Genomic DNA, 285,594 nt, shown 5'->3' with positions numbered 1-285,594 from the left:
TCACCCTAGACCCGGCCTCAGATGGTACATTATTCTGTTACACTGGAAACGCTTTGTCCTCTACTCCTTGGCTCTGCTGCTGCTTTTCCCACCCTCCAATAGCTTAGGTTCTGCGTGATGCTCTTGGTGCCCTGTCCTTTGCTGATGATGGTGTCATGTGTAATTCAGTGTCACATGTGAGAAGCGCAGGAGACAGCTTAGTACCCTCAGGTATAGCAGAATCTGTGCGTGTGTGTGCCTGTATAGACAGAAGAAACATTTCACGGACAACAAAAGGACTGCAGATGAGACATGCTCTCATATCTCAGGTCTCCAAAGAACCCATAAAATAGCTGTAATGTAGCAGTTTTTCATGCTGCCTTGACCCAGTTTTGAGACTCTGGCTGGAGGCTGGTCAGTTCCCCTTCTCCAGCAGTGTATTAACCCCACACCCCCAACCACTTCCGTTAGCAGGTTCTCACGTGGGACACTGTACACCTGCCCTAATTGCCCCGGGGCTAGGCACCAAACAATTTGTTACAGCCCCTGTGCTTCAGAACCCACTGAAGTTATCCAAATTAGCCAGTCCTATATCTGCTTGCCTTATTTCACCCTTTCCTTCCCTCAGAAACCATGATAAAGGTGTTTGTCCACAATTCCCCTCTCTCCCTCTCCCCGTGACAGACCCTGGCCCTGAGTGGCCCTGCATGGTGTGCTGTGATCTCTCCAGGAAACTGTGGCTATAAAAAGCTCTGAAACGCTTTCCTGCTTCTCTTCTTGATCTGTGTCTGACCCCACCATATCTCACTCAAGGTAAGGTTATGCGGGTAAAACAATGCTCCACAGGGAAAAGTTTTCCATACTCACTAGGCAGAGAGAACACCAAAGCTAGATCAGGACAGCACCCAGCACAGAGGACCTTCCCGAGACCTCCCTTCCCCTCCATCCATACCCCTCACCTATACTCCCTGGGTCAGAAAGGCTATTACCTATCTTGCAGGGGGAGCGCTGGAGGGGATGGGCTATGGTTCAAAGAGACCCTGTTGGTGGGAAAATAAAGGAGAAGGTAACCACATGCTGGTTCCCTACTCCCTATAAGTAGAATTCTCAGATTTGACTATTGCACAGGACTGAGCATTTAAATTACCAAAATGAAACTATTCATGGGGTTAAAATATCTTGAGGTCTTTTTGTTAGCTGAAGAGGACCAGAAAACTAGTGAGATCAACCCCATATTTCTCACAAGGGATGAGAAAGAACTTGTCCATAGAGCGGACTTGGATGGGCAAAGGAGGAGAAAGAAGAAAGAAAGAAAGTTGCTTTTTTACTGCATTCTGCCTCTTTCCATGTAACTGTTACACTTATTGTATCTCTCTATCCTGGACCTCCTCTTGTTTGTCCTTGGCCCTGGAAAACATGAGGCCAGGGAATGGACTCCACCTTCTAGACAATAGAACTCTTACAGCTCTATCAGTTGCTTGACTTCAAGTTCTTTTTCATAAGAATTGCTTTGATAGTAGATGTCTCTCCTCTGTTTTTACCCTGTGCCCTTCCCCTTTCTTCTGGGAAGAGTTCTCTGTTTTTCACTGGGGAATGAGTCTCCCCATACTCCAACCTTAGAAACTGTGATTTTCTTAGATGTCCTCACTACCTTGATTGGCTTATGGGTAATCACCAAACAGAAACTGGGCCAGCGATCTCACTTGGGATTTTTAAAGTTGAAAATAGAAAAAAGAGAATTCCACTTTCATCTATGAAGCATTGGCTGCCGTGAGAATTGTCCTCCCATCGCAAACAACTAGAAAAACAGGATAAAAAAAAGAAGCAACTGTTTTTGTTTATTTGTTTGTTTGTTTGAGATGGAGTCTCGCTCTGTTGCCCAGGCTGGAGTGCAGTGGCGTGATATCAGCTCACTGCAAGCTCTGCCTCCTGGGATCACGCCATTCTCCTGCCTCAGCCTCCCAAGCAGCTGGGACTACAGGCAGCCGCCAGTATGTCTGGCTAATTTTTGATATTTTTAGTAGAGACGGGGTTTCACCATGTTAGTCATGATGGTCTCGATCTCCTGACCTCATGATCCACCCTCCTTGGCCTCCCAATGTGCTGGGATTACAGGCGTGAGCCACCGCACCCAGCAAGAAGCACTAGTTTTTAAGCATTGAACAACAGACAGTACAGGACTGTGATAACTAAGAGGAGAGAAACAAATGAAGTGAGTCTTACGTCCGAGCTTACTGTCTCAAAGCAGTTTCCAGGCATCACTGTAGGTATGGAGAACTCAAACAGATCCCAGAAATTTCACAGAACACAAGACACAGATCAGAGTCCAGGGAAGCCAAAGTGGTTAAATTTGCGAAGCAGAATATAAGAGTGGAGGGAGATGATTAGAGAGAGAGCTGTAGAAATCTGCAGAGCAGTCACTTCAAGTCATTAGCTGAATACTGTCCTGAGCATGCATGGGTGAAATTCTGTGAGGCCACGGGAAGAACTACCAGAAAGCAGGATGCCAGGCAATTCCTGGAGCTCACCCAGGACTGGGAGTAATTTGTCTCATACCAGCCAAAACAGAGACCTTTTATACACAAAGCATTGGCTACAGTCCACAGAAGGGTATCATCTTAATGCAGGGGGAGGCTAAATTAGCCCTAAAATAAACACTTACCTGGTCCTGCCTTAACAAAACTTAAAAGCAATCTTCGAAAGGATCATACTGATCTCAAGTAACTTAACTGTGCTCAGAGAAAAAAAAGTCCAAAATTAGTTGCAAAACAAACAACCACAAAACCCAACACCCAAAAAGGTAAAATTCACAACGTTCAACATGCAAACAAAAATTATCAGGCATGCAAAGAACATGACTTGTAAGCAGGTTGAAAAATCAACCAATAGAAACAGATCATGAAATGACAGAAATAATGCAGTGAGCAAATAAATACTTTAAATTATATAATATTTGAACGGACATTTCACCAAAGAAAAAATACAAATGGCAAAACAAAAAGTATGTGAAAAAAATGTTCAACATCATTGATCATTAATTAGGGAAATGCAAATCGAAATTATAAGAAGATATTACTGCACACATTTAAGAATGGCTACAATGAAAAAGACTGATCATTTCATGTTCTGGCAAGGATATGGAGCAACTGGAACTCTCATATGCTGCTGGTGGGAATGTAAAATGATACTACTTTGAAAAATGGTTTTCTATATTTCAAAAAAAGTGGAAATTACTTTTGCCTCACACCCTTCCCCTTTCTTCTGGGAAGAACGCTCTACTTTTTTTTGGCGAATGATTCTCCCCATGCTCCAACCTTAGAAACCTTAGAAACTGGTCTGACAATTTCTTTCTTTTTTTTTTTTTTTTTTTTTGAGATGGAGCCTTGCTCTGTTCCCCAGGCTGGAGTGCAGCGGCATTATATTCTCTTATAAAAAGCCGGATACAAAAGACTCATACTATATAATTTCATTTTTATGAAATTCTAGAAAAGACAAAACCATAGTAACCAAAGGAGCATAGTGGTTCCCAGATATCCGGGACTGGGTAAGGAGACTGATTGTAAAAGGGCAAGAGGAAACTGTTTCGGGTGATGGAAAAATTCTATATCCTGATTGTGGTGGTAATTACCAACCATAAACAAATTCATCACACTTTACATTTAGAATTGGCAGGTTTTGTTGTATGTAAATTATACATCAGTAAAGCTAAGTAAAAAAAAAAATAGAAAACGTATTTTTCTGTGATGTCTTATGTGAAGTTCTGTAGTTGTGGATAACCATGATTTTATTGGCCTTTTTCTTACTTATTATTTAAAAGTTTTCATATGTTGAGAAATAAGCCTTTTGACTATCATCCACATTGAAAGTTTTTCTCAAGTTATCATTTTCCCTTCAGATATTATTTATGACATCTTTTTAAAATGTTCAAAATTTTATGTAATCATTTTTACGTATATTTTATGGCTTGTGAGCTTTGTATTGGTTTATATATACTATTTGCCTCCGCTATACTAAAATTACATATTTTTAAAATTTTTCTTAATTTTTAAAAATTTAAAATTAAAAAATATTTCTGTGCGTCTGCCTTTACATTTTAAATTTTAATTTTATATCTTTTATTTTACAGTCCACCTGGAATTAATTTTAGCGTATGAGTTAGTTACTTGTCTTAATATAATTTATTGAACAAGCCACCAGTTTCTCCTTCAAGTTGAAAGGTCATCTCTATCATATACTCTGTTCCTTATTACGTCAGAGTCTAGTTTTTCTAGACTCTGTTCAGTTCTGCACATCCAGTCATGAATGGATGTAGTTTTAATTACTCCAGTGTTTTATAATATATTTTACTATTCAGTAGAGATAGTTACTTCACTTTCTTTTACAATTTTTCTGGTTATTCTTGCCATTTATAATTTCTTTAGACTTTACAGTCATATTATCTCATTTTTTGATAATTCTGATTGTTATTTTTAATTGAGATGAGGTTAATTTTTAGATTAATAATTAATCATGACAGTATTTGTCTTCCTATCCAAGAGCAGTGTATTTGTTTTCATTTATACAAATTATCTTCTATGCTTTTAATAGCATTTAATTTTTTCTTCAAGTAGATCTTTCACATTTCTTTACATTGCCATTTGAACCAATGTGTTGTATTCCACTGTGTAAATATACTATAACTGATTTAAAAAATTCCATATCATTGGCCATATAGTAATAGATCATTTCCAATTTTTCCTGATTAAAAACCTAGGGCCAGGCATGGTAGCTTGCACTGTAATCCCAGCTACTTGGGAGGCTGAGGTAGGAGAACTGCTTGAGCCCAGGAGTTTCAGTGCAGCCTATGCAACAAAGCAAGACCCCCCTCTAAAAATTAAAAAACAATTTTTAAAATAATTTAGCAAAGAACACACTTGAAGCTATATATTTTAATATGTTCATAATGATTTAGTTAGGATAAATTCCTAGTAATTGAATCTTTAGGGGTATGAACTTTTTGGGGGGCTTTTGATGCATAATGCTAAATTACATTCCCAAAAAGTTTCAGAAATGTTTGGTCTAATTTTTGTAAATTATAAGTATTACATGTGGTATAGTAAAGTCTCATCACACAATCAATAACTCACTTGAATTAAACTCTATGTACTAAGGGGTCAGGAAAGAAAGAGAAAGAGGAAAATGGCCTGTATCACAGGGATTCTGCTTGTCCTTTCACTTTATGACTTCATGAGAAGACGCCCTGAGCTGTTGATACTGGAGAGGTGGCTCTGCTCTTTCCCCCATAGACCTCGGTTCCTGTGAATCACACACTCTGTGTGTGATTCGAGTGTTCACACATCCATATTGCTTGTACAACATGATCCTAAGCACTTTCACTGCTTCAACTGGAAATGAACAAAAATGGAAAATGATCTGATCCACAGCCTGAGGAAGAGCTCATTGTGTTAGACTATTATGGGCCATATCATTTTTTACTGTATCAAATTTTTGCCTTAAACATTTACATTGGTATGGAAACTCAACGTCAAGTGTACCTACACCCAGAGTTGATTTACCATGAAGATAAAGCTTATGTTTTAGGACATCTAATTAGGATCCTGGGAATGACCGTAGCAGTGTATTAACATGATTAGATGTCTTTAGTAAAATGTGCAAAATTAAAGATTTTTATTAAAATCTGTTAAGGCAGCTGTTTTTTCTAATTCTCAATTGGACTTCTCCTTGTGCTGAGTGTTATCCAAGTGGCTGGAGGCATTTTTGGAAGTTGGCTAAGATGAAATTGAAAATACATTTAAAGTTTGGTGGGACATATGTATGGAGCTACAGTGATTTCTATGTCCCTTTTAGCTATGGTTGCTCCCCCGTAAAGGAATCGTTCCCCAGAACATTCCTACTGCCCACTGTGTTGACTCACTCAGCTCCACAACACCATAGGCAGAGCTAAAGATTGTATCATACTATGATCGTGGCCTGCAGCCTTGGTCCTGGAACTGCTTGGAGATTAGAAGAGAAACACAGTTTGAAATGTACAGAGCCAGCATCTAGTCTGTATCTATTCTTCCAGTCATCAGATGTGGAAAATTATGAGTGGAGGGTTCAGTTCTCATCTGCACCCAGTCAAAATGGTTCTCCTCTTTCAGGAATACACTCCATAATGCAGTATAGACCATTACAAATGCACTACATCTATTTTTTAACTTTTTGTGGGCATGATGTGAAAGAGAACATATTAGGATGTCTGACTTTATAAAGCACAAACCTATAGCAGTGTTACAAACAGCAAGCAAATCTATGTGTGGAGTCATATGTTTTATGAATCTCAACTGTAAGAATAAATATAGTTCAATAAACTGTGTTAGGACAAACTATATTTTTATCCTCTGTACATAAAATAGCAATACAAAGTTGTTGCCAAATGAAGAAATGATGAAAGTGTAGGCATCCAGAGAATAAAGGAAAAAATGTTATAAACAAGTCTTAGACAGTTAATAAAGATATGTTATTTTTGCTGTTTTTTGACACGTGTGGGCTTTTTTTTAGCATTTGAAACATTATAGTTTGCTGTGATTTATTTTCTTATTCCAAATACAATTCTTATTCACACTTAGTTTTGAAATCACAGTTTTGAAGACCTACCTCCCACGTTTTTTTAAGTTTCAGGCTTCACAAAACCTGAATATGCCCTTGTGTATTTTATTGTATTTAATTTGCATCCTCTACTGTATTCAGTGAAGTTGAATTTCATCTAATTGATTAATTCAATTTCTTTTTTTTGAGAATTGCCTTTCCTTATTCCTTACTGTTTTTCTATTGAAATGTGTGGGTTTTTTGTTTTGTTTTGTTTCTGTTTTTGTTTTGCCATTTTCTTATTGGTTTGTAGGAGTTCTTTGTATAAGGATAACAAACTTTCATATTTCATTGTGTTGTAATTTTCCCAGTATGTAATTTTTCTTTTAAATTTATCCATGGTATTTTTGACATACAGAATTTTAAAATATATATTCATTTGTATTTTATCCTAATAGAGCAATTTGTCTTCATCCCTAATGCAAAAATTTTACATTTATTCCTTTTTTTTTTTTTTTCAGGGAGAATCAGAAAGGAGTAATCGGTGTTGCAAGTCCTGATTACACAGAGACATTAACCACGTTTCATGCATCTCCTATCAGCCTATTCTATCTGCCCTCCAAAAGGAGAAACAGTTAAGAATTATCTCACCTGACGATGCATTTATTCCTGTTCCAGTTTGTCTGTTTTATTTGTGGCAAGCCTTCCGGTCTTAGATTATTTTTTATCCCGATTCCATTATCGGTGGTATTAATGATCATGACCAGTATGCCTGTTAGATTGTCTTCAGCTGTGAGTAACAGCACATCCAACCAAATAATATAAGTTCATCTTTGTCACATGACAAGAAGTCTATTTCAAGGTTGAGTTTAACAGCTCAACAATATCACCGCCCTGAGTCACCTTCTGTCATGGCTGTGCCCGGGCTTCAGCGGCTGCAGACAGTAAATCCTCACACGACCATCTCTCAGGCAGGAATGAAGGCAGAGGAGGCTTTTCTTCAGTGCTGCCTGGAGGCTGCCCACAGACCTTCCCTCACATTTCAGAGGCCAGAGCAGAGTCGAGTGCCATCTCTTCCACAATCCCTGGCAAAGGGAAATGAATGTACTCTGACTTGCTTGGGCCACTCATTTTCCCTCAAGTATCGGGCCACCCTCCCTGAGCACATTTCTGTGTGATGCTGAACAAACTCAGGGTTTTGATGCAAGGAGAATGGGTGAATGGCAGCTGGGTAGGCAACCAGCAGGGTCTCATCTACAAGAAGGATAAATTGCTGTTTAGTTTGCTAATGGACAACCATAACAAATTACCACAAAGTAGGAGGCTTAAAACAACAGAAATTTACTCTCTCTCAGTTCTGGAGGTTGAGAGTCTGAAACCAAGGTGTTGGCAGGGCCATGTACCCCTGAAGGATCCAGGAATAATCTCTCCTCGGGTCTCCCAGCTTCTGGTGGTTGCCGGCAGCCCTTCGCATTCCTTGGCGTCACTTCAATCTCTGCCTCTGAATTCACATGCTCGTCTTCCTTGTGCATCTCCACATGGCTTTCTTATAAGGAGGACAGTCATTGATTTAGTGATTGAATTTGAATGGATCCGGTATGATCTCATCTTAACGAATTAATCTGCAAAGATCCTATTTCCAAATAAGGTCACACTCACAGGTACTGAGGGTTAGGATGTCAACATTTCTTTACGAAGGACACAACTCAGCCCCCAACAACTATCATTTATGCCTCTATCCAAATATCTGATGCAATGCTGAGAGACCAAGGCTTGGACAGACCTTCCGTGCATACTTCCACGGTCCTCACCTACAGCAGTCAGGTGTCCTACTCCACATGATGGCCCTCTCATGGCTCACATCCTAAAATCTCTCCCTGCTTTCCCAAAAGAAGCTCCATTATCACCAGTCTCCCGGCCTCCAGCCTCTCCTGGAGCCCACTCCAGAGTGTTTGACTCACGCTGCTTTAGACGGACAAGAACCTTCTCAACCACAGGGCTTAGCTCCTGCCAATGTCCCCATCCAATGGCAACTCTGACATCTTCCTTCAGATAGCCTCACCCCTGCTGCCAATTCTCACCTTCAGGTTCAGAGAACCTATAAGGACAAAGTAACTTTTTGGGGGCTTACTGGCAGCTTTAGAAATTAGGAGGAAGGGCTGGGAATGGTGGCTCACACCTGTAATCCCAGCACTTTGGGAGGCTGAGGTGGGTGGATCATCTGAGGTCAGGAGTTGGAAACCAGCCTGGCCAACATGGTGAAATCCTGTCTCCATTAAAAATGCAAAAAAATTAGCCGGGCATGGTGGTGGGTGCGTGTAATCTCAGCTACTTGGGAGGCTGAGGCAGGAAAATCGCTTGAACCAGGGAGGCGGAGGTTGCAGTGAGCCCAGATCACGCCACTGCACTCCAGCCTGGTCAACAGAGCGAGCTTCAGTCCACGCCCCACCCCCCTACCCCCCGCAAACCCCTGCCAAAAAAACAAAAGATACAATGAAAAGGGAGTGGTGTTGAAGCTGGGACTGAGAAAAACAGGCTTCAGACAATGGTCTCAGGTACTCATTGGGCTTCTAGCTACACCTAGAAAAACCCACACCAAGGCATCGATGATAGAGACAATCTGAGGAGTGTGGTGGAGAATGGAAAGGAAGAGCAAACCCTTGAGCCCTGACCCTAGCCAAGATCTCAGAAATTTGCCTGGCTTCTTGACCTGTGGATTTTGGTCATGTTGTACTGAGGTACCTAGCACATAGGAGGGCTGCCTGACTCACAGCGGAAGACTCAGACATGGAAAGGTGGGTTCTGAGAGATCAAGTCTGGATTGACGCCTTCTCCCTGGCCATGATAGATTGATCCAGGGGTGGGTAACTGACTCAAGCCAGCCCTTCTCTGAGATGTTTCAAGCTGGAATCAAGGAAATGTAATAATCCCACTCCGATGGACAGTGCATGGCTCAGAAGCTGTTGCTCTCATTTTCCCCTTTATGTGGAAGAAGACCATCAGGATTAGGAGGAATTTAGGCTGACATACAGAAACAAGAGAAGGGAAGAAAGATGTCAGCAGCACAATATCTTTGGTTCTAGAACTCTGGGTCCAGCTTCATCCCTGACCTTCCCGTTTTTGTAAATATTCCAACCACATACCCTCTTTGGGCATAAGGTGAGCTCCTGGCACTTGCAAGGAAGAGTCTTGAGAAATAAACATATTTCCCAGTGGGGCTGTTGGCTCCTGGCCAGTCCACCTTCTCAGAGACCTCAGTGAGGGATGGCCCAGATGGCACTGCTGACTTTTTTTATTTTTATTTTTTATTTTTATTTTTTATTTTTAGACAGAGTCTCTCTCTGTCGACCTGGAGTGCAGTGACACAATTTCAGCTCACTGCAACCTCCGCCTCCCGGGTTCAAGTGATTCTTCTACCTCAGCCTCCCGAGTAGCTGGGACTACGGGTGCCCACCACCATGCCCAGCTAATTTTTATATTTTTAGTAGAGACAGGGTTTCACCATGTGGGGATGGTCTCAAACTCCTCACCTCAGGTGATCTGCCCACCTCGGCCTCCCAAAGTGCTGGGATTACAGGCATGAGCCACTGTGCCTAGCCGAAAAAACAAAAACAAAAACAAAAACAAAAAACAAATATTATTCTGAGATTGTCTTTCCTACCTTTGGAGTTATCCATATGTCCTTTCTTTTATGACATAATGATGATGGCACTTAGTGGTGGTTATTTTATTAATATCCTTACTCAGCAAAGTAAAAAATTATGAAACTTATGTTATTCCATTCAGTTACCTTCCCTTTGTAAAGCGTCACTGGTCTTTGACATTCAAAAGTCCAGGAGCCCCTGCTCTGTACCTTGGGTCTCCTAGATCAGAGGTGGATCCATTGGAAGCTTGACATTGTTGTAGGGTTGTGTGTTTTCTTTGGTTGTTCCCTGTGATGGCTGAGGTGTTGGCTTGACTGGAGATTGCTGGTAAAGTGTTGCTTCTGGCTGTGTCTGTGAAGGTGTTTCCTGAGAAGACTGGCACGTGAGTCAGTGGGCTGAGTGGGGAAGAGTCACCCTCCATGTGGATGGGAACCATCCAGTCAGCTGGAGCCCCAGATAGAACACAAAAGGAGAGAATGGGATTTCCTCTCTCTGTCTCCTGGAGCTGGGACACTCTTCTCTCCTGCCCTGGGACATCAGAACTCCAGGCTTCTGGCCCTTTGGACTCCAGGACTTATGCCAGCAACCCTCCACTGCTACCCTGAGAATTACACCATCGGCTTCCCTGACTCTGAGGCTTTTGGACTTGGACTGAGCCACGCTACAGGCAACCCAGGGTATCCAACTTGAAGACAACCTGTCATGGAAAATCCCCACCTCCAAAATTGCGTGAGCCAGTTCCCCTAATGAATACCCTGTCATCTGTCTATCATCTACATATGTATATCCTATTGGCGGTGTCTCTCTAGAGCACCCTGACTAACACGTTCCCTATTCCCTTTCAGGATTAGCACATGTGTTCATTTATAGTTTATACCCCTACCTGTTTTCAAAAAGGATAGTCTTTCTCCAGACATACCCCAGATTCCTGTAACAGTTACTGAGTCAGATGAGGCCCTTCCCCAGGCACCAAGAGGATTCAAACAGTGGATGATGGGAGTGAATGGGGGATGACCTTGCACTCTGTTGAAGGCAAAGTCATCCCTCACCCATCCCCGGCCACCGTTTGAGATCTTTGTTGCCACAGTGGCCCTTGCCAGCGCTTGGCATGAAAGGCAGAGATTGAGACCAGTGGCCCTTAGCCCTCATCCTGGTCCAGCCCTCAAACGTGGGCTGGCAGCTGTGGCTTCTACTGTTCCTCATATGTGGCTCTTCAGACACCTGTCTTTAGGCTGTAAGGCTTTAACCTGTCTTTAGGCTGTAAGGCTTCATCTTAGGCAACACCTCTTCTCAGGTGGCTGGCAAGTCTTTCCAGTCATGCTTATAATGGATCACCCACGGTGGAGCCCAAGAAATTACTCTTGGGAGGCTGGTGTGTCCAAGGGGTTAAGAGTCTTGTTTCTGGAGTCAGAGTGCCTGGATTGAACCCTGAGAGAGTGTATGGGGCCCGAGGCACAGGTGGGGCTGCTTGGACACTGGGGTGAAGATATGTGGTATTAGGGAGAGAGGAAACGGTGTCCTTGACCTCTGCAGACAGAACCTAGACCTGCTTTGGCATGTGGATGAGGGAGCCGGAAGCCAGGGAGGCAGCTCCTGTGGCACAGTCCTCATGATACGCAGGGTGCACTGCTGGCAGTGGCCATGCTGACATTATCTCAGGTCTTGGGAACAAGAAAGGAAGGACATTGCAGCTGCTGCGTGGGAACCTTAGTGGACAGAGAGATTTGTGGATTCACGTGAAGTGCTCCTTGGGGACCCCCGTGATGACCGAGGATGACACTTTGTGGCACTAGGAGGACCTGAGAATCAATCAAGGCACTGGGGTCTTGAGCGATTGTTTATTGAACATTGAACTTAATGAGAATCCAATAACCAATATTGTATATTATTTATGGACGTATACATATAGAGCAAAAATAGAAATAAAAAATACTAAAATGGAGATCCTTTACCTTTGGGCAGGAAATGGAGGGGGTATCATCAGATACAAGTACACAGGATGTATCAGCCAGAGACACAAAAACACCAGAAGATCATCTATCTACATCTATCTATCTATCTATCTATCTATCTATCTATCTATCTATCTATCTATCTACCTATCTATCATTCATTCATCCCCCACCCATCCATCCATGACTACGTGTTCTCTGTTACAAGATTTGACCTTATGCAATTGTGGGATCTGGTTAAATGGCTTCTGGAAAGTTGTTATCTTCTCTGACGCTGGAGTTTAAAGTCCCCAGGGCAGGCAGTCAAGAAGAGAAGATGGATGTAAACTGGGGAAGAATGAGGACGAGATGGAACCCAGGAATATGTGCTGAAACCCACAAGGATGGACAGGAAACTGTGTCAGTCACTCACCACCTCCCATCTTGATGAAGGGTGTCTGGCAGGAGAAGCTGGTACCCTTTGTCATGGATCTAGACACACACCTGGCTCAGCAGTCACAGGAACTGAAGGAAGGAGCAGGGCCAAGGGGAGCAGGTGCAGGCCTGGATGCTGTCCCCGCCAAAAAGGTAAGCAGAGAGGCAACAACGTGCAATAAAAGCATCCACCTGGGCCTTCCATGTTTAAAAAATAATATGGTTGTTGCTTCAGCTCTGTCCTCCAAATCTCAAAAATTGTTTCCTGTGGCCCATTGAAGCAGAAACATCCAGGGAAGGGGATTCTGGGAAATGTAGTTCAGCCCAACCGAGTGGACCCATTTTAAAGCCACTTTGAATTTGCAGTTTCATGTCTAAAAACTGGTAAGTAAGTATGTAAGTGTTCATTATATAATTCCCTATTTTTTTGCATGCTCGATATGTTTGATAAAAGTTAAAAATGAATTGCAGACATGTTGGTTACACCTGTCCCTAACGTCTAGGGCCTGTACACAGTTATAATCATAGTTGCGGCAACTCAGACCCAGGGTCACCCAGCCAGCAAGGGGCAGCACTAGGACGGCCTTCCACGTTCTTTCCTCTACCAGGGGTGTCCAATTTTTTGGCTTTTCTGGGCCACATTGGAAGAAGCATAATTGTCTTGGACCATACATAAAATACACTAACACTGATGATAGCTGATAAGCTTTAAAAATGCAAAAAAGTCGTAGTGTTTTAAGAAAGTTTATGAATTTGTGTTGGGCCGCTTTCAAAGATGTCCTGGGCTGCATGTGGCCTGTGGGTCATGGGTTGGATAAACTTGCTCTAGATCAAGCTGCCTTCAACAAATAGGAGTTACAGGTGACCTAAGAAGGCAGCTGCTATGTTGCACTATCTTTTTTCCTTAGTATTCTGTTTTATTGTCTGTCTCTTGTCACTAAAATGTAAGCTCCATGAAAGCAAGGATATGTGTTCATTTTGGTCACTGCTGTATCATCAGAACCCAGAATAGTGACTGGCATATAGTAGGTGTTCAATAAATACTTGTTGAATGAATGAGTAAATGCTCTTAGAGGAATCAGAACATTACATTCCTTCCATCACAGGAGAGCTTTGGACACAATCTTGTTGAACCCAACAAGACATCAATAAATCTGAAGTGGGAGCCTCAGCCCCACCCCCTCCAGCCTAGGCTTCTAAATATCAGCCTAATATTCCAGAGTCATCATGGCTAGTTACAACCTTTCTAAGCTTCAGGGTTTCGTTTCCACCTGTAAAGTAACAATGATCTTTGCCCTTCTTACCTCATGTGATTGTTGTGAGGTTCAAATAAGACTGCTCTGTAAAGTCCTCCACGTGATTCTTGTTATCCTCATGAGATGTTTGTTCCTTCCCGGAGTAGAGAGGAAAACAAGGCTTAGATACGAACATAAAGGTGTGCAAAGGGCCCTGGCTCCCATCAAAGGCTTTCTGACCGCTGAGGAGCTCTGGAGGCTACGGGATATTCACCAACGGCCACTATAGGCATAGCAAACCTCTGTGCTGGTTCTCTGGGAGGGGAACCCTGATGCCCACATCCACAACCCAGACCCCAAACCACACCACAGCTCAGAAAGCCTCTCAAGAGAGTTTCATTTTCCTTCATAATTTATGACTTTCTCCTATGCTACATGCAGTCAATCCTCGTCATTTGCAGATTCTGGGTGTGTAAATTTGCCTACTTGCTAAAATTTATTTGTAACCCCACAATCGACACACACAGAGCTTTCTCAGTCACATGCAGACTGTAGGGTCCCCCAAGTCCCCCCGCTCTTGTGCTGTCCAAGAAACACAGAGTGCTTTGACTGCTCTTGACCCAGTCAGCTACTTGTTTTTCCCAGCAGGTTTGAACCCAAGCTGCAGCCTTGAACATTCTCAGGCACTGATAAAGTTATTCACATGTTGCCCAAAGCACTGAAAGAAACTAGCCCCAGCCCTGAGCCAAATTTCTTAAACCCTCATATAAACTCCATACCCTGACCCCTTGCTGCAGACACACCTAGGTAGAACACCCCCATCTTTCACCGTCCCCCCCGACCCCGAGCACTGGCAGCAGCTCTCCTCTGTGAGTTCCTCTAGTAAATGCTTTGGATTGATCACCCTGAGGTTTAGTGCTTTTTTCTTTGAAATCCCAATCACTCTATCTTGGGACATTTTGGAAACACCCTCTTGTGGAAATTCCCCTACCTCCCCTTGTGGGGTGACTTTAGCCATGGGTTCTGCTAGAGGGAACACAGAAGTGCACAGAATGGTGAAAATTTTGAGTTGTCTAACGTGCAAGTTAGCAGCTGAGGTTGAACAAGCCAATGTTCTGCTTTCTTGTTTAGGTTCTCATAGTGTCATCGAGTGTCCTTTCTATGATCTACTTCCTGCCCTCTTTTTTTTTTTGCTGAGTTTTTGAGCTTTATGTTGGTGATTGTGCTGTCTGAAATGGCTCCAAACATAGTGCTGAAGTGCTGGCTAGTGTTCCTAAGTGCAGGAAGCTATGATGTGTCTCATGGAGAAAATGTGCATTAGATAAGCTTCATTTAGGCAAGAGTTATAGTGCTGTGGCAGTGAGTTAAATGTTAATGAATCAACAATATACATTAAACAAGTTGTCATAAGATAGAAACACACAGAAAGCAAGGTTATGTATTGACTGATTGAAGAAAATATCATGCCCAGAGTCTCATAGGAACCTCACCCTGTATTGCCTCTAGGAGCAAAAAATGTCCAGTATTTGCTAATTCAGTGTTTGTCGGGACTTTGTAGATCAGGACAAGTGGAATAAGGACAATAGATTGTACTTTGTTAATTTATTTTATTGACTATCTCTCTCCCTGACTAGAATGTAAACTCGCCTGGTTCATCCCCCTGCCTTCAGGAAACAAAATTTTAGCTATTCTAGGAATAAGAGTCTCTCTCAGTAGAAATAATAATAGCAACAATAATTTATTATTAACTGTATTTTTGGAAACCTCACTTTCCTTATCCACAAAATGGTGCACAGGGTTGCTTACAAGATAAAATAAAATCGGGCAAGGTAAACACATGAAGCAGGTAGCACCAGGGCAGCCACAAAGAAATCACTCCCTAAATTTCAGCTGTTTCCCTACTACAACTACAATGAAACAAGATTGTTTTGTTAAAATAATAGTACCTGCCTATTGAATGAAAAAAATATAAATATATTATTATGTATACATAAATAATATGTTTATATGCCCAAATATATTTATATAATTATTTAATATACACATATAATATAAATATTACATATATAAGTATATATTCATTTTAATTTTTTTGAGATGGAGTCTTGCTCCATTGCCCAGGCTGGAGTGCAGTGGCACAATCTCGGCTCATTATAACCTCCGCCTCCCAGGTTCAAGCGATTCTCCTGCCTCAGTCTCCCGAGTAGCTGGGATTACAAGCGTGTACCACCACGCCCAGCTAATTTTTGTACTTTTAGTAGAGTCGGGGTTTCACCGTGTTGACCAGGCTGGTCTCGAACTCCTGACCTCAGGTGATCCACCTGCCTCGGCCTCCCAAAATGCTGGGACTACAGGTGTGAGCCACCATGTCTGACCTATATAAGTACATATTTAAATAAACAATATATAAATATTATATGTATACTGCATATTTACATTATTTTCATTTTTACAAAACATTCTACCTTAACAAAACAACCTTTTGTTTTTATCTTTGAATTGATTTAGTTTTAAATGGTTACTTCAAAAACAAGATCAGAGTTAATACTTTGAGCCAGATTAGTGTGTGAACCTTGAAATTCTGGCTTTAATTTTTAAGTCTGCTTTCTCTGATTGGTAGACTGGATTTTTTTTCTAGTTATTTTAATTCAGAATCAATTAAAGCCTTTTCTTTTTCTCTCCACGCAGAAGAGGGTTCTGTGAAAGCCGGGTGAATTACCACCATAAAGTCTAATTATTCCTTCCAGAGCCACGTTATTGTAGTGAGTGCTGGTTAGTCGCTGCACAGGAGAGCCATGCTTGTGGGACACTTGGATTCAGAGGTGGGAAGCATTTAAGCCTAGCACCAGGGCCACAAGAAAAGGCCGCTTTGTTCTTACCGTTGAGCTCATTAAACTGGATTACCATCAGGACAACCAACCCCCAAATGACAAACTCAGTTGTGCTGCAAGAGTCCTTTAGAAGTCTGTTGTGGAAGCAGGAATGCATTTCCCCATGGAAACTGTGCTGCCCGTAGTGGTAAGGTGCCAGCCAGCATCAATGTCTGATTAACCCACATAGTAGCCAGGTATTCCAGCCCGGATTCTGGATTCCAGCAGCTGGGAGCCGGAGGTGTGGGAGGCAAATGATCCCGGTGTGTTGTTTCTCTTCTCCAGACTTCAGGGAGCTGCAAATGTCGGTTCATGTTTGCATACATGCATTGTTCCAGGGAGTGGATCCGAAGCTTCCACACAACTCTCAAAGATGTCATTGACAGCCCCACTCCCCAAAAATGCTGAGAATCTTCGTCCTAGTCCCTGTCCTGAAATTGCCAAGTGTGTATCTAATCTCCCCTCCCACCTTCTATTCTGCTTCCACCACCCCGTCCTGGCAACTCTCCTCATGATAGCATGCCCCACTCACCACACACAGACCCCTCATTCAGGGGGCAGCGTGGGCTGAGGTTAAAGACTCACCTAACCCCCTGGAGGGGTCTCTCTAGGGCCATCTCTTGGGACCTGATCTTGTTTTTTAATATTTGGGGCCGTTATTGAAGACACAGATCTCTTTTTTCCTCTAGGTGCAGTCAGATCACAATGTTGAAAAGCAAATTCCCCAGCCCCTCTAGTCCAAATGTCCAGGAGTGGCAGGGTTAACATATCCACCAGGCACAGTAGTCCCCGTGCCTAGGGGCCACAGTATATTTTCCACCCACGAAAATGTTTAAATTTCTTTAAAAGAGGGAAGGGAAAAAATGAACATGAACATAAGTCTAGCCTGGATCATGTACTTTGTGTCCATGGCATAGTAAAATATACTTTTTAATATATTTTTATGGACAAAGGGGCCATGAAAATTGAGCAAGTAGGCGCTCTATATGTTGAATGAAGGACTGTCTATATGCTAAGGGCAGAGTAACTGATCCATTTCTTAGAGGGAGGGTCTCACTCAGTTACCCAGGCTGGAGTGCTTACCTTAACCTTGAACTGCTGGGCTCAAGAGATCGTTTTCCCTCAGCCTTTTGAGTAGCTAGGACTACAGGCATGCACCACCACACCCAGCAAACTTTTTAAATTTTTAAAAATTTTTATAGAGACTGGGTCTCGATATATTGCCCAAGCTAGTTTGGAACTCTTGGCCTCAAGAGATCCTCCTGCCTCAACCTCCCAAAGTGTTGGGATTACAGGCATGAGCCACCATGCCTGGCCATTGTTTTGTTTTATATGCCCCCAAATTGGAACAGCAATCAGACAAATGCAAATCTGCTTTGGATGACGAGTGGATTGTTTCAGAAAACACAGGAAGCAGAAAGTCCTTAGTTATAAACCTCAAAAACATTCAGGCAGCACCTCAAAAACCCAGTATTTAAAAACGTTTTGGCTGGGTGCAGTGGCTCACGCCTATAATCTCAGCACTTTGGGAGGCCAAAGCAGCTGGATCACCTGAGGACAGGAGTTCGAGACCAGCCTGGCCAACATGGCGAAACCCCATGTGTACTAAAAATACAAAAATTAGCTGGGCATTGTGGTGTGTGCCTGTAATCCCAGCTACTTGGGAGGCTGAGGCAATAGAATCACTTGAACTTGAGAGACAGAGGTTGTGGTGAGCTGAGATCACGCCACTGCACTCCAGCCTGGGCAACAGAGTGAGACTCTGTCTTTAAAATATATATATATATACACACACATATACACACACACACACACACACACACTCTCACATATATGTGTGTGTATAATTTCAAGCCACGACATCTATCTTTACATTTTATCCAAATGCTGCATGCTATTATATGAAAGTTTGTGTCTCCCCAAGGCTTATATGTTTAAATTCTAACCCCCAAGGTGATGGAATTAAGAGGTGGAGCCTTTGGCTGATAATTAGGTTGCGTAGGCTCTGCCCTCACGAATAGGATCAGTATCCTCTAAAAGAGACCCCTCACTCCTTCAGCCATTAAGAATGCAGCAGGAAAATGCCATCTAGAAACTAGGAAACGGGCCCTCAACAGACACTGAATCAGTCTTGATCTTGGACCTTCTAGCCTCCAGAACTGTGAGAAACACATTTTTGTTGTTTGTAAACAACATAAACTACCCAGTTTATGATATTTTGTTGTAGCAGCCCATAACTACACTTTAATCAATTTATACAGGTTCTTTCCGTGTCTGGCTTTGGTAGCGAATTATAAAAATATCCACAAGGCAGGGTGCAGTGGCTCACGCCTGTAATCCCAGCACTTTGGGAGGCCAAGGCGGGTGGATCACCTGAAGTTAGGAGTTTGAGACCAGCCTGGCCAACATGGTGAAATCCCCATCTCTACCAAAGATACAAGAATTAGCCAGGCATGGTGGCACACGCCTATAATCCCAGCTACTTGGGAGGCTGAGACAAGAGAATCTCTTGAACCCGAGAGGTGGAGATTGCAGTGAGCCGAGATTGCACCATCGCACTCCAGCCTGGGGCATAAGAGAGAAACTCTGCCCCCCACCCCCTCCAAAAAAAAATCCCCAAACACTACCCATCATTTTCTCAAAAATCATTGGGAAGCCTTCCTGTCAGATCTGAAGTCAGGGCTAAATTTGTGACACTGTATTTTTTTTCCACACTCTATCCCTACTACTACTCTCCCTCTCAGTCTCTCAGTGAATGATAACATCAGATCAATTCAAACATCATGTTCTAGCCTTGTAAAGATGCGCCAACTAGAGGAGAGTCTTTCTGTGCTTCTTTGAATCTAAGTCCAGTCTCATGGATTTGTAGACCATGTCTCTCTCTCTCTCTCCCTGTGAGGGACCATTGGGTCAGATCCGAGGAACAGCAGTACTGCCACTGATGGGATGGGAGGTGAGAGAGTGAGCCTGTTGAATAGTATCCCCTTCTTAATTCATAGTTAATAAAAGATATTTCTGACTGGGAGCAGTGGCTCATGCCTGTAATCTCAGCACTTTGGGAGGCCAAGGTGGGCAGATCTCCTGAGGTCAGGAACTCAAAACCAGCCTGGACAACATGGTGAAACCCCATCTCTACTAAAAATGAAAAATTAGCTGGGTGTGGTGGCGCATGCCTGTAATCTCAGCTACTCAGGAGGGTGAGGGAGGAGAATCGCTTGAACCCGGGAAGCAGAGGTTGCAGTGAGCCAAGATCATATCACTGCACTCCAGCCTGGGCAACAGAGTGAGACTCTGTCTCAAAAAAAAGAAAGAAAACGTATTTCTGATGTACTAAACAAACTTTTGGGGGTAAATTAGCAGGATGACTAATTTACCTTCAGACAATTATCAACAGTTTCATAATACATTCTGTATTTCTTTGCATTGTGTGATGGTTTTGTATATTTAAAAAATTGAAAGAAAAAATGCATGGTGTTATGCCATTCTTGCTTGCTCTAAAGAGATACCAAAGACTGGGTAGTTTATAAAGAAAAGAGGTTTGATTGGCTCGCAGTTCTTTTTTTTTTTTTTTTTTTTTTTTTTTTTTTTTTTTTGAGACGGAGTCTCGCTCTGCCGCCCACGCTGGAGTGCAGTGGCCGGATCTCAGCTCACTGCAAGCTCCGCCTCCCGGGTTCACGCCATTCTCCTGCCTCAGCCTCCCGAGTAGTTGGGACTACAGGCGCCCGCCACCGCGCCCGGCTAGTTTTTTGTATTTTTTAGTAGAGACGGGGTTTCACCGTGTTAGCCAGGATGGTCTCGAACTCCTGACCTCGTGATCCGCCCGTCTCGGCCTCCCAAAGTGCTGGGATTACAGGCTTGAGCCACCGCGCCCGGCCGGCTCGCAGTTCTGCAGACTTTACAGGAAGCATGGTGCTGGCACCTGCTCCGCTTCTACGGAGGCCTCAGAAAGTTTGCAATCATGGCAGACGGTGAAGGGGAAGCAGACATATTACATGGCCAGAGCATGAGCAAGAGGGTGGGAGGTGGGTGTGACACACTTGTTTTTGGAGCCGGGAGTGGGAGGAGCGGGGAATGGTGTCTCGCTCAGTCACCTAGGCTGGAGCGCAATGGTGCGATGTTGGCTCACTGCAACCTCCGCCTCCTAAGTTCAAGCAATTCTCCTGTCTCAGCCTCCCAAGTAGCTGGGATTACAGGCACCCGCCATCATGCCTAGCTAATTTTGTTTTTTGGTTTTTTTTTTGTAGAGATGGGGTTTCACCACATTGGCCAGGCTGGTCTCGAACTCCTGACCTCAATCTGCCCGCCTTGGCATCCCAAAGTGCTGGGATTACAGCGCCCAGCCCGGTGTCACACATTTTTAAATGACCAGATCTCATGAGAACTCACTCACTATCAATAAGAAAAGCACCAAGCCATGAGGGATCCGCCCTCATGACCCAAACACATCCCACCAGGCCCCACCTTCAGCACTGGGGATTACAATTCAACATGAAATTTGGGCAGGGACAAATATCTAAGCTATATCACATAGCTGCTCAGAATCTGAGAATGTGACCTTATTTGGAACTAGTGTCTTTGTGGATGTAATTAGTTAAGATGAGGTCATACTGGGTTAAGCTGGGTCCTGAATCTAGTATCTATGGCCCTTATAAGAACAGGAAAGGACACATGGAGACACATCCAAGGAAGAAGACCATGTGACAATGGGGACAGAGATGGGAGTGATGCAGCTGCAGGCCATGGAATGCCAAGGATTGCTGGCAATTGCCGGGAGCCAGGAGAGGGGCGCAGAAGAGATTCTCTCTCAGAGCCTCCAGAAGACACCAACACTGCCAACACCTTGATTTTGTGTTTCTGGCCTCCAGAACTGTGAGAAAATAACTTTCTGTTATGTTAAGCTCCCCAGATTATGGTAATTTGCGATGGCAGCCCTAGGGGACTTGTACAGGGAGGTTCCCTACTCGTAAAGGGAGCTCCCTTGGAGCTGCCTTTGCTTCTCCATGTCCTCTGTGGTCAGGGCTCTTCCTGCATCACCTACAGGGCCCAGGATGGGACTCTCAGTTGTATGAGCACAGCATACAGGACTGTGGCTTTGTCACAGCCAGCCACAGGGTGGCCCTTCGAAAATAACCCTTTGCCAAGTCCAGGGATTGGCTGAGAGCCAGGATGCACTGCATGTTTCTGTTCTCCACCCCCACTACAATAGAGGTGATTATATACCCTGAGCATGCAGGTAATATTAGTGAACCAGAATTCTGTTAAAACTATGCCAGGCTGGGTGCAGAGGAGACAACTAGGAGGCCACAAACACTTGAAGGCCATAATCTAGTTCTTATTAATAATGTAATGACAAAACTGCCATTTATTGAGCACTTAGCATGGGCACAGAGCACTTTATAAGCATTGTGTCATTTTAGCCTCCCATCAGGCCTTTTGACGTAAATAATGTGCCCAAGGTCAAGGAGCTAGTAAGTAACAGAAGAGGGCAGATAAGACATGTGCTCATTAAAAGAAAGGAAGGAACAACAGAGCTGAAGATAGCATGTGCGTAGGATAGAATTTAGCAGGAGAAGCAACATGCCGTGGTAGAAAAATCTGTAAAATTGAGACAAAATAATTCCAAATTCATGGGGTTGTTCTGAAGCCTAAATGAGCTAATGTTTCAAAGGATTTTTCCTCAGGTGTCTAGCATATAGTAAGGTCTCAATAAACTTGAGCTGTGCTAATTTTTATTAAAATGCATGGGGCAGACATCCAGAGCCTTCCAGATGGAAAGACTGTGTAGAGAAAAAGTAGAGATTCAGAAGAATTATATTTTATCTTAAAGCCAGGTGTTGACCCTGAGCATGGAGATGAAGAAAACAGTTATGGGTGGCTAAATAACACTAAAGACATTGGGAAAGTACTCTGTGGTCTCCTGAGCTGGAGGGTCCTGAGACTTGCTGTGGGAGGGATAGGTAGGAATCAGGTGACACTGAGCTCCAGGCCCTTTCCTACCTCCCCCACCCTGAGCCAAATTGCACTGAGCTGGGCTTTTTCTTTTTTTCTTTTTTTTTGAGTCTCATTCTGTCACCCAGGCTGGAGTGCAATGGCACGATCTCAGCGCTCTGCAACCTCTGCCACCCCAGCCCAAGCGATTATTGTGCCTCAGCATCCTGAGTAGCTGGGATCACAGAAGTGCACCATGACACCCAGCTAATTTTTTGTAATTTTCATACAGACGCTGTTTCACCATGTTGGCCAGGCTGGTCTCAAACTCCTGGCCTCATGTGATCTACCCACTTTGGCCTCCCAAAGTGCTGGGATTACAGGTGTGAACCACTGCACCTGGCCAGCACTGAGCCGTTTACCCACACGACTTCATTATAGGATTATGTCTATGGAATGCTTAATTTTGCTCCCTGCAGCCTTGTGATGTTGGAGACATCTCTTCACCTCTTCACCTATCTGAGCTTCCGTGTCCCCATTGTGAAATGGGACAATATAGCACCTATCTCTGAGGGTGGCCAGTAGCATTCTATTATTCAATGCATGTCAAGAGCATAGAACAGTGTGGACACCTAGTACTAGCCAAAAGATTCTGCTATCACTTATAGAGAAGAAACTGCTGACAAGAGACAGGGAACAACCTCTGCAGGTGACCAGGCTGGCTAGTAACAAAGCCAAGCCAAACCAATCTTTGACCTGTCAGGTAACACTCCCATAATCCTGACCTATGCTTCTTCTATACCAGACACTGCTAAGGGCCTCACAAATATCATTCTTTTAAACTCATGACAATCCTGAGAGGTGAGTATTATTATTTTCTCACTTTACAGATAAGAAAACTGAGGGCCAGAACAGTTAAATAATTTGCACAAGGGCTCAGAGCTGGTTAGTGACAGAGCTGGGATGCAAACCCAGGCAGCCTGGCACCAGACTATTAAACTTTGCTTCACTCAGGTGATATATCCATTTGTGGTCCAATCTCAAGAGAGAGTCAGTAAGGGACAAAAGTCAGGAGGTCTGGGATATAATTTCAGGAGCAGAGGGAGGTTTGCTGGGCTCTGTGTGGGGTGGGCAGGCCTGGGGCCTTGGCCTTTGTAACTAGCTCTAGGGGAGCTCTAGGGACAATGTCCTCCAAGACCCAGCCTGCTGGTCAATCCTGTCTCCTTGCTGAGTCCCCTTTGCCCTTGTCCAGGTGCCCTTCGCCTTGAGCTTCTGCAGTGCCCTGGCTTCCAAGCAACCTACTCTGATAAGCTGCACAGTCTTTCAACTCCCGGGTTCAAAGCCCAGCTCCACTACCTGCTGTCCTTGGATGAGATTTTTATTTATCCTCCCTGCACCTCATTCCTCACCTATAAAACAGGGAAAACCTTCTTGTATTTTCTTTGCTTTACTCCAAGGATGATATCAGACAGTGTCTGCAAAACAAATGGCACATAGTATTACTAAATTCACGTTGGTTCCTCCCCATCCCCAGTCTACTCTGCTCCTTCCTTATCTATCCTCACTTTCCTCTAATTGCGGAGCCCCAACTGTAGCTCTTTTCTGCAAACATCCCTCCATCAGATGACAAAGTACTCCACTCAAACAGAAGTCAATCGATCCAAACTTAATAGTAACTAATATAACAATGTTATGCACCAGGCTGGGGGAAAGTGCTTTAAATGCATTTTCTCCTTAAATCTTCAAATGGATCGTGCAATTTCCTGTGGTTTCAGAGACCTCAGTGAGTAACTTGCCCAAGGTCACGCAGGGATTTAGTGTCAGAGTAGGATTTGGATCCACCCACCAAACCCAAGCAGATGGCTCCTGTTCAGTGCCTGCAACCTGCCATCTGTTCCTGTGAGAAGCCAGTCTGGGCCACCCAGTTTCTCTCCTCAGGGAGCCCCCTGGCCCAGAGAAGGACCCTGTTCTGCAACCCAGAGAAGGGGACTCCTTGGGGATTTGGCCTGGGGTGGGTGCGCCCTCTGGGGGAGCCAGCAGGGAACGCCCGGAAAAACAAAACAAAACAAAACAAAAACAACCCGCAGTGGGTGGGGAGGAGGCGGGGCTTGCTTTCAACAGGTACTTGGCCAATCGGGAGGTACTGCAGCTCAGTGAAATCTCTAAGTTATATCCAAGTACAATCCAGACTGATTGAACACTTATCTCCTGTGAGGGTCTGGAATGAATTGGTAACAGATGGATGAGAATTTCAAAACGAGAGAGGTGACCACAGGAGCCAGCATGGGGGACAGTCCCTAGTGCTGGTGAGCTGACATCTAGGCATCGTGTTCAGTCCTGGGCTCACGAGAGGCAGCAGGGCGAGGTGGAAACTGTTCATGTCCAACTCAGAGAGTGTCAGATGCGAAAGGAATAGGACGACTAGGGGCACTGGTGGTCAAAGGGATTTCTGCTTTGGGTGCAAAATTGAAATAAAATAAAATTTAAAAACTCTGGAGATTCTATGATTGAAATATCTGTCAAGAGTCTGTGATTCTATTACAGGTGCTGCTTTAGGAAAAAATGCACTTTGGGGTCCTGCTCACACCTGGGGTTAATCTAAGGATTACAGAAGTGCATTTGGAGGGAATATTGAAGCAGATGGAGTGGGCTAGCCTAGTGGGTCTGAGTGTGGCCCCCAAACAGTGGCTTCAGCGTCACTTGGGAACTTGGTAAAAACACAAATTTGAGATTCCTACCCCAGGCCTACTGAGTTAGAAACTGTACAAGTAGGGCCCAGGAATCTGTTTTAATAAGCCCTCCTGAGGACTCTGATGCAAGCTAAAGTTTGAGAACCACTGTCTAGAGTTCATCTTAATCTGGTGGTTACTTTCCTCTATTTTCCTCAAATAGTACTGATTTTTACTGCTGTTAATATAACAATAGACCATTTATCAATTCGGCATTTATTAGGAACCAACACAAAAATGAAAAAGACATAGTACCTTCTTAGTAGGAGCTCACAAAATGATGGGAAACTCCATTTTAACTCAGACAACTGTGATGTGCACCCCAGCCAAGGGATAAACACACTGAGGGTGCAGAGGAAGAAGGGATTCATTTCCACTGGTAAGTCGGCAGAAAGAATCACTGAAACAATGATTCATGATTTGGATTTTGAAGGACGTGTATCATGTTTAGCAAGCAGAGAAGGAGAAATTGATTACTACTTAATAATATTTCGACTGTCCTTAAACCAAGGGTTTGCCTTTAGACCAAACAGATCAGAATAGTTGTTATCCTTGATACCTTTATTTGTGGGGCAAGTCAGGCAGCATCATCTGCTGGTGGCTGTCATGGTAATGGGAAAGCAAAAATGAATGAACTTCATCAGTTCATAAGGTTGCTAATCACCCAAGGTTAGGACTGGAGACTGTGAACCCAGACGTCACTGGTTTTGAGTTGAGGAGTAATATGCAGAGAGGAGAATTACCTGGTGACAGCAAGGATGTATTGCTGTGTGTGGAGGGCCAGGCATCCAAAATGGGGAGAGGGAGATGGAAGAGACATCAGCAGAGAGGAGGAGAGAAGAAATGAAGGAAGATTTGACTGAACTTGATGGAGGCTTTCAGGAAAGAAGAAGAATCAATCATTCGGTAGTACCTGTATTTGGCCTCCTAAATTAAATGTATATAAGGATTTGCAACCTGAAAGCATAAGAGGAAAATTAAGCCAGAGTTTCAATTATTTAAAACTGCAACACAGTACACTTGGAGCTGGTTTGGAGCTGAGATCCAGACTGTTCTGAGGAGTCAAACTACATCACTCATTAGAGAGATCATCTCTGAACTCAGGACAGGCTGGCCCCTGGATCAGGCAGGGTCTAAGCAGAAGAGAGACACCACACAATAATTTGAACAGGAAAAGTTCAATATAAAGAATAAATCATAATAGTGAATTGGAGTCACAAGCGATTGGCTAAAAGAACAAAAAGAGAACTCTAAAGAATAAAGGAATGGTAGACATAAGGAGCAGCTGCTATGCTGGGGGCTACTGAGGCCCAAATGATAGCAGAGTTGCTTAGGTGCTGTGCCAGCACAGCTTGCTGGAAGTCAGTCTTCTCGGGTGCTACGGAAAGCTGCTAATAGGGAGGTGTCGGTGGAAGCACTCCACTATAAAACTACCGCAGGTGGAGTGCCGGGGGGAAGCTGCTGGCCTCCAGGTGTTGCAGCAGCCTGGGACTGGAGAAGCTGTGCTTGCTGCAGGAACCTATTGAATTAGGCAGTACACTGGAAGCAGGAAGCAAGACTCCTTCTGCAATGTCTCTCCAGTGCCCTCTGTTCACAAAACTTTTCTTGGAAAAGGAAAAATATTTACAGGTCCCAGCTTAATTTCCACAGAGCAAGCAAAAAGGGTGAATTTGGAGTTGAAAAGCAATGAATTGGTAACTGGCACACCTCATAACTATCTTAGAACGTTCAGGACACTCAGAAAGGATATTCTTTGATTCCATATGGCCTGTAGAAAACAGTTTAATCTTGTCTAAGTTTGGAGTTTAAGCAGGTAGAGGCTTGCCTGATGGGTGCCTGGCCATGCGTGCATCAAAGACTATAAAAATTGATGCCCTTTCATCTAGGACTTCCATTTCTAGGAACAAGCAGCGGTCAACAATTGTTCATTGCTGTGATATTTATTAGAAAGACAGAAAATGTGCTTAGAAGTCTGATATCAGGGGAATGGTTCAATAAATTCTGGTGTGTTTACAAGGTGAAATATAGGGTCATTAAAATGATATTTTAAAATAATTTTTAGTGGAATGAGAATATACTCATGATATAATGTAAAACGAAACAAAGGATAAGAATAATAACAAAGAATAAAACAAAGGAAAAGAATAATGTACCACAGAATAATATCTGTGGTACATTCCCAATTATGTTAAAATGTAAAAGAGTGTGTGTGTGTGTGTTTAATAAAACAGAAGGAATGATAATGGTGTTTATCTCTGGATGGTGATTTTTATTTCCTTCTCCACGCTTATCTGTATTTTTCATATTTCCTAGACTGAGCATGTGTTACCTTTATAATTTAAAAAATTGTGAGCACCTTTTAAGGAATATGTACATCTCCAGCATTCAGTAGCAGGAGAGAAGCCTGACTTAACGATTCCTTCTGGAAGCTTACATTTAAGATCTGATTTCTCTTCAGGAGCACAGACCTTTAACTGCCTATTTACAGCTCCACTGGGGTGTGGGTGGAGACAGATCTTTCTGCCTATATCATTTCCTCTTCCTATATCTCTCGAATCTTTCCTTCCTTTGTGCAGAAGGAGAGAGAGAACAAAAATATGCAGCAGTGTGATAACATGGCCTTCATAAAACTCCGCTTCTGACAGCAGCCACTGTGTATTTACTGACTGCAGAACTCCTCCTCCTCAACCCTCCCTCCTGCTCTGCTAGACACTTACCAATTCATTTGTATCCGCTGTTCCTTTTGAAACAATCACTGGGATAAGATGAGATTCCCTTTTTCTCAGATTTTCGCTTGCCAGATCAGCATTCCAGAATTCTGTTTTTTTTTTTTTTTGTTTTTAAAGAACTCAGTTATGGTAAAGATATACATGCTGCATACTGATAAAATAATCTAACTTTCAAGTCAAATAATAAAATATATTAATCTATTTATTTTAATAGTTTCTTATACAATAAAAAAGCATTGAATTTTCATAGGACACTTTTAATAAGTCGCAGCATGACCAACTCCTTCCTCTTTTCAAGAGTCTGATGGAAGGCCGGCAATGTAATAACAGATATCACTGAGGAAATATGAAAGAATAAGATGAATGGGACAGCTACCAGGAGAGTTGTTTAAACTATCAACCAATATGTCCCCTCTACACTCACACACACATGGTCACACACACATGCACACTAGAAAGGACACGAAAATCCTCTCTGGCCTGTGGGGCAGAAGACAGCTGGAGAGGAAACAAGACCTCAAATTAATTGAAATTTCAATACCCACATGAGGCTATGGCTCCTGTTTGGACAGCATAAACAGAGGCAGAGTAAGTTTGGAGATCTGAGAGCAGAGGAGCTCTGTTCGCTCTTCCTCTCCAGAACTCTGGTACCTCACAGGAGTGACTCACGATCTTATGCAGTGGGAGCTGTAGCGTGACAATGACTGAAGGGGATGCCAGGGGCACAGGGGTTCTGGGACAGTCTTACCTGTCTTCCCACAGCTCTTAAGTGGCATGAGGGAGCTGTCACATTTTTCCGAGCCTCCCTTCCCCAAGAAAGATACAGTACTTAGATTTTTAAAAAGGAGAGAAATGCTAATCTCCAGGATCCCTTTGCCATGAGGCAATACTGGGTAGAAAGTAGTGTGAACTCTATGACTGCTATCATATGAAACCAGACCAAGACTGAAGGCCTCGCTATCATGGGTTCTGGGGCACTCCTCCCATATCCCTTCTCCAGGGCAGATGCACTCATCTCTCAGCTGCTGGGAATACTGGTTGCTGACCAGTATCCACTGGGAATTGCCCTGGCTGTGGGGAATTGCCCCCTAGGTGGGAGCAGCCCACACATAGTCAGTGACTGGCTGACGTAAGGATACAAAAGCCAGCCTGTCTTGCTTCAATTTGGAGCAATTCTAAAGCATTGTTCCAGCTCAAGAGCTCCCCCTGGGATCTAGGATCTGTCACCACATTACAGGCTGGTTTCTCTCTCTCTCCAGTCCTGCCTTCCTTATGCCCTTATTCCCATCTGTAAGATGCATATCTTGCCAACACTTTCCAATAACCCCTCTGTAAGCCTTTTTCCATCTCAGGATGTGAATTCCTTGTAATATAGTTGGTGCTGGGAGTGGTCCTAGGAAGTCAACTGTAAAAAGGGATTTTGGAAATGGGTCATTTGCTGGCTAGCTGGCAATGAGGACCCTAGAACTGTTGGTTGAGCATACGCATGGGGCAAAAGCCCCTCATTATGCTGGACAGGTAACATTGTTCTGATCAGCACTGACACAGCGCCTTGGAGGACATTGCAGGGCCTCTGGCTTGCATTTTGAGAAGCCAGTGGAGGATTTTGAATACAGAAGTGATTTGACCTCACTAATTTACAGGGAATGTAGGGAGAACAGAAACATGTTAAAAGACACCATGGAGAAGCAATCAGCAAAAATCTAGTCTGGTGGAAATCCTACAGGATAAACAATGTTGTTTGATTATGTAAAAATATCTTGAAAGATGGAAGACACTATAAGACAGGTTAGATGCCATAAGTGTGTCTACGCATAGAGCAGCTCAGGAATGTTACCCAAGAAACTGATAACGGATGTGCTGGGACCAGATGTAGGCAGCTGTAATACAGAGTGAGGAGGAAGATTACTTTTTGAAGTATTTTCTTTTTTGCATGTTTACTTCACCACCCTATCCAAGTAATTCTATTTTGGTATCAAGTAATTGTATTATTTCTTTGCAAACAATACCAATAAATAAATATATCTTTCAAAAAAGATAGCAATAGACTGGGAAAATCAACATTAATATTCCCAATATGCAAATATTTTCTACAAGTCAATAAGAAAAAGATGAACAGAGAAATAGGAAAACAGCTATTCATCAATCCATCTCTTTCAAATGGTTTTGATAAATCCCAAGCATGTGCCCAGCACTATTCTACATGCTGGGGTTAGGGTGCTGAAGTAAACAAAGACTCTGCAATCCAGAGGCTACCATTCAGTAATGGTGGGGTGTGCAAGGAAGAAGAGCACATATACAGGCAATTGACAGGAGCAGAAATTCTAATGGTTATAAAGAAATGAAAAATTCTCAACCTCAAAAACAAATATATACAAAGTGAAACAGGAAGGCATGATTTTAACCCATTGAGTGTCAAAGATTAAGTAGACCTAGAGCATCCATACACAGTGAAAGTGGGGGAATTGGAACTCCTTTGTAATGTTGAATGGTATGTAAACCAGTGCAAGAGTGAAGGAGCATAATTTGCCTGTGTGTGTTAAAATACAAATTATATATACACTTATAGCCAACAATACTACACTTAGGAAACTTTGGAAATAGTATCAAAAGTCCAGAAAGGCATATTTAGAAGCAGTGTTTATTACAGCATTTTTTTGAAACTGAAAATTTAAAAACAATCTAGATGCTCACCAGTAGATGATAGTTAAATAAATTATGATATATCCATAAGTACAGAATAGTACTATTTCGATGTTAAAAGAATGAAGTAAAGAATGAGGTAATTCTATAGAAATTAACCTCGAAAAAGAAAGTTGCCAAGCAGAATATAGAAATGTTCCCTGCTGGATTTTTAAAAAGCTCTATCTGTGTGATAAAACTTAATTTGTTAAAAAATAAAATTCTGTATGTGTGTTTTAAACTTTTTTATTTTGGAATAATTATAGAGTCACAGAAAGTTTTTAAACTGTCTTTTAATGTTTTTACTTTTTTTTTTTTTTTTTTTTTGAGACGGAGTCGTGCTCTGTCGCCCAGGCTGGAGTGCAGTGGCCAGATCTCGGCTCACTGCAAGCTCCGCCTCCCGGGTTCACGCCATTCTCCTGCCTCAGCCTCCCGAGTAGCTGGGACTACAGGTGCCCGCCACCACGCCCTGCTAGTTTTTTTGTATTTTTTAGTAGAGACGGGGTTTCACCGGGTTAGCCAGTATGGTCTCCATCTCCTGACCTCGTGATCGGCCCGTCTCGGCCTCCCAAAGTGCTGGAATTACTGGCTTGAGCCACCGTGCCTGGCCTGTTTTTACTTTTAACTGCCACAAAATTGTACATATTTATGGGATACATGTGATATTTCAATACATGCATGCAATGTATAATGATCAAATCAGGGTAATTGGCATATCTGTCATCTCAAACATTTATCATTTCTTTGTGTTAAAAACATCTGAAATCATTTCTAGCTATTTTGAAATATACAATAAATTGTTGTTAACCATAGTTACCTTACTGTGCTATAGAACACTGGAACAAATTCCTCTTATGTGACTGTAATTTTGTACCATCAATCATTCTCTCCCTATCTCCCCTCCCTTTATCCTTCCCAGCCTGTAGTAACATCTAGTGTTTTACTCTATACTTCTATGAGATCAACTTTTTCAGCTCTCACATATGAATGGGAACATGCAATGTTTGTCTTTTTGTGTCTGGCTTATTTCATTTAACATGATGTCCCCCAGCACCAGGCTCATCCACTTTGCCTCAAATGACAAGATTTCATTTCTCTCTCTCTCTTTCTCTCTCTCTCTCTCTCTCTCTCTCTCTCTCTCTCTTCAGGGTCTTACTCTATTGCCCAGGCTGCAGTGTAGTGGTGTGGAATGTAGTGGTGCAAACATGGCACACTGCAGCCTTGACCCCCTAGGCTCAAGCGATCCTGCCTCAGCCTCCCATGTAGCTGGGACCACAGGTGTGTGCCACCATGCCTCGCTAATTTTTTATTTTATTTTTTGTAGAGATGGGGGTCTCACTTTTTTGCCCAGGCAGGTCTTAAACTCCTGGGCTCAAGTGATCCTCCCACCTCAACCTCCTAAGGGCTGGGATTACAGGTGTGAGCCACCACAGTCAGCCATCAGAATTTCATTATCTTTTATGGTTGAATAATATTCCTTTATGTATATATACCACATTATCTTTATTCATTCATCTGTTAATGGATACATAGTTGATTCTGTATCTTTGCTATTGTGAACAGTGATGCAATAAACATGGGAGTGTAGATATCTCTTTGACATACTCATATGATTAGGCTTTGTGTCCTCACCCAAATCTCATCTTGAATTGTAATCCCCATAATCCCCATGTGTCAAGGGAGAGACTGAGTGGAGGTAATTGAATTATGGGGGCAGTCCACCCCACCATGCTGTTCTCCTGATAGTGACTGGGTTCTCATGAGATCTGATGGTTTTATAATGGGCTCTTCCCCTCTTCATGCAGCATTTCTCCTTTCTGCCACCTTGTGAAGAAGGTGCCTTGCTTCCCCTTCACCTTCTGTCATGATTGTAAGACTCCTGAGGCCTACCCAGCCATGCTGAGCTGTGAGTCAGTTAAAACTCTTTCCTTTATAAATTACCCAGTCTCAGGCAGTTCTTTATAGCAGTATGAAAGCAGACTAATACACATACTGAATTTTCTTTTCTTTGCTGCATACCCAGTAGTGGTATGGCTGGGTCATATCGTATTTCTAGTTTTAGTTTTTAAAGGAAACTCCATACTGTTTTCCATACTGACTCTCCTAATTTACATCCCCACCAGCAGTGTATAAAAGTTCACCTTTCTCCACATCCTCACCAGCATTTGTTATTTTTTTTGTCTGTTTGATAATAGCTACTTTAAGTGGGGTGAGATAATATTTCATTGTGGTTTTTATTAGTATTTCCCTGACAATTAGTGGTGTTGGGAATTTTTTCACATACCTGTCAGCCATTTGTATGTCTTCTTTTGAGAAATATCTATTCAGATCATGTGCCCATTTTTAAACCAAATTATCACCATTATTATTATTTTTTTTTTAAGAGGGAGTCTCACTCTGTTGCCCAGGCTGGACTGCAGTGGTGCCATCTCGGCTCACTGCAACCTCTGCCTCCCAGGTTCAAGCGATTCTCCTACCTCAGCCTCCTGAGTAGCTGGGGTTACAGGCGCCCGCCACCATGCCAGACTAATATTTGTAATTTTAGTAGAGATGGGGTTTCACCATGTTGGCCAGCTGGTCTCAAACTCCTCACCTGACATGATCCGCCCGCCTTGGCCTCCCAAAGTGTTGGGATTATAGGTATGAGCCACAGCACCCAGTCTATCACTATTATTTTTGCTGTTGAGTTGTTTGAGTTCCCTCTATATCCAGGATATTAATCGTTTGTTAGATAGATAATTTGCAAATATTTTCTCCCACTTTGTAGGTTGTCTCTCCACTCTGTTGATTGGCTCCTTTGCTGTGCAGAAGTGTTTACAATTTTATATAATCCCATTTGTCTGTTTTTGTTTTTGTTGCCTGTGCTTTCAAGGTCTTATCCATAAAAATCTTTGCCCAGACTAACATCCTAACACATTTCTCCTGTTTTCTTCTAGTAGTTTCATAGTTTCTGGTCTTTAATTTAAGTCTTTAATCTATCTTGAGTTGGTTTTTGTATATGGTGAGAGATAGTGGTCTAGTTTTATTCTTCCATGTATTCTTCAATTTTCCCAGCACCATTTATTGAAAAGACTGTCCTTTCCCTAATGCATGTTCTTGGCACTTTTGTTGAAAATCAGGTAGCAAAGAGGTGAATTCATTTCTGGGTTCTCTATTCTATTCCACTGGTCTATGTGCCTGTGTTTATGCCAGTACCATACTGCTTAGGTTACTATAGCCTTGTAGAATATTCTGAAGTCTGGTAGAGTGATGCCTCCAGCTTTGTTCTTTTTGCTCAGGATGTCTTTGGCTATTCAGGCTCTTTGTGGTTCCATACACATTTTTGGATTGTTTTTCTATTTCTGTGAAGAATGTCGCTGGTATTTTAATAAGAATTGCATTTAATCTGTAGATCACTTTGGGTAGTGTGGACATTTTAATAATATTATTTCTTACAAGCTCTGAACATAGTATGTTTTTCCATTTTTTATGTCCTCTTTAATTTATTTCATCAGTGTTTTATAGTTTTCAGTGGAAATATCTTTTACTTTCTTGGTTAAATTTACTTTTAGGCATTTTTATAGCTATTATAAATAAAATTGCTTTCTTGATTTTTTAAAGATTGCTATTAGTGTATAGATATGCTACTTTTTTTTTTTTTTTGACAAAGTCTCACCCTGTCACACAGGCTGGAGTGCGGTGGTGTGATCTCAGTTCACTGCAACCTCCACCTCCTGGGTTCAAGCAATTCTCCTGCCTCAGCCTCCCTAGTAGCTGGGACTACAGGCCCACACCACCATGCCCAGTTAATTGTTTGTATTTTTAGTAGAGAGAGGGTTTCACTATGTTGGTCGGGCTGGTCTCCAACTCCTGACCTCAGGTGATCCTCCTGCCTCAGCCTCCCAAAGTGCTGGGGTTGCAGATGTGAGCCACTGCTCCCAGCCGCTACTAATTTTTGTACATTGATTTTTGTATTCTCCAACTTTACTGAATTCATTGATCAGTTCTAACAGTTTTTTAGTGGAGTCTTTAGGATTTTAAAAATATGAGATCAAGTTGTTTGCAAACAGGAAAATTTTGATTTTCTCTTTTCCAGTTTAGATGCTTTTCTTTTCTTTCTTTTCTTTCTTTCTGGTTTTTTTTTTTTTTTTTTTGCCTAATTGCTCTGACCTAGGACTTTCATTGCTGTGTTGAATAAAAGTAGTGAAAATAGGCATCCTTGTCTTGTTCCAGATCTTAGTGGAAAGGCTTTCAAATTTTCCCTGTTCAGTATAACATTAGGTTTGAGTTTGTCATATATGGCCTTTATTATATTGAAGTACGTTTCTTTGATACCTAATTTGTTGAGAGTTTTTATCATAAGAAATGTTGAATTTTATCAAATGCTTTTTCTGCATCTATTGAGATAATCATATGGTTTCTGTCCTTCATTCTGTTCAAGCAACATATCACAGTTGTTGATTTGTGTATGTTGAATCATCTTTGCATCCCTAGATAAGTCCTACTTGGCCATAGTGTTTTATTTTTTTGATGTGCTGTTGCATTCAGTTTGCTAGTATTTTGTTGAGGATTTTTGCATCTATGGTCATCAGGGAGATTAGTCTGTAGTCTTCTTTTTTTTGTTGTGTCCTTCTCTGGTTTTGGTATCAGGGTAATGCTGGCCTTGTAGAGTGAGTTAGAAAGAATTCCCTCCTCTTGAGTTTTCTGGAATAGTTTGAGAAGAATTGGTATTAATTCTTCTTTGTAAGTTTGGTAGAATTCAACAGTCAAACCATCCAGTCCTTGACTTTTCTTATTGAGAGACTTTTTATTACTGATTCAATCTCATTATGTATTATTGGTCTGTTAATGTTTTCTATTTTTTCATGGTTCAATCTTAGCAGGTTGTATGTGTCCAACAGTTTATCCATTTTTTCTAGTTTTTCAATTTATTGGCACATAGTTTTTCATACTAGTTTCTATTAATTCCTTGTATTTCTGTGGTATCACATGTAACATATTTTCTAAATCTCAGATTATATTTCTTAGTCTAGCTAAAGGCTTGTCAATTTTGTTTACCTTTTTTTAAAAACTAACTTTTGTTATGTTAATCTTTTATTTCAGTCTCAATTTCATTCATTTCTGTTCCAATCTTTCTTATTTCTTTACTGTTATTAATTTTGGCTTTGTTTTGTTCTTGCTTTTCTAGTTTCTTGAGGTATATCATGAGTTTGTTTATTTGACATTTTTTGACTTTCTTGATGTAGGTGTTTATTGCTATAAACTTCCCTATTGGTACTACTTTTGTTGTGTCCCATATGTTTTGGTATGGTGTGTTTTCATTTTCATTTGTTTTAAGAAATATTTAAATTTTCTTCTCAATTTCTTCACTGACCCTTTGATTATTGAGGAGCGTGTTGTAAAATGTATAAGCATTTGTACAGTTTCCAAAGTTCTTCTCTTATTGATATCTAGTTTTATTTCATTGTGGTCAGAAAAGATACGTGATATGATCTTGATTTTAAAAAATATTTTGTGATCTATCCTGGAGAATGTTCCATATGCTGATAAGAATGTGTATTCTGCATCTGTTGGATAAAATGTTCTGTAAATGTCCATTGGATCCATTTGGTCTAGAATGTAGTTTAATGTTTCTTTGTTGATTTTCTGTCTGGATGATCTTTCCATTGCTGAAAGTGGGCCATTGAAATATCCTACTATTATGGCATTGCAGTCAATCTCTCCCTTTAGGTCTATTAATATATTTGCTTTCTATATTTAGGTGTCCAGTGTTGGGTGCATATGTATTTATAATTTTTATACCGTCTTGCTATATTGACTCGTTTATAAATACATAATGGCCTTCTTTGCCTTTTTTTTTTTTTTTTTTTTTACCATTCTTGACGTAAAGTCTATTTTATTATAGATATCCTGCTCATTTTTGGTTTCTTATCTAATTAAGTATAGTTATTCCTGCTATTTATTTATTTATTTATTTTTTTGATAGAGTCTTGCTCTGTCACCCAGGCTGGAGTGCAGTGGCACCATGTTGGCTCACTGCAGCCTCTGCCTCCCAGGTTCAAGTGATTCTCCTGTCTCAGCCTCCCAAGTAGCTGGGATTACAGGTGCGTGCCATCATGCCTGGTTAGTGCCACCATGCCTGGTTAATTTTTTTATGTTTTTAGTAGAGACGGGATTTCACCATGTTGGCCAGACTGGTCTCAAACTCCTGACCTCAGGTGATCCACTCACCTGGGCCTTCCAAAGTGCTGGGATTACAGGCTTGAGCCACCATGCCCGGCCCTGATTTTTATCTAATATAAGTATAGCTATTCCATTTTTCAATGAAATATCTTTTTCCATTTTTTCACTTTCAGTCTTGTGTGTATTTATAGGTGAAGTGAGTTTCTTGTAAGCAACATATAGTTAGGTCTTATTTTTTCTTTAATCCATTCCCACTCTGTGTCTTTTAATTGGATAATTAAATTCATTTACATTCAAGAAGATTATTGTAAGTAAGGTAAGGACTTACTACTATCATTTTGTTACTTGTTTTCTCATTGTTTTGTAGATCCTTTCTTGCTTTTTTCTGTCTTCCTTTGTAGTTAAGTGGTTTTCTCTAGTAGAGATGTTTTGATTGCATGCTATTTATTTTTCTATTATAAATGTATCTATTATAAATTTTTGCTTTGTGGTTACCATGAAGCTTATAAAAATACTCTTACAGTTATAACATGTTATTTTAAATGGATAACAACTTAACTTTATTAACAAAGCAAAAAAAAAAAAAACTAAACTCTACACTTTAACAATATCTCCCCCACTTTTTGGCTTTCTGATATTTCAAATTACATTCTTTATATTGCCTTTTAACCCATTATTACAGTTATTATTATCTTTAATAATGTTCTATTTCAGTCTTAATACTAAAAATATAAGTGGTTTTAACACCTTAATTACAGTATTAGAGTATTCTGAATTTATCTGTATATTCACTTTTACTAGCAAGTTTTATAAGTTTTATACCTTTAGATGTTTTCTTATTACACATTAGCATCTATCTTTCAGATTGAAGAACTTCCTTAGCATTTCTGTTAAGACAGGTCTGGTGTTGATAAATTCTCTCAGCTTTTATTTGTTTGAGAAAGTCTTTGTCACGCCATCATGTTTGAAGGATAGCTTTTCTGGGTACAGTACTCTTGACTGGTTTTTTTCCCCCTCCAAAACATTGAATATACCATCCTACTCTCTCTGGGCCCGCAGGGTTTCTCTTGAGAAATCTGCTGAAGGTCATGTTGGGGCTTTGTTGAATGTGATATATTTTTCTCTCTTTTTCTTGCTACACTCAGTATTCTGCTTTTGTCTTTGATTTTTGAGAATGTGATTATGATGTGCCTTGGGGAACTCCTCTTTGGGTTGAATTTGATTGGTGACCTCTGAGCTTCCTGTATCTGGATGGTGTTGTCTTTTTCCATATTTGGGAAATATCACCTATAGTCTCCTTAAATATGTGTTCTAGGCCTTTTTCTCACTCATCTCCTTTGGCAACTCCTATTATGTAGATGTTATTTCACTTGATAGTGTCTCATAATTCCTGTAGGCCTTCCTCACTTTTTAAATTCTTTTTTCTTTTTGCTCTTCTGATTAGGTAATTTCAAATGTTCCGTCTTTGAGCTCTCAGATTATTTCCTGTTTGACCAACTTAATTGCTAACTTTTCAGTTGCTTCTGAGTCAGGGAGACATTCCATACGAGCATGTGGGCTGTATGGGAAATCCAGCCAGGGATTTGGGCCTTCCTGTGGATCGTGCACTCCTGAAGCACTATGGTGCTCCACTGATCAGAATGAAGAGCAGTCACTGAGATCTGCATGGTAGTTGCTGAGATCAGCACTCCCACTCTTTGTCTCCAGATCATCTCAGGTGGGTCAGCCCTCCTATTACTCCCAATGCTTCTGGTAGAACAGGACAAGAGCAGGTTTTCCATGAAGATTTCTAGACTAGTAGGGAGATGAAACATCCACCTCCAATTCCCTCCTCCAAGTTCAGAAACTGTAGGTCCATCCATGGAAATTCTCCATGGATGGCATTATTCCAGCTTAGGAGAGTGGGTGGTGCAGTCTAAAATGACCTTTTTTTTTTTTTTTTTTTTTTTTTTACTAGTAGTGGCTTTGCTCATTTCTGTGGGCCCAGGGATCTTCTCTACTTCTCCCCCAAGTTCTGGTGAATTCAGGATGGTATTGTTGTTTCTCAGTAGCTGCTAGTTGTACTTCTGTGGGGAGGAGTGGTGCTGGGGGTTGTCTATTCACCATCTTGCTGACACCACTCTGGAAGTTTTAAAAATAGTACAGAAGGAGCTTGTGTATCCTTCACCCCACTCTCCCCAGTGATAAAGTGGTACACAACTATAAATATCAAAACTTGGAAATTGGCATTGGTACAATACCAACTAGGTTATAAAGCTTATTCAGAGTTCATCGGTTTTTATATGCCAATTTGCGGATTTTTTATATGCCAATTTGCATATAAAAACCTCATTTGAGTGTTTGCATATATAGGTTCTATGCAATTTTATCACATGTATAAATTTATATAAGCATGGCCATAACTAAGACACAGAACAATTATATTACATCACCAAAAGGAACTACCTCCTGCTACCCCTTCTCTAATGCCTGGCACCACTTTCTTCTCTCCATAGCTATAATTTTGTCATTTTAAGAATGTTATATATGGATAGAAAGAATCAATATCATGAAAATGGCCATACTGCCCAAGGTAATTTATAGATTCAATGCCATCCCCCGCATCAAGCTACCAATGACTTTCTTCACAGAATTGGAAGAAACTACTTTAAAGTTCATATGGAACCAAAAAAAGAGCCCACATTGCCCAGACAATCCTAAGCAAAAAGAACAAAGCTGGAGGCATCACACTACCTGACTTCAAACTATACTACAAGGCTACAGTAACCAAAACAGCTGGTACCAAAACAGAGATATAGATCAATGGAACAGAACAGAGCCCTCAGACATAATACCACACATCTACAACCATCTGATCTTTGAAAAACCTGACAAAAACAAGACATGGGGTAAGGATTCCCTATTTAATAAATGGTGCTGGGAAAACTGGCTAGCCATGTGTAGAAAGCTGAAACTGGATCCTTTCCTTACACTTTATACAAAAATTAATTCAAGATAGATTAAAGAGTTAAATGTTAGATCTAAAACCATAAAAACCCTAGAAGAAAACCTAGGCAATACCATTCAGGACATAGGAATGGGTAAGGACTTCATGACTAAAACACCAAAAGCAATGGCAACAAAAGCCAAAATTGACAAATGGAATCTAATTAAACTAAAGAGCTTCTGCACAGCAAAAGAAACTACCATCAGAGTGAACAGGCAACCTACAGAATGGGAGAAAATTTTTGCAATCTACTCATCAGACAAAGGGCTAATATCCAGAACCTGCAAAGAACTCAAACAAATTTACAAGAAAAAAACAAACAACCCCATCAAAAAGTGGGCAAAGGATATGAACAGTCATTTCTCAAAAGAAGACATTCATACAGCCAACAGACACATGAAAAAATGCTTATCATCACTGGCCATCAGAGAAATGCAAATCAAAACTCTGTCTCTACTAAAAATACAAAAATTAGCCACATATGTTTGTGTGGGCCTGTAATCCCAGCTACTTGGGAGGGTGAGGAATGAGAATCGCTCGAACCTGGGAGGCAGAGGTTGCAGTGAGCCAAGATCGTGCCACTGCACTCCAGCCTGGGCAACAGAATGAGACTCTGTCTCAAAACAAAACAAAACAAAACAAAACATCACCAAGTTTTAAAAAAATAAATTAATATTACACTGTCTTTATTACCATAGCTTTGTAATAACTTTTGAAGCCAGGTAGTGTCACTCTTCTGATTTTCTTCCTCTCCTTCAATATTGAGTTGGCTATTCTGAGTCTTTTGCCTCTGCATATGAACTTTAGAATTGGTCTGTAGATATCCACAAAATAATTTACTAAGATTTTGAGTTGGATTGCATTGAATTTATAGGTAAAATTGAAAAGAGTTGATATCTTGAAAATATTGAGTCTTCCTATCCATGAACATGGAATATCTCTTCAATTATTTAGTTTTTCTTTGCTGCCTTTCAGAGTTTTACAGTTCTGTTCATATGAATCATATACATATTTGATAGATTTATAACTAAGTATTTCATTTTGAGGAGTGCTAATGTAAACAGTAGTGTGTTTTCATTCCTTTATTTTTATTTTTTTTACCACATTCTATCATCAGTGTTTAAATGGTTATATGTTTTAAATTTCAAATTCTACTTGTTGCTAGTACAAAGAAAAGTTATTGACTTTTGTATATTAACCTTATATTCTGCAATCTTGCTACAATCACTTATTAGTTCCAAGAGTTTTTTGTTTTGGATTTTCTTCATAGACAGTCAGGTCCTCTTCAAACAAAGACTGTTTTGTTTCTTCTCTCTTAATCTGTGTGCCTTTTTTGTTTGTTTCTTGTCTTGTTGTATTATCTAGGACTTCCAATACAATGTTTAAAAGGAATGGTGTGATGGGACATCTTTGCCTTGTTCCTGATCTTAGTGAAAAAGCTTTGAGTTTCTCACCATTAAATAAGATGTTAGTTGTATATTGTTTTGTAGATATCCTTCATCAAGTTGGGGGAGGTCCCCTCTATTCTGTTTGCTGAGAGTTTCTAACATAAATGGGTGTTGAAATTTGTCAAATGCTTTTTCTGAATCTATTGGTATGATCATGTAGCTCATTGATGTGTTGGATAACATTAACTGATTTTTGAATGCTGAACAAGCCTTGAATACCAGGTAGATGTCCCACTTGTTCATAGTGTATGATTCTTTTTATACACTGTTAGATTCAATTAGCTAATGTTTGTTGAAAGTTTTTGCATCTACGTTCATGAGAGATATTGGTCTGTAGTTTTATTTTCTTATAATGCCTTTGTCTAGTTTTGTTATTAGATTGATGTTTATGTCATAAAATGAGTTAAGGTGTGCTCCCTCTGCTTCTGTCTTCTGGAAGAGATTGTAGAAAATAGGTATATTTTTTTCCTTTAATATTTGGTAGAATTCACCAGTGAAGCCATCTGGAGTTGGTGCTTTCTGTTTTGGAAAGTTATTATTTATTCAATGTCTCTAATTATTATAGGCCTATTCAGATTGTCTATTTATTCTTAGGAGAGTTTTGGCAAAATGTGACTTCCAGGGAATTGATCCATTTTATCTAGGTTAACAAATTTATGGGCACAGTGTTGTTCATAAGTATTCCTTTATCATTCCTTCAGTGTTCACGGGATCTGTAGTGATGTCCCCTCTTTTATTTTTTATATTAGTAATTTGTGTTCTCTTTCTTTTTTCCTTATTTAGCTTGGCTAGAGGCTTATCAATTTTTTTCATCTTTTCAAAGAACAAGCTTTTGGCTTTGTTAATTTTCTCTATTGCTCTTCTGTTTTCAATTTCATTCATTTCTGCTCTAATTTTTATTTATCTTTTCTGTTTACATTTAATTTTCTCTTTTTGTTGTAGTTTCCAAAAGTGGAAGCTTAGATGATTGATTTTACATCTTCCTTCTTTTCTAACATATAAATTCAATGCTATATATTTTCCTTTTAGTATTACTTTCACTATATACCACAAATTTTGATAAGTTGTATTTTCATTTTTATTTAGTTAAAAATATCTTTAAATCTCTATTGAGATTTCTTCTTTGGCCTATGTTTTCTTTAGAAGCGTATTGTTTAATCTCCAAGTATTTGGGTATTTTCCAGCTATCTTTCTTTTCTTTTCTTTTTTTAAACAAACCACATGACTGTGTTAGCCATCTCTTTAGTTTTTTTTTTTTTTTTTTTTTAATTTATTATACTTAAAGTTCTGGGATACATGTGCAGAACGTGCAGGTTTGTTTCATAGGTATGCATGTGCCATGGTGGTTTCCTGCACCATAAACCCATCATCTACATTAGGTATTTCTCCTAATGCTATCCCTCCCCTAACCCCTCACCCCCAAACAGGCCCTGGTGTGTGATATTCCCCTCCCTGTGTCCATGTGTTCTCGTTGTTCAACTCCCACTTATGAGAGAACATGCAGTGTTTGGTTTTCTGTTCCTGTGTTAGTTTGCTGAGAATGATGGTTTCCAGCTTCATCCACGTCCATGCAAAGGACATAAACTCATCCTTTTTATGACTGCATAGTATTCCATGGTGTATATGTGACACATTTTCTTTATCCAGTCTATCATTGATGGGCCTTTGGGTTGGTTCCAAGTCTTTGCTATTGTGAATAGTGCTGCAATAAACATACGTGTGCATGTGTCTTTATAGTAGAACGATTTCTACTATAATCCTTTGGTTATATACCCAGTAATGGGATTGCTGGGTCAAATGGTATTTCTGGCTCTAGGTCCTTGAGGAATCGCCACACTGTCTTCCACAATGGTTGAACTAATTTACACTCCCACCAACAGTGTAAAAGCATTCCTATTTCTCCACATCCTCTCTAGCATCTGTTGTTTCCTGACTTTTTAATGATTGCCATTCCAACTAGTGTGAGATGGTATCTCATTGTGGTTTTGATTTACATTTGTCTAATGACCAGTGATGATGAGCTTTTTTTCATGTTTGTTGGCTGCATAAATGTCTTCTTTTGAGACATGTCTGTTCACGTCCATTGCCCATCTTTTGATGGGGTTGTTATTTTCTTGTGAATTTGCTTAAGTTCCTTATAGATTCTGGATATTAGCCCTTTGTCAGATGGATAGATTGCAAAATTTTTCTTCCATTCTGTAGATTGCCTGTTCACTCTGATGATAGTTACTTTTGCTGTGCAGAAGCTCTTTAGTTTAATTAGATCCCATTTGTCAATTTTGGCTTTTGTTGCCATTGCTTTTGGTGTTTTAGTCATGAAGTCTTTGCCCATGCCTATGTCCTGAATGGTACTGTAGATTTTCTTCTAGGGTTTTTACGGTGTTAGGTCGTAGGTTTAAGTCTTTAATCCATCTTGAGTTACTTTTTGTATAAGGTGTAAGGAAGGGGTCCAGTTTCAGTTTTCTGCATATGGCTAGCCAGTTTTCCCATCATCATTTATTTAATAGGGAATCCTTTCCCCATGTCTTGTTGTTGTCAGGTTTGTCAAAGATCAGATGGTTGTAGATGTGTGGCATGATTTCTGAGGCCTCTGTCCTGTTCCATTGGTCTATACAACTGTTTCAGTGCCGGTACCATGCTGTTTTGCTTACTGTAGCCTTGCAGTATAGTTTGAAGTCAGGTAGCATGATGCCTCCAACTTTGTTCTTTTTGCTTAGGATTGTCTTGACTATATGGGCTCTTTTTTGGTTCCACATGAAATTTGGAACTCCTGACCTCAGGTGATCCACCTACCTTGGCCTCTCAAAGTGCTGGGATTACAAGCATGAGCTACTGTACCCAGTCAATGATGAATTTTTTAAAAGGAAGTAGCATTAAGAAGAATTAGAAGGCAGGCAAAGCCTCTGAAAAATCCAGAGGAAAATTTTAGGAAAGAGTTTGACCATAACCATGTGTTGGCCACTGGTGTATGGCATATACTGCATGCTATGGGGCAGCATCCTAGCCTCCCAGCTGTCACTGTAACTGAGCCCTCCACAGGCCATTCCACTGTTTAATCAAGCCAGCTGATTTGGGGTGATGTGTGGCACACTTCAAAATCAGTGAATTCTATAGACACAAGTAATGAGCTCATGTCTACAGAACGCCCTTCACCATAAAATGATCTCCTTATTAAAGGCAATTTTGTGTGAGTTGCAGGTGTTGAGTAAGGCACAAATGGTGCTGGCAGAAGGACCGTGGGCACAGAAGACAAACTCTTATCTTGAATAAGTATTTTTTCCCATGAAGACAAATTGCTGTCTCCTCCACAATAGAAAATGTCCAGTATAATCAACCTAAGACATTGGGGCTGGCTGGCAGCCCAAGGATAGGTGTCACAATGAGGCCCCAGTGTTATCTCTGCTGTTAGAACATTGGGCACTCAGCAGTGACATTAGTTAGATTAGTCCTGGTGAGAGGAATCCAAGTTGGTGAGCTCATGTAAAATCTACCCCTGCCACCATGGACATTTTGTTTATGGGCCCATTGAGTAAGCATCAAAATGTTTAGGGAAAGGAAATCACTTTCAGCCACACATGGGTTGTTCTGTGCACTCCACTAGACCACAGAGAGCTGCCTCTTCAGTAGATGCCCTTTGCTGAGCATTCATAGTGGTTACAAATATGTGCATTTTTAGTGCCCGTTTTGAAGAGTTAATTCACATACTTCCTGAAGACTTTCTTGTCACTGGTCTTCCAATCTTGTTCCTCAGAAGTCAGTGACCACTATTCTAATCCATTAACCCTTGATAATAAATTGGTTTAGTTGCATACTCCAGGGCATCTCTCCTTCTACAGTACATCTGTTGTCTCCTTCTAAGTGGACAACAGATGTACTGCTTAAAATTGTGCCTATTAAGAGGATTTCCTTTCACCCTTGCCTTTCAGACTCACTCTTCAGGGGAGCTGTAAAACAGCAGCTGTTCACTTGCAGCTCTATCATGCAGACCCACTGCAAACCAAGCCTGTGCTTTTTCTTCCTCTGTCAACTAGTCCTAGGCAACTCCCCTTGAGGCCATTGGTGTGGGCTGAGAGAGGTGGTAAAGCAGTAGAGGCAAAAACTGTGGGAGGGTGAACCAACTGCTTATGTAATATTCTTGAACCTTTTATACCTGCTTGGGCCTTATCTTGTAAACACCATTTCCATTTTATACTGAGTACTGCTGCACATTCCAGTTTTATGACTCAGTGGATTAGATAATGCCCAGTTCACAATGGACAGTTTGGGTTGCCTAGCATGCCATGATCACGATTCAGACTCTATCAGGGACTAAATTCAGCCTTGTTCTGGGAATTGGTGCCCAGGTCTTGTGGTTTCATGGGGTTTTCTGGACTCTCTAAAGTTGGCACAGGGCTTCCTGTATGCAAAAGAAGTCCCTACACTGAAGACTTCCCTGATATGATTTTGTTGTTGCATAAACTGTGATAATAATGACTAACCTGACTTTCACTTTTATTTAGTTAAGCTTCATAACAATTTGGTGAAGTAGGTTTTATGTTCTCCATTTAATCAGAAGAGAAAAATGGTGATATAGCTCTAGAGGTTAAATGCCTTGTCTGAGGCTACATGGCTCACAAGTGGTGACAGCTGGAGTCAGACTGCCAACTGCAATACTGTCCTCTTGGCCACCCAAAGTAGCTTCCCAAAGGCATATTTATATCAGCAACCTGCAGAGTCCTTTCAGTGAACAGAGACAAATTAAATTCATCTAGCCTGGGCCAAGGTATAGGGCATAGAGTAGGGTAGGTAAAGGCAAGGATATCAGTGGGTCTAGGTACAGGATGGTTTTGTTGAATTCCTAAGGACCACGTTCTCAATGGTGATGCCCACATTATAATATACGCTGAAGCAATTATTGATCAAATGATATAATTTCTAAAATTTGCTTTAAATTAGCCAGGAAGAGAGAAACCAGTGATGAAATAAGACTGGCCATGTGTTGATAACAGTTGAAGCCTAGTGATGAAAATATAGTTCATTATACTGTTTTTCCACATACTAAAAAGTAAAAAATATATTCTATTCACCATGGCAGACCACATTATGGGCCATGCACATATGTTAGCAAGTTTAAAACAACAGAAACTACACAATGTCTGCTTTCAGACTACAATAGAATTAAATCAGAAATTGATAGAAGAAATATAGCTGGGGGCGGGCGCGGTGGCTCACGCCTGTAATCCCAGGACTTTGGGAGGCCGAGGCGGGTGGATTACGAGGTCAGGAGTTTGACACCAGCCTGGCCAACATGGTGAAACCCCATCTCTACTAAAAATACAAAAATTAGCCGGGTATGGTGGCACGCGCCTGTGATCCCAGCTACTCAGGAGGCTGAGGCAGGAGAATTGCTTGAATCCGGGAGGTGGAGGTTGCAGTGAGCTGAGATCGTGCCACTGCACTCCAGCCTGGGTGACAGATCAAGACTATATATATTAAAAAAAATCATTATTTTGTTGTAAATCCAATGTTGTTTTAAAGTATTTAAATGTCACTTTAAATGTTGTTATAAATCCAGTTCTCTTTACTCCGCATCAAACAAGGCAAGGTGTGATCACACAGACTATTTGCGGGTGGGCGGCTCTGGGCCGTTGTCTCCACAGTGCTTGGTTTCTCTTCTCAAATCTACAGCTTGGAGTAGGTTGATTTTTTAAATCTCCCTACCTGATTCCCTGTTTCCCAGGGAAGTGTTGCACTACCCACATGGCAGCTTTCTCATACTGCCTCTCTGCATTCCTCTGTTTCCCTAAATGAACAGAATATCTCTTAGATGTACTACTGCAAGGTCGTTTGGGTCTCTCCCACACAGTTTTGGCTCACTGAAACCTCTGTGTCCCGAGTTCAAGCGATTCTCCTGCCTCAGCCTCCTGAGTAGCTGGGATTACAGGTGCCTGCCACCACGCCTAGATAATTTTTGTATTTTTAGTAGAGATGCGGTTTCACCGTGTCAGCCATGTTGGTCTCGAGCTCCTGACCTCAGGGGATCTGCCCGCCTCGGCCTCCCAAAGTGCTGGGATTACAGGCATGAGCCACCACACCTGGCCCGATAATTCTTTACTCCTAGAACTAACTTCTCAAGATGTACTATACAGACACTCACTTCCCCCAACCCCCACTCAACATACACATACAGAAGACTCACTTACTGCCCCATTCCCTGGAATTGGTAGCCTCTGTCTCCAGAAATATGGGGTGTGAGAATGGAGGGCATAAAAGATAAGGGAAGTCCACAAAAGATGCACAAATGTGCATAAATAAATATCCAAGGGATTTAGAGGGGTGGATTAAATGCCAGCTTTTGTTCTTCCTATGTTTTGAGTGTCTGAGCCCAAGGACAAAACCTAGATGGAAGAATCAAGCTTGCTAACTTACATCCAGCACTCAGAAGGCAAAGCTGGGGTTCGTGCCAGGAGCTGTAGCTTGGGTGCTTTCCTCAAAATGGCTATCTCTGTCTCATAATCAGATCCCAATTTATCTGTCTATTGATTGCCTGTTGGTCGTAGCTTTCAGTGCTGCTGCAAGATCTGGTTATTTTCTTCATCTTCATGGACAAAACACTGGAAGCAGTATTTTGAGGACTGCTACTCTTCCCACGCTGTTCAATAAATCTCCCCCAGTTCAGTCAGAAACACTGAGAAGTCACCCTGTGCCAAGCCCTGGATCAGGTGGCACAGGCTCCATGATCATTGTGAATGGGTGAGCTCATAGTTTAGAGCCAGTGCCTGCCATGGGACTCGGTTAATGCCTCAGCAAACCTCCTGGCTCTCTGCTCTCCACCCCCTTTGCCCTTCGCTGATTTTCCCTGCATGACCCTGCTCTTTCCGTTGTGCCCGTTTCCATCACTTTCATCCTTTTTGTGCTCCTCATCTTTGCTGCTCCCTCAATCCCTGGAAAGCAAACCAACCACAATGCCACTAACGCTGATCTCCACCCATAAAGAGGGGGACCACCTCCCTCCACACAGATGAGCCCCCCAGAAGGTGCATAGACAAATACTTTAGCTATGCACCTATCTTGACTCTGGAAAACTTGGGCTGTGTTTCAAGAAGTGGATTATCGTGGTCTCCATTTTGCCTCAGGAGCAGTGCATAGTCCACAAGGAGGCAGCATAGTCCACAAGAAGCCAGGGTCCATGCTGAATTCCAGATAGAGATAGCAGCTGTGTGGCCTTGAGCTTCACTTCTCCAGCTCCCTCATCTGTCAAATGGGGATAATAATGTGTACCTGATAGAATTTTGCAGGAAGCAAATGAGAGGAAATATATTACAACACAAAGCACAGTCCCTGAAACAAAATGAAAGCTGTATAATATTGTTTTTCTTCCCCATCTTATACATAATGTGAAAACATTCCCTAAAGAACTTGGTTTTGCCAATATGACGGGTGGGGCTTTTCTGTGTTCCTAGAAAAGAGTATTGTGTGAGTTGGATGAGTGTGTGTATGTGTACGCACGCTCGTTCACACATGCACACTCTCCAGGTCTGCTAAATGGAGAATGCTAAAGTTAGTCCGTGTTTGTTTGAGATGAGGTCTCACTCTGTCTCCCAGGCTGGAGTGCAGTGGCGTGATCTCAAGATTACCTCCTGGGCTCAAGCGATTCTCCCACCTCAGCCTACTGAGTAGCTGGGATCACAGGTGCACACCACCATGCCCAGCTAATTTTTGTATTTTTTTGGTAGAGACAGGGTTTTGCTATGTTGGCCAGGCTGATCTCAAACTCCTGAGCTCAAGTGTTCCTCCCACCTTGGCCTCCCAAAGTGCTGGGATTACAGGCATGAGCCACCATGCCTGGCTGCCAAAGTTAGTCTGTGTGTATACGTGAGTATGTGATGTGCATATGCTTGTGCGCACTTGCATGCCTATCTTGGAGATTCCAAAGAAATGACTTGGTTAAATTTGATTCAGATAATTGTCTAATAAATTAGTCTTTAATCAATCGGCAGGTCTTTATAAAACCCTCACTTGCTCTAGATGCCAAGAGGCACAGATCGATGGAAAATGTATCTTCTGCCTACAAGGATTTGCTGGTCAAAACTCTTCAAATTAGCTTAGGCACAAGGGTAAAATGTATTGGCTCAGGGAGAAAGACTGTAGAAAGAGTAGGTTCAGCTGGATCCAGGGCTTAAACTGCCAGGACTCTCATACTGTCCTTGGGGCTCTCTTCTTAACTCCTTGCTAGCTTTGTTTTCTTAGACTGGCTCCTCCATAAGATAAGGGATGTGGCCATGGGCAGTCCCAGCATTACAATCCACACCATGTGCAACCACAGTTCTCTTTTCCAAGTTCGAATGAGAAAAATCTAACAAGAAAACTCTGATTGGCCAGGCTTAGGTCATGTGTCAATTCCTGGCCCAAACCAAGCTGTTGGGAATTAATACCCCACTTGTGTCATCTGCATTCACTGATGGCCAGAACAAAGAGTATCACAAATGGCAGACTCACGTGGCTGGGGGCTGGGGGCAGTTTCCCGGAAGAAGGATGTTGCTATTATGAGCAGATGAGATAAATAATTACCTACAACGCAGATGCATGCTAAATTTTGCTGTGGAGGAAATTAAGTCAGTGAAACAGTAAGTCAGTATTTTTTAAATTCTATTTTGATGGTGTCAGTGATATATTTATACAACTTTTACCCGGTTAGAACAAGCTATTTGCTTTTTGATAATATAAATGAACCACTTTAGTCAAAGTTTCATAAAAAAGGTATTTCGATCCAGTTATTTTCAGCAAATTACTGTGGTTTTACAGTTCAATGCATGCCCATGAGATGAGTATTTTCTCATTTACTTTATAGTAGCCTTTGTTAAGGGACTTATTAAGTCATAGTTTGTGGTACAAAGAATTTAAGTCATCTCTCCTCTCTATTCCACAAATGTCTAGGGCTTCTTTCTCTTTTGACCACTAATGCCTATAATTTCCAGTATTAATATCTTCTGACTTGAACACTATAACGTGAATCTACTAGATATAAACAGATGAAACAGCCATGGAATCCATTAGTAATGCTTTCAGAAAAAGAAATTTGGGATCCCAGGATCTGTCCCAATGTTTGTAGTATCTTGGGATAGGACCAGAAGTTGTGCAAAACTAAATAGAAGGCATGGATGGTCTTGGACTTAAATACGGACTCGACTCACTGAGGTGGTGGTGGAATGGGGAGAGAGTGAATGGGTCAAGAATTGCGGAGACAAGATCAAGAGGCCTTGGCAACTGCTTGGAAAGGTGAACAAAGTAGAGGGAGGAGCCTGAGATGACACTGAAGTAGGGTGGAGGAGCGACTCACAGAACTAGGAGACAGGGAGGGGAAGCAGGTTAGAGGAAGAGTCCATTCCAGACACGGTGAAGATGAGCTACCAGGATTTGTTGGTAATATGGGAGATTTGTTGGTAATGCGAGATTGAAGCTCAGGAGAGAAGACAGATTCCGGCTGAACCATGATGGTGAGTAAGATCAGCAAGTGAAGAAGCGTAGAGAGAGAAGAGAAGACAAAAGAACTTTTAGGAACACTCCCTTAGTGGATGGAGGAAGTACTTGGAGCCAGAGAAAGACACAGAGAAGGAGCATCAGAGAGCACGCAGAAATGGGAGAATGCCATGTCACATTAAAGAGCTTTGGAAGGAGAGTGGCCCATGGTGTCAGATGTTAAGAGGAGCCTGAGAAGGAGTCCCTGAGGCCAAACTGGAAAGTCTCTGCTAGGTTGGTGCAATGGACTGAAAGTGTGTGTCCCTCTACCCCACAAATTCTTAAGTTGAAGCTCTAATCCCAGTGTGATGATATTAGCAGTTTGTGCCTTTGGGAGGTGATTAGGTCATGAGGGTGGAACCCTCATGAATGAGATTAGTGCCCTTATAAGAAAAGGTCAGAGAGTTAATACACTTTTCCTCATGAAGATGTAAGAAGTCAGCTGTCTGTCACTGGAAAAAACCCTCACCAGAACCCAACCATGCCGGCACTTGTTCTCTGACTTCCGGCCTCCAGAACTGTTAAATTTGATTCAGATAATTTAAGAAAACTGTGAGAAATAAATTTCTGTTATTTATAAGCCACCCAGTCTATTACTCTTTATTACAGCAGCCCAAAGGGACTAAGAAGGTTGGGATGCCCCCACTTAGGAGAGATTCCCCAGAAGCAGACCCTGAGAGAGTCCTGTGCAGTAGATTTATTCCAGAAGACATCTCTGAGGGTGTAGGGGGCAGCAGGACAGGGAAAGGTGTACATTGGAAGAGGCATATCATGGCTATAAGATTAATGGCAGCCTTAAGGCCCACTCATGCATCTTGTAGGGCTGATACTACTGGTCACTTAGTAGTATGCTACAACCTGACCTGGAGATTTCCAACCCTGGTCCATGGATTTCCAGGAGACAAGGCCACCTCAGCATAGATGCAACTTTCATAAATCATAAAACAAAGCTTACTCTTACAAGAATAGCTTCAACTCCCTTTATGAAAGAAACACTGATAACTGAGGAAACTGACCTGGACTGAATGCAGGTATAAGAAAGAGGGAAGGATCCCCCAAACTCTGAGAACAGTCTCCAGATGGAGATCCTCTCTGTCATTTGTCATCTAATCCCCTGACAGTATCTAGCCCATGCCACCAGCCTGCCTGCTCCTACTATCTGTCTTATAAAAGTGCTGCTAGAATAAACTGCTTGAGCATCAGACAGTGTCTAAGACTCATGTCTGATGCAAATCTAACTGAAGAGGAAACATCACTCTTGGAGAAGCTGGTTAACTCAGACCACTCAAAACCCCCCAACACAACAAAAGCACAGCAGGTAAACAAGGTGCAATTTCCAGCAAGTCCCAAGGAGGGGAGCTCCAGGCTGACCCTGCAGTGGGTGCTCTGGGCTTGCATTAGTCAAGGTTCTCCAGAGAAACAGAACCAGTAGGAATATAGATGCTCCTCAACTTACACTGGGGTCACATCTTGATAAACCAGGCATAATTTGAACATATTATAAGTAAAAAAAAAAAAAAAAAATTCACTTAAGGGGACAAGTATGGTGTCTGTAATCCCAGAACTTTGGGAAGCCAAGGCAGACAGATTACCTGAGGTGAGTAGTTTGAGACCAGCCTGGTCAACGTAATGCTATCCCACCTCTACTGAAAACAAAAACTAACCAGATGTGGTGGCACATGCCTATAATCCCAACTGCTCAGGAGGCTGAGGCAGGAGAATCGCTTGAACCCGGGAGGCGGAGGTTGCAGTGAGCTGAGATTGCACCACTGCACTCCACCCTGGGCGACAGAGTGAGACTTTGTCTCAAAATAAAAAGCACTTAAAAAAAAGCATGAACATAATAGCTTAGCCTAGTCTACCTCACATGTGCTCAGAACACTTACTGTAGCCTACAGTTGGGCAAAATGACCTAACACAAGCTTATTTTATACTAAAGTGTTGACTATCTCATGTAATTTATTGAATACTATACTGAATGTGAAAAACATAAAATGGTTGTATGAGTAATCAAAGTGTAATTTCTACTGAATGCCTATCACCTTTGCACCACCATAATGTAAAAAAATTGTAAAGTTGAGCCATTATAAGTCAGACACAGTCACTCTCTCTCCCTCTGTCTCTCTCTCTGTATATATGTATGTGGAAATTTACTATAAGAATTGGCTTACATGATTTTGGAGGCCAAGAAGTCCTACAATTTGTTCTTCGCATGGTGGAGAACCAGGAAAACCAGTATTGTAATTCAGTCTGAGTCCAAAGGCCTGAGAACCAGTGGAGACAATGTTGTAACATATAATCCAAGTCCAAAGGTCTAAGAAGTAGGGAGCAGTTGGTATAAGTCCCAAAGTCCAAAGGTCTGAGAACTAAGAGCTCCGATGTCCAAAGGCAATCGATATTCTAATTCAAGAAGAGAGAGACAATTCCCTCTTCCTCTGTCTTTTTGTTCTATCTGAGCCCTCAATGAATAGGTTAATGCCCATTCACATTGAGTGAGGTTGGATCTTCTTTACTCAGTCTATGATTCAAATCCTTATCTCTACCAGAAATCCCCTGACAGAGATACCCAGAAATAGAGTTTTTACCAGCTATCTGGGCATCACTTAGCCCGGTCGAGTTGACACACAACATTAATCATCACAAAGTTGTCTTAGTCCATTTTAGTGTTGTTATAGTATCACAAGCTCACACCTGTAATCCCAGCACTTTGGGAGGCTGAGATAGGTGGATCGCTTGAGGTCAGGAGTTCGAGACCAACCTGGCCAACATGGTGAAACCCCGCCTCTACTAAAAATACAAAAATTAGCTGGGCGTAGTGGCCCATGCCTGTGTCCCAGTGACTCGGGAGGCTGAGGCAGGAGAATCACTTGAACCCGGGAGGCAAAGGTTGCAGTGAGCCGAGATCATGCCACTGCACTCCATCCCGGGCAACAGAGTGAGACTCCTTCTCAAAAGTAAAAATAAAAATAAACTATGTTAAAAAAAAAATAAAGAAGGCAGTAAATGAAACAGAACAACACCCCAGGTAGAGAACAGTACCCTGGGGAAGCCTCCATCCTTCCTGGCTGAGCAAACAAGGCAATCTTGACTTGCCAGCAATGTGAGACAGGGGGAGAAGATCCCCCATTCTCATGTATTGGGCCCCATCCCAAAGTGCTAATGGAAAGGTCTGGAGCTTTCTGTGCCATGCTTTGCCCATGAGTAATAATTATAAATGTGTATGGCCCAGTGCGGTTTCCAAAGCATTTTCCTGGATTTTCTAATTTAATGGCTGTGACAACCCCATGACATCAATGTTATTATTGCACCTTTATGAATGAGGACACAGGCTGTGATTAGTAACTTGCCAATCTCCAAAGTGAAACATTGGAAGAACTGAAATCCAGACTCCAAGTCCCTAGCTGTAGCAAACTTAGTTAAAATGAGGAGTTGGGGTGAGATCTGGGGGGTATATGCAGGAGGCCTAGCTCCAAGAGCAATTTTTAATTTTCTGCTTTCATTTGATGATAATGTCAAAAATTGTTTAAACCATTTCTAAAGACAATATGTGAGCTTTTCTCAAACTGGGGAACAAGGACCTTGGGGTCCACAAAATGAGTTTCAGGGATTTTGTGAAATTTTTTTTGTTTCAAACAATTGTAAATATTATTTAAGTTTGAGAAGCACTGGATTAGATGCCCTTGAAGGGAGGATCCAGCTCTAATATGCATTTTATAGATTTACTGTCAAGTAGGAACTGGGTGATTTGTTAGATTCATTCAACATCTATTCATTTATTCTTTTTTTTTTTTTTTTGTTAACCATTTATTGAATGCCTAGTACGCTTTGGGATTAAAGAGGCTGGGAAAAATTAGACCCTATTCCTGGCTTTGTGGAGCAATATCCAGTGAGTGAGTAAGATGTGAGGGAAAAACTAAGATACCCATACACAAAAATGATAGAATCCCTATGTATTGCAACAGAAGAATTTACAGGGTAATATTATGCACAGGAGGTTGAGGAATTGGTTATGCCTCAAGGAGGAGTCATTGGTGGGGTGAAAGGCATAGCCATGGTTAGTGGAGGAATGAAAGGATGAAAAGCAGTGTTGGGGCCAGGACTAGGGTGAAGCAAGTGAGGAAGCTGGGGAACAATTTAAGGATGTGCTCCCTCTCAGGTATCAAGCCTGCACTTGTGTGACCCTGAGAGTGGGTGCCTTAATCACCTCACCTTAGACCCAGCTCTGAGTGATGTAATGGAACTCTGTTGTTGCCTACCCAGATCCCTTTATATGAGTAAGACGTCCATCCCCTAGCTGCTGTGGAGTTGGCTGCTAACAGCTCATGGCTGACTTTTTCTCCAGAGAATTGACCTCAGCCAAATGGGAGCTGTCTCACTTCGGACATTATTCCCCTTCCCATTCCCCATTCATGAGTAGCCCATAGCCAAAGAAGAGAAATTGCTAGCATGGCAGTGTCAGGGGCATTGTGGGCCCACTCCCCAGTGAAACTGGTGGCAATTATTAAAAAAAAAATTTTTTTAATATCCAGAAATGGTCCCAAGGACATGTAGCAAATGAAGAAATACTTATTTAAGAAAATATAGGCCGGACGCAGTGGCTCACACTTGTAATCCCAGCTCTTTGGGAGGCTGAGGTGGGCAGATCACGAGGTCAGGAGTTCAAGACCAACCTGGCCAACGTGGTAAAACCCCGTCTTTACTAAAAATACAAAAATTAGCCAGGTGTGGTGGTTTGTGCCTGTAATCCCAGCTACTTGGGAGGCTGAGGCAGGAGAATTGCCTGAACCTGGGAAGCAGAGGCTGCAGTGAGCCAAGATCGTACCACTACACTCCAGCCTAGGTGGGCAACAAAGCGAGACTCCATCTCAAAAATAAAAATAAAAAAAAAGAAAGAAAATATAATAAAATTTGATATGAAAAGCAATAATCTGTTATATTTGAACCCAGACATGCTCCCTCCCTCCACCTTCCCAACTCAGTGAGATGGAAACTCCACTCCAGACTGGTTTAGCAAAGAACATAGGGCTCCTTCTCTCCCCAGTTCCCAGCTGGAGATAAAGGGCATCAGTATTTCTCATCTAGACTTCAGTTACCTTTCCCAAGTATCCCAAGTAAGTGTGGCTGACTAGTGGGGGTTCCTGTCTTCCTCTCAGCTTGCACTCATGGGGTGGAGACTCTACCTTGGGCAGTAGTACCCACTGAGAATACTGGGACCCCAATTTCCCTCACTCCAGCTTATAAGGCAGTGATTTCACGCCAGGAAAGACAACCCAAGAATATCCAAGTCTACTGCCTTGCTGTCACCAAATATTTAGCTCCCAAATGGAGTGTCACCCAAAGAAAAAAAATGGCATTGTTTCTACCTCCAGGACTATGACTCAGAATTTTTTTTTTCCCTAGGAGGAAAAAACAGACCATAAAGTAGATAGCGTCTAATCTCTTTTCAAGGAACTACCTGTATTTGCAATGGAGTGTGGAAAGCCTAAGGACACTTTCAAAAACAGTGGAAGTTGTGGTGAAATAAAGTTGGGAGGAAACTGGTAGGCTCATTGGACATACAGGCCAAACCAGAGGCCACTTGGTTTTCCTGAAAGAACTAGGGAAGGAAAGAGCTAGAGCAGCTTGCCTGGGATCAGGACAAATCTCAAACACTGATCTTGGGAACTAACCATTCAAAGGAGCTGAATTTTATTGGTTTAGTCTGTGAAGCAAGTTATGCCCCAGGACATGTCAGCTGACCATTAGTGGAGTTTAACTGCTGGGTGTGGTCAGGGAAAGAAATGCCAAAATCACTGTCATGTGGAGTAAATGGTCATAACCAAAGCTGCCTCCTTTAAGGAGCAACATCAGAGGCTAAATACTAGGGAGGGTAGGGGAGTAGACTCCACTAGAATAATCCAGCTAATTATTAAACAAATAAAAAAGTAAATAATAATGACGAGCCCCAGAGGGGGAACTAGCACCCATAGTTATTATATTATCTAAAATGTTCGATTTCGAACAAAAAATTATAAGATATGCAAAAGAAATAGAAAAGTGTGACCCACACCCTGGGAAAAAGCAAGCAACAGAAACTGCCCCTCAGAGCTACTAGATGTTAGATTTCACAGACAAAGCTTTCCAAGTAGCTGCTATAAATATGGTCAATGAAATAAAGGAAACCGGCCAGGCACAGTGGCTCATGCTTGTAATCCCAGCACTTTGGGAGGACGAGGCAGGTGGATCACAAGGTCAGGAGTTCAAGACCAGCCTGGCCAAGATGGTGAAACCCTGTCTCTACTAAAAATACAAAAATTAGCTGGGTGCGATGGCAGGCACCTGTAATCCCAGCTACTCAGGAGGCTGAGGCAGGAGAATCGCTTGAACTCAGAGGGCGGAGGTTGCAGTGAGCCGAGATCAGGCCACTGCATTCTAGCCTGGGCGACAGAGCAAGACTCTGTCTAAAAAAAAAAACAAAACAACAAAACAAAAGCAAAAACAAAAAACAGAAATAAAGGAAACCATGATTAAATAAATAAAGGAAGGTATGATTACAATGTTGTATCAAATGGAAAGTATCAACAAAAAGATATAAAAAATTTAAAAGAAACAAATGGAAATTCTGGAGTTTAAAATTACAATAACTGAAATGAGAAATTTGCTAGCGGATGTCAACAACAGATTTAAACTGGCAGAAGAAAGAATTCGAGAACTTGAGGATACATTGATAGGGATTATATAATCAGAAGAGCAGAGAAAAAAGAGAATGAAGAAAATTAACAGACTCAAAGAAATACGGGGGCAGTGGTAAGCACACCAACATACATGTAATGGAATTATCAGAAAAAGGAGAGTGAGAGAAAGGAGCAGAAAAAAATCTGAAGAAATAATGGCTAAAACATCCCCAAATTTATTGAAAAACAACAACCAACACTTCTGGGAAGCTAAATAAACCCAAAGTAGGATAAACAGAAAAAGATCCACAAACAGACACACCATAATTAAAATTCTGACAGCTAAAGACAAGGAGAAAATCTTGAAAGCAGCAAGAGAAAAATGATGTATCACAAGGTAACTCAGTAAGATCAAATTCTCAGCAGAAACATTGGAAATCAGAAGGCAGTGAAGCAACATATTCAATGTGCCCAAAGAAATAAGCTGTCAACCAAGAATCCTACATTCTCAAAGCTATCTTTCAGAAATGAAGGCAAAATAAAGACATTCCCAAATAAACAAAAACTGGGAGAATGTTTTGCTTGCAGATCTCCCTTACAAGCAATACTAAAGAAAATTCTTCAGGATGAAAGCAGTGATCCAGACAGTAATTTGAATTCTAAAAAACAAACAAAACAAAACAAAAAACTACTAGTAAAGGTAATTAAGTAATTTAAACAGACAGTATAAATGCATTTTCTTTTTCCTTTCTCCTCAATTGATTTAAAAACCAGTTGAATAAAACAACATGCATGTAATGTATTGTTTGGTATGCAACAAATAGAAATGTAATATATTTGCCAGTTGAGCGCTGTGGCTCACACCTGTAATTCCAGCACTTTGGGAGGCTGAGGTGGGTGGATCACCTGAAGTCAGGAGTTCGAGACCAGCCTGGCCAACATGATGAAACCCCGTCTCTATTAAAAATACAAAAAATTATGTGGGTGTGGTGACAGGCACCTGTAATCCCAGTACTCGGGGGGCTGAAGCAGGAGAATCACTGGAACCCAGGAGGTGGAGGTTGCAGTGAGCTGAGATTGTGCCATTGCACTCTAGCCTGGGCAACAAAAGTGAAATTCCTTCTCAAAAAAAAAAAAAAAGAAATGTAATATATTTGCCAATAACAGCACAAAGGAGTGGGTGGAAGCAAAGCTGCATTGTGCTAAAGAAATGACTCCAGGCCACGTGTGACAGCTCACACTTGTAATCCCAACACTTTGGGAGGCCAAGACAGCCGGGTCACTTAAGGCCAGGAGTTCGAGACCAGCCTGGCCAACATGGTGAAACCCCATTTCTACTAAAAACACAAAAATTAGCCAGGTCTGGGGGCGCCTGTAATCCCAGATGCTCAGGAGGCTGAGATGGGAAAATCACTTGAACTCAGGGGGCAGAGATTGTAGTGAGCTGAGATCATGCCATTAGACTTCAGCTTGAGTGACAGAGTGAGACCCTGTCTCTAAGTAAGTAAGTAAGTAAATAAATAAATAAATAAATAAATAAATAAAGTAAAAAAGAAATGACTTTAGATAGTAACTCAAATCCAGAAAAACAAATGAAAAGAACCAGAAGTGATCAGTAAGAAGACTAATATAACAAAACCTATGAAATAAATCCTTACTCTCATTGCTTCTCTCAGCTTCTATAAGACACATGAAAACACATATAATAATGATTAAAACAATATATTTTTGGGTTTGTAACATTTATAAATGTAATATGTCTAATAATAATACCACAAAAAAGAGGAAAGGAAATAGAGCTATATAGGAATAATGCTTCTATATCTCATTGGAATTAAGCTGGTATAAACCTAAATTTGTTTCTGAAGATTAAGTTGTATATAATGAGCCCTAGAATAACCACTAAGGAAATATCTCAAAATATATAGTAAAAATCATTAAAGTAATTATATGGCTGCATTTAAAATATTCATTTGATGCATTAAATGAGTAATGAATATATAATACATAAAATGAATATTTAAATCATTAAAGCTGTAAAAGAGGAATAGAGGAACAAAAAATATATGATACATAGAAAACAAAAAGTCCAATGGCATGCATAAATCCAACTATATAAATAAAAACATTAAATGTGAATTAATTAGACAATACAATCAAAAGAAAAAATCATCAGACTGGATTTAAAAAAGCAAGATCTAACTGTATTCTGTCCACAGGAGAAATATTTTGATTCAAAGATATAAATAGAGTGAAAGTAAAAGATTAAGAAAATAGGTAGCATGCAAGCAATAACCACAAGAAAACTGGAGTGGGTATACTACTACCAGATTAAATAGATCTTAAAATTTAAAAACATTAGTAGAGATTTTAAAAAGGATCATTATAAAATGTCAGTCTATGAGGAAGATATAACAGCTATAAACATATATGTACCTAGTTATAGAGCACCAAAATATGTGTGACAAAAACTGACAGAAATGAAGGGATAAACAGGCAATTCAATAATACTTGGAGACTCCTGTACTCCATTTACAATAATAAATAGAACAACTAAGCCAGAAGACTGAGAAGGAAATAGAACACTTAACACTCTAAAACTAAGAGGCATTTATGTAACATTCCATTCAACAACACCAGAATATATATTCTTCTTAAGAGTACATGGATTCCTCTCCATGATAGACTATCTGCTAAGCCATAAAGTAAACCTCAATAAATTTAAAAGAATAGAACTAATACAAAGTCTGTTCTCCCATCACAATGGAATGATGTTAAAAAGTGAAAACAGAAACTCAGGAAACTCACAATTATGTGGAAATTTAAAAAACACAATCCTAAATAACCAATAGGTCAAATAAAAAATCCAAGGCGAAATTAGACAATGCTCTGAGATGAATGAAAATGAAGACACAACATTTCCAAACTTATGAGATGCAGGTAAAATAGTGCTTAAAAGGAAGTTTATAGTTGTAAATACCTATATTAAGAAATAAGAAAGATCTTGGCTGGGCACGGTGGCTCGTGCTTGTAATCCCAGCACTTTGGGAGGCCAAGGCAGGGGAATCATGAGGTCAGGAGGTCGAGACCAGCCTGGCCAAGATGGTGAAACCCCATCACTACTAAAAATACAAAAATTAGCCAGGCACAGTGGCAGGAGCCTGTAGTCCCAGCTACTCGGGAGGCTGAGGCAGGAGAATCACTTGAACCCGGGAGGTGGAGGTTGCAGTGAGCCGAGATCGCGCCACTGCACTCTAGCTTGGGCAACAGAGCAAGACTCCATCTCAAAAAAAAAAAAAAAAACAACAAAGATCTCAAATTGTAACCTCACATTCCATCTTAAGACATTGAAAAAAGAAGATCAAACTAAACCCCAAAAAAGCAGGAGGAAGGAAATATTGAATATTAGACCAGAAATCAATAAAATAGAGAATAGAAAAATTGAAAAATCACTTAAACCACAATTCGGTTTCTTGAAAGATTGACCTGAACTGACAAACTTTAGCTAGATTAACCAAGGAAAAGCAAGATCCCATCTGTTAAACAAACAAAGAAACAAAAAACTCTCAGAAGAAAACATAGGGGTAAATCTTCATGACTTTGATTTGACAATGGATTCTTATACATGGCACCAAATGTGTGACCAACAGAAGAAAAAATAAATTAGACTTCATTAAAATGAAAAACTTTTGTGCTTCAAAGGACACCATCAAGAAAATTAAAATACCCACAGAATGGAGGAACATATTTGCAAATAATCTGTCTGATAAGGGACTTGTACTAGATTGTAGGAAGAATTCCTCAAGTTCAATAATAAAAAGATACTCCAATTATAAAATGGGCAATAAATCTAAACAGACATTTCTCCAAAGACGTTGTATCAATGGCCAATGAGCACTTAGAAATATGCTCAACATCATTAGTCAGCAGGGAAATGCGAGTCAAATGACAACAAGATACCACTTCACACCACAAGGATGTCTAGAATCAAAAGTCCAGAGAAGAGCGGTATTGGTGAGGATCTAGAGAAATCAGAATTCTCAAATGCTGCTCACTGGAATGTAAAATGGTATAGCCACTTTGGAAAACAGTCTGGCAGTTTTCTCAAACAATTATACGGAGAGTTACCGTATAACTAAGAAATTTCACCTCTAAATATATATACAAGAGAAATGCAAACCTGTGTCTAGACAAACATGCAAATTTTTATAGCAGCACTATTCGTAGTAGTCAGAAGGTAGACACAACCCAAATTTCTATCAACTGATGAGTGAATAAATAAAATGTGGTATATCCATACAGAGGAATATTATTTGGCCACAAAAAGGAATGAAGTACATGCTACAACATGGATGAATCTTGAAAACATTATGCTAAGTGAGAGATGCCAGTCTTAAAAGACTGCATATTGTGTATGACTCCATTTACATGAAATGTTCACAGTAAGGAAATTTATAGGGACAGAAAGTAGATTAGTGGTTGCTTAGGGCTGGAAGGGATGGAGTATAGGGAGGTGATAATTAAGGGTATAGGGTTTCTTTTTGATGTGATGAAAATATTCTAAAATTAATGGTGGTGGTTGTTGCATATGTCTATAAATATACTAAAACCATTAAAGTGTATCCTTTAAGTAGGTGAATCCCATGATATATGTATATCTCAATAAAGATGTCTTTAAGAAGCCAGCCACGTGTGGTGGCTCACGCCTGTAATCCCAGCACTTTGGGAGGCCGAAGTGGGCAGATCACAAGGTCAAGAGATTGACACCATCCTGGCCAACATGGTGAAATCCCATCTCAACTAAAAATACAAAAAATTAGCTGGGTGTGGTGGTGAGTGCCTGTAGTCCCAGCTACTCGGGAGGCTGAGGCAGGAGGATTGCCTGAACCCAGGAGGTGGAGGTTGCAGTGAGCCGAGATCATGCCACTGGACTCCAGCCTGGAGAGAGAGTGAGACCCTGTCTCAAAAAAAAAAAAAAAAAAACAAAGAAAGAAAAAAAGTCAGCTTCCTGACTCAAGGTAGGATCAGCACTGTGGTACAATTCACACTTCAGAGGTTCCCGAGTGGTCAGGCCGCTCAGGCTGAGACCACATCCTTGCCTAGCTCCTTCTTCCTGTGTTATCTAGCTTCCTCATTCCCTCTCCTCTGACAGCATGGCCTTAACAAATCACATGCCCTCAATAATTCCGTCTCAGGTTCCACTTCCAGGGAACTTGACATAAGATGATTGGTATTGAAATCAGTTCTAGGAAGCAGACTCTAAGAATGGAAATTGCCTTGACATTCACCTGGGGTGAACTAGGATGGAATATACAGATGGAATACACAGGTTCATATCACCTCTCTGGCATGCCAAGAGTACAGGAGTGTATCAGGTATCTATTGCTATGTCACAAATCACCCCTAAACATAATGGCTTAAATGATAATTTATTATTTCTGACAATTCCATCAAGAATTCTGTTCCAATGATTGTCATGGCATGGGTTGACTGGCTAATTCTTCTACTCTACATGGTATAGACTGGGGTAGGCAATGGGCTGGTAGGTCAGCTGGGCTCAGCTGAAGTTAGTATATAGTTAGTATATTTTCTTTTTAAAAATAGCCTCCTTCCTTCCTTCCTTCCTTCCTTCCTTCCTTCTCCTTTCTTTCTGTCTTTCTTTCTCTCTCTCTCCTTCCTTCCTTCCTTCCTTCCTTCCTTCCTTCCTTCCTTCCTTCCTTCCTTCCTTCCCTCTTTCTTCTCTCTCTCTCTCTCTCTCTCTCTCTCTCTCTCTCTCTCTCACAGTAGTCTGATCATAGCCCACTGCAGCCTTGAACTCCTGGGTTTCAAATAATCCTCCTGCCTCAGCCTCCCAAATAGCTGGGACTACAAGCATGTGCCACCATGCCCAGTTAATTAAAAAAAAAATTTTTTTTTTGAGATAGAGTCTCATTCTGCCATCCAGGCTGGAGTGCAGTGGCACAATCTTGGCTCACTGCAACCTCCACCTCCTGGGTTCAAATGATTCTCCTGCCTCAGCCTCCCAAGTAGCTGGGATTACACGCAGCCACCACCAGGTCTGGGTAATTTTCTTGTATTTTTAGTAGAGATGGGGGTTTCACCATGTTGGTCAGGCTGGTCTCGAACTCCTGACCTCAAATGATCTGCTTGCCTTGGCCTCCCAAAGCGTTGGGATTACAGGTGTGAGCCACAGCACCCGGCCTTAAAAAAAAAAAAAAAAAATTATAGAGAAGGGTTGCCTCACTATGTTGCTCAGGTCCTGGCCTCAAGAAATCCTCCCACATCAGCCTCCAAAAGAGTTGGGATCACAGGTGTGAGCCACTGCACCTGGCCAAAACACAGATGTGTTTTTTAAAAAACCACAATTGGAGTACATGATACACATTGTTTTACACTGACTTTTCCATTTAATACTATGGCCTGACAATCATTCCCTGTTATTTCCTTTCTTTTTCCCTGCTGCATAGTATCCCAGAGTTGTATCATACTTTATTTAACCAGTCTTGTAGTCTTATAGTGAACATCTTTACATAAGTTACTGAGCATGTGCACGTGAGCCTGAGTAGACCAGGAGGACAAAGTCTTTAAAATGGAATTGTAGAGTCAGGGGTAAGTGCTTACTACATTATGATAAATGTTGCCAAATGGTTCTTCCTAGAGTCTGAGCCTCAGTTTTCTCATCTGCAAAGTAGGTTTTAATAAAAGTAACTACTCCAAAGGGATGTTGCAAGGTTTCTGCTCAATAATCCATGCTAGTAAAGTAAGGCAAGAAGATTCCACCCACACAGACGCCAAAAAGAAGATGGATCTTAAGTAAAGCCACCCTTAGAGGAGCTAACGGTTAGAAAAACCTTAGGATAATTGACCAGTCTGGGAGTTTACTATGGAAATCAAGAGTCATTGTGTCATCCACATCAACAATGAAATCACCTGGGATGATTGCAGAAATACTGTCAAGCAGGAACTAAATTCTTCCTGGAATGTGGATGAGTGAGAATAAGGAGGGAAGGTGATACAAGCCAGTGGTGATACAAGCCAGTGGAACCAGTCTCCAAGGAGGAGGTGTTTTTACACAAAGGTGGAAAGGTTTGGGTTAAAAAGAGCACTGGCCTTTCCTCTAGGATGAATAATGAAAATGAACTCCCCATACTCAAGGTGCTACAGCAGAAGAGGGTTCAGTTAAAGCCAAGAAATGAAAGAGGTTGAGGCTAGGAAGATTGGCTTGGCAGAGAATGAAGTTCCAGAGATGCACCTCATTGGTTCCATAAAGAGTTCTGAGGGCTACTCCTGACCTAGGTTTGGGAGGGGTGGGAACACAAGGAGGGTGGAGAGAGAGAGTGGAAGGACAGTGACAGCAGAGTTCTGGCAAATGAGAGGAGGTCTCCATAGCCGGAAGAGGGGTGATTTATTTCTCTTATTGTTCTTTTCAAGTTTTTTAACGTAGTGCTGAAGAGCATGTGAAATCTATTAAGAGAAGCCAGCGAGACAGCTGTAGCCATAGCTGCAAATAAATCTCCCCAGTTTATGGTGAGTTTTCCCTGAAACTTTCAATTTCCCACTAAGTTCCTAACAACCATTATGAAAACAAACAGTAAAGAGTCAAATTTAAGAATACGAAGAAATAGATAAAACTATTAAGATGAAAAGCTATGTTTCTAAGGGGAAAAAGTAAAAAAATTAAAAGAGGAAGGAAAGAATCATGGTTCAAACGCATGAAACAAATTCAAAACAGAAAAACCAGAAGCTTAATCATTCATCTGGGAAAATTAATGGCACAGTTTAAGTATAAAAATATTTTTAAAAGAATTTAAAATCATATAAAATATGAAAATGAACACCAACAAAAAGTACTAAAATGACCTTTAAGAATAACTAAATAAATCCCAAAGCCCGTATGCCATGTTCAGTTAATAAAAGGGAATAAAAGGCAAAGAGCAGAAATTATAAAATAAATAAAAATAAAGAAGCTAAATATAAAGTTCTTTAAATGGTCTATAAAAACTAAGCTAAATAATTCAAAATGTAAAGACAGAAACAAGTAAAACTAGAAGATCAAAAATATTGAAGATAAAATAGTGATTGCTAAAGTATAGCAGGGTGAAAAAAGAAAAAGATTAAAGAAAGAAAAATAGCCCCCCAAAAAGATTAAAAATAAAACTAAATGCTAGAAAAATAAAACATCATTTAAATTGAATATAAAATAAAAAGTTTAAGAAGAAAACATGAAAAACAAAAAGAAACATGAAAAGATTGGAAAGATAAAATCAGAAAACAGCAAAACTTGAAAGCTGAATAAACAATACTATAAGTCAGAATAAAAAATATACTAAGACAACACAAAGGTACAAAGGCAAAAAAACTTCAGATTAAATCCTTAATGAGGTACAAAATACACGTGAAAAAATAGTTAAGGGTGAGTGTTTAAGAAGGAATTTAGGGTTGCAGCAGCCACAATAGGGAACTGAAAGGAGGTCCAGGATGGGGGCAGAGAAAGGAAGCAGGACCCCGGCTCCCACCCCTGAGTGGGAGCTCCTGGAAGGCGTCTCCAGGAAAGGAACCACACTGCAATAATAAGCAGCTGGCAGCCAAAATCTGTCAAAGCAACAGAGCCTGCCAGGAGGCCCCCTCGCCCCTTGCATGTGCCCAGCGGCAACTGTAGCAGTCAATAATCTCTGTGGATGATGGGCACCTTTTCACTCTGAGAGTCACAAACAGTACAGGACCTGTAAATACATGCACCAACTTGAAGACACACTAATTTGTCCTTTGTAGCTTCATGCTCTTTGGTAAGTTTCCCAACTTCTTGAAGCCTCAAGTTTCTCATCAGAAAAACAGGAATAAATACACCTATCTTATAAGGCTATTTTGAAGACTCAGCAAGATAAAGCTTACAAATTGTGTTACAAACCATGAACGAATGACAGCCTTTATTATTTATATTATTCACTTGCTAGAAGAAAAAAAGTTATTTATTACAGTTATACAGAAAAAAAGACAAAATATTTTTAAGGTATTAGGATTTTCTTGAGGGGGAACTGAAAAGGTTCAACTGGGCCATCTTTTTTTTTTTTTTTTATTTGACTTAAAACATCACAAATTTATTATTTTACAGTTCTAGAGCTCAGAAGTTTTAAAATCAAAGTGTCAGCAGAGCTGTATTCCTGCTGGAGACTCAAGGGGAGAATCCATTTCCTTGTCTCTTCCAGCTTTCAAGGCCACCTGCAATCCTTGGTTTGTGACCCCTTGCACCCATCTTCAAAGTCAGCAGCATCTTCAACCCTCCCACTCCCTTTCTCTCTCTTCCATGACTCCTATTTCCATTATCACATCTCCTTCTGAATCTATCTTTCTGAATCTGAAAAAAGACTTTTGCAATTCTATCAGGCCCACTTGGATAATCCAGGATAATCTTCCCATTTCAAAAATCCTTAACTTATTCACATCTGCAAAGTCCCTTTTGCATGTAAGGTGACACATTCACGGGTTCCAAGGATTAGGATATAGACATCTTTAGGGTATCATTATTCTGTCTACTACATCCCCTGAAAGGATTAGCCTGGCATCCATTGAGATGTGCATAGGTTTAAGCCCTAACTCTTAGTAGGGGCAAATTATTCAGATCTGACTCTGAAGACCATCTAGGCATCAGACCTCTGTAGTTAAGATTGTTGCTCCAGATCCTTGATCCTTATGCAAAAGGGGCCCAGCACTGAGTCCAGTGGCAAACAGAATCTTCCTCAAAGTGCCAGGGGGAGGAGGACTGGAGGCCCAGTGGTTTGTGGTGAAAGCCAAGGGGACAATGTGCCCTAGACATGTTACCATCCCTGCTCATCAGGAAGTCACAAGGAAGGTAAAAAGGAAGCAAAACTGGTCAGAAGGAGAAATAACCAGCTTTCTACACTTTCTCAGCTCCACTTGAATAGGCTGTGTGTGTGTGCACATGTGTGTATGTGTATGGTGAAATTCACATAATGTCAAATTCACCATCTCAATTATTTTAAAGTATACAGTTCAGTGCTGTTAGTAGATTCACAATGCTGTGCAACCACCACCACTATCTAGTTCCAGAACATTTTCATCACAACCCCCTATAAAAGCCCTGTACCCACTAAGCTGTCACTCCGCATTCCCCACTCCTTCCAACCCCTAGCCACCATTAATCTTCCTTCTGTCTCTTTGGAATGTCATATTCTGAATATTTCATATAAATGGAATCACACAACATGTGGCTTTGTGTCTGATTTCTTTCACTTAGCCTAATATTTTCAAGGTCCATCCCTGTCGTAACACATATCAGTACTTTAGTACCTCTTATGGCCTAAGGATATTCCATTGTATGGATATAGTGAATTTTGTTTATTCATTCATTAGTTGATGAACATTTGGGTTGTTTCCACCTTTTGGCTACTGTGAGTAGTGCTGCTTATAAATATTTGTGTATAATTTTTCATCTGAGTACCGGTTTTCATTTCTTTCGAGAATATAACTAGAAGTGGAATTGCTGGGCCATATGGTAAACCTATGTTTAATAGACCATCTTTAAAAAATACTACATAAATAAAACAATTTTTAAAAACTGTTATTATATTCTATTAGTAAAAAAGAGCTCTCAAGCAACCATGAGAAAATGAAAAGAGAAAGAAAAAAAAAAAACAAAACATGCATAAGGATACAGATTCCATTGCTGTAAAAGAAACCAAAGTAATAATGGCCTGGACAAAATAAGATTTTATCTTTCAATTAGGCAACAGTGACGAGGTAAGGGCCACTTCCTTCTGTCTTCAACATGCAGCTCCCAAAATGGCCTCCTCCAGTCTCTACTACACTTAAGGTGACCAACCCATCAGTTTGCCTGAGACTTTACCAGTTTTATCACAGAAAGTCCTGCATCAGGAATCCATATAAACTGAGACGCTCCAGCCTCTATCACTCCAGCTAACTGGAGAGGGAGAAGAGAAAGTGAAGTAGAAGTCATATTTTCCCTTTAAAGAGAAGACCTGGAGATATATTTACTACTTCTGTTCTTATCTCATTAGCCAACAGTCCCATGAGCACATCTGTTTATAAGGAAGGCTTGGAAATGTAATCTGGAGCTGGACAACTATGGGTCCAGCTAAAAATTGAGGATTCATGACTAAAGAAGCGGGAGAATGGTTAGGCAGAGACAACTAGCTGTCTCTGCCAACACACACGGTAAAGAAAGGTACCAGGACACGATGCAAGTAGGGAGAGGTGTGCAAGAAAAAAATGCGGTATGTCACATGTGGTATGTCATTACTGGGTTTATAAGTTTGGTTGTTAAGTGGTTATTTCTTCTTTGGATACTTATGATTCACCAATTGGTAGTAGTGCCATATTAAACAGGTGTCCCTTCCTTCCTTCCTTCCTTCCTTCCTTCCTTCCTTCCTTCCTTCCTTCCTTCCTTCCTTCTTTCCTTCCTCTTTCCGTCTTCCTTTTTAATAAGGAGCATGACTTTATCAGTCAGGATCCTGGCAGTAGTAGCATGGGTAAGAGATAACTGAGGAGAGTGGAATGAAGGGACTATATACAGGGGAAGGGAAACCATAGGGATGTTGCAATACCCCAGGGCTAGCAACCAGGTAGAACCATTACCACCCCTTGTCTGAGGAAGGAGGGGTTACTGGAACCTGGAAGGAGCAGCTGTGGTTGTTCAGAGGGCCACCCAGCAGGCGCTGTGGCCTCCACTAGAGGAATAAAGTTAACCCAAGGCCCAGCAGCGAAAGAAAGAGCCTGGGGAATAAACATTCACCTCTCTCTCCTGCCCTCCAATCTCCTGCCCGACAGGAGGATCAGCCTCTTGGGGTACAGAGAAAGGAGAAGGGCCAATCTGGAAAGGCAGGTACAAAATAGCCAGCAAATCAACTTTTCATTAAAACAGTCCTGCTGTACCGTTAATGACTTAAATGAATTAATAAATATTACACAGTTACCTTATCTTTGAAATTAGCCTTAGTATTGCTGATTATAACTTCATTGAATCCAGGCCAGGGGCAGTGGCTCACGCCTGTAATCTCACCATTTTGGGAGGCCAAGGTGGGCGGATCACTTGAGGTCAGGAGTTTGAGACCAGCCTGGCCAACATAGTGAAACCCCATCTCTACTAAAAATATGAAAAAAAAAAAATTAGGTGTGGTGCTGTATGCCTGTAATCCAACTGTAATCCTAGGTACTTGGGAGGCTGAAGTGGGAGGATTGTCTGAACCCGGGAGGCAGAGGTTGAAGTGAGCCGAGATCGCATCACTGCACACTCCAGCCTGGGCAGCAGACCAAGTCTCCGTCTCAAAAACAAACAAAAAAAGCTTCACCGAATCCTAGTCTCATATAGATTTGCAATTCCCATCGGAATGCACCTTGAATCTGATTTTGAAACCTGATCTAGGACTCCTGCTTATCCACCAGATTCACTTTGTAGGTTTCTGTCTCTGTTTTCAGTAGGGTGTTTTACCATATTACAAAATATATTTTGTTTATCCCTGAAATTATTCCTTTGACATAGCTTATTTGCTAGAAATGCACTCCCCCTTCCAATAAAAACAAATAAGCCAAACAAAACAAGCCATCCTTTTGAGTGTGCATTTATCTGGGGCTTCCAGTGAGATGTTTTAAATAGGTTCCAAGCTACCAGTAGGTTATTAATCTTAAAAAAATCTACCTTTCATTATAAAGAAGGCATATAAATCAGTAAGACCAGCACTATCTCCCTAACTAATCAATGGACAAGGATATAAATAAATGTTTTAAACATGGTAAGAAATATTCAGCTTTACTTGTAATCTAAGAAAATCAGTTTTAAAACCAACCAGGTACAAATTTGTTTGCCAGAAAATTCAGGGAGAATCAAAGCATTTAGTATTCCAAAATACTATGCAGCACACAAGAACTGAAAGCACATGCTTCTTGAAGGTCGTACTAAGAAGATATAGAACTTGGATAAATTATTTTTGTAGTGAGTTAAAGATACCATAATTAGCACCGTCAGGCTCAAATACCCAGGGAAATAGACTGTAGTGGGCCACAGAAGTGAGCACAGCCACTTTGGGAATGTCCCACACACAGCATCTGTGAGTAAGGCCACTGTGTGAAAATGGGGTGATATGTTGGCATGGGTTGCATCCTGAATCTCCTATTTTTCACAGCTCACAGCCAATCCATTGGCAAAGCCTTTAAAATGCATCTATAATCTGATCATCTCTTACCACCTCCAGTGCTACCAACATCCCTCACCTGGACCAATAGCCTCCTAACTGGACCCCCAACTTCTGCTCTTGTCCCAAAGAGGATTCTGTTCAAACACGTCAGATCATTATCTGAAAGCCTTCCAGTGGCTTCCCATTTTGCTGAGACTAGAAACCAGATGGCTTGCAGTGTCTATAAGGACTGACACTGGCCTTCTGTGGCCTATTGACCTCACTCCCCTTCACTCACCCTCCTGCAGCCAATCTGGTCTCCATGGGGCATGCCAGGCACACTACTGCCTTAGAGCATGGGCTGGTCCCTCTGCCAGGAATGCTCTTTCCACAGTTACCCACATGGCTTGTTCTCTCACATCCTCAGGTCTCTGCCCAGAGGTCACCTTCTCACTTAGGAGCCTGTTCTTAGCTTTATTTTTCTTCATAGCACTTTTTACCTTCTGACATTCTGTGCAATAGACTAATTTACTTTTTGCCATCTCCCTACTAGCATCTAAGTTCCAGGAGGGCAAGATTTTTTTCTGTTTTATTAATTATGGCATACCCTAGTACCTAGAAACAAGGCCAAGCACATAGTAGGTGTTCAGTAAGTCTATTGCTATTTCTCCACTATATCTGAAAACTACAAAATTAAGCTGTAAGTATCCTTGGACTGGACTTGCATCGGAACTAAAACAGCTTTCCTACTGGTCTCCTGTCTCATGGATAGCATCACCATCTACTCCATGGTTCAAGCCAGAAAGCTGGGAATCATCCTAGATTCCTCCTATACTTTCAGCTCCTCTCTAAGCATCACCAAGTCCTGCTGATTGTTCCTTATTGTTTTCCAGTCCCTTCTGTGTCCTTCCACCCCAACTGCCAGTAGTCTGGATTAAGCAACTATCATCTCCCCTCTAGATTAAGAAAAGTCTCCCAACTGAACTCCCTGCTGCTCTCACCTCTTCCAATTTATAATTTATGATATAGTTAATCAAAGGAATATTTCAGAATGCAGATCTGCACAGAGATGCTTAAACTCCCTCAATGGTTGCCCTTTACCTTAAGCGTATGGTTCAGATTCCTTAACATGGCTTAAAAAATCCTTTCCATCTGGGCACCATCTAACGCTTTAACCTCTTTTCTGTAGGCCTACATGCTCTTCCCATGGTATTAAACACTTTCTACATCTCCTCTTTGCCTGGTTTACAGATTTGGTGTCACTTCTTCCAGAAGGCTGGAGCTTCGACAGAACCATGTACTTCCCTATCATAGCATCCACCACCTACTTTGTTGACTACTCACACACCCCACCTCACTTACTCACCCTATTCTGTGAGTCCTGCAAGAACGATAATGAAGGCTTGGTGCTCAGTCCAGTCTCAGGGAGTGAGAGATAGCATTGAAGCTATGTCTCAAAGGCAAGCAGGAATTAGGCTTTGGAGAATAGATGGGTATTCTAGGTTCTCAGTAAAGCATGAGAAAAATCATGAAATCAAGAAACAGCAGCATAGGGATGGGGAAGTACAGCTATGTTCAAATTAATCAAGGTTAATATGAGCAGAGGAGAACAAGTGGGGAGAGGGACAGAGGAGCTCAAAAGCCATCAAGGGTCTTTGGATTGTTATTTCCAGCCACTGAAGGGTTTTTGCTATGGTCAGATTACACTTCAGGAGAACCATTCTGGTGGTTTTGAGGATGACACATAGCAGGTCAGGGGAGCAGTGAGGGAATTCCACTTCCCTAGAGCCACATCATACATGGTGACTATGTCCTCAAATCTTCCTTATCATTGGTCATAAGAGCCAAGACAAGCTTTCAGTTTCAATAATTAAGCCAGTAATATGCTTAAGTTTTTATGGAGGTGAGAAAATAGTCACAATATTTTTTCTGTTGGAAAAATATTTAAGGTAATCTCTGAATTATTTCATTTTTCATGATACTTCCCCAATTTTCCAAGGTTATGTTTTCTATAGCTCTTGTTAAACCAGGAACTCTGGAAGAATGAAACTCAAAGAATGGATACAATCAGTTTTTATTTATTGTGGCTTTGTGGTAAGAAATGAGAGGAGTGCCTCTCTGACTTTAGGCAAATAAGATAGAGTTCAGAAAAACTCTAGACAAAAATAATCTATCACACTTAAAAAAAAATCATTGATAGTTTTCACCATGAATTTTCCTAACACCATCTTACTTTTCTTAACCCCTTGATCTCACCAATTCAACTGTGAGCTCCTGGATAGCTTAAGAGTTATGACTCTTTGTACCTTACATACATGTTTCATATTTCACAAGGTGAACCATCTCTTTCTTGATATATTTGGATAATTTTTATTCTTCAAAGGAACATGCTGTAATTTTGCTATTTTTAAATCAATTTTATAAATACTGTGATGGAATATGTAGGCAAAATACGCATAACTAAACAACCTCTTTTCTTTCATTAAAATATTTCCCTATCTGCCTATCTATCTAATGTATGTTATTTTATCTAACCTTATGTGGTAGGTGTTAGTGGAATAATTTTATCTGTGAGAAAACCAAGCCCCAATCAAATTAGATAATGTGCCCAATCATCCAGTAAGTGACAAAGCTAGGCCACAAATCAGGGCTTGTGAGTCAAGCCTTGTTCTTTCCATTGCACAATTGCCTCTCCTTGTGTCTATTATTCTAATAGTGCAATTAAGAGCCTACAGCAACACCATGAATAGCACCAAAAGAAAGACCCCTAAGCCCCAGGAAAGATCTTAAAGGCTAAAAGGGCTCTGTGGGAGATGAACCTGATGACAAAAGTAGGGATCTGAGGGGGGCAAGACCCAGAAGCACAGCTGATTGTGGGTATTTTGAGATACAGATGAGAAAGCTTTGTAGAGCCTTTGAAACACCTCTCAGATCCTACTATTATAGCCTACACCTAAGGCAGAGCCATTATATTGGATTTATGTTTATTTCACAGGGCATCATCACTTTATTGCTGGTTTTACTCTTATTTTAGATCTGTAAGCTCTTAGATACTTGATTAGAAGACAGCGATATGAAAAATAGAATGAGTTATTTAAAAATTCTTCTTAATTTTCTTTTAGTACCTTTATGGTTTTATTTTTTTCTGGTTTCTCTGACCTTCTGGCATAAGGTGTGAGGTAGGGATTCAACTTCACCTGTTTTCACATGACTACTCAGTTTGTGCTGTGGGACTATTTGAGCTATTTGTAGCCACCTAGTGTCATTTGAATCATATTTCTGTACTTGGGGATGTTCTCAAACTGTAAGGAAGATCCAAAGTCAAGTCCCCGGCTTCTCTTGTGGCTCTGAAGAAGGTGCATGACCTAGGTTTCATCAACTAGATATGCATTCAGGAAATCTTGAATTTGGAAAGAACATATGAGAAGGCAGGTACTACCAAACATAGTTCCTGAAGAGAGTGATGAAGCACAGCAGAAAAATATGGAGAAGTTAGCAACAGCAATAGCAACAGCACAACTATGGTGTGAAGTATGTTGCCAGTACCAGAATGTTGCAGTCATTCCTTTGTTTATTATTATTATTATTATTATTATTATTATTATTATACTTTAAGTTCTAGGGTACATGTGCATAACGTGCAGGTTTGTTACATATGTAAACTTGTGCCATGTTGGTGTGCTGCACCCATCAACTCGTCAGCACCCATCAGCAGTCATTCCTTTGAATAGTTGGACAGGTTAATTCAGTTTCCAGATGCTTCACCTCAAAGTCTAACTCTCTGGCCCATCTGGAAAATTTGTAATCTATTAATAATATTTAATATACTTCTTTTCTGTTAAAACTGTCTCATATTTTATCCTGTAATTGCAAATTAGAACCTATTAATATGTGTACTGACACCATTTATAATAATTTATCTTTTCCTCCACTGAGATGAATTGCACTTTTGGTGGACTTCTATCAGTTCCTGATACTGTTTCAGAAAGATAGCGTCAGGAACCAGATTTATCTTCCTGTTTGAAACAACAAAGAAACAAAAAACCTAGACAAAATATATGAAACAATGGGTTTCAGACACGACATCAAGTGGGGCAGGTCAGTGATCCCTAAGAAAGGTGAAGCAAATAAAGTGAGCCCTATTATTGCCCCAGCTTACTTTCTTTTTATTTTTTTTCCTCCCTTCCTCAGATCCTCAGTTCCATCATAGAGCAACTTACTTTCTTGAGAGAGTTTTCAGGCCACAGTGCAGGATGCAGGAACTCAGGTAAGACCTGGAGGTCTCTCTCAATTGAATAGAGTTGAGAGATTGGGAAGTATAAGGCACCTTGAGTTCCCACACACAGTGGTACAGGGGAAAGAGTTGCACAAAGAGAAAGTTCTAGAATCTGGAAAAGATTCACCTTGTCGTCAGCTAAATACTGATCAGAGTATGCAAGTAAACTACTCAAAGCTAGAAAAATAACTGTCTCAATGGAATGTAGTCAGCAGAGCTCACAGAAGGCTAGGAATAGTCGATGGTTATACCAGGCAGAGTGAAAAACATCATAACTCAGGGTGCATTGGGTAGAGTCCTCTGAAGGGAAAAACAAGCCCTAGACTAATTACCTCAATAGCATGGTAAAGTTAGCCCTATTGTAAAAGCTGCTTGCCCCAGTTAACAAAGTTCAAAAAGAAGCCTCAAAAGGATCAAACTGTTTTTACGTAACATAGCCACATCTCATAACAAACCTCAGTAATATTTGAAGGAATGCAAGAACATCCAGCACCCAGCAGAGTGAAATTCACAATATCTGGCATTTGATAAAAAATTATGAGACATACTATGCATAATGTGGAGGAAAAAGATCAGTCAATTGAAACAGATCCAGAAATGTCATAGAGGGTAGAATTAGTAGACAAGGATATAAAAACAATTATATCTATATGTAAATATATTGTAAATATATTTGTAAATATATCTCATATGATCAAGAAGATAGAGGAAAGCATGAGCATATGAAGGAGAGACAAGGAAAATGACCTAAACTGTAATTCTAGAGGAAACAAAAACCAATATCTGTAATGAAAAATACCAAGGAAGGGATTAGCAGCAGATTAGACATTACAGAAGAAAAAATTAGGAAACTTGAAGCCAGAGCAACAAAAAATAATCCAAAATAAAACACGTATGGTAAAAACACTGAAAGACAATTTAACAGAACATCAAAGAACTGTGGGACAACTTCAGATGGTCTAATCTATATCCAATAACAGTAACAAAAGGAGACGAGAGAGGAGAAAACAAAAAATATTAAAGAACCCAAAGATTTTCAAATCATTTGAAAATAAAAAATTACAGATCCAAGAAGCTCAATAATTTCAAGCATAAAAGCATGAATAAGGCTATCTCTAGGCATATTATAAGCAAATTGCCTAAACTCACCAGCACACATACATTACAAGAAATACTAAAGGAAGTCCTACAGGTAGAAGGAAAAGGACACCAGATGGAAATCTGGATCTACGCAAAGGAATGAAAAACACCACAAATGGTAACTACATGGATAAATAGATCAGACTTTTTCTTATTATCTTATTCTCTTTAATAGACAATCGACTTTAAACAAAAATAATAAAAATGTATTTTGGAGTTTATGACATATGTGAAAGTAAAATGCAAAACAAATATATCATAAAGGGCTGAAAATGGCACAGTAAGGATGTTCAAAACTGTGTCTGTCTTCTAAAGCAATGATTAAGTTAGCAAAAGCTGTCATAATCAACTTTTACAGAAATCTGGAACATAATAAAAAACTTACAACAATCAGGGGATGCTAAACGAAGAAAGAAGCAGTTACATTTTAGTAAGGGAGCATTGTAGCATTTTAACTTACCCACTTACAAAATCCACTCTCCAGATCATCAGCAGCAGCCACTAAACAAGTCTTAACACATTTTAAAAGATTGAAATTACACAAGATATCTTTTTGACCACAGTAGAATTAAACTAGAAATCATTAACAGAAAGAAAACTAGAAAATTCACAAAGTATAAATTAAATAACACAGTCTTAACCAATGAGTCGAAGAAGAATCACAAGGGAAGTTAGAATGTATCTTGAGACAAAGGAAAATAAAAACACAACATAACAAACTTATGAGGTCCAGTAAAAACAGTGCTCAGAGGGAAATTCATACCTGAAACATGACATTAAAAAAAGAGAAATATCTTAAATCAATAATTTAACTGTACACCTTAAGAAACTAGGAAAGGGAGAACAAACTAAGTCCAAAGCTAGGAGAATGAAGGAAGTAATAAAAATTGAAGATAAATGCAACAGAGATTATAAAAATAATAGAGTCAATGACCCCCAAAGTTGATTCTTTCAGTATCAACAAAATTGACAAACATTTAGCTAGACTGATCAAGAAAAAAAGAGAGAAAGCTCAAATTACTAAAATTGGAAATGAAAGTGGAGATATTACTATGAACCTTATAACAATAAAAATATTACAAGCGAATACTATGAACAATTGTATACCAAAAATTAGATAACATAGATGAAATGGAAAAATTCCTGAAAACATAAAAACCACTAAAACTTATGAAGAAGAAATAGAATATCTGAACAGATCTATGAGTGAAGAGACTGTTATCTCTTAGTCAGTGATCAAAAACCTCCCAGCAAAGAAAACTACAAGACTATATGGCATCAATGGTGAATTCTACCTGGTTCCTTTAAGCATATTGTCTTGCTTTGTCCCGTTTTTTCTTTTCAGGTGTCTGTGCCCTGTCTTTGAATGCCAAGCATTTTTTTTTCAGGTGTTTGTGCCCTGTCTTTGAATGCCAAGCATTTAAAATTCTTTTCTGCTATGTGTATGTATGTGCCCAGGTTTTTCTCTAATTATGCTCTGCTCACCTGCTAAGTCTGCCTGGTACATTTGCTGATCTCATAGATATGCTGGTATTTCTTGTCCCTCTTAGCCATGCTTGGTCATGTTTAATATGCCAAAATGGATCCTGGACGACACAGACAGAGAAAAAGGCAAGGAATCAGGTAATCGAAGAACTATGCAAAAAAGGATGTTGCTTCAGAATATAGAAGGTTAGAGAAATTGAGAAGGAATATGTGAGCAATAGATTTAAACTGTCCAAGGTCAGCACAATATTTATTGAGCAACAACAGTGTGCTAGTAACTATAGATTCAAAGAAAAATAATACAGGATTGAAAAGCCAACGGAGAATCTTAGAATGAGAAGACAGGTAAGCCCAGTTCAGATGCAGGGAATACAAAAAGATTAGGGTCAAAGTTGAGTCAAAGGCAAGTTCATCAGAGATCATGTTCATCTAAGGACTAAGAGTTTCAAATAGTGGATCAGAGTCAGCCCGGCTGTTATCAGAGGAGTAATAAAAGTAAACAAGAGACTGCTGCCTCTACTCTGGATATAGAAATCTTCAAGATAATATTGTTCTAACTGTAATGATGAGAATGAGTTAAGAATGTACAGAAGCATAGCTATTTTAAGCCTCTTAGAGAGCTTGCAAAGAAACCTAATGAATGAAAATCCAAGAATTGACAAGCTCTCCCAGTAAAGAATGGACCTGTGGTAAAGCAGCAACTTCAGCAGAAGAAAATATCCATAGATGTAGGCAATAACAAAGCAGCTGAGGCTGGGTGCAGTGGCTCATGCCTATAATCCCGGCACTTTGGGAGGCTGAAGTGAAAGGATCGCTTGAGCCCAGGAGTTTGAAACTAACCTGGGCAACATAGTGAGACATTATCTCTATTAATAATAATAATAAATTTTAAAAGAAAAAAACAGCTGAATCTTTAATGCAATTGTAATGATGGAATGTGGGACAGTTTCGAATTCCTGGATGGTGAAGACACAGGAGTCTGAACCAAACTGCCAACTCTTTTCCATAGGACTTTCCAATGAGTCCTCACAAAACAGGTTATGGTAAAGACCTGAGAGACAGATGTGCTACACCTGTTGAAGTCTGAGGGTGAAGCAAGAGAATGGAGAAGCAATCTGGGCCTTACACTGAATATGAGGGAGCAATTGCCTACCAGTGGGGAAGAGACAGGTAAGCCGAGAGACAACCTCCCTGAATCAGGCAGCAGCCATCTATGGCTTGGGGGAGCTCAGTGAGATCCCCTGAGGAGCAGTCACATGGAACCTGCTGACATTTGTGCACACATCAAAAAAAGGAAGGCGAATCCTCCAGGAACTCAGGCTGTAAGCCCAGCTAAAAGAAACATCTTGATATTAGAGGGCCAGGACTAAGGTGAGGCAAATAAGGTGGATGAGGCACTTGCCTTGGGCACAAAAAGGGGAGGCCAAAACACTCAATTAATCATCATAATAAATAATATTTTAATGCAATATTTTAAAAATTCAGTTTGTGCAAAAAATCCATGAAGAGAAAAATATGAAAAGTTTTAAAAAGGCCTGAAATGGTGGTTCATGCCTATAATCCCAGCACTTTGAGGGTCCAAGGCAGGAGGATTGCTTGAGCCCAGGGGTTTGAGACCAGCCTAGGCATCATAGGACAACCCTGTCTCTACAAAAATAAAAAAATAAAATAAAATAAAGTTTTAATAAAGACAGAAATGGTCTTACTGATTTTTCCTTCTGCTTCAGGATTCAATATTTCTTGGCATAGTCCTTACTGATCTTCTCTCTTTTTGCACCTCAGCAAATGCCTCACTTGCCTCATCCCAGTCCTGACCTTGACCTGCTCTCAAATAATTCAAAGTATGTAATAAACTGAGTCTAATTAACATATACAAAGCCCAGTCTCATTCAATTTCAGACTAGATTGTCCCAACCCCCTACATTAACAGTATGACAGAAGAAGAGATACACCTTCTCTGAATGTAAGTATTATTTACCACAAGCTCTTCTGTTATTTGACACACAGTATATGCCAATAAATTTAAGATAGATCCAATCCCTAAGCATCTGAGAACAGCAAGATGCTGCCAGACTCCAGACTCTTGATCTATAAAGTTATCAAGATGGCTGACTAGAGGTGCCCAACACTCACTTCCTCCACAAAGGACCAAAACAACAAATAACTGCACTTTGAGTAGAGTGCCTAAGAGAGGACAACGGAGTCTAGGAAGGAAGAAACAACAACTCTCTGAAGCACAAAAAGTCAAGATGGCAGCGTAGAGAGGGAAGTGCAACACCCAGCCAGGATTGGCTCAAAAGAAAGAGGGACTCCCTACTATAGGGAAAAAGTAGGCAGGAAATCCCCAGCAACCCCCATTACCAACCATCCTAGCCACAGGAGAACCCCACAGTCCTCATGGGCTTTGAGCACAGTACCAAGAGCTTCCTGAAGTCCACATGGCAGCAATATTCCAGAAAAAAAAAAAAAAAAAAAAAACACCATGCTAGGAAATTTCCACTCCCTAGGACCAAAGTAACTAAGACACAGTGCCATTTTGAGAACATAGCCACTGCTAGAGTACATCCTGCTCTGGGCCTCAATAGCTGTTGCATCTTTACATTGTTGGGGACCCAACATCATCCCACAATGCCCACACAAAAGGCTGCAATGCCACTACCCCACCTTGACCCAGCAGTACAGCCATGACACTGGCACAATTCAAGCCCACATGACACTATACACCCCAAGGAACAGGCAGTCCCACACATCAGGGAGGCGGCCCTGAAGACTGAGGGAGCTAATGTGTGTGTTTCCCAGGGCTTAAGAACCTCCTGCCTGGCCCCTGCCACTGCCAGCAACTCCACCCTCTTGACCAGTGGAGCTGCTGAGCACGTGCCCCCAGGAGATGGAAGCTAGCTTATCTGTACCCACCACTGCCAGCAACTCTGATCTCTTGACTGGTGGAGGTGCCACATGCAGAGCTCACCTCAGGGAGTGGGGACCAAGGACCAGCTGATTTGACACCTACCGCCACTTGTGCTGCCCCTCAAACTGGCAGACCCACCATACGTGGCATGGGACACTCTTCCACTCCCAGGACTGGAGAACTGGCTGACCTGGCAATTTCTGCCCCCAGAAAAGCCACACTGTTGCCTCCACAAATGCTCATGGTCTAGGCCACTATGCACTTTCAAATACCACTGATGTCAATTATAGCCAAAGAAATCATATGGAGACTATATTGCTGTGCCCAGGCAGAAACAAAGCCAAAGCACCCTATCCAACTGACAGTATAGAACACACAGAAAAAAAAAAAAGTCCTTCCCAAAAAAGCTACTCCATAAAATTGGAAGAGGTAATTGCTCCACCAGATGTGCAAATATCAGTGCAGAGACATAAGAAAGACAAAAAAGCCAGGAAACATAGTATCTCCAAAGGAGCACAATAATTCTCCAGTAATAGACCTCCCAAAAAGGAAATCCATGAAATGTGAGAAAAGGAATTCAGAATAATGACCTTAAGGAAACTCAGCAAGACACAAGATAATACAGATAGGCAACTCAATGAACTCAGAAAAACTATTCATGATCTGAAAGACAAATTCAACAAAGAGATACATTTCATTAAAAAGACCAGACATAAATCTTGGATCTAAAGAATTAACTGATTGGAATTAAAAACAACAACAACAACAAATGAGAGATTCAACAATAGATTGGATCAAGCAGAAGAAATAATTTCTGACTCAAAGACAATTCTTTTGAAATAACCCCATCAGACCAAAAATAATAAAAATAATAATATTAAAAAAAGAATAAAGAAGGCATACAGGAGTTATGGGACACCAATAAGTGAACAAATTTTCACATTTTGTGTGTTTCAGAAGGAGAAGAGATGGGAAAAGTCATATAAAACATATGTAATAAAATAATAAATGAAAACTATCCAAGTTTTGGGAGAAACATAGATATCCAGATCCATGAAGCTCAGAGGTCCCTAATAAATCCAACACAAAAGGTTCTCTCTGAGAAACATTATAGTCAAACTGTCAAGAGATAATTAAAGACAAAGAGATAATTCTACCAACAGCAGGAGAAAAGTGTCAAGTCACATGTACAAGAATCCCTATTAGATTAACAGCAGATTTATCTGCAGAAACCTTACAGACCAGGAAAGAATGGGAAGATATATTGAATACTCTGGGAGAAAATCCAAACTCATAGCCAAGAATACTATATCCAGAGCAAACATCCTTCAGAAATGAAGGAAAAATAAAGTCTTTTTAATTTATAAAGACAAGCAAAATCTGAAGGAATTCATCGCCAGTAAGCTGGCCTTACAAGAAATGCTTAAGAAAGTCCTACATCTTGAAGTGAAAAGATGATAATTAATACCATAACACATGGAAGTATAAACTCAGTGGTAGAGCAGATGCACAAGTGAGAAAGTAAAGAGAATAAAACCTTATCCCTATAGAAAACCACCAAATTGCAACGATAAAATGAGGACAAAAAACCAAAAGCAAAATATATACAAAACAACCAAAAAACAACCAAATGAGAGCAATTAGTTCTCACCTATCAATAATAACTTTGAATGTAAATAGATTAAATTCTCTAATTAAAAGGTATAGATCGGCTGAAGGGATTTTAAAAAGGCCAAACTATTATATAACATAAGCTGTCTTTGAGAAATTCACTTCACCTATAAAGACACAAACAGACTAACAGCAAAAGTATGAAAGAAAGATATTATACACAAATGTAAACCCAAAAGAACCAGGAGTAGCTATACATATATCAGATAAAATAGACTTTAAGTCAAAAACAAAAGAATACCAAGAAGGCCATTCTATAATGATAAAAGGACTAATTCAAAAAGAAGATATAACAATTGTAAATATATATATACACCCAACACTGGAGCTTACAGTTATATAAAGCAAATATTATTATATATTATATATAAAGGGAGACATAGACTCCAATGCAATAATAGTTGAAGGCTTTAGTATCCCAGTCTCAGCATTGGACAGATCATCTACACAGAAAATCAACAAAGAAACATCAAATTTAAACTGCACAATAGGGCCAGGCATGGTGGCTTACACCTGTAATGCCAGCATTTTGGGAGGTTGAGGCAGGCAGATCTCTTGAGCTCAGGAGTTTGAGACCAGCCTGGGCAACAAGGTGAAACCCCACCTCTACAAAAACTACAAAAATTAGCTGGCTGTGGTGGCATATGCCTGTAGTCCCAGGCACTTGGGGGGCTGAGGCGGGAGGATCACTTGAACCTGGGAGATTGAGGCTGCAGTGAGTCATGATTGTGCCACTGCACTCTAGCCCAGGCAACAGAGCAAGACCTCGTTTCAAAAATAAATAAATAAACTGCACAATAGACTGAATGGACCTAACTGTTATTTACAGAACATTGCATTCAAAAGATGAAGAATACACATTCTTCTCATCACCCAAGGAACATTCTTCAGGATAGTCTGGATGTCAGGCCATGAAACAAGTCAACGAATTTTTAAAAATTGAAATTATACGAGTATCTTTTTCTGACCACAATAGAACAAAATTAGAAATCCAGGACAAGAGGAACTTTTAAAACTGTACAAATGCATGGAAATGAAACAACATGCTCTTAACCAATGAATCAATGAAGACATTAAGAAGCAAATTTAAATATTTCTTGAAACAAATGAAAATGGAAATACAACATACCAAAACATATGGGATACAACAACAACAGTACTAAGAGGGAATTCATAGCAATAAATTCTTACATCAAAGAAGTAGAAAAGTTTCAAATAAACAATCTAATGAAGGACTCCAAGAAACTAAAAGCAAGAACGAAACCCCAAATCACAGAAGGAAAGAAATCATAAAGATCAGAGCAGAAATAAATGAAATAGAGACTAAAACAAAACTAGAAAGGATCAACAAAACAGTTTGTTTTTTGGAAAGACAAAATTAACAAACCATTACTAGACTAAGAAAAAAGAAGACTCGAAATAAATAAAACCAGAAATAAAAAAGGAACATTACAACTGATGCCAGAGATATATAAAGGATTATTAGAGACTATTATGAACAACTATATTCCAACAAATTGGAAAATAAAGAGAAAACAGATAAATTCCTGAACATATACAACCTACCACAATTGAACCAAGAAGAAATAGAAAACCTGCACAGATGAATAATGAATAATGAGACTAAAACAGTAATAACAAGCTCTCAACAAAGAAAATCCCAGGACTGGATGGCTTCACTGCTGAATTTTATAAAATATTTAAAGAACTAATACCAATTCTTCTCAAACTATTCCAAAAAATTGAAGAGAAGGAAATTCTGGCTAACTCATTTTACAATGCCAGCATTACCCTGATACCAAGACCAGCAAGAATGCAACAACAACAAAAGAAAACTGCAGGCTAATATCCTTGATGAACATAGATGTGAACCTCACTAACAAAATACTGGCAAACCAAATTCAACAGCACATCCAAAGATTATATACCATGGTCAAGTAGCAGATATATCCCAGTGATGCAAGGAAGGCTCAGCATATGCACATCAATAAATATGATACGCCATATTAACAGAATGGAAAGAAAAACACATATGATCATCTCAATAGATGCAGAAAAAGCATTTGATAAAATTCAACATCTCTCCATGATAAAAACTATAAAAAACTTAGGTATGGAGGGAACATACCTCAAAACAATAAAGGCCACATATAACAAACCCACAGCCTACATCATACTGAGTGAGGAAAAGTTGAAAGCCTTTTCTCTAAGAACTAGAACAAGACAGACATTCCCACTTGCACCACTTGTATTCAACATAGTAGTGGAAGCCATAGGCCAGGCCGGAGTAATTATGCAAGAGAAAGAAAGGGCATTCAAATTGGAAAAGAGGAAGTCAAATTGTCCTGTGTGCAGATGACATGATTTATATATTAAAAAAGCTCTAGACTCCACCAAAAAACTCTTAGAACTGATAAATTCAGTAAAGTTGGAGGATATAAAATCAACCTACAAAAATCCAAAAATCAAAAATGAAGGTGAGGTTGGGTGCAGTGGCTAACACCTGTAATCCCAACGCTTTGAGAGGCCAAGGTAGGAGGATCACTTGATGCCAGGAGTTTGAGACTAGCCTGGACAACATAGCAAGATCCTGTCTCTAAAAAAATGAAGGTGAAATTAAAACTTATTGAATAGATGAAAGCTGAAATAATTTATCTCCAGCAGATCTCAACTTCAAGATATACTAAAAGAAGTTCATTAGTATAAAATAAGAGCCAGACTTTACCTGAAAGCTGCAAAATTTAATGGTTTAGATTTATGTATAATAAACTTATTTAAACTTTTTCCATAAGAAGAAAAATTAAGACAACTTATTTGAAAACAAAGATGAAGTCTCATATTACAATTGACTTTCTCATTAGTTTCTTCCAAAGTAAGGTCTTAATGTGGTGACTGACACTTCTTTCATAATGAACCCTTTCACAACATTGTATAGCCTGTGGTAAGTACAAAGAGAAAGGAAGACATATTTAAGAGCTTTACTATCAGTATTAACTCTTCCCGGTTCAATTGTGTTCTTTTTTTGTCTATTAAGCTAAAATACAAACCAACATTGATATTCACTTTCCAATATGTTAAGACATAACGTTACTTATGAAAAGTATTTTTCATGTAATTGTGTTATGTCTTGTGTATACACCTCAAAGTCAAATCAATGGCTTTCATGTATGTTCTAAAACAACATAACACAAAATTAATAATATCCTTAGTTATAAACATAATAAGATGTTTTGCTATTGCTGCTAAATGCCATTTTGTACTTCTTTCCTTATGCTCTCTGTATTGTATTAAACAACTCCCAGTGCTGTTAAACTGCTCTGATTTTAAAAAACAAAAAAAGTAAAAACCTTGACATTGAATACATTTTTTGGTTAATCAAATCATATACATAGAAACATGTAATGCAACAGAGCTGAATATATATCAAATTTTTGACTTAGTATTACCAATGAGCAGAAATGCACAGTAAGCAAATATGTTGTTATTCTCTTTATTTGTCCTTAGTGATATCTAAATTACTGAAAAAGGTATGAATCTATTTATTAAGGCTGATTAGGCTGAAGGGAAATTATATCAGATGGAAGTCTGGTTTTGCAGGAAGGGATGCAGAAAGAGTAAAAATGTTGGAAAATATAAAGAGCAGAAAAGGAACACAAATGAAACACTAAGAAATGTATTTAAATCCAAACATATTCATCATAGCCAAGAACTGAAAACAGTCCCGATATCCATCAACAAAGCATGGACATACTGGCCAGGCACTGTGGCTCACTCCTGTAATCCCGGCACTTTGGGAGGCCGACGCAGGTGGATCACCTGAGGTTAGGAGTTCGAGACCAGCCTGGCCAACATGGTGAAACCCCATCTCTACTAAAAAACTATAAAAACTAGTCAGGCATAGTGGCATCCCCCTGTAGTCCCAGCTACTTGGGAGGCTGAGGGAGGAGAATTGGTTGAACTGCGGAAGCAGAGATTGCAGTGAGCTGAGATCATGCCACTGTACTCTAGCCCAGGCAACAGAGCAAGACGTTGTCTCAAAACAAGACAAAACAAAAAACAAAAATAGCGTGGACGTACCAGCTGTGGCATATTCAGACATCGGGGTACTACCCAGCAATGAAAAGGAACAAAATTCCTAGAGACGTGATCACCTGGATGAATCTCAAAAATATGTTGAGTAAAGGAAGCTAGGCACAAAAGAGTATATATTGTATTACTACATTTAAATTAAACAACAGGCAAAGGTAATTTATGATGATAGAAACTGGAACAACAGTTACTCTGGGAAGGAGTATTAACGTAAAAAAAAAGCATGAGGGAATATTTAGGGGTCATGGAAATGTTTTGTATCAGACTTGGGGAAATCTTTTCTATCAGGAGCAAAAGTATTAGTATTTTCGGCTTTCAAGGACATACAGTCTCTGTTATAACTACTTAAGTTTACCACTGTAGCATGAAATCAGCCATGGATAAAACATAAACAAATGGGTATGGCTATGTTCTATTAAAATTTTTATAGCTGAGTTCAGTGGCTCATGCCTGTAATCCCAGGACTTTGGGAGGCCAAGGCAGGTGGATCACTTGAGCTCAGGAGTTCGCCAGCAGCCTGGACAACATGGTGAGACTCTATTTTTTAAAACATTATTAATAAAATAAAAATTAAAACAATATTCTTTGTAGACACAAAGAATATAATAATAATATAATAATTTGTCACCAATTATATAAAATTTGAATTTCATATAATTTTAATGGGTCACAAAACATTATTGTTCTCGTTTCTCCCTCATATATTAAAAAATGTAAAAACCACTCTTGAAAGGCTGTAGCAAATTGGGCAGTGGAACAGACTTGGCCTGTGGCTGTAGTTTGCTGACCCCTGTTCATATCTTGAAGGGGTGTAGGTTATTCAGATGTATGTAATTCATAAGCTGATAAAAATGTTAAGATCTATGCATTTCTCTGGATATAAATTATTCCTCAACAGAAAAAGTCTAAAATACCCAGAGGCAGGAGCTTAGCACTGACACTCTGGGATGACTTCATTAATTGTCACATGTGCTTTGCATTAACAGAAATAGCATAAGACATTTAGATTTCCACATAAAACACGAGTTATTCTTGTGCTATTTAAGGGAAGCAGATTTAGGCAAAAATATTGTGCTCTAATTGTTTTGAAATTGAGAAATCAAGGTCAAGCATATTCCAAATTTTCTGTTGCCAACTTTCTTAAGGCGTTTGGGAACTTCTGATGTCCTCTGGAGCTACGGTTGACACAGCAGGTTAGTGTCAGGATTTGACTGGAATGTATATGCTGGAGCTTGGATAATTTTTACTAACCAGTGGAAGTGATTTCTGGCAATACTCAGTGGCCAAAATATATTCTTTGGCAGTTTCAATATCCTGATGCTCAGTCCTCCATCTGTCTTGACTTCAGTGTATCATCCTTTGACCTTACTGCATGGTCTTCCAAGTTGAAATTCTTTTTGGCTTGTTTCTAGAATGCACCTCTCACCTGGTTCTCTTGCTGCTTCTAAAAGATTTCTTGGTCTTTTCAGCGCCCATTGCTGGTCCCTACATGAATGCCCTCCTCACCCTCCCTGAGTTCTGACATCCATGTCAGACCACTCTCCTACACAGACACTCTCCTCCCCCTCCTCAGGCTTTGTTACTCATGCCAGGCCTTCTCATGTAAACAGTCTCTTTACTCTGTTTGGGCTCCAGCATACCACAACAGGCTGTCCCCATCCATGGATGCCCTCCTCACCTCACTTGGACTCTAGATACCCCAGGCTGGGTTAACCTTTTGTGCGTCTACCCTTCTCACCCCACTTGGGCTGTGACTCCCTATACCCAGCTATTACTCCTTACTCTTTAGAGCTCTAACATCCCATGGCAGACAGCCTATCCTTATTAACACCTATCTTGCTCTGCCCCTCCTAATGGCCTCAAGACTGAAATGTTCAAAGAGGAAAGGAAAGAGAAAAAAGAAGTAGAGAGGAGGGAATTTAAAAATATTTTATTGGCTTTTAAAATATGTAGCATTTTGATCTACCTGGAACTTATTTTTGTGAATGTTGGTGTAGGAATCTTTGTCATAGTTATATTATATACATATATATATACACACACGTATATATATATATATATATATATTTTTTTTTTTTTTTTTTGAGACAGGGTCTTGCTATCCAGGTTGGAGTGCAGTGGTGTGATCTCAGCTCACTGCAACCTCTACTTCCTGAGTTTAAGGTTCAAGTGATTCTTCTGTCTCAGCCTCCCGAGTAGCTGGGATTACTGGTGTGCACACTACATTCAGCTAATTTTTATACTTTTAGTAGTGATGGTGTCTCACCATGTTAGCTAGGCAGGTCTCAAACTCCAGACTTGAAGTGATCTGCCACCTCAGCCTCCCACTGCGCCTGGCTTATATATACATTTTTAATGGATAATCAATAGACCTCAAAGCATGTATTGCATAGTTTATTCTTTACACCCACTAGAAATATTATGTCAATCACAAACTAATTTTTAATATATATTGTATCTGTTTCTTTGTATCTTAATTACTTATATATTTATGTGTTGATGTTTTTATTTGTTGTTTTATTAGATGAGAAATGACATATTTATCAGATCATCTAAGGAGATAGAAATTTTTGTCTTTATATATGTCAGCAAAGTCTAATTTTCTTCATATAGGTTGTGTTCATGTATTAATTTTTAGGTATTATGTGTTTTATTATCATTAATGGTTTCTATTTTTCTACTGTATGTTCTAATTGATGCTTGCTAAGGAATAGGAATTCTTTTGATTTTCGTTTGTTGATCTTTTACTGCATTATCTTTTTGACTCTTGTTTTAATTCTAATAATTTGTCACTGATGTTTTTGAGTTATCTACAAATGTTTTGGGCTTTTTCTTCCATTTCAATGTTTACATTGCATTATTTTTCTTGTCTTATTACGTTAGCAATTAACCTCTATTGTAACTTGAATAGTAGTGACAGCATTGGGCATCCTTATCTTGCTCCTGACTTTAATGGGAATTTTTCTAAAATTTTACAATTAAGTACGATGCTTAAGTATATTTCTGGTAGATGCCCTTTACAAAGTTATAAAAGTTTTCTTCCCTTTATAATTTGCTAAGAGTTTTTATAATGAATGAAAATGAAATATAAAATTTTTGGTGTATCTATTGAGATAATCATATGTATTTTCTCCTTTGTTATGTAGTAGATTCCATTAATGAGATTTAAAAATTAAATCTTAAAAGTAACATATGAGTATATTTACCTTATAAAATGAGACAATTACAGGGAGTGGGGAGATTGAGGAGATGTTGGTCAAAGGACACAAAATTTCAGTTAGGAAGAATAAGTTCAAATAATCTAATGTACATCATGGTGACTATAGTTAATGTCAATATATTGTATATTTGAAAATTGCTAAGAGTAGATTTTAAGTGTTCTCACCACACAAAAAAAGATAAGTATGTGAGGTAATGCATATGTAAAATAATTTGATTTAGCCATTCCGCAATGTATATCTATACCAAAACATCATATTGTACACCATATACAGTTTTACCTGTCAATGAAAAATAAGGTGAAAAATCTGAAAAAAAGTACAAAAACAATGTGCTTATAAAAAATGAGAATTACAAATAATGTGTTTGTCTTTGACTAACACCCCTAATTCTAGTGTGCACCCCCTAATCCCAGTAACCATTACTGTAACGTTGAATAACCATATTTAACAGAACATATTTGCTGTTGTTTTTGTATGTGTATTTTGAAATAGTACCAAATGCAAACTTTTCATTCATAATGTATTTTGGTAACTATTTTTATTGGATCATCTAGCTGCTTTTACTCCTTTACAAATCCTCTACATCTTTCCAATATATGCATTACATTCCATTTATTATTAATAATTTTATTTATTCCTTCTCCAACTGAAGTACATTTAGATTATTTGCAGATGTTTTCTTGTTCATATGTGTGTGGGTGCTTTTCTATGGTGCATAACTTATATTCCCAGGTTTTTAGAAAGTTTAAAAACATTTTAAAAAATTATGAGTCATATTGAATATAAGTGTGCACTTATAATATTCTTAGTTTTCTATGTAACTTAAAAATACTCTCAAGATCACAAGTGTTCAATGTGACTGCATGCTCTATTTAGCCTTGACTAAGGTGAACACATGATTTTTCTTTTAACCTGTCATGGTGAATTTGAGTAATTTTCTAATCTTGAAGTATCTTTGTATTCATGTAACACTAATTAATCATAGCAGTTACCTAAAAGATATGCTGCTGGATTTAATTTACTGGCATTTTATAAAAGAATTTCCCATCTATGTTCCTAACTATAACTGAACCATAGTTTTTCTTTCTTATACTCTCCCAGTTCAGAATTTGTAAAATGGTTTGGGACTTTTATAAAATGCATTGGATATCTTTCCATCTTTTCTAAGATCAGTAGAATTTTTCCCTTGAGTTGTTTTTCAGATTAATATTTAATTACATTATCTAAGTTCTCCATACCTTCTCTTGTATTTTAAATTTGAGTTGCATACTTCTGAGCTATTTGTCTTCTATTCTGATAACAAATTGTCAAATTTGTAAAATTTCTCATCGTTCATAGCATTAGCTTAGGATAGGCCATGTTTTTAGATTCATAATAGTTCAGAAGACCATATTGTCTTCATGGACTTTATCCTTTAATATGAAATCCTTTCTCTTTTGATACTTTTAATTATATTAATATTGCTATATTGCTTTCATTTGGCTACCATTCGATTAAATATTTTAGCCCAGTATTTTCAAGCTTCCTGTGTTGTAAGAGTTTGCTTACGGCCAATTTATACTGGATTTTCCTTTTAATCCCAATTGTCTGTTTAAACTTGTGAGTGAAATTAACCCATTTATATTTATTGTAAATACTGATGTTTGGACTTACTTTTCACATTAAAAACATTTTTACCATATGTTCCAGTTTCTTTTGCTTATCTCGTTCCCATTCTGCCTTCCGTTCAGCCGGATAAGTTTTTTTTTCATTTAGCAGCTCCCTTCCTTTAAATGGTCTGCAGATTATAAATCCAATTCTTGTGTTATTAACTTTAAAAACTTAAAAGTCAGATTCAGAATATGTATATTGAAAATTAACATCCAGAGTTAATTTGCATCTATAATCCCTTGTATGTTTCCAAACATTCTCTGATTATCCGTTTTCACACTTACAAAATGGAGGCATGAGTTCTTCTTAAGGATTAAATGTGATGTAATGTCAAACACCAGCCTTTATGAACATGTCTTTAATTTCTTTATTCCATTTCTTTTTCAATCAATCAAAATACTTAAGGTCCAGGGCACACAATCACCTCTTAACTGCTTTGTCCTTCAAAGTCACCTTCTCTTTCATCTCTTGCATCATTCATTATGGCCTTCAACTACTTTAAATTTCTTTGCAAGTCTCTGAATACCTTCTCAATCCCCCTTTAGAGAAAAAAAATCCCATTATACATGTATGCAAAGGTCTCTTTTGCTCTAAATTTAATGAACGTCATTATCCAGTAACTCCACGACTTTCTTCATTTATCCTTCAAAATGGCGGACTTCAGACGTTCCACGATCAGCACCACGTGCGCCTGCGCCTCCCGCAGCCATTTCGCCCAGCAGCCTAACCTCTGCGAGGCGCCTGCGCACGAGCCTCCAGCGCACTGTCGCTCCTCCCTCTAGCTGAGTACGCCTGAAACCGCACGTTCTCTTCCCTTCCCTCCCCCGCTGACTCTGCACCGCCCTCACCCTTTCCTGTGAGATTCTTCCGCGAAGTGGAAGGCTCATCTTCGGTCGACAGCCCACGCACTTGAAGAACAATCCAATAGGCACTTATAGCTCAGGATCTCGCCGTTCAGTCTTATCTATGCGCCACGGCAATTTTCCTCTAGGTCCCAAAGTTGATGACCGATTTCGCGGGACTTTTTTTTGCATACCGTGAGGCAACAAATGGAAAGAATGGGTCTGTGGCGGAGGGATCACTGGCTTATTCTCTGTGTACTTTAACCTAATGGGGGTCGCCCGGGAGTCGGAAGGGGGAGGGGGAAAGGGAGGAGGCAGCCAAGGAATTGTTTTTTTCTCTGGCCCCGCCCTCGCCCGGCCGGCCAATGGTGATGATCTGTTTCCCCCGGAGCCTCGCCCAGATCTTGTGTCTCAGCCAATGAGCGGCGGAAGCGGCTCCGAGGGGGCGGGTCCGGGAGGCTGTGCGTGTCTTGTGAGAGCTCTTGAACCAAGTCAGTGCTGGAGTCGCCTGGGCGGCTGGAAACGGCGGCTGCCGCTGGTGACTCAGGGAGGCGGGAGGCGGGGTAAGAGCGCCGCGGCCTCGGCTGCGGGGAGAGGGGGAAGAAAGGTGAAAGCGCTGAGCGCGCGGCCCCGCCGCCCGTTGGCAGCGGCGCAGGCCGGGGGAGACAGGCGCCCGGGGGTCGGGGGCCGGGGAGCTGGGCGCCGGGGCTGGGCGGCGGGGCAAGTGCGGAATCGCGGGCTCGCCCTCCCTCCCCCGCGGGGCCGCCCGGGGCGGGGACCCAGCCGCCAGGGACCGGCGCTGTGCACCGGGGGCCTTTTCTTTTAGGGGCTGAGGGCTGAACACTTTCAAATCCACTCGAGCCGCAGATAATTCTTCTCTCACTCTCTCTGCGTTTGCGTTTGAGCTGTTAGAGAAGCCAAACTTGGGAGAGCGAGGGTCACGCGGCGCTGCGGCCCGGGTGTGTGGCAGGGGAGGGCGCCGGGGAGCGGGAAGGTGCGGGAGGGGGGCTTGGTACGGGTCCGCCCGGGGCCGCGTCCTCGCGCGGGTTCGGCGCCCTCCGCCCGTCCTCCCTGCTGTCTCCGCCCGGCCCCCTCCCACTGGCGGCCCCCGTCGCATTTTGTTTTTGTGTTTTTGCAGGGAGGAGCCCTTCCTGCAGGCGTGGAAACCATGGTGCTCACGCTCGGAGAAAGTTGGCCGGTATTGGTGGGGAAGCGATTTCTCAGTCTGTCCGCAGCAGACGGCAGCGACGGCAGCCACGACAGCTGGGACGTGGAGCGCGTCGCCGAGTGGCCCTGGCTCTCCGGGACCATTCGAGCTGTCTCCCACACCGACGTTACCAAGAAAGATCTGAAGGTACAGGCGGCTCCGGGCCTCTGCCGCCGGACGTTTCGCAGTTACCTTGGTAACGCGACCATGGGTTCCCTCCTTCCGTTTTCTGAAAACCGAGACCAGAAAGTTGGCATATGATCTGAAGGTGCAGGAAGCTAGACCTTGAAAGTCTTTGGAATGGTGGTGTAGAGCCGAGTTGTGTTTGGCCCACAGCTCCTGGCTGCCTGGCTTTAATAATGGGCTTAGGGTTGTTCAGACACGCTTCATTAATGCCGGTGCTGTGTCCCACTAGGACTGTCTCATCTTTACTCCAAAGGAGGAGGAGTATTTTTGTTAGCGTTAGGTTGGGCCTGTAGGTGACGTTTGGGGTCATTAAGAATTGAGAGTTAGTGTTTAGAAGTACTTTCAGCTGGTTTTGTTTGTTTGTTCCTGTTAATTTATTCACTCAACTTTTAAAAAACTTCCATACTTGTTAAAAACGAAATGAGTGTAGAGGGAGGAGCTTAAGTTCTGTTTGGTGTATTAGGGTGGGTGTTTGTCCGTATGTGGTGGGTCAGGGCAGGAGTGGGTTCCTGGTTGTCTGTGATGAGCCTGTGGGTGGGTGTGGGATATGACCGTATATGGAGGGATGGGGTGGAGCTGTCCCATATATGGTATATTGGAGGACTGGCTTAGAAATACTGCACTTGGACGCATGAGGGGAGGGAGAGAATTGGGAACAAGTGCGGCCAGTGAGTTTTTTTTTTTAATCATAATGACACTCAGAACCTTTTTCTGTTAGATCTTTTCAAAGACAGATGAATTCTGATTGTACTACCTAATAGAAGTATTGGTGTGAAAGGATTGTCTGGGAACAACCAGTGAGGAAGCCATTGTACCAACAAAGACTCCTTTGTGCAAAAATAACTGAAAAAAGGTTCCTAACAAAGACTCCAAAGTGGTGATAACTTGAAAGAATCTTGTCAGAACAGAAGATATTTCCACCCTGCGTAGTGGATATGTTTCAAAATCTTCACTTGGCCATCATCTTTGCTTTTTCTTAAACTATGCTCAAATAAAGGAAGCAAGTTTTAGCATTGGCAGTTGATTTTATGTTGATTTCTGAAACGCTGTTCATTTGAACACTTTCAGGGGGACAGTGTATGCCCAAACTGGTATTTATCTGCAAAGAGTTGTAGGAAAGGGGTATGTTGTTAAGCATGTTTTAAAGCTTCAATGTTGTGCCTTCTCTCATGTTGAAAAGGAGGAGTGACCAAAGAGCATTTAACCATGTGCCAAGCACTTCACAACTATGATCTCCTTTAATCCTTATGGTAGTTCTTGGGGGTAGATACTAATATTGCCCCCATTTTATGGATGAAACTACTGTGCCTGAGGGACATTAAGCATCTTGCCAAGGACACATAACTAGGAATTGACATAGCCTGTATTTTGTCTAACCCAGGAAGTTTTACTCCAGAAGCTGCCCTCTTAACCGTCAGGCCAGTGATCAAGAGCCACAACAGAGCTCCTGTCATATGCTGTGAGGTTTGGTTTTTTCCTCCATTCCGCTCATTTTTCTGCCAAATCAGTTTTTGATGTTTATAGAGATGATATATTGTGGTACAAGAATGGCTAACCTTTTTGCTTTGGACTTATAACCTTTCTATAAGATGGGCTTTGTGTACTAGATTTCAGTCGTGTTTGTTGTGGTTTATTTCACCTGCCAAATCAAATTTTCTCTAGTGCATTTGTTTTTATGTGATTTGAATGGAAACAAGATTTTATTTAAACTTTACAGTCTTTAGTTCTTTGGCAGATGTTGAGAGACTAGGCGTTCCCTTCTCTTCTCTGACAGTGACCAAGGACCTGTTGGGTTAGGCAGGCAATCTAGGAGGAACTTTACATGTATATATTTTTAAATCTCCTCTCTCCACCCCCGACCTTTGAGGAGGTGGTGATGTCTTCATTTTCAGAATGAGGAAAGATTTAGGAAAAGGAATCGTCTCCAGATTTGCATAATTAACTACTAAGGGAGGCTGCGAATCCAGATTTGGCCGAGTGTCTTCTCCACTGCACTTCGGTGCCTAACCTGAAGACACCTGGGAGTTCATGTCAAAAACAATTTTGGCTAGGTTGAATTTTTGCCTTACTTTGTACACATCACAACTCACCCCTCATGTAAGATGCCAATCTACTGTCTCTTTTCTAGTCATGATTTATCACTGCATTTCTTAGTTGAGTAGCAGATATTAAGTTTGGGGGCTAAGTTGCCTTTAACAAAAAATAGGATTTTATTTTACCTTGATTTTAGAGTTCAGGGGTCTTGTTGCCCAGGCTGGTCTGGAACTCCTGGGTTCAAAACACCGAAACCAATTTGTGCTTGGTGAGATACAGGCAGGAACCAAGTAACTAAGAACATGCTTGCACTAGGGTTTAGGGGCTTTACGTTTTGGCGGGGGTGGGATGGGGGTGGGGCGAGGAGCTGAGATTAATGTCAATAAATAACATTCAAGGAATATGTAACCATTCTTCTATTATTAGGACCAATACACGTCTGTCTAGACTGGCTTGCTTAGATAGCTAGGCATGATATTAATGAGGCCAAGGCTTGTTAATTTTGTTTCATCTAGAAAGACTTTGTAACAGAATCACTTATTTAGATGACAAAAAGATAATATGTCTAGTAGTTGGTTACATAGAAGTTAAGGTGAAGACATAATAACAGTAGATAACTATGATTAAGTGGTTACATCAGGATTTAGCAAAGAAAAAATAATCATTAAATGATTATTATGTGGCGATTACTTCATTTAATCCTTACAGATATCCTAGATGGTAAACTACATTTTTAGTGTCAAAAACTGAGGCGTAAAGAAGTTAAATAACTTGTCCAAGTTTGTCTCCAGACCTTGGACACTGGGCTTTAATATTCAGGTAGAGCGAGGTTAGAGCATTTTAGTTTGCTAGCCTCTATATCCCTAGCACCTAGAACACTGCTTGGCATGTAGTGTGTGCTCAACTATTTGAATGGATAAATGAAGGAATCGTAAAATTATTACCTCTCCTGTGGAGCAACAGTTCAGAAAGAATCTACTGATGAGGCAGTAGCATTCTCTTCATCTGGAATGACAACAGATCTTAATTAGATGTGGCTATAAAGACCACTTTAATCTTATTTTTATTCTGCTCTTTCTACTTGAGTATGAAATGAGTTGCTTCCTAGCTGATTTTGTTCACATAATTATGCATGCTGGGAATGCCCTGCTTCTTTAACTTGTCCTTTTCTTCCTTGAAGCCTAGCTTTTCCTTGAGTCTAATGCCCCTTCTTAGTCCTTAGGGGTGTCCTTAGCAGGTAAGTAGTCCTTGCCATCTGTATGTACTATTTCCTGCTATTGTCAGCAGTTGGGTTACTTGACTAATGCCTAGCCTTTCATTTTTGCACACCATTGGAACTTTAATGTTAGTGCAGTCTGCTGCCAGTCAAGCCACATAAAATGAAAAAACTAGCACAGTATAAAAACTGCCCCTTTTAATTGAATGCTGGACCTTGGGATTTTAGACAAACATTTTATTTAGGCATAAGAAGACATAAGTGGAAGCACAAGGAATTAATTTCTTTGTGGGATAGTGAATTAAGTAGTATTCTGCATTGTACAGGGCACAAAATAGACGTGTAATTAAAAATTTCTTGTCTAAAAACCGTATCATTCTGTGCTCCTACTTTTAAACTTGGAAACATTTTCCTTGGTCTTTCTGATGGCTTTTATAATCATATAGTCAGGTGAGACGAGAGTATGGTAAGAGTGGGAGATTTTGATATTAGTTTATTAGATATAATTATATATCAGAGATTTTCTGTTGGGGAAATACTAGCTTGAAAAATCTGAAATACCGAGCATTTGGTCAAGGTGTTTCATAGGTACTAATAAGGTACACATTTGCAAAATACCATATTAAAAGGAGCAGATTTCAAAATTATAGGTAGTGAATCATAATTGACTCTGGCTTTTGAAGTCACGCGGCCTAAGTTACACATCTCATTGTGAACCAAAGGAGCACGGGTGAAATAACAATTTGGAATAGAAACTAGTTGTATCTGTCAGCTTGCATGAGCTTGGTCAAGTCACTTTAGTTCTTACTGAATTTAAATGTCTCTTTAGGCCAGGCGCAGTGGCTTACACCTGTAATCCCAGTAATTTGGTAGGCCAAGACGGGTGGAGGTCAGGAGTTCACGACCAGCATGGCCAACATGGTGTAAAACCCAGTCTCTACTAAAAATACAAAAATTAGCTAGGTGTGGTGGCACACACCTGTAATCCCAGCTACCTGGGAAGCTGAGGTACGAGAATCACCTGCATCCGGGAGGCAGAGGATGCAGTGAGCTGAGATTGCACCACTGCACTCCAACTTGGGCAACAGATTGAGACTGTCTCAAAAAATAAGTGTCTTTAAATGTCCACAGAAGAGGCTTTTTGGGGGGATGTCATTAAATGTAAAACCTCAGACCTCAAGGCACAAATGAAAGATGCTTTGTTTTTTCTGGAAATGGGGTCTCGCTCTGTCCCCCAGGCTAAAGTGCAGTGGCGCAATCATAGCTCACTGCAGCCTCAACTTCCTTGGCTCAAGCAATCCTCCCACCTCAGCCTCCCAAATATCTAGGACCAGAGGTGTGCACCACCACTCCTCATTAATTTTTGTATTTTTTGTAGAGACGAGGTTTCCCCACTTTGCCTTGGCTGGTTTAGAACTCCTGGACTCAAGTGATCCTCCTGCCTTGGCCTCCCAAAGTGCTGGGATTACAGGTGTGAGTCACCGTGCCTGACTGACATATATGGTTTTGCTAGGAAACTTTTGAACAATATTGAAGAAAGCTCACAACTTGTTGGTTTTATTATGTATTTTTTAAAGTCGTCTTTTTCCAAACCAAAGATAATGTGAATTTTTGGCTAACGCAGCCTAATATTTGAAAGTCATAAGCTTAAATTGTTTTTAAGGAACTGAATTTTTTTTTTTCACATCACTCAAAAATTGGGATATGAATAGGGATCCTGTCTGGCTTTTGGTTTATGGTTATCTTAAGCTTTAGATAGTGATCTGGTAAGAACTGTGATGTTGCTTAAGTTTTGGGAAACCACTTAAGATCTTAATCCGTCTTAATCCTGCACTTTTTTTTTTTTTTTTTTTTTTTTGCGCTGAATAGATCTTAATCATGTTGAAGACCCTCTTTCCCCTGCTCCTAATAGGTGATACCTTGATAAGATTTGAATTAACCATGGAGGTATTAAAACTACTGAGTTGTTTTGCCAGACCCTTTACATACTGTCTTTTGAAATATGCCCAACTATGCAATGAGAGGTGTTACGTTTTTCATTTTGAAAAACGTTGCGAGAACTTAGATTTTCTAAGTGAGGGTTCTTAACCTGGGGTGCAGGTTAGTTGGTTTCCTTTGTAATTGTAAATATTTTATTTTATATATGTAAAATCATTCTAAGAGAGATTCAATATAGCTGGGAATTCAAACCAAGATCTCTGAATCTGGATCTGGAATTTGTGGGTGCTCATGCCTCTTATGCCACATTGCTGATAAATGAGAAAACTGTCCACCTAAAGCTTGGTTGAGTTTGAGGTTGATGTGAATATGGAGCAGAAAGACTAGCCAATTTAGGGGAGATGTCAGAAGATACGGATTCCGTGGCTAGGAAACAGAAAGAAAGATGGGCAGTCTCTGCCAACCTTTGTGAAAGACCATTTGGTTGATTACAGTGATAGAAAACATATATATAACCAGGGAGAAACATATATGGGCCTTGCCACGCGGGTGTTTACATTCATTCTGATTTGGAAAGTACTCAGTAATAACTGCAAAGTTAAAAGCCTAAAATACCAAGAAGATATGTAGTTTCCTAGGTAAAGTTGCCTGGGAAGTTAGGGATGCATGTTTTGTTGGCTGAGAAGGGTAGGGTAGATCTTAGATTTCATTTATTTTTATCCTGTGGACTGGAGAAGGTTTGGGATTGGGGCTAATGTGGGAATTTAGTGCCTTCTAAGTAGATGAGAGAAACAAGATAGGAACCCAATGCAGAGGGAAATTTATTCATTAATCTATTCCAACAAGTATTTGAGTGCCGATTAGTTTCCATATACCAGTGATATACGGTGGTAAGCAAAAGCAGAGACAGACTTTGACCTATTAGAATTTATTTGTCAATCAGTTAACCACAAATAAATAATGCAAAGTGTGGATAAGAGCTAAGACGGAAAAGTACAGAACTTTGAGTGCAATTAGTAAGGAGACCTCCCTTGGGAGAGAGAGGCACTTTGGTAAGGGAGGGTTTGAGGAAAGGATATATGAATTTTGTTCTGACAGATGAAGTTAACTAGTTAATAAACTTAAGGTTGAAAAGGGATATATGACTGATGTCTGTAAAATTATGAACAGATTTGATAGATGATAGATGTATTAACTAATTCCTGGAAACCAAAATGAGAGACCTCTTTAGTGAGAGGAGGAATTTTAAATCAAATAGAAACAGTGATTTTTACACTGAATATTGAGGGAGTTTATTGTCATTGGTAGAATACAAAAAGCGTTAAAGAGGACCTAGAATAAGTTAAGGGGTAGCATATTCATATTGGGTTAAGGAAGCTGGAGTGTTTCAGTGCTTTTATATGACTTTGAGTTTTATGGTTTTGTAAACAATTCCTACTCATAGATCACTCCCAGAAGCCCACTTTTAGACTGAATTTTTTTAATGTCTTAAAATATGTATACAAATTATAAGAGTTGCAGCCTTAGGGTTAAAAGTATTATGCAGGTCAGAAGCAGAAAACATTACAATTAGTTGGAAAACAATATTTCAAGGTAGTTTAACTTTCATGTAAGAAGTTATAGTTCTGAAAAACTCTGTAGTCATTATATTAATTACTTGTTTCTATGTTATCAAACTAGTAGTTTTAGACTCCAAATTCTGTGGTAAATTTCCTAGCTTATTCAACTGAAAGGGATATTGAAGATGTGCTATATATTAGGCCTTGTGCTAAATTCTACTCATTTCAGAGGAATTCAAAAGCAGGTGGTGGATTGTGGTGATGGGGTGTTGTCTGAAGCCCACTTATATTGTCAACAGAGAGTTACAATGCAATTCTATTAAGTACATCTTTTGAGTTTCAAATTTTTGTCTTCCAATTCCAAAAGTTCAGATGTCTAATTAACGTATGTAAACACCTGCTAAGTAGGGGTTCTTTGGTTTCTGGGCTTCCCAGGGGTTTACTTTAGGGACAGAGACTGGCCCAAAAAGCCTTGACTTCTGCATCCCGAAGTGAATTGGGAGCCAAAGCCTGGTTCATGTGTGATTATGTATTGTGGGCTGTGACGGGACGTGAGGGAGCTGAAAGGGGGAAAGCACATCCAGATAAAAGATTCACATAGAATAATGAAGGTATAGTTCATTATTAACTGGGGCATTTGTAATGCTTATTTTTACAAATTGAATCTGCTTCCCCCACCCCCCAATTTTGTCTGTCTAGGTGTGTGTGGAATTTGATGGGGAATCTTGGAGGAAAAGAAGATGGATAGAAGTCTACAGTCTTCTAAGGAGAGCATTTTTAGTAGAACATAACTTGGTTTTAGCTGAAAGAAAGTCACCTGAAATTTCTGAACGAATTGTACAGTGGCCTGCAATAGTGAGTAAAACTTGGGCTTATTGAACTCCTGAGAAGAGGGCGTTTTATCCATTGTGGGTAAAATAAGGAATATATAAATGTAATGCCAGAAAGTCAGAAAAGTTCCCAGGATCTCCTGCCAGCCCTGGAGGTAGTAGTGGGAATGTCTAGGTCAGAAGGCAGGAACCTAGCAGTCATATGCAAACATATAGATCTGTTTGGTTTGGCCCTTGCAATACTTTCAAAACATTTGAATTAATTGCCTACTTTAAAAAATGTGGAGAATACATCTAAAAATCTAGATTTCCACTGTCTCTTAAAAAATCTACAAGATAATGGCAGCACTGGAGCCTTAAGGCAGCAATAGGCTGGAACTGAATAGTAGCTGTTGCCTTGTTTCCTGTATGGTTTCCAGCCTTGATCTTATGATCTTTAAGGTTCCCTCTGGATTATTATATTTTTTGGCTTTAAAGATACTGTAAGTCAGTATATGATTGTGCTTTATCCACATTGTAAAGTGTGGTGCAAAGAGAAGAGTGAGTGCTGTCTGGAGAGGGCACTTTAGTCTTTATAGGACTTGAGCTGGTGCTTCAAGGAGTAAAGGTTGGATCTAGATAGTTTGGAAAGGCCGGGAGAATAGTTGAAGGCTGATCAGATTGTGATCAGATTTTGCCCATAAGTGAAAAGAGCTGCCATGGAGATTCTTGAGAGATAAGGGTTGTGGTTAAAGTTTTATTTTGCTCTTTGTATTTTTTTTCCAGCTGTTTAGAACTGGGTAAAAACACAGGCCTGTCTCCCCAGAAAAGTGTGCATACAAACAGTTTTTGCATAAATTTTTGGGAAACCATGAATCTGTGGACCCAGTCCTGTATATTAATAACTCCCAAACATCTATCTGGTTTAAATTACTGGGTTTGAATAAAAATTGTATTATCTGTGGCTGCATAAATAGTAGTTGTGAGATAACTTGCAGTAAATAAAAAAAATTAATGGCTTTATCACTTTCTCTGTGTATGGAAAAAAGCCAGTTCCTATTTTCAGAATTATGCTGACAGCAGTTATGATGCTAACGTGTTTTCTTTTGTTTTAGATGTACAAACCTCTGTTGGACAAAGCTGGTTTGGGATCCATAACTTCTATTCGCTTTCTGGGAGATCAACAAAGAGTATTTCTTTCTAAAGATGTTTTGAAGCCTATACAGGTAAAACATAGAAACAGTAGTAATCTTTAGAAACAGAAATACGAACTCCTTTAACATGAGAAGTAAAGTACAGTTGAACCTTGAACAGTGCGGGTATTATGGATGCCGACCCCTTGCACAGTAAAACATCTACATATAACTTCGATTCCCTCCAAACTCTGCTAATAGCTTACTGTTGACCAGAAGCCTTGTTGATAAACAGTTGGTTAACATATATTTTGTGTATGTATTACATACTGTATCTTACAATAAAATTAGCTAGATAAAAGAAAATGTTATTAAAATCGTAAGCAGAATACATTTAGTATTCATTAAGTAGAAGTAGATCATTATAAAGGTTTTTATCCTTGTCTTCATGTTGAGTAGGCTTTCGGTCTTGCAATCTCAGGGGTGGCAGAGGTGGAAGAAAATCTGTTGATAAGGGGTCTGCAAAGTCCACACCTGTGTTGTTCAGTGGCCAAATGTATTGATGTTGATTGCTCTAATTTAAATACCTAACGGGAAAGAACCCATCCCATCATCAATTAGGTGTTAGACTCATTCCTCAGTGTTAGCTTTTGGGTTAGTGCTGTCCATTTATGGTTGAAAGGACTATAGTTGATGGTGTGTGTGTATGGAAAACACTTAGGTAATATGAAAATAATGTTTAAAAGTAGACTGTTTATATACATATATGTGCATGCACATATATACACTTATGCATACATATATATAAGCAGTCCTCATTATTTGTAGATTCTATGTTTGTGAATTTATCTACTTGCTAAAATATATTTGTAACCCCAAATCAATACTTGTGGTGACTCATGGTCGTTACCAGTACTTACAGAGCTGCAAACAATTTGAGTTGCGTGATGCAGGTTCCCAGCTCCTAGCTAAGGTTAAATAGGTGATGTTCCACCTTGTTTCACTTATGCTGTAAACAAGTGTGCTTCTTGCAGTCTAGTGCTGCATTTTTGTGCTTTTTTTTTTTTTTTTGGTGATTTCACTGTTTAAAATGGTCTCAGCAGCAGTGCTGAAGTGCCATGATGTGTCTTAGGAACAAAATGTGTTAGATAAGCTTCGTTCATCTGTGAGTTATAGTGCTCTTGGCTGTGAATTCAAGTTTAGTGCATAAGCAGTGTATGTTAAATAAGATGTCTTTCAACAGAAACGCATAAAACAAGATTATGTGTCAATTGTTTGATGAAAATGTGACCAGAGGCTCGAAGGAACCTATGCCTGTATTTCCCCTAGGAGCAATGGTTCAGTATTTGTTAATAAACCATTTTTTTGCAACTTGATAAAACTTAAATACTGCAAATGGGTGAGAATAGACTTCACGCGCGTGCACAAACACACATTATAATAATATTTATCTTTTAGATAATCATTTATAAAGCTGAATAATCTTCTTTACCACTTTCTGTTTTGTGACTTCATACTTGTTTCTTTGTGGTATAGAACTCTGAAACCTATTTGCTAAAAGTGGTTTGGGGTCAGTGGTTACCGGGTTGCCAAGCCTGTGTTGGGAAGCCCAAAGCACTGGCTTTCCCTCTACTTGAGTCTCATCCGTACTTCCATATCTGGAAAGTGAGTGAAAACAGGATTCATAATCTGAACCTTATTTTATAATGTATAAGTAATGGAACAGAGGAAGATGCTTTCTCTTAGTTAATTTCAGACACAAGTTCTTAGGTTAATACCCATCTGGATATTTTTCCTGCCTTAAAAGGAAGACTGACTTGCTTGCAGGGATCAAATAACATACAGGGAGGTTGTGGATATTTTGCTTTAGTGAGTGATAAAAGGAATTTTTTATTCTTAGTGATGTTTTCTGAATTTACATCTTTCCTATATTTAAGGTTTTCAGTTAAGGTAGAACTCTAAGTTTTGTTTCTTGAGGTTGAAAAAGAAACATCTAAATTAGTAAGTTTATATTTATTCTCAGAGGGGCTGTGAGCCATCAGTGTGAATGTTGTCATTAATACAATATTAATATATAATTAACTGGGAGAAATATAATGTGTGGTCTTTTACTGATGTTGAGTTTTCAAAGTTTAGTACTTCAGATAATTATCTTGTAGATATGGGTGATCACAGTAGGCTGTACAAAAGTCCACATTGGGGGATGTGATCACCCCAGTAGGATACTTGCTCTAGATAATGCACAGAGCACGTGAATATCATTTGGCATATGCAAAAATTGGGGTTGAAAGTTAGGGTCCGTCTTTAGATTGAATTTCACTCAGTTATCTGTGGGTGAGAAAAAGATAAGGTATCTGGACAACTGTCTTGCACTTTTGGTAAGCCCTAAAACTCTTCTAGGTAGCCTGATATTTTTCTACTTTATTGAAGCCCTTTGCAGTTCTTTCCATTATTATGTACTTTCATCTTGTAGTAGGAATTGGAGAATACAATTAAATTTTTTGAAATTGTATAAACAATACATGCATGAGAAAACAAAAACGAACACGTTCTGGTAATTAATATTGATCTCTTATGGAGACCCTAGGTTTGTCTAATGTTACTTGGCAAAAGAAATACATTTTTCCAGTGCGGCTTCTCTCTCTAACAGACTATTTATCCTTCCCAGTGGGAAAAATGGATGAACCATTCTTGGTCACTAACCATTTCACAGTGGCAGAAAAGCATAAAGGCCTGATATTGGAAGGGCTTCTGTGTTTAGCACTGTTTTTTCTTTGCCCTGCTAGAATTCGGTTTGGCAGGTTATTCCTATTGACAGTTTCTGTATTACATTTATCATAACTGGGTGTGCACACAAAGCCAGAAGACTGTGGAATAGTGCCAAGAATGGAGCTGCTGCCAAGAATTGAATGTTTCAGAACTGGCTTACTCTGAAGCCTGAGGCTATTCATTCAGATTTTCTGTTTGTCCCCCCACATCCCTTTTTGTAAAAAAAAAAAAAAAAAAAAAAAAAAAGCATTTGTAATACTAGTTATGTTAAAATAATCTGTGTGAAATGGGTTGTTAAAAACAGCAGTTTCTTACCAGGAAGGGAGCTGAAGCTTGGTCAGCTTTAAGGTGCCTTAGAAAATAGAGTTTTGGCCTAGGTAACCAGGCCGAGATGTGGTTCAAGATTTTCCCTAAAATTGCCATCATGGGTGCATGCTTGCTCATCCCCAGGGTGGCCACTGGGCACAGCCATGGATTCACTAATGGGAATATGGAAAAAAGGGCTGCCCATAATCAGTGGAGTTTGGTGGAAAGAGATATGTGTACCTTTGGAGTTAATCTTTATGATGTATCAAAAGGTTTGGAGAACACTGATTAAGGAAACATTCTTCTGATTGATGAATAAACTAACTCTCAGTTATGGTCATCTACCCCTGCTAGGAGGTTACACAGTGTATTATATGGCACAGGCAGTGTGTTATATAAAATAAAACCCAAACAGTAATTGAAATGAATTGACCATGTACATCTGTCTCTTGTGTGTCTTATCTGTGTTTTTTGTCCCTTGGATTTAGATTGTGATTTCCCCATCCACAGTATTTAGGATACAGAGTGTTTTTTACTTGGATTGACCAGCTATTTGTTTGCTTGCTTTTTTCCCATCGACAAAGTTAGTCATATTTAAAATTATGCTTTGATCTGCTCTTAATATTTCCCATGCTTCTAGCTTGGGATGACTTTACTTCAGTCTGCCTTATAGCTGTGATCATTTGATGGTTTAGGACTTTTTGAGCCATCTGGTTTACTGGAATTGGAATGATTTGGGCTATCACGTGGTTTGTTGACACTACTTTAACCCATTTGATTAACCAATTGAAATAGCCCACTGGAATTTAAATAACTCTTCTTATTAACTGTTATTCCTTAACATGTAATGATTTTTCATTTTTCAGGATGTAAACAGTCTTCGACTTTCTCTTACGGATAATCAGATTGTCAGCAAAGAATTTCAAGCTTTGATAGTGAAGCATTTAGATGAAAGCCATCTTTTAAAAGGTATATGCATTATCTAGTGTTGATAGTTCATGAGTTGACCAATAATTAGCTTGTGAGAAACTAGGGTTTAGCCTCTCATTCATTTGCTCATTGAAATTTCTTCTTTTATTTTTTTTTTTTGAGACAGAGTCTTGTTCCTAGGCTGGAGTGCAGTGGTGCTGTCTTGGCTCACTGCAGCCTCTGCCTTCCAAGTAGCTAGGACTACAGGCATGTATCACCACACCTGGCTAGTTTTTGTATTTTAGTAGAGACAAGGTTTCACCATGTTGGCCAGACTGGTCTCAAACTCCTGGCCTTAAGTGATCTGCCTGCCAAATGTGAGCCATGATGCCCAGCCATTTCTTTCTTTTTTGCTCAAATAAATTTTTAAGAGTTTTAAAATTTGAAATTCAAAAAATGTGTGTGTTGCTGAAACCTCTGAAATTTGGAAAGTTTGGGGATTATATGAAACTAACAGTAAAGTAGGGCCAGGCACAGTGGCTCAAACCTGTAATCCCAGCACTTTGGGACGTCCAAGGTGGGAGGATTGCTTGAGCCTAGGATAGGAGTTCAAGACCAGCTTAGGCAACACGGGGAGATGCCGATCTCTACAAAACATTTTTAAAAAAATTATCCCAGTGTGGTGGCACATGCCTGTAATCCCAGCTACTCAGGAGGCTGAGGCAGGAGGATCACTTGAGCCCAGGAGGTCAAGGCTGCAGTGATCCCTGATTACACTGCTATGCTCCAGCCTGAGTGACAGAGCAAGACCCTGTCTCAAAAAAAAATAAAATAAATAAATAAAGTAGATATTTTTAAAGCTCAGCTATATTTTGATGTGGAATTTGATATGTTTGGAATATCAGCCATATAAAATGGATAGGTCATTAATTTGATACTCCTTACTTTCCCATTTATGTTACTGAGTTTCTACAATCATACATTTTTTTCTGTGATTTTTAGATTATCAGACATAGTATTTCTGTTGGGGTTCCTGAATTTGATTCCTCTAAAACTACACAGGACAGTGAGTGAGGTCTTGATGAATTGTCTGATATGACTTCAGTCTGATACAAAATAAAAAGTTTAAATTTTCTCTTAGCTTTTCTGAAATGTCAGTCATCTTATGTTTGTAGTGATTCTTTTAATGTTTACTTTTGCATTTTTTAAAAAAAAGACTTAGGAAAAGATTGTCCTGGATGATGTTGCTATTGGGAGATAATGCAAATGGTTCTAAGTTTTTTTTTTTTTTTTTTTTTTTTTTTTAAGGTGACAAAAACTTAGTTGGTTCAGAAGTAAAAATTTATAGCTTGGACCCATCTACTCAGTGGTTTTCAGCAACCGTTGTAAGTGGAAACCCAGCATCAAAAACTCTTCAAGTCAACTGTGAGGAGGTAAAGACAACAATAACTCCTTGTAAGATAACTCGACAAAGTATGATAACTATACAAAGCATGTATGATTTGCTAGGCACTAAATACCTTTATTATTTGAAACTGATTTTCAGTATGTTCTTGAGCATTTTTATTTTCCTGTATGTTTGTTTCATTTATTTTTAAGATTCCAGCACTGAAAATTGTTGATCCATCACTGATTCATGTTGAAGTTGTACACGATAACCTTGTGACATGTGGTAAGATACGTTATTAAAATCTTTCTTCTCCTTTCCCTTTTCCTCCTTTCTTATATTAAGAGAAACAGGGAAGCCAACTTAACCTATTTTTAAATATTTTAGGTAATTCTGCAAGAATTGGAGCTGTAAAACGCAAGTCTTCTGAGAATAATGGAACCCTGGTTTCCAAACAAGCAAAATCTTGCTCTGAGGTAACCTTTATTTATGTCACTTGTGTAAAGCTTTCCTTAACGCTAACATTGCATGGCTAGTTTATATTTTTTAATCATTTATTTAATTATTTTTGTTTCAGAGATAGGATCTCACTCTGTCACCCAGGCTAGAGTGCAGTGGTGCAGTCAGAGCTTACTGCAGCCTTGAACTCCTGCCTCCAGAGTAGCTGGAACTGCAGGCATGTGCCATGCACGACGTCTGGCTAATTTTTGTGTTTTTTGTAGAGATAGGGTCTTGGTATGTTGATCAGACTGATCTTGAATTCCTGGGCTCAAGCAATCCTCCCGCCTCAGCTTCCGAAAGTGCTGAGATTACAGTCATGAGTGAGCTACTGCCCCTGGCTGCATGGCCAATTTTTTTAGTGTTATATTGCTGTCTGCTCTTCTTTGCTAGTTCCAGATCTTGGCCATAATTTCTACACTGAAGCAGATGGAGATAATATAAGTATATGGTTCACTATTTTATGTAAAAAAGTTTCATTTTTTGGTATTTGCTGGAGATTCTCAATAGATTTGACAATTTCACCGTGTGGAAGTGTTCTTAAAGGTAAATTGAGTTGTGTGTGTCAGTGCCTGGCATGAAAAGAGGGAAGGAGCCTTAGAATTCTGAGTAGTTTGGGTGTTGAAATAGGACCCTCACCTTCTGAATAATAAGGAATTTTGATTGGTCGTTTGTGATTGGGTAAACAAATGTATTTCAAAGGAAGTGATTGGTTTGCCATTACTAATTTCTGCCCAGAAAAGTATAGGCTTTTGTGAATGCTACCATGGGTTCAGGTACCAGATTTAATTCTGTTCTGAAATAGTTACCATTTGGACCAAGACTATTTCTTTTTTAGGTGAATTAAATCATTAGGACCTATTACAGTACAGATAACTTTTTTGCACCTTCGGAATCCAAATGCACTTGTCACATGGATAGTTTCCTGTGTTATAATTATTGAAAACTCCTTTGTAATGCTCTGCCCCAGCATGGAGTTTAAAATTTAAAAACTGACCAAGGCCAGGAGAAATGGCATGGGGAGTGGGCCAGGAAGCCAATGAATGAATCTAGGTTTTTTGATTAAGGGCAGACTGGACTACAGCATCGACTGGAACCAAAGCTAGCACTGTGCCACACAAACACTTGAGTCTATGTAGCTAGGATGGTTAATTGGCTTTCTTGAATCTTTGCCTGTATACAGGCAACAGGAACTTTGATACTTCACCAAAAGCTTTGTAAACCAGTGTCTGAAGCCTCTGCCCTCCTTTGAAAGGGTATAGGCTTTGACTTCTTGAGTGGAGGCTCAGGTTGTTTAGGAAAGAATGAAGAAGTAATTATGGAAATTAGTCTTACTACCTTTCATTTTTGCCTTAAAGTTTACAAGGTAATTTCAAGTACATCCATCCAAAAAACCAGTTACTGTATTAAGTACTCACTGTGTGGTGGATACTTGGTCCTGGAGATTGAAAGGTATCTGGAGTTCCTGTCTCAGAGTCCATAGGATAGTGAAGGAGACAGACTTCCAAAGGGCTCCCACAAGTGCAGGGGGAGTGCTGTGGGCAGGAGCTCTGCAGGTGCCTCAAGAGGCAGCCTGGGCAGAACCCGTGAGACAGAGAGGACATGTCTTGTTTGGTGAAGGGCAAATGTTTCATTGTGGCTGGGGCACAGGAGGCGTGGAAAAAGAGAAGCAGGGTCAGAGATAGGAAGTTTGGGTTTTATGCTGCAGATGAAGTAGGGGTGTCTGGGGTGTTCAGGGGTTTTAAGTTCAGGAGATTGACTTAAGCTTTGTTAGATGATGGATGAGAGAAGGATATGAGAATAGAAATGAGGGCACTGATTAGGTTAGTTGTATTGCACATCATAAATAGGCTTGAGGTGAGGCGGTAGCTAAGGGGGTGGAGAGCTATTTAGGAGACAGCATTAGTTGAATTTGGTGGAAGACTAGGTGTTAGGACTGAGGAAGCACAGGAACCTAGCTAATGAAGTAGGTAGAACAAATGGAATGTCTGCCTCAAAGAACATGACAGTTCTAGCTTAGGAATCCCAAGTGACATGGTCAGGCAGTTATTTATGATACTATATAGTCTCCCAGTGTAGAAAGGGGCTGAGCTGGTGAGGAAAAGGGGTCCCTGGTCTAGAAGGGAACAGATAGTAAGGCTCTGGGTAAGTAATGTGGCCAGGACTACACAGAGGATGTCAAGCTCAGAGACAATATTGTCGAGTAATCCATAGTATTAGAAGCTGAGAGATAAACAGGATAGAACAATAATTTCTTTATGTCAGGTTTTAACATTAGAGAAATTATTAGTAGTCTAGAGTTAGTAAGTATCAGTTTGGAGAAGTTGGTTGTGTGTTACCTGTCATGGGGAATGTGTCAGTGTAAATTGGAGTATGATGAAAAGGGGAGCTGAGCTGCGAGGTGTGCTGAGGAAGAGGGGTCAGGAATAGGAATGGCATATCCTGTTGGATGGTGGAGCAATCAGTCTGGGGTGCAAGCAGAACTGAGGTCAGTGGGAACCTCCTGTGGGGGAATGTGCCTTCAGAGTGTTGAGTGTGTCAGCAATGGGAAAGGCGTTTGAGCAAGTAAATTTCTAACCTTCAAGGAGGTACTTGTAAAATGTGGGTATATAGACATATATGATGTGATCCTGTCTTCTTGACTCAAATTCTTAAAAGGTAGGGAGCATTACTTTTTTATTTTTCTCAGCATGTTGCCCATGTTATATGTGCTATTGAGCTGATTGATGGGCACATTAGAAGCTATTAAAAAAAATAAGCCTGCACTTTAGCCTGGAGATAAGTTTCTTAACTTCTGCATCTAAAATGATAAACTAAATAAAGTGTTTTAAAAATGTACGTTGCAGCTCTTGAGCTCTATGCTAGTCATGTCATTCTAAAGGGAGTTGAAGGTGGTGGATTTTTACCTGGGTTTTAGAAGTGTTTGAAAATATTTTTTTGATTATTAAGCTCATCTCATTTTAAAATTTTTGGTTAACCTAGAAAAGTATAGTAAAGAATAGAATCATCACTTATAATTATACTTCTCAGAGACTCTCTGTTTACATTTTGAAATACTTATTTCCTATCTCTTTTTCCCCCATATGTATCACAGAGACCTGATATTTTTGTTAGTTTTTTAAAACTAAAAACCATAGTCTTGTAGCCTCCTTGATTCCTTTGCAATGTATTATAACTATTATTCCATATTGGCAAATACCTTTCATTCTGGGTGATTCTTGTAATCAGACAAGTTTTGGATATACTGGCCTGGCGTAGATTTCAAGAGGGCTGGAGAGATAAAGGAAGCAGTGGGGAAGGAAAGTATTTGAAAATGTATGAGTGAAAGGTGAGTACAGTAACACACTCAGCACGATTCTCACTGTGTTTGCACTTCCCAGATGTGTTGGACAGGCACTTTTAGGGTGGTCTTTGGAAGACAGGCATTTGGGATTAGGTAGGCAAGACTCTTGACTGTCTTGATGAATACTTTTGGTTAAGCTAAACCTGTTTGCCAGTGATATCTGGCTCCTTGAAGGTCTTCTCTGCCTAGCAGACTATTCCTCAGAGTTACGATGTTGCCTGGTTAGTTGGGAAAGAGTCTGCTGAGGAGTGTGAGCCAGCAGTGTCCTTTTTAGAATTCTATCATACACTCAATTATATTATCTCCGTCTGCTGGCAGGGAGGAACTATTGCCATGACTGGTATAGAAGACCTTCAGGGAAAACTCTTCAGGTAAGAAGAAACTTTGACCCTTTGTTGAGTCAGAGGCCAGTGCAGTGGTGCACTTGTGAACATGGGTTTGGGAATTGGAGTCCTGTTCCTGTTGAGCTACACCTTAGGAAAGTTGTAGAAGGAAATACTTGAGTTTCTTAAAGGAAAAGCATGCTAAGTTATTGCTAATTCTAACACACGGTGACAGAATTGAGAAAGTTTTCGCAATGTTTTTCTGCTTTAAGACAGCTCATCTCTAAAATTTGTTTTAGCACCAGGCACTATGGTAAAGCACAGCCCTGTAAAGTATACTTTATAGGAAGAAAGTGCTAGGAAGTGTTAGAGACTGAATTTCAAACCAAAGGCTAACGCCAAAATCCAATAGTCTTCATCACTGTGCTGTTGCCACTGCTCTCCAAATCTTCTCCGTGGTGTGGTGAATTACCTTTGTATAAATAGCAGATTTCTCCTTTCTTCCCTCCTTCCCTCTGTTCCTCCATCCGTCCTTCCAACAAGTTAGTATTTGCTAGACTGATCTACAGTGGTGATCATCACTTCCTATCACTTGAAGTAACTCATAAGACTTATTGATTTATAGCTATTTAGGAATGTTATGTGCCCACAGCATTCACTCATTCGTATGTTCATTCCACCAGTCTTATTTATTGAGCATCCACTGTATGTTTGGTTTTATGAGGTATAACAGTGGGTATAAGAGCAGGGCCTCTGCCCATAAAGAGTGTGCGTCCCATTGTGAGGAGACTGACAATAAATAAGTGAAAGGTACTTTCATGGCGTGATAAGGGCTATGAAATGTATAAACAGAAAAATGATAAAGAGTAAGGGACAGCTTTTGGGATGCTACTTTAGAAAGAGTAATCAGAAATTCTGAGAGGGTGACATTTTAACAGACTTGAGGGTGAAGAGAGAGAACCAACCAGCCACTGAAAACGATGTAGCCGGAGAGATAACAAGCACACAGGCCCAGGCAAGAAAGGGCTTAGAACACTAGGAGATGGGAAAGGAAGCAAGTGTAGTTGGAGTACTGGGAGCAAGGGGGGCAGTGAAAAAGATGGGGGGAGGAGGAGCAGGAGTGGGTAGGAGACTGGACCACATGGGATTCTTGTAGGCAGTGGACTGCCATGATCTTATTTGATTTATGTTTTATAGAGATTGCTTTGTGGTAGGAGAGATCTTGGGTAGTATGCAGAGGATTCAACACGAATGGAAGGAAGGTTGGTTAGGAGACGTGTAGCCTAGGGGAAAGATGGTAGTAGTAGTGACATGGAAAGAAATGGGTAGATTCAATACATACTTTGCAAATAGAGGCAAGATTTATTGGTTTATTGATTACATATGGGAAATTAGAGCGATGGAGGGTTTTTTTTTACTTGAGCGGCTTGATTTTATACAGAGTAAAAATTTATGCTTAGGTTTATAATCCAAATTTCTTAAGTATGTTGCTCTTGGGAGAGTAAGGAAAGTTATTAGTGTATCAACTCTAAACATAATTCAAAATAAGGATGGTGACCTATATGAGGAAAGATAATTGGTAAAATTGAGCCCTGAATAAGCATTTCAAAATGATTTGGCATTAAACTTTGGGAGACTAACTTCAGATTAACAGGGAATTGTAAGCTATTATAAGCAAAAGGGACTTTAGGAATAAACTAATTTCCTCATTTAAAGGATTAGGAAACTCAAAAAACACCCCAAACCAACCATAACACCTTCTGGAGAACATTAAGGTTCTATTTAACCAAAATTGAGTTGACTGAAATAGTATAATATATGATCAGATAATTTTGTGCCTAAAAATAGTTGAAACTATGCCAAAACTTGGCATGTGATTAAATTCTTATTTTTCAGATATATCTGTTTAGTATATGCTAGCCAGTCTTTTCAAGGCTGTCATAGTAAATTTCTGAGAAAAACATTCATGAGTAGAGTACATGTAAATATATTCAAAATTGTCAGGTTTTGAAAACCTGCTGGCCAGGCGCAGTGGCTCATGCCTGTAATCTCAGCACTTTAGGAGGCCAAGGCAGGCGGATCACTTGAGGCCAAGAGTTGGACACCAGCCTTAACATAGCAAAATCCTGTCTCTACTAAAAATACGAAAAATTAGCCGAGCATGGTGGTGCATGCCTGCAATCCCAGCTACTCGGGAGGCTGAGCCATGAGAATTGCTGGAACCCAGGAGGCAGAGGTTGTAATGAACCGAGATGGCGCCACTGCACTCTAGCCTGGGTGATAATAGCGAGACTGTCTCAAAAACAAAAAACAAAACACAAAACAAAAAATCTATTAATGGAAGTTGTAATCAAACTTTAGAAGTTAGTAACTAGAAGATGAAGAAACTTTGGAGATTCTTCAAGTTTAGATTTGGTGGTAAGGCAAGATGATTGAGAAAGGTATATGACTTAAAAATTTAAGCACATGTGAGGAGCCTGGTGAGATGGGTGAATTGATTTCCCCTGGTTCAGCCATAGACTTGTTGTCTTGAATTTATCTAGTCTCTTTTTTCATGGTGGGAAGTTTATTTTTGTGAATGGTATAAACTGTTTAGAAGTGGATTCGATACTTATATTTTTGTGAAGATAAAATTACCTGAAAAGGGAACGGGGACAGGTGTCCCAGCTTTGCCCACAGGCCTGTCATAACTTGATATTTTTTGCAGCTTGGGATGACTTTTGTGACTTGATGAGCCACATAAGAGCAAGAACTGTCCTCAACTTTTATTGCATTGCAAAGGCTTATCTGGATACCAGATAGGCATCGCTGCCTAACACAAGAGTCCTATGTGGTCTGGTCTCCTGCCAAACTACGCAGTAAGTGCGTGGTGGGCACTCAAGTCATGCCAAAGTGAATGCATGTGAAACTGCCACCGTTTAAAATTGTCACTTAAAAGTTCACCTCTGCGTTGTATTATTAAAGTAATTGCCACCTGACTGTTTTCCTGGCACAATAGTTCAGAGATCTGAAAAAGATAAGCTTGTGATCCTTTGTAGGAAGACATAAGTTTTGTGAAAAGTTGGAGTGATTTATTTACAGTCTTAAAGCCCTTAATTTTATAGTTTATCACTTGTTTCACTTTCTTCTTTCTTTTTATTTGGCAGTGGTATTATGCTTGTTTAGTATTAAGCAAATGATCTTAAATTTGGTAGCATTTTATTATTTCTTAACTAGGGACTTCCTTTTAATATCTGTTGGTTTGGTATCTTCTAGGCCTCTCCCAGTATGTGTCCTGTACAGTCTGTACCTACAACAGTTTTTAAGGAGATACTGCTTGGCTGTACTGCAGCAACTCCACCTAGTAAGGACCCAAGACAGCAAAGTACTCCTCAGGCTGCCAACTCTCCACCTAACCTTGGAGCAAAAATTCCTCAAGGGTGAGTAGTGATTTGTTAAAGATGTTTAATTATAATAATAAAAAATTATTTTAGTCATGGCTCATTGTTTTTATCCCCGGTTGTCCAGGGAGATTTTTCATTAGGGTTTCCGAGAAAAGATAGATAAATGCTTTTGGAGGTGAAAAAGTATAGAAGGCACACAGCAACATGGAAAATGGTGTAGAAGTGAAAGGGGGCATGAGAAAAGAGACTATCTTGATACAGTGAGAAGGAGCAATTGAAATAGTATAGACATTTGTAAAACAAGTGTCTTCTTTGAAGGAAAAGGGAACAGATTGGTCGTACATGGAAGACTGAGGTCAGTGGGAGTGTGAAGAAGCAGTGAGACGTGATTACAGTGAGAGATTCTCCTCAGTCTTTACATGAGCTGACCCAAGTATAGTTGAGAAATATGGCAGTAGAGAGGGTTCTAAGAAGAATAGAGATGAGGAAGCAATAGCTGTAGGTAGTACTGTTACTAACTTGTAGAGGAAGAAAATGAATATGAAATGTAAAGTTTAAGTAGAAATTTAAAGTAGTTACAAGGTTGACAGTGCAAGTAGTTTTAAGGGAAGGGTCTCTTTTGGGAAGTGGTGGTGGCCTATATAGGCAAGCAGTTGATACAGACTTAAGATAGAGGTCAGAGAGACTGTGGTATAGAAAAGTAGGTTTAGAAGGTGGGAGAGTGGCTGAGCACACTGGTTCACTGGGAAAAAGCAGGCAGCCTGGGATAGAGCTTGGAGGATGGCCATGTGGCAGTCAGACAGGAGGAGGAGCAGTCTTCAAAATAGAAAGGGAGGGAACTTTAGGAAGTTCAGTGATATCCAAGGAAAGATTTTTCATCTGAGTGTTTAAATGAAAAATTCTTCTCCGAGATGAAATCCTTTGGTAGAGGCAGGAACAAAAAGGTATAATAGAAAAAAAAGACTTTGCATTTTTCTTGAGAAAGAATTCTAGGATGAATTTCTAAGAAACAAAAGTTCTTCAAGGCTGTCCCTAGTAAGATGTACAGGGAAAATACCAAATTGTTCTTTGAATAACCAAGTAATCAGCTATTCTATTTGCTATGTGTCCTGATCACTGAACAAACAAGAATGAAATTATTCCCTGTTAGGGCTGGTTACATGTTCATAGCAGAAAAGGGTTTTGTGCTGCTGCCAGTTTGTTAGATTTTTTGTTTTTTGAGGTTCTTTTTTTAGAGACAGGATCTTGCTCTGCTGCCCAGGCAGGAGTGCAGTTGCAGTGGTACAGTCAAAGCTTACTGCAGCTTTGAACTGTTGGGCTCAATTGATCCTCTTGCCTCAGCCTCCCAACTAGCTGAGACTACAGGCGTGTGCCACGACACCAGGCCAATTTTTAATTTTTTTGTGGAGTTGGGGGACTAGCTGTTTTGCCCAGTCTGGTCATGAACTCCTGGTCTCAAGCAGTTCTCTCATCTTGGCCTCCCAGAATCCTGGAATTACAGGTGTGAGCCATTGTACCTTGCCCATTGTTCATTTTTAATCAGATTTTGTGTGAATATCTTTGAAGGGATTTCTAACATTTCTTACATACATACATATTTTAGAATTTTTGTCTTGACACATTGACTTTTACTAGAGGTTCAATTTTTGACTCTTGGCAAGTAGTAAGAATGCTAGTTTTATCTTTGAAATTCAAACGTAATCTTCCTTATAGAAAAAAGTTAGCAGAGGTGTCTCTGAAATTAACAAGAAAAAAAAAAAAAGAAGAAACTTTCAGAATTGCCCCTACACAGAGTTCTAGTTTTGATATTTATAAACCACAGAGCTCATCTGCTGAGTGTATTCTTTGGTTCATACAATATTTTGTTTTGAGAGAAAGCTAAGGTTCGTTGTGCTGTGAGAAGTAGAGCTAATGTAAGAAGTTAAAGATTTCTGAGAACATGCAGACAGAATTTAGGGTTGTATTTTTCTGAGTGGTTATGATATTTTTGCAGAACTGTTGACTGATGACTTTTAACTCCAGCTCACAGAAACCTATCCTAAATTTTGTAACATACAAGAAATTTTCTTTTTTCTTTCATGCTCATTACCTTAGGGAACCAAACAGTTTGTTTTGGGAAGATAATGGAGAGAGAAAAGGAGGCCTGGATGCTAGCTTTCTATATTATTTTTTTCAGATGTCATAAACAGAGTTTGCCAGAGGAAATTTCTTCCTGTCTAAATACAAAGTCTGAAGCTCTGAGAACAAAACCAGATGTCTGCAAAGCAGGGTTGCTCTCAAAGTCCTCTCAGATTGGAACTGGAGACTTGAAAATTCTGAGTGAGCCAAAAGGCAGCTGTACTCAGCCTAAGACAAACACTGATCAGGAAAACAGATTGGAGTCTGTTCCACAACCATTGACTGGCCTTCCTAAGGAGTGCTTACCTACAAAGGCTTCTTCTAGGGCAGAATTGGAAATTGCCAATCCTCCTGTACGGCAGAAGCACCTAGAACATGCACCTTCCCCATCGGATGTTTCTAATACACCAGAAGTGAAAGCAGGTGTCGATAGTGATAGCCCAAATAACTGTTCGGGAAAAAAGGTAGAACCTTCAGCTGTAGCTTGCCAATCACAGAATTTAAAGGAATCTTCAGTAAAAGTAGATAATGAAAGCTGTTGTACAAGAAGCAACAATAAAATCCAGAATGGTGAGTGTTTCTCAATATCTTTATTGGTAGAAGGTAAGAAATGGTAGAGATATATATATGTTTCTTGTCCTATGAGAAACTATGTGAAAATGACTTTGTAGAAATAGTTTATACAGTCAGAGAAGTTGAAGGTATAATCCCCAAATCTCAGAAACGATTACTGTTAATATTTTGGTGTACCTAGTTTCATGTATACACAAATGGGTTCATGCCAACAGTTTTACCCTGTGAATTAGTGTAGATATCTATTAGTATTTTAAAGCAAGGATTCTGTTATATTCATTTACCATATGATTTAACTGGTTCCTATTAGGTGGTTCCCAATTTTTAGGTTAAGAAAATTTTGAAACAAAATCTAAAATAATCTAGTGATTACTTTATTTCAGCTTGTCAGTTTCTGTAACATCCAGGTTGGAGTAGGAGAGGTGATCTGTGACAGGTAGCTGAGATTTAAAATTTTAGAAAAGATGCAGAATTGTATCATTTCTGGAAAAGGGACTTGGGTTGAAGTTGTTAAGGATAGGGCTGAAATACCAGGAAGAGTCTCTTTGCTTAAGGGGAAGTCCTGCTGCACCCACAATTTAAAACTACTCTTCTTATAGGAAAAATGGTACATTGTACTTGATGCTACTTACATGAAGTTTGAGGATGCATTACAATGGTGGTAGTTATCAGAAGCTCTGTTACTAGAGTTAGAAGAACAGAATGGAATTTCAGCATGTCAAAAGGTTTAGAGCTATTAGAATTTAAAGATGCCTTTTGATCACTGTTAGCTATGTGGGAAATTGGTATGGATTTTGTTAATGTTTTAGGCTGGGCGTAGTGGCTAACACCTGTAATCCCAATACTTTGGGAGGCAACTGTGGGAGTATTGCTTCAGACCAGGAGTTTGAGACCAGCCTGGGCAACATAGTGAGACCCCATCTCCACAAAAAATTTTTTAAAAAATCAACCGGGCATGATGGTACACACCTGTTATTCCTAGCTACTGGGGAAGCTGAGGCAGGGGGGTTGCTTGACCCCAGGAGTTGGAGGCTGCAGTGAGTTATGATTGTACCTCTGCACTCTAGCCTGGGCGACAGAGCGAGAGCTTGGCTCAAAAAAACAAAACGAATAAAAGCAACCTACGAAAACAACTTATTTATTTGGATCAGTAAAAATGAATATATCTACACTGCCTTTTTAATTGCAGGCCTCTGTAAAATTAGAGGGCAAGATGGCTGGATTTGACTTGCGAATCTTTTTAGTATAGCATTGGAAGAATAGAACTTTCTTTGCCTAGCAATACTTCTAACCTAGCTTCTTCATTGAGGTTTAAGTTAATATAGCTGTTAATTTGCATAAAATTAATTGCATAAGATTATCCTATTCTCAGAAATTATGTAACACTCAGAAGTACATATTCATAACCATATCCTTGTTCTATTTATTCTTTTTGAATCATCAGCTCTCACACTCAGCTAGTTTTTGAAGCAAATTAATATGTGAAGAAGCAGTAAAGATTCTAGTGCAGTAAGCACATGATAGATACACAAGTGAGTTATGGAGTCCAGCTTTGTCTCATTTAATATATTATGCAGCTATTCTCCATCTAATGGATTGTAAAAGAAGTGAAATACCTACTTACATCCTGGACTAGCACATCCTGCTATCTACTGTGACTTTTTTTTTGATTGAGGTGTGAGAGTGTGATCAGAAGCCTTCCGTGACTTCTAATCTGTGTCCACTAGTAATGCATGTTGGGACAGAAGGCTTGGAAAACTTTTTTGCTCCTTTCTTGCACTTTAGGTCTAGAAAACAAAAGCAAACTGGAGTCAAACAGCTGCCTTTTTTTCTGTTCAGATAGATAATGTGGCTCCTCAGAAGTGGGCATTGCATTTTTCTCTTGACTTGGCTTTGAATTCAGAGAATCACTGATGGTAGCTCCTGTTGCTCTCCTCGGTAAAGAGCTAGATTTAGACAGTTCAACTTTCTTATTTCTAGATATTTCTTCGTGTGAGCCAGGATAGAACAGGTAAGATAACCTTTTTTGCCTGTGATCTGTGGAAGCGTGGCCCAACTCAAAGGATGATGTCTTTCAATATCTGAGTAATTAAAATTACATCCTTGAACTACTAATCTCTTTATTTTCTTTCCTTTCTTACTTTACCTTCTCTTTCACTATAACTGAATAAGAGTGTTTAAGGGATCAAGGACTAACAGCATCATGTTGAAATTTACATGTGGTCTAGTCCTGCTTTAAAAGAGAGGTAAGATTAGATCATCTCTAAGGTAATTATTGAAGATGTTTACTTTATTTAAAACCTTCTTTGGTTTAGGATCTTCACATTTTCTCCAAGACTGACCTCTCCCACCCATCTCTCAACTAGTTCCCCAGAAGCTGTTGGTTTTTGACTTTTGTTTGCCTAAAAACCCACTTCCTTCTTCTCAGCTCTCTTGGACCCTAAGAAAAGGTCTTTTCTGTTTTCTATTAAATATTCCTTAAGGCTCTTGACATACAAATGGATTCCTTACTTTGTTCTCTGACACGGTGATTGCTCTTTCCTAATACATCTCTACCTTTCTTTAGAAACCATATTAACATTTCAAGTTCTCCGGCTGATTACAAGTTAAAACATAAAATCTGCATTTACTTAGGATTATAATCCTGTCTGTAGCCAGTGCTTTTAATCCTGCATAGACCACATGAGCAGAAGTGGAAGACATGTCAGGAGTCAAGTGACAGGCATTTAGAAGATGCTGTAACCCCGTAGACTGAGGGGCTATGTAGGAAAGTGATTTGTTTATTGTTATTTTTAGAATGGTTAGTTTTTGCATTGTACTTTTAAAAACACACCTTAAACCAGTCTTTTTTGCATTTGGAACATGACAGAGTGGACGTCCACAAAGTCAGGCCTTTACGGAGGTGAACCTCAACAGAGTTTGAATTAAATACCTGATTTGAAAACATCCTAAAATGTAGGATTGTGAATAGAAGTATACATTAACTTTAAATTGTGAGTCTGGCTGTTTAATTTCGAGTTTTATGTTGCCAAATGGAGTCAGCAAATAAGAATTGTTTTATAAAGAGAGTAAAACTTTTCCAGTTATTCTGAGAGTTGTTTTCTGTTGAGCCATTTTTGGAAATTACAGTTGAACCAGGAATGGAGAAGGGAGTTCTCTTTAAGGGAATATTGGCTTTTTGAATAGAATTCAGTCATATATGAATGTGGTGTTAAAAAATTTGAGGTCCTATCTCCTTTATCTTTTGTTTTCCTAGCCCCTTCCAGGAAGTCGGTTTTGACAGACCCAGCTAAACTCAAAAAGCTGCAACAGAGTGGCGAGGCCTTCGTACAGGATGATTCTTGTGTGAACATTGTGGCACAGTTGCCTAAGTGCCGAGAGTGTCGCTTGGACAGTCTCCGCAAGGATAAGGAGCAACAGAAGGACTCACCTGTGTTTTGCCGCTTCTTTCACTTCAGGAGGTGAGGCATTTTGGGAAAAGTTCAGATAATCTGGGCATACTTTTTATGCTAGATCATCTAACCTACCTTTTTTACTCTTTTATCAACAGTAAATCTAGAAGTAAAAAGGTGGCAGATGTTGCATTTGTAATCACTAGGTTGGAGAATCTAGATCTTATTGCATGTGACTTTTCATTCTTATTTTTGTTTTTTTTTAAAGTAACGAAGCTTAAAAATATAAACTTCTATTTCTGAAAGGAACAGTCATTATAGAAAAATGTTGAAGCTTCTGAAAAACCACTACAAATAACTACTATTAACTTTTCAGTGCATTGTATGATCATAAAATGTATTCAGGCATACATAGTTGGTATACTGTGCCTTCTGTTTTGAATCTTATTTTCCTATTATGTAGTAGGGACCTCTTGATCATAACCTTTTCCTTAAAATACTTTTGAATTTCTGTGTAAGAGCATATTATAGTAATGTTTGATAATTTATTTCACCAATTCCCTTGTTGGTATTAAGATTATTTTGTATTTTTTGTGACTGGAAATAATGCAGAAATGATCATCTTGTCCATGTCCCTGATTATTTGCTTTGGGAGGATTACTAGAAATGGCATTTCTGGGTCAGAAGGTGTGTGTGTTTTAAGACTTTGATACACATGTTCTGTCAAGTTATCCTGCAGGAAGGTTGCACCTGTGTCCTTGCCCACTGCAGGGTTTGAACATGCTCCCATGGTCTCTGTACCATTGGGAGCAGGGAGAGGCATATCTTTTAAAAAAATCTTTTCCAATTTTATAGGCAAAATTTTCTCATATATATATATATATATATATATATAAATTCAAAATCATTTTCTTTAAATTCTTCTATCCTGAGTGAAGAAAAAAGCAGCCCTATCTTCTCTTTTGTTCATATAGAAATGAACAGTGTTGGCATAGTTGAACTTGAGATAGAATTCACTTTCTCAGAAATCTAGGTACTTTCAGGTTGAACTAACTCTAATCATAAACAGAAGAGGTGACTTCAATTTCTTCCTATTCTCCTCCTCCCCTTTCATTTTATCTAAGTGAAAAGATTGCTGATGAGCTGAATTAAATGCACAGGGAATTTAGATCATTAATTATATATGCTTGTAATTTTCAGATTCAGGCTTATTTAACAAAATAAGAATTTTTTAGATACTAGTTTGCCCCATTCATCCCTTTGTAAATTGCAAAAGCACATCATAAAGCATGTGGGTAGCATTTAGAGCTGTAATACTGTTAACATATGTTAACATATGCATATATTAATATATTTTGAATAACTCCTGGCCCAGAATAAGCTCTCAGTAGAGGGTAACTCTATTTCCCTTCCTCTCGAGAATTTTTTTCTTAAACAGGTGTGTTACAGTGCATGTTCATTTGTATGTGTATGTATTTTGAAGAAACTGAAATGGTTGTGCTTTGTACAGGTCTTTGTGTTTCTATCATGCACTTGATTTCATGTTGTTATGGCTCCTCTGCTATGAAAGGTATAACTAGATTGGATGAGAGATTGGTTTAAGTTGCAAAGGCATTTTAGGGAAGAGATAATTTATTTTGTTTTGTTCTTTATAATATGATTAGAGCTTTTTTTTTTTTTAAACCCACTATATTTTTGTAACAGTCTAGAAGTCATTGACTTTATGACTTAGCTGTTTTTTTCATTTTTGACTTCTTTAAAGGGGAGAGTACCTTTGCCTAATGCTGCATAGTAGAAGCCAGTGTAGTAGAAACTAGAAAAAACTCATATCTTGGTGAAAGAATATCATAATTTAACTTTTTTCCTGATGTTTAGAGTGAAGATCGAGGCTGTCATTAGCCTCCTCATCAAGTTTGTATCTCATTAAACTCTTTTGCAAATAAAATAGGAGTTAGAGGTAGGGTCTCAGTGGTAAGGCTCAGTTGCTAGGTCCTGTTGCCATTACGTCTCACTTTGAAATGCTTTCAAATTTATTTTTTAGTGTTATGACTATCTCTAATTTGGACCGTCAATTAAAAACTTGCATCTCTCATTTGGACTGCTTGAAATAATTTGCATATGTTAGCTAACAGAGTCTTGTCCTTCCAGTTTATTCTACACTCTTTTGGACAAATGGTTTTTCTAAAACACAACTTTGCGTGTGTCTCACATGATGACTTTTGATAGCTGCCCAGTGCCTAGCAAAGTCAAGGTCCCCAGTGAAATAATGAAGGCTTCAGCAATTGACCCCAACTTACCTCTGCAACTTCTTCCTGATTCTTACCTATTTGAATAAACCCTTTAGTCTAATTGGTCTGTTGTCACCCTGTTCACCTTTAGTTTTCTTGCTTTTATATGAAATACTGTCTTTTGGACATACCTTCTTTCACCTAATTGTCTGCCTTTTCTTGCCAAAGCAAGCTCAGTTACTCTCTTTACCGTGAGGCCCTCATCATATTGGCCCACAAAACTCATAGTCAGCAGTCAGCACTTCGTCCTCTGCTCTTACAAGAATTGATGACTGTTACGATATGTTACAGGCTACTTCATTGTGTTTTATGTCTATTTCTTATGTCTCCTACTAGAAATATTTGTTTGTATGTATGTATGTATGTATGTATGTATTTACTTATTTATGTTTAGAGACAGAATCTTACTCTGCTGCCCAGGCTGGAGTGCATTGGCACGATCATAGCTTACTGTTATGTCAAACTCCGGGGCTCAAGTGATCTTCCCATCTCAGCTTCCCAGGTACCTAGGACTACAGGCTTCTGCCACCATGCCTGGCTAATTAAAAAAAATTTTTTTTTGTAGAGACAGGGTCTTGCTATGTTCTCTGGGCTGGTCTCGAACTGGATCCGTCTCAGCCTCCCAAAGTGCTAGGATTACAGTGAGCCATTGTGCCTAGCCAGAATACTATATTTTTAGGCTGGGCATGGTGGTTCATGCTTGTAATCCCAGCACTTCAGGAGACCAAGGTGGGAGGATTGCTTGAGCCCAGGAGTTTGACACCAGCTTGGGCAACATGACAAACTCCTGTCTCTACAAAAAATGGAAAAAGAAAATTAACTGGGTGTGGTAGCACATGCCTGCCTTCCCAGCCACTTGAGAGGCTAAGATGGGAGGATTGCTGAAGCCTGGGAGGTGGGGGTTGCAGTGAGCCATAATTGTACCACTGTACTCCAGCCTGGGGCATTGGAGTGAGAGCCTGTCTCAAAAAAAGAAAAAAATATTTTGTGTTTTAAAAATTTAAAATACATAGCTTATGAAAAAAACATTCAAGTGTTACAGTATTGAAGGCAAATAATGAACAAATGGTCTGCCCTTTGTTCCACTTCTTAGGTTCTGAGGCCCATTTTAATGCTTCCCTCTTTCCAGAAGCTTGGACAGTAACATGCAGCTGGAATTCATATAGGCACCAAGTACCTCACAAACCAGTGTGGCCATTGCTTCAGTGACTGTCTAGCGGTTACCCTTCTTTAGCTGAGCTTTTGTCTTGAAGCAGTAGTTGTATTTAAATCTGATCAGGTTATTTATTACCTTCTGTTTGTTAACGACTTACCTTTGTAGTAACTTACGATTTTCCTGCTCTTAAGTGCCAAGTCCAGCAGGTCGAACAACTATCCCTGGAGGCAGTGTGATTATATTGGTTTGAGTGCAAAATATACCTCTCTCCCCTTCTCCTCGCTCCTCTTTCCCCCTGTCTAGCTTGTCTTTTGGGGAAAAAGTGTTTTGAATCTTCCTACTGACATTGCCAAATAATCATTGGCTGTGATTAGCCATGGAGATTACAGAAAACTAGGAAGGACTTTGTTGATTTAAATAGTAATTACAAGTTGTGGATGGGCACGGTGGCTCATGCCTGTAATCCCAGCACTTTGGGAGACTGAGGCAGGAGTATCACCTGAGGTCAGGAGTTCAAGATCATCCTGGCCAACATAGCAAAATTCTCTACTAAAAATACAAAACTTAGGCAGGAGTGGTGGTGCACGCTTGTAATCCCAGCTACTGGGGAAGCTGAGGCAGGGAGAATTGCTTGAACCTGGGAGGCGGAGGTTGCAGTGAGCCGAGATGGCACCACTGCACTCCAGCCTGGGTGACAGAGCGAGACTCCATCTCCCCCTCGCCCCCTCAAAAAGTAATTACAAGTTGTAAATCAGTTTTGTGTGTGTGTGTGTGCATTATATCTTTTTTTCCCCTGCTTCCCTAGGTTACAATTCAACAAACATGGTGTGTTGCGGGTAGAAGGATTCTTAACACCAAACAAGTATGACAACGAAGCAATTGGCTTGTGGTTACCTTTAACCAAAAACGTTGTGGGGATTGATTTGGACACAGCAAAGTACATCTTGGCCAACATTGGAGACCACTTCTGTCAAATGGTGATTTCTGAAAAGGAAGCTATGTCAACTATTGAGCCACACAGTAAGAGCATCTCTTAGGGGGTAGGATTTTTGAGCCCAACTTGATTTTTGTTCCTAAGTGACACCTAAGTCCTAATTGCTTGGGTTTTTTTTTTTCACCCAGAAGTTTAGATAACTTTGGTGTAATGAGGTTGCAGTTTTCCTTTTGTAACAGGTTTGATCAGAGTTAGCCATCTATTTTTGGGGTTTATTTTGGGCCAATTACCAAAGGAGTGGAACTCCTTTTTGTTAGGAAAGGTGAAGGTACAGTTACCAAAGGAGTGGAACTCCTTTTTTGTTAGGAAAGGTGAAGGTACAGTTACCAAAGGAGTGGAACTCCTTTTTTGTTAGGAAAGGTGAAGGTACAGTAATGGTGGATTTGCACAGCCTCACCAGCAGTGCAGGCACACTACAAGGGGATGAGGTCTCAGATTGGTTTATTTTAAAACAAAGGTTATTAATCATGAATACATTTCAAGGAAAGAAAGAATGGGAAGGCTGACTCTTAGACCTACTGGGTTAGAGTCTGCAGGGCTGGGTCCCAGACATGAGAGTGAGAACAGGTTCAGAATGGAAATGATTGTTAGAGTCAAGGTTTGAAGGGAATACTTGGAGGTTCTAGATGGGCATGTGCTTGTGTCCTCTGCTCTTTGGGAGCACTCTTATGCTGATCTGGCAGCCTGTTAAGCCACAGGAATCAGGGTAGGTGCCATATTAGAGCCAGACCTCTTTCATGACATCTCAAGCTAGGATGTTTGGAGGACGGTACAGCCTCTTCCTGTCCATGTCTCTCTGTGGAAATGAGTTAATCCAGCCAGAAGCACCATGGGGTATCTGTCTTGTAAGCCTCATATTTTCTTCCATCATTTTATCTTTATCAGTGGTTGAAAGTTAAAAGTGAAGCCTTTCCATTCCTCTGGTATGTCTCTTTTTAGACTCTGCTTACCCAAGTATGTTTGAATACAAGCATCCATGCCAGTCTTAAGAATTTTGATATATTACCAGCAACTAACCGAAGCTAGCTTAAGCACAAAAATAACTTACTGAATAGATGTGGATACTCTCTCAGAGTCCAAGGAACAGGACTAGGGCATTCCCAGCTGTAGGTATCCAGAGCTGCCTGGGAGAAAGGGAATTGCGAGTGCCTGGAACAACCAGAGTCATTCTTTAGAATTACTTCATTCTGCTAGGGTAGTGGAGACTCTAAGTCAAAAGTCTTATTATACTTTTCCCCCCTGTAGTCTGTTTAAGACAAGCAATATTAGTTTTCCACTTTCAGTAGAGATACAAAGTTTCTTTATTAAATATATTTAAGTAAGAGTAGTAGATGGAAAGAAAAATTCCTAAGTAACTGATCTGGCAGTGGTACATACATGACTGCAATGTGGAAATACTTTTTTGGAATGTATTAGTAACTTTGCTCCTGAATGAGCAGAGCTGTTTTAAGCAAGTGATGGCTTTGTCTTCGATAATGGTGAGTCATCTGAAAAATGTGTTTTTTTTTTTTTTAATATAGAAAAGGCATAGACAGTTATCTTTTAGAACATAATTAAGAGACTCTCCTCCTTGAAGACTTAAATGTGATTAACCTTTCCTCCTTGCCTTTTTGATTATCCTGTTGCTCTTTCTTTTCTCTATGACAAGCTGGTCAGATTGGAGAGAGAAACCCACTGTGAGTGACACTGAAATACGCCACCATACCCAGAAGAGTTTACCTCTGATCCTGAGATTAGGGAGCAGATCTCAACTATTACTACTTTTATTCTGTCTTTTCAGTGACAAATAATCATTAAATGGGTGGCTAAGAGATCTAAGAGTACTTTCTGTTAAAACAGTCTAATCCAAGTGTCCAAGATCATAAAATCTCATTTATAAGATGCCTAAAGCTATATGTATTGTGTCCTGTGCTATTACATTATAATGTAATAGCAGAAGTTCATTCAGCAATTGGTTTGATTTTGTATAAACTAAAGCTTGGTCATTTGGATAGTGTTCAGTCTGAAGAAGGAATGAGTTAACCCCAAACTGGATTAGGAAGAAGATGTTCACTGTAGAACAGGAGTGCAGCAGCATTGATCCAGTGTTGTTCAGGAGAGAGACACAGACTGTCTGCCAGGAGTCTCCTAGTCAGGAGACCTTGGGCTTTTCTGTGACCCACAAAAATGTCCTCCCTTTGCTCATATTTCTGAAAGCTTGCTGATACCTGGTTTGGTTCCTTGATCTGGCACTCCTCCATCTGGGGGAAGGGTCCAATGGCCTGTCCTGTTTTGGAAGGCCTCTCTCTCCAGTTATTAGGTCTTGGCCACTGGAACAGAAAATGCTGCTTTGTGGAATTCGGGGTCCTGCCTTAATCTGCTGGATGTTTGGTTAGTGTGAGTCAGTCCTGGGTGCCTGCATCATTTCTGGCACTGGCTAAATCGAATTTCTGACTGACTGGTGAAGGAACTGACCTTGGACCATTGTGCCTGCACAAAGTTAATGTGCAACTCCCTCCAGGCCCACTGAGCACCTTGGAGTTTTTAATGGGCAGTCTGAGTGGATTTAGGGTATCTGAATAACCTGATGCTCTATGAAGATTAAGTTAATGTGCAACTCCCTCCAGGCCCGCTGAGCACCTTGGAGTTTTTAATGGGCAGTCTGAGTGGATTTAGGGTATCTGAATAACCTGATGCTCTATGAAGATTACTGGGTTTGTGGATCTGAGTAAATTTTTTTTTTCCTTTGGAGAAAGCCTGGAACATGCTGCCTTTAAATTCTGAAAGTGACTCATGACTCAGAGGTTAAGAACCACTGTTATGTGATACCTGTATCTGAGCTCCAACTTGTGTAACTAGTGCTGCACAGTCTGAATAGGGATTCTGCTTGGAGTTCAGTCTCCTGGAGGGAGGTGAGACTGTGCCTGAATATATACAGTGAGAAGAGGCATGAATCTCAAGTACAAATTAAAGTTACTAGGAATGCTGAGGGGATCCAGGAGCACTTCATGGGGCGGAGGACAGCATTTGCAATGAAAGCTGAACAAAGTTAATTTGAAGTCTAAAGTCTAGTCACAGGGAGGAATGACAACAACCCCTACCTTTCATGTTTGATTTCAGAGGCCCTCTCCTTCCAAAGACTAAGTGATTTACTGATTTTTGCAGGACAGGTTGCTTGGAAGCGAGCTGTCAAAGGTGTTCGAGAAATGTGTGATGTGTGCGACACCACCATCTTCAACCTGCACTGGGTGTGTCCTCGGTGTGGGTTTGGAGTATGTGTGGATTGCTATCGGATGAAGAGAAAGAATTGCCAACAAGGTGAGAACCGATTTGATTCTCCTCCAGCCCCTCTACACAGTTAAATAAAGTTTTTTGTTGATTTATGTTTGGTGGGTTTCTTGAAGCATGTGGAGCCAGAGTCTATAAAGAACAGTTACTACAAATCAGTTATTTGCAGGTGCTGCTTACAAGACTTTCTCTTGGCTAAAATGCGTGAAGAGTCAGATACATGAACCAGAGAACTTAATGCCCACACAGATCATTCCTGGAAAAGGTATTTCATGTGCTGCAGTGATTTTCTTTCCCTTTGTCTTGGTTAACTCATGGGGGCTGGTAGTTTGGTTTTACTTTATCACTCGCTTAAGTTTATTTTTGTCCAGAATTGTATTAAATAATTCCTCCAACACTTTTTGATTAAAGTTTTATAGGATAATTTTGTAGAAGAAAAGAAAATGTATTTTGTGGAAGGCCTCTGGAGCAGGATGAAAGGGAGGGAGTTGGAAAAGTAATCCTGTGGGGAATGCCAGCTTCTGCTGTGTAACGTTGAGGTTGAAAGTACCTAATACCCTTGTTCAGATGTTTGCCTCTGCCCTTTCTAGCCCTGTATGATGTTGGAGACATTGTGCATTCTGTAAGAGCGAAATGGGGAATAAAGGCAAACTGCCCTTGTTCAAACAGGCAATTCAAACTCTTTTCAAAGCCAGCCTCAAAGGAAGACCTAAAACAGGTATTTACTGCTTATGTTAAATTCACCATCCCTTGTAATTGTCATTTGTCTGTTTTTCAAATAACCCAAGGATTTCTGTCAGTGCGTTTGAAAGGAACCTGGGGATAGTAATCAGTGGAAAGAGAGAGAGAAATAATTCATACATTTCATGTGGCAGTTCAGAGACCTGTTCTGACTTTTCACATTACTTTTGTAGACTCTTCTGTGGCCTCTTTTAGTAGGTTTTACATTTTTGTTTCTTGAAAAAGCAAAAGGTTCTATAGTAGTCTATCTAATAAGTAGCTGTCGAGTTTGTAAAGGGTTTAAAAAAAATTCTGTGTATTTTGCAGAATTAAAATTATTCAGATAAGCCTTAACATTTTAAAAATTACGTAATATATTTTGCCTACGTTTATGAAAAGTTGAAGGAAATAATGATAAAATGAACCTTTAGTTGCCCATCATGCAATGTAAAAAATGTTAATTTTCTCAGTCCTCATATGTCTCCTTGGTGGCATCCCTCTCCTCTCCACCATCACATGTGTGCCTTGCTCTCCCTTCTCCTCCTTGTTGCAGTAATCAGTATGCCGCATTGTGTTTAATAATCAGAAATTTACATTTCTATAAAGCTGTGGTGTCATAGGCAGGATGGGAGAGCAGAAGACTTGTAATATTTGGAGTCAGAACTGAATGTGAAGTCTTTTCCTTCCGCTTGCTAGTTGTGTTACTTTGGCTAAAGTGAGCTGGTTTCTATGTGGTTCAGCTTCCTCATCAGTAATATAGAAATAATAAGCAGTATTGATGATTGGGCATCACAGAATTATATCATATGTAAAGAGAGGGCCTGGACCACAACAGGAGTTTGGATATTTTTTTTCCTCCTTCTTATGTATGTATAAACTGGCTCTTGTCAGTTTTAAAAATTATTTTCTTCTACAGCAGTCATCTTAGATTTAATTTATGAGTTCTTTTAAGAGCTCCTCATCACATTTTTAAAGCTAAGTCAAAATAGCATTTTCTCTTTCTCTGCATCCCATTTCCTTCTGAAATCACAGCTTTACCTTTCCTGCCTGCCTCATTTATTCATTTTCAACCATGTTTTCTGTGCCTATCCTGGATTCTGGGATGAGTTCACAGGGGAGACAGGCACAAACTGGTCATTTTAAACCAGCATGGTACATAGAGTAATAGGGATATGTACCAGCAGGGGCTGGTAAAAGGGTGCGCGGGGTAATATCTTGCTGTGTTTTAAGTTGCTAACATCTCTTCTACCTTGTAGTTACTCTCTACTAGTGTGGGATTACTGCAGCTGTGGGGATACCCAGGGCTAGCTATTAGGTGGTTTTGTTCTGGATATTTATCTTACTTGTCGGTCGGCTATTAGGAGAGAATAAAAGAAAAGGAAGCTGTCATTCTTCAGCTTATATAAAATCGTCCTTTAATGCTTAACACAGACTTCTTTAGCTGGAGAAAAACCGACTCTTGGTACAGTGCTCCAGCAGAATCCCTCAGTGTTGGAGCCAGCAGCTGTGGGTGGGGAAGCAGTCTCCAAGCCAGCCGGCAGCATGAAGCCTGCCTGTCCAGCCAGCACATCTCCTCTAAACTGGCTGGCAGACCTAACCAGTGGGAATGTCAACAAGGAAAACAAGGGTGAGTGTTTCCTGCTTTCCTGTTTGTTCCTGAGTATTTTAGTCCATTCATGGAAGGACTTGGCAACCTCAGTTGCTGGGAGGACAGTGGTTAGAAGTCCTGTGGAATGGAAAGTGCTTCTCTGGAGTCATCCTGGAACCTGCCACAAATGAAAGTGTTTTTGAAATGCAGTACCAAAGAGGAGAAATTTTGCTGCATTAAAATGTAGAGACTTCTACCTTCTGGCTGTGTTACCGAAGAGAAGAATTGTAGGCCACTTCTTTCATGTAAAGATCTGGGACAAAATTTTAATGAATCAAATTTGACACTGTAAATGAAGGAATATTTGAATGTTAGACTACACCTGAATTTCTGGAAAAACCTTTATATAGCTTTAAAAGTGTGATAAGGAGCTCTTAAAAGAACTCATAAATTAGGTCTAAGAGGACTGTTGTAGAAAAAAATAATTTGAAAAGCTAGCAAGAGCACAGCTGGTGAGTTTATACATACCTTAGAAGGAGGAAAAAGAATATTCAAACTCCTGTTGTGGTCCAGGCCCTCTCTTTACATGTGATGTAATTCCGTGATGCTCAATCATCAGTATTGTTATTATTTCTGTATTACTGATGAGGAAGCTGAAGCATAGAAACCAGCACATTTGAGCCGAAGTAAGACAGTTAGCAAGTGGCTGGAAAAGAATTCAAATTTTTCAAGGTTTTTCCAGAAATGAAGATGTAGTCTGACATTCAAAAATATAGAAGAATCATGGGACAAGATGCAAGAAAACATTAAGTAAAATTCAGTACCTGTTTATGATTTACAAAAAACTTAAGAACATTCTTAATCAAGAGTTTAAGCAAAAAAAACTGGAGACATAAATAATCATTGAATTTTTAAAAAAATTGTTTTGAGGTTTTTTTTTTTTTTTTTTTTTTTTTTGAGACGGAGTCTCGCTCTGTCGCCCAGGCTGGAGTGCAGTGGCGCGATCTCGGCTCACTGCAAGCTCCGCCTTCCGGGTTCCCGCCATTCTCCTGCCTCAGCCTCCCGAGTAGCTGGGACTACAGGCGCCCACAACCACGCCCGGCTAATTTTTTGTATTTTTAGTAGAGACGGGGTTTCACCGTGGTCTCGATCTCCTGACCTTGTGATCCGCCCGCCTCGGCCTCCCAAAGTGCTGGGATTACAGGCGTGAGCCACCACGCCCGGCCTGTTTTGAGGTTTTTTGAGACGGAATCTTGCTCTGTCCACCCAGGCTGGAGTGCAGAGACACAGTCTTGGCTCACATTGCACTCTACCTCCCAGGTTCAAGCGATTCTCCTGCCTCAGCCTCCCGAGTAGCTAGGCTCATAGATGCCTGCCACCACGCCCTGCTAATTTTTGTATTTTTAGTAGAGATGGGGTTTTGCCATGTTGGCCAAGCTGGTCTTTGAGGTTTTTTTGTTTTGTTTTATTTTAACAGTTTCTATGTTCAAGACGATATCTATTACCACTTTTTATTAAGCATTGTACTGGAAGTCCTGGTCAGTGCATTGAGGGAAAAAAAAAAGTGTAAAGAGAATGCTGCCAGTATTTGTAGACAGTACAAACAAAAAATCCAAAAGAATCTACATTTACTAAACATTTGTCAGGGTTGCTAGATACAAAGGTCAATTTACAAAATTCCGTTGTACTGGGTAGTTATTGTTTTAACCTCAATGAGGAATCCTTGTCTAAGTAAATCATATCATTCATACTTATCTCCTAAAGTTTTTTTTTTTGTTCCAGTAAATAGAAAGCAAGTTCTAAAGTAATTCTGTTTGTAGAATACTAATAAGGGATTTGCCTTTCAGAATATTTTTTCATCTGGATGTTTTGGTTTTATTTTAGAAAAACAACCAATGATGCCAATTTTAAAGAATGAAATCAAATGCCTTCCACCCCTCCCGCCTTTAAGCAAATCCAGCACAGTCCTCCAAACGTTTAACAGCACAATTTTGACACCCGTAAGCAACAACAATTCTGGTTTCCTCCGGAATCTCTTGAATTCTTCTACAGGAAAGGTGTGTGTTTGTTTGTTTGGTACTGCATGTTGTAAAGTTGAAAACAGAACAGGAAAAGAGTAGAGAAGTTGGAACTGAAAGTAGAAAGGAGACTGAATCACATACTTACCTTTGTGGGTTCAGAAGGCTTGAGTCATTGGAGGATGGGTTTTATGGGAATATAGTTCTGGGCCAGGCCACTTTCTCATGTTACCTCACTTCTATGAGTTGTCAAGTGGGGACAGGGGATGTGCCTCTTTGCCTGGGGGACCTGGCTTAGAATCTTCTGGATGTGTAATATATACTCATCATTATGGGAATGGGGTTTCTTGATGGTAGGCGAATGACATATTTGAGATTTTTGTTCTTTCTTCAATTCAGACAGAAAATGGACTCAAGAATACACCAAAAATCCTTGATGACATCTTTGCCTCTTTGGTGCAAAATAAGACTTCTTCCGATTTATCTAAGAGGCCTCAAGGACTGACGATCAAGCCCAGCATTCTGGGCTTTGACACTCCTCACTATTGGCTTTGTGATAATCGCTTGCTGTGCTTGCAAGACCCCAACAATAAGAGCAACTGGAATGTGTTTAGGGAGTGCTGGAAACAAGGACAGGTAATGTAGGCCTCCCATCCTCCAGCCCTATTCAGAACCCCCTTCTCAGTTTCTTTGGCAGACTTCTGTCAACCCCACCCCAGCCTTCCCCCACCCCTTCACCTTCTGTTTTATTCTTTATTGTTTAGGTGAATATAATCAGGTCAGGATGTGGCCGTGAGTCTTCCTTTTTAAAGCAGATGGTCCTAAACTGACTTTTCCATTCAGGTTTTTGTTGCTTCCTACCAGTCCCCGTTGGGATTTTGATGAGGGCATCCAGGCTTGGTAATTCCTATGGTAAACCTCAGCAGAGGAAGTGAGAGTGTGACTACAGGCTGATGGGATTTGGGAGATTAGACACAATGTGGTAGAAAATCATGCACCCCTCTTACCTGAATGGAAAGCCTGTGCTGAAGGCAATTCTAGGTAGGCTAGGGCCGTGTGGTGTCATACAGTCCCCAGGTGCCTGCTTTAAAGGGCAGTGTTGTTGGATCTTAAGTGCTGGTTAATATCTTCAGGAGAATTTCTAGGCCTGCTTCTGTGCTTTCTTGTTTTGGTTCTGTTTTCTGGATCTTTGGCTTCTCTGTTTGGCCAGATAGGGTCTTTGCTAAAGGAACACTCTGCTCTCTTGGACAAGGATTTGGGAGAATTGCCAAAAAGAAATATGTGAGTGTTTAACCAAAAATAAATTTTCAAAAATGTTTTTCTCCATCTAGTGTACTAATAGGATTTGCTCATTTAATCATATATAGACAAGAAACAAAATGATGGGCTGAATACAGTGTTTCAGCAGGCTTTCTTGCTTGTTGCCAATATTTTAAAGTTAGACTATTTGACATAAAGTTAAACTATAAAGTTAGACTATTTCACATAAAGTTAACTATAAAGTCACTTAAAGTTAGACTATTTCATTTAAAGTTAGACTATTTCACATAAAGGTTAGAGCTTCTGGGTTGTCTTAGACAGCCAAAAGATTTGGCACCCTCACACAGCCAGTAGTAGTGAGGGGTGTCACCGACCATATTCCTGCTTGGCAGTAACAGGCTCAAGTATAGTGAGGTCACCCTGTTTCACCGGTGACTGGTGTCACTGGACACTCCTTCCAGCCCTTGTCATCTTCACAGTCCGTCTTGCTGTGAGTAATGGAAAGGTGATCCTTTCTCCTAGATGCTTACCCATGTAGTTTTGAGAGCAAGAGGTGTGTAAGCAGATGAATGGTGAAGGTTGGAGGTGCTTCGGGAGCTCAGAGAACTAAGCCTAAACTGTCACATCACCATCTGAGATGGAGCACCAGCTCCATGGAAATACACCAATAGCAGTGTGAAGAGGGACTGCCTTCGGGAGTGGGGACAGAGCTGCCAGAGTTCAGACTAAAGTCTTCTTCTCTTCATTTAGCCAGTGATGGTGTCTGGAGTGCATCACAAATTGAACTCTGAACTTTGGAAACCTGAATCCTTCAGGAAAGAGTTTGGTGAGCAGGAAGTAGACCTAGTTAATTGTAGGACCAATGAAATCATCACAGGAGCCACAGTAGGAGACTTCTGGGATGGATTTGAAGACGTTCCAAGTATGTATGAAAGATCTTTTAAGGGGGTTGAGGATGTGAAAGGAGGGAACACAGGAATGGCAGGAGTCTGAGACCCATCAGTGGCAGCCGCAGCATTTTCCAGGATTTTGGAGTTTAAAATTAACATCTCTCCTCCCCTTCCTTGTTACAATGTTTATGCTTTTAAACTCTGAGGCATTATTACCTGTTCTGTTTGTCTTTGTTGTCCTTGGACAGAACATCAGATAGGGTCAATCTCTCTCTCCAAGCAGAATAAGTAATTTGTTCCATGCTGGCCTCAGAAAACTGGGTTTACTAAACACCTGTGACCTTTGATTGCTGACGTGCATTGCTATTGATTAGTTGGGATGCTGCTCACTTCTTCCGGAACTGTAGAGGAGGAGCAGATTGGATCAATGACAGCTGTCGAAACACCACCTACCTGCAGTGGGCAAAAGGGAGCGGCTGAATCTCCCAAGAATGAGTAGCAGCTTAATAAGCTTCTAGGAAAGACAAGGCCCTGACACAAATCTGTTAGTTGGTGATCTTTATTTTGCTGCACCTTGCTGCCTTCTGGGTACAAATGGATTTCTTTACACTGCAGAAATAAAATGGTGGATAGTTGGTAAGAGGGGAAAAATAAGGAGTAATATTTGTATACTAAATTTATCAGGTTATGAAAATTTTGCAGAGATAAATTTATTTGTATTGTTGAGGCATAAAATGCTACTTTGTCATTTATTTTGGTCTGTTTCTGAGTTATAAATAGTAACAGTTCATTGTGGTTACCTTTCAGATCGTTTGAAAAATGAAAAAGAACCAATGGTGTTGAAACTTAAGGACTGGCCACCAGGAGAAGATTTTAGAGATATGATGCCTTCCAGGTATGATTATGAAGGTGGGGAGAGATGATTCTGTCCTTGACTTGGTAGGATAGTGAGAAAATAGTTTTCAAGGAAATAACAAAAGTTCTGCAGTTATACTGCTGCTGATTTTTCATTTCTAGTCTGTAGTCATTGGAGGCATGTTTATTTTTAGATGAGATGAAGAAGTGATTGGCTTTTAGGCCTGGCTAATGGAACACCACACATTTTCCGAGGTAGGCCCTACTAGAGAAGAGGCTCACTTTTTCTTACAAGGCTGATTTGGAGGCAGTTGTGGAATCTGATGTGTAAGGGTCAGAACAGTATAGTCACAGCACTGAGTTAGACAAGAAGACATCTATTGGGTGGATCTGTTTTCCTGATTGAGCTTGAAACCTTGAAAAGGGTATCATAACTAATCAATGATGTATCTCTAAGCGTAACTTTTTGTCTAGAATTTATTGCTGAGATCTTTTGTCTGAACTGTTACAGCCGATTTTGACACATTTGTGTGTTGTAGGAGAAAAAGAAGACATGTTTGTTTGTAACTACTGTAATTCTAATCTTAAATATTTGATGGCTCTCTCTGTCTACATGATCACAGATGTATTTGTTCCTTTTGCTGTAAAAGGAACAAAACAGGTTACACAATAATGAATTAGAAAAGCAATCTTATTTTGCAAATTCCTGGTTCTGTTGTTCTAGGTTTGATGATCTGATGGCCAACATTCCGCTGCCCGAGTACACAAGGCGAGATGGCAAACTGAACTTGGCCTCTAGGCTGCCCAACTACTTTGTTCGGCCAGATCTGGGTCCCAAGATGTATAATGCTTATGGTAAGGAGGAGATGGCTAACTTTAAACTGGAAATAAAACAACTGAAAATGTTTGGAAAATTGATTTTGTGGGAGGGAAAGGTGGAAAGCACCCATAATCTTAATGCTTAATACAGCCACAGCCTTCATTTTTACGTATTTCTTTTCATTCCCTGGCCACATGTTTATGTATTTCATTTTCATAGTTGCAGTTGTAGGGCATATGCAATTTTGTGTTTTTCCCTTTACTATGCCTAATTTTACGTTGTAAAATCTTTACATGTTACTTAATAGTCTTTAGATCACTTTTAATGGTGTGTGATACATCATTGAAAGAATGTACTTTTGTTAGTGATTTCAGTGTTCGGACATTTAGGTCAATCTGCTAGCATTCTAGCTGTCTTAACATCTGCTACAATTAAATGCAGTGTTCTATATTGGTGAGTAGAAGTTAGTTACTTAGGATTCAAAGTACTCTTTGAATTGGACTTTTATTCTTTTGACATGACTCAATACTAACTGTCTAACAAGGAGGATGCCTGGGATAAAGATTGGTTTCTCCATTTATCAGAGCCTTCTTTCATCATTGTAACTGTGATCTTTATCAGTTTTACATATGGCCTTTAATTATGGCTGGATTCGAGTTGGCCATTTTGAAGGAATTATTTATTGTTGAATGCAGTTCTAATTGTTTGAATATTTCAGTGAATTTTATTTACTCATTTTTACTATTTGGCCCCTACTTTTCCAGTCCTCTTGGAAATTATTTATTTATTCTTCCCATAATTACTTCCATGTCACTTTCCATTTCTAGCCTTAGACCTGTGGGTGTCCTTTTCAAAAAGGACAAGGTCTGTTGTAGTCTTCACCGTGTTCTCCAAAGACTGTTGCGGGAGGGGAGGAGAAGAGAGGCAAAGACTCCAGCCCCACAATTCTGTTATGTTGAGTCAGCTCAGGGAACCACCAGGGGTGTAGTTGGGGACTGTTGTGACAGGGGAGTGTTTTTGTTTGCAAGCTCCCAGCAGTCTCTATGCCCAAGATAGTTCTGCCAGGGTAGGGGTAGAGTGAGAAATGGCGTGTGGGTGAGAAGACCCTGTGGGCACAAGGCCTTTTGCCTGTTCCTCACTTCTCAGGTCTCGGTGAGTCCTCCATGTGCTGTGGGTCTGCAGTGTGCTCTCTTGAGGTCCTGTCCCTCGAGCCCTTCAGAGACTGATTAAAGCAGCTGGTTGGGATCTTGGGCAAACTCATGTATATGAGAGCATTTTTCCAATAAATTGTATCGTGTGATATTGTAGTTTTATCTCCATGCATTATAGAAATCCTGAAGCTTTAAAGGTGGGTATCTGAGAAATTTTCAAAAGAATTGCTTGCGTGGTTTAACTAGCTTGGCAGCAGGTCTTTTCCCCTAGACACTAATAGATGGCAGTGTTACTCTATAAAAGCTTTTCCTATGACAAAAGGGTTCCCATCCAGAAGTAAGCATTCAGGGAATGAAAATAATGAAGATGTGTTCATTATCAAACACCTTATATCTTATTGTAAACATCATTGAAGAGTGGTCTTTTCAAAGGTTGGGTGATTGAGTTGTGACTCTTCAATCAGAGTAAGTGCAAAGGCACTTTGGAGAGATCATATAATCCAGCCTCTCTTCAGCTCCTGCAACACCCCCCCGCCCATTTTGCAATGAGGACCAGGACTTGAGGACAGTAGAAGGGACATTGACCTGTTCAGGATCTCCAGGGGGCAGCTAGTGGCAGGTCTGAGACTAGTACTTAGATCTCCTAATTTCCAAGCTAGAGCCCATTTTCCTACTCTTCCTCTACTCTAACTCCCCATCACCCAACAGCCCCTACTATTTCAGCTTTTTTCTCCCTTAAAAGTCCATGGTGTTTTGTTTCAGGATGTTTTGTTGTCTAGCACTCCTTTCCTTTTGACCATTATGTTTTTACAATTTTGGTTTCATCTGAGTTTACCATGGTTTAGAGTTTGGTTTTATCAGTGTACAGTTACCCATGACTGGGATCTGATGGACTTTGGGCCAGTGGCTGCACAGCAGTTTTTTCCTTCCTCGTTTTGCAGTGTGGCACTGGCCGGATCAGCAGGCAGCCAGTCCCTGCCAAGGCTTTGCCTCCTAGTCTCCTTTCCTTACTTTTCTTCCCAGCTCCATCCTCTTCCTATTGCCCTTAGTCTTAACCATCATCTTCAAGTTTGTGTTTATCGTTCGCTTATATTTATACTTTTAACATATATACTTGTATTCCTGCACAGTATTCTTTGTTTTTAACCTGCTTTTGAACTTCATATAAATAGAATCAGATTTTTTATATTCATCCATGCTGTCATATAATAATGTATCATCCATGTGTTCATTTCATTCATTTTATTTCTATTACATTAATTGCTTTTTTCTGAAATTGGGCTTTTTACTGTGGAACTATTTTTCAAACACACTGAAAACTTGAGAGTCTGGTAGTGTATTGGGGAAACCCCACCCCCGATATTCAACGTGGGTTCTTTTCTATTTCCCTAAGCGTCGGCTGGTCTGAGAAACAAAGGGGAAGAGTACAAAAGAGAGAAATTTTAAAGCTGGGTGTCCGGGGGAGACATCACATGTCGGCAGGTTCTGTGATGCCCCCCCAGCTGTAAAATCAGCAAGTTTTTATTAGCAATTTTCAGAAGGGGAGGGAGTGTACGAATAGGGTATGAGTTACACAGATCACATGCTTCACAAGGTAATAAAATATCACAGAGCAAATGGAGGCAGGGTGAGATCACAGTACCACAGGATGGGGCAAAATTAAAATTGCTAATGAAGTTCACAATTGTCATTGATAACATTGTTATTGTCATTGATAACATCGCATTGTCATTGATAACATCTTACCAGGAGATAGAGTTTGAGAGCAGACAACCTGTCTGACCAAGATTTATTAGGCGGGAATTTCCTCGTCCTTATAAGCCTGGGAGTGCTACAGGAGACCTAGGCTTATTTCATCCCTTCAACTTTGACCGCAAAAGACAGCCACTCCCAAGGGGGCCGTTTAGAGGCCTCCCTCAGGGACGCATTCTCTTTCTCAGGGATGTTCCTTGCTGAGAAAAATAATTCAATGGTATTTCTCCTATTTGCTTTTGAAAGAAGAGAAATATGGCTCTGTTCCACTCAGCTCACCAGCAGTCAGAGTTTAAGGTTATCTCTCTTGTTCCCTGAACATTGCTGTTAATCCTGTTCTTTTTTCAGGGTGCCCAGATTTCATATTGTTCAAACACACATGCTCTACAAACAATTTGTGCACTTAACGCAACCATCACAGAGTCCTGAGGCAGCATACATCCTCCTCACCTTACGAAGATGACAGGATTAAGAGATTAAAGTAAAGAGAGGCATAGGAAATCACAAGGGTATTGATTGGGGAAGTGATAAGTGTCCATGAAATCTTCACAATTTATGTTCAGAGACTGCAGTAAAGACAGGCATAAGAAATTATAAAAGTATTAATTTGGGGAACTAATAAATGTCCATGAAATCTTCACAATTTTTGTTCTTCTGCCATGGCTTCAGCCAGTCTCTCCGTTTGGGGTCCCTGACTTCCCACAACAGTAGTGACTCCATATAACTCATCACCCAGTTATATAAGAGCTTTCAACTTTTTCCATAATTGTTTCATTGTCTCCTCTCCTTAAATTTTTTCATCATCCTCTCATCTATACTATGATTTCATTCTAATACCAAATGCTTTACCTATTCCTAGGGCTGATATTTCAGCAAGCTGGAAAGAAAAAGTACAACAGGGTTCTGGGGCTCTGGTCCCAAGTTGGAATGAAGAAATGTGCCCTCTCAAAAGTATAGCCCCTCTAAAACCACAGCCCCAGGCAAGCCAGAGATAAAGTCTTCCTCCAAAACAGTATTGCGGGGCGTTTGCAGAGGCCAGCAGGTCAGAAAACAGCTGCTGCTTGCTCACTACAAGCTGTGCTTCTCTCTACTGCCCAGCCTAAGAAGCAGAGTCCTAGTGTTAGAATGGCTTGCCCAAGGTGACTGCAGGGTAAGCTTCAGGATGATTGCTGAGCAAGGTGAGCCTTCTCCTGTGAGCAAGGAATTAGCCACAGACTATGAACACTGGAGGGACTTGTCATTCCGCATCACTCCTCACCCCTCCTCTTTTACAGTTGAGAGAACCAAGGAATGCGTTGGGCAGTGTTCCTTCTTATACTTGTGATAGCCATTTGAGGTTCCAGGTTTATGTGTGTGTGTGGGTGGGGGCTTTCCCTTGGACTCCCCATCTTGAGTGGTCCTTGGGCTTTGCCTTGGTCCTTGGGCTTGTCCCAGAGCTCCTAGGCTGTGGCAATAATCAGAGCCTGAGCTCACTTGATTTAGCAGATGTCCTTTTGGCAAATCCCACCTTCAGAAGCCTGCTTTACCACTTCCATTTCCTCCTGTTTTTGGCTTCTGAGTATTCCTTCTTTTCTTGCTAGCACATTGATTGGTTAAAGATTTTTTTTTGCAATAGTTTGATCCAGAATTTTTATTCTCAGCAGAAGAGTCAATCAGGGACCTACCATCCCCCAGGTAGTGGAAAGACTATGGCAGCCTTTGTTGTCTTCCGTAAACTTAAGGCACTTTGTTTTTGCAGGATTAATCACTCCTGAAGATCGGAAATATGGAACAACAAATCTTCACTTAGATGTATCTGATGCAGCTAATGTCATGGTCTATGTGGGAATTCCCAAAGGACAGTGTGAGCAAGAAGAAGGTAGGGTGCTGAGCATAAAAGGAGGGCTTACTCTTTGAGCCAGGGCCTGTGGTCTGATATTTGCTTTCTCTTCTTGCTCTAGAAGTCCTTAAGACCATCCAAGATGGAGATTCTGACGAACTCACAATAAAGCGATTTATTGAAGGAAAAGAGAAGCCAGGAGCACTGTGGCACATATATGCTGCGAAGGACACGGAGAAGATAAGGGAATTTCTTAAAAAGGTGTGCTTTTTATGGCATGTGTGAACAGAGGAATAGAGAATAGCAGTATTACGTTACATGTGGTGAACTGACTGGCTTGGCTAGGGGAACTGTCACGACCTGAAAAGTTAAATCTGTACCTGTCAGATTGAATAGGCTGAAGGTGGTTGCTAAGGAAGAAGGATTCTAAATGATTAGGGTTACACTTCTTAAAAAAAGCAGGCCTTGTCTTTTATGGCTGTGTTTTGTGTTAGAGTGCATTTAGAAATTTTTGTTCTCTGCTTTCAAGTTAGTGCATCTGATCATCTCCCAGCATCTATTTGTTTTTACTGCCTTAAGAATCTGAGCACTTCAGAGGTGCATGTATCCTTGGCCCTGAGTGACCATGTTCTTGAGTGAGTTACTAAGTTTGGTTTTGTCCACTCTCATGTAGCAAGTGACCCTACTTGTCATTAGCAAGGGACGCAGGGATTCAGAAGATTCTAGGTTTCCCCTGTAGTTGGCCGGTTTTTTCAGCAAGGGCTATGTGTGGAAATTCTAGGCAACTAGAAAGATGAGACATGTTCAGTTTTAAACTTGTTTGGCACTGAGGCTGCCAGTTGCAACCCAGGTGTCTTTGGCTGATATGCTTCAGTCATTCACGAGTCTTGGATATGAACATTCCTAACCTGTTAGCTGGCCCCAAGTATGTCTTTAACAAGCATTTGTTTGAATCAAGGTGTTTCTGGCTAAGGATCATTTGGCTCTTGCAGAAATCTGGCTTGGTCACCATATTGTTCCTTTGATATTGTCACTCTGAGTCTCTGCTTTACCAGTTACTGGATCAAGGATAAACAAGTCTAATCTGCAGCTGTCTTCGGGACTGTTTCATAAGTCAGATTAAGTGAAGACAAGTTTCTGATAACTTTAAAACAAGTTCATTTATAAGGAGCCTGAGCCTACTTATGTTTAAAAGTCTAGACTAAAATATTGTTTAAATACAGTATTTACAAACTTACACAGAGCCTGCCAGTCATGGTTTATGGGAACTGACATCAGAGAAGCCACATTTTCCTCGTCCTTCTTCTGTTGGTTCATTCAGCTGAAGTCTTCCAGTACTACTTGTCTTTTTCTGCCAATGGGGGCACTTAAGTTGAAGAAGGCCTGACATTTATGAACTGCCAACACTGTTTAGAGGAAAAAAATGGCTTATTGGGCCTTAGCATGTTACTGTTGCATAACATTTTGGGTGTATTCTAGGTGTCAGAAGAGCAAGGTCAAGAAAACCCAGCAGACCACGATCCTATTCATGATCAAAGCTGGTATTTAGACCGATCATTAAGAAAGCGTCTTCATCAAGAGTATGGAGTTCAAGGCTGGGCTATTGTGCAGTTTCTTGGGGATGTGGTGTTTATCCCGGCAGGAGCTCCACATCAGGCAAGAATCATTACTTTTTCTTTATTCTCTTTATAGTGTGAACTTTTGGGTTACTGATATCACTTGCTGTTTTTCAGGTTCATAACTTGTATAGCTGCATCAAAGTGGCTGAAGATTTTGTTTCTCCAGAGCATGTTAAACACTGCTTCTGGCTTACTCAGGAATTCCGCTATCTGTCACAGACTCACACCAATCATGAAGATAAATTACAGGTAAAAATAGCACCAATTCCTAGCATTCTCTGGCTATGGCTTCATGGCCCATTCTTGACCTTATAAAGAGAGTCAGTGGACTTGGCCATATCATACTTAGTAGCACAGTGAGTTGATGAACTTACTTTATATCTAGTACCACTATCTGCTTCAGTGAGGGAGGAACAAGAGGAAATCTCACCTTGGTTTGATTTGATATTGTTTAGAATCTGTAAGGAACTGTCCCCACAGAGAAAGGCCTTAGTACTGAAAATGAATAGATTTGTCTTCTGATCTTGGCCCAGCTGCCTGTCAGGGGTCATGAACACAGTTCTTAACCTTCAGTGCTGCAGTGTTCTCATCACCCTTAGGTAGAGCAGAACTGAGTCTCTCAGACTGAAAGAGGTCTGAAGGGGTGGTATTTTCAAAAGGATTTCAGTAATGAATTATGTAACATAATTTCATGTTTGGAAAATTAGGGAAAAATAATAAAGCTGTACCTTGGAATTGCCTCTCCCTGTACTCACTGTGAGTAGGTCTACGTGGCATCAAAACCTTTAAAAGGGGGAAAATGAGCTTTTTAAGTTCTTGAAATCATGGGTTTAAAATGTATATGAAATACTGGTCTGAAGGAGCCCAGGGACCTTTACAGTCTTGACATTTCATACGAATATTGAATTTTAAATTCTGCGAGAAGGTAATAAAATTGGAGAAGTTTATTCTTAGTGACAGGTTTCAGATTTAAATGTAAAATGACCATATTTTCTATTATTTTTAGGTGAAGAATGTTATCTACCATGCAGTGAAAGATGCAGTTGCTATGCTAAAGGCCAGTGAATCCAGTTTTGGCAAACCTTAATCTCCCTGCACATTGGAAATGAATTACAGGCAGCTGTTCAAACTCTTCAGGCAGGATTCCTGTGGACTTTTGAGATTCATGTTACCTCATCTTCTTTTTTAAACCGTACCCAACTTGTGAGGGTACTCTGTCTAATGTATATTTCTAGTGTTTACAGACAGTAAATGTGTATATGTAGTAACTATTTACAGAACATGCATCCTTAAACTGTGACTTCTCACCTAGTGCAGAACTTTTACCAGGCTGTAAAAGCAAAACCTCATATCAGCTCTGGAACAATACCTGCAGTTATTCTCCAGCTGTTTGGACAACTTAGATTGGGTTTGTAACTATTAGGAATCACTGCACAGTTTACTTGGGTTGTATTTTGTTTTGTGTCAGAGTCCCCTCTCCCTCATCCCTTAGGGTCCAGAAGAGCAATGGAGGAAGTGACAGCTAATGTTGCAGTTCTTATTGTATGGCATAGGATTGGCATTATATAGCAGAAATCAACTACTGTACAATTTCTTGGGGTTAACCATCTTTAGTTAAATGGAATTTTAATTTAAATGAAGCTTTGCTAATTTTAAGTGTTAAGCATTTTGCATTAAAATATTCATATAATATTTTGGCTCAGTTTATTGGCATTATCCTCTCATTGTGGTTCCAACACAACTTTCTTCAAATGCAGGTGTAATGAATTGCTCCAAGAACTCTTCTCAAAAGTGAAGAAGTTTGATGCTGTAGTGATTTTCTGAGTGATTATTACAAAGCTAACATGGAAATTCCTGCTCAGCCAGGTAGAAACCCTGTCACACTTTGTCAAGGAAACACCACCAATTACATTTAGAAACAGGAATTAACCAAGAAACCAAGTAGTAGTGCCAGGTTAAATGGTTCTAAAAAGGTAAGTAATGAAACACTTTGTCTTCTGGCCCTTCATAATGTAAGTTTATGAAGGAAAATGAAATTAAGTTCTATGACAGTACTACCTAAAATACTCATCTCTGTGAAGGAAAAAAAATTCACAGAGAAGCACCTTTCGTTAACCCACTGATTCTCCTAGGCCACTCTTTCATTTAATTTCTTTAAAAAAAGGAATTAAACATTGAAATCAGGTAGTACATAGACAAACCCTAGAACCTGAGTTTTGTGAGCGGAGTAGGAGGCCAGAGGATCAGTATTAAATTAAAAAACCCATTGCCAAATCTAAGGTCAAAAGATTTGCCCTAATGTTTTCTAGGAGTTTTAAAATTTTAGCTCTTAAATCTTTGACCTATTTGGAGTTAATAATTAAATATGGTGTAAGGTAAAGATTCAATTTCATTTTTTTGAATATGGATACCCAGTTTTCCCAGCAACATTTGTCAAACACTTTTCTTTCCCCCATTGAATGGTCTTGGCACTCTAGTTAAAAATCAATTGATCGCAGATGGGAAAGCATATTTCTAGGCTCTCACATTCCATTGGTCTGTGTATCTGTCTTTATGCCAATACTGCACTGTTCTGATGTCTGCTACTTTGTAGTAAGTTTTAAAATCAAGAACTGTGAGTTCTCCAACTTTGGTCTTCTTTTTCATGATTGTTTTAGTTAGGGTCACTGGAAATTCCATATGAATTTTGGGGTAGGTTTTTTTATTTCTGCAAAAAACACCATCTGGGTATTGGTAGAGATTGCATTGAACCCGTATGTTGCTTTGGGTAGTGTGTCATCTTGACAGTCTACTTCTTGCAATCCATGAGCATGGGATGTTGTGTTTCCACTTATTGGTGTCTAATTTCTTTCAGCAATGTTTTGTAGTTTTCAGTTGTATAAGTTTTGTACCTTCGTGGTTAAATTTATTCCTAGGTATTTTATTCTTTTTTTGCTATGATAAATGAAATTATTTTTCTTGTATTGCTAGCATTTATAAATGCAACCGATTCTTGGCATTGATTTGTATTTTGCAACTATACATATAAAATCATGCCATCTGTGAACAGGGATAATTTTACTTACTCCTGTATATAATCTGGATACCTTTCTTTTTCTTGCCTAATTGCTCTGGCCAGAATTTTCAGTTCCATGTTAAATAAAAGTAGTGAAAGTGGGCATCCTTGTCTTGTTCCTCATCTTTAGGGGAAAGCTTTCAGAGTGACTTAGCTGTGTATTTTTATATGGCCTTTATACTGTTAAGGAAGTTCTCTTCTATTTTTTATTGTTTTCTTTTTTTATCCTGAAAGGGTGTTGGATTTTGTCATATGTTTTTCTCTGCATCAGTAGAAATCACGTTTTTCCTCCATTCTTCATTCTATTAATGTGGCATATACACTGAATAATTTTCATATGTTGAACCACCTGTCTATTCCGAGGATAAATCTCACTTGGTTGTGGTGTATACTCCATTTAACAGGCCACTGGACTTGGTTTCCTAGTATTTTGAGGATGTCTGCATCTGTAACCATAAGGGTTTGTTGTAGTTTTTCTTGTGGTATCTTTGTCTGAAATTGGTATCAGGATATTGCTGATATATTGAGATATAATTGTTTATAGCATTCTTTTAAAATCCTTTTTTTTTTGTGTAAAGTGGGTGGTGGTTTCTCCTATTTCGTATCTGATTTTAGTAACTTCTGCCCTCATCCTCATCCTCCTATAGTCAGTCTAGCTCTAGGCTTGTTAATTTTGTTGGTATTTTTATAGAACTGTCTTTTGATTTTGTTGATTTTCTGTAGTTTTTCTGTTTCCAATTTCATTTATATCCGCTCTAATCTTTGTCCTTTTGCTAGCTCTGGGTTTAGTTTCTCTTTTTTTCTGGTTCCTTAAGGTGTACAGTTAGGTTATTGCTATGGTCTGAATGTTGTTGACTTTCAAAATTCATATATTGAAATCTAACGCCCAATGTAATAGTATTAAGAGGCCGGGCGCGGTGGGTCACGCCTGTAATCCCAGCACTTTGGGAGGCCGAGACGGTGGATCACGAGGTCAGGAGATCGAGACCATCCTGGCTAACACGGTGAAACCCCGTCTCTACTAAAAAATACAACAAACTAGCCGGGCGTGGTGGCGGGCGCCCGTAGTCCCAGCTACTCAGGAGGCTGAGGCAGGAGAATGGTGTGAACCCGGGAGGCGGAGCTTGCAGTGAGCCACTGCAGTCCAGCCTGGGTGACAGAGCAAGACTCCGTCTCAAAAACAAAAAAACAAAAACAAAAAAATAAGAGGTAGATAGAGCCTTTGGGAAATAAGTTATTAGGGCTTCACATGAACATCATGAGTGGGATTAGGGCTTATCAAAGAGGCTCAAGCAAGTTCCTATAACCTTTCGGAAATGTGAAAACACAGCTAGAAGGCACCATCCATGAAGGAGAAAGCAAGCCTTTACCAGACACCAAATCTGCTGCTGCTGCCCTGGTCTTGTGCTTTCCAGCCTCTGGGAAACCTGTGGTACTGTGAGCAATACATTTTTTTTTTTTTTTGTAAATTACCCAGTCTTAAGTATGTTGTTAATAGGAGTCTGAATGGACTATGACAGTTACTGATATGAAATCTTTCTTCTCATTTAATATAGGTATTTATAGCCGTAAATTTCCCTCTGAGCATTATTTTTGCTGCATCCCCTTTGTTTTGGCATGTTATGTTTTCATTTTCATTTATCTCAGGTTTTTTTTTGTTTGTTTTGTTTTTTTGAGACAGAGTCTTGTTCTGTCACCAGGCTGGAGTGCAGTGGTGTGATCTTGGCTCACTGCAACCTCCACCTCCTGGGTTCAAACGATTCTCCTGCCTCAGCCTCCCGAGTAGCTAGCACTGCAGGTGCATGCCACCATGCTCAGCTAATTTTTGTATTTTTAGTAGAGACGAGGTTTCACCATGTTGGCCAGGCTGATCTCGATCTCTTCACCTCGTGATATGCCCGCCTCAGCCTCCCAAAGTGCTGGGATTACAGGCGTGAGCCATGTCTCAGGTATTTCCTAATTTCTCTTGTGATTTCTTCCTTGACCCTTTGGTTAAGACTGTGTTAATTTCCACATATTTGTGAATATTTTAGTTTTCCTCTGTTACTGATTTCTGATTTTATTCCATCCTGGTTGGCAAAGATACTTTGTATAATTTCAGTCTTTTTAAATTTCTTGAGACTTGTTTTGTGCCCATATGGTTTATGCTGGAGATTGTCCCATTTGCATTTGAGAACAGTGTATATTTTGCTGTTGTTGGGTGGGTCATTCTGTATGTCTGTTGGGTCTGTTTCGTATATAGTGTCATCCAAGCCCTCTGTTTCTTTATTGATGTTTTGCCTGGTTGTCATGTTTGTTATTGAAAGTGGGATATTGAAGTCTGCAACTATTACTGTAGAACGATTTATGTCTTCAATTCTGGCAATTTTTACTTCATGTCTTTTGGAAGTTCTGTTGTTAGGTGCATATGTGTTTATAATTGCATATGTGTTTATTATATATTCTTAATGGATTGGTCCTTTTATCAACATGTAATGTCCTTCTTTGGTGTCTTGAAATCTTAAACTGAAATCTGTTTTGTCTGACAATTATATAGATAACCCCAGCTTTCTAGTGGTTACCATTTCTATGGGCTCTTTTCCATCCTTTTACTTTTAACCTTTTTTTCTTTGTATCTAAATTGTCAGCATATAGCTAGATCATGTTTTTTATGCCTTCAATCTGCCTTTTAATTGGAGTTTAATACATTTAGAGTAACTAGATGACTGACTTCTGCTTTTTAGCTGTTTTCTGTATGTTTTATCTGGTTTTTGTTACTTAAAATCCCACCATTACTGCTTTATTTCATATTTAGTTGAAACTTTGTATTGTACCTCCTTTTCTTTCCTTTTGTGTATATTTTTAAGTTATTTTCTTGGTTATTCCCTCAGGAACTGCAGTTAACATCTTAAGCTTTACAAACTTCAGGAGGTTTTCTTGTTTTGTTTTTGAGACAGGGCCTCACTGTGTCACCCAGGCTGGCACAGTCTTGGCTCACTGCATCTGCCACCTGGGCTCAAGTGATCTTCCCACCTCAGTTTCCTGAGTAGCTGGGACTACAGGCATGCACCACCACACTCAACTAATTTTTTTATTTTTTATTTTTTTGTAGAGGCGAGGTCTCACTGTTGCCCAGAATGGTCCCAAACTGCTGGGCTCAAGCAGTCCACGTGGCCACCTCAGCCTCCCAAAGTGCTAAGATTACAGGCGTGAGCCATTGTGCCTGGCTTATAAACTGCCATAGTATACAAAAAGTCTGCCCCTATACATCTTCATCTCTGCTTATTTATAGTGTTATTGTCACAGATTACATCTCTATAGTGTCCATTAACATAGTTTTTTGTTTTTTGTTTTTTTGTTTTTTTTTTTTGAGACAGAGTCTTGCTCTGTCGCCCAGGTTGGAGTGCAGTGGCCGGATCTCAGCTCACTGCAAGCTCCACTTCCTGGGTTCATGCCATTCTCCTGCCTCAGCCTCCTGAGTAGCTGGGACTACAGGCACCCGCCACCTCGCCCGCCTAGTTTTTTGTATTTTTTAGTAGAGACGGGGTTTCACGGTGTTAGCCAGGATGGTCTCGATCTCCTGACCTCGTGATCCGCCTGTCTCAGCCTCCCAAAGTGCTGGGATTACAGGCTTGAGCCACTGCGCCCGGCCTGGATTTTCAATTATTTATGCATATTTGCCTTAAGGCAAAAAATCGGAAAAAAATGAATTACAAACCAGAAGTATAACTGGCTTTTATATTTATTTGGAATTATCTTTACTAGCGCTCTTAATTATTACTTTTTTTGTATGACTTTAAGTTAGTCTAGTGTTGTTTCATTTCAGCCTTAAGGTCTCACTTTAGCATTTATTGTGTGGCAGATCTGCTAAAAACAGACTGTCTTCATTTTTGCTTTTCAGCGAATGTCTCAGTTTCTCCTTCATTCTTGAAGGATAATTTCCCTGGAATATAATTAATTCTTCATTGATAGCTTTTTTCTCCCCAGCACCTTAAATATGTTATCCTTACAGCCTTCTGGCCCTCGTGTATTCTGATAAGAAATTACATTGAGGATCCCTTGTATATAATGAGTCACTTCTCTCTTGCTGCTTTAAATTTTTTTTTTTAAGTTTGTCTATCGTGTCTCCTTGTGGATCCCTTTGGGTTTATCCTGTTTGGAATTGAGTTTCTTGGATTCTTATCTTTCAGATTTTGGAGGTTTTCAACCATTATATCTTCAAATACTGTCCTTTTGTCTCTTTTCCCTCTGACACTGCCATAATGTGTATATTGGTGAGCTTGATGGGCTTCCACAAGTCCTTTGGCTTTTCTTCATTCTTAACTTTCTGTTCCATAGACTGATTTTTTTGAGACAGGGTCTCACTCTGTCACCCAGGCTGGAGTGCAGTGGCATGATCACACTCATTGCAGCCCCAGTCTCCCAGGCTGAGGTGATCCTCCTCCCATTGCAGCCTCCAAGTTGGTGGAAACTACAGGTGTATGCCACTATGCCTGGCTAATTTTTTATTTTTTGTAGAGATGGGGTCTCGCCATGTTGCCAGACTAGTTTCAAACTCCTCTGCTCAAGCAATTCTCCCGCCTTGGCCTCCCAAAGTGCTGGGATTACAGGCATGAGCCACCAAGCCCAGCCTCAGACTGTATTTTTTTCAATTATTCTGTTTTCAAGTTTGCTGATTCCTCCTTGTACCTACTCAAACCTGCTGTTGAACCCCTCTAGTGTATTTTCAAAAATTTCAGTTAGCATACATTTGAGCTCCAGTGGTTCTGTGTGGTTCTATTTTACACTTTCTGTCTCTTTATTGATATTCTGATTTCATTAGTAGTGTTTTCCTGGTTTCCTTTTTAGTTCATTTGTCCATGGTTTTCTTTTACCTCCCCAGCTTTTCTTCCCAGGTTTTAGGCAGTCCACTGTATGTTTCAACTTTAATCTTTCACCTCAGGTAAAAGGTGCACTTTCTTCCTGATTGCCTTACAGTGTTTTCAAGCAATGCCTGCAGCTTTTCTGCCAAGGAGGTTCTCAGGCAAACCAGAGATGAGCACCTTGTGTCAGTCTCCCAGACAGGTTTACGGCAGACACATATAACTTGTGAATAAGGCCTGCTTTGTTCCCTCTGGAACCAAGAACCAGGGTCTGTGGGCTGCTGTATTCAAGACCACTGCCATGCTGGGAGGGGCAAGTAAAAATGACACCAAGTTTTCTTACCATTATTAAGTTTCCTTTTTCTTAATCCAGATTTACTTGGTTGCTTTATAGTAACCTTTGTTTTCCAGAGCTCTGACAAACTGGGTTCAGGCGTGTTCCCCTCTCTGGAAGGATGGGTGTTTGAAGCTGTCTACTCCAACATCTTGCTGATATTCTATAAATCTATTTTTGAAACTATAATTATGTACAGGAAAGAACTTCCTTACTCTAAAAAACAAGGTATTTCCCCACTATGGCCTAGATCTGCATTTCTGAGATGGTTCAGTGGCTGGGGGATGTTAATTCTGATGTCTCAAAAGAAAACTGTATTAGTCAAATAAATTTGGGAAAAGCATATGAAAGCCTTAGAAAAGTTCTCAAGAAAGCCTGTTTTATGTTTATTTTAACCAAACATTTCCAAGTCTAAGATCCTTTTATTACTGATAATAAAGATTACTATTTGAAGAGCACCTGTCACTACAGTAGGACAAGAAAAATGGTCCCAGTTAGTGAAAGCTTTGAAAGCTGTATGATTTGTCAGTTGTGGGACTGGAAAAAGGCCCAAAGCAGACATGACTAGTACTATTTGGAAACAAATGAGTCAGAACCCCATCTCTCCAGGAGTTCCAAGACATTAACACCTGGGAATACATAAAACCAAGGTGCCTAAAGCCATATGAGCTGTATGATTGCTAAGTGTTGTGGAAGACATCTTTGATAGACGAAACAGGGATAGTCAGGTTATAGCCTGCCTGGAGGGAACCACTAGGTGACCACCTCAAGCTGAAAAGTGATTTTTAAAAAGCTATGTTTCAAAACAAATGTGAAGGTGGTATGGAATGATAGTTTGAGTGCCCTTGGAAATGAATAAAATTAGGGCACCAAGTAGATCCTATATGTGTTTGGGGTAAGATGCGAGGCAGGGTGGGTGGGAGCTGATGCTGCTATTGCTGGACTCAAGTTGAGTACCTGAAGATAGATATTTTATTTATTTTTTTATTTATTTTATTTTATTGCACGTCTGTACAACCATCATCATATGCCCTTCTAGGACTAAGTGTCTGACTCACTTTGTCCCCAGTGATGCGTGCGTTAGTCCATTCTCACACCGCTATAAAGAACTACCTGAGACTGGATAATTTATGAAGAAAAGAGGTTTAATTAACTCACAGTTCTGCAGGCTGTACAGGAAGCATGGCTGGGAGGCCTCGAGAAACTTAGTCATGGTAGAAGGGCGAAGGGAAAGCAAGGACCTTCTTCACATGGCAGAAGGAGAGAGCAAGCAAAGGGGGAACTGTGACACACTTAACCAGATCTCATGAGAACTCACTATCATGAGAACAGCAAGGGGGAAATCTGCACCCATGATCCAATCACCTCCCACCAGGCTTCATCTCCAAGACTCAGGATCACAATTCAACCTGAGATTTGGGTGGGGACACACAGCCAAACCATATCATTCCACCCCTGGCCCCTCCCAAATCTCATGTTCTCACATTTCAAAACACAATCATGCCTTCCCAACAGCCCCCTAAAGTCTTAACTCATTCCAGCATTAACTCAGATGTCCCAAGTCAGGTCTCATCTGAGACAAACCAAGTCCCTTCCTCCTATGAGCCTGTAAAATCAAAAACAAGTTACTCCCAAGATACAATGGGAATACAGGCATTGGGGTAAATGCTCCCATTCCAAACAGGAGAAATCAGCCAAAAAGGGGCTATGGGCCCCATGCAAGTCCAGAACCAAGGAGGGCAGTCATTAAATCTCAAACCTCCAGAATGATCTTTGACTCCATGTCTCACATCCAGGCCACACTGGCACAAGGGGTGGGCTCCCAAGGCCTTGGGCAGCTCTGCCTCTGTGGCTCTAAATATGGCCCCTACGGCTGCTTTCACAGGCTGGCGTTAAGTGCCTGCAACATTTACAGGTGCACAGTGCAAGCTGTCAGTGGATCTGCAATGCTGGGGTCTGGAGAATGGTGGCCCTCTTCTCATAGCTTCACTAGGCAGTGCCCCAGTGGGGACTCTGTGTGTGCGCTCCAACCCCACATTTCCTCTCCACACTGCCTTTGCAGCTGTTACTCATGAGGGCTCTGCCTCTGCACCAAACTTCTCCCTGGACATCTAGGCGTTTCCATACATCCTCTGAAATCTAGGTAGAGGTTCCGAAACCTCAACTCTTGCCTTTGCACACCCACCTAACACCACATGGAAGCCACCAAGGTTTGGAGCTTGCACCCTCTGAAGCAGCAGCCCAAGCTGTACCTTGGTCCCTTTTAGTCACAGCTGGAGCTGGAGTGGCTGGGATGCAGTGTGCCATGTTCCAAGGCTGCACAGAACAGTGGGGGCCTGGGCCTGGCCCACAAAACCATTTCTCCCTCCTAGGCTTCCATGCTTGTGATGGGAGGAGCTGCTGTGAAGGTCTCTGAAATGCTCTGGAGGCATTTTCCTCACTGTCTTGGCTATTAGCATGAGAGTCTTCTTATGCAAATTTCTGCAGCCTTGAATTTCCCCCAGAAAATGGGTTTTTCTTTTTTACCACATGGTTGGGCTGCAAATTCTCCAAACTTTTATAAAAGCTCAGCGTTCGTTTTAAATATAAGTTCTACTTTCAGGTCATTTCTTTGTTCATGCAAATGAGCATAGGCTTTTAGAAGCAGTCAGGCTACATCTTGAACACCTTGCTGCTTGGAAGTTTTTTCTGCCAGGTACCCTCTCAAGTTCAGATTTTGCAGATCTCTAGAGCAGGGGCACAATGCCACCACTCTCTTTGCTAAAGCCAAGAGTGACCTTCACTCCAGTTCCAAATAAGATTCTCATCTCCCATCTAAGACCAACTCAGCCTGGACTTCACTATCCATATCACTGTCAGCACATTGGTCACAACCATTCAACAAGTCTCGAAGTTGCAAACTTTCCCTCATCTTCCTGTCTTCTTCTGAGCCCTCGAAACTGTTCCAACCTCTGCCCATTACCCAGTTCCAAAGTCACTTCCACATTTTCAGGTATCTTCATAGCAATGTCCCACTTCTCTGGTACCAATTTTCTGTATTAGTCCATTCTCACACTGCCATAAAAAACTACCTGAGACTGGGTAATTAATGAAGAAAAGCGGTTTAACTGACTCACAGTTCCGCAGGTTATACAGGAGGCATGGTTGGGAAGGCCTCAGGAAACTTACAGTCACAGCGGAAGGGCAAAGGCACCTTCTTCACATGGTGGAATGGGAGAGAGTGAAGCAGGAAGTGCTATACACTTTTAAACAACCACATCTATGAGAACTCACTATCATGAGAACACCAAGGGGAAAATCCACCTCCATGATCCAGTCACCTTCCACCAGGCCCCACCTCCAACACTCAGGATCACAATTCAACATGAGATTTGGGTGGGAACACAGAGCCAAACCGTATCAGTGCCCAACAAAGTGTATGAGGGATAAAGGAATGCATGAACCAACAGTGCTCTTTCCTTACCTGAGAGCAAGAATGGAAAAAACATGACCTCTCAACAATTAAACCAACCCTGTGTTTAGATCATTTTATTTGAGTGGCTGGAAGAGAGGTTATCACTATTCTGGTTATCCAACCATCTACCGAGGTAAAGTTTAATTATCCACCTAAAAAATATTCAAGGATTATGAGCATCCCATAATTCCAACATCATCCTGTGAAGAAACTAGATGGATTAAGGCTATCATAAAACAATAACCTGGCATTGCTGTATGTCAGTTTTTGCCAACTTGACCTGTGGATTCAATGCAATCCCAATCAAAACCCAGCAAGTTATTTTGTGGATCTTGACAAACTGGTTCTAAAGTTTATATGGAGAGGCAAAAGATCAGAATAGCTGGCACAATGTTGAAAGAGAAAAAGATCAGAAGACTGATACTACCCAACTTAATTTAAGACTCATTATAAAGCTACAGTAATCAAGATAGGGTGGTAATGGTGAAAAAATAGACATGATCACTGGAAACAAATCGCCCAGAAATAGCCCCACACAAATATAGTCAACTGATCTTTGACATGGAAGCAAATGCAATACAATGGAGAAAAGACAGTCTTTGCTAGAGGCAGTGGCTCATGTCTAATCCCAGCAACTTGGGAGGCCAAAGAGGAAGGATCGCCTAAGTCCAGGAGTTCGAGACCAGCCTGGGCAATATAGTGAAACCTCATCTCTACAAAAACACCTTTAAAAATTAGCTGAGCATGATGGCATGCACCGGGGGAGGATCACTTGCGCCCAGGAAGCAGAGGTTGCAGTGAGCCAAAATGGCATCACTCTACTCCAGCATGGGTCAACAGAGTCAGACCCTGTCTCAAAAGAAGTCCTTTCAACATCAACAAATGGTGGACAACTGGACACGCACATGCAAAATAAATAAAGAAAAAAAGCAAGCAAGAAAAAACAAATCTAGACACAGACTTTAACACCCTTCATAAAAAGTAAAGTGGATCACAGACCTAAATGTAAAACACAAAACTCCTGGAAGATAACAGGAGAAAATATAGAATGGCTGTGGGTTTGGTGATGATTTTTTAAAATACAACACTAAAGGCACAATCCATGAAAAATACAGATAAGCTGGATTTCAATAAAAATAAAAACTTCTGCTTTGTGAAAGTCGCTGTCAAGATAATGAAAAGACAAACCACAGACTGGGATAAAATACTTGCAAAAGGCACATCTGATAAAGTACTGTTATCCAAAATAGACAACACTTAAAATGCAATAATCAGAAATACGCAATTAAACAATAGGCAGAAGACCTGAAAAGACAACTTACTGAGAAGCAAGCATATGAAAAGACGTTCAACATGTCATGAGGGGACTGCAAATGTCAGTCAATCAGGTACCACCACACAACTATTAGAATAGCCAAAACCCAGGACGCTTACACCACCAAATGCTGGTGAGGGTGTGGAGCAACAGGAACTCATTAATTGATGGTGGGAATGCAAATGGTGCACTTTGACAGTCAAACGAGACAAACCATATGATCCAGCACTGAAGCTCTTGGTATTTATTCAAATGAATTAAAAACATGCCCACAGAAAAACCTGCACACAGATGTTTACAACAGCTTTACACCAAGAAGTCTTTCAATAGGTGAATGGATAAACTGTTCATCTAGACAATGGAGTATTATTCAGTGCTAAAAATAAATGCAGTATTAAGCCATGAAATGACATGGAGGAACCTTAATTGCATATTACTAAGTGAAAGAAGCCAGTCTGAAAAGGCTACATATTGTATGATTCTAATATGACATTCTAGAAAAAGGAAAACTAGGGAGACAGTAAAAAGTGGTTGCCAAAGAATGAGATCATATCCTTTGCAGGAACATGGATGGGCTGGAGGCCATTATCCTTAGCAAACTAATGCAGGAACAGGAAACCAAATATTGCATGTTCTCAGTTACAAGTGGGAGCGAAATAACATGGACACAAAGGAGTAACACACTGGGGCCTACCTGAGGGTAGAGGGTGGGAAAAGGGACAGGACCAGAAAAATAACTATTGGGGACTAGGCTTAGTACCTGGGCACTAAATAATCTGTATAACAAACCCCCTTGTCATGAGTTTACCTGCACATGTACCCCCGAACCTAAAATAATTTTTTTTAAGTGGTTGCTGGGGGATTAGGGAAGAAAGGGATGAACAGGTGAAGCACATAGAAGTTTTAGGGCAGTGAAACTATTCTATATGATTCTATAATTATAGAAGATATCATTATATATCTGTCCAAGTCCATACAATGTAAAACACGAAGAGTGAATCCTCATGTAAACTATAGATTTCAGGCAATAATGATGTGTCTGGTGTGGGATATTGATAGTGGTGGGAGGCTGTGCATGTGTGAGGACGGGATATATGAGAAATTTTTTTGTTCAATTTTGCTGTGAACCTACAACTGATTTAAAAAAATCCTTTATTTAAAAAACTTTTTAAACTATACTCTAAAGATGAAATCAAGAGTAATAGGAGGGTCCTCTGGTCTCAAGAATGACTTCTTTTTTTTTTTTTGGTAGAGGCAGGATCTTGCTATGTTGCCCAGGCTGGTCTTGAACTCCTATTCTCAAGACAGCCTCCTGCCTCAGCCTTGTAAAGCGCTGGGATTATAGGCATGAACCACTATACCCAGCCAAGATTGCCATTTTGTATGATGAAACTGGCAGGACCCCATTGTTTCAAGATTTTGCTACAATATACAAAAACCGATCTGTGAGACAGTGGCTGGTCTTTTTTCCTGCCTGATTAGTTCAGTGCACATACAACTTGGACCAGAGGATCTGCGTTTGAATCCCAGCTCTGATACTTCCCAAACTGAGCTGTTTTCCTTATTTGTAAAGACTAAATGAGATCGCATATGTCAAAGAGCTTCGTAAACTCTCAACACATACAAAGTGCTACTGCTGAAATGATTTATAAATGTATCTTAAGAATGTCCCAGATGAGTGAATGTTGGTTAGGATGCATGACCACACCTTAGTGTGCTCCTGGTCAGCTCCTGACTTTGAGAAAACACGGATAGGAAGGCCCATGTCCCATGCACAAGACAACCAGCTCAAAGCAGGGACAGGCAGTGAGAGGTGAAAGAGACCTAGTCCTACAGCTGTCTGATCTGGGTGCAACTTGCAATGGGAAGGAAGGGACAGAAGCTCTAAATAGACCCACATACACACCCCAGGACATACTACAGCCACCAGCCAACAGGACAAGCGGCACAATTCCCAAGCATTCTCTTGGTTAAACAGATAAAAGAATGGCTGCCATACCATGTCTGTGAAAGCTGGGGAGCAGCATCCACAGAGCAGAAGTCAGTTCTGCTGAGCTTCCAAATCCCATATGCCTGGCCATCGCAACTCTTTCCACGCCCAACAAATGAAGCAATCTGGGGCAGCCAACACCTTGAAAGTTTACTGCACAGGGCAATCTACAATGGGGCCAAGTGCTAAAGCAAAAATTTATTAAAATTCATTTATGCAGTGTTTTATAGACAAAAGTAGAGTCTTCGACATTCACGCCATCACCTGTATTTTCAGAACTGCTTCATGAGAAGATGGATTTCTTTGTCCTCCCCACAATAAGATATTTCTGTACATACTCCTAAAAATGATGCATTTATTTACACCACGTTTACAAGAACAATCCCTTTGTGATCCCAAAACCTGGGCAGAGAGTGAAAAGAGACAAACAGAACCTTCTCCAAAATGGTCCTCACAACGGAGGTGTAGTGCAAGAGATACATAAAATGGCAGCTCTTGAGAGGAGTGTGAGCACACCCAGCGGGGTAGGCAGCCCCTAGCTGCGGAGTGTGGCCAGCCGGGACTGCATAGCCTCCAGAGCCTCTTCCTCCTCCTCCTCCTCATCTGAGGCAGCCATTGCTCCTGAAGGTTCTGGCTCTGGAAGGGCATCGGTCACTTTACTGGGTGCTTTGCCCAAGGCCCCTGAAAAGAAAGAGCGAAGATGAACACCACATTGGCTTAAGGAAGCAGCCCCTCAATCTTCCCTGCCTTTCATTCCTGGACCAATCTGACCAGATACAAGAATGGGACCGTAAATCAAGTTGTTTTGGGGGGTTTTACTCACTCTGGGAAATGTGCAAATAGCTACCTGTAATGATGCCAAAGTCATAATAATTGTAAGGATTTTAAGAATCTTGGTTCTGAAGCTCCTCATCTAAATTCCTAAATGCTACTGAAAACTTTAAATCTTCTTTCTGAATAAAACTAAATTGTTTCTAAATCTTCACAAAATATTTTCTTGAAGTAACTGTCTTCCTTTCCCCAACAACTTAAAACCAACAAATGAACAAAAATTAAACCCCACCATTTTTTAAACATAAAACTCAGAAAATCTAGAAGTAAAAAGTTTAAAAACTCATTAACCATCACTTGGAGATTACCATTTTTATCATCTCCCTTCCAGACTTCTATAGACATGTTTTTACACAAAAGTATGTATTTCAGTTAAAAGGCTTTAATCACATGTTGTAAATATCTTTCCATGTTAATGAGTATATTTCTGTATCATCTATCACAATATATAGTATACCATTAAAATAAATATAACATAAATGATTTTATTTTTATTTCAAACTTTTTTTTTTTTTTGAGACAGGATGTCTGTGTCACCCAGGCTGGAGTGCAGTAGCATGATCATGGCCAACTGCAGCCTGGACCTCCTGGGCTCAAGCAATCCTCCCACCTCAGTCTCCCAAGCAGCTGGGACTAAGGCATGTGCCACCACACCCACCTAATTTATATATTTTTTGTAGAGATAGAGTTTCACCATGTTGCCCAGGCTGGGCTCCTGAGTTCAACCAATCCACTTGCCTCAGCCTCCCTCAAAAAGTGTTGGGATTACAGGCATAAGCCACTGCACCTGGCCTTCAAACTTTTCATTGTTATAAAGAATGCTACTACAGACATCCTTGAGTTAAATATTTCAGCACATTCTTAATTATTTCATTAAACTCCCAGAAGTCAATCTGTTAGGTCAAATACTTTTTTTTTTTTTAATACATATTTTTTTGAGATGGGATCTCACTATGATTGCCCAGGCAGGTCTCAAACTCCTGAGCTCAAGTGATCCACCCACCTCAGCCTCCCAAAGTGCTGGGATAACAGGCGTGAACCACTGCACCTGGCGAGGGCAAGGGCTTTTGAATGGCTACGGTCAAATCGCTTTCGAGAAAGTCTATACCAATTTAAAATCCCAACAGCAGTATATGAGAGCAGTATCTTCCTTTAAAATCAAGAAAACTCTAAAAATTTTAAGAATTGTGTTTTTTTAAAAGATGGTTATGGATATTGTGCTTATTTTTCAAGAAATAAGCTGTACACTCTAAAATGTTAAAAATGTAGAAGGGAGTTAATGCCTAAAGAAAAAGCTACTAGCTAATTTAGTGAATGCAGGAAGAATGGCCATAAAAGGAGAAGAAAGGAGGGATCTCATGGTCATACCTGCTGTAATTTCAAACAGAATTCTGTCAATTTCCATTTCTGCTGCTTCCTCCATTTCTTCCTGATCGTCCATGCTTTCAAAAGTGTCCTCTAACATCTCTTCTATGATCCCAGCCTAAACACAGAATAAATATGTCACTTCGGTCAACTGTTAAATCTGTTCCCATCAGACACCCTACATATCACCTAGACCGAGCTCGAGCCTAAGTCCAGTCCATCCTTTCAAGGGCTGACACACAAGACAGCTGGCCAAGGAAACACTGGATGTTGTCCTCTCTGCAGAAATGCAAAACCCCCAAAGGGAAACGGCTCTCTAAATTTAACACCCTAGGGGTGGGGATTGCTACTACTGGCTGTCAGCAGAGCTTCCTAAAGTAACCCAGACTCAATATAATGGCAGCACCTGAGAAACAGCTCGCTGACAGATGAGTGTATTTCCAGTGCCGTTTTGGGAAGCATCTGCCCTAACGCTGCAAATATAATTCGTGAACACAGGGGTTGGAATATGGTATGAAAAGTAGTTGGAGCCGTAGTAGACGCTGTGATAACAAATGCCAACAGCAGGGCAGAAGCCAAAAAAGGCCTGGAGAGGACTTCAACTTGTCCAGGTTACATCTGCCAGAATGGGGTAATCTGTAAGGATCAATTAACCAAAATCTGATCACCCACTCCTGGGAGGACTAAGACAATATTTCTGGACCCAACAAAGTAAAGGCCAGACACTTTTCTGGAAGTCCTGTGCCTGGCAGCGTGCAGGAGCCAGCCAGTCAGCCTCCTCTGTTCTCAAGGCAGCACGGCACCACTGCAGGACACAAGCAAATAGCTTTAACACTGGCCCAACCCAACCTAGCCCTGCAGTCTTTGTGCTCAGCAGTTCCTCAGCTCCCAGATAGGGCCCTATTGAATGTTCTTTGTTTGTTACTGAAGCAAAGGGTTGGAACAGCAACCTCCAAAGTCAACAAGGGGGCTGCTGACATCCCTGGGCAGAACAGGTACTGGGGGGTTGAGTGGCTGTGGTGGAGGGCATGGGTTCAGGTTTCTGAGAAGCTGCTAGAAAAAGAAAACCCTGGTTGTCTTGCCACCTGAAAAAACTAAGTCCCTTGCTTTGTACCTTGACGTTCTGGTGATTCAAGGAGCAGAAAGTCACATGTACCAGCTCCGGCCCTGGCTCCCTTGTACTCAGCCAGGGTACAATTCTCAGTGACTATGCTGAAGGGTTCAGATTTAAAGCAACCCTCTATCCTGCCTGCCTGAATCTAACTAGCACCCTATTCTGCCCATCCTCATATCCGTTTTATCCAACCAAAATGAACAAATAAATTCAAGTTCATGTTCACCCAGGTGGAACCCTAGGGCCTTCCTGAATGGGATCATCTTAGTACTGGGAGCTACTGTAAAAGAAGTGCAATAAATGCTTGCTAATTGGTTAAAAAGAGTCCACCAGAATCCTAACTGTAATAGCCCTTCACACTCTGGAGGCAGAAGTTGTCATTTATTTATTCATTCAATCAGCAACGATTCATCAAAGTCCTGCTCTGTGCCACACAATAGGCCTGGGGATAAACGGAATGACTAAGATGTATTCCTGCCCTTGTGAAGCTGAGCCCCTACTGGGGCCTTCGGAATCTACCAGACGCAAGCCTTCTTCCAAATCTGTATTACTCCCAGTATTCAGAAACCATTATGAAAAAGATCCCAGATTCTGAAAAAGGCTTCCCTCTCAGATCCTGGTGGCTCTGAGTTAAAATGAGCAAGCCTGAAGGCACTCCAAGAATGATCTTATTATCTGGTTCTAGATGAACAGTGATCACCAACTTGGGGGCAAGACACCTACATGCTATTTGTAAAGGACATACCCTCCTGACCCATTCCTTCCTTACTGCTACTGCCCAAGGACTTCTCATTCAAACAACCTGGGCCCTGGGCTTTCTATGTTGTTTTTCTGCAATTTTCTTTTCCAGCCCCTCTCTCCCATGCCCTAAACCCTGTATACAATTCAAGTTCATAAATGAAATTCACTGAGACTAAGGGAGGCGATTTCTACGCACAGCCTCTATACAAGAATTTGAGGTGTACACTCTTGGTTGTCAGTCACAGGTCTGAAGCATGAAACAGCATCTGTGTGAGGGACCTCCCATCCTCATTTCCACTGTGACAACTCAAGTGATAAGGTCAGACATCAGTGCCCCAACTCCAGATCTTCACTTACAACCAAGGTGACCTTAGGGAAACTACCTGATGACCCAAAGACTCAGTTTCTGTCTATGTAAAAAGAGGATAAAAATCCCTCCCTCTCAAGATGGCTAGAAGAACAGACTAGGAGATAGGACAGTATGTGGCTGCCGGGGCTCGGCAACAATGCCTTCTTTATCCCTGTCCTTGTCTGAAGGCCACGAGTACAGGTCCTTGCCAGACCCTGATTCTGGGGGTGGCAGGTATTTACATGCTTTCTATTGATTCTCAGTCTTTCCTTTTTTAGTTTAAAACAGGGATCAGCAAATTTGACCTGCTGCTGCAGGCCAAATATGGTCTCTGCCTGTTTTTGTAAATCAAGTTTCTTTCCTTCTCCTTGCCTATGTTGGACCCTACAAACTTTATTTCCTTGATCCCTAAATGGTTGCTCCTTGGATCCCCCACCTCCTCTAGAGCTCTGGGTAGACTTTTGCTACTTCTACAGAACACTCTGGCAATCTGACCCAGACTCTGCCATGCTGAGCTCAAATGGTTTCGATCAATGTTAACAGCTACTCCTTAAAATTAATTCTGTCTAGCAGGTGTAGTCTGTTCATCCCCACCCACCCTCATCCCTGGACCACTGCTACTTGCTTAGAGTGACTCCGGGGTTTGGAAAGGAAAGCAGGGCTAGCCTAAGTCACCTTCATCATTTCTTTGGACAACTCCCTCATGGTGGCCTGAATTTCTGGAATCTTCACAAGACTTTGCATGGCCTTCATCACTTCTGTGCTCTTCTGCAAGGAACCAGCCACTCGCAAGACCGCTGAAAGATAATGTGTACAGTCAGGATTGTTCAACAGGATGGAATAAAGAGACACAGCCAAATTATGAGCCATTCCAATAAATAACAGCAGTAGCAGATGGACACCCAAGGTTATTTGTGTGCCTTTAAATTAATTACTGTCCTTGTTGACCAAGAGACTGACTTTTCTAAATTGTATGCTATCTGGGTTACTACTGATGTGAATTCAGTGAGCATGCACACCAGATGACCAATCTGGAGAGTGGCCTGAAGCCACTCTTGACTTTTAGGAAAAGAAGCCAGCTTGGAGTAACTGTGACACCCAGGAAAATCACAAATGGGAGGAACAGCTCCAGACCTTCTAAAGGCCACACTAGAAAAGAGAAGGCTTTAGGACCCAAGTAGAGCTCCCCATTCACCAGCCTATGGACAGTGTCTGTTCGGTATGGAGCCAGCTTATCACTGGTCCTCAGAAAAATGAGAGCAACTAGGATAGATACAGTGAATATGTGTATGTGTGTCAGTGTGAGGTGGTTCCTTACTAGAGAAAAACCTTCTGTAGTCTGAGATTATATGCCTACTATAATCTTCTTTATAAGAAATCATGGTAGTATCAAAAGATCATTGCCCTACTCTCAATGTCTTTAACATGTCAAAGAGTTGGCAACCATCCAAACCTGTTTTAGAATTTCTGAGACTTGAAGTTCTGAGAGCTGTCATATACAAGCTGTTCCCTAAAACTGGCGCACAGACTTCCTTCCTCCTGGCTAAATCAGGAGTCACTATAGGTTTACCTCTGGTGGAATCCAGACCCTAGGAAGCTTTCACATCTAAGGGAAAGCAAGAGTGACCAGAGAAATGCCTGACATTTATAGCACTATGTTTTTTCTAAAGGAGTAAGGGAGTTTGCTAGTTGCAGAGAACTCTTCATTTCTCTTAACACTGAAATGGGAAAATAAAATATTTATTAATATTAGTAGAATGACAGAGGAAGTGTCAAGAATCTGTGAGGCTGAAATAAGCAATAAATTACATATGCCATTAAAATGATATAAAAAGTTATAGAATGTTAAAAGTTATTATTGATTATATAAAGATGGGAAGAAAAGCGTAAAAATAAAGCAAATTCCATCCAGTTTTGTTTATAAAGCCTGATGTCTACATGAGCCTGTAGTTGTATTATTTTATAATTTGTGTCCTGATACATCCTTATACATATTATAAGTTGCATTATTATTTGCATCCTGAGTCTGTAACCCAGAGAGAGTACCTGAACATGGTATGTGTTCAATAAACTTCTTTGAGCTGAATTAGTGAAAATAAGTAAACAGATGGGAGACATGGAAAAAACTATGACTACAGAAGTATTTAAACACTGAGTCATTTGTATTTTGAAAAAGGTATAAATTTCTCATTATTAGAAGGTACAAGAAAGGAAGAGTCAATGTTGTAGGAAAAAGAGGACGCAAAAATAAACTTAGAAATAAAACTTACTACAAAAACATTCAAGTTGATAACCAATCAAAATGGATTAGGTAAGTGGATTTTTAAAAGGCCAGACTAATTTTATGTTGTACACTTGAAACTCAAGACAAAGGTGGTCACTATGGTTTGAATATGTCCCCTCCAAAATTCAGGTATTGCCACTGTGATAGTATTAAGAGGTGGAGCCTTTAAGAGGTGATTAGGCCATGAGGTTCTACCCTCGTGAATGGATCAGGTGCCCTTAGAAAAGGGCCTGCAGGAGGCAGTTTGTTCTCCCTTGCCCTTCCTCCTGCCATGTGAGACCACAGCATGCCTACCCTCCAGAGAATGCAGCCCTTACCAGACAACCAACCCTGCCAGCATCTTGAACTTCCCAGACTCCAGAACTGCATAAAATAAAATTCTACTCTGAATAAATAACTCAGTCTCAGGTATTCTGCTATAGCAGCACAGAACAAACTAAGGTATTAAAAAAAATGTATTTCCTATGTTCCAAAAGGAAAAATGAAATAAGAAGGTATGGCAGGTAAAAATTATTTCATAATAAAAATAGCCAAACCTTCAAAAGAATGAGAAGGCAAGCCACAAGCTGCAGGAAAATATTTGCAAAAGACATATGTGATAAAGGACTGCTATCCATAACATACAAAGAACTCTTAAAACTCAATAATGAGAAAATAACTGAACTTAAAAATGGTCAAAAGACCTGAACAGATAACTCACCAAGATGATATATTAATACAAATGGCAAGTAAGCATATGAAAAGATGTTCAACATCTTGTATCATTTGGGGACTAAATTAAAACAATGAGATACCACCAAAAACCCATTAGAATGGCCCAGTCCAGACCACTGACAATACCAGATGCTGGTGAGAATGTGCCGCAACAGGAACTCTCATTTATTACTGATGGGAATGCAAAATGGTACAGCCACTTTGGAAGACAAAGCCAGACACACACCTACCATATGATCCAGCAAGTGTGCTCCTTGGTATTTATCCAAATGAATTAAAAATAGGTCCACAGAAAAACCTGCACACGGATGACTTATAGCAGCTTTATTCATAACTGCCAAAACTTGGAAGAAACCAAGATGTCTTTCAGCAGGTGTATGGATAAACAAACTGGTACATTCAGACAATGGAATAGTATTCAGTACTAAAAATAAATGAGCTCTAAAAGCCATGAAAAGACATGGAAGAAACTTAAATGCATATTACTAAGTGAAAGAAGCCAATCTGAAAAGGCTACATATTGTATGATTCCAACTATATGACATTCTAGAAAAGGCAAAACTATGGAGACAGTAAAAAAAAAAATCAGTGGTTGCCAAGGGTTAGTAGGGAAAAAAGATGAATAAAGACAGCACAGAGAATTTTTCGGGCAATGAAACTACTTTGTATTTACTGATACTATAATTGTGGATATCATTATACATGTGTCCAAACCCATAGAATGTACAACACCAAGAGTGAATCCTATGTAAACTATGGACTTTGGGTGATAACAACATGTAAATAGAGGTTTACTAATTGTAACAAATGTACCACTCTGGTGTGGGATGTTGATAGTGATGGAGGCTATGCACGTGTGAGGGCAGGGGTACATGGATCTTCTGTACTTTCTATTCAATTTTGCTCTGAATCTAAAACTGTTCAAAAAATAAGTTTACTAAAAAATAAAAACAACTATACCCTGAAGGTGAAATCAAGAGTAATAGAAGGGCCATCTGTATTCAAGATTGCCATTTTGTATGATGAGACTGGAAGGACTCCAGTCCTTAATATCAGTAGAATGCAGTAGAATGCAGCAACACCTGGCATCAGGCGTTTCCTCCAGAATCTACAAAACCAACATGCCAGAGAGTCGTTGGGCTTTTTTTCTGCCTGATTATTCTAGTGTACGTATGACTTAGACTAGAGATAACTGGGTTTGAACCCCATCTCTGCCATTTCCTCACTGTCATCTTCAGCAAGCTGAATTGTTTTCCTTATTTGTGAAGATTGAATGAGATCACATGTCAAAGAGCTTTGTAAATTCTCACACACATACAAATATAAAGTGCTACTGCTGAAGCAGTTTATAAATGTATCTTAAGAATGTCCCAGATGAGTGGGACTTGGTTAGGATGCATGACCACACCTTGGTGTGCTGCTGGTCAGCTCCTGACTCTGAGAAAGCACTGATGGAAAGGCCCATGTCACACGTACAAGATAACCAGCTCGAAGCAGGGACAGGCAATGAGAGGTGAAAGAGGCCTAGTTCCACAACTCTGCTATAAGCCACTGTAGTAAAGTTTTCTGTTATTTGCTGCTGAACATATTCCTTAGCTAATACTACAAAAAAAAGCAAAAATATCACCCATTATGTTTTATGAAGTATATGTAACACTAATTCTAAAGTCTGAACAAAACTCTAATCATAGAGTTGCCAGATAGTATTCTAATGAACTCAGGTGCTATTTAAAATACTAAAACTATCCTCAAATAGATTGTACAAACCCATTAAGACCAAAGTAGATTCACATTCAATAGGCATGGGTGGCTTAATCTAAAAATACCACATTCAAAAACCAAGAACACATATTAAACACTAAAATATAAATGGCATCAGAGTAGTGACTGCGTCCCACTATGTTAACAATATGCTGAGTGTACAGAATGCAATCAACAAATAGATGCTGAATAAATAAATGAATCAATCCATAAACAAAGCATTATTTAATGGTAGAAAGTCCCAGAAAGCATGTGTTAGACTGAAACAGAAATTCCTGTCTAAAATCTTCAAAAGACCACAGCGTTCAAAGTATCATTATATATTTAATTAAAATGCCAAATTTCATGCTTAAAAATGGTTAAAATGGCAAATTTTCTTATGTATATTTAACTATAATAAAAAACTTTCCCCACATCCCCCCCCCAAAAGGTTAAAATTTTACAGCAACATTACTAAGTCAGCAATGTAAAAATTAGTTGATCACATTTAAAACTACAAAGATCAAAGTTACACAGAGAGGAATATGAAATAAACTGAGCAGCATTCCATTGGTCACAGCTCTTTTTGTTGAAATGCCTTCCCTACCCCAGGCCTGTCTGCAGATCTCTCTGGATTCAGGCTCTCTCCAACTTCAGGGCCTCTCCACATGGTCCTCCCTCAGTGTGGAGTGCCAGTCCCACTGACAGCTCCATAATGTAGAGGCTTGGTGGACAAAGTTAAAAAAAAAAAAAAAAAGGGAGTGCTTCAAAGTTTGTATTTATCCTTGTGCAGGGCCACATTAATCTTCTCAGTAGTGTTTCAATTTTAGTATATGTGCTGCCCAAGAAAGCTGGAGTGCAGTGGTGCGATCTCAGCTCACTGCAACCTCTGTCTCCCGGGTTCTAAGCGATTCTCCTGCCTCAGCCTCCCAAGTAGCTGGGATTACAGGCACACGCCACCACACTTGGCTAATTTTTGTATTTTTAGTAGAGGCGGTGTTTCACCATGTTGGCCAGGCTGGTCTCGAACTCCTGACCTCAGGTGATCCACCTGCCTCAGCCTCCCAAAGTGCTGGGATTTACAGGCGTGAGCCACTGTGCCTGGCCACTAGATTCCTTTTATTTGGAGGAAGACTCACTATTTTATTTCCAGTGCCTAGCACTGTGCCTGACATGGCCGACAAGCATTTGTTGAAAAAACCAATAAATGAATTTAACACTGAGGTGGTTTTATAAAGACTCAAGTGCTCCTACATAGAATGAAAGATTTAGTATTGGGTCTGAAATATGTTTTTTCTTTCTTGTATTGATCAGAAAACTTCCAGAACATTATTTTTAAAAAAAATTTCGGCTGGGTGCAGTGGCTCACCCCTGTAATCCCAACACTTCAGGAGGCCAAAGCGGGTAGATCACGAGGTCAGGAGATAGAGGCCAACATGGTGAAACCCTCTCTCTACTAAAAAATACAAAAACTAGCTGGGTGTGGTGGTGTGCGCCTGTAATCCCAGCTACTTGGGAGGCTGAGGCAGGAAAATCACTTCAACCCGGGAAGTGGAGCTTGCAGTGAGCCGAGATCACACCACTGCACCTCCAGCCTGATGACAGAGCGAGACTCTGTCTCAAACAAAAACAAAAAAAAATTCATATGGCAAATAGCAGGGAGAAGGAAATAGAAGCTCATTCTCCCAGTGTTTTAAATTATAGACAGAACATCCACATACTGGTAACAAAAAGCAACTGATGTAGGAAAAGAAATTAAAAACCAGAAATAAAAAAGGTTCACTTTTAAACATTTCATCAAAGAGAATTTTGAAGACACAGAAAAGTAGAGAAGTATCATTTCACCAAACAGGAGATACAGGTAGCATATAAGCACATGAAAAGATATTCTTAATAATTGGCCATGAAGGAAATGCAAATTAAAACCACAATCAGCACCATACACCTATCAGAATGTCTAAAATGAAAAACAGTGACAACAACAAATGTTGGAGAAGATGCAGAAAAACAGGATCACTCATACATTGGCTGGTGGAAATTTAAACCTGTACACTTTTATAGCAGCTTTATTCATAATAGCCAACAACTGGAAGCAACTCAGAAGTCCTCCTGGGTGAATGGTTAAATAAACTGGTATATCCATATAATGAAATACTACTCAACAATAAAAAGAACTGAACTATGGATACATGTAAACACTTGAGTTAATTTCCATAGAAGTATGCTGAGTGAAAAAAGCCAATCCCAAGAAGTTACATAACTATATAACTCCATTTATACAACATTCTTAAAATGACAAAATTATAGAAATGGAGAATTAGTGGCTGCTAAGGAGAAGGCAGAGATGGGAGGAAAGTAGGTGTGGCTATACAAGGGCGACATGAGGGATCCTTGTATTGAGGGAAATGTTCTGTAGTTTGACTGTACTCCGGATTTGCAAGATGTTACCATGGGGGGAAAGTAGGTGAAGGGTACACAGAATTTCTCTGTATTATTTCTTGCAAATACAGGTATACCACATGTATGTGAGTCTACTAGTTTCTAAAAACACAAACCTTAACTTAAAAAACATTAAAGCATGTAAAAATAAAGTAACATTACAATCCCACACCTGATACAAATGAAAAAGGGATATTATACACACAAAAACAATTTCTGCTATAAATATGACCATGTTATAATATCAACAACTAAAGATGGAAGCAAAGTAACTAAAAAATTAGTTTCATGGCCAGGCGCAGTGGCTCATGCCTATAATCCCAGCACTTTGGGAGACCAAGGCGGGCAGATCACGAGGTCAGGAGATCGAGACCATCCTGGCTAACACGGTGAAATCTCGTCTCTACTAAAAATACAAAAAATTAGCTGGGCGTGGTGGCGGGCACCTGTAATCCCAGCTACTCAGGAGGCTGAGGCAGGAGAATGGCATGAACCCATGAGGCGGAGCTTGCAGTGAGCCGAGATCATGCCACTGCACTCCAGCCTGGGAGACAGAGCGAGACTCCGTCTCAAATAAAATTAAAAAAAAAAATTAGTTTCATAATCAGTAGATGTGGAACCCAGTGAAAATATTCTGAAAATAATCTGGACACCAATAATGAAAGCAACAAAAACAGAGAACTCTTCCTACCTATCACAGGCTCTCATGGGAATTATTAAATTAAATTTTAGTTAAATTTTTTAAAAATTAGCAAATAAAAATGGGGCCAGGCATAGTGGCTCACACCTGTAATCCCAGCACTTTGAGAGGCCCAGGCAAGCGGATCACTTGAGCACAGGAGACCGAGACCAGCCTGGGCAATACGGTTAAACCCTTTCTCTACAAAAAACTAGCTGGGTAAGGTGGCTCGTGCTTGTAGTCCCAGCTACCCAGGAGGCTGAGGTGGGAGGATCACCTGAGCCACGGAGGTTGAGGCTATGTGAGTCATGATCGCACCACTGCACTCCAGACTGGGCAACATATCCTATCTCAAAAATAAAATAAAAATAAAATGAAGTAAAAATAATGTTAAAAACAGCATCAAAAACATGCAGCTCATTGGTAGCAAGAGCCCAGGGGAGCAATACATTGACTCACTAGACCAACAGTGTGGGTTTTAAAAGCCAACTTAAAACCGGCATTTACAAACACAATGAATCAGATTATAAGAAAATATGAAATCTTATGACATTTCACAATAATGATAAATGAAAGCTCAGAGAAGGGATATTAAAAACATTTGAACCTCAAAAGTAAAAATCCCTTGAGAGTAAGACACCTTTTCCTTGTAACAAGAAAAAAAAAAAAAAAAAAAAAAAAAAAGCAGTTAATACATCATGATTTCCAAAAAAATCTCTAACACATAATAATAATGAACAGAAAGATAAAAATTAAAAGGAGATAGTACAAACATTCTATAATATGGTGAACCAAAACCAAAAGGATGTCACAAAAGAATATCGAAACAATGTACATTTCAGAAACTTTAAAAATTCAAAGTCACGTTTATTTATGACTTACACACTCCACTTGAAAAAAATAACTTGAAGCAGTTTATCAAAAAGATGTATATGGCAGATACAATAAAATAAATTTAAAACGCTCAAAAGTGTGAGTCGATTCCATAAATGTGGGCTGGAGTATCTCAACAACCACACTATTGACAGTTTGGGCTGGACAATTCTTTTGCTGGAGGCAGCTGTTTTATGCATTCTAGGGTGTTCAGCAGCAACCCTGGTTTCTGCCCACTAGATGCCAGTAGCAGCACCCTTTTTCCTCCTAGTTGTGACAACTGAAAATGGCCCCAAATACTGTCAGATGTCTCCCAAGCCCCAGTTGAGAATCAGTGGCCTAGGCTAATAAAAGCTACTGCAATTGAGATTAAGTTTAGCTGTGAGCATCTCAACAGCTAAAACATAAAAGTTAATCATGTTTTGGGCTGTAGGACACTCATTGGTAAAAGCAACACGGTTTCACTAGGAAAGACTTTTTTTCAGGCTAGCTTCTAAGATAAATTTCTTCCATGGCTTTTAATATTAAGTAATATTAAAGAATATAATCTTTATTGACTGCACCACTAATTGTATAGAAGTTATAGAAATAATCTTCATGTGGCTGTTTTCTTACCCACCACAAAAACGCAAAGGAGGGCTGGGCGGGTGGCTCACGCCTGTAATCCCAGCACTTTGGGAGGCTGAGGCGGGTGGATCACCTGAGGTCAGAAGTTCAAGACCAGCCTCGTCAACATGGTGAAACCCCGTTGCTACTAAATATACAAAAATGAGCTGGGCATGGTGGCAGGTGCCTGTAATCCCAGCTACTTGCGAGGCTGAGTAGCTTGAACCCGGGAGGCAGAGGTTGCAGTGAGCAGATTGCGCCATTGTGCTCCAGCCTGGGCAACGACAACAACAACAAAAAGCAAAGGAATACTATGAAAACAACTCAGCAAAGGCATTGCTGTGGGAAGTAAAACAGGAGGATGGAGAAGGGTTTCTGAGGATCCAGCTTGCTAACAGGAATTGGACTTTAAAATTCTAGAAGGATGACTGCCTAGTGTCACTCTCACTTAACGCCAATGATGTGTTTTTATATGGTATTTACAGAGTATAAAATAAACATTCATATGAATAACAACTAAAATTAAATATGAAACAATCAATTTGTGAGGAAGGTAGATGATTTTTTCACTCCCTTTAAAAATTTCATTTAATGTTGTATTTTGCTTATGTAGGGGCAAATATTTCATTTGAAAAAGACAATCATGCACTGTAGAATTGAAATCTGTAAAAGTTTTGGAGGGGAAAACTTAAAATCCTTGAATAAACACCATCATGAACAACACATGACACGGATATGTATTTATTTTAGAAGATTACTTATTATTCAGCAAGCCTTAAAGAAACTGAATTTTAATCTTGCATATGCTAGATCACAATTTAATATTAAATGCAAAATTTGTTTATTTAAGGGCTCAAATTTGTAGACCTGAGTAATAAATGTGTGTGGTATGCATAAAATGACATAATGTTAGACTAACAAAAACAAACTGCAGGACAGTTCGTATAGTACTCAAATAGGAGCTACCAGTGGGTAAGGGGGCTGAGGCCAAGACAAAGAAATTGGTGAACAATTACTTTTATTTTACATATTTCTACAGCATTTTAAAAAACAATAAGTCTATATTAGTATGTTCTCACACTGCTATAAAGACACACCTCAGACTGGGTCGTTTATAAGGAAAAGAGGTTTAATCAGCTCAGTTCTGTGGGCTGTATAGGCTTCAGCTTCCGGGGAGGCCTCAGGAAACTTACAACTGTGGTGCAAGGCAAAGGGGAAGCAGGCACATCTTCACATGGCAGGCAGGAGACAGAGAGAGAGAGAGACAGATAGGGGAGGTGCTATACAGTTTCAAACAACCAGATCATGAGAACTCTATCATGAGGCACCACTAGGGGGATGGTGCTAAACCATTAGAAACCACCCCCATGATCCAATCACCTCCCACCAGGACCACCTCCAACACTCAGGATCACAATTCAACATGAGATTTAGGTGGGGACACAGAGCCAAATCATATCAAAATCTGTAACACTTAAGTTAAAAATACTAGAAAATTATTTTAAAATGTGTTTTGATTCAACAAATTGGTTTAAACTTCACAAACGTTATGCTTGACCCCAAAGATCCATAACTTGCAAACTCACTTTCAGGTACTCCAATCAAAGCACAGAAGAAAACAAAATAAAAGGACAAAGGTAGCTAGGTGGATGTACTACCCTACCTGGGCCTCCCTTTTATTGCATGGCCTGCCCCTCTAGACACAGTGTCATCAATATATAAGAGTTTGGAGCTCTCATGCATCTCTGCCACTCAGAATCCCACCATAGCTCAGCACTCACACCTGCCCCACTGCTTTAATGGTAAAATATACATAAATTATTTTAACCCAAAATTATACATAACAAAATTTGTAGTGTATCTATTTTTAAGTATATAGTTAAGTGGAAGTAGGTACATTCATTCACATTTTTGTGTAATCATCACCGCCATCCATCTCCAGAACTTTTCTCATCTTCCCAAACTGAACCCCTGAACCGTCACTCAACTCAATCCCCATTTCGCCTTACCCTTGGCAACCAACACTCTACTTTCTGCGTCTACATCTGAGAATTCAAGGTACATCATGTAAGTGGAATCGTGTAGTATTCATCCTTTTTTGAAGTGCTCATTTCACTTAGCATAATGCCTTCAAGATTCATCCATGTTGCTGTAGCATAAGTCAGAATTTCCTCCCTTTTTAAGGCTGAATAATATTCTATTATACAGATACATCACATTTTATTTACCCATTCATCTGTCAATGGACACTTGGGTTGCTTCTACCTTTTGGCTATTGTGAATGCTGCTGCTATGAACATTGGCATCCAAATACCTATTTGAGTCCCTGCCTTCCATTCTTTCGGGTAGATCCCAAAAGCGGAATTGCTGGAGCATATGGTAATTCTATTTCCTGCCCCACCTTCGACCCTCTCCCTTAACCCTCTCTTCCAATCAAAATACACTCATCATCTGTCTTACACTACAAGGGGCTGATTTCAGAAAGCTGTTACCTGGAAAGCACCTAATCATCACAATGTATTAATACGTGACAAGGCTGAACAGATTACCCCTCCCCAGAGGCATCTGCATTTTAATAGGCAAACATCTTAAGAAAGAGGAATGACTTTGTTAAATCTTGGCTTTTCAAAGCAGCAACAGGCTAGGGGTGGGATGGGGCCATGGAAAGACAACAAAGACATCTCAGGAACTTTGGTTAGTTTTCTCTTTTTCCACTCCCAAAATGTAGCCTCTTCCTTCCTCCCCTGTCCCAAGTTCTATCCTGGTACCTACTCTGCTGTATTTAATCTCCCAACAAGCAACATTCCACTATTAACCAACGCAACAATGCTGTCTAGGAATCCTTCCTGCCAGCAAAAGCTTAGGTGCTGCAGAGGCCAGGTGAACCAAATAGCCACTGATTTCCTGGGGCTAGTCTGATCAGCCCAAGTGAAGACTCCTCTCTTAGACCTGTTCCTTTCCCTGTATTTCCAGTGTCTGTTAATGGCCCTGCAGTCTCTTTCCAGGCTCAAAGGCTCAGAGCATCTCAGCCTTGTTTATACCTTCACTCTGCACCTGTTCTTGTGTCTTCTACTCCATTCTCACTAGACTAACCTATTCCATTCCCCTACTCCACTCCTTTACCTCTCAGGTCCCACTGCCACCAATCACAATGGACTGTCCCTCCCTGCACCTGTGCTCTGTGCTTATAATGTGCTAAAGCTTTCAAATGTCTACAAAAGAATTTAAATTCCTCAGCCTGATATCTCAGAACTCTGACTCCAACTTACCTTTCCAGCCTCACCTCCCACTGCTCCCCTTCATGTATTCCTGTCAAACTGTTTCCTGAACACAGCCTGAAATATTTCAATTGTGCCTTAGTACACCTAATCCCTCTATACTCAGATGCTGCCCTGATTCTCCCCAAAATACTTTTCCTCTTAACTCGCATTGCACTTTATCTGCATTGCTACAGCACGTCTTATTTTGAATTTGTCTTTGAGAAACCTTGCTCTTCTAACAGCTGTAAAAACTGTCATCTTCACCTCCTTGCTCATCCTCTCCAGCCATCCCTCCCACTTGCTCAGTACCCAACCTCCCAGACCTTCCTTCTGTGCCGGGAATGCTCAGTTCTTTTTGGCCCCAGGGCCTTCACACATGCTAGCCATCCAAGTTGGCACACCGCTTCCCACGCTCCCACAAACTTAATAGTTCATCTTCCTTCAGGATTCATCAGTGCCTGAAAGGAGCCATCCCTGATTCTACATTTCTCTTTTACATTCTCCTAGTGCATATCACAGTTTGCAATTATAAATATCCATTTGATTATTTATTATTTTTAATTTTTATTATATTTCTTCAATTATCTGCAATTTACCCCATACCTAGAGGGCAGTGATTGTGCCTGTAATATTCACGATTTTAACCCCAGTGCCCAGCAGTATGCCTAGCACATAATAGGGCTAAAAGAGATATTTATTAAATGAATTAACATTTTGGTTTTTGTAGCTCAGTCTATATGCCTGAAAAGACTAGGGAGGGCAGGTACTCAGAAAGCCTATATTTAAATCTAGCTTCCCCTACCCTCCTCCCTTCCACTCTCTCCTCTGCCTCCCTCCCTCCCGCCCACCTCTTTCTTTAAAAAGATAAGTGGAATAGGAAAGAAGAGGACGATTGGGAGAAGTTCTGAGAAACAGTATACAGAACGTAAGAAAATTTCAAAAGGACAACTATCATTAACAAAAGAAAATACTGCACCAACGAGGAAGAACAGAATTTTTTTTTAAATAAGAAACTGAGAACTCTTTCTTGAAAATTAAAGTTAAGATAGCCAAAATAAAGAATTCATGAGAAAAAATGGAAAATAAAGTTGAGGAAATTTTGCAAAAAGTAGATTATACAGACAAAATTGATCATGATAATGATGAGAATATTTAGAACCTATCTATACAGCAATTACTATGCCAGACAATGAAGTGAGCCTCACAACCTGCTTATGAGGAAGGCACTAACTATTATTATCCTCAAAATGGAACATGGAAAAGATAAGAAAATTAAAGGACCAGTCTGAGAAATCCAATAACTAAGACTGTTGCTTTCAGAAAGAAACAGAAAATACAGTGCAAAGGCAATGTACATGCACACATCCAAGCACTGTAGGATACAAGTCCCCAGGACTGAAAAGATGCGCCAAGGAATAGAAGGATACAATGCTTTTCTTTTAGAAATCCATATGGAAATACTTATAGATGAAATTACAGTTCGTCCTCCATATCTGTGGGTTCAGTGTTTGTAAATTCAACCAACCAAAGACAACAAAATATTCAATATCAAAAATATTCAACAACAATGAAAATGAAAGGCTGTGTCTGTACCAAACACGGATAAGCTTTTTGTCATTATTCCCTAAACAATATAGTATAACAATTATTTACATAGCATTTGCATTGTATTAGGTATTACATAATTAATCTAGAGGTTAAACGTATACAGGAGGATATGCGTAGGTTATATGCAAATACTACTTCATTTTATATAAGGGACTTGAGCATCCACAAATGTTGGTATCTGTGGGGATCCTGGAACCAATCCCCCTGTGGACACTGAGGGATAAATGTATATGGATTCCCAGGGGAAAACACAGGGACTAGGTGGGATGAATATAGATTAAGTAAAATCAGCCAAGAGTTGACAATTGTTTAAGCTGGGTGATAGGTACATAGAGATTCATTTGGGTATTCACTCTGCTTTTGCATATGCTTAAAATTTCCATAATAAGAAGTTAAAGAGAAAACAATAAGGACGATTCAAACAATCCAACTTCTCTCCTGAGAAGTAAACCTTTTTCAGACCTCTGTTTATCCACTTATCATTTATTTACACACCTACACAAACGCATCCTCTATTTACTTATTTACAGAGTGCTATCATGCTATATATACTGTTCTGCAACTTGATTTCTTATTAAATGATGCATCATTAACATCTTTCTATAGCTGAATACTATGCTGAAACCTAAATAAATCATAATTTACTGATTCAATCCTTCACTGAAGAAAAATAAAATGTTAACAGTTCCCCTGTTACAAACAACTTTCTGTTGTTGGCTTTACTTATGTGTATTTTACTAATTGGGTACAAATGCCCAATGCCTATAATTGTACAATTATAAAACTATTTCAAAAACAAACTTAAATATAAAAAAACTTCAAAATCAATAAAATTCACATTAACAACATAAATTTCATGTGATACTTTGCTGAACTAAAACACCACTTATAATGTGGGTTATGCTACAGATAAAATACTTGAGAACTATGCATATATATACACTGTTCTCATCTATCTGTCCGGCGACTCCTTTCCCACTTTTCTCCATTAAGACTACTGAGGTTGCAGTGAGCCGAGATGGCACCACTGCACTCCAGCCTGGGCGACAGTGCGAGACCTCATCTCAAAAAATAAAATAAAAAAAGACTACTTAAAATCTTTGCATCAGATGGGATTCCTTTGGTAAGGACATTTACACAGTAAATTGAGTTTTCCTCTTTTCACACTGGATTGCCACAGTGAAATTTGACACCAAACCTCAAAAACAAAAATGCAAATGGGGGATTGAAGTCTCATTAAACTCATCAATTATAATGTAACCCAGAGTATACATATGTTTAATTTTTTAATGATGCCAAAAATTAAAATTAAAAAAAAATTCTCATAGTAGAAAGACTGGAAGAAGAGAAAGTGGTGGGAGAAGGAAAATCAAGATTTTTTTTTATAGGCATATCAATTTTGAGATACCCCTTAAGACATCTGAGTGGAGATGCCAATTACGCACTTAGAGATAAAGTCAGCCCTGAAGATAAAAATTTAAAAATCAATGGCATTTAAAGGCATGGGGTTAGATAAGATCAACTAGTGGAAGTAAAGATGGAAAGGAGCAGAGGATCTAGAATAGAACCCTAGCACCTTAACATTCAGAGGCCAAAGAGCAAATACTTCACTTTTCAATTCTGGTAAAGCTACAGTATATATGAAACAAACAACTTAACATATTGTTATGGGTGTATACTTAAACAATAGGCTCTTATGTGCAGTGCACAGGGGAGCTTTTGTTTTGTATACCGCTTAAAGTGTATGATAAAAGAGTTTTTTCCATGCAGACTAATGATTACTTACTTTAACTAGTTGAAAAGGTATTTTGGAATCAGGATACAGGAAGAAAGGGCAAAGAAAAGAGAATGATCAAGTTTAGTAGCTCTGAGAGAACTATTAATACAAGATAACATTTCTCAAAAATAAAAAAGTATGACAATACCAATTAAAAAGGTATGGAAAAAAAGAACTCATGAACTGCTGCTGGAAATATAAATTAGTAAAGCTTCTTTGGAGAGCAATTTTGTAATTCTAGCAAAATTTAAACCCAACTATTTACTTAGCAATTCTACTTCTGAGTATACAACTGTCCTAAACTTTTACACATAGCAAAACCTGAAAATAACCTTAATATCCATCAAAAGGGGAACAGAAAATAAAATGTGATACACCAATGTAATTTCATCTAGTAGTTCAAATCAATGGACTACAGCATCCTCTCCCTCTCTCTATATATATACATAGATCATTTTTTTTTTTTTTTTTTTTTGAGACGGAGTCTCGCTCTGTTGCCCAGGCTGGAGTGCAGTGGCCGGATCTCAGCTCACTGCAAGTTCCGCCTCCCGGGTTCACGCCATTCTCCGGCCTCAGCCTCCCGAGTAGCTGGGACTACAGGCGCCCGCCACCTCGCCCGGCTAGTTTTTTGTATTTCTTAATAGAGACGGGGTTTCACCGTGTTAGCAAGGATGGTTTCGATCTCCTGACCTCGTGATCCGCCCGTCTCAGCCTCCCAAAGTGCTGGGATTACAGGCTTGAGCCACCGCGCCCGGCCTATATATATACATAGATCATTTTATTGTGGTTGCTGTTGGTTTTTTTTGTCTTGTTTTATACAGACAGGGTTTCATTATGTTTCCCAGGCTGGTTTCGAACTCCTGGCTCAAGTGATCCTCCTGCCACAGTCTCCCAAAGGGCTGGCATTACAGGTGTGAGCCATTGTACCCCACCTACATTTATCCATATGAACATATTTCAAAAACAATGATAAATGGAGAAAAAAGACGCAGAATGGTATCTATAGTATGATACTATTCATATAAATTTTAAGATTCACAATAGTGGTTTTCTCTGGAGAGGATGGGAGAGAAGAGAATGAAACTGGAAAGGGGTAGTAAAGGAACTTCAACTTTTGTAATAATGCTTTATTTCTTTTATAATATAGAAGCAGGCAAATACAACAAAACGTTAGATTTTATTAGTTCTGGACCAGGTGCAGCGGCTCACACCTATAATCCCAGCACTTTGGAAGACTGAGGTGGGTGGATCGCTTGAGCTCAGGAGTTCAAGACCAGCCTGGGCAACATGGCGAAACCCTGTCTCTACCAAAAAAATAAATAAATAAAAGATAGATTTTATTAGTTCTGCATGATAGGTACATAAAGATTTATTATATTATCCTCTGCTTTCATCTCCACAATTGGAAAAAAGAGGCTGTGCATACACTTGCTTTATTCATAGAGGAAAAAAGGCAAAATAAGCAATAAGGAAAGAGTGAAAAATTTTTAAACAAGCTTATCATGGTCAACTGAACATGTGTCTTTTGAGCATGTTGCAGGAAAAGTTGAGAATAAATCTGAAACTTTCAAGCTGGCTATAAAAGACAAGAATACTTGAGCTTTCAAACATGACAAGATTAGACTATTTCTTTACGGCACTGATACTCAGTTTGGTCAAAAGGCATATCTAGGTGATATATCCAGTATTTCAAGAGCCTAAAATCATCACTTTCGGGCTGAAATAACATGGTATTTAAAAGTGAAGATAGGCCAGAAGTGGTGACTCATGCCTGTAATCCCAGCACTTTGCAGGGCCGAGGAAGGCAGATCACCTGAGGTCAGGAGTTTGAGACCAGCCTGGGTAACATGGCGAAACCCTATCTCTACTAAAAATACAAAAATTAGGGGTGCGTAGTGGTGGGCACCTGTAATCCCAGCTACTCGGGAGGGTGAGGCGGGAGAATCGCTTGAACCTGGGAGGTAGAGGTCGCAGTTACCAAGATCGCACCACTGCACTCCAGCCTGGGTGACAGACTCCACCTCAAAAAACAAAAAGTAAATAAATAAAAGATAATCTTGATAGATTTTTTAAAAGATGATGTGGTACAAACATTTTGTCATTTTTTTTTACTCTTTCTCAGCCCATGATTATTCTCTTCAGTATCTGGAGAAAGAAACTAATGATACATTAATGGTTAGGCATATTTTAAAACCATATTTGAATGTTAAAATTGAATGTGAAGAAAATACCTTCAGAACAAAATACAACCAAATAATGCATTAAAAACTCATTTGGCACCATTCTATAAATTAAATCACTTCATCTTCTAACTTCTTTTGAGTGTGATCAATAAAGTATCTGACAGAGTTGAAAATATTCTTTAGTGAAAAATTTCTCCATAATTTCTTTCTTTTTTACAGACACAGTCTTGCTATATATATTGTCCAGGCTCAAGCACAATGGTTATTCACAGGTGCAATCATAGCTCACTGTGGCCTCAAACCCCTGGGCTCAAGCACTTAATTCTCTTTGCTCAACCTCCTTAGCAGCTGGGACCACAACTGCATGCCACCATGCGTGGCTCTCCATGATTTCTGAGTCTGTATTCAATCTAAATATCTGACAGTCATTTGCTGCCATTACTAAAGAATTATAGTTCTGAGTTAGAACTACTTCATAATTTGATGGAAATTAAGAAAAGAAACCAACTAGATGAATGACTACAAACAGTACTGTACTGGACACTGAAAGGAAACAATGTTTATTCCTATTTTAAATATCATGAGTTCCTAAAAGTCATCGAAAATGGACAGTTCACATGTATGCTGAATACCCATAACGTGGTCTACAGATTCCTAAGATGTGAGGAAGCATTAGGTAGACAGAGATGAAGGAGAAAAGGAGATGAGCCAAAGCCCCACAGCCTGTTGTAACATTTTGCCTGCGGCTGCTCTGGGACTAGGACAAAGGTAGAAAGCTCTTTTCTTCAGTCTCCCTCCAAACATCTAAGCTGGCCCCTTACTTCTACAACTGAATTCTCAGGTCACTTGATAACACTGTTCAATACATTCTAACTTCTAAACAAAGCAGATTTATATGTAGATTTCATTATTATTTAGAAAATACTAACAAAAGAAAACATTATTATATTTTGCATTTGTACAACACTCAACACTAAGAAAATACAAAGAATAAAAACCAGAGTAGAGTTTTTCCTATTCAAGGAACCCATGTTGATAATAACAGCAACACTGGCATTACAAGCTGACTGTAAGGTTAAGTGCAGCCTTACCCAGCTGGTTCTTCATCCCCATGAGCACTGAGTTCATGTGCGCTTTGGAGGCATACAGCTTGCTCACGGCCTTCCTTGACCTGATCATCTCCTTGGCCAGAACTACACAGACATCCTTCTGGCCCTTCTTGGCAGCATCTTTCACAGATCGTTTCACTTTTTCTTCTTCTCTTTGGATATCTAAATTTAGAACAGAACATCAAAAATCAAGGGTAAGTCAGGTTTATTGGCACTCAAATACATTCTTACTGTGATCTAAATGTGTCTATTAAGTAGAAAAACATGTAGAAGGATAAACATAAAATCAAAATAATGTAGTGAATATTCATCATTTCCAGAAACAACATCAAAGTAGTTTAAAAGAAAAGTACGATCTTATTACACTTGACAAAATTTCGAAACACCCTTCTTACATTTGTTGGTACTGGCCCTAAGAACTTAAAAAACAAAATTACTATAAATGCATTCCAGAGCTTGCTCCAATAATTAATAAGTAGTATTCCCACAATCATAAGAGTACAGTTTCTATACAGTCACTAATCATTTCTAGAAACCTGCAACTTAAGGAAAGCCTGAACATATTATAAGTCTCATACCAGCATCAGCTAAAGGTAAGATATGTCTTTATTATATGCTTTATGATCAGTAGTGTTTTCTCCAATTTTTAAAACTGTGGCAAATACATAAAATATACCATCTTAACCATTTTTAAGTGTACAATCAGTGGAATAAAGTAACATTCACATTGTTGTGCAACCATCACCTCCACCCAGAACTCTCTATTTTTTTTTTTTTTTTTGAGACGGAGTTTCACTCTTGTTGCCCATGCTAGAGTGCAATGGTGTGGTCTCAGCTCACTGCAACTTCCACCCCCTGGGTTTCAAGTGATTCTGCCTCAGCCTCCCAAGGAGCTGGGATTATAGGCACCCACCACAATGCCCGGCTAATTTTTGTATTTTTAGCAGAGATGGGGTTTCACCATGTTGGCCAGGCTGGTATCGAACTGCTGACCTCAGGTGATCCACCTGCCTCGGCCTCCCAAAGTGCTGAAATTACAGGCACGAGCCACCGCGCCTGGCCCAGAACTTTTTTCAACTTTCCCAAAACTAAAATTCTGCACCCACTGAACAGTAACTCTCCATTTCCCCTTTCCCCTAACTCCTGGCATCCACTATTCTATTTTCTGTCTTTACGAATTTTACTACCCTTGTTACTTCCTTTAAGTGGAATATTTTTCTTTTTCTGACTGGCTTATTTCACTAAGCATAATATTTTCAAGGTTCATCCATGTTGTAGCATATGTCAGAACTTTCTTTTTAAGGCTCAATAATATTCTATTGTATGTATATACGACACTTAACCATTCATCTGTCAATGGACACTTGGGTTACTTCCAATTTTTAGCTATTGTGAAGAACATGAATGTACAAACATGTCTTCAAGACCCTGCTTTCTTTTGTGCATATGCCTAAAAGTACAACTGTTAGGTTACATGGTAATTCTATTTTTAATTTTTTGAGGAACAGCTGTACCAGTTTTCACAATGGCGACATCATTTTACATTCTCACTAACGGTATACAAAGGTTCCAATTTCACTACATACTCACCAACACTTGTTATTTTCTGGGGGTTTTGTTGTTGTTGTTTTGATAGTAGTCATTCTAATGGGTATGAGGTCATTTTGATTTGCATTTCCCCAATGATTAGTGATGTTGAGCATCTTTTCATATGCTTACTGACAATCTGTACAGCTTATCTGGAGAAATTCCAAAAGTCTATTGAAGTCCTTTGCCTCTTTTTGAATCAAGTCATTTTATTGTTGTGGCATTTTAGGTGTTGTGTATATATTCTGAATACAATCTCTCGTCAGACTAATGATTTGCAAATGCTTTCTCCCATTCTATGAGTTGCCTATGAGTAACTCTGTTGGTAATATTTTCTTATTTTTTTAATACACAATTTTTCTTTTTCTTTTTTTGTAGAGATGGGGTTTTGCCACGTTGCCCAGGCTGGTCTCAAACGCCTGGGCTCAAGCAATTGACCCACCACAGCCTCTCAAAGTGCTGGAATTATAGGCGTGAACCACTGTGCCCTGCCAGGTAATCTTTTTAAGATGCACGAAAATTTTTTATTTTCATGAAGTCCAGTTTGTCTACTCTATTTTTTGGAGATGGATCTATGTGGCTCAGGGTGTAATGCAGTGGCTATTCACAGGCATTAGTATAATACATTACAGCCTCATACTCCTGGCCTCAACTGATCTTCCAGCCTCAGCCTCCCGAGTAGCTGGGACTACAGTCACACATCACCATGCCCAGCAGTTTGTTCTTCATGTTGTGAAGTTTTGCCCTATGTTTTTTTCTAAGAGTTTCATAGTTTTAGCTCTTACATTTAGGTCTTTGATCCATTTTGGGTTAATTTTTGTATACATTGTTAGGTAAAGGTCCAACTAAATTCTTTTGCAAATGGATATTCAGTTTTCCCAGCACCATTTGTTGAAAACTGTCCTTTCCTCCACTGAATGGTCTTGCTACCCTTGTCAAAAATCAGTTGACAACAGGCAGAGTTTTTCTGGATACCTATTTTATTCCATTGGTTTATATGTCTGTCTTTATGTTAGTTTAAGTACATTGATTTTCTCTCTGTAGCTTTGTAGCAACTTTTGAAACCAGAAAGAGAGTGGTCAAACTTTCTTTTTTTAAGACTATTTTGATTATTTAGGGTCTCTTAAGATTCTATAAGAATTTTAGGACAGATATCTCTATTTCTACAAAAAATGTCATTGGGATTTTGATAAGGATAGCACTTTGAATGTATAAGATTGCTTTGGGTAGTACTGACATCTTAACAATATTTAATCTCCCAATCCATGAAAATGAGATATCTTTCCATTTATTTATGTCTAATTTCTTTCAGTAATATTTCATCATTTTCATTATACAAGTCTTTTGCCTCCTTGGTTAAGTAAATTCCTAAGTATTTGATTATTTTTGATGCTATTGAAAATGGGTTTTCTTAATTTCCTTTTCAGATTGTCCATTGTTAATATAGAGAAATACAATTGATGTTTTTGGTGCTGATTTTATATCTTGCTACTTTATTGAATTTATTAGTTCTAATAGGTCTTTTCTGAAAAATCTTTAGGGTATTACACTTATAGTATCAGCTGCAAATAGATTTTTACTTCTTCCTTTCCAATTTAGATACTTTTAACTATTTTTTTCTTGTCTAATTCCTCTGGCTAGAAGTTCAATATTACGTTAAAGAGAAGTGGCAAAAGTGGGTCTCCTTGCCTTGTTCCTGATTTTAGAGGAAAAGCTTTTAGTCTTTCACCATTTACTATGATAGTCCCTGTGGCTTTTTTCATACATGGTTTTTACTATGTTCAGGTCCTTCTATTCCTAGTTGTTTTTAGCATGAAAGGGTGCTGAATTTGGCCAAATGCCTTTTCTGTGTCAACTGAGATGATAATGTGAGTTTCTTTTCCCCTTCTTTCTGTTAATGTGATATATTACACTGATCAAATTTTATATGTTGAATCATTCTTGCATTCCAGGATAAATCGCACTTGGCCGTGATGTGTTTAATGTGTTGCTTGATTTGGTTTGCTAGTATTCTGTTGAAGATTTTTGCATCAATGTTCATAAGAGATACTGGTCTACAGTTTTCTTGCAGCATCTTTGTCTGATATTATATCAAGACAATACTGGCATCACAGAATGAATTAGGAAGTGTTTTCTTTTCTTCAATTTCTTGAAGTTTGAGAAGCACTGGTGTTAGTTCTTAACTGTTTGATAGAATTTACCAGTGAAGTCATCAGGTCCACAGCTTTTCTCTGTCAAGATATTTTTGATCACTGATTCACTCTCCCTGCTAGGTATAAGTCTGTTCACATTTTCTATTTCTTCATGTTCCAATCTTGGTAAGTTTTATGTTTCTAGTAATTTGTCCATCACACCTAGGTTACACAATTTATTAACATACAATTGTCCATAGTATTCTTATAATCTTTATTTCTGTGGAATCAGTAGTAATGTCTCCACTTTTAACTCTGATTTTAGTACTTTCAACCTTCTCTTCTTCCTTAGTCAATCTAGTTAAGGCATATACATTTCGTTGTCTTTTTCAAGAACCAACTATGGACTTTGTTAATGCTCTATTCTTTTTCTGTTCTGTTTGTCTCTGCTTTTATCTTTATTATTTCCTTCATTCTGCTAGATTTGGGTTGAGTTTGTTCTTGTTCTATTTCCTTTAAGTTGAAAGCTAGGTTGTTCACCTGAGGTTTTTTGGGTTTTTTTTTTTTTGAGACACGGTTTCACTCCCGTCACCCAGGCTAGAGTGCAAGGTGGGTCACCATTGCAACTCACTGTAACTTCTGCCTCTGGGTTCAAGCAGTCTTCCCACCTCAGCCTCCCAAGTAGCTGTGACTACCCACAGACTACAGCACCTAGCTAATTTTTGCATTTTTGATAGAGACAGGTTTCACCATGTTGCCCAGGCTAGCCTCAAACTCCTGGGCTCAAGTGATCTGCCCGCTTTGGCCTCCCAAAGTGTTGGGATTAAGCCACCACGCCTGGCATTCATTCTTAATGTAAGCATTTATAGCTATTAATTTTCCTCTGAGTGTTGCTTTTGCGGCACCTTCTAACTTTTGGTATGTTCTGATTTGGTTTTTACTTGTCTGTAAGTACTTTCTAATTTCCTTTGTGATTTCTTTTTTCACCCATTGGTTAAGAATGTGTTGCTTAATTTCCATACATTTGTGAATTTTCCAGTATTCTTTCTGTTACTGATTTCTAATTTCATCCTGTTGTGGTCAGAGAAGATACCTTATATATCTTTTAAATTTGACTGAGACTTGATTTAAGTCTAACATATGGTCTGTCCTAAAGAATGTCTCATGTATATGTGAGAAGAATGTGTATTTTGTTGTTGGGTAGTATTCTGTATACATCTTTAGATCTAATTGTTTTATTTTTATTTTATTTTTTTTTTGAGATGGAGTCTCGCTCTGTCTCCCAGGCTGGAGTGTAGTGGCACAATCTCGGCTCAACGTAACCTCCACCTTCCAGGTTCAAGTGATTCACCTATCTCAGCCTCCCGTACCTGGGATTACAGGCACAAACCATGACACCCAGCTAATTTTTGTATTTTTAGTAGAGACGGGGTTTCGCCATGTTGGTCAGGCTGGTCTCAAACTCCTGATATCAGGTGATCCACCTGCCTCAGCCTCCCAAAGTGCTAGGATTATAGGTATTAGCCACTGTGCTCTGCCTTCATTCTTCAGGACCCCTGTTTTCCTACCTAATTCCTATCTAGTTAATAGACCCATTATTGACAGTGGGGTATTGTCTAACTATTACGGAATAACTATTTCTCTAATTCTGTCCACTTTTGCTGCATATGTTTTGACAGTCTGTTATTATATACAAAAATATGTACACTTGTTTTATCTTCTTGCTGTATTTAATCTTTTATTAATATATAATATCCTTCTTTGTCTCATATAATCTTTATTTAAAGTCTGTTTTATCTGATAATAACATAGCCGTTCCTGCTGTCTTTTATTTACTATGTCCATAAAATATCTTTTTCCATCCTTTTTGCTTTCAATCTATTTGCATTTTTGGATCTAAAGTCTTACTCTTGTAGACAGCATATATGTTTTTAAATATAAGATTATGTTTTATAAAATTCATTCTGCCAATATCTGTTATTTGATTGGAGACTTTAAATCCATTTACATTCAAAGTAATTACTGTGGGCTGGGCACAGTGGTTCATGCCTGTAATCCTAGCACTTTGGGAGGCCAAGGCAGGAGGACTGCTTGAGTCCAGGAGTTCCAGACTAGCCTAGGCAACATGATGAAACCCTGTCTCTACAAAAAATACAAAAATTAGCTGGTGCAGTGGCATGCATCTATAGTCCCAGGTACTTGGCAGGCTGAGATGGGAGGATTGCTAGAGTCCAGGAGGTCGAGGCTGCTGTGAGCCGTGTCACGCCACTGCACTCCAGCCTGGGTGACAGAGCAAGACCCTATCTCAAAAAAAAAAAAAAAAAAAGGAATTATTGATAAGGACAAATTTTCTTCTGCCAACCTGTCATTTATTTTCTGTATGTCATAGCTATTTTGTCTCTTATTTCCTGCATTAATGTTTTCTTGTGTGTTTACTTGATTGTTTTGGTAATGAAATGTTTTAATTCCCTTCTTATTTCCTTTTGTATAGCCATTTTCTTTGTGGATACCACAGGGATTACGCTTAACATCCTAAACTTATAACACTCTAATGTGAATTTGCATGAGCTTCTTTGTTTTTGAGTCTCACTTTGTCACTCAGGCTAGAGTGCAGTGGTATCATGATCTCAGCTCACTGCAACCTCCGTCCCCCGGGTTCAAGCAATTGAACCCACTGCTTTCTGGCCTCTAATGTTTCGGATGAGAAATCTTCTAAAATCTTATGAGGATCCTTTGTATGTGACAAGATGTTTCTCTCTTGCTCCTTTTAAGATTTTCTCATTGTCTATGGCTTTCTACAGTTTGATTATAATGTGTCTTTCTTGGCGAGATCTCACTTGAGTTTATCCTACCTGGAGTTCACTGAACTTCTTGGAGGTTTATATTCATATCTTTCATCAAATCTAGGAAGTTTTCAGCCATTTCTTCAAATACTCTTTCTGCACCTTTCTCTCTCTTTTCTCCTAAAATTTCCACATTGCATGTTGGTCTACTTGATGATGTCTGACAGGTTTCTTAGGCTCTGTCCATTTATTTTTTATTTTTTATTTTTTTTTATAGACAGGGTCTTGCTCTGTTGCCCAGGCTGGAGTGCAGTGGCATGATCATGGCTTACTGCAGCCTCAAGCTCCTGGACTCAAGTGATCCTGCCTCAACCTCCTGGGTAGGCAGGACTACAGGCATATATCACCACACCTGGCTAATTTTTGTTTTTATTTTTTGCAGAGATGAGGTTTTGCCGTGTTGCCCAGGCTCGTCTCAAACTCCCGGCCTCAAGCAACACACCTGCCTCAGCCTCCCAAAGCGTTGGGATTATAGGCGTTAGCCATTGCAGCCAGTCTCATTTTTTTCTTCTGTTCCTCAGACTTCATAATTTCAATTGTTTTATTTTGAAGTCTGCTGATTCTTTATTTTACCTGCTCAAATATGCTTTTGAATCATTCAAGTAAGGTTTTCACTTCAGTTATTACACTTTTCAGCTCCAGAATTCTGGTGTTTCTTTTCTTGTTTTCTATCTTTCCATTGATATTTCCATTTTATTCCACTGTTTTTTTTTAACTTAATCCACCTCTTCCTTTAGTTCTTTGCACATCTGTAAGATACTTGCTTTAAGTGTTTGTTTAGCAAATCTACCATCTAGTCTTTCTCAGCAACAGTTTCTAGTGACTTACTTTTCCCTGCTTTGAGGAGGCCATATTTTCCTGTTTCTTTGTATGCCTTATGATTTTACTGAATGTTTGAATCTTCTAAAGTGATAACTCTGGAGATCAGATGCTGCCTCTTCCCCAGGGCTCGTCAGGTTTGGTTTTGTTTTCTTTTTTGTTTTTTAAAATTGGCATAGGATTTCTGTGGTAAAGATCAGCACAAGGTACAAACTCAAGGTCTTCTGAGCTATTTTATGAGCCTGTACCATTCCCTGGGCATGCACAGTGACTTCTATATTCCCTCATATATACAGCTACTTTTGAGTAGCCTAGCTCTTGATGACAGAAATGTAAAATGGCACAGCTGCCATGGAAAACAGTAAATGGTTCCCCCTAAAATTAAAAATACTATTATTATTTGATCCAGTAATGATTTCATTTATGTATGCAAAAGTACTGAAAAGAATTGGAAGCAAAACAGGTATCTGTACATCCATCTTCATAGCAGCATTATTCACAATAGCCAAAAGGTAGAAACAATCTAAATGTCCATCAGCAGAGTGTATAAATAAAATATGGTATATACAGGCAACAGAATATTAGCCTTAAAAAGGAATGAAATTCTGATACCTGCTACAACATGGATGATCCTTAAAAACATTACAGTAAGTGAAATAAGCCAGACACAAAGACAAATATTATTTGATTCTACCTATATGAGGTACTTAGAATAGTCAAATACTTAGATACAGAAGGTAGAATAGTGGTTACTAGGGGCTGGGGGTAGGGAGAAATAGGAAGTTATTGTTTAATAGGTACAGAGTTTCAGTATGGATGAGGAAAAGGATCTGGAGATGGATAGTGGTGATGGTTGCACAACATTATGAATGCACTTACTGCCACTGAACTGTACACTTAAAAATGGTTAAAATGGTCAGCTTTATTTTATGTAAATTTTACAATAAAAATAAATAAAAATCAGCAGCAAGACTAGTATGACTCACTTATAAATAAACATTTGGGTATAAATACAAAAACAGAGAGAAATATATCTGGAAAAGGATGATCATAAAAAGTATTTGTGGTGGTTATCTCTAAGTGGTCAAACTTCAGGGTGATTTTAACTTTCTTCTTTCTACTTTTCTGAATTTTCACATGTGTATATTTCACCTTTATAGTCATGAGTACTCACCCAAGCTGACTATTTTCATTTAAGGAGCAGATGAAATGAATTACCTAAATTCATTCCAATTATTGCCTATAATGAGTGTTCAAAATGTGTTACATTTGACTGAAAGCTAAACATGTGGACTACCATAAATCTTCCATGAGAAGCTGAGAACACCCTATAGTTACATTTTGCTTTAAGTTACTTAACTTGTTATTTAAGTATAACATATATACAGAAAAGTAAACATAACTGTACAGCTATATACATTTTCACAAATTAAACATGCTCATGTAACCAGGACCTAGATCAAGAAACAGAGTATCACCAACATGCCACAAGGCCCCCTTATGTCACCTTTAATCCACCATTTGCCCCCAATAAGCATAGCCAATAGCTTGACTTCTGAGAACATAAATTTGTTTTGCAGTTGCTCATTTTTATACTAGTATTTCTTTTTAAATCCATTCACCTTGACTGCTAGTATAAAACCAAATGAAAAACCAACTGCTACGATAAACCTTCATATGCTTTCACAAGTAACATTTAAAGCAATCACATTACTTCATAGTCACACTTTATCAAAGTGCCCCATCCCCCTTTTTGGTATCACCATCAAGTAGTGAAGTCTCTACTGTATGCCAGGTACTGCCCTAAACATTTTACATATATTCACAGATTTAACTGTCACAACAATTCTAAGAGATTCAAAGAAGTTTATATAAGGACAGGTGATATCAGAGTTTAAACCTGGTAATGTTAAGACTCCAAAATCCATGATCTTTTTCTGATATCATGTTAGAGTTAGTAAATTAATAAATTACTATTAATGACAAATAATAGGAAACATACATGAAAGATATTGGGCTTGAAGATCGTCATTTAAAAGGCAAAATGAGCTATGGATGTGAGAAGAAATACAGTGAGCATAGCACAAAAAAGGAATATGCAAGGCTGTGAGACACTAATGAAACTTATGAGGTTTCTAACATTTATTTTTGGCACAAATCAATTATTATAATTGTCATACATTTTACCTCTACATGTTACAAGCCCCACAATACATTATTATTTTTACTTTCAAGAGTCAGTAAGTTAAACACATTCTTAAGAGGAAAAAATAATTTATATTTACTTATATATTTACCATTTCCAGCATACTTTATTCCTTCATATAAATCCAAGTTTGTATCTGGTATGATTTTTCTTCAGCCTACAACCTCTTTTAACATTTATTTTATCGGCAACATATTCTTTCTGGCTTTTGTTTGAAATTATCTTTATTTCACCTTCACCTATGAATGTTATTTTCATTGGACTTAAATCTAGGATAACATGGGGTTGTTTTGTGGGGTTTTTCTCACCATATGAAAGATATTCTAGTTTGCATTGTTTCTGATAAGAATTTAAAAATCATTCTTATCACTGTTTATTGGACCTAAATTTGTCTTTTTTGGGGGGTTATCTTTTTGGTTTTCAGTAATTTGATTATGCTTTGCCTTTGTATGGTTTTGTGTTTATTCGATTTGGAGATGAGTTCCTTGGATCTGCAAGCTTAACAGCTTTCATCATGTTTGAAAAACATTCAGTTACTATTTCATATGATCTCTTCCTGACCCCTCTCCTCCTGAGACTCAAATTACACACATTAGCTCACTTGATATTAAAAGCTCTGTGTTGTTGTTTTTTCTTTTTTCTGTCTGCACTACAGTTTGGATAATTTGTATTACAGGTTGAATATCCCTTATCCAAAATGCTTAGAAACCAAATGTCTTTCAGGCTTTAGATTTCGGAAGGTTTGCATCATACCAGTTGTATATCCCTAATCAGAAAATCCAAAATCCAAAATCTGAAATATTTGGGCTGCTGATAGGACACTCAAAGGAAATGCTCATTTGAACATTTTAGATTTTGTATATCTTCAATTTCACTTATCTCATTTTCTGTAGTGTCTATTCTGCTGTTAAACCCATTTAGTGAGTCTTCATTTAATTTCACTTCATTTCAGATCTTTCACCTCTAGAAATTCCATTTTGTTATTTTCTGTATTTTGTATTTATCTCCTCATTATGTATACATTATCCTTTAATCTCAACATATTTATAATAGCTGCTTAAAAATCCTTGACTGTGAATTCAATCATCTGTTTTTTTCGTGGGGGTTTTGGATTTTTGGTTTTTTTTTTTTTTTTAATCTATTTCTATTACCTGGCTTTTTTCCTGATTTGGGGTCGCATTTTCCTGCTTCTTCATAATAGTATCTCATTGGAAGCTGGCCACTGTGTATGTTTCATTGTTGGGTGTCTGAATTTTGTAGTCTTCCCTTAAAGAGTGTTAATCTTTACTTTGGCAGGCAGTCAAATTACCTGCAAATCAGCCTTCAAGTCTTTTAAGTCTTGTTGGTTAGTTGGTATGGGCTTGTGGTAGCCTTTTTTCTAGGACTACCTACCTGATCCTTATTATTAAGGTGTGACTCTTCTGAGGTCTCTACTGAACATCCCAGAGGTTCAACAAAGTCTCTTTTCTGTGTCTGATCAGAACTCAACCATTTCTCAATCCTTCATTAGCTCTAGGAATTATTCACCTTACAGCTTCCTGGTAGTTCTGTTCCTAGTAATTGTTATTTGCCCAGCCTCTCAGAATTTCACTCTAAGCATGCACAGCTTAGTATTCAGTCAAAGACTCCAATGGATCCTATGGAGACATTTGAAGTTCTTTCTCTGAGTATTTCCCTTCTCTCTGATACTCTGCCCCACAAATTCCAGCCACTCTCTGAACCCTTATCTCTATTCTCAACCCAGTGAAACCACTATGCTCTGCTTGGAATGTCTTTCCATGGGCTATAATCCAGAAAGTATCTCCAAGCAGAATGACAAGGTCATATTAAGGCTCTCTGTCTTTGTTTCTATTCTCTCAGTGATCACAACCCTGTACTGCCAGCTGTCCAATGTTTGAAAACAGCTGTTTCACAGATTTTTGTCCAGTTTTTTTTCTCTCTTGCTTTGTCCAAAATTTTATTTACAATGAGAATGCAAGTTGAAAAGCAATTACTCCTTCATGGCTGGGAATGGAATTTCCCTCTCCAATTCTTTTTAAAGAAAGTGATACTGGGATACCTTTATGATATTAACTCTTCTCCAATCATGAGTGTTAAAAACCTTAAAAGTTTTAAATATTACCATCCCTTTGTAAATCACCTTAAATGGTACTAAACAAAAAAAAAAATCAACTTTATTTATAAACATACTGCCCTCAATTTACAGTCATGCTAAGATAAACAGAGCAGTGACAATGGAATTGTATCCCTTACTTATGTATAATTTATTTAATTTGAATTCCATAAAAGACAATTCTTTATAAGTAGCAAGAGGTTTCTTTTGCTCTTCCAAAATATAAAGTTTCTTCTAACTCATGATCTTTTTTAAAAATACTGATTACAGAATTAAAAAGCAAAATAAGTCAGACAGCTATAAGTAACTGATATAGGAATAAACTATGTCTTATGATATATAAATGCAGTTTATTTTTATGAACTGAAGCAAAATATACCAAGAAGGTGAAAAATAGAAGACATAAAATGATAACTTACCCCTTATTTGCCTGTCCACAACTCTCATTTCCTTTCTTATCTTCAATGACCACTCATTGACCTGGGAAAATTTTTAGAAAAGGAATGAGAAGAAAAGCTGAAACTCCTAACTCAATCTAATTTGACAATTTTGTATTAACTCTACATTTATTCCAGATACAAAATTAAAAAAAAAAAAAAAAGCCATTTTCAAAGACAGAGCTTTAGAGTCAAATTTTACTTTTTTTAAAATTTCACCTCTTTTTTATTCACAGTGCACAGGAGTTTCACCTTATTCAAAGATTTGTAGCTGAAGGCAGGCTGTAAGCAGCACTTTATATAAAACCTCAGAAAGAGTATGGTACTCTCTAGGTACACAAAGATTTGAAGAGGTCCAAGTGCACAGTTAGCTTTAAGAGCATCAGAAAATTTTCATCTTTCACAGGTAATCATTTCAAAAACTATTCTGCCTGTGTCATGAGAACTCATCTTTCCCTTTTTCCCTTTAACAATAATGCTTTTCCATTTTACAAAAGAAAAGCATTCCCCTAACCTATGTCTCTTATTACCATGGTAGTTCCCTGACGGGCAAACATTTCTGAAGCACTAAACAGAGGGTGGACTGGAAATGCTGATGGAGGTGTTGAGGAAGTAGTAAATTACTCTAATGATTACCAAATTGTTATGCAAGTGAACTGTTTTCCAATTCTTCACGTTTCAAAAACCCTGTAGGAAAACCTGAGTTGTGTGAGTCAATCATTAAAAGTCAATTTTATGCTAAATTACTATGTGCTTTTTAGTACATGACTCAGAAGTTCAAAAAAATGAGTGACACTGCTATAACTAAACTCCTTCCATTACCCTTTTATTACATCAACAAGGTTTCTCAGCACTTGAGTCTAATAAATCATAAAACAGGAACAGAATTTATGCTGAACCCTTGTAGCATTCATTCATGTAGCAGTCATCCATGGACATACAGACTAAATGGCATTTTTTAAAAGTCCATACCATTAGAAGATGTATTTCCAATAAATTTCATTTTTAATGTTTAATATTGAACAAAATCTGTAAACTATTATGCAACAACAATTGTAATAATTTGTGAAAGTTGTTAGAGTCAAAATGAAGTCACTAGTGTATTAAAAAATCTGACATATACAGCTGGAAAGGCTAAGAGGGTTCTCACACTTGTATACCTAGACAAAAACTATTACAAAAGACTCTGCAAAAACCACAGCCTTGCTTGCTCAGAGGCACTGCAATCTTACACAAAAAATACTTTCGCAAGGACATCTGCCCAGCAACTGTCTGTCCAACCTTGGACTGGCATCACTCTTGTTATTGATCTCTGTAGCCAAGGATAATCATTTCAAAACAATTACATAACCCTCCTTTTCCCTTTAAAAATCTTTGCCTTCCTTTACGTCCTTGAATATATACATAGTTTACCATGGCAAGCACATTTCCACTGCAATGCTGTTGCCAAAGAACCATCATTTTCTTCTAGGGAACCTCTCTCTGCTTGTTATTTAGGTTGACCAACTCCACTCAGAAGAAATACTTAAGCACTTAAAACTGTATGCTCATACAAGTTTTAAAAATCTAATCAGGTTTATGTAGTTTTTTTCAAAGTGAAATTTATATAATTAATCATTTTAAAGTATACAATTCACTGGCATTTACTGCATATACAATGTCATACAACCACCACCTCCCTATACCCTTTAAATAATCTCTTCCTATCTCCCCCTCCCCAGTTCCCTGGCAACCACTAATTTGCTTTCTGTCTCTATGGGATTGCTTATTCTGAATATGAAAGGAATCACACAATGTGTTAACTTTTCGTTTGTGGTTCCTTTATTTAACATGATGTTTTCAAGGTGCCTCCATGTTGTAGCATGTATCAGTACTTCAGTCCTTTTTATGGCTGGGTATTATTTCTTTATATGTGTATAACACAACTCGTTTATTCATTCAACTGTTAATGCATGTGCATGTCTGGGTTGTTTATACCTTTTGGTTACCATTTCTACCACATCTCACCAATACTTGTTATTTTCTAATTTTTTTATGATAGCTGTCTGCTGAGTGTGAAGTGGCATCTCACTGTTTTGATTCACATTTTCTTAATGCCCAGTGAAGTTGGATTTTTTTTTTTTTTTGAGACGGAGTTTCGCTCTTTGTTGGCCAAGTTGGAGTGCAGTGGTACTGTAGCAGGACGAGTGGCAGACAAAAATCCTCAGACACCGAGTTAAAGAAGGAAGGGGTTTATTCGGCCGGGGGCATCGGCAAGACGCCTGTTTCAAGAGCCGAGCTCCCCGAGTGAGCAATTCCTGTTCCTTTTAAGGGCTCACAACTCTAAGGGGGTGCGTGTGAGAGGGTTGTGATTGATTGAGCAAGCAGGGGGTACATGACTGGGGGCTGCATTTACCGGTAATTAGACTGGAACAAAACAGGACAGGGATTTTCACAGTGCATTTCTATACAATGTCTGTAAGATAACATAACCAATTAGGTCAGGGGTCGATCTTTAACTACCAGGCCCAGGGTGTGGCGCTGGGCTGTCTGCCTGTGGATTTCATTTCTCCCTTTTAGTTTTTACTTCTTCTTTCTTTGGAGGTGGAAATTGGGCATAAGACGATATGATGGGTGGTCTCCTCCCTTATTCCCCCTTTTGAGACTCTCATTTTATTAGTGGGAGTTCTCACTTTCATTTTCACTACCCATGTGTTCTTGCAAGACAGACTGATAGTGATTCATATAGCACACTTGTGCTGAAGCATTTTGGTGAACTAAGGTAGTGATGAAGCTTTTTATCATTTGAAGAAGTACAGGTATCAAACAAGGGAGCAGTAGGCAGGTTCCTATTATTATTATAACTCTTATTATAAGAGTTTTAAATCCTCCTAGCGCTGGGAACCATTTTCCAAACATGGCCCCAGGATCAAATCCATGCCACACTTGCATGGGCACATGTGCCAGTTTTGTCATGTTTCTAGGTCTTCAACTACTTGCCCTTGATCATCTATTTGTAAACAGCAATTAGTAAGGTTAAATTTCCCACAGATCCCTCCTTTAGCTGCTAGCAAGTAGTCGAGAGTCAATCTATTTTGACAGATAGCATTTCTCATCAGAGTTTCTTGCCAGGCCAGAATAGTCAAGCCTCTGCTGGTTTTATTAGTGATTATTTCTAAGACAGCTTGTAACCGTATGATTCGTTTGATCATGTAAATGGGGGTCCGGTATCCCCACAAGCTGTCTTGTGCCCAAGTAGTAGGCCCATAATATTGTATGATTCTCTGAGGGGGCCATTCATCATCTTTCCAATTTCCTATAACTATCCTTCCCTTTTCACGGGAAGCACAGACAGGGAAGCCCAGGAGTTCGCCTGTTTTTATGGGCAGTAGGAAGAAAGACGGTTTAATAGTGCCAATAACACAACTACCTGCCCACTAGTCAGGTAATCTGGCATAAACTCTATGCCCACATATCCAATATAATCCAGTGGGGGCTGTCCAGTCCCGGTGGGACTCCGGGTGGGTCCACACGGTTTGCAACTTTTGGAATTTGCTGAATGGATTCCTCTCTGTTTGATCTGAACTCCACCAAGTGACTGTTTTTGTGGTACCAATATACAGTTTCTGTCCCAGACAACTAAGTCGTCCTACAGGGTGAGTGAATTCTTTTCCTTCTCTAGCTATGCAATATTGTCCAATAATTGAGGCTTTTAGGACCCAGAAATTATCAAGGTGATTATTTTGAGCTGGGAATTCATCAGGAACTGGGTCTGTAGGTACTAATTCTCAGAATTCCCATGGCCATTGATCTCCCATTACAGTTCCTCCACATACATAATATGAAGTGACATTGAGAGACTGGGCTACATGCTCAGCTAATCGCAAAAACAAATTTCTTGTTTTTCCTGGAATTTCTGGTACTGGTATATTTAGCTCATCATAGAAAGTTTGAAACACTGGTTCAGGAGAGCGTCTGTAAACTTCTCCTTGAACCAAGATATTTACTCGAGGATCCAGTCTGGCCCCATCAATTCCTAAGGTCACACGCTCCCCTTTTTTCCAGAGAGGATCCAGGGGATTGGTTATTACTAGCTCTAAGGGGTTACACTGTCCCTTAGTACAGGAAGGGCCATTTTTTCCTTTCTGAAGGTGGACTGGATCCTCTTCATTTTTTTATCCAAGTGACCCAAATGACACAAGACCAGTAGCCACATTCATTTCCATACAGTCCTAATTCATGACAAATATACTTATTTTTGGTCATATAGCCTTTTTCCCAACTAAAAGAGCCACATCCCCTTCCTAACTTATTGCTATTAATGACGGCACAGGCATCAAATTTCAAGGTGACTTGTTTGGGCACCCTTTTTTTTTTCTGTTTTGGCTAACACTTTACTGATATCATTTATGAGTCCCTACCAGTCTTCAGTTCTTAATCTTATTTTAAAAACTGTGGTCATGGGAGGCTCAGATGAGGCAAAACACACATCAGGTTGGTCATTTCCTGGGCTACATATCTTGTATAGAATAACATTATACAAACAAGTTCTTTTTAAGGTTCCAGTACACTTCTAATGACCATAAAATAATAGGACCATAGCAACCTTTTGTCCTACCTCAGTGACTTGATGTATACACTGGAAACAGCCCTCAGTCTGAGGAAGGTCAGTTGAAGTCCTTACTGTATAAGTCCAAATTTTAAGGAAAATGAGTCCCGTGATGAGTTTCCTCATGCTTCGGCCATGCATGGACCAGTCAGCTTCCGGGTGTGACTGGAGCAGGGCTTGTCGTCTTCGTCCGAGTCATTTTGCAGGGGATGGCGAAGCTGCTCCCATCCACGTACTGCTCACAGTCTACTGATGTTTAAGGATGGTCTCGGAGGTTGGGCCCACTAGAATAAACTGTGTCCAACACCTCTACACAGTTATGTTCAACTGGGCTCTCTGATACCAGGAGCAAGGTGGTGGGGTTTAGGGTGTTGCAAACTTCAGTGGTTATGTGGGGATTTTCACATAGCCAGCTTTGGTACTTGGTTAATCTAGCATTTGTTAACCAATGATGTCCTTTGGTATTTATTAAAGTTACCATAGCATGGGGAGCCTTTATATTTAGGTTTTGCCTAAGGGTTAGTTTATCTGCTTCTTGTGCTAACAGGACCGTTGCTGCTAGGGCCCTTAGACCTGGGGGCCAGCCTTTGGAAACCCTGTCTAGTTGTTTTGAGAGATAGGCCACTGGCCTTGGCCAGGGTCCCACAGTCTGGGTTAAAACTCCAACTGCCATTTTTTCTCTTTCTGACACATAGAGTGTAAAGAGTTTTGTCAGATCAGGTAGCCTTAGGGCCAGGGCCAACATGAGTTTTTCTTTTAACTCATGAAAACCTCGTTGCTGTTGGTTGTAATAGATGTAGTTTATCTAATCTACATTTTTATTAACAGTCACCCACCAAAATATTGACTTAAATCCTGCAACTATTTGATTTCCAGCTTTAAATTGACCTGGTATTCCTCGGGGGACTCCAGTTGTGTTAAATAGACATGAGAGTCGAAAGACCCACAAGGGGCTTCTCTCACTTTACAATGTCTTATTTTTTCTCCCTGTGGTTGATGAAATGCCAGGATGAAAGGGACAGCCATTTGGACTAAACTACAAGTGCCACTCCAGTTATTCGGCAGAGTCCCCAGTAAAGGTCTACCACAATACCACCACACATCTGCTCAGGGATGAACAAGGGCTGACTGATTGATAAGCTCTTGAAAATTCTTAAGCTCATCGCATCCCTTCAGGTCTCCCAGGAATGCTATGTTTCCTCCCTGTCGTGAGAGACACGAAGTGAACTTAGTGTTGGGAGATGGAAGCTAGACGGCCCTCGGGGGCTGAACCGCAGGGTGAAGAGAGAGCCCGGCACGACTTATTACTCCAAGCTGTAGAATCCTGGAAAACAGCTGCCATGCAGCCTACACCTGGTCGACTGGAGGACCACCTTAGTGGAAGGGGGATAACCTGGGCCTCTGGCCTGTCATGTGCACAAGCATAACATTTGCTTTTGTTTAACATGCAGATGGAACATTTGATCCATTTTAACCAGGCATTTGCATCTTAGTATCCTGTCTTAATTGCTAAAGTTTGTTTTAAGTCTTTAACTTCTATGATCCTCTAGTAAAATGAATGTATGGTTTTAAGGAAATTACAAAAACCAGTTGGGGCGGTCCATCCTTGCTCTTCAGTGGTCCACAAAACGTTTGACCAACTACAGCATGGAGGCTCTACATCGGGGGGCAAGACTCCTGGTTGGCACTGGGGTCTTTATTGAAATCTCTCTGGATTAAATGGTCCTAGTTTACCCATCCTTGCTCTTTAGTGGTCCATAGAACGTTGGACCAACGACAGCATGAAAGCTCTACATCGGGGGGCAAGACTCCTGGTTGGCACTGGGGTCTTTATCGAAATCTCCCCTGATTAAATGGTCCTAGTTTACCCATCCTTGCTCTGCAGTGGTCCATAGAACGCTGGACCAACTACGGCATGAAAGCTCTACATTGGGGGGCAAGACTCCTGGTTGGCACTGGGGTCTTTATCGAAATCTCCCCGGATTAAATGGTCCTAGTTTACTAATGCCCAGTCTGAGGAGAGTCAGGAGGGACAAAAGTGCTTTTCTGAAATAGAAAGCTGTCTTTGACTTGGCAAGTCCTCACAGGGTATAACAGGGCAAGCATTATATGCAATAGTTTGTGGTGAAATTGACTTGGTTATGTTGCTGACTAGATGGTCAGCAATAGAACAAGGAAAGAAGAAAGAGTAATAGAATAGATGAAAAGAGTTTAGTTTTTCTTAGCTTTAGTTTGGTAGAGTTTTCCCCTGGGACTATGGTCCACGACTCTGGAGTGGGTGGCACTTTCTTGACTCAGGTGTGATGAGTCCATCCTTTTTTTTTTCTGTACGAACGGCAGTCTCGGTGGTTAGCAGCACAAGGTAGGGTCCTTCCTAGGCTGGCTCAAGTTTTTCTTCTTTCCACCCTTTGATAAGAATGTGATCTTCAGGCTGGTACTGGTTTACTAGAAATTCTAGGGGTAGTACATGTGCTAAAAGACTTTTAGTTTTTTGTTTTTTTCAGTTACCCAGGAGGAACCATCAATCATCCTGTCCTGAAGGGAGTTCCTCCTAGGTCCAGTCAGACATCCGTATGGCAATTAAGATTTAGATCTCCTATTAGGAAACCTGCTGGGTTAAGGGAATTATCAGTGGTTAATGTTAAATCATCTTTCTCTCTTTGACTTTCCTTTTGCCTCTATCCTTCTCTCTCTCTCTCTCTTGCTCTCTGCCTCTCTCTTAATCTCTCTCTCTCTCTCCTTGACTCCCTCTTTGCCTGTCTCTTTCTCTCTTTTTGCCTCTTTTCCTCTGTCTCTTTCCTTTCTCTCTCTCTGCTGGTCTTTCCTTGCCTCTGCCAGCCGCTTATGCTGCTGTTCTCTGAACCACTGTGTGTTGGGGGTGGGGGGGTCTAAAACCAGCTGTAACCAAGTATCTATGTACCGCAGCTGGTCTGGGTACCCTGGCTTACAGGTTACCTTGTGCCATACCTTTGAAACAGGGGACCTGTCCAGGCTTCATTCTAATGGCCAACCTACCTCTAATGCTGGCCAGTCTATCTTACACAAAGTTTTAAGTTTTCCTGGTTTCATAGTACTCCATAGTCTCCCTTAAATCCTTTTGTTGAAATTTTTCAACATAGCTCCTAGTGGGGTGGGCTTACTTTATGCCTACCCATGTTTCCTTGAGACAAAACACCACACTCACACCACACACACATCACAAAACAACAGGTAAAAAGGGCACACACACACTTTTGTAGTTTACACCAAACCCAAATCGAAACCAAATCAGAGTATCTGGAAATTCAAGCCAGGTCAAAACCAAAACCAAAGTATCACGCAATCCAAGTCAAGTCAAAAACAAAAACCATAGTGCCAGTACAGGCACACCGTGGGTGATCAGGCCATGCTTCCACTCAAATGGAGTGGGCAAGTTTCAAAGACTAGTCTTACCAAGTTTTAGATGTCTAAACTCCAAGTGCCCACTCCTTCCTGGTGTTCAGCCACTGCGTTGATCCTCCATGGGGGCCTGCCACACATTGCTCAGGCGAAGCGTCTCACTGGGGCAAATGCCTACCCGGGAGTACTCTCAGGATCCGCGTCACTCAGGCTGGTCGGAGTCCCCTGCAGGGTTGTTCCACAGGGCAGGCTTAAGCCGCCTAAGGAGCTGCCTTGACCATCCGCCAATCACCTTGCTTCCCAGTCAGGGAACCAAGACATGTAGCAGGAGAAGCGGCAGACAAAAATCCTCAGACACCAAGTTAAAGAAGGAAGGGGTTTATTCGGCCGGGGGCATCGGCAAGACTCCTGTCTCAAGAGCCGAGCTCTCCGAGTGAGCAATTCCTGTCCCTTTTAAGGGCTCACAGCTCTAAGGGGGTGGATGTGAGAGGGTCGTGATTGATTGAACAAGCAGGGGGTATGTGACTGGGGGCTGCATGCACCGGTAATTAGATCAGAACAAAACAGGATAGAGATTTTCACAGTGCATTTCTATACAATGTCTGTAATCTATAGATAACACAACCGATTAGGTCAGGGGTCAATCTTTACCAGGCCCAGGGTGTGGCGCCGGGCTGTCTGCCTGTGGATTTCATTTCTGCCTTTTAGTTTCTACTTCTTCTTTCTTTGGAGGCAGAAATTGGGCATAAGACGATATGAGGGGTGGTCTCCTCCCTTAGCGCAATCTCAGTTCACTGCAACCTCCGCCTCCAGCATTCAAGTGATTCTCCTGCCTCAGCCTCCCAAGTAGCTGGGATTATAGGTGCTCACCACCATGCCCAGCTAATTTTTGAGTTTTCAATAGAGATGGGATTTCACCACACTGGCCAGGCTTGTCTCGAACTCCTGCCCTTAGGTGATCCACCTGCCTCAGCCTCCCAAAGTGCTGGGATTAAAGGCATGAGCCACTGCACCCGGCTGAAATTGGACATCTTTTCATGTGCTTGTTAGTCATTTCTATATCTCCTCTGGAGAACTGTTTATTCGTATCTTCTGTCCATTTTTTAATTGAGTTGTCTGTTTGTTGGGTTGTATGAGTTCTTTATACATTCTGATAGTAGTAGACCTTTCATTGATACATGATTTGCAAATATTTTCTTCCATTCAAGAAAATCTTCTTTCTTGATAATGTCCTTTGAAATACAAAAGTTTTTAACTTTGAAAAAGTCTAGTTTATCTAAAGAATGTGTTTTTTGAACTTGTTCTTAAAGTCTCAGCTTAAATGTTACTTCAGGGAGACATTCCCTGACTCACAGAATAGGTTCAACCCTCCAGGCAGTACAACTGCACAGCACCCTATACCCCCACCTCTTTTGGAGAGCTACTTACAAGTATAGACTATAAGCTCCAGAAAGTCAAAGACCTTCTCTTATTCACCAAGCCCTTGCATAATACCTGGCACAAAGGACAATAAATATCTGTTGAATTTAATTGCATGGAATACAAAATGTGATGGGACAAAAAATTTCAGCCATAAATAACACTTATGTAACAATCTTCAGAAACTTTCTATGTATGTTTTTAAATGTCAAAGAGTAAAAGTTTCATAAAATCTGTCAAAAAGAGAAATTCCTTTTAAACTTATAAAATCAAAAGGGGCTTTGCAAAAAAGAAAAACTTACCTAAGAGAAATCTGAAGAACCAAAATATCCAGTCATGTCTCAGACCAGTGCTTCTCCACCTGAACTACACAAAAGTCAACTGGGAACCTTTAAAAATACTAATTTGGCCGGGCGCGGTGGCTCAAGCCTGTAATCCCAGCACTTTGGGAGGCCGAGACGGGCGGATCACGAGGTCAGGAGATCGAGAGACGATCCCGGCTAACACGGTGAAACCCCGTCTCTACTAAAAAATACAAAAAAATAGCCGGGCGAGGTGGCGGGCGCCTGTAGTCCCAGCTACTCGGGAGGCTGAGGCAGGAGAATGGCGTAAACCCGGGAGGCGGAGCTTGCAGTGAGCTGAGATCCGGCCACTGCACTCCAGCCTGGGTGACAGAGCAAGACTCCGTCTCAAAAAAAAAAAAAAAAAAAAAATACTAATTTAACTGGGCCACGGGTAGAGCCCAAATGACAGGTAGCATTTAAAATCTCTTCAGGTGACTGTAATGTTATGTTCAAGTTAAAAAACACAGTCTAAGACAAAGAGCTCAAGAAAATGTATCAAGCAAGTCTCATAATTGTAAAGACCACTACAATAAACAACAGGAAATTTAAAACAGATGTAAAGAAAATTCGACAAATATTAATTTAGTGCCGATAGGATTTCAGTAGTATGAGAGGCCCTTATAATTGATCAGTAAAACAGAACATAAGGAGTACAGAATAAAAAAATCAATTAGTAAATTATACAATATATTTGAAAACCACGAGGAACCTCTAGAGTTTCACACTACCAAAATATTATCCTTTATTCAAAGTCATTCATAGAGAGTCTATTATATGCCAAACTAGGCAAAGGACACTAACACCATTAAGAGGGTATTTTCCATGAATCATGCTGAGAGACGGCTTAAGACAAATAGAAAACAAAATGATTGAATTCCTGTTCCATCCTTCACTGAAATTCATTCTAGGTGGACTGAAAACATTTGGAATGCAAAACTGTGGTGCTTTAAGAAGATAGTATAGGAGAACACATTTATGATTTCAGGTTAGACAAGGAGTTCTTAAACAAGACACAAAAGCAATAACCACTAAAAGGAAAAGGCTTGTTATTTTTATCTATATTGAAATTACAAATTTTTATTCACCATGACTCCATTAAGAAAGTAAAATGTTGGCCAGGCGCGGTGGCTCACACCTGTAATCCCAGTACTTTGGGAGGCTGAGGCGGGCGGATCACGAGGTCAGGAGATGGAGACCATCCTGGCTAACAGAGTGAAACCCTGTCTCTACTAAAAAATACAAAAAATTAGCCAGGCGTGGTGGCAGGCGCCTGCAGTCCCAGCTACTCGGGAGGCTGAGGCAGGAGAATGGTGTGAACCCAGGAGGCGGAGCTTGCAGTGAGCCAAGATCGCGCCACCGCACTCCAGCCTGGGTGACAGAGTGAGACTCCATCTCAAAAAAAAAAAAAAGAAAAATGTTACAAACTGGGAGATAATATTTGTAACCATATAAATGGTAATAAATAAAAGGCATTTACTTATTTTTTAAGAATGGAATTCTCAATATTGTACAGTCAGTCCTCTATATCCATGGGTTCTGCATGTGTGGATTCAACCAACTACAGTTCAAAAATATTTTAAAACAACAAATGGTTGGCTGTATCTGTGTGGAACATATAGATCCTATCATTATTCCCTAAATACAGTGCAACAACTATTTACATAGCATTTACATTGTATTAGGTATTATAAGTAATCTAGAGATTAAAGTACACAGAAGGATGTACATAGATTATATGCAAATATTACCTTTTTCTTTTTAAATCAAGGACTTAAGCATCTATGGATTTTGGTATGGGCGGAGGGACCCTGGAACCAATCCTCCTCAGATACTGAGAAACAACTACATATGAAAATCTGCAGGATAATTTAAGTTTCTGAATGATATTGTCTTCTTCCAAAGAGGAATTACATTTGCTTCTGGCAAACATACAGCTTAAGTGTCCTGGCAATTGGTTCTTAACTAATCGTAATTAATCCTATCAGGGGATAGAGATTATTTGAAACTGGTCTTCAGTCTTTGTGAAAGCCAGTCTATTTCCAGGTCACTATTATTGCTAAAGGGTATTCTTTCAGAGTCCCAACCAAAAGCCCTGAATATCTACTTACGAACTCCAATTTATTATTTATTTATTTACTTATTTTTAGATGGAGTCTCTCTCTGTCACCCAGGCTGGAGTACAGTAGTGCTCACTGCAACCTCTGCCTCCAAGGTTCAAACAATTCTCCTGCCTCAGCCTCCCGAGTAGCTGGGACTATAGATGCTCGCCACCACACCCGACTACTTTTTGTATTCTTAGTAGGCATGGGGTTTCACCATGTTGGCCAGGCTGGTCTTGAACTACTGACCTCAGGGGATCTGTCCACCTCAGCCTCCCAAAGTGCTGGGATTACAGGTGTGAGTCACCATGCCTGGCCATGAACTCCAATTTTTATACTCCCCAACCACAGGGTTTGTCAAAAACTCTACTCAAATTCTATTTGCCAGCCACTGCATTAGGAATTAGAGGATCTCTTTAGAGGGAAGGTAGTTCCAAGAGATTGGGCTCATGTAACTGAGCTTCCCTCTTCGCTGAGATCTTGATTTTGCAATTTCTCACTGCCCTGGTAGCTTTCAGTGATTTCAAATAGTTACATTTTTTGTTTTGGCAAAGGGTTGGTTCAAAGCAACTTGGTCTATAAACACCTTCATGATTTTTTAAAGAACATGTTTCCTAGTTCTGTTCCATAAAAATGCTTAGAAGCAGGGACACTCAAGTAGCAAGAAGCATCATGTGCACTCAAATTTTGGTTTCTAAATAGCATTCCCGCTAAAAGAAACCACTGCATCTTGGAGAAATGGCCGATTTCAGGTCTCAGGCAAGGAATTCATAAATCACACCAGGATATATGCTAGAAAACAAGGAGGTATTCAAAGATCAGTAAAATTATGCTAAAAGCAGATAGGAACTGGCTTGAAATAGCTCCCACTGACCAAATGTATAAGTTTTTCAGCATCAAACAGAATAATGGTTAGGGCTATAACACACTAAATATACAAAAATCCATGAGTCCAAAATGGTGCTTCTGAGAGGCACAGGTGGAGAGAGAATGCATTTGATACCACTGGATACTATTATACCAATTCTTTATTCTAAATATTAGCAATTAAATAAAGAGCATTCAGCACTTATCCTGCATTTTCAATAGAAACTATATGTCAAGGTAACCAAATAGCCCCAGCTAATAAGAGACAGATCTTTACAGAAGACTGCCAGCTAAAAATGAAAAAGAAATCAGAGAATTAGAAAAATCACCACTCTAAAAACTCTTATAGAATAGCTGATTCCAGAAAGGGACATCTATAAACGTTAATGTGTCTAAGTGAAGGGTTACTGAAGAACTGGACATTCACACGGCGCTAAAATATCACCCCTCAGGTTAGTTACTAGCATAAAAAGGAAGAAAATGATGTAGAGATCTGGTGTGTCACTAACTCAACCAGGTGGCTAAAGTTATTAGCATCATTAATTACGAGACAAACAGACATTACATGCCTCCTGATGTGATACACTATGAAGTACACAGGTTGCCTGTGAGACATTCTTGCTAAAATTGTTTAACTTGGATCTTGTCAAACTTAGACCCAACTTCCATTTCATAGAAAACGCAAAGGGTAGAGAAAAAAGCTAACCACAAAAGGAACAAGATCATGTCCTTTGTAGGGACATGAAAGGAGCTAGAAGCCATTATCCTCAGCAAACTAATGCAGGATCAGAAAACCAAACACCGCATGTTTTCGCTTATAAGTGGGAGCTGAATGATGACAACACATGGGCACATGGAGGGCAACAACACACACTGGGGCCTGTCAGCCAGTGCAGGGGGGGGCAGTTTGGGGGGTGGTGGGGGAGGGAGAGCATCAGGAAGAACAGCTAATGGATACTGGACTTAATACCTAGGTGATGGGATGATGTGCGCAGCAAACCACCATGGCACATGTTTACCTATGTAACAAACCGGCATATCCTGCACATATACCCTTGAACTTAAAAGTTGGGGGGGAAAAAAAAAAACTAACCACAAGACACAGACAAATCCAGAACAAGGAACATTCTACAAAACAAACGCCCTACTTTACAAACAAGTCTTTATTCTTACAATGCTATAAGTAGAAAGCAGGGGATTTTTATTTATTATTATTATTATTAATATTATTTGAGATGGAGTCTTGCTCTGTCGCCAGGCTGGAGTGCAGTGGCGCAATCTTGGCTCACTGCAACCTCCCGCTCCCTGGTTAAAACGATTCTCCTGCCTCAGCCTCCCGAGTAGCTGGGATTATAGGTGTGCGCCACCACGCCCAGCTAATTTTTGTATTTTTAGTAGAGACTGGGTTTCATCATGTTGGCCAGGATGATCTCGATCTCCTGACCTCACGATCCAGCCGCCTCGGCCTCCGAAACTGCTGGGATTATAGGTGTGAGCCACCGAGCCTGACCCAAAACGGGATTTTTAAATAAAATCAAGTAACAGCCAAACACAAACCTCACTGAATCCTAAGTTTTAAAAAGTTATAAAAGACATACTGGGAACACTTGCGAAAATTTAAATAGGGACTAGATATTCAATGATATGAAGGTATTTTCGTTATATAGAATTTCCATATATTCTAGAGATGCAATATGAAATGTTGCAAAATGTGTTATATTTATAATCTACTTCAAAATGACTCAGCTGAAAAATATATATCAAATAACAGCAAAGTGCTATCAACATTTGATTATACAGGTTTTCATTGTACTATTTGCTGTGGTATGAATGTTGGTGCATGTCCCCAAATTCGTATGTTGAATCCTAATCCTCAAGGTGATAGTATCAGGAGGTGGGGCCTTTTGAGAGGTGATTAGGTCCCTTAGGAATGGGATTAATGCCCTTATAAAATAGACCCAAGGGAGCTCTTTTGCCCCTTCAACCATGTGAGGACAGCAAGAAGACACCATCTATGAACCAAAAAGCAGTGCCCTCACCAGACACTATATCTGTCAGTGCCTTAATCACAGACTTCCTGGCCCTATAAACTGTAGAATATAAATTTCTGTTGTTTATAAATTACCCAGCTTGTAGTATTTTGTGATAGCAGCCCAAATGTACTAACAACTGCTATTATTTCTACTTTTCTAAAAATTTAAAAATTTTCATAATAAAATTTTAAAATAAAGTACTTGGCATTTCATAGGTGTTCTATTTTAAGAAGAAATTAAACTTGACAAGGTCTTTATGATAATATATACAATAGTGAAATGACAAGTCACATAATTGGAGAAGATAAAGATGTTCAATCTCACTGATAATCAGGAAAAAGCCTGATATTCATTTCATTCCTCTAAGACTGGCAAAAGTCAAAAATTCAGTTAATAACAAGTGCTAGAGAAGATCTAAAGACAAGCAACTTTCATACATTGCTGGTAAATGTATAAATCAGTTCAACCCTTTAGAAACCAATTTGGCAGTATTTTTGTACAAAGAAGTCATATCCTAAGATCCAATAACTTCCCATGTATATAGCCTAAAGAAACTCTCTCATAAATACACAAGCATACAGGTATTAGAATGTTCACTGCATTGTTGTATTACACAAGGAAACAACCTAGAAGTCCATCAATAGAATAAATGTGTGTGTGTGTTTGTGTGTGTGTGTTTTGACATGGAGTCCCACTTTGTTGCCCAGGCTAGAGTGCAGTGGGGTGATCTTGGCTCACTGCAACCTCTGCCTCCTGGGTTCAAGCGATACTCCTGCCTCAGCCTACTGAGTAGCTGGGATTACAGGCGCCTGCCACCACACCCGGCTAATTTTTGTATTTTTTAGTAGAGACGGGCTTTCACTATGTTGGCCAGGCTGGTCTTGAACTCCTGACCTCAAGTGATCCGCTTGCCCCAGCCTCCCAAAGTGCTGGGATTACAGGCATGAGCCACCACTCCCGGCCTTAGAACTAATATATTGTCATAAATTTATACAATCAAATTCCATGGAGTTAAAATACATGAAATACATCTATATATACTGGTATGAATAAACTTCATTTTCAAAATACATAAACAATGCTGAGCAGAAAGGAATCATACCAAATTTAGGACAGTGACTGTCATTCTGTGTGCTGATGTAAGAAAATGGGATAAAGAGAGTAAGCATGTATATAACTGTATTGTTTCCTGAGGCTGCCGTAACAAAGTACTTAAAACATAAATGAGAATCAATTGAACCCGGGAGGCGGGGAATGCAGTGAGCCGATATGGCACCTCTGCACTCCAGCCTGGCGACAGAGCAAGACTGTCTCAAAAAATAAATAAATAAATAAATAAATAATAAATAATAAATGTACTGTTTCACAGTTCTAATCTGAGTATCACTAAGCCAAAATCAAGGTAGCAGGAAGGCCATGCTTCCTCTAGTGGATCTAGCGAAGAATCCATTTCTTGCCTTCTAACTTTTAATGGCTACCAGTAATCCTTAGTTTGCAGCCTCATCATCCAATCTTCAAGGCCAGCATCTTCAATGCTGTCTCTCTGCTCCATCCTCACATTGCCTTCTCTTCTTCTGTGTATTTCCAATCTCCCTCTAAATCCCTCTTATAAGGATACAGGTAATTGCATTTAGGGGCCACCTGAATAACTCCCCATCTCAAGAACCTTAATTTAGTCATACCTGTAAGGACCCTTTTTCCAAATAAGGAACATATATAGGTTCCAAGGATTAGGACCTGATCTCTTTGGGGGTGGGGGACTTTTTCAGCCTGCCACAATGGATATGTTATCCTCTGTTTTTTTAATTTAAAATATTAAAGATTTTTTTTACATATTTAAGAGCGAAATTAAAAGACTGGAAAAATATAACAAGCAAATCCTTAAAAAAAAAAAACAGAAATACATAAAATCAATTTAAAGTAGGAAAATACTGACTCCAGAAAACATTTTTAAGATAATTTCAGACTAGATAATACATTTAAATGGAACAAATTCAATAGGCAAATAGTGAAAAATAAGTTTCCTTCCCATTTTTGACCCTCAGCTACCTAGCTCCTCTCCTGGAGGCAATGTAGGATTTTGTATATCTTTCAAGACAATCTAAAATATACATAAAACTAGAAATCAGCCAAAAGCAACAAATACAAGTGACCTTAGATCAAAATCTGCCTATTCCTGTCACTGTCAGCTGAGTATATATCAGCTTAATCATGCTATATTTCAAATGTCCAAGTGTTTTCTCTCACCATTGTAGGAGATTGGTCACGGTGGTGGGAAAAATTGCAAAAAGATACAAACCTTCATGGAAGGTCGGGAGATTTTACAAAAGCTTCAGAAAAGGATTTGGCTGAAGGCAGCCAGATTCTCAAGGGGATGTAAAGAAACTGATAGATAAGTTAGTTTACTTAGGCCTGGGAAGCTGGCCTTTAATCATCCGCTGGCAGAACTGCTCTCTCCACGAAGGCGGGGGTGTTAATTACCCACAAGCGTGTTGGCTCAAAGCCTTTGTCATTAAATCTGTAGTGAAACGCCTGCAGGGCCGGCTTGTCAGGGCCCAGATTACTACAACACCCTCCTCAGGGTCTGTGAGCAGCCTGGTCCCCTAGGCTCTTTCACTGGATACCTGTGTCTGAGTGCATTCTTTCATCCGTCGTTGAGCCAGGATACGCCGGTGGGACACGGCACACCATCCCTACTTCTGTCCATGAAACAAGCACCTGATGAGCACTTTACTCTTCCTGAGGAAGTTCAACATTATGCCAGCCCAGTGGATGACAGAGAATAAATAGAAATACAATCCTTGCTCTTAAGTTTACAATTTTGCTGAGGACACAAAGCAGAAGAGAAAAATATTCTTTCAGGATTTCCCTGTGTCTGTCTTCTCTCATTTCTTAAATGCTGTCCAAAACTAAGCTCTGGCTCCTTCTCCACTATCACCATTCCCATACAATTTGCTCCTTTCCTGAATTCTCTCCATTTCAGCTCATGGCACTGCCATTCAGGGGGTTGAACAGGTTTGACTGGGGTAGGGTTAAACAGAAACTTAAGAATCATCTTTGCACTCATCCCACATGCAGTAGTTCAGCAAATTCTGACTATCTATGCTAAATATTTCTAAAACTCATCCTATCCTCTCCATTCCCATTGCCATTCTAAGGCTCACATCATCTATCACCTGGGCCACTAACCGGCCTCCCTACCTAAATCTCTTACTTCTAGTTCTTGCCCTAACCCACTGTTCTGAATGCTTCCCATCTTTAGTAGGCATGACACACAGACCTTTATTACTCTGCCCTCTAACTACCTCTCCAATGTTACATCTTACCACTACCATCACTCCTCTTGCATTCCACTCAGAACAGCATTTCATCCTCCAACCATTCTGAATGTTTTCCCTAGTTCCTCTAACATATGTTCCACACTTCTAAACCCTGCATATTCAGTTCACTTTACTAGGGATGCCTCCCCTTTCCTGATTCTATACCTACCTGTCCACCTGGTGAATGCCACTTGTGACAAGACCCAGAGACCCGCCCTGACCAGCTTCCCTTCCGCATTCTGAATAATCACTCCCTCCACTATGGCATCAAAGACTTTGTACATGCTTAAATCATTGCTCCTATCTCCCTATAGTGTTTACTTACATGTCAGTCTCCTCCACATTCTTTTAAGTCATCATATAGTGTCTTATTTTTGTAAACCTTATTCCAATCCAATGCACACCAAAATCTCTCGATATTTGTTGTACGAACTAAGTGAATGAAGCTTTATCTTTTTCTCCAGCTCCCCTTCTCATTTTCTTCACTTTTCTGATAGAATCCACAACCACGAGTCATGACCCAGTCTAAGAACATAAGTTAGTCACATGATTTAAGAATTCGGATGCCACGGAAGGGGGCACTCTACCCCAAGACTAAATTAGTGAAGTCCCTAAGTAAGACAGAACAATTTTCCCAGCAGAACCTCAAGTCTAAGAGAAGAATCTCTTTCCAGCAGAATTCCATGTCCTCCTGATTCCCACCCCAAGATTGTCACAGGTTTCTAAATGGATTTTAAGGCATCCTCATCCTCAGCAGGCCCAGTCTGGTCTTTACTTGCATCCTTTAAAACAGAATAGGTTTCACCACTAAGATGTCTCCATCAAAGTTTGTGCAGGGGCAAAGACTTTAGTCTGTAGAGGCTCCTAATATAGTTAATGTTTCCCTAGAGAGTTCCTTGAAATATTGCTCATCTTGGGACTACCTGACCTTAAACCCTACTAAACTTTATTCTGACACTCACTCGTCATTTAACAAATATTTACTTAGCACCCACTGTATGCTGCATGTTATATCAGAGCTCTGGAGAAACCACCTATAATGTATCTTACTTGCCCGAATTGACCTGTCACCATGGCCTAAATGGTACCATGTGTGACAATCATGATGGTGTGACATGACTACACCTAGCCTCTGCTTATACTGTGCCAGGACCCAGACCCACATGTCTGCATCTTTCAGCCCCCAACGGAAGGAGCTGTCTTGTAAGCTTATCCCAACTCAAAAATGCCCAGCTGAGACTACAGCATTTAGTCAATTCCCTCTCTCTCTAACACCTCTTCCATTTCTGCCAACTTTTTCTTATCTTTAAAAAATTTCCTTCACTTGGCCTCTGAAGTATTTTCTTTCTCCCTTAAAAGAAAAAGAAAAAAAAAAAAGGCCAAACTAACATTACTTGGCTTCTTATTCATATACAGCTCTCAATACTTTATCAGTGCATCAGCAGTTCTACAGAGAAAAAAGTATTTCCCATCTGTGATGGTTAATTTTAGGTATCTCCTCAGCTGGGTTGAGGGATACCCAGATAGCTGGTAAAGCACTATTTCTGAATATGTCTATGAGGGTGTTTCTGGAAGAGACTGGCATTTCCATCAGTGAACTAAAGATCAGCCCCCACCCAATGTGAGTGGGCATCATCCAATCAGTTGAGGGTCTGGATATAAAAAAAGGCAGAAGGCAGATTCTTGCTCTCTTCTGAATCTGGGATAGCCTTCTCCTGCTCTTGGACATCAGTACTGTAGGTTCTCTACTCTCTGGACTTTGGGACCTCCATCAGTGCTACCCCAACTCACTACATTCTCCAGCCTTCAACCCCGGACTGAGCTACACCACTGGCTTCTCTGGGTCTCCAGCTTACAGAGAGCATATCACAGTACTTCTCAGCCTTCAAAATCCCCAGTCAATTTCCATATTAAATTCCCTCTCAACTACCTATCTATCCATCCATCCTGTTGGTTCTACTTCTCTGGAAAACCCTGATTAATACACCATCGCTGCTTTACTGGCACTTTTTTGAATTACAGACTCATGCTAAGTAACCAAGGCTGGTGACAAAACGCTTTCTTTGGTCACAAGTCACAGATGTGAAAGAAAGCCTAGCAGCACTTGGTAGAAGCTGACCCTAAAGTGGATGGACATTCTTCTAACAAACTAAAACATATCATCAAAACTGAAGGGGTACCTTGAAGAACTGAGGAGGAACTTGAAGAAAATCTTGGGCTGGATATCTCCAGCACCAGATAAAGTGGATCACCTAACACTAAAAATCCTACTAAATAATCAAGAACCCATTCAGGAAGGGGATGGAACACACGACAGTGAAAGGTCAACTGTTTCTGACCATCTCAGCCTAGAAATAATCACTCCAACCACTGAACTCCTATACCTGTGTATGTCGTACTGTATTAATCGGTTTTTACATTGCTATAAAGAAATACCGGCCGGGCGCGGTGGCTCAAGCCTGTAATCCCAGCACTTTGGGAGGCCGAGGCGGGTGGATCACGAGGTCAGGAGATCGAGACTATCCTGGCTAACACGGTGAAACCCCGTCTCTACTAAAAATACAAAAAATTAGCCGGGCGAGGTGGCAGGCGCCTGTAGTCTCAGCTACTTGGGAGGCTGAGGCGGGAGAATGGCGTGAACCCGGGAGGCGGAGCTTGCAGTGAGCCGAGATCGCGCCACTGCACTCCAGCCTGGGAGACACAGCGAGACTCCGTCTCAAAAAAAAAAAAAAAAGAAATACCTAAGACTGGGTAATTCATAAAAAGAAAAGAGGGCCAGGCGCGGTGGCTTACACTTGTAATCCCAGCACTTGGGAGGCCAAGGCAGGTGGATCACGAGGTCAGGAGATCGAGACTATCCTGGCTAACCCGGTGAAATACTGTCTCTACTAAAAACACAAAAAATTAGCCAGGTGTGGTGGCACACACCTGTAGTCCCAGTTACTCGGGAGGCTGAGGCAGGAGAATCGGTTGAACTCGGGAGGCAGAGGTTGCAGTGAGCCAAGATCGCGCCACTGCACTGCCTAGGTGACAGAGCAAAACTCCATCTCGAAAACAAAAAAAAAATTACTGCGGCACTATTCACAATAGCAAAGACTTGTAACCAACCCAAATATCCATCAGTGATAGACTGGATTAAGAAAATGTGGCACCATGGAATACTATGCAGTCATAAAAAAGGATGAATTCATGTCCTTTGCAGGGGCACGGATGAAGCTGGAAACCATCATTCTCAGCAAACTATCACAAGATCAGAAAACCAAACACCCATGTTCTCACTCGTAAGTCGGAGTTGAACAATGAGAACACATGGACACAGGGAGGAGATCATGACACACCGGGGCCTGTTGGGGGTGGGAGGCTAGGGGAGCGATAACATTAGCAGAAATACCTAATGTAGGTGATGGGTTGATGGGTGCAGCAAACTACCATGGCACGTGTATATATGTAACAAAACTGCATGTTCTGCACATGTAACCCAGAACTTAAAGTAAAATAAAAAAAATAAAACAGAAAAGAGGTTTAACTGGCTCACGGTTCTGCAGGCTGTACAGGAAGCACAGCAGCTTCTGCTTTTGGGGAGGCCTCAGAAAGCTTCAATCATAGGGGAAGGCAAAGAAATAGGCATCTTACATGGCAGGAGTAAGAGAGAATGAGGGGGAAGGTGCTACACACTTTTAAACAACCAGATCTCATGAGAACTCACTATCTCAAGGACAGTACCAAGGGTGATAGTGCTAAACCACTCATGAGAAATCCGCTCCCATGATCCAATCACCTCATACACAGGTCCCACCTCCAATACGGGATGACAATTTGACATGAGATTTGGCGGGGACACAGATCCAAACCGTATCAGGTGCCCTATCCAAACTTGTTCTTAAAATGTTTATTTGCTAGAAATTAAGTTCTTTGGCTTCTTATTTCACCTTTATAATCCCTCTTTGGGACGCAGCATAAATGGCATGGTAGTTCTAAGTACAGGCCTTAGAATACATAACCTCTGGTGCTGTAATTCACAAATTATATGACCTTGGGCACATTACCTAAATACTGTATGCCTCGGTTGCCACCTGTAAAGTGGAGATAATAATAGTTCCTAATTCACAACACTGCAGAATGCTTAACACAATGCCTGGTTCAATATGTTAGGTAAAGGTGGTGGTAGTTAGGGCTAATCTTAATTCACTCTACAATCTTGCTACTCAAGTGCAGACCAGCAGCATCAACATCACCTGGGAGCTTATTAGAACTTTCAGGCTTTATCCAAGACCTACTGAATCAGATTTTTGAATTCTGACAAGATCCCTAATGATTAGTGTGCATATTAATGCTTGAGAAGCACTGCTCTACAATACCCAGACTTGTCCATAATGGGGGAAAAAAAAAACCTAAAATGTTTATTCAATAAATGATCTTACCTGTTTGGCTCTGGCAAGCATAGTTTTATAAACCAATCTCATGCATCAACCCTGCCATTTTCCAGTGTCAATCAGCTTTCTCAGGTAGATTACCCTACTGAAGAGTGTACTAATATCGTGTTCTTAGCAATTGTATTTATCATTTAAAAGCAATCTAAGTGTATAATATACTATAGTAGTATAGTAATACATATACTGGAGACTAGTTTAAACAGTAAAGCAACCATTTCCCTATGATTTTTTGTTTCTCCATAATCTTAACTCAATTTACGAATGGCAATGCCAAGGTCAAATACTGAAGGCAATAAATAATCTCTCCCTACCACACTCCTACAATAACAAGAATCTTAGAATATACAGATGTCACAAAATGTGCATCTATATAATGTTCTATAGTTTCCAAAGTGATGTTACACCGTTATTTCATTTAAGCGCCACGATTTCTATTTTACCAAGAGGCAAAACTGAGTAAGTTTCCTGACGAAAATGAGTGCCTACTATTCTAGGGCCTTTGATTAACAACAACAACAAAAAATTTACATTAACGCACATTATGTGCCAGGAATTGCAAGATGCATAAGATTGGTTTTTAAAATGTGCCTGCTAGAGCTGAACAGGTAAGATCATTTATTAAAGGATTTCAGGATTTTTTTTTCCATTATGGACAAACCTAGGTGTGGTAGAGCAGTGCTTCTTAAAGCACTGATGTGCACACCCATCTTAGGGAGCCTGTCAGAATTCAAAATCTGACTCAGTGGGTCTGGAGTCAGTGGGTCTGGAGATTTAACAAGCTCCCAGGTGATGTTGATGCTGCTGGTTGGCACCTGAGTAGCAAGGCTGTGCCGTATTTAAAGAATTAGCCCTAACTACGAATATGAAAACTTTACATCCCTGAATCTTCAATTACTCTGAGATGACACTACTATTATTTTGGCTTGACAGACGAGAAGACTAAGGCACTGAGAAGTGAACTTTCCAGAGATCACAGAGGTGAGATGTGGAAAGGCAGGATTCAAACTTAGGTTGACTGACTGCAGGGAACTTTCAACTGCTTGCCTCCCAATATTATCTCAATTAATAGGTAATGAGAATTCGAAGCTGGGTCCGGAGCTATCTTCTGCAACATCCTTCTGGGTCGAGTCCCTGCCCTGCTATAATATGTAACAAGGGTCAACACAAGGTTGTAGGGCTGGGGAAAGAGGAAACAGTCTCCTTTTCAACACAACGGGGAGGACCGAGAACAGGCGGCAGGTGCCACGCTCCTCCGGCAGACGCGACCCGGCCAGCTCCAAACAACGCTCCGGGCAAGGGAAGGTTCTCCGGCGGGTCCGCAGACGGGCGTGAGGGGTGGGGCCTACGCAGGGAAAAGGTTCCGGGCGGGTCGTACCAACGCGCGCAGGGGGAAGGGGTTTCCAAGGCCAGGACGGTGTCGCTGCCTACGCGCTCGGTGGCGAGGTGAAGAAACTCTTCATCCACCCCTCGGCTACCTGGTAGAGAGTGGCACCAGGAGCTCTCGCTCCCCAAAGCCAACTCCTAAAGACTCTTCCTCCGGGCCCCCCAGTCGAGTGGGAGGCCCCGGAAATGGGGGCCGGTCGGTATCGGGCAGGCGGTGGGGAGAAGAGTGTCCTGTCAATTACCAACTCCAGTTCGCCCCACACAGATCCACCCGCTTATCTGCCGCCGCCGTAGCCCTTACCAGTTCTTTGGGCGGCTTCTCCTGAGTTTTTCCAAACAGCCCCATGACGAACTGAACCCGTCTTGCCCCTTCCGGCTTTCCGTTCCCCGCGCCCAGGCAGGTCACGGGCAGCCGCCGGGGCGGGGCCCACGGAGAGGGAGGTAGTGCCGACGCCCAGAGTAGGGAGCGGCCGCAGTAGAGGATGGTGCGCATGCGCGGTACGCATGCGCAGAATTGAGTGAGTGGGATACTAGTCAACAAGGCTGACGTCATTGCGCATGTTCTGGGCGTGTCTGTGTAGGGGAGACCACGGATTCGGTGTTTTTCGTGGGGTGTAGAAATGATTGCTCTGAAAGATACGAATGTGTTGACTATAACTGCTTCTGATACTTCACCTAAACCTAGATGTTGCACCAGAAGTCTGGATCTCCACGCAGACGTGTACACTTACCATCACTTTCCCGACAGCTTCGTCTTTGTGTCCAGTAGGCGACTCACAGGTGACAAACCAAAAATGGCCTCTTTTTCCTCCCGCCAACCCACTCCTCCCGTCTGCTTGCACCACCATCACCTGGTCGCTAAACCCTAGGCGTCCTCCTCTCTCCCCTCCTACCAACTCCCAACCATTCTAACTTCAGCCCTCTCCTTTCCATCCCAACTGCGGTAGTTTTTGTTCAGGCCATCGCCCTTTACAGCGTGGGCGATTCCTGCCTAGCATTTGTCCATGTGTGTGCCGTCCTACACGCCACACCGACCGTGAGCCTAATCACACTCTCAAAGGAGTCTGACTAAAGAGAACTAGACACATTTTAGCACGGACAGTCCCTGATTAGGCCTATACGGTGAGCTGATGGTTACTGTCATTACCTCATCGAAGATGGTGAAGGGACCATTTGTTACCTCAGCCCCATACTCCTGTCTCTGGTGGAATCATAAAATGGGTTCGGCAGCTTTGAAAACATTTTGGCAATTTCTTAAAATGCTAAACAAAGCCAGCCTTCCATTCCTAGCTATTTACCCAAGAGGGAAAAAAGCATACGTTCTTACAAAGACTTGTACACAAATGCTCATAGCAGCTCTATTTGTAATAGCCGTAAACTGGAAACAATCCAAATGTCTATCAACAAGAGAATGGATAAACCAGTTGTGATTGATCCATACGGAGGAATAGTACTGAGCAATAAAAAAGAGTAAACTGTTTATAAATGCAACAGCATGGATGAATCTCAAAATAATTCTGCCAACCGAAAGAAGCCAGAATCGTGTGATTCCATTTATATAACATTCTGGAAAATGCAAACTAATACGTAGTGACAGAAAGTACATTGGCGGTTGCTAGCGGATAGGAGTGGGGTCGGAAAGGAGCAGAAAAGAGGGGTTACAAAGAGACACGAAGTTTAGGGGGATGATGGATAATATCTTGATTGTGATGATGGTTTCGCAGATGTATACAATATCAAAACTTAACAGGTTGGACACTAAGTATGTGCAATTTATTTTATGTCCATCATACTTCAATAAAGTTCTCTTTAAAAAAGCACTACCTGTTCATTGTGAAAAGTTAAACCCGCATTCTCACTTCCTCAGGGGAAAAGGTCTCAAAGGATTCACACCAACTATTAAATATAGTGTGAATCTTCTGAAACCTTTTCCTTTGGAAAATATACTTTTATTTTTATTTATGTATTTGTTTTTGAGACAGGGTCTCACTTTGTCACCCAGGCCAGAGTGCAGTGGCAGGATCTTGCCTCACTGAAGCCTCCACTTCCCAGGCTCAAGCGATCCTCCCACCTCGGCCTCCTGAGTAGCTGGGTGCCAGCCACCACGCCCAGCTGATTTTGTAGTTTTTCTGTAGAGACAAGGTTTAGCCATGTTGCCCAGGCTGGCCTCAAACTCCTGAGCTCAAGTGATCCTCCCACCTCAGCCTCTCAAAGTGTTGGGATTACAGGTGTGAGCCACCTTGGCCGGCCCTATTTTTACTTAATTGAGATTATATTATATACATTGAGCCACCTCACCCAGCCCTATTTTTACTTAATTGATATTATGTTGTATACATTGTCCTACAATTTCCTTTTAAACAAATTTTATAGAGATTTTCATCAGTGTCAATACCTATGGCAATCCATAGCAAGAATGTACCATAATTTATTTAACTACTTCTCTATTATATAAGATTAAGTTGTTTCTAGTTTTTCCCTAGTAAATAATCCTGTAAATATAGGCACAGTTAAAAATTTAAAACTTAATACCAGTATCTTCCATATACATTGCACTATTGTGAATTACCAATAGTGTATATCAGCAATCTTATTCCCTAAGTCCATGCTAAAAGTGAATTTTGTCAATATTTTTAATTTGCCAATATAAGGGCATAAAATATTGTTTTTAACTTTAATTTCCCGGACTACTAGTCTAGATAAGCATCTTTTCATATATTTGTTGGCCGTTTGAATTTCTTCTGTGACTTGCTTCTTCATAACCCTTGTTCATTTTCCATTTATCTCCCTTCTTCCCTTCCTTATTTCCTTTCTTCCTTCCATTTTAAAGCTGAAGGAGTTCTTTGAAAATGTGGAATTTTTTAAAGTCTCTTTCACCACACCCTTCTTCCTTTTTTTGAGAATAAACTATAAGCATTTTTTTCAGGTGGGTGGATACTGGATAGCCAATTAGTCAACAGTATTTCTCAAATGCCTACTATATGTCAGGCATTCTATAGGCTTCAGGAAAATGGCAGTGAGCAGAAAAGAATCTCCTACAATCTGATGAGAAGGACAATAGTATTAAACAATGGTTATAAACGAAATTGTGTTACTACAAATGTGCAAAATTCTGACTATAAGAAGAACGTGCTGATCAGTGAGTCTTCCTGAGCAGATGACAAATAAGCTGAGGCCTGAAGGAGGAGCTAGCAGAGAGAGGAAGAGTATCCAGAGTAAAAGAAACAGCATGTGCCAAAGAGCCTTCCCAGTTTCTGGGTGGAGGTTTTAGGCCACAGCCATTTCAGATCCTAAAGCTGCATTTGTTCTAAAGCTGGCCATCAATGGCAGAGAGGCCTGGCAGGGTGTGGAGGAAGGTTTGACTTGGCACATGGCCTCTCAATGTCATATAGAGCTCATAGGTACTGACAGCCCTATCAACACATCAGTGCAGTTCCTCTGCACTGTGCATCTTGCTTCCACACATTTTCTAGGCTCTATCTTTAGAGTAACATGTACTCTCCATTTGTGTCCTGATACTGCTTTTGCATTGGACAAAGCACTCCTTAGTTGAGGTTAGAGCTGAAGTTTGTCCTTCCTACATGGACCTCAGGAAGCAAGCCACAGATCCTCCCACCTGCTAAGACTTACACATCTGCGGGGGTGGGAGGAACTAAGTGAGCAGGCATTCTAGCTCTTTAGTCCTACCAAACACAGCGAGTGTTTAACAGGATCACACTCCCCTGCCATATGTTCACATAGATGTTTGTTCACACACATTTTCAAAGGCTTTATGTGCATTCTCCTCCTGATCTCTGAAAAATATAAATAGATGTGTATCCTTGAGAGGTACCTCAATGCCTATGCTTTAAATCCTTCCCTGAATTTTAAATGAAAAATAGAAAGGACTGTTTTTCCTCCACTTTCCAGTTTTCCTTGTTCATTTCACTAAGATATCCAGCCTTAGGAGCTTCCTGGCTCACAACTGTTCCCCATTTGCCAGGTAGATTGTCGAATGAAATGCTTTGGGCAGGAAAATCATAACCCAATTCCTGGCAAGAATTTTGGCTTTCTAAAGCCAAGATACACCTTGTTTTATACAACAGATGGACCCTGGAAATGTTAGATATAAATCAATGTTTGGAAATTGAACTCTCTCCCATGACTTATGTAATAATTTTGGAGTGCATTTATCTTTGTTCCTGACTAAACTTCAGGACCAGCGGGCTCCCAACCCACAACTTATGACTTGAGATAAGGCAAAGACAGACCTTGAGTCACCTCCTGTCCATTTGCAGTCTTTCTTCACCAAACTTACAATAATCCTTGTGTTGATTTCCTAGGACTGCCATAACAAAATGCCACAAACTGGGTGGCTTAAAACAATAGAAATGTATTCTTTCAAAGTTCTGGAGACTGTAAATCCAAAATCAAGGTGTCAGCAGGGCCATGCTCCCTCTGACACTCTGAATAGAATTCTTCCTTGCCTCTTCCTACCTTCTAGTGATGGCTGTCAATCATCAGCATTCCTTGGCTTGCTGCTGCATCGCTCCAATCTGCTGTGAACATATAACCCAATTATATGTTCTCCCCGTATGTGTCACTCCAGTCATACTGGATTAAGAGCCGATCCTAAATTCAGTATGACCTTATCTTAACTTACTGTTTACATCTGCAGTTATTATACCTTATTTTCAAATAAGGGTCGCATTAAAAGGTACTAGGGGTTAGGACTTCAACGTAATCTTAACAGGTCACAATTCAATCTATTAACAACTGTCATAGACACACATGGGTGCCTCACTTTAAAGGAAAAAGAGGGTGGGCAGGCACGGTGACTCACACCTGTAATCCCAGCACTTTGGGAGGCCAAGGCCGGTGGATCCTGAGGTCAGGACTTTGAGACCAGCCTGGCCAATATGGTGAAACCCTATCTCTACTAAAAATACAAAAATTAGCCAGGTGTGGTGGCGCATGTCTGTAGTCCCAGCTACTCAAGAGGCTGAGGCAGAAGAATTGCTTGTACCCTGGAGGCAAAGGTTGCAGTGAACCGAGATTGTGCCACTGCACTCCAGCCTGGAGACAGAGTGAGACTCCATCTCAGAAAAAAAAAGAAAAGAAAAGAAAAAAGAGGGTGATAGAGGGTGAGGGGAGAATGGTTAGCTGAATCCTTCTAAAATAAACAGACCTCTGTCCTCCATGATTGGGAAGGGAAAGTCGATTTGTCAGTCTTGACCCTAGTGTGGAAGTGGCATCTTCTCCCGGGAATCATAAAAATCACTGTGGCTGCCTCACATTGCCCTGTAGAGCACCATTTCTACCACTAAAGGTCCTCTCACGGAGGATTCACACACCTTACCTTATTTCCCTCACAGCAGAGAAAAAGCCTGACGTTTAATTTAAAAATCCAACTGGAATATTTAAACAATACTAAAGTCTCCAAAAACAGTATCAGAATTAGAAGAGTGGCATGTGAGATACACATCAACATTATGGTGGAGTGGATGAAAAACCCACTACAAACACAGAATTTTGGTAAAATATAACCAGAATTATTTTATGTGCATGGATGATCTCTTTTTAAAAAGTAAGAGAAATCAGGAATATCTGCCAATAACAGGAACCCAGAACCTTGTTTGCATATTTTTTTTGATGTGATAAAGCCTATAGTCAGTAAAATGCACAGATCTAAAGTGTAAAACACGATTAATTTTTACAAATGTGTAATATTTGTAAATATTTAAAACATTTTCTAAATCTAAACTGGCTCCTTCATGCCCATTCTCAGGCAGTACCCTCAAAGATAACCATTATTCTGATTTCTACCTCTGTAGATTAGTTTTGCCTGGGCACAGTGGCTCATGCCTGTAATCCCAGCACTTTGGGAGGCCGAGGTGGGTGAATCACGAGGTCAGGAGATCAAGACCATCCTGGCCAACATGGTGAAACCCCATCTCTACTAAAAATACAAAAAAAAAAAAAAAAAAAAAAAAAAAAAACTAGCTGGGTGTGGTGGCGGGCGCCTGTAGTCCCAGCTACTTGGGAGGCTGAGGCAGGAGAATGGTATGATTCTGGGAGGCGGAGCTTGCAGTGAGCTGGGATCGTGCCACTGCACTCCAGCCTGGGCGACAGAGCGAAACTCCATCTCAAAATAAAATAAAATAAAATAAAATAAAAAATAAAATAGTGCTTGGTTTTAATGTTTGGACAGGGGAACAAGAGGCAAGGCTTTTGGCTGGGCAAAATGGTGAAGCAAAATTGAGATGCCCTAAAGCTGGGAGTTTTAAAGACTTCATTCTCAGTGAAAAGACAAGCTAGGGGAAAAAAAATACTTATCTGCCAACAAAGGGAGCCAACCAGAAAATGTTTGTTTTAGGGTGTAGCTCTTGAGAAACCACAAGGCTGTCCTCCTGTAAGTCTAAATTTATTCTACTTTCATGGTATTGGAAATCCCAAGCCTAGATATTAATTTAAACTGTTCTTAGGTTGATAACATCCTGGGGATCTGGTGAGAGCAGTACAGACTCTTTTTGAATGAATATACCCCAAATCCAGACACTGTAGTATTTCTACAAATTATGACCAACAAAAATTACCAAATGTATGAGATAAACATTAATGGCCAGAAGTAAATTTTAAAAGCATCACATTTATGTTTCAAAGCACTTCAGATATTAGAATTCTCAAATGTAGAGTATAAAATGTTATGCTTAAAATGTTCACAGAAATAAAAGAGAGACTTGAAAGAAACAAAAGACCATTAAAAAATGACGAAGTAAAAGAAAGAAAAAACAAAAATTGACCAGGTAAAATTAAAAATAAAAGAATTTGTAGACCTGAAAAATATAGTAATTGAAATAAGAAACATAGTCACCAAATAAACCTCAAGGAATAAATTAAGCAACAGATTACACATAAGAAAGAATAAGTAAATCAGAAGATAGATCTGAATTATCCAAAATAATAATAATGCCTGAAGACACAAAGACATGAATATATAAGAAAGAAGATGACATACAGATGTTAGAATATGGATATCAATTACATGTTTAATTGAAGTTCCAGAAAGATTGACATGAGAAACTGGAAGAGACAAGATTTTGAAAAGATAATGGCTAAGAATTTCCCCAAATTTATTCAGATGTTAATCTTGAAGATTAAGGAAGTAATCATGCATCACTTAATGATGGGGATACGTTCTGAGAAATGTATTGGTGATGTCATCATTGTGCAAACATCATAGACTGTACTTACGCAAATCTAGATCGTATAGCCTACTAGATACTTAGGCTATATAATCTATTGCTACTAAGCTAAAAAACATATATGGCATGTTACTATACTGAATACTGTAGGCAGTTGTAACACAATGGTAAGTATTTGTGTATCTAAACATAGAAAAGATAGAGGAAAAATATATATGATATTATAATCTTATGGGACCACTGTTGCCTGAAAGGTTGTCATACAGTGCATAACTATACATAAATCTTAGGTTCAACACAAACAGCTACACATTATAGTGGCAGTGCAGAACATCAAAGACACCGAGATTTTAAAAGCAACCAGAGAGAAAAGATGGAATACGTACAAGAAGACAACACACACTGTCAACATCCTACTCAATAGCAACAATGGAAGCTAAAATAAAGGGAAAGAGCGTATTCAAATTACTGAGGAGAAAAAATCCCCAAAGATCTAAAAATCAAAACAATTGAACTTATGGAGATAAAGATCAGAAGGATGGTAACCAGAGGCTGGGAAAAGTAGTGAGAGGCTTGGGGGAGGTGGGGATGGCTAATGGGTACAAAAAAAAATAGAAAGAATGAATAAGACCAAGTATTTGGTAGCACAACCGGGTGGCTACAGTCAGTAGTAATTTAATTGTACATTTAAAAACAACTAAGAGAGTATAACTGGATTGTTTGTAACACAAAGGATAAATGCTTGAGGGAATGGATACCCGATTTTCCCGGATCTGATTATTATACATTGCATGTTGTATCAATACATCTCTTGTGTCCCATAACTATATATACCCTACTATGTGCCCACAAGAATTAAAAATTAAAACATTTTTAAAATCCTCAAAATAATAACTTATAGTCATGCCCTGCTAAATTATCACCCCTATGTGAAAGCAAAATAAAGACATCTTTAATGGGGACAAAAACCTAACAACAGACACAAAAACCCCACAAACCAACAGATCAACACCAAACAAAATTCTGAAGAATGTAGTTTAGAAATAATAACCATGATCTCAGAAAAAAGGCCCTTACATATAAGAAGAAATCATGACAATTTAGTTAACTTGTGGTTAATCTTTTAAAAGTTGATTATATAAAAATTATCTAATTTGAGAAGTTCAAAAAGATAGAAGTAAAGCATTTTACCACAATCATATGAAAAAATAGATGAGAAGTCATTGAAGTTAAAATGATTCTGGACTCTAATTTTTTTGAGAAAAGGTAAAGATATTGACTAATTTACATATTAAGTAAGTTTGTTAGAATTTTAAGGATAGCCGCTAAAATAAAAGCAGTACTTCCAAATGGTAGAGAAAAAATGGAATTAAGAATATTACTCGAAGTAAGGTAAGGACAATACAGAAAAGTGGAAGACACAAAAGACAATTACAGAATTAAATTAAGTTAAAGATACATTTGTATTCATAACAAAATGGACTAAATTCTCCAGTAAAAAGATTTTCAAACTAGATATTTATTTACATCTAGTTTTAAGCTATTTAAAAGAGACACACATTCTACATAGGATACAGCAAGACTGAAACTAAAAAAGAAAGACATGAAAAATCATATTTACCAGACAAATATTAACCAGAATAAAGCTGTTATAGCTATATTATTATCAGATAAAATAGAGTTTCAGGCAAAATAACTTTTTAGGGATAAAAAAGTATTACATAATGATAAATTTTTCAGTTTACCCAGATGCTAATCATGTAGTCTCAAAAAAAGTGAAGCAAAACTGACAGAATTTCAAGGAGAAATATAAGCTCACTGTGTTAGTCTTCTCAGGCTGCCATAACAAAATACCAAAAACTGAATGGCTTAAACAACAAGAATTTATTTTCTCACAATTCTGGAGAAGACCCAGATCAAGCAAGGTACTAGCAATAACAAGCAAGCTGTCAGCAATATGGTTCTTGGTGTGAATTCTCTTCCTGGTTTACAGATGACCACCTTCTCACTGTGACCTCATGTGGCCTCTTCTCCGTGTACCCACAAAGGCGGGGCGGGGGTGGGGGGAGAGAGAGAGAGAGAGATCTGTGGGAATCTCTTCCTCCTTTTATAAGGGCACCATCAGTTATCAGATTAGGGCTTCATCCTTATGATTTCATTTAACCTTAATTACCTCTCTAAAGGCCCTATCTGCAAATACAGTCACATTGGGGGTTAAGGCTTAAACATCTGAATTTCAGGGGTACACAATTCTGTCCATAACACCCAGCGTCGCGGGGCACGGTGGCTCACGCCTGTAATCCCAGCACTTTGGGAGGCCGAGGCGGGTGGATCACGAGGTCAGGAGATCGAGACCATCCTGGCTAACGTGGTGAAACCCTGTCTCTACTAAAAATACAAAAAACTAGCCGGGCGTGGTGGCGGGCGCCTGTAGTCCCAGCTACTCGGAGGCTGAGGCAGGAGAATGGCGTGAACCAGAGAGGCGGAGCTTGCAGTGAGCCGAGATCGCACCACTGCACTCCAGCCTGGGCGACAAAGGGAGACTCCATCTCAAAAACAAAACAAACAAACAAACAAAAAAACAAAAAAAAACCACCCACCATCATGAAGGGAAATATTTAAATTTTTTTTTCATTAATCGCTCAAGAAGACAAACATTTGGTACAGAGAAGACAAGAAAACAAGATATGCTTCATTGAATTGTCACATCCTGTCCACATCAAGTAAATAATAAGTTACCACATATGGAATATTTATAAAAAATGACTACACACTAGAATATAAAGGAAGTGAAGAAATCACTCTAATACACATTGCATTTCATGACTACGTTTCAATTGGGTTAGAAATCAATGACAAAAAAGAAATCAAAACAAATATTTTGTAAACATAAAACACATTGCCAAATAACTCAAAAGTCAAAGAAATAATGGAAATTGGGAAACCTGGATGTCTACCACATCTGGTAGTAACAAGACAACCATGGGGTGGTGTCAGAGAGGGCTAGTGGAGACCCAGAACTTTCACCATCACCCAGTGGTAATGAGAGCATCCCTACCACTGTGACTTTTGAAAATGTGTAGAGAACTGGAGCTCCCACCTCTGCTCAGCATTAAGCAGGAAGCTCTCCTAGATCTCACTGGAACTAAGCAGGGAACTTGGACGTCTATGTCTGCCTAGAAGCAATAAGGTGGCTCCCCAACTTCTCCTACCAAAGCAGCGTCAGAGCAGCAGAAACTGAAGTTTGAATGGAATGCAGAATCTCAGGACATAATATGAAAGTCCAGATTTCAAATGAAAATCACTCATCATACCAAGAACCAGGAAGATTTCAAACTCAATGAAAACAGACAATCAATAGATGCTTTAGCAGATTGAATAATATCTCCTAAAAATTCATGTTCACCTGGAGCCCATGAATGTGACCTCATTTGGACATAGGGTCTTTGCAGATAAATAAAGTTAAGATGTCATACAGAGCCAGGTGCGATAGCTCACACCTGTAATCCCAGCACTTTGGGAGGCCAAGGCAGGTGGATCACTTGAGGTCAGGAGTTTGAGACCAGCCTGGCCAACATGGTGAATCCCTGTCTCTACTAAAAATAAAAATTAGCGAGGCATGGTGGCACAGGCCTGTAATCCCAGCTACTCAGGAGACTGAGGCATGAGAGTCTGTTGAACCTGGGAGGTGGAGGTTGCGGTGAGCTGATACCGTACCACTGTACTCCAGCCTGGACAATAGAGCTGTCTAAAAAAAAAAAAAAAAAAAAAATCATAAAGTCATACAGGACTAGAGTAGGCCCTAAATCCAATATGACTGGTGACTTTATATGGGAAATTTGGATACGCACACACAGGGAAGAAAGCCATGTAGAGACAGGGGCAGAGACTAGAGTGATGCATCTAAATACCAAAGAACACCAAGGGATTATCTGCAACCCCCAGAAGCTAGATGAGGCAAGGAAGGATTCTTCCCTAGCACCTTCACAGGGAGTATGACCATGCCAACAACTTGATTTCAAACTTCTAGCCTTAATAGCCATGAGAGAATAAATAGATATATTTTAAGCCATGTAGTTTATAGTAATTTCTTACTAATATAGGTGACAAGACCTAGATGACAGAGATGTTAGAATTATCTAATAAAGATTTTTAAAGTGTATTTTTAATTTACAAATAAAAAGTGTATGTATTTATGTGTACAACATAATATTTTGAAATATGTGTACATTGTAGAATTGCTAAATTTAGCTAATTAATATATGCATTACCTCATTTGTATCATTTTTTTGTGTGCCAAGAACACCTAAAATCTACTCTCTTAGCAATTTTCAAGTATATAATACATTATTATTGACTTATAGTCACTATATTGTCCAATACCTCTCTTGAGCTTATTCCTCATGTATAACTAAAATTTTGGATCCTTTAGCTAACGTCTCCCTATCCTCCTCCCCACACCCCAAATCCCTGGTAACTACCATTCTATTCTCTGCTTTTAGGAATTTGATGTTTTTTCAGATTCCACATATCAGTGAGATCATGCAGTATATCTATGTGCCTGACTTATTGCACTTAATATAATGTCCTCCAGGTTCATCCATGTTGTCAGAAATGACAAGATGTCCTTCTTTTGTTTTTAGGAAATCAGGTAACTATGTTGCTTAGGCTGGTCAAAACTCCTGGCCTCAAGCTATCCCTCCACAGAGTGCTGGGATTATAGGCACTGCACCTGGCTTCCTTGTTTTTTTTTGTTGTTGTTTTTTTGTTTTGTTTTGTTTTGTTTGTTTGTTTTTTTAAGTCTGAATAGTATTCCATTGTGTATATATGCGACATTTTCTTTATCCATTCATTCCTTGGTAGACACTTAGGTTGATTACATATCTTGGCTGTTGTGAATAATGCTGCAATGAACATGAGAGTGCAGATATCTCTTTGACATGTTGATTTCATTTTCTTTGGATATATATCAAATAGCGGATTGCTGGGTTGATAATAGATCTATTTTTTTTTTTTCACCCAGACTGGAGTGCAGTGGCATGATCTTGGCTCACAGCAACCTCCACCTCCCAGGTTCAAGCGATTATCCTGCCTCAGCCTCCTGAGTAGCTGGGACTACAGACGTGCACCACCACTTTTTTTTTTTTTTTTTTTTTTTTAGCACAGACAAGGTTTTACCACATTGGCCAGGCTGGTCTTGAACTCTTGACCTCAAGTAATTGGCCGGCCTCAGCTTCCCAAAGTGTTGGGATTACAGGTGTGAGCCACTGTGCCCAGCCAATAGTAGATCTATTTTTAATTATTGAGCAACCTCTATACTGTTGTTTTCCATATGACTGTACTCTAACAAAGGTGTAAACAGCTACAGTTTTTTAAAAAATGCTTCAAAAAGCAATTAAAAATATGCTTAAAACATGAAGAAAATGCAAAGTCTCAGCAATGAAAATGAATATATAAAGAAGAACTAAATGAAAATTTTATAATTGAAAAATACAATAACCAAAATAAAAAAGCTCAGTAGATGGGCTCAACAGTATATTGGAGAAGACAGAAGAGAAAATCAGTGAAGTAGAAGATAGAACAATAGAAATTACCCACCGGGTACAGTGGCTCACACCTGTAATCCTAACACTTCGGGAGGCCAGGGTGGGTGGATCATTTGAGGTCAGGAGTTTGAGACTAGCCTGGCCAATATGATGAAACCTTGTCTCTACTAAAAATAAAAATAAAATACCTGGGCATGGTGGCAGGTGCCTGTAATCTCAGCTACTTGGGAGGCTGAGTCAAGAGAATCACTTGAATCCAGGAGGTCGGGGAGGTAGGGGCTGCAGTGAGCCAAGATTATGCCACTGCACTTTAGCCTGGGTGACAAAGTGAGACTCCATCTCAAAAAAAAAAAAAGAAAAATTAAAAAAGAAATCACCCAATCTGACCAACAGAAATAAAACGGACTGGAAAACAAACAAACAAAACAGAACACAGCCTCAGCAACCTGTGGGACTATAACAAAAGATATAACATTTATACAATCAGAAAACTGGAAGAAGAAAAGAAAGAGGGAGGGCTAAAAAAGTACTTGAAAGCAGCAAGAGAAAAACAACACCTTACCTCTACAGAATAAAACAGTTCAAGTGACAGTGGATTTCTCATCAGAAACCATAAAAGACAGCAGGAAGAGATACAATCTTTTTCCAGTACTAGAAGAAAAGAACTGTCACCCTAGAATCCTGTATCCAGAGAAAATATTCTTCAAGAATGGAAGGAAGGTGTGGTAGTTAATTTTAGGTGGCAACTTGACTAGGTTAGGGGATACCTAGATAGGTGATAAGGCATTATTTCTGGGTGTGTCTGTGAGGATGTTTCTGGAAGAGATTGACATATGAGTCAGTGCACTCAGTGGGGAAAATCTGTCCTCAATGTGGGCAAGCACCATCCAGTTGACTGGGGGCCTTGATAGAACAAAAAGGCAGAGGAGAAGTGAATTCACTCTTTCTGTCTCCTGGAGCTGGGACCCCTTTTTCTCCTGTCTTTGGACATAGAACTCTAGGGTCTCCAGCCCTTGGACTTTAGGACTTGCATCAGTGGCTCCCTGGGTTCTCAGACCTTTGGCCTTGAACCGAGAGTTAATACCATCAGCTTCCTTGGTTCTGAGGCTTTCAGATTTGGACTGAGTCATGCCACCAACTTTCATGGGTTTCCAGTTTGCAAATGGCCTGTCATGGGACTTCTCAGACTGCATAATCACATGAGACAATTTTCTTATAAATCACTTCTCATCCATCTACATATGTATTTGTGTGTGTGTGTGTGTGTGTGTGTGTGTGTGTGTGTGTGTGTATATATATCAATCATTTTACCTCCTATTGATTCCATTGCTTTGAAGAACACTGATGGGAAATCAAGACATTCTCAGATAAAAGTAAACTAAGAGAATCTGTCACCAGAAGCCTACCCTAAAAGAATGGGTAGTCTCTAAACAGAAAGTTCTCTAAACAGAAAAAAAATGATAAAAGAAGGAACCCAGTAACACTAGAAAGGAAGAAAGAACACAGAAGGTAAAAATATGGAAAAATATTAATACTATAGGTTTTTATTCTGCTTTCAAATTTTTTAAGATGCATTTGACAACTGAAGCAAAAATGTTAACACTGTCTACCTAATGTGGTTCTAAAAATACATAAAGGAGATAGTTAAGATCATTATATTGTAAATGGAGAAGAAAAGGGGGACTTAAAGGGAGGTAAGGTTTCTATACATCATTCAAACTGGTAAAATGATGGCACTAGTTGATTGTAATACATTTTGTATATATAATGTAACACCTACAGCAGCTACTAAAAAGCATATACAAAGACATACACTAAAAAATGCCATAGACATTAACTATCAGGGAAATGTAATCAAAACCATAATAAGATCCATTTCACACACGAGGATTGTATAATAATTTTTAAAAAGACAGATAATACCAAGTGTTTGCAAGGACCTGGAGAAACTGGAACCTTCATACACTGCTGGCAAGAAGGTAAAATGTTGCAGTAATATTGGAAAATAGTTTGGCAGTTTCTCAAAAAGTTAAATATAGAGATACCATATGATCCAGGAATTCCACACAAGGTATATACTGTCAAGAAATTTAAATGTATGCTCACACAAAAACTTGTATATAGATATTCATAGTTGTATTATTCAAAGTAGCCAAAAAGTATAAACAACACAAATGTCCATCAACTGATGAATGGATAAATAAAATGTGGTATATCCATATAATGGAATATTACTCAACCATAAAAAGAAATGAAGTACTGATTCAAGCTACAACATTGATGAAAAATTGAAAACATTACACTAAGTGAAAGAAACCAGACCCAAATGACACATGTTATATGATTGCATTTATATGAATTATCTAGAATAGATACCACAGAGAGAGAAAGTAGACTAATGGTTTCCAGGGCCTGGGGGAAGGCCAACTGGGTTGTTACTGCTAAGATATGGGGTTTCTTTTGGGTGGTGGTGAAAATTTTCTGGAATTAAATAGTGGTAATGATTGCACAACCTTGTGAATATACTAAAAGTCATTAAATTGTATGCTTTAAATGGGTGAATTGTACAGTGTGTGGATTATCTCTCAATAAATCTATTATAAAACCCTGTAAAAATGTTCAAGTTACACACAAGAAAACAGGGAAAGAAAACAAAGAGAACAAATGGGAAGCAAAATATAAAAGACATATTTAGTCCTATCATGTTGATAATTACATTAGTTGTAAATGGTTTAAATATAACAATAGAAGAAATTGGCAGAGTAGATTTAAAAATATGACCCAATTATATATCATCTGTAATAAACTCACTTCAAATATAATGATATGAGAAGGTTGAAAATAAGAGGATGGAAAAAAAACTTTATAATGTAAACATTAATCAAAGAGAAGCAGGAGTGGCTATATATATGTGTGTTTTTTTGGTTGTTGTTGTTTTCTTGTTTTTGAGATGGAGTCTCACTCTTTCCCCCAGGCTGGAGTGTAGTGGTGCAATGTCAGCTCACTGCAACCTCCACCTCCCAGATTCAAGCGATTCTCGTGCCTCAGGCCACAAGTGCTGGGATTACAGGTGCCTGCCACCATGCCTGGCTAATTTTTGTATTTTTAGTAGAGACGGGGTTTCACTATGTTGGCTAGGCTGGTCTCGAACTCCTGACCTCAAGTGATCCACCCGCCTCGGCCTCCCAAAGTGCTGGGATTACAGGTGAGTGGCCATATTAATATCAGATAAAGTAGACCTCAGAAGAAAGAAACTCACCAGAGACAAAGAGACATACACATCATGATAAAAGTGTCAGTGCACCAAGATACACCAATCCTAAATGTGCATACAACAATAGTAGAACTGCAAAATATGTGAAGTAAATTTGATAGAACTGAAATGAAGAAATATACAGATCCATAATTATAGTTGGTTGCTTCAACACCCTTCTCTCACCAATTAATAGAATAACTAGATAGAAAATACACAAGGATATAGAAGAACATCATCAACCAACAGGATCAAATTGAAATTTACAGGACACTCCACCCAACAACAAAAGAATACACATTCTTTTCAAGTGCCCACAAAACATCAAGATAGACTCTATCTTGGACCATGAAACAAACCTCCAGAAATTTAAAAGAATTGAAATCACGCTGAGTATGTTATTCAACCACAGTGCAATTAAACTAGAAATCAATAACAGAAGAATCTCCCTTAACACTTGGAAACTAAACAATACACTTTTAAATAATCAATGAATCAAACAGAAGCCCCTAGGGAAATTTAAAGACACATTGAACTGAATGAAAATAAAAATACCAATGTTTGTGCGGTACAGCTAAAGCTGTGTTGAGAGGGAAATGTATAGTACTAAATTCATATATTAGAAAACAGGAAAAATTTCAGATCAGTAATCTAAATTTACACTTCAAGAACATAAAAGTGAAGAGCAAAATAAACCCAAAACAAGCAGAAGGAAGGAGAGAAAAATAAGAGCAGAAATCAATAAAATTGAAAACAGAAAAGCAACAAAGAACGTTAATGAAACAAAGAGCCGTTTTTTTGAAAAGACAAACAAAATGGACAGACCTCTAGAAAGACTGACAAAGAAAAAGAGAGAGGACATAAATGATCAATATCAATTAAATAAAATATCACTACAGATCCTGCACACACGAAAGGAATACTAAGGATGAAATGGACTGATTTTCCCCAAACACAAATGACCACAACTATCCAATATGAAATATGTGATATAATAGATATTGATAATACAATAGATGATATGTAATTAAGAAAATTGAATTTATAATTTTAAAACTCCCCAAAAGAAATCTCTAGGCACAGATAGTTATTCTACCAATGTTTAAAGAAGAATTAATGCCAGTTATACAAAATCTCTCCCAGAAAATAGAAAATTGAGCCTTTCCCAATTCATTTTATGAAGTTAATATTACCCTTATATCAAAACTAGATACAGAAAACAGTATAAAATAAGAAAACTACAGACTAAAATCCCTTGTGGTATAGGCATAAAAATTAACAAAATATAGCAAATAGAATTCAGTAACAGAAAAAGAGTTATAGACCATGATCAAGTAGAGTTTATTTCAGGGATGCAAAGATCTATCTATCTATCTATCTATCTATCTATCTATCTATCTATCTATCTATCTATCTATGTAGATCCATCCATCTATCTAGAGATAAGATAGATAGATATCTGGATAGATAGATATCTAGATACCTATCTAGAGAGATCTAGAGATATCTAGATAGATAGATAGATAGATAGATAGATAGATAGATAGATAGATACGTATATATAGTCCCAAACTCCTGGCCTCAACTGATCTTCCCACCTTGGCCTCCCAAAGTGCTAGAATTACAGGTGTGAGCCACTACACCCAGACTATTTTTAAAAAATAAGTGTAAGCCACCTTATTCATGGACTAAGGAAGAAATATCTCATGACCGTATCAACTGATGCTGAAAAAGCATTTGACAAAATGCAGTATCTACTCATAACTAAAACAAACCAAAAATCTCTCAGAAAAATAGAAACAGAGGGGAACTTTCTCAACTTGATAAAGATTGTCTACAAAAAACACAGCTAACATTAAACTTAATGGTGAAAGACTGAAAGTTTTCCCATAAGACTGGAATATTCACTTCCACCACTCAACATAGTGCTGGAAGATGTAACTACTGCAATAGGGTAAGAAAAGGAAATTTAAAAATACCAACCAGAAAGAAAGAAATTAAACTTTTGTTGTTTGAAGACAATATGATTGTCTATGTAGAAATTCCTAGACATCTACCAAAAACTCCTAGAACTAAAGATGAGTTCTGTAAGGTTGCAGAATAAAGATAAATTTACAAAAAAAGATTAATTTTATATATCATTCTATACACTAGCAATGAATACACGAGCACCAAAATTTAAAATATATACCATTTACAATCACTCAAAAATGAAATACTTGGATCTAAATCTAACTAAACAGGTACAGGACTTCTATGCTAAAAATCACACAACACTAATGAAAGAAATTATTGATCTAAATAAAATGGAGACACATACTATGTTAATGGACTGGAAAATGCAACATAGTAAAGATGTCAGTTCTCCCCACATTGACATATATAGGTTTAACATACTTTCTACCAACAAAGCCAGTAAAAAAAAAAAAAAAAAATATATATATATATATAGTATTTCTATACACAAGTAATAATTACAAAAGGAAATTTATAAAACATAATCATTTGTAATAGCATGAGAAAAATCAAATTCCTAAGAATGAATTGAAAGAAAGATATACAAGACTCCTTTACAGGCAACCACAAAACACTGATGATAGAAATTAAAGATCTAAAACCATGGAGAAATATACCATGTATTGGAAGACTCAATATTGTAAAGGTAACAATTCAACCCAAAAGTGATCTACAAATTTAATGCAATCCAGTTAAAATCCCAGAAGGGCTTTTGGTAGTAGGTTTTGATAAGCTAATTCACAAATTTTATGTGGAAATGCAAAATACTAAAGTCAGAAGATTCATGGTATCTGATATCAGTGGTATATTTGAATTCTGAAAACTAAGATTCAATAGTGTTGTGAAATTATTGTATAGAACAATGGAACAGAATAGAGAATCCAGTAGCAGAAAGATACATAAACACTGTCAGTTGATTTACAACAAATGCTACCACAATTTAGTGGAAGCCGTGATATTCTTTCCATTAAGTTTTGTTAGGTCTATTTAGATATCCACAAGAAAGCCGGGCGCGGTGGCTCATGCCTGTAATCCCAGCACTTTGGGAGGCTGAGGCAGGCGGATCACAAGGTCGGGAATTTGAGACCAGCCTGGCCAACACGGGGAAACTCCGTCTCTACTACAAATACAAAAATTAGCTGGGTGTGGTGGCATGTGCCTATAATCCCAGCTACTTGGGAGGCTAAGGCAGGAGAATCACTTGAACCTGGGAGGCAGAGCTTGCAGTGAGCCGAGATTGCGCCATTGCACTCCATCCTGGGTGATAGAGCTAGACTCCCTCTCAAAAAAAAAAAAAAAAAAAAAAAAAGATATTCACAAGAAAAAAGTGAACTTTAATCTCTACCTCACACCACACACAAAATTAATTTGAGATGGACTGGGTGCGGTGGCTCATGCCTGTAATCCTAGCACTTTGGGAGGCTGAGGTGGGTGGATTGCCTGATTTCAGGAGTTCAAGACCATCCTGGACAACACGGTGAAAACCTGTCTCTACTAAAATACAAAAAATTAGCTGGGCGTGCTGGCATGCACCTGTAGTCCTAGCTACTCGGAAGGCAGAGGCGGGAGAATTGCTTAAACCCAGGAGGCAGAGGTTGCAATGAGCCGAGATCATGCCACTGCACTCCAGCCTGGGCAACAGAGCAAGATTCCATCACAAAAAAATAAAAATAAAAAAAAAAAAATCTGAGATGGATTGCAAACTGAAATAAGACAGGTAAACCGACAAAGCATCAACAACAGGAAAATCTTTTCATGACTTTGAGGTAGGCAAAGGTGACTTAAACAGAACACAAATTTTAATTAGCTATAAAAATGGTTAAATTGGATTTCTTAAACATTAAGAACTTCTATTCATTGAAAGACACCATTAAGAGAGTAAAAATGGTCTGGATGTGGTGGCTCATGCCTGTAATCCCAGCACATTGGGAGGCCAAGGCAGGTGGATCCCTTGATGTCAGGAGTTCGAGACCAGTCTGGCCAACATGGTAAAACCCTATCTCTGTAGAAAATACAAAAATTAGCTGGGCGTGGCCACGCACACCTATAGTTCCAGCTATTTGGGAGGCTGAGGCAGGAGAATTGCTTGAACCCAGGAGGCGGAGGTTGCAGTGAGCTGAAATCACACTGCTGCACTCCAACCTGGGCAACAAAGTGAGACTCCATATCAAAAAGGAAAAAAAAAAAAAAAAAAAGGAGAGAGAGAGAGAGTAAAACAGGAAACCAGAAACTGTTAACATATTTCCAACAGAATACTCATATCAAGAATACATATAGAACTCTTACAAATTAATAACATCATAATTTTTAAATGAGCAAAATACTTAAATAGGCACTCCACAAAATAAAATATTAAAAGTGCCAGTAACAGTATGAAAGGATGGTTAACATCATATTCATCAGAGAAATAAAAATAAAAACCATACTGAAATACCATGGAAAGCACTCACAATATCAAATTTGGAAAATGATATGGAGTAACAGGGACTCATACACTGCTAGCTGGAGTGTACATTGGTACAACCAGTTTGGAATATTCTTTAGCAGAGTCTACTAGAGCTAAACATATTAAATGTCATGCTAGAACAATTCTATTCCTTACATATATTCAACATAAATAAGTGGTTATGTCCACTGAAAGTCATGTACAGTAATATTCAAGGCAGTTTTATTCGTAATAGCAAAAACTGGAAACAAATGTTCATCAGCCACAAAATGAATGCATAAATTGTGGGATTTTTATACAATATAATATACACAATATTAGTTTTTAAAGAAAGAACTATGGATACATGCAGCATTATGGCTGAATCTCATAGGGACCACCACGCTTTTCTTGGACTCAAGCTTTTTGCACTGCAGTAAGAAAACTGCCCTATGCAGACAGCTAGGTAATCACAGAGTTTACCCTGGTAGTTTCCTCTCTCTCAAAGATCTCAATCTTGTACTTCCTATTATTCATTGCCTGAAAACAACTACCTCATGTATTTTTGTCCGGTTTTACATTTATTTGTAGCAAGAGGACTAGTCCAGTACCAATTACTCCATCACGGCCAGAAGTAGAAATCCTGAGTCATTTTTAAGAGGTAGAATGGCACTTAGGAAAACTGGATGTTGGGGTTGAGAGCAGAATGAAGATTAGATGACTATAGGAGCCTTTACTCAGACTGGCATTATAGCATACAATATATAGGTGGAAAGATGACTAGCAAATTTTGGATATGGTGTGACTAAGATGCTGTCATAGTTAAAGGCTAAGCCACCATAACAGATACCTCAAAATGCAATGACTTAAATAAAATAGAAGTTTATTTCTGTTTTGTGGAATAATCCAGTAATGTCCATAGTAGGGCAGCTCTGCTCTGTGAAGTCATGCAGAAACACTGGTTGGCTAAGCAACTCTGTCCGACAGTCATACCTAACTTTCAAGGTTGCATCCATTATCAACATATCTAGCAGATTAGAAGTAGGAAGAGAAAGTGGTAACACACATACCCAATGTTTTAAGTCAAAACCCAAAAGCGGCATGCATTATTTTTGCTTACATTCTATTGGCAAGAATTAGTCACATTGCCCACACTTAGCTACAATGTGGGTTGAGAAATATAGTTGATAACTGGGTATTTGTTCAGCTAAATTTCTAGTATACTGATCAAAATCAAGGTAAGGATGTCCTTTCTTATCCTTCCTTTCAACGTTTTACCGAAAGTCCCAGTGAATGTAGTAAGACAAGAAAAGAAAATAAAAGGTATACTGATTGGGAAGGAAGAAATAAATCTGCTTTTGTTTGAACATGACATGATCATCTATGTAGAAAATCCAAAAGAACTGACAAAAAAAAAAGAGAGAGAGAGAGAAAATATAAAACCTCCTGGAGCTAATAAGCAATTTTAGCAAGGTTGCAGGATACAAGGTTTATATATGAAAATCATTTGCATTCCTATACAAACAGTCGCCAACTTACAGTGGTTCAACTTACAATGGTGCAAAAGTGATTGGCAACCATGAAGTTTCAGATTTTAACCACTGGTGATTCTTTGTCCAAAGACTCTCTGGGCTGCATTTCAGGCTTACAACATTTTCAACATGGGTCTATTGGTACATAACTCCACTGTAAGTCACGGAGCATCTACATACAGCAATGAATAAGTGGAATTTGACATTTAAAACACAATAACATTGACATCAGCAAGCCCTCCCCATGAAATACTTAGATGTAAATCTGATAAAGTAAGTACAAGATCTATATGAGGAAAATTAGAAAACTCTGATGGAAAAAATCAAAGAAGAACTAAATAAATTGAGAGATATTCTATAGGATAGGAAGACTCAATATTGTCAAGATGTCAGTTCTTCCCAACTTGATCAATAGTCAATGAAATTTCAATCAAAATCCCAGCAAGTTAATTTGTGAATATCAACAAACAAATTCTAAAATTTATGTGGAGGACAAAAGACAGAATAGCCAACACAATATTGAAAGAGAACAAAGTTGCAGGACTAAGATTACACAACTTCAAGACTTATTTTTAAGCTACAATAATAATACCACAATTAAAACAGTGTGATAATGTCAAAAGAATAAACAAATAGACCAATGGAACAGAATAGAGAGCCCAGAAATAATCCCATATAAATAAAGTAGTCTATTGGTATCCACAGGGGACTGGTTCCTGGACCTCCTGCAGATAGCAAAACCCACAGATGCTCAATTCTCTGATTTAAAATGGCATAGTATTTGCATATTACTTATGCATATCCTCCTGGGTACTTTAAATCATCTCTAGATTACTTGTAATAATACAACATAAATGCTATGTATTAGGTTGGTGCAAAAGTAATTGCAGTTTTTGCCATTACTTTCAAAGGTATAAAACCACAATTACTTTTGCAGCAACCTAATAAATAGTTGTTACACTGTATTGTTTAGGGAACGTGTTCAGTATATTTCTAATATTTTTGATCGATGTTTGGTTGAATCCATGGATGTGGAACCCACAAATATGAAGGGCTGAATGTACAGTCAACTAATCTTTGATGAAGGAGCAAAGGCAACACTATGGAGAAGAGATAGTCTTTTCAACAAATGGTGCTGGGACAACTGGACATCTACATTAAAAAAAAAAAAAGGAATCTGGACACAGACTACACCCTACACAAAATTAACTCAAACTGGATCATTGACCTAAATGTAAAATGCAAAACTATAAAACTACTAGAAGATAACACAGGAGAAAATTTAGATGACCTTGGGTTTGGTGATGGTATAACTTGGTGATGATATAACACCAAAGGCACAATGCATGAAAAAAATTGATAAGCTGAATTTCATTAAAAGAAAAAACTTGTGCTTTGTAAAAGACAAAATCAAGAGAGTAAAAAGACAAGCCGTAGAAAATGGGAGAAAATGTTTGCAATAAACTCATTTGATAAAGGACTATTATCCAAAATACACAAATAATTCTTTCAATTCAGCTGCGAATGGCAGCATGAGGCTATAATTCCAGGTATTTGGGAGGCTGAGGCAAGAAAGTCTGTTAAGCCCAGGAGTCTGAGACTAGCCTGGACAACATGGAGAGATACTATCTCAAAAAAAGAGAGCTTTTTAAGTTGAACAATAGGAAAACAAACAACTCAATTAAGAAATAGTTCAAAGACTTTAACTGACACCTCATATGCAGATGTCAAATGAGCATGTGAAAAGATGCTCCACATTATAAGTCATCAGGGAAATGCAAGTTAAAACAATAATGAGATATCACCGCACATCTACTAGAATGGCCAAAATCTGGAACACTGATTACAGGCAACACTGGTGAGAATGTGGACCAACAAGAACTCTCATGGGAAGCCAAGATGGAAACCACTTTGGAAGACAGTTTGTCAGTTTCTTACAAAACTAAACACTCTTAACATAAGATCCAGCATTAGTATTTATTTAAAGGAGGTGAAAACAAAAACCTACACATGTATGTTTATAGCTGTTTATTCATAATTGCAAAAACTTGGAAGCAAGCAAGATGTCTTTCAGTAGGTGAATGGATAAACTGGTGCATCCAGACAATGAACTATTTATTCAGTGCTAAAAAGAAATGATCTATGAAGCCATGAAAAGACATGGAAGATGGCCGGGCGCGGTGACTATGCCTGTAATTCCAGCACTTTGGGAGGCCGAGGCAGGTGGATCACTTGAGGTCAGGCATTCGAGACCAGCCTGGCCAAGATGGTGAAACCCCACCTCTACTAAAAATACAAAAAAGTTAGCTAGGCGTAGTGGCGTGCACCTGTAATCCCAGCTACTAGGGAGGCTGAGGCAGGAGAATCGCTTGAACTCAGGAGACGTAAATTGCACTAAGCCGAGATCACACCACTGCATTCCAGACTGGGTGACAGAGCCAGTTGCCATCTTAAAAAAAAAAAAAGGTAGAAGAAATTTAAATGCATATTACCAATTTAAAGAAGCCAGTCTGAAAAGGCTACATACTGTATGATTCTAACCGCAGGACATTCTGGGGAAGGCAAAACTATGGAGGAGGTAAAAAGACCAGTGGTTGCCAGGGGTTGGATTGAATAGGTGGAGCACAGAGGATTTTTAGAGCAGTGAAATGACTCTGAATGATACTACAATGATGGATACGTGCCATTATACATTTGTCCAAATTCATAGAATGTAGGACACCAAGAGTGAACCCTAATGTAAACTCTGGACTTTGGGTGAGTATAACATGTCAATATAGGTTCATCAATATTAACAAACATACCACTCTGTGGGGGATGTTGAGATCTGGGAGGCTATACATGTGTGGTGGTATGGCATGTAAGGGAAACCTCTATACCTTCTGTCTTTTGCTGTGAACCTAAGAGCTCTAAAAAAGTTCTAATTTTAAAAAATTTTGAAATCTAGTACAATGGAAGAATGGATTGGAGCTGAGGGAGGCAATCAGCAGTCTGTCTTGGATGTCTGTGGGTCATCTAAGTGAGACGTCCAGCAGATAGTCTATTTGCAGATCTGGTCTTGAATAGTGTTCTGGACTAGAGATGTAGATTCAGAAGCCATCAGCATGTACGTGGAAGTCAAAGACATGAGTATTGATGAAATCACCCATATGAATTAAAAACTGGATCAGAACTCTAGGAAAACAATAACTCCGAAGAAGCAGGGGAGGAAGAAAATTTCAGGAAGGAAATTATGAAGGAAAGATCAGAGAAGTAGGTAAAAATCAGGTAGTGTAGTACAACAGAAGTTCAACAAAATGTGTCTATGTTTGTAACAGTACCATGCTGTTTTAGTTCCTGTAGCCCTACAGTATAGTTTGAAGTCAGGTAATGTGATGCCTCCAGCTTTGTTATTTTTGCTTAGGATTGCCTTGGCTATTCGAGCTCTTTTTTGGTTCTGCATAAATTTTAAAGTTGTTTTTTTCTAGTTCTGTGAAGAATGTCATTGGTAGTTTGATAGGAATAGCATTGAATCTGTATATTGCTTTGAGCAGTATGGCCATCTCAATGATATTTTTCTTCCTATCCATGAGCATAGACTGTTTTTCCATTTGTTTGTGTCAGTTCTGATTTCTTTGAGCAGTATTTTGTTATTCTTATTGTAGAGATCTTTCACCTTCCTGGTGAGTTGTATTCCTAGGTACTTTGTTCTTTTTGTGGCAGTTGTGAATGGGATTACATTCCTGATTTGGCTCGTGGCTTGGCTCTTGTTGGTGTATAGGAATGAGAAATGCAAATTAAAACCACAAAGAGATGTACCTCTATACAGTCACCAGAAATGCTAATATGAAAAAATATATGTAACATCAAATGTTAGTAAGAATATGAAACACTGAAACTCTCTTATACCACTGAAGAAAATGTAAATTGGTACAACCACTTTAGAAAACTATTCATGTTTACCAGAAATGAACATAGCACACTCAATAACACAACACCCTCAGGAGAAATATGAATATAAATGAGCCAAAATTATATACAAGAATATTCATATAGTAGTTTTTTGTTTTATTGTTGTTTTTATTTTTTTCATTATTTATAGTAGTACTATTTATAATTGCCAAAAACTGAAAATAACCTAGATTGCTCACCATAATAGAATGAATAACTATAAATTGTGGTGTATTCATACAATTCTACACAGTACTGAAGATGAACAAGTTACTACTACATATGACAGAGATGAACCTCACAACTGTAAATAAAAGAAACTATAGGCAAATGACTATATCCTATATGAGTTAAATAATATTAAAAAAGAGGCAAAATGAATCTATGAATGTAGAAGTTAGCATAGAGATTACATTTGGGGAGAAATGTGAAGGTAGAACTTCCCTCTGGTTCCTTCTGAATGTGCAATTGTTCTGTTTCTTTAACTGGGTAATGGGTTACATGAGGGTGTTGACTTTGTGATAAATTAATAATCTTCATATTTGAAACTTGTATACTTTCATGAAGATATATTTTCCTTCAATGAAAGCTTTAACTAAAGGGATAAAATAATGTATTTTCCTTAGATGGCTGGAAATGGCCAAACAAGAGTTGGTGAGGATGCTGCACATTTGTTCCATCCCTTTCCTGTCCCAGCCCTCTCCTTTTTAGCTAATGAATACAAGCTACGAGGCATCAAAAGCTCTTTCCACTTCCTACATGTGGTTTGCCCTATAGGAATATTATTTCAGAAAACACTACTACTCCATTCAGACTGTGGAATAATTCTCAGATAATATGTGGCTTATAGTTAACACCACATGTTCCTTGACAAAAACTCCAAGCTGCTTGAACAAAATATAGGACTCTGAAGACGTGTTTTTCCAGAATAGATTAATTAGACACATTTCTGCTTAGGTTAAAGGAATACAACTGAATGAGTTACTGCAGGCTTTTCTCATCCTTAGAAATATTTGAAATTGTAAAGGGTCTTTAATTTCTGCATAGCCCAATCTAGTGCATATTATGCAACAAACTCTCTTTTGCTTTGGTAGTGTTACCTCTCATCCTTTTCATGCTTTGGTAGTATTACTTCTCATCCTTCCCATAGCCACAGAAATACAGTAAAGTCTGTGTAAATCTGCCCTTGTTCAGTAACAGCAGAGAGTATGCTTGCTGAAGCAGAAGAAAGCTGCTCTCATGCCTCCTGTTCCCTTTTTTGGAGATGTTCAGGGTAGTAAAATGAGTTTATTGCTGAACTCATGAGGATGATCTTTAATGCCTTACATTCACAGATTTCTCTCTAAATAAAAATCCTGGTTAACTATGAGCCATTTTGATGAATAATGGAAATATATTTCAGAGCAAGTAGGTTCTATTAGGACTAGCTTTTTTAAAAAGATAAACTCCTGACTCATCCTGCCTCCCAAAGATGATGACTGGGAGGTGTCCAACAAAGCGTCCAGATCTGGGCTTTCAGCACTTGCTGTTGCTGCGTTACCAGCTCACTGCACGCTTTTCTGTGGATCCTGGCAGGTGGAATGTTTATAGATTTTTGCAAATGTAGCATGCCTTTTGTGAGATCTAAGTGTGCCAATTTGTAACTGGGACATAAAAGAATCTAAATTCATAGAGAAAATTGTACTAAATGACCTTCACATTTGCTTCTGACACTCAGATTCTATTATTTTAAACAGAAAAACTGTAAGAATCACATTCTTTTTTTCCTCACCAAACAAACCTAGATGCTTTTAAAACAAAGCAATGTGTGTCAAGATTGGACACCAAGTCTACCACATTCAAAATTAATGAATAATTTTAACAAGATGGTTTTAAAATTCCAAGATATTGCCATGTTTGGCATTTTGAGAGGTATCTCTTACCTAAGCCTCTGGCAACAAAGCGAGGAGTCAGCTTGAAGAATTCTGTTCCAGAAACCTACTGTTTTAGCCACTCGGCTCAGAAATTAAGTAAAAATAAACGAAGCGCACTTAAACCAAAAAAACAAAAGCTACCCTGAAAATATCAAGAAGTTCTAATTTTCCTTTTGCTGTGCCTGAAACCCTACTACTTTGTCTTTGTGAAAAGACTTCACAAAACTAAGTTATGCATGTGGAAACATGGCCCTAGACTCTGTTTTGTCGATAAATAGACAGCATTGTCAAAGCAACTTCCCCAGTGAAAAGAGTTCACAGAATTTTAGAACAGTAGTGACACTAAATACACACTGTATGTGAACATCATTTTTATATTATACAACTGATGGCATGGTTTAAGGCAAAATTGGTGAGACTGTTAGACCATTAACCTTTTTTTTGTCATCCCACGTTCAAGCGATTCTCCTGCCTTAGGCCCCCGAGTATCTGGGACTACAGGGATGCGCGCCATCACGCCTGGTTAATTTTTGTATTTTTTAGAGACTGAGTTTCACCATGTTGCCCAGGCTGGCATTGAACTCCTGAGCTCATGCGACCTGCCCACCTCAGCCTCCATTAACCTTTTATAAGGGAATCTAGGAACAAGATTTCTGTCCTTCTCACTCTACCACCCAAAACGAGTTTTCCTAGAAACAGAAACTTTTCACTTTGCCAAAACATTTCAAAGTTAATTGTTTTGAATTTTATAAAATGAATCTTCCTGATTTCTTGTGCAGATGATACTGGTAAAATATTTTTCTTGGTGACACAGAATCATTGTTGGCAAGATAATGACATTCTTTCAAGACATTATTTGTTACTATACTACCTGGCCACAAACTACTGTCTTTTGTTTTGTTTCTTTATAACTTCCATCCTTTACGTCAAAGGTTGTAACTATGACTTCTTTGGCCTGCCTCTGGCACGCTCCTCCCCTACTCCATAGCTTCTATAGGTATGACTCCTGAAGACTGGGAAGCCAGATCAATAAGCTCATTGAAATCTATGCAAAGTAAAAATAAATTCTCTCTGGCTCCTCATTCATTCAGTAGAAGCTTATGAATAAGAAAATGTCTGCATGCCTTTGACATCTCTTTAGGTGCTTCTCTATTTTCAAGCTTACTTTTGTTCTTCATTATTAGATAAATAGGCTGTAAATTTAGTTAAGTATCCTCTATGTCAACACCAAGAGTGTATTTTGAAAGAGGCTGTAAATAAGAATACTCGAAAACCATTTAACATCTAATGTAAGGAGTCTACTATCCCATTATGCACATAAACGAAGGGAATTTGACAGTAATAAGTGTCAGTGTCAGGGATACTTTGTTTTACTGCACTTCACCTTACTGTGCACCACAGATACTGTGGGTTTTTTTTTTCTTTTTTAGATGGAGTTTTGCTCTTGTCACCCGGGCTGGAGTACAATGGCAAGATCTCTGCTCACTGTAACCTCTGCCTACCGGGTTCAAGTGATTCTCCTGCCTCAGCCTCCCAAGTAGCTGAGATTACAGGTGCGTGCCACCATGCTCAGCAATTTTTTTTTTTTTTTATTTTTAGTAGAGACAAGGTTTCACCATGTTGTACAGGCTGGTTTTGAACTCCTGACCTCAGGTGATCCACCCGCCTCCGCCTCCCCAAGTGCTGGGATTACAGGTGTAAGCCACTGCGCCCAGCCAGATACTGTGTTTTTTACAAATTGAAAGTTTGTTGTAATCCTGTGTCAAGCAATTCTATCAGTGTTATTTTTCCAACAACATGTGCTCACTTTGTGTCTCCATGTCACATTTTGGTAATTCTAGCAATATATCAAACTCTTTCACTATGATTATATCTGTTATGGTGATCTGTAATCGGTGATTGTTGATGTTACCATTGCAACTGTTTTGGGGCATCATGAACTGAACCCATATAATACAGCGAACTTAATTGATAAATGCTGCATGTATTCTGGCTGCTACACTGGCCAGACATCTCCAATTAGGCCAATTAATAACCCTACAATGGACTCTAAGTGTTCAAGCGAAAGAGTTGCACATTAAATCACATTAAATCACATTAAATCAAAAGCTAGAAATGATTATGCTTAGTGAGGAAGGCATGTTGAAAACTGAGATAGGCTGAATGCTAGGTTTCTTGTGCCAAACAGCCAAGTTGTGAATGCAAAGGAAAGGTTCTTGAAGGAAATTTAAAGTGCTACTCTAGAGAATACATGAATGATAAGAAAATGAAACAACCTTATTGCTGATATGAAGAAAGCTGTAGTGGTCTGGATAGAAGATCAAACTAGCTACAAAATTCCCTTAAGCCAAAGCCTAATCCCGAGCAAGGCCCCAACTCTCTTCAATTCTGAAGGCTGAGAGAGGTGAGGAAGCTGCAGAGGGAAAGTTGGAAGCTAGCAGAGGTTGGTTGATTCATGAGGTTTAAGGAAAGAGGCCGTCTCCGTAATGTAAAAGTGTAAGGTGAAGTTGCAAGTGCTGATGTAGAAGCTGCAGCAAGTTATCCTGAAGATCTAGCTAGTATCACTGATGAAGGTGAGTACACTACACAATAGATTTTCAGCGTAGGCAAAACAGCCTTCTATTGGAAGAAGATGCCATCTAGGACTTTCACAGCCAGAGAGAAGTCAATACCTGGTTTCAAAGCTTCAAAGGACAGGTTGACTCTCTTGTTAGGGGTTAATACAGCTGGTGACTTTGAGTTGAAGCCAATGTTCATTAACCATCCCCCAAGTCCTAGGACCCTTAAAAATTATGTTAAATCCACTCCGCCTGTGCTCTATAAATGGAACAACAGAACTTGGACAACAGCACATCTGTTTACAGCATGGTTCACTGAATATTTTAAGCTCACTGATAAGACTTACTGCTCAGAAAAAAACATTCAGTTCTAAATATTACTGCTCTTTGACAATGTGCCTGTTCACCCAAGAGCTCTGATGGAACTCTACAAGGAGATTGTTTTCATGCCTGCTAATGTATGAGAACATCCATCTTCAGCCCGTGGGTCAAGGAGTAATTTTTATTTTTAGTCTTATTATTTAAGAAATATAGTTCTTGGCGGGGTGCGGTGGCTCATGCTTGTAATCCCAGCACTTGGGGAGGCCAAGGCGGGTGGATCACTAGGTCAGGAGATCGAGACCACGGTGAAATCCCTTCTCTATTAAAAATACAAAAGATTAGACAGGCTTGGTGGCGGGCGCCTGTAGTCCCAGTTACTAGGAGGCAGGAGAATAGCATGAACCTGGGAGGCGGAGCTTACAGTGAGCCAAGATCACGCCTCTGCACTCCAGCCTGGGCGACAGAGAGAGACTCCATCTAAAAAAAAGAAAGAAAAAAGAAAGAAAAAAAGAAAAAAAAAAAGAAAAAAAAAAAGAAAAAGAAATATAGTTCTTAAGGCTATAGCTGCCATAGATAGTAGTTTCTGTGATGGATCTGGGCAGAATAAACTGAAAACCTTCTGGAAAGGATTCATTGTTATAGATGTCATTAAGAACATTCATGCTTCATGGGAGGAGGTTAAAATATCAACATTAACAGGAGTTTGGAAGAAGTTGATTCCAATTCTATGGATGACTTCAGGAAAGTAACTGCAGATGTGGTGGAAATGCCAAGAGAACACGAAGTGGAGCCTAAAGATGTGACTGAATTGCTGCAATCTCATGTTAAAACTTGAGTGGATGAGGAGTCGCTTCTTATGGATGAGCAAAGTGACTTTTTTTCTTTTTAAGATAAAATGTAGTCCTGGTGAAAATGCTGTGCACATTGTTAAAATTACAAGAAAGGACTTAGAATAGTACATAAACTTAGTTGATGAAGCAGCAGCAGGATTTGAGAGGACTGACTTCGATTTTGAAAAAGGTCTGTGGGTAAAATGCTGTCAGACAGCATTGCATGTTACAGAGAAATCTTTTGTGAAAGGAAGAGTCAATTGATAGGGTCAACTTCATTGTCACAGCCACCCCAACTTTCAGCAACGACCACCCTGCTCAGTCAGCAGCCATCAACATTGAGGCAAGACCCTCCACCAGCCCATGATTATGACTTGGTGAAGGCTCAGGTGATCATTAACATTTTTAGCAATAAAATATTTTTTAATTAAGGTATGTACATTTTAAAAGACACAATGCAGGTCGGGAGTGGTGGCTCACGCCTGTAATCCTAGCACTATGGGAGGCTGAGGTGGGTAAAAAGTACAAAAATTAGGCGGGCGTGGTGGTAGGCACCTGTGATCCCAGCTACTCGGGAGGCTGAGGCATGAGAATCGCTTGAACCTGGGAGACAGGTTGCAGTGAGCTGAGATCATGCCACTGCGCTCCAGCCTAAGCACCAGAGCAAGACTCCCTCTAAAAAAAAAAATTAAAAGTAGAGCATACACATTTCTGCTCTCATCACTCCTGACTTAAACTTTCCTGGGACCCTGAAGACATGCAAATTTGAAAGCTGCATCCTAGTCACATCTGTGACTATCTGCATTGTCCTGAGTTCTTAATCATCTATTAAGTGGGAATTCTTCTACTCGACCTGTTGCACAAGGATTTTATGAAGTGGAATAATCTAGTATATATAAAACAATAAAATATTTTGATGAGATTTTACATCATTGCAAAAAAATGACTTTACATCATTACACTTAATTATCAAAAAATTAAATGAAAAGATTGCCTAGGCCGGGCAGAGCAGCTCAAGCCTGTAATCCCAGCACTTTGGGAGGCTGAGACGGGCAGATCACGAGGTCAGGAGATCGAGACCATCCTGGCTAACACGGTGAAACCCCGTCTCTACTAAAAATGCAAAAAATTAGCCAGGTGTGGCAGCGGGCGCCTGTAGTCCCAGCTACTTGGGAGGCTGAGGCAGGAGAATGGTGTGAACCCAGGAGGAGGAGCTCGCAGTGAGCCGAGATGGCACCACAGCACTCCAGCCTGGGCGACTGAGCGAGACTCTGTCTCAAAAAAAAAAAAAAAAAAAAAAAAAGAAAAGAAAAGATTGCCTAAATTGATCATGTCAATAAATTTAATTATTGACAACAAAGAACAAGAATGATTAAAACACAGATGATTCAAAAATATTTTAACAATTAAATTTCAATTTATTCTTCTCTGAGTGTTTAATCAGATCCAATAGCAAAAAGGACCTAACATCTCATCTTTCTCTACCTCATGTCCCTTTGGTAGAATGTTAAGGAATAATAAAATGGCCAAGGAGAAAAACATGGGAGAACAAGGAGAAAGATCACATAAATAATCTGCTAGGCTCTCAAACAATGTAAGGAATAGATAAAAAGAAGTATGTAACTATGGGGAAAAGTTAAGATTTTTGTCTTGGAACAGGCCATAAATATTAATATTTTTGTCACTTTTAATGGGCACTAAAAATACAATCTGTTTTCTTCAATCTTTTCCACCTATTCTAAATGGATAGTAAAAAGTTTGGCAAAAGCTGGCGCAGTGGCTCATGCCTATAATCCCAGCATTTTGGGAGGCTGAAGCAGGTTGATTACTTGAGGTCAGGAGTTCAAGACCAGCTTGGCCAACGTCGGGGGACTCTACTAAAAATACAAAAATTAGGCAGGTGCAGTGGTGTGCACCTGTAATCCCAGCTACTCAGGAGGCTGAGGCAGGAGAATCACTTGAAACCGGGAGGAGGAGGTTGTGGTGAGCCAAGATCGTGCTACCGCACTCCAGCCTGGGTGACAGAGTGAGATCCGTCTCAAAAATAAATAAATAAATAAATAAATAAATAAATAAATAAATAAATAAAAGTTTGGTAAAGGGAAAAAATAAAATAGATTCTTAAAGTTCAAGCCAACAATTATTGACTGAATATCTACTCTGAGTCTAATATGTTAAGGATATAAGAGTAGATTATAGTGTTACTCCTGCCCTCAGGGAGCTTATCCTTAAAGAAAGAAAAGACCACACAAGAAATTATTAGAGAAGACAGAAGAAAGACTCTTGATCAGAAGAAATCTGTCCTACCTACTATTACAGTTAACCATAGAGTTCAGTAACTACATAGCCCACATATTTGAAATCCATAGCTCATTACATGAGATAGGTTGTTCTAAGAATTCAAACTTTTCTTTTAAACACAGCTAAAGTTTAGAGTCTGTCAACCTTAAATATTTCCTTCAGTGCTCCACCTCCAGGAAAATCTGACAAAAGCATTATTACTTGTGCTTGACAATTAAGCGATAAGTCAAGCTCGCCTGGAGACATGTAACTTTGGCAATTATTTTCCCTGTGATCTCATTGTAGTATTTTTATTGCTTATCTAACGTTGAAAATCTATTATGTCTATTTTGTGCCGTCACTGTGGATACTTGGATGGATAAAACAGTTCCTACCATAAAGGAGCTCACCAAATACACAAGAGTTTTAATTCAATGCAGCTAAACGTGACAGGCATGTACATGGTATCACTGGGATAGGGAGGAAGGGCACACATAGGATAATGGTAAGTCTGATCACTTGGGTGACATTCACCTAAGTGTCCATTGTATATTTTTGTCTCTTTGTAAGCCTGGTGAGGAAGGAGAAGATGGGTAGGAAGGGACAGAATTTCTGGAGAATGTGGGAATTTGCCAGGCAAAGCACAGAGGAAGGGGTGAGAATATCAGGTAGAGGGAATAGCAAAGCACCAACCTGGGGAAAAATCAGAGCATGAGCCTGGGCCACAAGCAGAATAGAGTGTCACGATGAGTATAAGAGGTAGGCCAGTTGCAGATTATGAACCTTGAAAGCCAGTGTTAGAGATTAGTTTATCTTCCAAGTTAGTAGTCTCCAACGTATGTCCTGGAATACTGGAGAAATTTTATTTCTCTTAAAAAATTTCTATGCTTTTGTGTAGAAAAATTATATATTTATGTATATAAATACACACACACACGTACATACACACGTGTATATATATATAATTTTTCATTCATTGAAATCAGGACCTTAATTAAGAGGATGACTGGGAATGGGATAAATGAATAAAAAAGCTCTTTTAGGGTTATTAAGTACTTAAAAACATCCAGGAGGAGCTGTCCAGCAGATAGCTATAAATGAAAGTGAAGATCTAGGAGGGACCTTTGCTTAGATATGTAGATTTAGGAGACAGCCAATGAAGAGAGAAAAAAAAAATCAATGAACCAATGGCAGAATCTTGGGAAACACTAACATCTACAATAATACGGGCACTTAAAATTTTTTTAATTTGTTTTTATGCTCATATTTAAGAACTGTGAATAATTACTTTTTTCAAAAGTAAAATTAGAGCACAAGAAGCAGTGCTTGTACTTTTATTTAAAAACTCCCAAATATTAATACAAAGTAACTGCTAGGCCTTATTATTCCTTAGCGTATGAAAGTGAGACACAATGCGTTGTGAAGGGGAAAAAATGTTAGTAGTCCAACAGCAATTCAGAATGAAAAAAATTTCTTGCCATTTTGGGGGGCATCCAGTTAAGGATTTTAAAAGTCTACCATGAAACGGGCACTTTGAAGAAATGGCTGATTACAGGGCTGGCTCAGGGAAAATAAAGTGAACTTAGGATACCTTGTGTCAAGGAAGTGCTTCAAGATTAAAGGGACTATCAATAGGACGTAAGAGTTGGCTTAGAGAGGCTCCCTCTAGCCAAATCTGGGATGATGTGAAAATCAGTAATAATAATAAATTCTAACACATAGGGTATTTAAAAAAAATCTGTGAATCAAAAGTGTGAAAGAAAAATGGAAAGTTCTTGTTCACAAAAAGTCAGCCAATAAATGTAGAATGAATGATGGTATTAGAAAACCCCCATCTTAGCCAGGCACGGTGGCTCATGCCTGTAATCCCAGCAATTTGAGAAGCTAAGGCGGGTAGATCACTTGAGCCCAGGAGTTTGAGACTAGCCTGGCAACGTGGCGAAACCGTCTCTAAAAAAAATACAAAAATTAGCTGGATATGGTGCCACACATCTGTGGTCCCAGCTACCCAGGAATTTGAGGCTGCAGGGAGCTGTGATCATGCCACTGCAACTGCAGCCTGTGTGACCGAGCAAGACCCTGTCTTGAAATAAAGAAATAAAATTCCCATGTTGCAACTTCTATTTAATAATTGATTGATGCAAAGAATCAACAGATGTTAAAGTCATTGGGTTAGATTGTTGAGGAACAGGATATTTGCATAGTCTCAACAGACTCCTTCTTAAAGTGAAAAAGTATCTTAGAATGGGAAGATAAGGCAAATATCACTTTAACCAAATGTCACCAATAATGGGAGAAACTCACATGTGCCTTCTGATGCCATACAAATGGAAAGTACATATCTTCTAGGGCAAGATCCTTTAATTAAATCTAATCATGAAAGAAAGAAACAAATCTAGAATGTGGAGCATTCTGTAAGGCAATCATCCTGTAGTCTCCAAAAATGTTAGTATCAGAAAAGGTAACTAGCAAGGCGTGATGGCTTGTGCCTGTAACCCCAACTACTCGGGAGGATCGCTTGAGCCTAGGAGTTCACGACCAGCCTAGGCAACAGAGCAAGACTCCAACTCTTGAAAACAACAACAACAAACAAACAAACAAACGTAGCACTGTGGCTCGAGCCTGTAGTTCCAGCTACTTGGGAGGCTGAGGCAGGAGGATCCCTTGAGCCCAGGAGTTTGAGGCTGCAGTAAGCTATGCTGATGCCACTTCACTCCAGCATGGTCAACAGAGCAAGACCTTGTCTCTAAAAAATAAAATAAAAATAAAATAAAATAAAATAATAAATAAATTGGCCAGGCGTGGTGGCACATGCCTGTAATCCCATCACTTTGGGAGGCCGAGGTGGGCAGATCACATGAGGCTGGGAGTTCAAGACAAGCCTGGCCTACATGGCAAAACCCCGTCTCTACCAAAAATACAAAAATTAGCCAGGCATGGTAGTGCACATCTGTAATCCCAGCTACTAGAGAGGCTGAGGCACAAGAATGGCCTGAACCAGGGAGGCGGAGGTTGCAGTGAGCTGAGATCATACCATGACAGTGCATGTCTATAATCCCAGCTACTCGGGAAGCTGAGGCAGGAGAATCGCCTGAACCAGGGAGGCAGAGGTTGCAGTGAGCTGAGATCTTGCCACTGCACTCCAGCCTGGGCGACAGAGAGAGACTCTGTCTCAAAAAAATAAAAAAAAATAAAAAATAAAAATAAAAATAAAACAGAACACCAGAGAGAAATCAAAGAAGTCTACTTTTTTAAAAGGGGAGCAGTGGCCGAGCACCGTGGCTCATACCTGTAATCCCAGCACTTTGGGAGCCAAGGTGAGCAGATCACCTGAGGTCGAGAGTTTGAGACCAGCCTGGCCAACATGGAGAAACTCAGTCTCTACTAAAAGTACAAACATTAGCTGGGTGTGGTGGCGGGTGCCTGTTATCCTAGCTACTTGGGAGGCTGAGGCAGGAGAATCGCTTGAACCCGGGAGGCGGAGGTTGCGGTGAGCTGAGATCGTGCCACTGTACTCCAGCCTGGGCAACAAGAGTGAAACTGTCTTAAAAAAAAAAGAAAAAGTAAAAGGTGGGGGCAGGGGGAATTACTGTAGAGGAAAGGATGTAAAGGAGGAGACTAAACCTAATGTATCAACTATGTCTGAGTTCACAATAAAAATAAAACAAAAACATTTAGATATAAAGGATATTTTAGGAACAATTGGGGAGTATCGATTTTTATATACACTAGCTATTATTCAATGTTAAATTTCTTGAGTGTCATCATGGTATAGTGGTTACATAAAAGAATGTCCTTGTTCTTAGATATGTGGTGATATATTTAGGGCTCAGTCATCATGATGACTGAAATTTATTTTCAAAAGAATCAGTGGCCAGGTGCGGTGGCTCATCCCTGTTATTCCAGCACTTTGGGAGGCCTAGGCGGGCAGATCACGAGGTCGGGAGATCGAGACCGTCCTGGCTAACATGGTGAAAACCTGTCTCTACTGAAAATAAAAAAAAATTAGCCGGGCATGGTGGCAGGCGCCTGCAGTCCCAACTACTAGTGTGAACCCAGGAGGCGGAGCTTGCAGTGAGCCGAGATCGCGTCACTGCACTCCAGCCTGGGCGACAAAGTGAGACTCCATCTCAAAAAAAAAAAAAAAAAAAAAAAAAAAAGAAATATACACATAAGAGATAGGAGATAAAATAAATATAACAAAATATGAACACGGTGAAATTAGATAAAAAGAAATGGATGTTCACTGTACTATGTTTATAGCTTTCTGTAGCTTTAAAAACTTTCAAAAGTAGAAGTCAGAAAAAACATAATTTATGTATGGCTAATATGCTACAGTTGATTTTATTTAGATGAATAAATGTGCTAAGTACTAATAAATTATTTAGTACTTTTTCAAAAGCCCATCATGAAATTCTTTCCCATCAAAGCTAACCAAGCTAAAAGGTGAACTGTCACTTCCAGCAAGTGCCAGCAACATTTTGTCTTCCTCCCCAACATGAGTCAAGAATCATGTTTGATCTACCTGTAAAATTAACAAACCAGCAAAACACCTATATCATTCAGCCACCTTATCAAAAAAAATTTAACATTGGAAAATCTGTAATCTTCTGGTTTTAAAATAATTTATTTCATAGGTCTGTTTTAATTTCATGTCTCACAGCATACATTATTTAACCAAGAGGTGTTGGACAGAGATTGTAAAAAGGGAGGAAACATTTAGGATAAGAAACCGGCTCAATTCTATTAGAATTTGATCCTATCTTGTAACGTCTTGCTAGGATAAATTTCTATCATACTTCTTTTGTGCTTACAAAAAACATTAACTTCTGAATTTCCAATGTTGTAAATAAAAAATTTTACAATTAAGTATGCATTCAATTAACACACAAGGCAACCAAATAAATTCTGTCATCAACATTAGCATAATGTGTATTTCCTGTCACTGCACTAACATTAAACTAAACTTCAAACCACAAAAACATTGTGACTAACATTAAAAAGGCAAGCTGTAAGATACTCAAAGCTTATAAAGGACAAATTGCACATGGTTAAGATGGGACATCATTTGACAAGGGCTGGTGTTGTGCATATGGCTGCTTTTTTTTATAAGAAGGCCACCGGCAAACAGGGCAACAATGTCGGCCCCCAGCCAACCACATCACAATGCAATTCTGATGAAACACATGACCACAAGGCAACCCCATTAGCAAACATCCATTTTCAAAATTCTCTAGGCAAACAACACATTCAGTACAGTGCAGCATATCAGCAGGCCAAGTTAACCAATCAGGTTCCATATCTTCATTAGCATTATATGATCCATATGACCTTCCCTTCCTTTCATATGGGCTGGTCTGACAATATTTATTGGCACATGAACAAGCCTCAGCATCACAGTGACTTGCTGTTCCTGGAGAATTGTGAAATACGCTTTGCTTATCTTCAAATACTTCCTTCTCACTGCTCAAAGTGTATGTGTTCTCACTTTCTGAGTCATTTTCAGTATCTTGAGACCCCTCCGACACTTCCTCTTCAGACTGGACTCCAAGACATTTAAATCGCCACATTGGTAAGTTTTTAATATAATCAGTTGGTATCAGAGGGTGAAGCCAAAGGTCAGGAAAAGCTAAGCGCTCCAAGAATAAGTCAGGGTCTTCGTCCCAATCAGATTCTACAGGAAAGTTCTGAAAAGAAGCAATCGGGTGGAAGAGGTAGCTGGTGTACCAGTCCCACAGACTTGATAGCCATTCTAAGTTATTGGCATTGACTTCATCATTGTTGTTGTTGCGCCTTCTCTTCTTCTCAAAGTAATCAATTAGTAAACCATGTCCAAGGTATGTACTGAGAAACAGGGCTGGGTGTGAAGAGTAAAACATCCAGTCTGCCCTTACCCATGAAGCCAGTGTGGTTGTATTGGAATATCTCAACAATTTTAAGCTATATTCATAAAAGCTATCTAAGTAAGGTAGCTGTAAAAAGCCCAACACAGGTAGCCAGGAAATAATTAATAGAGAATTATATGTCCCTAAAGTGCTTATGAGAACCACAAATCGCTTGATGGTAGCTCCTTGTGTAATAAATAAGTCCATCCAAGCCATAAGATTAACTAGAACCAAGCTCAAAACAAACAGATCATTTACCTCAGGTTGTAATGAGCGCAAAAATGAATCCATGGCCTGAAGGGATATAAATTCGCCTGTGTGGTTTCCATATCTGTAAATTCCTTCAGGAGTTCTAAGTATGTATGATGGCATATTATATATGCCAATATCTGTCATATAACTCTTGTTGTCCCAATTTTCTACATTAACAAAAATAAACTCAACTCTTCCAGTAAACTTTATACTTAGTGCAGAGAAGAAAGCTGGGGGCTGGTCAAGGTTTGCAAATAGGTATATTTTTAACCAATACTGATCACTTTTATTCCATTCTTCTTTCAAATGTTCAGCATTATAAATGGTTTTGATCCGAGAAGCTGCATGAGCAGTTATCCATTTAAAAATGTGCTCTACTTCAATCTTGCGTCCACTGTATTCCTTAAGCATGACTTTCCCTTTTGAAGTACTTGTTTGTGGAACAGACATAATGAGTGTGGATCGGACCCAGCCTCTTCTCCTGCAATATCTATAAGAGAGGAAACTGTAAGTAAACAGCTAGGCTGTAATGCAATCAATTTATCTTCCCTGATAAATTTCTTTAGCACCTGTTCCCAAAACCAAATAATCTCCAAATAATCAAAAAGTAGTACCACTACTTGGCAGCTGTGAAAAGCAAGCTCTGTTTTTCTAGTTTGTTTTGTATTTCTATGTTTCTTTTTTTTTTAAAATAAAGTGTATCTTGAAAAGCCTGATTCAAAGGAATCAGCAATTACTTCAGCATCTCTTATGTACCTACAACTGCGTTATGTGCTAAGATCCAGAAGATAAGAATAATTCATGCTCAGAAGGAATTTAAAATCCTATTAAGGAGACAAAACAGAGATAAAACTTTATATATTCTGTTGCTAAATAATGCAAAAGAAGTTCAAAGTTTGGGCTGGTGCAGATTTCATGAATGGTTCAGGAATTGAACTAGGTCTTAAAGGATGGTTAGAATCCAGATGGGTGGAGAAAAGAGAAGAAAACAGATTATCCTAAGGCTGAGTCATTGGTTTGGTACAAGCTCCTTGAGGGTAGGAGTCATGCTCACCCATTTAATTAACAACTACCACAATGCCTGACTGCTACAAAGTAATCTGCACAAAAGCCAACCAAGAAAAGAGCAACTGCAAGCCCCATATATGTTTGTATTCTCTTATTTCTTCAATGAAGATTATGAAGAGGAGTATTTAACAAGAGGAAACAAAAACAGGAAGTATTTAGATTAAGAGGTTCACTTCAAGAATGATTCCCATTTTACAGCAGAGTATATTCAGAAGAATTTAACTAAAATTCAATCATTCGTTTAGATTTATTCAGTAGGGTCAGGACTCTCTTCCTTTTGGAAACCTGTCTACTGACAGGTTCTTGCTAGGAGACTTGTGACATCCATCTCCCCTTAGAAAACTAGGTAATGAGAGAAAATAAATATTAAAAAATGAAAACAGGCTGGGCGCAGTTGGCTCACACCTGTAATCCCAGCACTTTGGGAGGCCAAGGTCAGGAGATTGAGACCATCCTGGCCAACATGGTGAAACCCCATCTCTACAAAAATTAGCTGGCATGGCAACGCGCGCCTGTAATCCCAGCTACTTGGGAGGCTGAGGCAGGAGAACTGCTTGAACCTGGGAGGCAGAGGTTGCAGTGAGCTGAGATCACGCCACTGGCACACTCCAGCCTGGGCGACAGAGCAAGACTTTGTCTCAAAAAAAAAAAAAAAAAAAGAAAAATGAAAACAGCTGTTGTATCCCAGTAAAGAGATTGTAAGTGAAAATATTTTCCTTTTGTTTTTTATTTTTAAATTTTTAGTTATTTTATTTAAGAGATAGGGTCTTTCCCTGTCACCTAGGCTGGAGTGCACTGATGCAATCACAGTTCATTGTAGTCTTGAACTCCTGGGCTCAAGCAATTCTCCTGACTCAGCCTCCTTGAGTAGCTAGGACCACATATGCATGCCACCATGCCCGGCTAAGTTTTAAAATAATTCTTTGTAGAGATGGGCCTCATTATGTTGCCCAGGTTGCCTTTTGTTTTTAGTTTTAGCTCGTTTTAGTTTCTTTTTTCATGTACCACACAGAAGAGTTAATCTTTTGTTTTTACAAAGTATTTTTTTTCCCCAAAACCTACCATGTGAAATTTTTAAGTAAAATTTACCTCAATACAATTGTAAAAAAGACAATCTACCACATGGATACGTTTTATTTGTTACAGATTTGTATATGCATAGTAATAAATATCTGACTTCTCATTTTGCTACTCAGAATATTGATGTAAAACTCATAGATATTATGCTTTACTTAGCATGGATTATATTTTATTAAATAAGCATATTACACATCACATAATCAGATGAAGAGAGAAGAGTCTTGACATAGATAGCATATGGCTTTATAATGATATTATGACTAATTTTATCTCAGGGATTTTGTGATATAGTTTAAGATAAATGATGACAAGATGCTATGTTTTAAGACAAGGTTAGTGATGATTCTGGAAAACTGTCTAGGTGACTCAAAATCACAGACCGTGACTCTTAGCTTCTTGTTGAGTTGATTCACTTCCTTAATAAGACAGATTCCATTAATATCATTACTGTTTTAACTAAATGGTCTGAAAAGTATATATTCCTACAAAATAATTATCTTCTACTCAATGCAAAATAATAATTCATTGATTGACATGAATTCTATTTTTACCCTATCCCAAAAAAGTAACAAGTCAAATGCATATGAACAATTGTCTTATTTATATCTTAAATATCTTCGAGTATCTTTAACGTTTTCATTGCACATGATATTTGTGATGACACATTTCAACTCTTGGCCATCCATTTTATCTTCCTACTGTGGCCTCTGATTTGTGTCATAAATTAAATGACAGTCTTTCTGACAGAAAACTTACTTTGTAAAATGAACAAGTTCTAAGTGCAGACATTTCTTCATATAAGAAAACAAACATATTATGTGCTTTCTTTTCAGTTCAGAGCTAAGTAATAATTTTATCATTCCAGATAGAATAATGTTGTATTACCTTACATCAATACAAAAACTTTTATTGCCAATTCAAAATTTTTTTTTTTTACAATCTGAATAAATTCAATGACAATACCATGAAAATATCCTCTAGTTTTTAAACTAAACCTTTTGAGTTCTCTTAGAGACCTTTTAAGATCTCTTAGAGAATTTTAAGACTGAAAATGATAAGAAACATGGCTTGTGAGTTTTGGTCTTCCAGTTGCTGATGTGACATGCTATATTTAAAAAGAGCTAGGCTTGGTGACTTACACCTGTAATCCCAGCACTTTGGGAGGCCAAGGCAGGCGGATCACTTGAGGCCAGGAGTTCGAGACCAGTCTGGTCAACATGGTGAAACCCTATCTGAACTATACAAAAATTAGCTGGGCATGGTGGCGTGCACCTGTGATCCCAGCTACTTGGAAGGCTGAAACATGAGAATCGCCTGAACCCAGTAGGCTGAGGTTGCAGTGAGCTGAGATCGTGCCACTGCATTCCAGCCTGGGCAATACAGTGAGACTCCATCTCAAAAAAAAAAAAAAAAAAAAAAGAAAAAGAAAGAAAGAAAGAAAAAGAAACCTTAACGTTTCTGTTTATGTATGCTGTTTTTTCAGACAAGGTCATTGGCCTCCTTGGCTTTCCTGGCTCTCTCTGCAATCCCTTCTCTTCTCCTTCCCTGTTTTTTCCACAGGCCACCATCCCAGACACTCTTGCCATAAGGCTTCCTGTTTACCACTCAGCTCCTGCAATTCCCATGTCCTCTATCTTCTCTTTACCAACCCCCATCTCCCCAACCGTACCCACACATCATTACCACCTCATCTCCTATTTTCTCAAAAAAATTACAGAGTATGAACCTCATAGGAAAAGCTCTCTGAAATCGATCTGTTGGTTAGGGAATGCGAAGAGGCAGAGCCAGGCAAGGCCACTCCTTTTGGGTATATGGGGAAAGAAATTAAAGTTGCTACAACTAGACAGAGTCAGAAGCTGCTCTGAAGTGGTAGTCCTGAATGTTCTTAAGGGAGCTGCTCTGGTTTGGTTACGGTTTGTCTGTTCCCACCAAACCTCATGTTGACATTTTCTTCCCAGTGTGGCAGTGTTCAGAGGTGGGGCCTAGTGGGAGGTGTCTGGGTCATGGAGGCGGATCCCTCATGAATACTTAGTGCTGCTCTCAAGTTAGTGAGTACTAGCTCTGGCAAGACTGAATTAGTTCTTGTGGGAATGGAGTAGTTTCCTTGACAGTGAGTTGACATAAAGCCACATGCCCTTCACATGGGGTCACTTCCCCTTTGACCTTCTCTGCCATGTTCTGGCAGCACAGAAGCCTCATTAGAAGCTGAGCAGATGCTGGCACCATGCTTCTTATACAGCCTGCAGAACAGTGAGCTAAATAAATCTATTTTCTTTATAAATTACTCAGCCTCAGGTATTTTTTTTTTTTTTTTTTGAGACAGAGTCTCGCTCTTGTCACCCAGGCTTGGAGTGCAGTGGTGCAATCTCAGCTCCCTGCAACCTCCACCTCCTGAGTTCAAGCGATTCTCTTGCCTCAGCCTCCCGAGTAGCTGGGACTACAGGCACCCACCACCAAGCCCGGCTAATTTTTGTATTTTTAGCAGAGACGGGATTTCGCCATGTTGGCCAGGCTGGTTTTGAACTCCTCACCTCCGGTGATCCACCTGCCTTGGTCTCCCAAAGTGCTGGGATTATAGGCGTGAGCCACCACTCAGCCTCAGATATTCTTATAGAGCAACACAAAACAGACAAGGCAGGAGCTAAACAGGTAAGGAAAGTATAGCTCTACAGTGGGACCAGCATATTGAAGTCAGCTGCCCAGAGGCCACCCAGAGAAGGGACTACAGTCAAAGAATGCAGCACAGACTTTTGGTATTTTTAAAACTCCAAAATCAAGATGATGACTCAATTACTCAAAATATGTGATTAAAACACTTCCTGAATAACACTATTCTCTGCCCACTTATACCCTGCATTGAAATTCTGAACACTCTTTTCTGTATCTCTAAATTTTATTCTTCTATATCTCCATAGTCATCAAAAGAAGAAAAAAATGACCCTGACTAAGCATAGCTTCTACGGCAAGAACACTTCTTATTCCAGTTGGAGGACTTTCCAAATGAGGTGTCAGGGACACATTATTGGAACTGGTACAAGTCACTGTGCAACAAAATCATTTTCTGATGAAGCTGAGTAGAAGTACTTTTTTTAAATAACAAAAACTACAGCTACAATCAACAAAAAAGCAAAAAGTTACTCAAAAAAACATTGCTTCAATTGTAAATAAGAGCTAGGATTATTTGAAGATGAAGGATTTAGAGAAAAACATCTGGAGCTAAGTTATATGTATCTCTTCACCATTTCTCAGCTAATACAGAATCAGAGCTTTTTGAAAGAAGAGCTAAACAAATTTGCACTAAAATCCACTGTACTGAATTATGACACTTCTGATGCACTCTGATTTATAAGATTATGATCTGTCTGCCCCCACCTAATCATTCTTTCAGTTTTTCATATTTAACAGATTTTTGTTTTTGAATTCTTTATTATCTAATAACATTAGACTTTAATTAATGTATTCAACTTTATATATTTTTAAAATGTGTTTTTATTTGATATTTTCTAATATATTTATAAACTATAATGTTTGAAATATATTATTTAGTTCTATTGAGTTTTTAAAAATACATTAAGTATTTTAAAAGAAGATAGTGATATGAATACTGACTTTTGACATAAATTAAAAAATCTAAATATCAGCATCATCATTTGTTCTAGGTATTGTAAAAATCAGTGAGGGACACAAAGACCTTTCACTTAGACTCTATTTGGAAATAGGATCTTTGGTAAATGATGGATGGAGATCAGAATGATTTCCTTTTCAAAAGAGCATTAAGACTTAAGCTATCTTGGACATTTCAACAAAAAGTCAATGGGATGTGATTAAGATTCTGTGGTTACCAGCCTGGCAACACAGCAAGACCCCATCTCTAAAAAAAAAAAAAAAAAAAAAATTAGCCAGGTGTGGTGATGCATGCATATAGTCCTAGCTACTTGGGATGCTAAGGTAGGAAGATCACTTGAGCCCATCCATCAGTTGGAGGTTGCAGTGAGCTATGATCACACCACTGCACTCCAGCCTGAGTCACAGAGCCAAATCCTGTCTCAAAAAAAGAAAAGAAAAAAAGACTCTGTGGTGAAGATGAGCATGAGAGCTTTGCAGGTAGATGAGGAGACTAAATGTGACTTAAGAGATGCAGGAACTTCCCTCCTATTCCCAACTCTTAGGGGAACTCTACCATCGATCTCACCTTATATTACTAGCAGGCAAAACAGGGGTTCTAAGCAGAAAAGAAGTAAATGTAAGGCTAAGGAAAGGAGGTATAGTCATGGTTTAGGAGAGTTTTCTACAACCAATGGGTTGCCCATTACGGCTAACACATATAAAGGATGCAAGTTAGGCATATTTACCTATGTTAGAAACTAGCTAATATTGTGGGGTTTTTGACATATATATATATGCCTCCTCCTCCACACAAAACAAAAACATGCTGTACATGCTAATCTTTCATTAAATATTCACCAAATGGAAAATTAAATGAATGAATGAGTCTAAGTTATAACTTGTTAGCATGAGAAATGGAAAAAAAAAGGCATTTCAAAGAAGAAATAATGGAATAATAAAACAAGAAATAATGTGACAGACTGAATACTGGAAATGATGACAAAAAAACAAAACATAAACAAAAACACCTCTGAGGATTCTTATTTGAGAAAATGGGGGGAAAACCAGCGAAGGACAGAAAAAAAGAAAGGTAGAAAGATACATGGATGATTAAAGAAAAAGAGAATGAATCTGATTTCAGATACTAGGTTTCAGGGAAAAGAAAATATCTAGGGATACTTGCAGAGCCAATGGAAATAAGCAAAGAAATGCAAACTAGAGGTCAGAATGATAGAAGAAGATTTAGATCAGCACAGAGATATCACCTAAAGCTATGAAAAAACACAGAAGAGCCAGAGAAAGGGACAGGGAGAGAGAGGGAGATAGAGAAGACAGAGATAGATCTTAGAGTAAAAGTAATTAACTGCCAGTTTATCAAAAACTATTAATCAAGCACCTGTGTAACTAAGAGTGTGCTACACATTATAATAAGCTTTCAGTTGAAGCAGGCTTCTAGTATCATTGTCCTTTTCAAACAAGAAAGATGCTGGTCAGGACTCAAATTCTAAGAATTGCCTAATCAACTTACCTGGGATCACTGGAACAGTTAAATGTGCCTGTACGTATTCCAAATCTTGACACCTTTTTAACCATTTTCTCCCAGTGAATTTTGCCCACCAAGGGACTTCTGTCATTTGCTATGACCTATTCCCAAAAAAAGAGAAAAAGGAACTTGAATTACCTAAAATGGAGTCAAACCAACCATTTATATCAACAATATAATTTCACTTAAAAAAAGATATTCTATTCCCAGTTATTGTTTATTGTATCATCACATTATCATTACAATTCTTATAGAAGGAGCAACTATCCAATAGGAAAAAAGACTTAAAACACTGAAAAGTAAATTAAACTCTCCCACACTCTGTGGCACTTACAAAGAGAGGTAGGGAGTCAAAACTGTATTAAAAAGCTAGCCATGTTCTCCACCATGTGGCCTCTTCTCTCTAATTAAGTTACACAGAAAGAAAATGGCCCTTGGAATAATTTCTCTTTGCTCTGAAAAGAAAATTTTAAACAATAATCCAAATAAAGCTTACTAAAAATTATCACATGTAGGTTCAACAAGTTCAAATTTCACTGTTTAAAAAGTATAATTATGGAGCCAAGAGTCAAACACATGTTTTCTATTAAAGGACGTTTTGACTAAATCAATAAATACTACTACTTCTATGGCTTTTTGCTTAACAATCATGAATGGCTCTAACATACAAAAATAATTACCATAATGAATTTTACATTATTGAACTTGTACTTCAAATTTGCAAGAGCTTTCAAACACAATTAGGATTAGGAAAAGAAAAAGAATCTTAAGAAAAAGAGGCCAGGTGTGGTGGTTCACGCCTGTAATCCCATGTTGGGAGGCCGAGGCAGGTGCATCACTTGAGTCCAGGAGTTCAAGACTAGCCTGGCCAACATGGCAAAACCCTGTCTCTACTAGAAATACAAAAATTAGCCAGGCGTGGTGGTAGGCACCTGTAGTCCCAGCTGCTCAGAAGGCTGAGGCATGAGAATCACTTGAACCTGCAAGGTGGAGGTTGCAGTGAGTAGAGATCGTGCCACTGCAATCCAGCCTGGGTGACAGAGCAAGACCTTCAAAATATGTTAAGACTTCTCTTATAAATGTCAGCCTTTCTAATCATTAATACCTTTCCCTTTATCTCCTAATCTTCCTGCCTTTAATGAAGGCAGAATTTCAAAGCAGATACCAGTAAAAACCAAAAAACATTAAAAACAAGACCATAAAAAATAACTAAATGGGAAGTTAAAGGAAAGCCAAAAATGTCTAAAGTCATCATGAAACCATCTGTTTAAGTCCAGGGTATATAGGCCAAGTTTATTTTCATAAATGTTATATTACTGATACTATACAATTCAAAATTACAACATAATACTCTGGGGACCTCTGATCTTTCTGGGAGGAAGGACCATTTTCACACTCACAAAGCCTCCAGGAAGTGAAGTTGCAGGTAGGTATGTAAAATGAGTGCTGACAGTCAACTCCTTGGGAGATACAAGAGGTGGTACAGCCACCTCATCTGTGGCCTCTCTGCTAGAACGTCTAACAAATGTCAGAGGGCAGCAGAAGAGACAGCACATGGTGATGACAAGTGACTTGAAGTGCCAAATAACCCCTGTGACATTCCACTACCATCCTCATACTTACCAAGACACACATGCATACATAACACTTTATCACATAAGTCTGAAGCTTAATGAATACATATACACAATTTAGGGCATTAAGCAAATGGTTTCGATATTACTTTTTTTTTTTTAAGGGACAGGGTGTCACTCTGTTCCCCAGGCTGAAGTGCAGTCGCTCAATCATGGCTCACTGCAGCCTCAAATACCTGGCCTCAAGTGATCCTCCTGCCTTGGCCTCCCAAGTGTTGGAATTCTAGGCATGAACCTCTGCACCCAACCATGGTTTTGATACTACTTTTTAATGAAAATAAGTGGTCTTATTGAGGCAGATACAATTTATTCAAATACTCAAGACAGTTGAAGTAACCAGGAAGAAGGCAATCTGGGGACATGGACTTAATAGGTGAAAGCTCTTTTGAAGGATGCTTATATCAGTTACCCTACCCAGTAAGTCCCTAGCTTTTACATTTTTCTCTGGCCCCAAAGTACTTTATAAGTTTTACCTAGGAGGCCGGATGCGGTGGCTCACGCCTTTAATCCCAGCACTTTTGGAGGCCGAGGTGGGTGGATCATTTGAGGTCAGGAGTTCAAGACCAGCCTGGCCAACATGGCAAAACCCCACCTCTATTAAAAAAACAAAAATTAGCTGGGCGTGGTGGCGCACACCTGTAATCCCAGCTACTTGGGAGGTTGAGGCAGGAGAATCGCTTGAACCCGGGAAGCAGAGGTTGCAGTGAGCCGAGATTGTGCCACTGTACTCCAGCCTGGGTAACAGAGCAAGACTCCATCTCAAAAATAAAAAAAAAAAAAAAAGAAAGAAAAAAAGGTTGTACCTAGAAAATCAGGAAGATCAAACAAAGCAGACTGCTGCTGCCTCTTCTCTTTTTTTTTTAATTTTTATTGCTACCACTCAAGAGTCAATCTGGTAGTTCTTTTAGTCAACTAATCAAAGACACGTTTAACTTATTTTTCAGATTTCTTAGGAAGATTAAGAAGTATGTGTGCAAGCATACTACCATACTCTTTACTCTTTGCTGTCTTTCAAAAATAACTCACTTTTCAGGCATTATCCTATTTCTTGATCAAGGTTGCAAATAACCCAAACATTTCAGGTCTGTGTGCAGAATGACACTGCTCCAAGGAGTTTAGAGGTTGCCTCGCCAGTGTAAATATTTAGTTCCTAAGTCTGGAGGCAGCTTTCAGTGAAGACCCTGTTCACTGCACAGGTATCTTTGAGACATGTGATAAGAGCTCCAATGTTAGGAAAAGAAGGAGGAATGAGAGGGGTTCTTCCCAGGTACGTCCTGGTTCCAGCAGAGATAGCAGGAGTGAGTGAAAAGAGTTGAGAACATACTTGTACCTGGGGCAGGTACAAGACAATGTTCAATGCCAGGGCCTTATTTATTCAGCAACCTGTTCTAGCATTTGTTTTTGAAGGGTCTAAGGATCCCTGACTGAGCTACACAAAAATGAAAAATCTTGTAGGCATTGCATGAAAGCATTTTATATTACTTTACAGCTATATTTATGCAATTAAAAATTTGTTCAATGTCCTATATAGTTATATAATTCAACTGAAGGTTTAGCATAAATTAAATCTGGTGGAGTTTAAATTAACCAACCACTATAAAAATGCTAATATTTTCACAAAATAACTAATATAGCTGAGTCACAGAGCACAACAAATATTCTCAGCCTAATATATATATATATGCCTTATATGTTATGTATTTTATATATATATATACACATACACACACACACAAACACACACACTATGTCATACTAGTAAGAGTCCCCAATTTATAGCTCATATCCTAGAAGGATGCATGATGATTCTGAGTAGCATTCATATGGCTGGTCTCATTAAAAGGAGAGACATTTTCCTCAGCAGCTCAGGAAGGAACACTGTATGTGGGGAACATTTTCAAAGACTAGAAAAAAACTGGAGAAAGTACAGCTTGAGTTCCAGGTCTGGAACAGACCTGGCAACACAGGCTAGAAGTGAAGCAATCTTTCCATTCCCTTTCCCAGGATATCTGCCTCTGGCATCCCCACACTTGCTCACCACTGTGGTCCCTGCAGCTAATATAGTGCCCAGCTCATATGGGTGCTCAATAACTATTTATGTCAAACCAAACAATTTCAGCTTCTTACAGTTTAATAACTCATTCTTCTAGTTCTGATTACACAGAGTCTCTAAAGGAAAGACTCTTAAGCTTCTGAGTTCTGTTATAATCAAAGTCCCTTCCCCAGCAACCTGTACCAAGATGTTTTCTGGATAAATAGTACTCTGCTAAGCAACTGCATATTAATGTTCTTGATCTCAGTCAGACATAAAGATGTCTAATTCAGTGCATTTTAAAATGCCCATTATTTAGAGGTGAGGTTTATCACTGATCAAACCATGTGGCATACCCCTTTTAATATTGTTAATCTCCATACAATAACATCCAGGTTTAGTTAAGTAACATAACTCCCTGGAGCAATAAGAGCATTGTGCTACGATATTTTCTGCATTCTCAGTATTTCATTTTAATAGGGAGTCTCTACTTTCAAAATCATAAGGCAACCTAGTATATACACGCAAACTATATAAAATCATTAAGAGTTGGCCGGGCGCGGTGGCTCAAGCCTGTAATCCCAGCACTTTGGGAGGCCGAGACGGGCGGATCACGAGGTCAGGAGATCGAGACCATCCTGGCTAACCCGGTGAAACCCCGTCTCTAGTAAAAAAATACAAAAAAATAGCCGGGCGAGGTGGCGAGCGTCTGTAGTCCCAGCTACTCGGGAGGCTGAGGCAGGAGAATGGCGTAAACCCGGGAGGCGGAGCTTGCAGTGAGCCGAGATCTGGCCACTGCACTCCAGGCTGGGCGACAGAGCCAGACTCCATCTCAAAAAAAAAAAAAAAAAAAAAAAGAGTAAGGACAAGTGATTGACAAAAATAAAACAGTGGTCTTTTAACTTTTTGTATTCTTACTTTATGAATTTATAAATTTTTTTACCACTACAAAATATAAGATAAAGTGGCTTGCTATGTTTCACCTCTATAGTAGTGTCAAGAAAGAAATACGTAATTTAGAATCTCCTCGAACAAAACTATTGTCTAGGAGCAAAGATAAACAAGTTTAAAATCAGCTATTAATTCTTGTAAGCCAAACAGGAAATATATTGATGTAATACTTCAGTAAATATTGACCCAAAGCTTTATTTTAAATCATACGATGCTTCTCACTGTTACAATTCCAGTGACTTTAAATTCTGTATGATGTAACACAGCCAGTAGGCAACAAAAATGTCCTTCTTTGAACTATAACAAAAGTCAAAACAGAGAAATAGAAATGTTAAGAAGAGGATAAATCCATAAAACCCATAAATTATGCTAACTTCTCCACCTCAGAAGCCTATCCAATGTGCCATCTGCCTCTCTGACTAAGGGTCTTTTGAAAGATAAGTAACCATCTTCTGTTTGTAATGCTATGAAGACTGGGGCCAAATAATCCACAAAACTGTTAAATGAATAGCTAATGAAAGATATGAGCTTGGGTTAGGAACAAAGGGGAAAAACAATGTTAGAAATAACTTAGAAAAAAGAGCACTTGGTTCTTCATGTATATCATAGTGTGTCATTGGTAAAGATGTCATACATACGTTGCTACCTTGAAAACTAAAATTAATTCTGTTCACGTTACAGAGACTATATTGTAAAATGGACCTGGAAAAGCTTGAAAATGTGAAGAGGATTGAACTGGCTGGCATCTGTGCATCTTCATCTATGAAAACACTCCTCATAGACTTAAAACAAATGACAGAGAACAAATTAGTCAGCTTCTTCTAAAATACAGTGGCCTCCCCTTATCCTCAGTTTCACTTTCTGCAGTCAACTGCAGTCCGAAAATGCTACATACAATTAGATATTCGGAGAGAGAGACACCACATTTACATAAATGTTATTTCAGTATATTGTTATAATTGTTCTATTTTTATCATTAGTTGTTGTTACTGTGCCTAACTTATACATTAAACTTTATCACAGGTATGTATGTATAGGAAAAAACATAGATTATATAGGATTGGTACTATCCATAGTTTCAGGCATCCACTGGGGGTCTTGGAATGTATCCCCCTCAGATAAGGAGGGACTACCGTAAACAGAAAATAACAACAATTCAAATTGTTAAAAACTGAATTCTTGAAAGTTATCCTTTACAATAGATTAATATATATGATCTGAGCTGAAAGAATGGCAAGCAATGGAGACGACATTTCTCTTCTGTTTCTAGTAGATATTTTCAATTTTAAGCATAGTTTTAAAAAAAATACAACCCTCTTTTAAGGGCTTAAACCAAGGTGGCTGTGCTGATTGGCTTAGCTGGCTAGTTCACAGTGCCACGGACAAGGTTTCAATCTCATTCTTCTCAGTTGTCCTGACAGAGATTGTTCTTTCAGACCAGGCCAGCCATTTGACAGATGTAAGCCACTGGCCTCAAGGAACACAAGCCAGACAGTGGTGGTCAGTGCAAACCTTGAGCATCATTGGAAAAATTAAGTAGGTGTCCTACTGCATCATTTCCATATACAGAAAACCATAGAAATACATCCTATTTTTTAAGAGTTGTTTTTCAGCTATTAATACCTATGAGGTTTAAAAATATTTTCAGAGAAAAAAAATTTAGCAACTAGAATTTACAATGCTACCATTTACTATCATTATTTGTTCTTCACTTCATTTGCCACCTTACCAGAGAATTCCTTGCCACTCTCCTCTCCTTAATCTGCTTATTTTTATTCTTAGTACTTTCCACTAACTGATGTTATATTAAATATTTATTTGGTGTCTGCCTCTCCCAACTAGAATGTGAGCTACCTGACAGAGCAAGGACATAGCTTGGTATGTGTTTCTGGTATATCTTTAGGGCCCAGAACAGGGCCTGGCACACCCACAACTGCTAAATAAACTTTTGATGAATTCTGTCACATATTTATTACAGGAGCTTAATTCATAAATATCTTTAACAGGACATCAAAAACAGTAGATCATTTATAAGCCAAGAATATACTGCTAACTATTGAACCAGAATGTATTTGTTGTCTATAGGCAGCAGCCTATATAGCAAAAGAACTCAAGACTTTTGACATGGCCTTCCATGTTTCAAGGGTGCAACATCTTCACTATTTATTTCCATGGGATCAGTCAATGTGGATGACAAACATTTAGACACTGAACGCAGGGCAGTGGGACTGGCTATTCAACTCATCTTCAGTAATAAAATCTAAAATTATCAAAACCAGTGTCTTTCTCAATCAGACTATTAGAAATAAGTACCAGAGAAAGGAAATGGAATAACAATATACTTATAAATTAAAGCTTTAAAAAAGCTACAGCTTATTTTTCAACTCCAATTAACACAGAAATAAATTAAAATTTAAACAGATAATGTATGGACTACACCTATACCCTCGCATTCTCTCCCATTGCTGAACTTAAAATTACTGAATTAGATTATCTGGAAGGTAAAAGGACAAATGCAATAGGAAGGTTACAATAAAGAAAGGCTATGGATAAACAATGTCATCTCTGGAAGAATTCCCAAACCTCAACTCTTTAGCACAGAGGACTACTGTAATATTTTATCCTTTTTAGATGTATATGTATTTATTTGAGGTCACGTACAACAGAAAAACGTACCTATTCACAATCATACTGCTAGTCAGTGACAGTACCAGACCTGCAACTAAGGTCTCTGAACTCAAAGCTTTTCCTACCATATTTGCAGTCTTTACTCTCAGAAAGAAACATGAAGAAACTATTTTAATTTTCATGCCCTGAATCAAACTTTGCCTACTCCAGGGTGAAATGACAAGAGTACCGGACAAGAAATCAGAAGATCTGGGTTTCACCCTGGTTCAATATTACCAACTAGTTCCATGACCTTGGGCAAGCTAGTTCACCTCTCAGAGTCTCAGAAAAGGTTAGTCTGATACAATTTCCAAGCTTCAGCCATTCACAGACTACATTAATAATTTTAGCCACATTCATGCTGTTAATTTACTTGATATGTCACTTTAAGTGAATGTACAGTTTTAAAATGTAAATAACTTTAGTCCTTCCTAAGCAAAATTTATGAAATTTACATGTTAATATAATTTTTCTAATTTAAATGAAAATATGTAAACGATAATGCGTGCCCACTTGCCATAAATTACATCTTGGAAAGTATAAAATATTTTTAAGGTCCTTCATAGCTCTAAAATTCTAATATGCTAATTAAGTCTCACAGTTTTGCTATCATACAAACGAGGGTTAAAAATTATAATCTCATCATCATGAGCTATGTAATAAGCACCCCCACCATTTTCCGCAACAGCTTCTCTATAGTCACAAAGTTGGCTATTTCCCTAATAAATGATTACTTTTACTTTAGGGTTCTTACTTACATATAAAAATTATTCAGGCCACTGAATTAAAAACTGGAGATAACAAAAACTGAGAGAAACAGTGCAAATCACTAAATAAAAGGGATATATATGTGTATTTCTCAATTCAACAAAGGTCCAATAATTAAAATAGATTTGCTTCTGGGGATTCTAAACAAAAAGTTGACTCCCATCCCCCAACTTTCTCTTTCCCACTAGTCAATTTTCATTTTCCTCAGTCTCCAAAACCTTTTAAAGATACTAGAGCCTCCCTAAGAGAACTAAGTTATGTGTGAGAAACAAGACACAAGTACACGAAGTGTCACTGGCTAGTACATACTATTTGAGTAAAAATAATTTTTTAGGGTTCTCAAAATATCAAATTATCACTGCTTTTCATACCTGAACCAGCCAGATGCCATCTTTTGTGTCTTCCACAAGCTCATAGAAGTGCATTTCACCACTGAAATTGGTACTAGAAACCGATTCCGATGCTTCTTCCTTGAGAGCAGAATAGAGCTCACCCTCCATCAAGTCACCTAAAGAAAGGAAAAGAGTAACACTAATAAGGTTGCAAGAATCCTAGATTCCCAATTTCAGTAATTCCATTTTTTAGACTGTTAAGAATCATGATATTGTACTTTCATTGTATTCTATAGACAAGAGCTACTAGTAGAACCTGAATATACCCACTTAGGTGTCATACATTCAATAAGTATGTAGTAAGAACTTCCTACGTGTCAGGCAAAAGCGAACAAAATAGACAAAAATCTATCTCTTATAGAATAGGGCTTGTATTTTAGTGGGGTTATCACATAATTATTAGGAAATTACCAAATTTGTACCACTCCAAAAAGGCACCACTTTATTAATTATTTAGTTTTACGTATGACACATACAGGCTTCATATACATTTTTAAACAGTATGGCTCATATGCTTCTTACTTAAAAGATGTAGAATTGGGTTCACAGAATTTGCCATCAGCCCTGCTTAAAAGAGCAACAGGGTTTGCATGACTTGGAGGTTAGAACTTTACCTGTTAGAACAAACTTCACATTCATATACAAATTTACAGTGTAAATTTAGAGCTTGTATCATTAAACAAAAAGGAAAGGAAAACACTAAAGTCAAATTATTTTAACTTTTGCCTTAAATATTAAACAGTGAGAAACCAAGCACTGCACCATGATAGCAGCAAAACCATTCACAATAAACACTTAAATTTTTAAACCGCTATACCATGACTTTTCTGCCATAAAATGTGATTTGAGTCATATTGGGCTGTGCGTCTTAAAGTTATATGTGGACACCTAATACATTCAATGTGCCAAGTATTTTTAGTCCCGAAAGAAGGCAATAATAAATAACTGTCAAAAGAAAAAATGTGTGATCAAATTATTTTCCATAAAAAATGATGGCTTTAGTAATTAAGACACTTCTCATCTCTAAACCAAGAGAGTTTATTTAGTAGAGATCTTTTACCCTAGTTACTCCACTTCTTCCCCCTATGGTAAAAATAAGAATCACCATAAACCAGCCAGCAAACAAGGGGCAAGAATAATACACGATTTTATATTTTCTCTAACGAAATATTTATCACTTTTGCAGAGTGGGTTCCTCTCCTCTATCCTAACAGTGAGATACGAGTTTTATAACCCACAACCTACAAATATCCAAGTGTTAAACTGCTAGCTAGTTCATATTCTTGTCTATCACGCTACATGTCTATAGGGTACTAAAGAAGGAAAAGATTTGTCTTGTAAAAGACAGCTGACAGAAATACTTGAAACAACAAAAAAAGATAACCATCAGTTTCAGCTGCTCCCTACAGCAACGCAGAAAGCCTTTCTCAAATTACATTCCACTTTCAGGAAGTATATCCAAACAAAGGTATACTTTGTCCAGCAGTGAAAAAAAGTAATCATATTTCTCACCCAATCCTACCAAAACCAACAATTACGAAAAACACATTATTTAAGACATTGAATATTCTCTCAGGACTATTTCACTTATATTTCTCAACCCATTAAACAATGTGCCTGTGACACAGAAGACAAAAAAAAACTTTTTCTTACATCCAAGATGCAAATTTAAAAAAATCCTAACAGAAATATAATATAAACTAGAACATGGCAAGCATTTATACAAAATGCTCATCTTACTCAGACTTACTCGCCTTTTCAGACTTAAAGTCGGTGTACACTGTCTATATTCAAACTCATGATTTAACTAACATTCAAATCCTAGGCCCAAGTGCCTCTGATAGTAAGTATTCCAAAGATGGGTCCCCACTCTGGGTACCTTATTATTACTATCGTGACAAATACTACTATTGACAGACAACGTTTTGGAGTTTTTCTTACGTTTTTATGAACTTCAACTGACAAATAATGCTTTCCAGTTTGTAACTAGTTCATATTCCCGAATTTTGAGAAAATCACTCAACTTAGTAAACAACGCTAAGAAGCCACACTTTAAACTGTCATTTTACGACAACCTTAAAAGGATACACCAACACCCCTCCAAGTAATTTCAGCCTCCTCCTCAAAGCTGGGATCCGCATACTTGATTGTAGAAAGCTTGGACGAAGCAACCTGGGCAGCTTTAACCCTTCCAGGGAAGGCCTCACTCTGGGGGAACAGCCAGGTACCAGGAGGTACAGGTCGTCCCCTCTCCCAGGTGGAGGGGGCCCTAGGGGAAGCTCGATACTCGCCTGACTTTTCCACCAGCTCCCGGACATCCTTCTTCTCAGGCAGCCCTGAGTAGCCCAACCCTCGGCACTCCAAAATGGTCTTCAGCTTCTTGAAGCTCAGCGCCACTGGATCCACCAGCTGGGTGGCAAAGATGCCAGTTTCATACCACACAATGGCTTCAAAAAACCTGGCCAGGACGAACAGGACCAGGAAATAGAGGAGCAAGAAAAAAAGCTTCAGCCACATCTTCCCTGGCGTCTTCTCTCTTTCCAGAGAGCTCGGAATACGGGAGAGAGAAGGGTCGAGGGCGGAGGCAGCGGCTCGGTGGCAGCTTGGGCGAGGGCCCCGTGTCCACGCGCGGGCCACCCGGCGCCGTCACTGGCCGGCCATCCGCGACGGGGAGGCAGGTGACGGGATCTGCGCGGGCGTGAGGTGGCGACGAGGGACGCAGAGGCGCAGAGCCTCGCGCCGGGCCTCCCAGTCAAGAGGCGACAAAAATAAATGGGAAAAACTCACAACCGCCATCCATTAAGCACCGAGAGGCGAGGGGCGCGGGGAGAGCTCACGGGAAGAAAACGAGGGACGCTTCCCTCTGCGGGGGACACTGACCCAGGTGGCGGGGTCGGCCCTCCGGCGCCGCGATCTCAAGGGGGAGGGGGAGAGACCAAAAAATAACTCAGATTCGCCAGGAGCCGGAGATCCGGGCGGCAGGCCCGGGCCCGAGGGGCCGTGGGGGCCGGACTCCCGCGGCCGCGGGTCAGGAGGGCGCGGCGCTCGGCCGGGCCAGGCCTGGGGCCCAGCGTGTCCTGCGCGGGGAGGAGCGACCGCCGCAGCGCCGCGCCCGAAGCCCAGGCCCCAGGCCCCGCCGACCGCCCAGGATCCGCGAGAAGCACGGCGGGCACGGCGGCGGCTCCACGTTAGCTCGGGCCGGCTGGCGGGCGGCGCCTCTCAGGCAGGCGGGCACCGCGGCCCGGCCCAGGATGGGGCGTCGCGGTCCCTGCAGAGGGAATCGGTCTCGGTGGGAAAAAACCAATAACAGGCCCTGAGACTGCTCCTCCAGGCGGCTACCCGGCTGCCTCCCGGCCACTCAGCGCCTGCCCCGCTCGGATGGGCGGCGCCGGTCGCGGCACGGGTCCCCAGCACCCCCGCCACCTCCGGAGGCCGCGGCCGTAGCCTCCACAGCCGTAGATCAGGGACGGCCGCGGCCGGAGCTGAGACACAACAACTGACGTCGGGACGAGGCGGGGCTGGGGCGGGGCCTGCAGGGCAGGCCCGCAGGGGCGGAGGGCGGGGAATTCGGGGAGCCGCGGGGCTCCTGGACAACCGAGCAGAGAGTGGGAGGAGAGGCGGAGCCCCAGCCTGGTCGGGGCCTTCCCGCGGTGCCGAAAGTTGCCTGTCCGTGCTTTTGTTGCGTGGTCTCCTCTTTTGCCCCGCCAATGTTTAGCAATTGATTTCGTCTGAGTATTAGTCTTTGGACTGTATCACTTTGTGTATTTTCTGTAAAAATAGAGCAGTTAATTATTCTCTTAAAATCGATAAAAATAGAAATATACGTTTTTTGATGAATCCTGGTGAACAGCGAAATTTTTGGCACAGTTGGTTTGAGATGGTAGAAGGTTAAACCCAGAAAGCAAATGTTTTGCCCCCTCTTCATGAGAATATGGCTTTGCACATGTGTGTTGGAGGAGGTTTGGCCAAAACTGGAGTTAGCGTTATCCTAGGCCCAGTTGTCGCTGCCAGTTATAGCCTTTTCCCTCCTTCAGTCTCAGGGGTGTTAAAAGCCTGGTGTGAACTCCCTGAGTTCCTAGGACAAAGGTTGTTGAATGTTGATACGTCCAGGTGCAAAGTTCTGGGTGCTTTATTTTGTACATGGGCCGGGCGCGGTGGCTTACTCCTGTAATCCCAGCACTTTTGGAGGCCGAGGCGGGCAGATCACGAGGTCAGGAGTTCGAGATGATCCTGGCTAACACGGTGAAACCCCGTCTCTACTAAAAATACAAAAAAAAAAAAAAAAAAAAAAAAAAAAAAAAAATTAGCCGGGCGTGGTGGCGGACGCCTGTAGTCCCAGCTACTCGGGAGGCTGAGGCAGCAGAATGGCGTGAACCCGGGAGGCGGAGCTTGCAGTGAGCCGAGATCCTACCACTGCACCACATCCAGCCTGGGTAACAAAGCAAGACTCCATTTCAGAAATAAATAAATAAATAAAATAAAAATAAATAGTCACATGGACAAGCATGCGATACCCGATTCTGTGCTTATAAATTTAACAGGGCTGAACGTACTCTTTACCTCAATCTCTGTCAGTCTTGAGGGAGGAAGGAGTTGGGTTCATAAATTGAACCAGGTTGTCTTTGACCAGCCGCTTTTGATAAGGAAGGAAAACAAACAAACAAACAAAAAGCAGGAATTACTGGGAAATGTGACTATTTGTGCAAAACTATCAACTATCCGAAACTAGGGGTGACAGTTTTAGAAAGAAAGGGATATGATCCCGGGTCATGGAGCAAGTGAGGAACGAGAAGCAAAGAATGGACTGTGAGAATGTAGCCTCCGAATGGTGCCCATTTAAAATAAAGTGAACAAGGGCGTTTCAGTGCCGGGCTGGTGGGGGAGGAGTTGGAAGGGGCTGGGCCCGGGGAGCATTGAGAATCGGAGAAGGAGGTGTAGGAATGTCCAGCCAGGGACTGGACACTGCCCCTGTGTCTTTAGCTTCCATGTGGCTTTGTTCTAATGGCTGGCAGATCGGTGTGGGAGACTCTGGTTCTGGAATTTCAGAATTCTTGGGCATGTCACTGTGACCCTGTGATGATACTGTTGTCCAAACCTTGACACTTAAGATGATGTCCATCACCTCAAAGGAATGGTCAGTACTCGCTAGTGAGGAGAGACTGACCCAATCTCAAAAATACAGAAGAGGGATGGGCAGGGAAAGTTGGTGTGTGAGCTGAGGGTGGAACCAGTGAGGCCAGAGTTCCAAATTGGAAAAAAAAAATTAGCATTAGAGTGTGGGAGGGACTAGAAAGAAGGAATTAAGGAACTCTTTTGAAATTTCTTGTTTGTTTCAACTGCCTCCCATCCCAACCCCCTTGCTTTGTTTAGTTCATGGTTTAACCCACAGGAGGGATAAAAGCATTGATAAGAGAACACATTGAGTCATCTGAATATGAGAGTATGGACAAGCACATTCTATGTTGGTGGGGTATACAATGTGGGTTAGAAGCCCCCTGTAAAATACAAGCTCTTTGGCATGGTAATCTGTCTTCGTGAAATTTATCCTGAGGAATAACTGGACATGGGCACAAAGATGTGTGTATAGAATTTCGTGGTCGTTGCAGAGTTAATGCTGGAAAGAAAAAAGGAAGAACCCAAATATCTAGTGACAGAGGATTGATCAAATACAGTAATTCAAATGATGAACCGTGAGGCAGCCACTAAAAAGAAAAACGTAGACACATGGTTATGGACATGGAACCATGTCCAAAATATAGTGTTTGGTGAAAAAAAAGCAGGTAACTGAGAAGTTTGCATCATATGATCCTATTTTTGTATTTGTATTACAAAAAGACAGAGATGTATACACTAAATTGTTAGGTGTATTTGCCTCTAAGTGATGGGGTTTAGAATATTTTTTCTTTTATCCTATATCTCTATTTTCTTATATTTTCGGAAATAATCATGTATTACTTTGTAATCTAAAAACAAACAAACAAACAAACCAAAAAAACCACTAGGACTGTTTTCCTGGTCCGGAGGTTTAGCAGCAGTGATTCATCCTCTGGGACTCCAAAGATGACAGGGGTTGGAGGTGTGGGCTGTCTTCCCATGAGATTGATTTCAGTTTCCACTAAGCCTAGCTAGGCAGACTAATTAGAATTTATTTTCAAAAACAGAAGAATGTTTGAATTATTCATTTTCATAATCTGTTTTTCTAATAGGCTATTAATCTGGGTTATTGGTTTTATAGCTCAGATTCTGTTCATTTGTGGGATGGCTTAAATGCCTTATCATTTGATATTGTGGCAAGAGTGTGCATACTATAATTAGAGGGCCTAGCCCAGTGGACTAGTGTCACCTCGGTAGGCAATCAGAAGACCTCCTTAACCTCATTTTTTTTTTTTGAGAGTTTTGTTCTGTTGCCAGGCTGGAGTGCAGTAGTGCAATCTCAGTTCACTGCAACCTCCGCCTCCTGGGTTCAAGCGATTCCCCTGCCTCAGCCTCCTGGGTAGCTGGGACTACAAGCACACGCCACCACGCCCAGCTAATTTTTTTTGTATTTTAGTAGAGATGGGGTTTCACCGTGTTGGCCAGCATGGTTTCGATCTCCTGACCTCGTGACCTGCCTGCCTCGGCCTCCCAAAGTGCTGGGATTACAGGCATGAGCCACTGTGCCCGGCCCCTCCTTTTTATCATCTATAAAATGGAATAGGATGCTTACCCTATGAAGCTATTGTAAGGATTAAATGAGTGAGTGATTGTAAAAGTGCTTCGAAATACACATTGCTTGTAATTAATTTAAAATCAAGAATTAGTTTTTGAATACATTCTAATGTACAGAGGGTAAAAATTGGAAAAAAAAAAACCCAAGAATTAGTTTTTGGAAAAAAGAAAATTAAAGTCTTTGAGCTTGATGAACGAGAGTTATTTTATTTAAGGTCCAAAGAGCTTTCTCTTTTTATTTCACTGTTATCAAAATATCATGCATACACAGTTTAAAAAATGAAGTAGCATTTCAGGGCTACATACAAAACTGGGAAAACTTTGGGAGTAAAAGAAGCAATGGTAATTAAATTATGCCAGACTAGGGAGGAAAAACTGAGAATGTCCCTGACAAACCCTATTTATAAAAAAACACATTGGCCAGAAGAGGTGGCTCACCTGTAATTGTAGCATTTTGGGAAGCCAAGGAAGGAGGATCACTTCAGCCCAGGAGTTCCAGACCATCCCGGGCAGCATAGTGAGACCCTGTCTCTACAAAAAAAATACAATAAATAAATAAACAAATAAACAAATAAACCAGGCATGGTGGTCACCCTCCTGTAGTTCCAGCTACTCAGGAGGCTGAGGCAGAAGGATTGCTTGAGCCCAGGAGTTTGAGGCTGCCGCAGTGAGATGTGATCCCACTACGGCACTGTAGCCTGGGTGAGAGAGTGAGATCCTGTCTCAACAAAACAAAACAAAACAAAAAAGACCACATCCACTGCTTTTCCCTACCATCTCTGCTTCCCATTCCTCAGAGACACTGCCTTCAATTATTTTAGCAATTTTTTCATGTTTACCTCTATATTTTCAAAGAATAGGTTTTTACTGCTTTTCTTGATTTTTCCATTTTATACATTATCTATTGATTTCTTACTATGGACGATGAGGAATTCTGCCTTTTATGCCCTCTATTCACACACCATTTCCCTCCGCTCATTCCCAACATGATTATATTATATATTCATCTTTATATTAATATGCCCATATAAATCTTGTTCATAGCTGAACCATATAAGAAACCTTTCTTGTACAATTGTTCATTGCCCCTGGAGTTAATAATTAACTCAAATTTTGGTTTGTTCTATTTTCTATGGCCCCAGCCACTTATTCATCCCCAAACTCTCTGAACTCTAAGATTACTCAAACAGCTAACCCAAATCAACAGAATATACATTCTTCTCAGCACCACATTGTGCTTATTCCAAAACTGACCACATAGTTGGAAGTAAAGAACTCCTCAGCAAATGTAAAAGAACAGAAATTATAACAAACTGTCTCTCAGACCACAGTGCAATCAAACTAGAAGTCAGGACTAAAAAATTCAGTCAAAACCATTCAACTACATGGAAACTGAACAACCTGCTCCTGAATGACTACTGGGTACATAACGAAATGAAGGCAGAAATAAAGATGTTCTTTGAAACCAATGAGAACAAAGATACAACATTACCAGAATCTCTGGGACACAATTTAAAGCAGTGTGTAGAGCGAAATTTATAGCACTAAATACCCACAAGAGAAAGCAGGAAAGATTTAAAATTGACACCCTAACAGCGCAATTAAAAGAACTAGAGAAGCAAGAGCAAACACATTGAAAAGCTAGCAGAAGGCAAGAAATAACTAAGATCAGAGCAGAACTGAAGGAGGTACAGAGACACAAAAAACCCCCCAAAAATCAATGAATCCAGGAGCTGGTTTTTTGAAAAGATCAACAAAATTGATAGACAGCTAGCAAGACTAATAAAGAAGAAAAGACAGAAGAATCAAATAGATGAAATAATCTATTAGTTTCATATTTTATTGGAAATAAGCCTTCTGTCCTCAGTCCTCCCACTCCAGGTCAGCCTGGCTCCTATCCAGACCCACCCACAGCTGTTGTCTCAGGACTTCCCGCCTCTTCTCTTCTGTGCTGGATTCTGTTTTCTTGATCCCATGGTTGCACTTTAGTTCTTTCATTTTCTTGTTTGCATGAACACATCCACTTCTACAGTGGCTTAGTAAGAAAGTGGTCATGGAGATAAACTTTGGAGGCCTTACATATCTAAAAATTCCTTTATTTTACCCCCATTAGTTGTATGGGGCTTTTTTTTTTTCCAAACTTAGAGAAGACTTGACTTGCAAGAATATTACAAAAAGTGTTTTTGCCAATTCGCCAATTGTTAACCTTTTGCCATATTTGTTGAATCACATCTTTTCTCTAAATCATAAGTGCATACTTTTTTTGTGTGTGAACCATTTGAGGATTAGTTGCAGTTATCCTTACGCTGGATGATAGTTTGGCCAAATATAGAATTCTAAACTGGACATCATTTTCCCTCAGAATTTTGAAAGCATTGATCTATTAGCCTTTGGCTTCTGTTGTTGCTGTTGGAAGGCTAGCATCATTCTGACTCTTGCCCTTTAAAAGTGACTTGTTTGTTCTGTCTCTATGCTTTTTGAACTTCCTTTCATCTTTGGTGTTCTGAACTTTTATGATGTACCTTAATCCAAGTTTCCTTCCCTTAATTGTGTTGAGTACTTTTCAATATGGCAACTCATGACGTTCAGTTGTGGGAATTTCTTTGATAATTTCCTCTGTCCATTTTCTTACTTTTCTGGAACTCCTATTAGCAAGATGTTGGAACTCCTAAATCGATCCTATAATTATATTCTCTTTTTTCTCCAGTTTTTCTTTCTTTGCCATTCATTTCATTTTCTAAGAGATGTCTTCACCTTTATCTTCTGCCCCTTCTATTAAATTCTTTTTTTTTTTAGTCATGGGGTTTTGCTCTGCCGTCCAGGCTTCAGTGCAGTGGTGCAATCATAGCTCACCATAGCCTTGAACTCATGGGTTCAAGTGATCCTCCTGGCTCATCCTCCCAAGTTGCTGGGACCACAGGCATGCACCATCATAACCAGTCAATTTTAAAATTTTTCTCTTGTTGAGATGGAGTCTTTCTATGCTGCCTAGGCTGGTCTTGAACCCTTGGCCACAAGGGATCCCACCATCTCAGCCTTCCAAATTACTGGCATCACAAGCGTGAGCCACCATGACTGCCTAACTTTCTAATTTTGTCTATACTCCTTTTTCATTTTCAAAAGCTCTTTCTTGTTACTGGGCTGTGCCTTTTCTGTGGCATCCTATTCTTTTTATGTATGCAATATGTTTATTCTCCTATCCTTCTGAAGATATTAAGTATAGTGGTCCCCCCTGAGGTTTCTTTTGCCCTTTGCATTGCCTCTGGATTAATTTTCTATTTGTTTACTTTCGACTTTGCCTTTCACATTACAGGCTCCCTTTAATTGCTTGGTAATTCTTGGGTCTTTATTCACAGGTCCATAAACATGAGGCAGTGAAAAGCTCATTAGAAATTCTCTGACAATGAATGGAGCTCACTGTAGGTAAAAGAGAAGAGCCCTGCTCATTTCACTGGGAGGATCTATCTATAAGTCCTTTCTCCACGCTGTTCTCTTTCTTAAGGGAGGAATCTTGCCTAGAGAGTTCAAGTATGGCTGCCAGCATTTTGGGACTGAGTGGGAAAAGGAGCTGGGGTTATCAAGTATTAGCCATTAGGCTTGTGCCTAATCCCATGGTTTTCAGTAGGGTGTCTCATCTCCTCTCCCTTGCTTAGCTCTGAGCTAGGAGAGCCAATCTGTTCACTTCAGAGGATAAACCCCCACCTTCCCCTGAGGTAGGAGAGGGGCAAGGGCCTGGCTGCACAGGGCCCAACTGCACTTTAAGAGACTTTGAGCAAATCCTCAGTTTTGGGCCTCACCCTCCACCCTGGGCTTCTAAAGTGCTGTGCTTCCAATTTCTGACTTTTCCTGGGTTCTGTGGCACTAACTGGTTAGTGTGGCAGAGGTCATGCAATGGGTCCAACATGTCATTGTGTCTTCTGATAAGTCTAAACAGACCAGAGTTTATGGCTTTTCTTGCAGTTAGGTTGGATAAGTGACTGAATTGTAATTAGTGGGAGTGATGTCTACCCCTTTCAGACCTGGCCCTAAAAAACAGCCTCTAGTCCTTTCCAGACTGTAGGGAGTGGGGTGGGCCCAGAGCACAGCCCTGAGACCTTTGCTCTATAGCAGGCCCTTTAAACTAGGGATGAAAGAGTTGGGCCCTGAGGCCCCTGGGATTTGTTCTTATCTTTAGCTGAGATATACATATTTCTCCCTCACACACATGCACACATACATACATACATATATATTTGCTATAGAGCTCTCTGCATCCAAGACACAGTCAATTCCAGAGTACCAGGGGAGCAAGTCCTGGGCTTCCAGGAACTTGAGAATTGGGAGCATAGGAAAAATAATCCTTCACTAGTTTGCTTTCTGTTGTGGCAGGGAGAGTGGCAGACAGAGGCAAAGGAAAAGACCCTATTATCTTCACTTCGCTCTCTAACTGCATTATGAAGAATACATTTTGGTTAAAAAAAAAGTGTAAAAATGGCTAGAAATGGTGAAAAGAAAAAAAAGGCTAGAAATCTGCATCCTACTTAGATAGATGGGATGGGTCGGTTTGTTATCTTAGATCTAGCTGATAAACACAGCTAGGCACAGATTTTAGGCAGGTAAGCAAGTGACTTTAAGTCTGTCTCCAGCATATAGACATATTTGATATTTCATTTGGGGACATAAATGTTAATTTCATTAGTGACTAATAATAAACAGTATGATACGTGTTTCCCTTGACTTAGAAAAGTTCGCCCTTCAGCAGTTCGCCCTGGGGGCTCTTTGACAGTTCCACAACTGTTACAAGGTGAAGCCAGGAGGTGCACACACATCCTGCCACCTACACTCCCCCTGGATTCTTCCCTCTCAGCCCAAGCTCCTCTTTCCTTTTCTAGTCTTTTCCTCCCACATTTCCCACACTTACACAAGCCCACTTCTGGGGAATTCCCTAAACAGTTAAACAAAGATCATTGAAAATTCATATAATCGATTTCTGTATTCCCAGACTGATTTACATTTTGAAAGCTTATCACTGGGCAGTATATAATTGTATCATTTGTAGTTGATTTGAATATGGCATTTATGGTCAATAAAAAAGGAGGGTTAAGATTAAGCTGTCAGCACTCAGCTACCTACTATATCAGTGCTGTGAGAAAATCCAACTTGCCCCAGAATGCCTTCTCCAGGCACAGCCCCTGCTGTGATTGTGAGCCTCTTTCCTGTTCTTCCTGTGTGGAGATGACCCTGTTGACTGACTCCCCACAGCATTGGTCCCAAGCTGCTTTTTCCAATGCATTAAGGCCAATATCTGCAGGAATGAGCAATGCCAAGTGCTTTATTCAGAGCTCTATCTGGCACTTGAGCTGGTGTCTTCAAAAGCAGGACTGCCTTTTCTC

The 285,594-nt window shown here is 39.7% G+C and overlaps 3 protein-coding genes, 1 long non-coding RNA gene and 2 other non-coding genes across 12 annotated transcripts; 2 read left to right on the top strand and 4 right to left on the bottom strand.

Annotated features, from left to right (window-relative positions):
- Positions 1–7,072: 7,072 nt before the first annotated feature.
- LOC114672010 (U8 small nucleolar RNA) lies at positions 7,073–7,204 on the bottom strand. Its single transcript, XR_003722213.1, has one exon. It is a non-coding gene; the product is annotated as a U8 small nucleolar RNA (small nucleolar RNA).
- Positions 7,205–91,844: 84,640 nt separating this feature from the next.
- Positions 91,845–144,878, top strand: KDM3A (lysine demethylase 3A). Of its 5 annotated transcripts, none has more exons than XM_077959077.1 (26): positions 91,845–92,126; positions 93,045–93,260; positions 100,746–100,901; positions 101,971–102,081; positions 105,930–106,032; positions 107,281–107,405; positions 107,572–107,644; positions 107,747–107,835; positions 114,779–114,942; positions 117,083–117,594; positions 120,854–121,058; positions 125,239–125,453; positions 128,572–128,724; positions 128,864–128,959; positions 129,285–129,412; positions 130,846–131,041; positions 132,887–133,059; positions 133,420–133,656; positions 135,031–135,202; positions 135,978–136,065; positions 136,750–136,880; positions 141,487–141,606; positions 141,689–141,828; positions 143,047–143,223; positions 143,301–143,435; positions 144,193–144,878. In XM_077959077.1, the coding sequence occupies exons 2-26, from the start codon at positions 93,075–93,077 to the stop codon at positions 144,271–144,273; spliced, it is 3,966 nt and encodes a 1,321-aa protein (XP_077815203.1). In that variant the 5' UTR covers positions 91,845–92,126; positions 93,045–93,074; the 3' UTR covers positions 144,274–144,878. The 5 variants fall into 5 exon arrangements, with proteins under 5 accessions (XP_077815203.1, XP_028688154.1, XP_002799372.2 ...); XM_028832321.2 differs by lacking the exon at positions 91,845–92,126 and adding an exon at positions 92,396–92,469 and having other exon boundaries at positions 125,239–125,410; positions 128,577–128,724; XM_002799326.4 differs by lacking the exon at positions 91,845–92,126 and adding an exon at positions 92,396–92,469.
- An 11,525-nt stretch (positions 144,879–156,403) lies between these two features.
- Positions 156,404–218,369, bottom strand: CHMP3 (charged multivesicular body protein 3). Of its 2 annotated transcripts, XM_015112797.3 has the most exons (6): positions 218,150–218,285; positions 193,967–194,027; positions 181,830–182,009; positions 163,251–163,372; positions 160,375–160,489; positions 156,404–158,856 (listed from the first exon to the last, which is right to left on the bottom strand). In XM_015112797.3, the coding sequence occupies exons 1-6, from the start codon at positions 218,192–218,194 to the stop codon at positions 158,711–158,713; spliced, it is 669 nt and encodes a 222-aa protein (XP_014968283.2). In that variant the 5' UTR covers positions 218,195–218,285; the 3' UTR covers positions 156,404–158,710. The 2 variants fall into 2 exon arrangements, with proteins under 2 accessions (XP_014968283.2, XP_077815205.1); XM_077959079.1 differs by lacking the exons at positions 181,830–182,009; positions 193,967–194,027 and having other exon boundaries at positions 218,150–218,369.
- LOC114671997 (U6 spliceosomal RNA) lies at positions 168,064–168,165 on the bottom strand. The gene has a single exon (XR_003722199.1). It is a non-coding gene; the product is annotated as a U6 spliceosomal RNA (small nuclear RNA).
- A 37,876-nt stretch (positions 218,370–256,245) lies between the features above and the next one.
- On the bottom strand, positions 256,246–277,028 carry RNF103 (ring finger protein 103). Of its 2 annotated transcripts, XM_077958315.1 has the most exons (5): positions 276,938–277,028; positions 275,806–275,972; positions 273,494–273,630; positions 265,056–265,171; positions 256,248–258,263 (listed from the first exon to the last, which is right to left on the bottom strand). In XM_077958315.1, exons 3-5 carry the CDS (start codon positions 273,620–273,622, stop codon positions 256,688–256,690), a joined length of 1,821 nt encoding a protein of 606 aa, XP_077814441.1. In that variant the 5' UTR covers positions 273,623–273,630; positions 275,806–275,972; positions 276,938–277,028; the 3' UTR covers positions 256,248–256,687.
- LOC114671912 (uncharacterized) lies at positions 258,088–271,655 on the top strand. Its single transcript, XR_003722075.2, has 2 exons — positions 258,088–258,280; positions 270,369–271,655. It is a non-coding gene; the product is annotated as an uncharacterized LOC114671912 (long non-coding RNA).
- Positions 277,029–285,594: the final 8,566 nt, after the last annotated feature.

This window comes from Macaca mulatta, chromosome 13, assembly GCF_049350105.2.
Source record: "Macaca mulatta isolate MMU2019108-1 chromosome 13, T2T-MMU8v2.0, whole genome shotgun sequence".
NCBI lineage: Eukaryota > Metazoa > Chordata > Mammalia > Primates > Cercopithecidae > Macaca > Macaca mulatta.
This window is presented reverse-complemented; position numbering and strand designations above follow the sequence as displayed.

Excerpts from the sequence above, each read along its gene's own strand:
- KDM3A (XM_077959077.1), top strand. The coding sequence starts at position 93,075 with ATGGTGCTCACGCTCGGAGAAAGTTGGCCGGTATTGGTGGGGAAGCGA. Across the intron at positions 100,902-101,970 it reads TTGTACAGTGGCCTGCAATA|ATGTACAAACCTCTGTTGGA; the intron begins GTGAGTAAAACT and ends CTTTTGTTTTAG. Across the intron at positions 128,725-128,863 it reads GAGAAAGAATTGCCAACAAG|GTGCTGCTTACAAGACTTTC; the intron begins GTGAGAACCGAT and ends AGTTATTTGCAG.
- CHMP3 (XM_015112797.3), bottom strand. The coding sequence starts at position 218,194 with ATGGGGCTGTTTGGAAAAACTCAGGAGAAGCCGCCCAAAGAACTG. Across the intron at positions 160,490-163,250 it reads TGTCCAAAGAAATGATGAAG|GCTGGGATCATAGAAGAGAT; the intron begins GTGACTTAGGCT and ends TTCTGTGTTTAG. Across the intron at positions 158,857-160,374 it reads TCTGTTTGAAATTACAGCAG|GGGCCTTGGGCAAAGCACCC; the intron begins GTATGACCATGA and ends CTTTCTTTTCAG.
- RNF103 (XM_077958315.1), bottom strand. The coding sequence starts at position 273,622 with ATGGAGGGTGAGCTCTATTCTGCTCTCAAGGAAGAAGCATCGGAATCG. Across the intron at positions 265,172-273,493 it reads ATGGCATCTGGCTGGTTCAG|GTCATAGCAAATGACAGAAG; the intron begins GTATGAAAAGCA and ends TTTTGGGAATAG. Across the intron at positions 258,264-265,055 it reads AACTGTTCCAGTGATCCCAG|ATATTGCAGGAGAAGAGGCT; the intron begins GTAAGTTGATTA and ends CCTCTCTTATAG.